Source organism: Andrena cerasifolii, chromosome 3 (assembly GCF_050908995.1).
Source record: "Andrena cerasifolii isolate SP2316 chromosome 3, iyAndCera1_principal, whole genome shotgun sequence".
Taxonomy (NCBI): domain Eukaryota; kingdom Metazoa; phylum Arthropoda; class Insecta; order Hymenoptera; family Andrenidae; genus Andrena; species Andrena cerasifolii.
Window position 1 is genome coordinate 20,891,317 of NC_135120.1, and position 266,991 is coordinate 21,158,307.

Here is a 266,991-nt window from a genome sequence, read left to right on the forward strand (position 1 = left end):
TTATCAATCGCTTAATTGCTCTCAAGCTGACACGCGTATATCAAATTGCCAATCGCTTCGAGAGCAGAAAATAGATAGTGAGCTTGCCGCGGAAAATCAGACGTTTCGTTCTTAACGAGTCAGTAATACTCTCCAAGTCGTTGGTAAACGACTGGTAATGGAAGGCGAGCGAGAAACTCGATAAAAGCGGCACGCTTTCATTGTCTACCGCTAATTGTGTTATTTACTTATCCTTCCGATATAATCTTGAGTTTCGTTGGTCGTTGAAAGTATCTGTGCACGCTTAGGAGCGAGTTACAGTTGAACGTCACGTAGGAAATATCGACTTACCGTTCAATAAATCACGCGATGGTTAGATACAAGTTGAAGTTAGCTACCTTCTCTACGAACATCCACTTTGGTCCGCTAGAGCCCAGTCACTGTTTTATCGACCTTGTCTCTATTAACCAGATGCATTAGGAAGAAAATCAATTGTACATTCGTGGGAAAAGATCTTTCACAAGTAAACAATCGCTTATAGTGAATGGAGTTTCCCGATTTGGAACATATTTTTTTAAAGTACTCGTAGTAACTAAGAAATCGTGAAAATGATATCTGCAATGGACCTATTTTACTCGTGTTATTGAGGCGCACACGAAAAACGGCAAAATCCTCTTATTTAAGAATAATTATTTTTTGTGTAAAAAATTTCCTAAGGTAGTTCTCTTAATAAAAAATCGGTTTTTGGAGACAACTCAAAAAGGAAAGGCCGGAATTTTTTTTAAATAGATGAATTCAATGTTGACATGCGGAAGCATGACGAAAACACACTTACAATTTTATTCGAACACGGTAGAACAGTTAATGTGAAGATGGTTGAACTGGTATCTTGCCCTAGGGGCCCAGATGTGGCCCCTGGAAGTTAAAAAACAGGTTAAAATTGATTTTGAAGTAAATTGGTGCGAGGAATCCGAAAACAATATTAAACAAATTCTTCGACCTTTCCTTTTTCTGGTATTTAAAAAAATCCGATTTTTTATTAAGAGAACTACCTTAGGAAATTTTTTTACAGAGAAAACAACGTCACATTCGGATTCAGCACCACAAAAAAAAAACAGATGCCAGGTTTTAGCCAATTATTCTGAAATAAGAGGATTTTGCCATTTTTCGTGTACGTCTCAATAACATGAGTAAAGTAGGTCCATTGCAGATATAATTTTCAGGATTTTTTAGTTGCTATGAGTACTTTAAAAAAATATATTCCAAATCGGAAAACTCCAATCACTAAAAGTGAATGTTTGCTTGTCAGTATATAAATGTAAAGCACTCGAATTGAAGTTATTTTCAATTAGCTTTCAAGTCCACACTGTCAATTGACTTGATACAAAATTAAACTCCAGCCACCTAATCGGGTGGATATATTAACGCGACAGCGATAGTATCTGCGTTTTTATGTTAAAGATACTGATAGCGGAATGACTTCAAAGGTTTTGGCAAGATTAACTTGCCTCGGTGGATTTTACGGTTTTATTAACGGCGTAACTTTTTCTATTGTCATCTGGCATTAAAATGTTCCGAGCGGGCTGATTTTACGCGGTGTAATTAAACTGAAAAATTAAAAAACTTTCTTACGACGTCACAAAAATCGCACGGAAATTAAAATCCAATAAGTAAAGTAAAAAATGTGTAAATCAGACCGCTCTCAGAATATTGTAGGAGTTACGCGCGAGATTTGCCTTCGAAGCTGAATTGCTGGAACACCCCCCTAAGTCTGCAGCTGTTCTTCGAGAAATTTCTATAGGTATCTAAGGGAATTATATTGCTCTGCATTATTATTCACTTCCCCGGTAATAGCAAGTTCTTTACACCATCTGTTCCGCAGTCTTCGTTCCTCACACGCGTCCATCGCGACAAATATCACGCGCTACGTCTTATCCCTCTCGATGCTAAGGCTTCGTCAAATAGTAGGGTGCTCGCGGTTAGTTCCGATACGATTCGAAGGAGAAATTCAGGTAGCTGTCTGCCAGGCGTGAACGCAATTATTAACAGCCGATCAATTCCAGGCACCCTGGGAAAACTAATTACAGAATAGACTTTTCGATTGCAGGAACCGTTGCGGAAGCCACTCGCACCAGGTGGACTATTCTCCGCCCGCGCGGACTATCAGGCACGTCTCCGTGTCCGAAGTTAATCCGAAATCGCCATATCAGTCAAATTACAGCGAAAATGGCACCGGCAGCAACTGGAAAAGCACGACTTACGGCGCACTGCAGTACGCCCCCAGTGCACCTACACCCTTTTGCAACGAGGACGCGACGTTCTTGTGCCACGGAAGTCACTCGGAACCGAGCGCTGATTCCAGCACCTCTCTCGTGGGCCTTTTGTTGGCGCTTACGGTGCACTCTGTCCTCGAGGGGCTAGCGATCGGTTTGCAGAAAGCAACATCCGAGGTGGGTGACAGTAAATATTTAGCAACGCTCTAGCTCTGGTAACGTGAACAGGGTGTTCGATGTGCCATTTCAAATGACCACGAATGTGCGATGAATTGGACATCTCACTTTCATGAGATCGATCATGGTGCCTATATTGGTAGGGTTTGCGAATTTTCTCAATGTTTCAATTTTAAAAATGACTAGTGGAAAAACGGTACAATTTCAGGTTTAAAATTAACTACTACCTTTGAATGTTGTGTAATGCATTATTTATCTAATTGGAATTTCATTTGAAATTATAGAAAAATACGAAAATTACTAAAATTATTAAAAAAATAATAATAATAATTGAGCTTATGAATCGCAACAGAAGCAAACAAGATAAGGATTCTTAAATAAAAAAATAAGATATCGCTTCTTTGGTGGACTTTGTTAAATAGCATTAAATTTACTACATAGATGACATATAGCTAGATCTGTTGCTAAAGTTACATATATTTTCATTTTGTAATAAATACACATTTCCATATATTTCCATGTGAATGTTATAAATACTAATTTCCACATATTTTTATTTTCATTTTCTTGCTTTTATGTAAGCAAGACTCGCTTTAAGCAGTATATGAATATGTAGTTTGTAGTTAAATCTTACTTAATTTTCACTTTTTTCAACTGTGATTTGAAGTAGCTAATCCTCACACAAATTAATTTCTGAAGATAATTTCAGATTCAGGATTAAAAACAGCATTACTTTGTCACCACTCATTTTGAAATTTTCAAAAATTTTAAATTTACCCATCAAATTGACACACCCTACTTTATTGGTGTTGTGTGGCATGATTTATTGGCAGGCTTTATCCACAAAGTTAATTGGGTAGTAGAGCTCGTAAGGAGAATAATGTACATTAAGCCCCTGTTACATGAGCTAAATCGAGTTTTTATTCTCATACAATTTGGGTTGCCACTTCAGGTAGGATATCTCTTTTTCAGGTATTTCTTCTGGCCGGAGCAGTAGCCTCTCATAAGTTCGTCGTCAGTTTTTGTTTGGGATTGGAGTTAGCTGGGGTAAGCAATTCCCTTTTCAGGCTCATATCAGCGATCTTCACGTTTTCTGCCGGGTCGGCGGTTGGTATAGGGGTTGGGATGTTAACGTTACGTGTAAGTACTCTGCATAATGGAAATATACCCTGCATACACGGTCTCTTATCATTTAGTAACTATTTCATGCGACACTAATCAAAATACTACGATCTGCGCAGGTGAATAAAAGTTGGATGCAGATAATTCTGCCGGTTCTGCAAGGCTTAGCTGGTGGTACGCTGCTTTACGCGACGGTCAGCGAAATACTGCCCAGAGAAAGGGCGAGGTGGCACAGGAGCTCGCGACGTTTCGCGGGCGTTCTGCAATTCTTCTCCGTGATCGTCGGTTTCGTCCTTATTTTTCTACTGAATAGCTATGTGGGCACGTGAGCCTGTAAACCTGTGTGCATCCTTTCGACACAATAAATCGCGCGAAAAAAACGAAAATTCCAATGGACGATTATGAAAGGCTTAAAGAAAACGAGGAAAAAATACAGGTGGCTTTCGGAATAAATTCTCTCTAGAACCTATCTTTGCTCCATGCAGAAGTATGAATCGCTAATGCGTGTAACGGCGGTTGGAAAGCATCGTATTGGGGAGGAAGGTAGAAATCGGGATACTGGGAAAGGGATTGAGAAGGGAAATACGTAGTTTAAATATTCGATAAAAATAGAACGCTGCAATGAAGTCGGTACAATGTTTTAATCGATGATGCGTTTATCCGCCCTCTTTACATACGCATACATTCACAGTTGGCTCTCTGAAAAATTGCTACTGTGCCAATAACAATATCCACAATTTTAATGTATACGATAAATTTAATCAAGGATATGTTATATCGATATTCAGGTGTGGCCTTTTTTTCATTGTGATTGGAATTGGAACTTTCACGTGCCACAGTGTATCACAGCGTACTGTTGATATTTACTATTATTATACGAATTTCACATCGTATCGAGTTAATTGCCACGTAAATGAATTATTACAGCTGGCAACTTGATCGTATCGACATTGAGAATTAATTAATATTGCAGTAATAGGTTTACCGTGTTACTCGTTCATTGATACTCTTTCTCCGAGCTGCGGCAAGAATCGATGTGGTTGAAATTAATGGAACTCGAAATTTATTCGTCGTTGGGGACCCTCTTGTCTGTATTGCGTAAACTGTTGCCTCCTTGACAACGATCCCCCTGGAATAAAATTACTTGGTACACAACAGCGCGAGCGGTTTCGTACAGGAAGTTGTATCATTCTTTTTACTCCAGCAACTTCTAACGAGATGAAGTCCTCGGGGTCTGCGTGCCTTCGAGATCTATCTTGACACGATTACTTGCCTCAACGTCGGATCCTCGCTTTAACTCTGAGCAATCCCCCATGAAATGGGACCAAAATTTTCAGACGAGTCTAACAAGTATCTTCGATTTACGCTTTCGACTTTTATAACATAAATCAATACGGTTCTATCGCGGAGCAAAGTTCTCTTTCTTAGTATCTTCCCTAGTTTGCGCGCAGGATGTTTGAATTAGAAATCATGATCGATGATTGTGTGTTTTCATGGGAAGTTTAATGGAATAGAAGTGACCTTTATGGATCACCGTATCGACCTATATACTGGGTAAGTTCTTCGGAGCTACATAAATCTTCATGTTTTTAAACGCCAGACTCTTATTTTTCAGAAATTACCTTTTCTGATTAGATCCAATCGTCGATCATTTGAACAGCATTCTTAGACTTTTGTCACGTGGAGCGAGCTTCTGAATTTGTCAAGTTTCTATTATTATGTTACAAGATGTACTGCAGAATACACGTAATTAGTTCTGAAACGATGGATTCCCCATTTTTAGGTGAAAGTACGGTAAACGTCATTCTCGGGACATCAATTAGACTTTCTTAATTAAGGTCGCTTTCAGATTTCTACGAGTGTAACAGCATGAGGTCTGTGCGAGACTGCGAGAGGGATGATTAATTTTTCTGGTGTCTACTGATGCATTATTCGAGTAACGTTTCATGAAAAATGAATCGCGATAGTCGAGGATCTATCATCGCTTTGACGGCCGTTCTTATAGGTCGGTGGCAATGAAGCTTGTAGCGAAATTTTTCAATTTCCTTTCGTTATCTTTGCCTCTGCTATCGCGCTCCGAAACCTGTAAAGTCTCCATCGTAGCGTAAAGCATTAAGGCGGTCAGTACGTCTAATTGAATTGTTGTGTGTGAATGGAACTGAATGGTGAGTATACCTATTCTATAAAAGTAACCCTCGTTGCATATGTATATCGATATTGAATAAATTATTTCTTTTTTCACATCCTTGTTTAGTTTAACGTTCTGCTCCATAATTGCAATTACCAAGAAAAAGGGAGCGCTCTTTTAAGACGAAAGGAAAAGGGCCATTGTTTGGTTTCGTTACGCGCCTCTCGAATAAGATTCCAGACTCCCCGTAAGTGCTTCCACTCAATTTCGCCGAACAATATTTTATTTACGGTTCCCGAGTCGCGGAAATACATTTCCTTAGCCTAAGACTTTAATACCACCACGATATTTATGGCTTTTTAGGGCGAGGAAACTTCAGTCGAACTTTTCACTAGGGTGCTACGCTTCCTTTTATTGATAAACGATATTTCATAAGTTCAGATACATCATTCTCCTCGCGCCATATAAGTGGATATTCAGAGGCAGAAAGAGAGGAAAAAAGGCATTGAACAAACTGCTACAACGTGAACCAATAATTCACTCTACCTACACGATACGCGTAATACATTGGCGCTAGGTGAAATATCGAGCTCTCTTTTTGTGTAACGTTTCGTGTAAGGATATTATTTATCGAGGATTAAAAATGGTATTACCTTTCGAAGTAATCGCCAGGAATTTCGTCCCTGCAGGTTGTAGGAGAAAGAAGCCCAATTCCTCTTCCGGCGTTCGCAGAGCTTGCAAGCTTAACTGTTCAGTAATTTACCTTTGGATTTTCAAGAATTTGACGAGGCACTAACTTCCTTCATCCCACTATATTTTACGGTGGCAATAATTACGCGAAGAGCTTCTTTACATCCCACCACGGGGACTTCGAATTTCCTACTGTCCTTCGCGCCCACTTCCGGCTGGAAGCTCGCAATCGTCAGACAATCATCCACGGCGCGATGTGTGAAATCTGAATGTATCTGGCGATGTTTCCTTTTGTCCCTTCCCGTCCGCTGAAACAGCTCCGAAGCAAGGCTTAACCCATTCGCTGGCATTTAAGGGGTCATGCTCAGTCAGGAGGCCGAAAAAAAGGGTGGTCTTTGGAAATTTTTTACTCAAAAGCTATAACACCTTTCTCAAAAAATCTTTTTTCCTTTTAAGGATTGCATCTAGTACCGTGCATCGTAATTTTTTTATTTAAAAATATTTATTAATAACTAAGTTATTGTCCATCACTCGAAGGTTCTCTAAAAAAAGGGCTTCTGCGGTGACCACTGCTGCTCGAAAGTCGATCATCTAAAATAAAAAATTCAAAAGAATTTACTTATTATATTATATTGTCTAGTATTTGAATGAAGGATTTTTTTATCCCGTGCTTAGTTTTCTTTTAATTGACGAAAATCAGGCACGATTTATGATAAAAATTGAAACTTTAATTTTAAACATCAGCCATTTTTTCCCAAATCAATATTTCGAAAAATCCTTCGTTCAAATACTAGATAATATAATACAATAAGTAAATTCTTTTGAATTTTTTATTTTAGATGCTCGACTTTCGAGCAGCAGTGGTCACCGCAGAAGCCTTTATTTTTATAGAACCTTCGAGTGATGGACAATAACTTAGTTATTGATAAATATTTTTAAATAAAAAAATTACGATGCACGGTACTAGATGCAATCCTTAAAAGGAAAAAAGATTTTTTGAGAAATGTGTTATAGCTTTTGAGTAAAAAATTTCCAAAGTCCACCCTTTCTTTCGGCCTCCTGACTGAGCGTGATCCCTTAAAGCGCACAGGTCTCGCAGCGTGCAATTTGCCAAATGGAGGTGAGCCGTATTTTCACGGGGCCCTCTCTTTCGAGGGAAAGCTTCTTATCCCACGATCAGCCAATGATAATTCCAACAGTACGATTATAAAGTCTATTCGAACGTTTTCTTTCCGCCGTCCAGGAATCTTTCTCCCTGGCGGAATGGTTAAACGTAATTAGATAGCGAGCATTCAATCCATTAACGGAGTAACTTAAACCTGGCGTCTTGGAGTACACTCGAGGCCCTTTGTTCCGTTGCATTCTCCACTTGCAATCGCATTCGTATGCTGCAGCAGGCACGAATTTATCTTGTTCCGTTTAAAAGGCGGTCAGTAATTTAAATCGCCAACGATCGTTCTTCGTCGAGGAGCCGGAGTTTCTTGGCTCAGCCGTCGTTGCTGGGACCTTTCTACGTGCGTTCACAAATGAAGTACCTGCTGGTCGTAAGTTCGAGGCCCAACCTTTGGCGAACGGAAAGTAGGTCGTCTTACGGAAATATTTAGTAAATCGTGCGTAAGGTTTCTTGCGAAGCTCGAGGCTTCTATTTATTTTATTTGTAGGGACGATAGAGAAAGGTATATAGAATCGGCTCGTTAGTTTCCGAGAAATCATGCTGACCAGTTTGAAAAATGTAGTTTCGAGAGAAACGCGTTTAAAATTAATCGTCAAATCAATCCGTTACCCGCATGTTTTACTTCAAATCTAACCATCGTTAATATTTCGAATTTCTCAACAATTTCAACAGAATTCCCAAGAACCTCCATACCAATAGAAAATATATTAAACAAGAAAAATTAAAAAAATTAAAAAACCCGACTGCTTAAAAAACATTAAAAAAATTAATTTTTAATTTAATTTTTCTATTAATATAATTTTTTTAATATTTTTTTTATTAATTTAATTTTTTAATGTTGTTTTAAGCAGTCGGGTTTTTTAATATTTTACATTTTTATTTAATTTTTTTTAATGTTTTTTTATTTTTTTTATATCCTATTACATTCGGAACGTCAAGACAATTCTAAAGACACCTCATTTGTCCAATCGGTGCATCCGTACAGACTCTAGAGCGTAACATGGACATACATACATAGCCTGATAAACACAATACCCTCCTTTGCATGCCGCAGTCGGGTAAAAAACAATGTTTCGAACGGATATCCCCTTGAGGAGAAAAGCATTGGATTCTGTTTGAAATTTTGGTCATTGGTAGATTCGAACTCCGAGGCAGGTTTAAGTACCTACGTCTGATAAATCTATTCGCTCTATCCTGACTGGTCATCACTTTTAAAAAACATCCTATTCTTCAGGCATGGCTATCTCTCCTCCCTGAAAAGTGAATTCACTCCACGATCTATCAAACTCAGGAATATTTCACCATCGATTTATCCTCACCCACGCCTGAATCCATATTTCCGCCACTTTTTGGAAATCAATGTCAGTCTTCTCTAGGCTTAGCTATCTATCATTTTGAACTTAATAAGTTTCAGAACCTATCAAGATCTCGTACTGCATACGTAACCAGCCACTTTAATCTAGTTTTATGCGCTGGGAATTTTACTTGTAAGAGTATCTATATTCTAAAAATTATTAATCCAGCATTCGTTAGATTTGGTAGGACGCTTATAAATAATCGCTCGGGATTGCGTTCCAATTGCGATCAGGTAATCCGATGTGAAATTTGCGCGTCGAATAGTGTATTTCGATGGCTCGTAAAGGACAATATTTATACAGGCACGAATTAATCTCGTCCATATTAACATCCATAAATATCACTTTCTTTGCTCAGCATGAGTCGCGATGAAAGCTAATAAATATCCAGGCACATTCCAAAATCCACATATTCCAACGTGAAAATAAAAGGGCAGAAAATATCGTTAAATATTAATACCATTTCCAATTTCAATTTCACTTACCGAGTACCGCTCTTCATTTTCAGAGTACGTCCGCAGAATTCAAGCACACCCCATCAAATATTGCCCGGAATACGTACGCCGGGCCTGGCGCCACTATTGACGATATTATAATTCCACGGCACAAAGAATATTAAATCATTGGGGAACTTGGAATGGACGATACTGCAAAGAGGTGAATCGATTAAGGGTGCGGAACAGGAGCTCCAAACTGAATCCCAGTAATTCACTAGCAATAATAGCATCGAAATTTCATTTCCGTCTAATTGCTGGTCGTTCGACGGTCGAGTCGAGCGATTCCCGAGATTCTCGGTGCGCACCGTTCCCGTCCGTGTTCTCCAGGCGCCCACGATTATCGATTTTTACCTTACACACTGCAGAACCGAAAACTTTTTGCGGGTTACCGCCGCGATAGATAAGCACGGGCTCTTCGATACTCGATGGTGTATCAGATTACATCAAGTTCACTGCCGCCGTTGTGTTTGCACGGTATTGAAGGTGTATCGTGAGGCGGGCAGCCGTATTTCGATCCCTTATTTGGAAAATCGGGCTCGATAGAGTAGTCGCGAGCTTCGGCGTGACCTACAAAGAGGATCTTATGAAATCTCCTCAAAATTTTCTATGCTAAAGGTGAACCAAACTCGGTCACTCTAACTGTGTCTAGTGTCTGTTTACAAATGTACGTCAACTATTCGTGCACGGTCGGTTGGTCCTATTAAGCGGTATGTGGCGTTTGCTACCGTCGATGCGAGATAATGTAGTTTTAATCGTTTTAAAACACCTACTTAGTTTAATAGTACACAGGGGGCTGTTCTGGTGGAGAAATGATCCGGTTAACAGGTTAATTGACAACAGGGCAATGTTGTCTTTGATTGATTGGCGATAACGTCAGCAGCGCTCCCACTTACGAGGTACATCAATATCCCGAGGGATGGGGACCGTAAATAATATAAAACGGGACGATAAAATTGACGCGAACAGCGTGTCGGTCGATGGGTTACACGGCAATCCGAAATTCAAAACGTTTCGGACACGCCTCATCAATTTTACCTTAATTGCTTTATTAGATCCCCTCCCTCGCCTCCCCCTCGCAATAGCCGGGGTTGAATAAATCCCGAAATTAATAGTCTAAATAGGTCCCCGCAAGTTACGACGATAATGAAGTGCAAACTACGCTCCATTAATAATTATACGACGCGCAGCTTGCGGAGATGAAGCCGCTAGTTGTATACACTCCGTCAGCGCGGCGTTGTAAGTCGAAACCGCGTTGAATTTTCCCAGAGAGAGAGCGATACAGGCAACGTTGTTAGTCTCAACAACACTCCAGGTATAATTGCGCAACGCTCGAAACGGAATTTTCGCGACAGTGCGCGCGCGGGATATGCGCTATCTTCAATCGGGGTTTCCTGCTTTCGATCTATCAGCACCAGGGCTTGAATAGGTTTCGAAAATTACTGTTTCAAACTGTTATATAAAGGTTCTGCCTGAAAGAGTTATGAAGAACCTTTATTGGGAATAATCGTTATAAAGAACCGAAATATCAGACTATATAAGTTACGGTTCCTATATAGCTCTATAACTTTTATTTTTTAGGTTCTATATAAGTTACAAAGATATATAGAACCGATTCTCGTAACGATTGTACAGAATTTTACAGTAAATGAAATCACAACATATTACAGCTATAGATTACTCTGTGTAACCAAATTGTTTAAATATTATTATAAATAAGTAAGCAAATATATATTATGTACACATTTGTACATATGTATATGTATACACTCGGCGGTATGCAAGGGTCACTTGTATAGAACTTAAAAAATAAAAGCTATAGAACCTAAAAAATAAAAGTTATAGAACCTAAAAAATAAAAGTTATAGAACCTAAAAAATAAAAGTTATAGAACCTAAAAAATAAAAGTTATAGAACCTAAAAAATAAAAATTATAGAACCTAAAAAATAAAAGTTACAGAACCTAAAAAATAAAAGTTACAGAACCTAAAAAATAAAAGTTATAGAACCTAAAAAATAAAGGTTATAGAACCAAAAAAATAAAAGTTATAGAACCTAAAAAATAAAAGTTATAGAACCTAAAAAATAAAAGTTATAGAACCTAAAAAATAAAAGTTATAGAACCTAAAAAATAAAAGTTATAGAACCTAAAAAATAAAAGTTATAGAACCTAAAAAATAAAAGTTATAGAGCTTCATAGGAACCGTAACTTATACTTATATAGTCTGATATTTAGGTTCTTTATAACAATTATTCCGAATAAAGGTTCTTCATAACTCTTTCAAGAACCGAAATCTTTATAATAACGGTTTCAAGCCCTGATCAGCACTGTCACCCATATAATGCGATTTGTAGTGGAATATTGTTTACGTTCGAGCATTCTTAGACACTGAAAGAAGCGAAGAGAAGATACTAAATAGTGATTTATCTTGCCGCAGATTTCAGTTCCTATTTACATGTATCGTCCAGAATCTCGAGTAATTTGTCATGAAACAGAGAAGTAGCTTCTGAGTAGCTTTTAAGAGCTCGTGCAACTCCACTTTTTCATTCGACTTTCGGGAGATTCCGCGTCGAGTTTCCTCGCTTCTTGCTTCGATCTTCCTCGATCGATCATTGCAAACGAGTGACCGCGATGGGAAGCAGGAAATCCATTTTCCTCGTTGCTTTTCCCGCAGCTGCGGGAAAAGGAGAAAGATCATTCATTAGTCCCATTCGGGTCGCGTAACCACCGCGAAACGGTCTTTCATTATTCGTGATATCGGGAAATATTTATAGTCGTTCACCCCGCGGAGAAAAGTGATAAAAGGCTCCCTCGAATTTTCTCACGTCTCGAGAGATGTACGCGCACCCCCGTCCCACCTCACCGCCGTTTCTATCAATCTACCTCACCTCGCCTCCATCAGTTTTCATCCCCCCACCCCCCACTTCCCGCGCAGATCTATTCTGAACTTCCTCGCCTCTATTCCATTTTATTTTACTCGATTTATCCGTAATTGAGAAAGATCCCTTTAAGGGGCGCGCGAACAGTGACTTTCGCACTGAATCGAGCATCTAAATCGTAATTTCCCGAGCAAAATATTTCGCTGAAGGGGGAGCTGTACTGCAGCGGGCATTTCAATAAGCAGGATCTGCTTCTTTGTTAAAATGTTAAAACGAGCAGAGACTGTCATAGTCGTAATAAAAATTATAACGAGCGAAGTATTCACTTTTCCCTGCTTTATTGCTTCTTTCTGTTCCGGCGACCAGTCTCGTTGTTTATCCAACATCTTCTTCGTCATCTTCGTTTCTGGCGCCTCATTTTTCCTTCCGCCGGACACTTCTTCCCTTCGTTTGCCGTTATCGATCCAGGGTTATTTAATAGGACCCAGTTTCTCGAGCTATTTAGTCCACGGACGTGACACGTTCGGCGAGCAGGAAATTGGTCAGCTCGGACCGAAATAATGTTCCCTTCGGGTGGCGCAGTTGCGTCGCGGAATTCTATCAAGCGAAGTAGAACGACGCGATTAGGGAATGCCGTGGTCGCGCGAGTCCCCGCGCCAGTATCCTGGAATTGCGGTAGAAGTATTCGAGTGTTCGACGGTTGACGGACAAGCTTCATAGCTTTTCGCGTAATATCGGAACCTGTAGCCGTCCGTGAAAAGAAAGAAAAAAAAAAAACAATAAAAAGTTTAAATGCGCGAACGTACCAATAACGTTTCTATACCTTCGTTTCATTTCACCCGCAATTCTACGCGAAAGCTATTACAGAAAATTTTGACCTAAAAGCTCACGATTACAATGCTTTGCATCCTGCAAGTTCAGGATACGAGAACTCTGGTAAAGCTCGAGATCAAAGATTTCCAATCTTAGAGTGTCAAGGAGGTATGAAAAAGAGCCCCGACCATCGCAAGCGCGAGGAAGAAAAGCTTCGATCTCCTGGCAGGCTAAAGATAAGAAAACCGTTTACTTTGGAAGTTTAAGGTCAAGAAGTCCTGATTCCTTTTCAAATGAATTCACCTATGTACACGTACATATGAATTCGTTCAATATCATCTTGTGAAGTATTGCACGAGCGAGATTATATCTGGAGGTATTTCGCTATGTCGAGGAACTCTCTCTCTCTGTTACTCTCGATACTAATTGGACAGTTCGTTACTAGGGGAACGAGCTTGGATTGCACGGCATCGAAAATGAAGAGCCGATGAGATTTACTGGGAATGACTGGTATTTTAATGGGGCGAGTCTATACCTTGAAATGACATTACCCCGGCTGTCCTTCCTTCACCCTTTCGGAATACCAACGGTGCCGTTCGATCGACGCCCGCCTAGGCTAGCTGACGTGCAATATCGCGACACAGAAGTAGCACGGAACGGGCAAGGGAGCCGAAGACGAAGCAGCTGGTTGGGGAGGATGCCATGGACCAACGCCGCTCGTTAAAGGCTATCGCGTACCATTCTTCTCACGTTTAATCGCTTGTCTCGCTGTGTTGAGACCCCCGGCTCACCTTGGTCAACCCGGGAATAGCTATTCATTTTCGACTCTGGGCAGAGGAGAAGAAGGCAGGGATGAAACCTTCCACGCTTTAATTCAATACGTAAATATTTCGCGAATATCTCTCGTCCCGCCACTTGAATCAATTCACGACCCACTTTCTGTTTTGCAAATATTGGCTGTCGTTTTACTGCTGATTCTCGGCTGAAGAGAAGAACTGAATGAATAATCAACGGCGCGGCTCGTTTGCAATGCATATACGGGAAGCTAAGAAATACTTCGCAGCGGCTGAACTGCACCGTCTTCAACACCGGGGCCCATCTCGCCGAGGGATCCTTGTTAGCCCTATTGCAATCCAATCGCAAGGTTTTAATTACTTTTGCCCTGGCTAATACTCAGTTGGCACCAGTCAATTTGGGGATGCAAATTATTCTGCATTATACATTTAGGAAGGCAGGTATTAAAATAGCAGTCCCTGGAGTAGGATTAACTGATGCTGGGAACGTCTTCGTAGTAATTGGCACCGTGAAGTCTGTCTTCGTAGAAATAGCTGCCGGATGACTTCGGTATCCTTAGTTCCCATGTCGTTATCCTCGATAGAGGGAACGGCCTGAAATTGTGCAAGGTAATGTAGATTCTAAGCCGCGCTCATGCTTGACAAACGACGTGCACAAGTGAGCCATTTTCTTTCTTCATTTGCGGATCCCACTTGTCCAGCTCGTTTGAAGTCGTGCAATTAATCATACCGGGTCAAGCGGCGCGCATTTAATGAGATCTACAGCGCGTGCGCTCATGCTAGGCTTGACCGAACGATTGCAATTTTTTCAGCATACAATCGCCTGTCATTTTCATTGTTTAGTTTCGGTGAGTCCTTTAGACAATTTTCTTTGGATCGAGCTGTTCGTAGTGTAAATTTTTAGAGGATTCTGTTCCTGAAATTACTAAGCGGGAACCGCAGAGATGAATAACAGGGTCTCATCGCAATCAGCTGCCTCAATAAAGGGGTAGACTTTTCGATCGAACAAACAAGGAATGAATTGGAAGGAGCCTTCATATTTCCATGGCGGAATCCGGAACGCGGCAATTAACTCGTGGAACGTCGACTCGCGGCGTAATGGAATTTTTTAATTAATGCGTATGCTGGGGATAATTACTACAGAGAATTAAGTTTCCCAGTAATCTGTATAGCCTCTAAAAAGGACGTGTAGGTACCTGTGCGTCAGGAAAGATCAATTGTTTATCGTGGAAGTTCCACTCGCGAATGAACATTAAACATTACTAAAATAATAACATTCAAATTCCATGCTTTAGAAATATAATATGATTGCATTTTCAGCAAAACTATTGACCAAATACATGCCGAAAAATAAAGATTTCTACTTGGAAAGAAAGGTAAATTTACGAGGGAACTGAGATAATATATTCTCTATTAATCCGCGCTTGCTCATTGTTTTCCAGACAAAGGAAAGCATCTACGGGGAATGCATTGTGGTATAAAGCCTGCTAACAATTGGGTCAGGGAATGTCCCAGGAACTAATAGCCACAATTTTCTTCTCCCTCTGAATTCTAGGTGTAGTACTAACAAGATCAGGAACATCGTGATTTTGGAAGCGCTTATGCGCCAACTGATTTGCCTAATGGTATTCCCAGGACCTTGCTCGCTTGGTAGAATACGACTTCAATTCATTACTTCCGCAAGGAATGCTCTTCTGCCGTGGTTTTTTTTCAGGGTCCCGACGCTTTCTGGGCACGTCTCTTCTTCGCTCCTGTTATTATCCATTTTGTAAACTGGTCTAACTTATCTAATCTTGGCAATCGTGTTGACAAATCGCGGTACTCCTGGTTCCATCGAGATCATTCCACCCTGATAAGGAACTTTATACATCGCAGGAGAAAAGGAATTCACGATAGATAACGGGCGAGAGATCGATTGGCCCGGAGCACCGCAAATTAATTCCCCGGGTCTTCTTGATCTCCGAAAACGTAGCCAGAGCTCGGCTCTCAATAGCGCGATAAATTTACGAAGAGATCATCGAGCTTTGATAATATATATTGGACATGAAGCATCGCTTCCATATATCGCCGCAAATGAATTATTGAACGTTCAATGTAGCTATCGCATTGACACGTTCGCCCAAAGATGGATCGTCGAGCACGTGCTGGTCCAAGCCACGTTTACACGAATTTCCACATCTGTGGCCCGAAACTCCGAATCGAATTTTACGATTGCATTAAAGAAATGCGGCATCCAGCACCTACCCCGAAACGTTTAATCATCCTTTGTTATCCGTTGGTTATCCTCGAAGCTTAACTGTTAAAGCTTAGTTACAATTTCTCGCGATAAACGGGATGTGTTCGGTCCGAAGCGTTACGAACCCTTCATATTTCATCCCTTCGAACAAAAAAAAGACAGTCGGTCGGCCGACTAAATCGCAAAACACCGAGCGCACGCATCCGCACACCTAGACGTGTACCGCAGGAGGACGGGATACGCGGCAAGGAATCCAATTCACAAAAAGCGTCATCTGTCAGCTCCGGTCAGGCGGGCTAGAGCGAAGAAGGAGTGTCGCATGGAGAATGAATTAAGGATCGCGCAGGGGCTTTTTCATTATCCCTCTAACCGATGGCTTTTCTCATCGATTTTGTTTCACGAGCTGCTCAGAAGCCAGAGTGGCAGAGCTTGTTTCGAGGGGCAGACAAATTCAAGGTGATTTCCTTTATTAACGAGCGAATAAACGTGGGCGAAAGTGGACCCTCAACGTTCCAGCAGGTTTAATCCTTCTTACCGTATCCTCTTGCCAGCAAATGAATCCCCATTTCCGAGCCTCCTTGCATTTCGTTTGTATCCTCCGAGGCGTGCAGGATATTCGATAGTACGTTGAATAATTCCTGCCTGGAATAGGAGTAATTAAAAATGACGCTGTGTAAGGCACGTTCTGGGGGAGAGTAACAGGGGAAGTATGAGGAGGAATTTTTCAGTTTGCTATCGCAGGGCATCGCCCTGGAGCGTCTTTTGTGAGAGTAGAGAATGACTTACCGCTAAAGCGCGGGGGAAGAAATTGCAATCCTCGTGACCATTTTCGGTGGCCTATTTCGCCCTGGGAAGAGCGATCGAGGAATGGCGGGCCACCGGATTGGCTCTCGTCACTTCAACGAGCAGAGGAAGGCTGCTTTTAATTGAGCGCTGACTTCGCCCGACACTTTTGTCTCCCACGTTTCGATTCCGTTTTCAGCGCACCCGAAGCGTAAAGGAATAATAATAAAGAGCCGAATAGGGAAATGTCGACATGTTCCTCTGTTGCGCCACACTTGCCTGTATGCACATGTATGTACAGGGTGTAAAATTGACAGCGTTACTTATTAATATCTTTGAAATCACGTAGAATATTATTGTCTTATTTCAATGAATTTAATGAACGAAGAATATACCTTAACACCTTTATTCCATCTAACGCCACTATGTGGGTTTAAATACCTAATGTTGTAACCCACTTCTCGAGGATATCAACGGCACATGCACGGTCAAGGTGGTTCTAAAGTTATAATGAAAGAAATCGCGAGTAACGGACGGGAAGAAAGATTTTCTGCTTGGTGTTCTTCGGCAAGCATTTCCTTGCTCGCTGAGCCGGCCAAGTGGTAAAGTCGAGTACGTAGTCAGACATGCACACGCGGTTCACGCTGCGAACTCGTCTAATGCTATATTTTTATTCCTGTTACTGGTGTATAATTAAATAATACACTATTTTAATATTGAAAATTAGTACTGAAAATTTTGTTATTTAACATGGAAAATTAAACTCTTCTGATTCTCTTTTGCGTAGACTAATTCCTAGTGAAGGCATAAGATGCAAGTGTAAGCAACTGAAAAACGATGGTGTCCCACTGAAGAGATTCACTCAATCATGCGATACAGATACCGAGCAATCTTTCAAGACAAATATTTCATACCCCGCTCAGCTTTAGGGATATTAGCCCGCAGCATTCTTAATTTTACACCCTGTATGTGTACGTGCGGATCGATCGGAAGAGTTATATATATCTACTTGAATCTCTTGGTGGGAAGGTCGAGGATGAAAGTGTTGCCGAAGGAACTGGAGAGTATAGGAACCAATTGAATCTGTTATTCCAGGAAGTCCCTCGAATGTGGCCACTTCAATTACAGACACTTGCTTCCAGGCTGTGGTTTGCTTCGCGATTCTCTCCTCCTCCGAAACTTCTGCTCAACACTCTTGCTTATTTCGCTATGCAAAATGTGTTATCGTAGATTTCGTTCCCCCAAATTAAATCACCGCGCGACTATTCACGCAGGAATTTAGAAATTCACGGAACAGTAGTGTCGCCACCTCCAACCCCCTTCGGAATATTCATATTAATCGGATAAAGTTAATTAGAAAACAGTCGCTACGAAAGGCAAAGACTCTATAAGTGGCCTTTCTCCAATCCAGGAAACTCACAATCAGTCTATTTAAATTCTTGCGTAAATGGTGCCTCCAGAAATCACACTACTTTAGATTCGTTCCCCCTACATGGTTGTGTCGTCGTCGTTTCAGTAGCGACGAATTAATTCCCTCTCAGCTTCTGGGAACGCGGCCCGTCCTCGTCAGAGAGCCTAGCCTGCTCCCAAATGCGTCTTCGCGGATCAAAGTGATTCGTAGCTCGATCTTCGCTGTAGCTCGCAAGCAAAACGACCCTCTTGAGCGCGGGGTCGAAGGGAAACGCGATATGACTTTAAAGCCGTCGTGCTCGCGGGTCCATTTTTAGCGTTAATAGCGCCGCTGGAGGTCAGCCGGCATGCATGAAAGAGAGCACTTTTATGCCAGACTCCTGAATGCAGGTTCGAACGTTTTGCGAGCCCTCCTTCTATTTCGCGCCTCGTTATTCCCCTTTTTTCTCCCTTTATTCCCTTATTCTCTTGTCCTCTTTTATTTCAAGCTGTCGCGATGAAATCGAGATTGCGATCAATTCCGAGTCTCGCGCGCGTGGAACAACTCTTGAACAAACGAAGCGTCGTTGTTGTCGATTCCGCGATACCGGTATCGCGTGGCACTCTCGCCCCAAAATTCTCGCGGGGGAACGCTGAATTTTGTTGATCCAATAGGCGATAACTTGCTGGATTGTTACTGCAGACTTGGCCGCTTATTCGTTCCACGTTTCAACTTTCAGCAGCGATGAAGTTTCTCGGGGTTTAAAGGAGCCTGAACGTTAATGTTTCTACCCGTGAATCTTAGAGCCTCGAATAAAACTTCAGAGGGTGATTATCAGGCGAAATCGCGAATGAAACTCGGGAAGTGCATGTTGACTCAGCGCCATCGACGCTGGAGTGAACAAAGCATCATATTCTTGGGAGTAGATAATACTATTTGAAACTAGTCTCGCGTCTGAAACTTCGAGTATAGTCAGTAGAAACGATATGGTGGCCTCCTCGGGGGCATGTTTGAGCGATAGCAAGTTTGATAGCCTTGTTATACGTAAGTCGTTACGACTATAGTATTATAGCTAGCTCCGTTGTAAATGGCCCGAAGACATACCCCAGTTGAAAGCCAAAAGCATGCAGCAGATTTGTGCGTAGAGCTGCTGCTGACAGCGAGAGTAACGAACAGCGCTCTTTTCGACCAACGCGAACTCACTCACCCCTCCTCCACTTCAGCCCCCCTGTTTCTGCATCTAATTATACAACGGTGTAAGTGTACATCGCGGCAAAGCTCACAAAGGACCTCGCGTCCTGGGATGCTCTTTGTTCCGTCAGTTTCTACGATCCGGCCCACGTTAGCCGGCAGCTTTTTTTTCGAATGGATCTGGGAAAGCGCGGCGTGAAGGCGAGGGCTAATCGCGTCGCCCCTTTTGGAAACTCATTGAGCCGGATTTTATGCAGCCGGCCGCCAGTGATCGTTTCACGGTGAGCTGCGTGGAGCGAGCCGGTTTCCCGGCTCGCATCGTCCACGGGAGGAAGACGAGGGCGGCGATTATCGGGCGTTCCTTCAAATTCCATCCTGGTCCTGGTTCTCTTCTCTCTAGCCTGACGCGAGATGCCGGATGGGCTTTCACCGTTGGCCAACTGCCGTTGCGTCTGGGAATAGCCACTGGTACCGCGGGCATATTATTATCTCTGCCATTAAAACATCCCCTTTAGTTAGCATTTCACCTTGCAACAGGTACAAAGCGAGGTGTGTGTGTGTGTGTGTGTGCGAGTGTGCTGGAGGGTGTACCGACGGTTGAGAGCCGATCTTACACGCCATTGCTCGACAAAGTGAACTGGCGTCGTGCACGTATTAATATCTAGGGCCCACGGCTGGCACCCTCTCTCTGTTCCTTTGCCACCGGGTCGCTTCTGACGTTCAGGAATCTTCGTCGCTAGGGAATACGTTTCTCGGGGTACCTATCTGTCGGGGGCGGCGGGCGGCCGTGGCCTCGGAATACTATGTCGATTAGAAAATTCACCGTTGCACAGGATCAATCTCTTTGCTGGGGCAGTCGTACGCCCTTTCAAATGCTCGGGCACTCGTTCTGTTTGGGGTGGCTAAATTTAACACTGTTTCATCAATTCTTTGGGGCCATTCTAGTAAACCATTTATGTGTTACAAGGCGCTTGAACTAGTTATTCTTATGCGCCCCTGGAGTGACAAGGGAACATTCTGAGGTCGAATTGCTTTTCGTTCCAAGCATTCGTTTAACTTTTACAATTGTTTGGCTCTTCAGAGGAAATTCTTTTATGCTGGTTTTATTATTCCTGAAAAGTGTGGGATATTTATTCAAGGACAAGCTGGAAATCATCTTGCGTACTGGAGGATTTGTTTTATGCTTTCCATGCAGAATAACAAGTCAGCGAAGGCATATATAGATCGTTGGCGATAAATCATTCATAGATATTGATTTTTAGTTTGTCTTGTAGTGCTCGTTTGCTCGAAAAGTAATTCCGTTGATTGGTCGCACATTTTTCAGAGTACAGATGTGTGCTACCGTACCGCAACATCTTGCGAACCTTTTTTTCAGCGTCTTTTATTATCCACGTCGAAATGTCCTTGGTACATTTTTAAAAAAAGGTGCGAGGCACCGGGTATGGGAGAGGTTCGAAACGGGTTCAAGCTCGGTCTTCGGGATAGTTGTGTCGGTGTTATAAAAGTTGATACGACCGAGTACTGTATCGAAATACAAGCTCAGCCTGTCGCGTGAGTGTGACATATTTTTAGCATGTTTCGCGCAACACCGAGTAATTGCGAATCATGGAAAATGTAACGTGCAAAAAGCTCCTTGCGAGCGACGCGCGCTTAAAGAATCGACTCGTTCGAAAAAATTAGCATGGTCATTTCATTCGCTGTTGCATGAATCAATATTCTTATCAGAAGCTGCTCTCATCGGATACCCAGTGAGAATATGGCTCCTTCTTATTCTACTAGCGAGATTCATGTTTAGTAAAATTCAGCTAAATGCACTATTGACATTTATGTATGCAGTAATTTAATCAGACTCGGCATTAATTTTTCAACAATTTTTAAACACATTTCATTCTCTTATTAATTTCGTACAAATTGTTTTCAAAGTTGCGCCTCGTGCTTGCAGTTTAAAACGCTTGGTACTCGTATCGCATCGTCGGAAAATATTATTCAAATAATGACGTTTACGTTCAACCTTTTCGCCGAGGGTCTGAACACGGACTGCAACTTTCTAACGAGCACGTAATAAGCTTTCCCTTCGAGCAGTATCGGTGCATTTTATTTTTACTGGGTCCCGGACAGCGCTGACAACGGCCACTGAACGAAAAAATGAACGGAGTTAAACTTTATTCCGACGATTAGCTATACAGCGACGTGGAAATCGCAGAGCCCGATACGCGCGTGAGTGTGATTATTCAATAATAATTGAGGAAAGGGGATTGGATAAAGGGGAAACTTGCCCCTGAAATATTGCTGGCACGTGATAACGCGGAGCCCTGCGCATCGATCGGTATCGATTATAGAAAAGACCCTTTATGAAGTTCAAGGGGACAGTGGAGCGAAGCAGGCAGAGAAATGCAAGTTCATCTAATTGCCTCTGATGCAAAGCCGAGTGATATTCGTTAAGCGGTTCATGAGTGGAAGTGTTCACTGTGGGAGCGTATATCGCATCTACGCAATAAAAGTCACCGTAACTGATAAACTAAAGCCAGAAATCCGTTCACGAAGCAATCCGATTCCGACAACGATCCAGTCAATCCATTTAGTATCTCGAATTGGTTGGTATAAGCGTCGGAACACACCCACCGATTGCGTAACGGCGTTTATCTCGATCCAATTTCTGCTGCAAGCTATTTACACAAAGCTCAGCAATCGTGTACACGGGGGGTATTAGAAATTTCCATCGAATCTGTGGTAACGCAGCTTAAAACGAACAACGACTCTTCCCCTCCCTCTGTGCGTCGCCACTGTTACCCGGTACCTCGCAATTCGGATTCGAAGCCAGATTACAGCGATTGTTTCAAGTTTTGCTCATCCAGGTCGACTCGAATGGAGACGGGGAGCACAGCAGGTGGTCGGTTTTCCCAGAAGAGCCGGAAAACTGCTTTACAATGTGTTGCGCGGTCGCCAGATAATGTTTCAGCTTACTTCACTGTCACTTCATTTTACTCGACCTGCCCTGGAGCAGTATCGGCAATTAACGCGCACTGATAATTCGTATGTTGCTCGAAATAATTAACAGAGACGTTTGGAGATCAGATGAAACTTTATGCTAGGGAATAGCTTGCTTGCTTTCCATTGCCAGCGATTATCCAAGGCAGCGCCAGACGAATGGACTTTAAATAATTACCATCCCCCAAATCGAATATCAATCCCTTAAATTTCCCATCCGCGACACTGTAAGATCGCGTGTACTTGGAAGGCTGTGTGAACGAAACTTTAGTGGCGGTCGCCTCTGCTCGGGAGTTGCGCGCGCACATCCGATTTTCGCGGGGTTCAGCGCGTCTCGCGTTCCCTTCTGTGCGTCGGCCCCTCAGTAGGCCACTGTCATTCCGTCAAGCTGCATCTTGCCCGCGGAGTACACTTTCTCCCGCACACGCGAGACCACATCGCGCGGATCCAACGCGGGCCAATCGAATTTTCCCGCGAGCTTGCCCCGGTCTGGAGGTTTACCCCCGCTCTCTGCCTCTCTCTCACTCTCTCTGACCACTCTTTCACGCTCTCCGTTCTCACGAGACCGTCGGATCGTTTGTGCACGTGCAACGGCCACCGAAAACCGGCGCCCTTGAATCGCTGCCACCGACGCTGTACCCCCGAGCTGTTGCGACCTACCCTTCACCGTCAACCCCCGCCTCGCAAACTCGTACGCTTCCACTGCCCCGTCGTGGCTGGCGTTTTCCGAAATTCACGTCGAGGATTGAATTCTCCTGTGCACGCGTCCTGTGTTTTGATTCCCGTCGTCTGGTCGGTGCACGTTCACTGAATTATAAAGGGGGGGAGAGACAGTTTTGGAAGCGAAACAGTGCGGGCTTTTTATGGTAGCTTCTTTGTTTTTCCGTTATCAAACCGAGTCTTCTTAACGGGCTGTTGCGCCCGGGAACGCTTTACGACTGCTCTGAAAGGTGACTGTGATTATCTTTTATACGGCCCTGCTTTTTCTCCCCCTCGCTTGGATTTCACTGGGATGCTGACTCTTATCTTCCTCTGCCGAAACGCCGTGGCTGATCTTCGTCATCCACCATCGACGAATTTTATCTTTGGTTCAGTTACCACCGAGGCGACAGGTAGAACCTTAAAATCTCTACGTAATTTTCTTGTGAAAGTGCTTCGAGCATCGTGACTCTCTGCTCTCGTTGTTACCATTTCACGCATGAATTCTGGCAAGCCTCTTAATTCGTTTATCCTTCGATGTGTCAAGTTCTTCCCTTTTTTGAGGTGTTCCGCTGCTGGGGAGTTTTCCGCGAAATGGGGGCAAACAAAAGACACTGGAAATCCGGCGATGTCTCTTCGTCCATTAACGTGGTGGGGGGACGTTTCTTTCTCTAGTTACCGAAGGTTCGCATGTTTTAACACTGGCAATAGGATTGCGGTCGTCGAACGCGACCGCTCTCTTCCCAAAAGTTCCTTTCGCGGCGATTTCGTGAAAAGGATCCGGAGTAACTTCGTAGAAGCAGATCTGCCCTTTTCCCGCCAACTTCCTTTCTTCTTCCGGATCATTATTATCGCGTATTTGGGTAAAAGCATTCGAATATCTTCCTCTGTAGTTTTAGGAGGCAGAGTTCCCGCCTGTTTCAATTTTTTTCTGATCCTTCGAGAACTGTGATTATTACACTCAATGTCCCCCTCTTTCTAGCCTTTCACATGTTTGAATCGCTAAAGAAGGCACTAGAATCTTTTGCGCGGAGGAATCAGTATAAAGTTAGGTAATGATTCCCAAATTTCCAAGTAAAATGAATTCGCAGTTCGACAACAAATCCGCCGTACTAACGTCAGGAACACGCGCAGCATTCATCTTTGTGAGCAACGTGAATGGTCCTCCCATTCCCACTTCTGCCTTAATTAGAGCCTCTTTGATTTAATAATTCAGCTATGCTCTCAATTACTTCAAGAATTCCATTTTTCCTATCATCCGTCCTAAAAGACCATCTGCAACGGATAGCGTGCACAGGCGAGTCCAACAACATGGCAAATTGCATTCTTAAGGAGCAAATTAAAAAAGGTGGAAGACGATTCAAGGGTATCAGTTATCAACGGCGCCAAATAATTCGTCGAAAAGCACGGAAGATCGCGTTAGAAAAGTGTGGTTTCCAAGGTTCCGTCAAACGGGACGTCTCTCGTCTCGAAACCGTATATCGGTCCATCGGCTCAGTTCTCAAAGGCTTCCCCGTTTGATTGGGAACGAGGAGCATCAATCTTTCGATTTAATTCTCACTTTCAGGCTGGCGACACGATGGAGGCCCAGGGAAAAGATCGCAAAAAAAACAAACGCCCACCGTTTTCTGTTACTAATCTTTTTATTCTTCCTCGATTTACCAGATGCGACCCATCGATACTATTGGCGAAGTTCTTGGCGCAACTAAGCCTGCGAATCTTTTGCAGATACCAGCTGGTTCCCGTCGACGGTTCACCGACTAATCGAAACTATTTTCTGTTAATCAGACGAGGCGAAACCCGTAGATCCTGCTCAGGGCCCGATCAGCGGATTTCGATACTTAAGAATCGCGACTGTGGCTGCCGCACCGAGCAGCCGGGTCGATTGATTTGATTAGATATAAATATACAGGATGTGCGCCGGCTGATCTGCATCATTTTCTGCGCCGCTTGTCAAAGGTGTCGGCTGCCCCCGTTTTTTTCAAGCACAGGTGTCCCACCCTCTCTGTCTCTTTCCCCCTCGTAAACACGTAAAATTCCCTCGCCCACCCCGCGGAGGCCGTGCTCGCGTACGACAGATGCGCACAGCATTTGGAAATAATTCGTGCGAGCCCGAACGTGCGAGATCAGGGATCGATCGAAGTTGGAAAGTTTCGTGATGCAGTGATCCGAGGTGATACGTGACAAGCCGCACTCTCAGCCACACCGGAGAGAAATGGACAAGGACAAGCATGCACAAGGTAGGAAATCAATCATTTTTCCTTCCCCCCCCCCCCCTCGATTTATCTTAATCGACGTTGCATATATCATTCTCTCGCACACGCGTGAGGTCTTCATGATTTTCCGCGAACGTGAGTTCGACAGCGATTTGATACAAATTGCAAGACACTTGACACAGTGCCCTCTCCGGAGATTAATACTTAGTATTCCAGGTATATTCAGTAAACGCAGCATTGATTTATGAGAGTCAGATACAAAGTGGAATATATTTGAATATGTATGAAATATCGCGTGTCACAAACGTGCTTTCTGTGAAAAGGGTCTAAGACTTTGGAAATCGATATTTCGATGGTAATACTTCACGCTTTGTCTATGATCTAGTGGAGGAATTAAATCTGATTTCGTTTTATCATCGTGTATAGTTGAAGATACACCTGCACGTTATTATACGGAAACGATGGAAGTGTTGCTAAACAAATTACACGTTTATCGACCACGCAAAGTTTAGCGCATAATTGCGGCTTAAAACGAGACGTACAAAGCCTTAGCGCCTAGTGCCTCGTTAACGAGAGTTCCCAACGTTAAAAGAGTTGCATTTTTCGACGTGCAAAATTAAGGCTGTCACGTAGAACAGCGCTAAAAAGCGAATTGTATGGGAGACCGTTTTAATTGCTTCACAGAAATTATGAAATTTCACAGGTGAAATCCTCAAACAGTTCCGCGGGAAACTGTGTAGCTTCGCGAGATCTCGTTTGCGGCTTTAGAAGTTCTGTGCAGCGAGTTTGTCTCAGAACTCTTCTCGGCCTAGCAGAGATTTATCTGAGCTAATGACATTCAAAACAATGTCATAAGAGAAATCTGGTTTCAGATCTTACAAGGGAACATCCCGAACCCCGGAAATTCAAAAAAAATTCTGAAACTTCGTGAATATGTAGAGAATTTCCCCCTGATTATAACGCAGTTTTTGCTTGCTGCCCAAATTCACTCTAAGGGGATGTAATTGACCCCTGAAAATCCAGTTATATTCCGATTTTCTGTTATAACTCGTGAACTGTAAAACATTTTTTTTTACCAAATGTTAGATCTAATTAAAAGAAGTAACTTTTCTTTTGAAACTTTTTTTTCTATCTCTTACAGTGCGCACTTGCGATAACTTTATAACAGAAAATCGGGAAATAGCCGAATTTTTAGGGGTTAATTTCACCCGCTTCGAGTGAATTTTGGCAGCAAAGAAAAATTGCGTTGTAATCAGGAGGAAATCCCCTACGTATTCGCAAAGTTTCAGAATCTTTTGAATTTTCGGCTTCGGGATCTTCCCTTGTTAGTTGCAACTCTATTCCGTACATCCTGCAAGAACTATACAGTTTTTATTCTGACCAACATTGTTCTACGGAATTCAGTGTAGTTTTCGTAGAATAGAGCCATTGAAAACTGTCGCGTTCTTACACAAGACACATTTCCTTGCAGACAAGATATGGCGCATCTTCGCGGCAAGTTCTGCTCCGTTTGTCACATTGATAAATGTTCGCTATTCTCGAGTTCCAAACAGAAAACTGAATCCAACCGGACTGCACTCCGATACCGTCAACTAGTTTTCCCATTCCTTGCGAGGTACCAGTATCGTGCGAACTGGTCCCCAGCCTTCGCTGCAAATCTGCCAGTGGTAGGTTTACATAGCATTGAAATACGCGCGAACGTAAGCGGTTTTAATGCAACTGCGTCGGAACGTGTAACGTCCCAACCGCGCGAGAAAAGACACCGTTCATGAGCAATTACTTTCTCTCAAAAGGGACTCGGGGATGTTTCGTTTCTTTCTATGTAATAACTTGGTGCTTCCAACCGCTTTCACGTTAAATTCCCATTCTCTTCCCCGTTTTCGGCGAAAAGATCCTTCCCACGAGAAGGTTTATCCTGCCTGCTTCATTCAATTCCCTAGACACGAGGGAATCTCTGTTACTTACTTGGGAACTGCAATTCAGTTAAACGAGACTGGAGGTTAACCGTTGACCCCGAGGCGCGTTCTAAAAGATATTCCATTAATAATCGATGTTCTTCTCCAATGGGATGATACCTAGCATCAGCGGGAGTAATCCGAGGAAACCACTTGTGTTGCACGAAACTCCCACTAATTGCAATGTTATATTGAATTTTCAAGAAGTGTTTAGCCACATTGTTTCTTCCTTCCACTCGTGAGAAAGGGGCCAACTGTACAGTAGCTTTAAGCAGATTCATGGGAGTTTACGTTTCCCCCGGCTTTTTGGGCCGCAAGCCAAAGTACAAGCGCAAACAGAGGACGGGACTAGAGCCAGTTAACAAGAAGATGTATTACGTAGTAAGAACGACAAGTGTAGCATTTCTGGACCCATTTGCAGCCAAACTTCCCGGCTCGAAATTCATTCCGCCCGCAATAACAAGGTTGCCTCATCAACATAAGATTTAATGGCCTAAGTCCAATTCATTAGTCCAAGAGTTTCACTCATTGCGCCTACGCTGAATGTCACGCGACGTTGGAAAATCAATTACCGACCCAGCTCGATTCAGGACGCTCACACTCGATTCTTCGCAACTTCCATTTACGATCACGAACGTGCGAATAAATGTTTTTCCTAATATCGAGCCCAAAGGTTCGGGTAGATTTTACTTTCGCGATCGATACAAGTCAGCTGTAGACATTATTATTTCCCAAGATTTCTGTCAATCAGGAGTCTTTAAAAGCTATGAAAAGCCTAAGCAAGGCCCTCGGGAAACGAAATTACATCCCCAAGTTAGAAATTAACCATATATATTCAACAGTACAAGGTGTTCCATAATTAGTGAGCATTGAGGGGTGACTTGAAGATGTAGGGGTGAAAGAAGAAAATTCGTACCTACCTTCGTTTTAAGGGTAGGTACAATGAAACAATTCGTATTTCGCGTGTACAGTTAGTGTCCATTTGTAAACACCGTCACGAAACTCCGTGAATCGTTTCAGCTCATTTTCTTCGCGAGACCAGTACGTGTCGAAAATTTCTAGCAACATATTGTCCGAGGATTGAACAACGGGTTGTATCGCCGGGAACGGCTGTAACCCAAAATCTAGGTCAGATAGAACGAATGTTTATACGATTCCTTTTTATATCTGTACACTCCAATCATTCCTGAAGTTACGTTGGTACCTTATGAAACCCAATTTATGAAACACGTTCCCTGACGCGAAAATGTCCAGCCCCTACATCAGCCAACAGCGCACATTTCGTATAACTCAAAATGAATCACAGATACAATGACAACCGACCGTCGCATTGATCATGGCGTTGTCAGTAACATGAAATATAAAAAAAAAACGGAGGGAAGTAGGAAACCAATCCCCAATCGGTATAAACATTCCCGACAATCTGTCGCGCAGTAGGTTTATACGATTTGTTTCGAGCCAGTGGTTGCGCGAGGAATCGTAAAATCGACAGCGACAGGCGCTTTGTAAATTCTGCGCTATCCCACTTCACTTTGCGGCGAATTTAAGGCGCGTTTATCCCTGACCGGCTCCACTGGCGCGACCCTTATCTGTGGAAGATCCGCCAGTTGACGTAAGAAGTCGATCAAAATTCATAAACTTTGGCCATGTCTTTCGTAGCTACCTAAAAACTTTCGGACATGTTTTTTTTTCCTGGAAACTAATTTGCTGGCGCCCTTATGAAAGGGGATACACGCTCCCTTATGATCCGATGGGGTTGTTATTTCAAGAGGAGGAGAATAAGCTTGCGTTCCGCGTGGTTTCTAAAAACGCTTGGGATATTCGTTTCTCGATATTGTTAACTAATGTCAACTACTGTTTCTGGAGAGCCCTCGCGAAAAGTGTGTTTAACACGTCGTAGTGCAAATTTCGCCGAAATGCTGTGACGTGACGGAGAAATTCCTGGCGAATATCAGCGAGCGCAGGCTAAGATTTCGGCGATATATCCTCCCGTGACGTCTAATTAATCCGTCCACTTGATTTCAGCTGTCTCCTATTGCCTGTGTCATAATAGGTGTCCTTTGTCCACTTGTACACTGGTTGATACCAAGCAATTTGTGCTTCTCGTTAAAAACAAGTCGATCGAGTACTTATTCCGCGATTGAATAGTTGAATTGAATAGAAAAATAATAATGAAATTGTGATTTCCACTTTACAGCTTCCTATGTTACTTATAATTCGGAAGAAATGACATTCGTAGTTTGTATGTAACAAATATTCATTTCTATGGCTTAGCTGGTGTGAGAGCATTTATTCTGGTGTTCGCTGTATGAAAGAAAAAATAGAAAGCTATGGGAGAGCATAATGGGACTTTACGAGCTGGTGAACCACTTGCACCGAATTTTTTCCAGGGATATTATAGCACACGAGGCTGGACGCTCTTCCATACACCCCAGTTGTTTTTCCTCCCTGCCAATCGAAGAAGTTTTCATCATTACCGCAGCTTTCTGTGCTTAAATTCATCCATTTGTTGAAAGGGCACAAATTTCTCTCTTCAGTTGCTATAATGACCCCTTCTTAGGGGATAGGTCCCTGCGAGTAGAATCCCAGGCTTCCATCGTTATCAATTTAATACTCACTACGTGGTTATTACTATTAGTTTCCCTTGATAAATGGGTACGTTAAATAACATATGGTCCCTTGAGTTCAAAAATATTTCATCTTGAAGAGGCCATATTTTCTCAGTGCTAACCGGCGAGTAGGCAGAATTGTAATATCTTACCAACCACGCATCTTTCACACAGGTTCGAAGATCTCCCTGTTAACAGAGACCACGCCCACCACACTGAAAGACCATCGCCCTCAGGGCTTGAGGCTTGTGTCCATGGTGTTTTAAACCCTAGGATCATGTCCTCAGGACGGGACCTGGCGAGCCCGGTCTCTGAAGCTGGCTCACCAGTGCTGAGACCTGGCATCAGACTCAAGTGACAGCATTCTGTTAGTATAGTGTATAAGGGTGTAAGGTAAGTGTAAGGTGCTCAAGTGTATAAAGGTCGAGAATCCCCTTCGCCTGATAGTATCCACCAGCTGCAAGTGAATCACTCGATAATTGAATTTAGAAATAGACAGTAGCCTTCAAAATTCGCGAATTGTCTATTAGAAAACTTTATAATAGCTGCTTACATGCTGCGCAATCCTCTACAAATAACTTGAGACTCCCCTGTCAACTCCACACTCTAGCAGCTCTCACTTATGCCACGGCGGAGCCTTGAAAACACACAGTATGACTCTCACTTGAGCCTTTTACACAGCCTCAGCCCTGGTGAGCTAGCTGAGGTACCCGAGGGTGGTCAGTGGCAGTGTTGAAGTCATGTGCCTCAGAGGCAAGCTTTGGTTCTTGGGTCTGAGAGATTCAGTTGCCAAGGCGGCTGATCGCCCTTCTTCTCTCGTTCTCTTTTTTTTTGCCAGACAACAGCTTCGTTCGCCTCTGCGTCGTAACCGCTGTGGAATGGTCGATACCCACGGTCGAGTACAATTTAAATCGCGTCTATTAGATTTGCGAAGAGTTTCAGACTTGCAAATGCGAGCGGTGGAAAGAATTGCCGCGAGACGAGGCGACGGATTTATTGGGTAGTCAGCGCTTTTAACGCGGCTCGATAAGCCAGAATCAATGGCCGACCGAACATCGCGGCCATCCCTGGCTACTGGCGAACGAAATTCGTTTCCGGAATCGGGATCGATTCGCGTCCGCGGGTCAACCGACAAGGGAAACCGGGCGTCCCCTCTGTTTTCGTCCATTGTGAAGTTCTCTAAACAGAGAACCGGTGCGCGACACAGTTTTCGTATCTGTGCCCCTGTCTGACGAGTTCTTCGGCTCTCCGGGCGGTCCTAGAAATCTTGACTTCCACGGAAGGCAATTTTATCGACGAGTCTGTCCATATCGAGGTGCTCGATCCTCTCGGTGAGAAACGAAACGGTCGAGAACGTCGGGCAACTGAGAGGCGAAGTAACACTGTGCTCGTTAGAGCCTGACTTTTGTCGCTGGCTCGCGAAACCCTAGGAACCGATGGTGACACTTGCGAATCTGCTCGAAATGTAGATCTTCGAATACGATGAATACCATTTGAAGGGATGAAAGACTTACCTCAACTATATTAGAAATCTGATCGGCCACTCGGGGTTCTACACACGGTTTTCTTCGGAGCAAATTCTTAGGAACGTCGGCGTACTGGCTGCTGAAATTTGAGCACTCGGTTCCCTTGAATGTGACGTCGAAGGTGTCTATTTTCACCTGGTCGTAAAATTGCATTCCGTCTAAGCTGGCCAGTTCGTCGACGGGGCGCGACGAACACGGTGGATCGACCCGAATAACGCCGCGAGGGTTCAGCGGAAGAGATTGCGAAGTACGCTAGACAATAAAAATAGAGCGCCGCTGCGGAGAATCGGGGCTAGCGGAATGCTGTGCAGAAAGTAAGGCCGGCAAATATGACACTGAATCGCGGCGATAAGTCATGGTGCCCGGGGTCAAGATTCCGCGAGCGGGAGGTGGAACTTTGATGCAGTTAAACAAGATGGGGGATGAATGAAATAAAGCGACTTTAGGGCGAATATGACGACAAGGAACGGAGGAGTTGAATATTCCTGGAGGTCTGAGGAAACACAGACTTAAGGGGTTATGCCTAATCAGGCGGTCGAAAAGAGGCGAATATTTGTGAATTTTTTTTGAAGAAGTGAAAGCGTGTATTTTTACAGATCTTTTTGCGCTTAAAAGAGCAACATTTAAAGAACGTTTGGTAATTTTTTCGTAGAAAAATATTTACGTTTATAATAAAATAACATGCGACATCCAAGAAGCATTTTTAAAAATTTGGTTTTGCGGTGAGCATTGCCATTCGGAACCAGATTATTTAAAATGAAAAAACAAAAAATATTTCGTTAGTATATTAATGTATCCTCAGGTTGACGGAGAGAATTTTCCGAAATATTAATTTAAAACAAAATGGCGGCTATTTAAAGTTGAAATCCTGATTTTTTTGCGTAATTTTTGCAGGAAAAAATCAGGATTTCAACTTTAAACAGCTGCCATGTTGTTTTAACTTAATATTTCGGAAAATTCTCCCTGTCAACCTGAGGATACATTAATATACTAACGAAATCTTTTTTCTTTTTTGATTTTATATCATCTGGTTACGAATGGCAGTGCTCACCGCGAAAGCAAATTTTTAAAAATGCTTCTTGGATGTCGCTTGTTACTTTATTATAAACTTAAATATTTTTTTACGAAAAAATTACCAAATGTTCTTTAAATGTTGCTCTTTTAAGCGCAGAAAATTCTGTAAAAATATACGCTTTCGCTTCTTCAAAAAAAATTCACAAATATTCGCCTCTTTTCGACCGCCTGACAAGGCATAACCCCTTAACGCCAAGATTTGTTATTAATGTCTTTCGTGTTACGTTTAGGACAAACGACCTGTTTTTTAATTATTTTCATGTTATAATAAAAATACATTAATTAAATTCTTCGATTATACTTTTCTCGTTACGATTTCTGTCGAGGCTATGAAATGTGTATTTTCAATTAAACATCGGAAAGTGAATATTCATCGAGTGTTTCCCTAAAAAGAGACTCACCAGCACGTGGCCAGTTATTCGAACGTCACTTGGACAGTATATAGCTCATATGAAATTTTCACGTTTCAGTAATAAATTCCAGCTTCCACGCTGAGAAATATTTCACGGACACGCGACGACGGAAGTGTGCTCCAAATAATCTCTGATAACGAATTACCGGGGGATTAATAACTCCGCGCGAACTTATAACGATTGCGTGAGAGTACATACCATTATTGGAGTTATTATCCTGTAATATTCAGTGGAAAAAGCGTGTTATTCTTTTTGGGATCTTTAAATATCAAATTCAATGAGATCGATAACATATCGGTAATGTTTCGTTGCAACCCCCTTAATCGATCTAAAATTACGCAAGGATAGTACCTAATTGCATCGATAGTAAGGCAGTGCGTTAAATACGAAGGGAATAATTAGTTTGCAGTCCAGCAAGATGGTGCTTGGCTCGCATTTCCCTATAACGTAAATTACCTTATCACAGGTTATCTAGCGCGCGTCGTTTAATCGGAAGGGCACGTGCTAGACAAAGCTGCGAGATTAAATTCCGCTTTGGGAGTTAGAATGCTCGGTCGGCTCGTGACACGGTAGCTTGTTAATCAAGACAGATGTGCTGAAATAGTTATACGTGTCTGCAAACAATTCGTTCTAACCTTTCCCAAGATAATCTCTAAGAAAACGAGCGAAGTTTACATCATTTTAATTACAATAAAAAATTTAGAACTCAACCCCTTAACTATATACAAAATAGCTATCCAACGCGATCTTTGAAACTCGTAGCGCAAAATTATTAATTCAGTATTACCGCGTTACATTAATTTTCTCACATTTTCAGAAAATAATATTTACGTTCGCAGTATACCGTACACGGTGGCTCGGTAATATTACAAGCGTTGAATACCTCATGTTGCCAGCAGTAAAAGTAGAAATCAGAAATTTGTGCCATTTTCCCTTTCTCTTCCCGGACTTCTTTTTCTTTCAAGAAATATTCGATTCCAATCTTGAAGCTCCAAGTACTTCATTTCCCACGAGCAGAAAAATATGACGGACATGCGCGCGATGCGAGAGAGGAGGACGCGAAACATCACCATCGTGTGCATGCGGGAAAATCGATTTTAATAAGTCAGCCGTAAAAGAGGCAAGTGCTCGTATTTTCAGGGAAGATTGAACAGCCGACCGCGAGACTGCAGAACCATAATCTACCTGACAAACGCGAGGAACACTCCAGCGAGTCACTCACAGATTTAGGAAATTACTTCGATAAGGACTCCGACTATTCGCCTTAAAGAAACCCGCGGTGTTTCGGCAAATAATCATTTAGGAAACTTTGACAACCGCCTGACAGATATATACGGTTATGCAAAATGCTCCTCGACTCCTACTTTATTCCAAGAATTCAATGTTCGCGGAATTACAGTGCAGCGTGTACATTCTGTAAAAGTTGGATAGCTTTTATCCGAACGGTTTTATTAATGGAGGACAATTACTCTCGCGCTCGAAATTAACAGCGGGGTTCAAGGTCGATCCATTAAGAGTTCGAAATGGGTCAAATGACACTCGAGCCGAAAAGAATCGCCGAGCGAAGCATTCAGAATTCAGCGCGGACTCGCGCAATTATTTTCTAATCGGGCACGCCGGCTGCTGATTGAATCACAGAGGCGTGCTTCGGCAAAAGCGTACTCGCTGATTAATGCTGAACAATACTCGAATACCTAGGCCCTTTTGGACGACGCTTGAACGAGTGAACCATTCGTAAATTAAATTGCCGATGTCACGGCGCACTGTTTGCATTGTGTAGCGCGGTCGTTCGTGACGTTCAGTGATTTCGCTAAACGATTTAATCAGGGAAACGAAGGGCACAAAGGTTTCGACTATAATTTCGTTCTCACTCGCAGCAGTCACCGATGCCTCGCTGTGGAAGTATATTTTTCGCATTCCCTGATTAAACAGTCTTGGATCAGGACGGCGGAAGAGTCGGTTCTATAAAAGAGAGTAGAATATACAGAGCAAGATCTCGTTCCGATCAGAGTCTTGCTTTCCTTTGAAATTGTGGCTGCAACGGCGCGCAGAATGTCGTATAACAATTCAGTGAACTTCGAATCCTCGTCCCATTATCTTTTTTGTATTTGTAACGCGCGCGATACGTCGCCGTGTTTTTCCCGGGATGATTGCGAATTCAAAAACAACGTTTGCTCCGTCAACAACGCTATTTTCGTAACGAAATTCCGGCGGGCAAGTCGCAGCGCAGCTTTTAGTCGCAATTTGAATGCATGACAGCCCGAGCAAGAAACAAGTACATTGTCGCGCCCCGGCAAGTTATTCCGCTTGCAGAATGCAGCGAGAAGCTGCGTCCTAGCGCGTTTTTATCCCATTCACGCGAGAAGAGGATCACGTAGCGCTATAACGGCGCACGATTTATAAAGAACCGTTGTTTCGCGTAAAAGTTTCGACAAATTCACGTGTCCCGGGGGTTAACAGGGCTGCCAATTCAGCTGCCCCAATTCCCGTGATTGATGCCACGCCTTCAAAAGTTTTGATTAAATTTAAATAAAATTCTCACCTTCGGGCTTTTTATATTTTCAATTTAACGCTCCAATCATTTTTCAGCTTCTCACAGGGACGATCAAAGCATGCCGGAATGTAAGACTGAACTATTCGAGTAGTGGAACATTCCTCACAGCTGCAGCTTTGTTTGTACTCCAGCTTAATTACGCAGTTAAAAATCGTGCTTGTCTTTATTAGAGGTCCAACTGATTTTCATAAACACACATCGGATTTCAGCATTGCCCACGACTTTGTAGTAATTCTTTCTCGTTCTAAAGAGGTTCCCCTGATGCACCTGGCGAGAACCGTACCCTCGATTCTTTTTCCAGACCCGTATATTTGCTAGACGGGATTCTGGAAAGAATTCATGGCGATACGATGCCTGCAACGACGGTCTTTAATAAACATGTGTGCAGAAAATCAATTAAGCGGGCACGGGTTATCGAGATGGAAGCACCCTTGGGCAAAAAACTAAGCTTCTTAGAGGGCTGCTCGGCTTCGTCCGACGATTATTGGATTACCCGTTCCACGCACCTACTTTGTAGCGGTGTACCACTCGTATTCATACGCGGCTGATTATACGTCGAGCTATTCTCCTCGTTGTCACTTTCCATTCCCTTCTTCCCTCGCGACAGGGAATTATACAGGTCGACCTGTTATTGGCGCGCTGTTGTAAAGGGGTTGATTCGTCGCCAACAAGTGAATGAAAATTTCAGAACGCGGTTGTTCAAAACGAGTCCCCGATTTTTCAGCAAGATCAATTCAATCGGACTTCGGACTTCGATACTTTGGCTCGTTATCGAACGAGTCAGCTTTTAAATAACATTATTGAGGATCACAAGCTTCGCGCGATCACGACAGAGATAGATATAAAATATTCATAACAACTGTCAGATTTCTGTGCAGCGGAAGATTCGATCGACTGACTGTGCCTAACTTGATTAATCGCATTGACACCGACTGTGGGAGTAGTTCATCAATTACTCCATTATTTGTGGAATATTTGTAGCGAGCATTGACTCTTGGGAAATCACACACTTGGGCGAACGTTCTGTAGATTATTAATACTAACACTCTAAGCCTGTTAGTTGATATTCAGCAGCATAAAATACAATTGCGATGTTCTCCGAAATCAATGCTGCACAGCAGTATATTTCTAGATTTACATGTAGGAATCGAGATATAGCAAGCTCATGAATTTTTTGCTTTATATTACATTCTGCTTGCACAGGGGTTTGCTTCGTTAAATACAGTCGTAATGCGCGGAAAATGTGAACTGTAATGCAACAGTGATCCAACTATGTATGGTTTCCCGCGTGTGCTTTGCTTCGGAAAAAAACAGGAAATATTGCAGGGATAAACCGTAGGTATAACTTTTTTATTTGCTTAAATTTAAATGTCGCGGTGTTTCCTCTACTGTGGGGCAGTTATTTTTAAAACCTAATCTTTATTAAGTTTATCCTGGAAAAGTGAATATTTTAAAATTTTAATTAAATTAACGCTACAAATGCAATAAGAAAGAGTTCAATTTTGTTTTTCATTACTATATTTCTTCTTTACTGTCACTGTTTCTCAAAATTGTCCTCCTCCCCCTTGGATAAAAATCTGCGGGCACCCTTGTATGGAATATAAGAATAGCATAAAGAGATGTTCCCCATCGCCATAGGACAGTGGCGCACCCAGAGGGGAGGCCAAGGGGCCCTGGCACCCCCAAATAAGTGGCTTTGTACCAAGAAAAGAAAACTGTATTTTATTGAATTCGCATTAAAAATATTTGTATCCGTTCCACTCGGCTTCCCCCAAGATTAAATCCTGAGTGCGCCACTGCCGTGGGGTGTCTCCCAAATCCTTCGGTTTCGCTAAACAAATTTCCTTTTAATCACCACAGCCTCGGACATATCTGATTAACTATTGAACAGTCCCCTGTAATTACCATCGGCCTTCGAGTTCTCTATTATCGGAAATGTACATCTTCGGAGTCGAGCGTTTGCATCTCTCAATTTCCGCAGATAGCTGCGGCATATTCAACCGCACGCGCATGCCGGAAGTGGTAACATTTCATTAATATAAATTATACGTGGCAAATGGGTGTCCTTGATCGGCTCCCGATATTGCATCATAATGGAGGCCCGACGCGCAGCCAAGTTCGGTTCATCGCGGCTCCCACGTGCTACAATAACTCTATCTGGTTGCTGCTACGGCGACCACAGAACACTACGTCGCGCTATTAAATTCGGCAAGTTGTATAATTAGATTGGTAATGCAGAGTCTGTCGCCGTGGACTGGTTAACGAAGCAATTATACGCGGAAGAAACGGGGGCCCGCGCCGAACGACATGTAATTAACAATGCTACACGGACAGCCGACAACTAGGTTCTGGATAACTGTGCGAAAAGTGGTGCACCAATTCGAAAGTTGATGGCATCTGCAAAATGATCCGCATCTTGCTTTGTGGAGATTCGCTGTGTTCGACGGAAAAGGAGGGACGAGCGACGCGGACGTTAAGAAGCCACTGATAATATCGAGCAGTCTTGGCTGGTATGAATTTCAAATGCGCTTTGCTTAAACGCGTCTATCGACGCGCGATCTGCATTCTTTGAAGGAAGAGCTTACCTCGAAGCCAGGCAATCCTATCAGTCGACCATCCAGCGATCTGGGTTAGTGCTCCATTCTGGAGGTACCTGCTCCACCTTCATCGAGACGAGGATTCGGTTTATGCCTCGGTTCAATTACATCTTGAAATGTTACACCAACGAGCAGCCGACGAAGACGTCGTCGTGATCGTTAACAACTTCCGAAGAACTCCAGGAACAACCTGCTTTTATCTCCACCCCTTGAGTGCGCAAGGATCGATCCTATTTTATTGTTACGCGAACTTTAATGGCAGACCCACGGCGGTGGAACTCGACAAATTTTTATGCCGTCGTTCCGATAGCCGTCGACGAGCATAAGAAACTTTGCCAGATCGTCCTGGGGGAAGGAAGAAGCGTTGCCGGACAGTGCCTACAGTGGGGTTTATTTCGGGATGCGCGCTCCAAAGGAATAGGTCAGTGCTTTTAACGGAACACGCTGTATTAAAAAATGATAAAGCTTCCGCGTCGCCTTTTAAGAATGCACGAAAGCGCGTTTCCTACGATACGACAGATTTTCGATACATCTGCTTGTGCCGCGAAAGGGCTGCCTTTCTTCCTCGTGGCTTTTGTGCGAGAGGACGTTTCGTTGCCGTTTGAAAGTGCAGCCACAAAAGGGACCCAGATGCAACCGAATTTTGCCCCTCCCCGAACGTTTCGTTTGAGCGCAAAACGACGCTGTCAGAAGACCGTGTCAGGAAGTAGTATTGTCACATTGTTTCGCGCTGGACTGTATAATTTTCATCCACGCATACCGGTCAATTACTTTCATTCACGCACACCGGGCAATAACTTTCCGACCGTCAGTGTTGCGCCCGGGGTTTCTGTTTCTGGCTGATTACAAAACGTGGCGGGCATCGCGCAGGGAAACGTTAAAGGCTGCCTTTAATGTAATAAACGGGCGTATAATACACGACGTGAATTTTATATCAATTGATTGGACTTCTGCGAAGCACGTTTTTATCAAAGGCCAGTGGGAAACGCGGAGGAAACGAGATCAATTATCGATCGCGATGCACAGTCGGCGTGTCCTTTATGTTTCTTAATGGATATTGATGGCCAATGAAAACAAAGTTTCCAATCGAACCCCGCGCGGCGTCTATATTCACAAAGTAATTACTCCAACTTCCTGTGGCACAACGAAATAACATCGGGCAACCTAATTACTGGCAACATTCGCCACGTTATCGAAAGGGCTCGATTACATGGCCCGTGTAGCGCACATCCGTTCCGCTTTTGTGCTCCGATGTTTTCCGTGTATAGGCAACCTCCCGACCGAGGCGTACCTATGAAACATCTTCGCTCGCGACGGCGAACGTGCCCCTAAAATTTCGAGTCGAATTTCAGAAGACTCGACAGTGAAACAGCTGCGGTTATCAAGGGAACTGGCGGCGAATACCATCTCTGGAAATGGTTAACGTACTGTTACGTTCAGTTTTTAACTGGAACGCCGTGAATAGCGCGGACACGTTCTTACTGTGATGCAAATGCTGCTGGCGGCCAGCGATTATAGCTATTAGCTCCTTTCATATGCAAAAATTGCGACCAGCTGAGGTAGCAGGAGCTCCTTTTATGCAAGCATTCTGAAGGTTCGGGTTCAACAAAAGTGCCGTCCGCATCGATTATTATAAATCTGCCGTGTCACACGTTCGTCTTTCGACATTTTATTCATTACGCAGGTTTCAAATTAACTTCAATAGCCCTAATTAGTAGAAGAAATAATGCGCGCTATGAACTATCGTTACGTACGATCTCCCGAGAGAAATGTGCAGTGTTTATCATGATCTGATAAGATCTACTATCCTCGGTTAGAAAAGCAGCTCTTCGCGAGGAAAAATCGATAGTATTCTTTAGGTTTCCCTCCTTGACTACCTAGCTGGCGCCAGTATTCCTTCGCAACTTTCTGCAGTTGAGAATTCTCTACAGTAGAACAGGTCGGTAAATTATCAGCCGCTGGATGTCTGGCCATATTTTACCGTTACTACTAACGGGCTTGATCGAGACGCCCAGTCACACATATTTCATAAAATGGACGCAATTAGTGCTTACATAAAATATCATTTTTCACCATTAATTGCCGCTGTTGAGGTTTTAATATAGAAACTTTAATTCGTGTACACGTCAAGTTACACAAAGCTCAGAAGGGAAGATCTCCAAGCCGGGAATTCAAAAAATTATGAAACTTTGGTGATACGTAGAGGATTTCCGATAAGAACTGTAAGCTACCAAATGATAGTCGTGATTAAAAGAAGTAACTTTTGTCGGAAAACTTTCTTTGTATCTCTTACATTTCCCGAGTTATTATTATTATTATTATTATTATTATTATTATTATTATTATTATTATTATTATTATTATTATTATTATTATTATTATTATTATTATTATTATTATTATTATTATTATTATTATTATTATTATTATTATTATTATTATTATTATTATTATTATTATTATTATTATTATTATTATTATTATTATTATTATTATTATTATTATTATTATTATTATTATTATTATTATTATTATTATTATTATTATTATTATTATTATTATTATTATTAAACGCAATTTATTGCACAACGAAAGGAAAGTAAACAAAGACAAAAGCAAAGGGGAAATTCAGTCAGGGACTGTTTTTCAACTTAAATACCACAACATCGGAAAACAGTCGGATTTTCAGTTGTCAATTTCACTCCCTTAGAGTGAATTTGGGCGGAGAAAAAAAAAAGGGTAATAAATTCCTATATGTCCTCTGCATATCCCCAAAGTTTTATAATTTTTGGAATTTCCCGGTTGGAGATCTGCCCTCGTGAGTAAAACAGACCGCTGTACTGTGAAATTATAATTAGACACATTTATCATTTTTAATGCCGACTAAACGTGAAACTGAAAAGCGTATAGACCCCAATTAACATCAGGCTCATCAATCTCGGAACAACATTGAAATATAATTTCTGACGTTCGGAGAACGGGGCAGCGGCAGTGGAGCGCGACACGTGAAATAGATCACCGTGAAAATTGTGCAGAGGACTGGCATGGAAAGGGCCAACATTCGTGCAGAAATTTTAATAAAAGCCACAGGGACGATCAACGACGGATCTCATTTACGGGCTGAACTTCTGAAGTATTCGCCTCGGGTTTTCCGTTTGAACCTCGGCGAACACCCAAGGCTGCAATAATCAGATTCTTGAGAGGGTGCCTGTCACCACTCGAGGGATAACCACCTACGCACACAGAGGCACAGAACGAGTCAGCCTGCACCGTGAAAGGCGTCCAACACTTTCCCCTGAAATACGTATAATCGTGCAAAGAACCAAGCTAACAGCCGGGTATCTCGAATGCAATTACTTTATAGACCTGCATTCGCTAAAACCGTTTCACTTGTATTTTGCGAACTTCGTTATCAATCTACCCCTTGATTCACGGCTCTGGCACATCTTGTATAGGGATTGCGGGCTCATTACAAGCCAACTATCGCGCTGGAAATGGGCTGCTTCGACTGTGCACGCGTCTACAGGCTCCGCGATACTAATTACATAGAGGCAGATGCGTGGCATCAAGCTCTCGTCCATTTGCAGCGAGTACGTGTAGATGGGCCGTGCGCGTTTGCCGGGAGCCAGAGGAGGAGAGTTGTATGCGCTTGTTTGCGAGCTGTTGGATGAAATGCTCGAGTACCTGCTCCCAGGTCTCGTCTTGAAGCGTATCGCGTTGCGATGTTACGAATCACAAGACCGCCGCGTGTTTGCCCGAGCGTCGAGGGGCTCGGACGCTTTCAAGTATTTGAATAGCCCCGTCTTTGGCAAAATCGAGATCATCACGCGATTCTCGGCACGCGTGGCCATATTACGATCTGTCGCCTCTCAGCAGAGCTTCGAGGTTTCGTTGCCATCGAGTTGGTTGCTCCGACTCAATGGCAAATAACGTAAGTAAGCACAAGTGTGTGGTAGAATTACACGGGTAATGAAGGAGATGTGTAACATCTAATTGAAGGAGCCGGGTATGACGTTCGAGTTCCTGGCACTCGAGGACCGAATTCTAATATCTAACTGGGTCGAAGTGATTAGCTCGGAATTACAGCGACATCTCGAGCCAGCGCGATAATTACTTCCTGTCCGAGTAAGTGGGGATTGTCTCCAAGGGATACCGATTTAAAAAGCAGACCGCATTACGGAGCGAAACGCACGAAATCACGGAAAGGAAACTGGCGAACCACTTTACGAGCAACAAGACACTCCACTGCTCGTCCTCGAGTTATGAGACGTTTATTACCATTCATTTCCATGCTTTTTCGCTGTGCTCGTTATTAGCGACGTTGTTCCTTAACGAAACGGGAGCGTAAAGAAGGAAAAATTGCTGTGCAAACAACCCCGGCTTAATGGATTTCATCCTCAGCAATGAGAGAACTTCGAGTGCAATTAACGTGTTGCCCTGAGAGGTCCTTTAAGTTTTCGAGAGTGCGGTTCACTGCGTACATTTCCTCGATAAGCCTCTTTGCTCGGCTACCCATAACTCGAAAAAGGAAGTATTTCCTTCTTTTATCTTCCCATGTACATTCTTCTTTTCAACGTCCCCATTGTGAAGACATTTTGCAACTGGATCCATCGGTCTACTTAGACTCTGAGGCATATGCTTGAATAGATTTATGGATAAAGGGTAATACTTACCTTTTCTCAATTGATAACGCCACTTTAAATCGATTTTACTCATTTCACTTTAGTCTTCCATTAATCATCCTAATCTTAGTTGTTATTCATTTATTTTTTTTACATCTTAAAGGCTCAAATAATCCACTAGGCACAAGAAGAAATAAATACAAAATTACTTTCCACTTATACTTCACAATTAAGGATATTCTAGGATTTATTTTAATTTTTTTATTCATTTTTTAATCATTATACAATATTTTAGGTGACCCAGATAATTTCATCTACGCTAATTCAATATCTGCCCCTGTTCAGATTGAACCTGAATGATACTTTCTATTTGCCTACTCAATCTTACGAGCTATCCCAAATAAATTAGGAGGTGTAATTGGATTAATTATATCAATTTTAATCTTAATAATTCTACCATTTACCAAAATGTATAATGTAATATCAAGCAAATTTTATCCTACAAATCAATTTTTGTTGTGAAGATTTGTCTCACTATTTATTTTATTAACACGATCGGGAGGGAAACATATTGAATATCCATACAAAGAGCTAAGTCAATTTTTACAACATTATATTTCTTTTACTTTGTTATCAACCCCAATTTAAATAATTATTGAGATTCACTAATCTACAAAATTTAAGTTAATGAGTCTGATAGACATATATTTTGAAAATATAGAATAGAACTATTATTTTCTATTAACTTTAAATAAATATTTGCATAAACAACGTAACACCAAATACAAAAAATGAATAAATCAAAACACAAGAAAGAAACTTCTTTATATATATATATATAAATATATGAAACATTTCCTTGTTTTATCGTCCCATGTACATTCTTCTTTTCAACGTCCCCATTGTGAAGACATTTTGTAACTGGATCCATCGGTCTACTTAGACTCTGAGGCATATTCTTGAATAGATTTATGGATAAAAGGTAATACTTACCTTTTAAAGTACCTTGGTTAATGGAAGTGACATTAATATGCTTAGTTATGGTAAGCTTAAGCCCGTGGTTATAACACCGCGTAAATTCTAATTTATCGTCCAGCGTTGAATTACCATTAAATTCATTGATTGGTCGGTGTGGATATTTATTTTTATACAGCCGACATAATTTATACAGATCTTTTTCAACGCGCTTTTTCTCCTCAGTGCCATTGAAGTGAATTGTTTACAAAGATTCCAAAATGTTGTTCCTCAATTAAATATTGCGCAGCATACAACGCGCAGTGAAATAATACATACTGCACTTTCAGCCTCGATGACAAAGGCATATAGATTTTAATTAGCGATGGCAGCCTCGGTTCTATTAAGAAGTGAATATTAATTAGCCTGATATCCAAGCTACGTGCGTGTAGCGCCCCGTTGAATTATTAATAATAAATTTCGAGCCACTTATACATCGGCTGGTTCTAGTGGACAGCCAACTGTTTCGTTTTCTTCGAATATATGCCAATTTTCCATGATATATTAATTTAACGATACTGAATCACTATTGAACTGAAATCACTGTCACCAAACCGAATTCTCTGATCGCTCGTTTGGCAGATGGATTTTGAAATATGGGCTCTTCACGAGACATTCAATTTAATCGCAATTCAGGGTCGTTGAAACGTCCCCTGATGCCACGACCCGCTCTTGGAAGCGTTTGAAAATCAGGGCTCGGCGGTTCACTTTTTCCCCGGGCGGAATTCCGAATTAATTAAAGTGACTTCGAAATGCAAGGAGGCTGTCAGCTTCCACTGACATTTCTACGAAATGTCAGGGCGGTGTCTGCGTAGGTCGCAGAAAATAACCGGTAATGACCGTCGTTAATGTATCGATACTATCGAGGCGCATTAAAGTTTCCAATCGGGCGATGGCGATTACCAACAACACCCACCGCCGCCTCCAAACGGAATCGAAATTAGCCTGGCGTGAAATTTTTGTGGAATTAGGATCGAAGGATCTTCCCCCTCGATTAAACCGATTGAATGGGAGCGATTCCCCTCGCCGTCCCTGCTCCTTTTAAACCTTTCTGCCGCTCGAAATGGAACCTATAGAAATAACTGGACGCAATTAAAACTTACAACGCGGCGGATGATCGATATTCGTCAAACTTATTTTTGAAAGGCGTCTCGATTACAGTTTGCGATGAATAGTGAGGTGTCTTATTCACCCGTTTGAAAGTGCAACGATGGTTGCAAGCAAAAATACTCCGAAGCTTCTACCTCATGAAAATTCTCCTTTGTGTCATCATTTCCTTTGTCAAGTAACGAAGTTACAAATTTTCGACCGTATTCGCGTTCGATTCGTTTTTACAACTCTGTCCCACGTCACAAAGCCCTCGTTTCCTTTCGGACACTCGCAACCTGATCCTGCACTGGCAATCGTGGCCTCGCGCGCAATTCGCAGCTGTAACGTTGTCCTCTAAAAAATACCAGCTGAAAAGGGAGATATGCTGAAAGCAGATGTGACTGGTTGGTCGTCAAAGGAACGGTGTATCCGAGTGGCGGGATTTTGCTGGATTCACGAGGGATCCTGCTGCCTTGGGAGGTCTTTCCGCGGACGTTGGAACGAACTCGTAAAAGGGGAAAACATCCGGCTACGACGAGGAACCCGATACCGCTTAGCGGAGCCTTGCGTCAGACGTGGTACGATTTTAGCATGTAATCGATGGCGATATCGCGATATCACGGAACTGGTGCACCTCCGCGATGGAGCCGTTCAAAGATTGGGGCAATTCTCTTTTCTATGCCGTGGAATAGTTTTCTGTTATCGTTGGCACTTTAAATTTTCTGTGATTTAAATTTATATTAGTTAGTCGGATGAAACTAACGTTGAGTATTATAGAAATTTGACTAGCTGATTTCCTTTTGCATCGTGATATTCGTTTTCTGAAATTTGTCTTAATTTTCTCTATTCAGTTTCGAGGTAACTTGCGAATCGGAGTAACTTTCTAGGTGGTTGAAGTTCTGTGGAACGGTGTCGGGGAAAATGACAAGTGGACTGATTAAAAGAAAACGAAACGGTACATAGAAGTTGAAAGTTAATTTGCTCGGAAGAAAGGATGCACAGCAGAATGCAGACAGAGGGAAAGTAATTGTTTTGTTCGCGCCAAGCGGTCTTTTCCACTTACAGGCCGATGGAAGATGGCGATGGAATTAAGGCCACGCGGAAAATGCAGACAAATCCGGCGTCTGACGATAACCTACGGAGACGGCTAAAAATCAGTCGAGCACAGTAAAGTGCCACATTCTTTTTGCCACCTCCCCTTTTGGCACGTGGCCTAAGCGAGCGTAAAGCATACGTACGCGAACAACGTGTGCGGACTTTCTGGCGTTTCATGCACGAATTGCCAACAGTGCCCTTATTGCTCGATTAATTTATATGCAACGCTGCCAGCAGGAGTTTACCTTTGAAACAGTTGCGCAGTATCAATCGACCATAGATTCCCTAAAAACAATCGCGCCAAAATTCATCCGTATCAAGTTTCCATTCGCGAACTGAAGCGCGCAGAGAAATTGTTCAGAGTTTTCGTTCCACTTGGCGTCCGGTCCAAAGGACAGATCAGTAGTGATTGAAAATGAAAATTCACCCATTCTCGGAGCTCGAGTCCCGCAATATTCGCAGCGAACTTGATTTATCGCACCTCCTCTCACCCTCGAGCCCTCAATCATTCGAAGTGCCCGGGAACCAAGTCCCTTAATCGTTCTCGGTCGCACCGAAATAGAATCGAAGGGACAAATCGTGTAGGTGTCCAGCGCCGAGTGGCCGTCGCCGGTCGTACAGTGTCCCCAGGTGGAGGGCGAAATAAAATGAAAATAGAGAAGAAGAAAAAAGAGAAGAATGAGAAAGGGAAGCGCGAAACGAAACGGTGTCCCCGTTGCGGTGTCCCCCTAGCCTGGTTGCGGCTTCTAGTCTCCCAACCGCCGCGCGCCGGGGTGTAATTTAATTCAAGGGTCGGATGAGCAAAGATAGATATAGGTGCACGAAAATGAGTATACCGAGAGTGGAACGGAGAAGGGGATGCTGGAGATTGAGATGCAGTTGGGTCTCGAAAGTGGATGACGAAAGAGGGGCGTGCGGTGGCATGCTTGGTGCAGAATCAATTTTTCGACGAATAATATTTATGGCCCTCCCTCCCCCGCCCCGTTCACTGACAGTGAGCGACGTTGCTACTTGCTACATTCTGCGTGCACATAAAGAAAACGCATTTAAATTTAATACTTCGGCGAAGCTTACAGCGCGCGATCACTGGTTTCACTTAAGGAAAGAAATGCATACAGGATGGCGGGAGGTACGGAAGAGAAATTGTTTGTACATGTAATTTCGCAAAGTTTGAATGGAAAGTGTGTTAAAAGGACGGTACATACGGTGCACGCACCGCGGAGTGAACTGTTACCGAAACTACCGGCCTCAGACTTTCGCGCTAAGGCGTATCACTTTAAGTTTGGCGGAACTCTCCCGGAGAGTTTCGGCTGTGTTTTTTTCTCTGTATCGAGCGATGTTTTATTCATATCCAGCTCTCAATCACAGCGGTGGCGCAAAATCGTGGGAAGTTTTAGGAGACGGACTTCTTTTAAAGAAGGCAAAGAATAGATCTTAGATGCGTTATACGTGTTTCATACATAACAATTCGAGTATGAAGTAAAAGAGAATTCATTTTCTTCTGTTTAATAAAATTTAAAATCTAAAATTCCGCGTATATTTATAAAATATGAATAGATTTTCTAGTAAATTAAGTAAATAAGAGGCACTATTTCTTCTATATAATTTCATACCATCTGCTCCGCGTTAAATAGAACGTAAGCCATATCGATTGTTAATACTGTAAACCAGCTTTCTCTTGCAATTCCATCTACCTCGAGTACAGGGTACTTCTGTCTCAATATTTACCTCTTAATATAGAAACAGGGATGAGTTTTAGAGTGGCTTCCTTCCCTCTTCCTTTACTTCATTTGCTAAATTGCTAACGAGGTAATTCCGGATAATAGCTCGTTCCTCCGTTTGCCACCAACGAAGTAGACTAAACACGTTGCGTGGCTAATTTTTAATACACGCATTGAATTTAGGCAGACGACGATACACTCAATTCCTTTAAAATTCTATTCCAGCGCCCATTATATTTAGATATTGGCGATCGTTTTCACATTTTACCGTTAACGTAACGGAGTCTGCCCATTGATTTATCAGGCCGAGTGTAATCTAACAGAATTTACTAAATCGAGCAGCTGTCTCGCGTTACGTGAACCACTAACCGCTGTCTAACTGTGCCGTCCAACAATTTCCAAGGAAACTGATGTTCCCTGAGCTGTGAGAAGTACGCTCCGCCGGTCTTAGGAGCTTTTCCACCCTATCGGTTCACCCCTCTTTTCATTGTCGTTCCCCGGTTTGCTCACCGTCTGCAAGGTAACACTCGTTACCTTGTAGCAGCGCCAGTGTAAAAACAGACGCTCGGCCCCCATCCCCCCCGTATTATTACACCGGCAATCGTTGCGGCGTTAACTGAAATTCCACGATGAAATTGCGCAAACACCCCTCGCGGCCTGGCCTTATTCGCCCCGGTTCAGCTCAGCGAGAGAGTCCGCGTTATTCGCTTCTCATTTACTTTTCGGCACCCCTCGCATTTACCTGCAGATATATAATCCGACACCTCTGCGTCGCGTTACGATTTTCACAGATCCATAGGCACTACTTCCAATTTTCCAGAACAGTAAGGGGCAAACTTATTCCACGGAACACGGGCAAATGTGCGCCCTCGTTCTGCGTATGAAACGGGAGCTTGGTAACTTTTTTTAACCGGTCTGTTGAATTTCAAAATTTCACGTGAAATCCATCCGGGAGGTTGAATTGGGAGTGCGTACTTATTATGCTACTGCTGTTTTGCGATTCATAGAGTTTTCATATAGCCTGCCTGCGAAAAGAGCGCTTTCAAGCCAGTGCGCGAAAAAAAATTTCGTCGCGGAGACGACTACTCTTTCCGCATCTGATCCGCGCTCGCGGCAGCGAAGAGGGTTGTTCTTCCGCGTCTCTTATTGCGGCGCATCAAAGCGCTTCGACACACGATCTCCGTAACCCTTTCGCGAGGGCTTGGTGTTCGCAGTGGTAGCGATACTGAAATTTAGTATCTCGGTTGCCTAAGTGGCGCGTTTCGTGCAGTGACGGATCAATAGCGGCGAAGATGGAAGATATGCAAAGGGCCGTTCAGACTGAAACCCCCCGGGCTGGAAAAACACAATGCCCCAGGCGCATTCGCGTATTCGCTTGGCGAAAGCTCGCGGATTAAACGACACCGGATGAGCCAGGGAGGCGAATGCGACTTGGATCGCTGGCAAAGTTTGGGTCACGATCGAATCCTTTGCTCCCTCCTGGCATTTCGACTAACAATTTACTTTCCCGATTGCACTCTGCTTCCGCGATTCAATTTTCCCATTTTTGGCTGACAGTCGAGGAATTTCTTCCACCGTCTTAGAGCTTTCGCTCGTTAAGCTGGCAAATTATACAAATGGCACGGGGGCGGGGGCGGGACGCTTAAACGCGCGGTTCGGATTCAATTTTGCAGCTTGCAGTGACACTGATATTCGGCGAAACTTTCGAGTGCAGTTTAAGCGAATTATTATTTCATTTTTTATGGATTCTTTCTATATTAGATCTGCGCGCGCGTGTCTAATTTTGAAGATTTTCTGACTCTTGTAGAATATGTTCGCAATGAACAATCGAGGCGTCGAATAGACTACTTTTAGTGAGTTAGAGGTAGAAATCAGTCACACATCTTTCGAAACTGTTTAGAGTTCGCAGCCAGCAGCTCGGTTATCATTGATTACCAGGTCTCGCCACGAGGAGGTTGCTGTGAATGGAGGCTCACAGAGACACAGATGGGATAATAGTCCCATCGATCTGACGTTACAAAACCCTTTAGACCACTAAACCAATGAGATAGGTGGAATAATAGTTGCATTGATCTCTACAGTTTAGATTCAAAAGCTTGGGAGTTGATAAGAATTCAATCTGTAATACTTATTAAATTCAGTAAGAAGGGAGAACGCGAGCGTGGCTTGCGATCGGTACCCGACGGTGGTGTAAAGGCTGCCGACTGATCCCACTAGTGCAAGGGAGAAACAGATACATTCTTCTCCCTTACGCTAGTGTCGCAGTCGCCAGCCGCCGATTGGAACGGCAGCCTTAAGGGTACTAGGCAGTCGTTCCTGTCTAAAATTAAGCATTTCTGTTTCAATTAATTACAAAGAAACCAATTGAGACTGAGACTTGTTCTTTGGCATGAAGTTTATTAACACCATAAGCTTTAATAAGCATGTTTGTTTAGTAAAAAATATGCATTATATATGACGCTACAGATGTATCATTAATTAGGCTTTTTGAGAAAAAGTATCTTTTGTTTTGCAGTGATAACTCAGAAACGGAGGTTCCAATCGATTCAAAACAAATTCGAGCATCTTCACAAAATATGTAGTTTCGGACCAGACCAAAATTAAAGTTACTTAAAACTTTTATTCTTTATGAAAATAAACTAAGACCTCACCTTTTGGGGCTTGGGGGAAGGTAAAACCTCATCAATGGGGTCTCAATGGGGTTTTAGTTTATTTTCATAAAGAATAAGAGTTTTCGTTAACTTTAATTTAGGTCTGGTCGGAAACTACACATTTTGTGAAGATCCCCGAATTTGTTTTGAATCGATTGGAACCTCCGTTTCTGAGTTATCCCTGCAAAACAAAAGAAACTTTTTTTAAAAAGCCTTTTTAATGATCCATCTGTAGCGTAATATATAATGCATATTTTAGACTACATAAACAATTTTTTTAAAGCTTATGATGTTAATAAACTTCATACCAAACAACAAGTCTCGGTTTGAATTGGTTTCTTTGCAATTAATTGAAACAGAAATGCTTCATTTTAGACAGGAACGACTGCCTAGTACCCTTAACTCCTTCTACCCAGGGGTCCCAGGTGAAGAAGAAAAGCGCCCGGCGCAACCGGGGCGATTCTCGTGGCTCTGAGCGAGCCGTCACAAGCACACTTGGTTGTGATCTGACCGAGGCCGGCTAACGCAGTGCCTGGGGATTGGGGAAACAATCCAGGCTCCTCATATTTTCCAATCTCGACTCTATATTCGAGGGTAAAGAGGGTAGGAAATCAGCAACGCGTCAATGACTCCTATTAAAATGAATTTCTTTAAACACTTCACACTACAATATTCCTGAGGCAATGTTTAAAGTTTAAATACTGTGCGTGGGCATGCACTCTTGCAAAATTGCTCCAAGCTCCATTAGCGTCCAGTGTGTGTATATTCTGGTAAAAGTCGCGCGGAGTTTTATCCCATTTTATATTTGTATCCGTTGCGTACTGTAGCTAAGACCAATCGTTGTGTGTTTACTATGAACGTCGATTTATCATTCCGGGATCTCGCGGAAAACACTGACTTGCCCTCGATTGCAAGAAACCGCGCGTAGTTTTGCACAGTCGTTTCTCTTGGCTCGGAAATAATAGACGGGGGAGCACCAAGGTGAATAAATTCTTGGCGCTTGTTCGACAGCGTTATTTCGTTCGTCGTCTCGTCAAAGTGTACTCGGCCGCGCATTTCTGCATACGCTCAACAACGTCTATCCGCGTGCTCGCTCGTCAAGTCGGCGCTAAAAAGAGTTCGTCGTGTACACAGACGCCTGAGTGACAAAACAAACGCCACCGAGAGTCGTTCCAAGCTTTGTCGTTCTCGCTCGCTTCCTGGCAGCGGCCAGTCTCGCTGAATATTAACGTTAATGCTCCCGTTCGTTGGCTTGATTTTGAAAAATCGTGCGTGAGATTTGCTAATGCGAATAAAATCTCGCTGGTCCTCGTGCGGAATTAACGTAGAAATTATTCTGCTATTAAAATAGGAATTTAAATGAACTAATTACTGTCGGTGCTTTTTTCTTTAAGTGACACTGGTAATCAGTGGGTTCATACGATTGGCATTTTCGCGTAGAAATTATGATCTGTACGAAGATTTGCTGTTTCATCGCGTGATTATTAATTTGAAATTATCTCGGTCATCTGGATGCTGGAACAATCAATTACGTGGGAAAGGAACGTTCGAATAATGCGACATAAAAGTTCGCGTTAACTTGAAAATAAGAACGAACTGGTGGCAAAGAAAATGTAATTACATGTGAAAGGAAATAGTGGGTCGAAAATGTCTACAGCGCTGTTACGTAGTCGACGATTCTATTTTTATTAAATCGGCAAACGATGTTAAATTTAGCATTAGCGATAATCGTAAAGATTTTATGTTTCGCTCCATTTCTAAATCAAGGTATTACGAAGCGAGCTTCCAAAATTCGCTTATATGTTCCACTTGCGAGCTAACCGCATAAAACTATACGAGCATCCCCGGAATAATGAAGCGAGCCGAATCCTAACGACGAAACAGTGAAGTTTTCATAATGAAACAGTTGAGCCCTCGTTTTCGTAGCATTGAAATCTGATTATCAGTCACAAATCACGGAGAATGTGAAGTGGAAGCTGCGCGCATAACTGTAGCACTAGATCAACGGTATTTCTGCTCTTGAAGCACTCTTTCCACCATTCCCACGGTTCGAGATACGGAGGGAACATTTCCGAGAAAATATTGAACTCGAAACGCACCTGAAATCGCGAATACGACATCGGGGCACTCTTATTCGTTGCGCGTGTGGAAAGTAACGCTCGATGTATCGCGATATTTGTTGTGGCATCAATCCTTAACTTCGCTGATCGATGATTCCACGGAACGATCGACGCCGTTCCACGTTTCGCGTTCGACTCCAGGTATAAAACTTTACAACGACTCTGAACACGCCTGCAATTTACGACCCTTATCATTATTATTTCAGTCGAAAGCTGAAAACGCAATTTCGGGGATCACTTTCAATCCCATCGTCGAAAATTCCAGCACCAGAGTGTCGGTGTGTACGTAAATTTGCATTCCGCTTGTTAATCGGCCTCGTAACGAGAATTTTATACGGAACAATGATCCCTTCTCGGTTTACTTTCGATTATCATTATGAAAGTATATTGAGAGGTCGTCAATCGACTTCGTTAGGAAGTATGTACGTACCTACTCAATTTTAGGGAACTTAACGGCCACTCTGGTGATCCCGCGAATTTGGCTGGATCACCTACGGTCCCACGCATATACCCCGGACAAATTGTTGTCGTTTAAACACGGTGAACCAACGGGATTAGTCCCGTATCGACGATAATGCCCGGAGCCACGGAATCACTTACTCGGCCGCGCGGTCTCCCGAATCGAATTTTATGTTCTAGCGAGCAAACCTATGGCGAGGTTTTACGCATCGTGTGAAATCGCGGCAGTTCCAAACATCGGGACCAAAATAATAGCGTTCGCGTATAATTTTCCCCGATCGAGCTTACCAGGCGGTTCCGAATTTATTTGATATTTATAGTGGCGGCATTGGAGAGCAGCCTACTATTGGATTCGAGTATAGCGCGTTTTGGGTTATTCACGTGGTCTTGATTCCCATCGGTAAATGCCCCTGTCTCCTTTAAATCAGAATTCTCGGCTTGGAAAGCCACCTTACGCGGAACAGTCTCAAAGAACCGCTCAGGGGCGAGTCATACACACGCTCGCGGCAGAAACGAGAGCTCGCGTGACCGTCTCGCGGCAACGTCCCTTGTGGCCCCGATAAGCATGCAATCATCCTGCGCGATAATTATTCGCAACACGGTCCACCGTTCCGAAAGCGTTTCCCTCTCGATGCCCAGCTAGAACATCGTCGGATAGAAGGCTTTCACGGATTGGCTTTCGCCGACTCGTTCCGCGGCACGCTTGCGCGGCTTTCAAGGCGAGCTTTTGAGCTTTCGAGTTGCACCGCGAGCCGAGACACGTGGAGTCGTCTATTCCTTCGCCGAGGAACGCTTCACGGGCTCGAGATCAGCTGTCGGGCGAAAGCTTGCCGCGCGAAAGATTAAAAATCGGTGTGCCCCTACGCCGTGGTCGGCTATCGAATCTCCTCTGTGTGCTAATCGGGTAATTCCTGCGTAATTCCAGCGTGATTAACGAGAGGACCGGTATCTACGATCTCGGTGACAGATCGACGAAGGGGGTTTCGATCCAGCCCAGCTAAAGTCCCTGTGAGTGTTCACCCGGTGAAGACGCGGGAATATGTTGGAACCTGTGCCAAATTGTGCGGTCTTCTGTTTCACGGCATCGTAGATTCAAGCTTCTTTTCGCGGCTGGTTGGCTGTACTCTGTTTCGTACGGGTCGCGAGGGATCGTACGAATTGTGGCGATCGAGGATTCAGGCATTCGCTCGGCCGTCAGAGAAAAGACGGGCATGTAAATAGCATCTCTGTGCCACCCTGAGGAAAGGTAACCAGTTTACCGCCTCCATCTTCGGTAGACAGGTTTCATTTTAAACTGTATCTTGGACTGTATTAGATCCTCAGAGAGGAAATGTAGGTCGGAGAGGCTGAATTTTTTTATTCGAGAAAGGCCGTGCACCGTTGAAATTTTATAAGCCTTTTTTTTATGTACACTCGAATATACAGCGCAGCGTCGTGCAAAACACGAGTGTACTGCCACGCTGATGTGCGACTCGTTTGTGTTGAGAAGCGAAGAAAGCAATCGCGAGCGTATGCTTCGCTTCAAACAACCTGGTAATTTGTTTTTTCGTAAAGATTGTAATAGCTGGAAATTTGGCGCGCTTTTTTAGCTTCAGTGGTCACAGTGAGTGTTCCTTCTTCAAGTTTATTTCGGTACATTCTTCAAGTTTATCATTCCTCGTCTTTCTTTTCCACGTTACCTTTTTCAATGTGATTTTCCAATTCCCCGGTGTTTAGAGTCTGGATTCTTGATGCTGCAGAGTTTGTGGGAGCAAGAACGGAGAAACCACGCGAGAAAAAAATTTAAATTGCAATTACTGCTTTAATCCCCGACCGAGGAGAAGATTGGCGGTAATCATCAAACGTTTAAACTCTGTTCGAATTCCACGCCCTACGAACGACAATTCACCCCGTCTAATCAGGGATTTCGAGTAGATCCGCTAAATTGATCACGGGAGCACAGAGATTGTCCGACGATTTTCCGTCGAAGTCGCGATCAACCGATTTGAAGCTCGGCGTTTCGACTCGATTCTGCTTAGTCGTGCTCCATCGAGCTTCCTAATTCGCCTTGGAAGCGTATCGTTAGGTACAATCGTGACTGTTGGTTGCGCAAAATTCTTCACGGAACCGAGTCACTCGTGATCGCGCGATAATTCGATAGCGGTGAACGACAGGGAAATCGAAAGGATACGCAGGTGCTCTTTTCGATTCCGATCACACATTTCGGGATAGGAACGAGACTTGCGTTTGGATCAGCCGTCTCGAAGGCACGTACAGGGAGCAAGAATGTTGGCCGCAGCTGAAAAAGTTCTTCGTCTCATTCCCCCTAATTGAACGAGCCTGGTGAAAACGGTCGATTGATAATTGAACGATGATTGATGATCCAAAACGTACCAGCTTTTACCGTATATATACACGTCCACTGTATCGCTCGTTTTTCTACGTAATCCAAGTTACCTGCCAACTTGAACGCATCAAATTATCCGCAATCGACGTGATTAACTTAAACAAATTACATTTCACTAATACCCTTTATTGTCCACGGAGGATATAACATTTCCAATACGAGACACGATAATATTAGAACAGAATATAGTCGTAGTTACGTAAAGTCCTTTTTACACTGCAGTACCCTGCCATGAAAGCGTCCTGCGTAAGGTTTGCAGTTTCCACGCGAACGGAGCTTGGTGCTTTTGCAAGTGGCAGCATTACGACGTGAGATTTCGCAGTTTCGTCTACGTATGAGTACTTTCATCAGGGAGCTGCCCTTTCCCCGTTCTTTTTTCTGGCGGGTAAAAGGATGCTGCTGGTTTTCTGCTCAGTATATGTCTTCCCGAGAGATAGATGGATGTTCGAGCGGCGTGCTCGATTTATTAGATCACTCTTGCCAAAAAGGATTTCAGTCGTTAATTCCAGTGGCGATATAGCGCCGTCCCGACTCTTCTCCAATATGCAAGTGGTTACTTGACACGAAATCTCTTTTAACAAGAATCCAATTAAGAAAGAAGTGCCTCCTTCTTCCGGGAAATAAATATATACGATATTCTTTTTTATTCAGAATCGCATTCTAAACCTTACATCTCAGTTTTCAGATTTATTAGTTGTCACGTTGAACACAGAGGGACTAGATAACTTGTCTTTTTTTTAGGTCTCTTGGCAAGGAAAAGTGTAGTCCATGTTAAAGAATAATGCGATGCCTGATGTTTCCTGCGATAATTAATAGCCACGGATTCGCGCGAAATGCAATCAAAACCATTGTAATGGGCACCGCCAAAACGGATTTGCATGATTTATGTTGAAATTCACCGCGACTGATTCAATAACTGCCGCCATGTAAACCACTCCCGTCGAACGTTCTGGTCAAGGTGTATCGATATCGAAACACCCAGCATTCCTGTTCATTAACGTCTATGTACCGGGTCGGCGTCCGACTGATCTCGAATGCATCAGTATCTACCTCTGTTGCATTGCACGTTCATACGTGGAATCCCTTCTTTAATTTCGGAGCAATTCCATAGATCGAATCTGCAGATCTGTGAGCAGATCGTTGCCTAAGTTGTCAAAGCATACTCCAGAATAACTTGCGATACCTGCCACGGCAAGGATGATAGCAGTTGTTAGTTCGCTCCACTGTTCAGCAGCTCACGCATCGAGGCTTGCTAATAATCATACAATCCCTTGCACTTCTATCACACAGAAGAACTGTGGAGCATACAGTAGAGCTGATTGCTAGATCCAGTGCTTGAGAAAACGGCTGGAATATACGCGGCGAAGCAATCGCCGAAAGGGAGCGATCGGGCCAAGCTAATCTGCAACTCAAGCAGCCCCGGAAGTCTATCCCATTCTGTTAACCGTTCGGGACGTGGAAGGGATTTTAAAGTCGAACCCAAACAGTGGTGGCAGCCGAAGAGAGCGCTGTGCGCCGTGGAGATTCGACGTCCCGGAATGGTCGGCGACTGGGTGAACCGGCCTGGAGACTCATCGAAGATTCAAGTACGCGGGCAAAAGGTGAGAAAGCACGGCGGCCCTGGTTCGATGCACCGCTGCCCTTCGACGATGGGGGATACGTCACGACCGAGGAAGTGCACTCGACGCGACCACTCGGTCCCACAGTCACGTATACCACGCGAACTATTAATTCACCGAGGCCTCTTAAAACGGCCAGAAAGGAGGAGAGGGGGCAAAGGGTGCCGGGGGCAAAGAACGGACCGAGAACGGGGACAGGCGGGCGGGGTGTGAGTGTGTAGGTGGCGCAGATGCAAAGCCGAGAAACGGAGGAAAGCAGAAGCGAGTGGCGGGTTCAGGGGGAAAAATTGTGGAAAATAGAGAGAACATTCCGGGGTCACCGTCGCAGCCCACGCCTGGCGAATTCCGGTACTGATGGCGCAAAATCGTGACACAGGGGGGTGCTGTCTTAGCAATTTCTGCGTGAACGGTTTTGGAGCAGCTAACGTACATACAATGCCGAAGCTGAAGTTCTAAAAAGTCGTCTAGTTCGATAAGAACTGTTTGAAAACTTGCTAGACTCCATCACACTTTTTATGTGTACTTTCTAAACACTCTCCGAGGACTGACTAAAAGATATAACCGTCCCTATGGGCGCGTTACACCACGTACAATAATGTACACTCGCACCTAACATAATCGCCATAGTTAGAGCTTCTTATAGTAAAACTGATGTGGAGACCTGAAATTTTGTACAGTAAATCTTTGGTGTAGTATATGAGCGTGCACGTCGATGGGAGAACGAGCCGGATTTATTTAAAAAAAACGATCTTTCTGCACGTGGATTGTAGAAAGGAAAGTGTTCGACTTAAAGTGGAGATGACGAGTATCCGACTGAAACGATGAGCGTGCAGAAAATCGGGGGATGGAGGAAGGCAAAGGGAGGCAACTGATTCTCTTAATAAAAGAGCATGGGTAAGCGTGAATTAAGTAAGAAATGCTCGCCATATCCGGGGACGGAATGAGGGAAGAGCACAGCCGAGGAAACGGAGTTTGTTTTACGATAGAAGAAACTACGGGATACAAATTGCACGCGGGAGAAATCCAGTTACGTTCGACCTTATAAGAGGGAAAGAAGATTTAGAATAAGGAGGGAATGAGAAGAAGAAAAGACAGGGAATCGAGGCTTGGCGAACGGCGGAGCTTCCGCGCGATACGGTTAAGAGTTGAAGGTGCAAACCGATGGGCGAGGAAAAAGAGAACCAGGCTGAACGACAGGATAGAAGGTGTCCGAAAAAAATAAAACGCTCGGGAAAAAAAGGGAACAAGCGAGGATAGATCGAGATACCCAAGCGGTACAAAATACAGGAAGAGGGGAAAATAGGAGGGAGGGGTGATAATCGAAGATTGCTTCAAGTTTATCGCCGACATGTGCGTCAGGCGGGGACAGGGTTGGGGCGGTCGATTGTTCGCGTGAAATCGATCGACGCGCAATTTACAAGAACCACGGTATTACGTTTGTTTCGTGACGCTCGACTACGTATCCACGAACCGCAATGATTTCCATTATGCGCGGGTTACGCGCGAAATCCCCAGCGGGTGACACGCACGTTCGCTAACGACCACGATTTCGCCGGACTCAGAGTTCTCTGCGACTGTGTGCAGGCTGCAACTGGCCAGCATGTCACACTGCGCTAATTCCCCGTCCGCGCTGTTTGATGGACTTTCATCGGGGCTCGCGGTCCACCAAGTGGAATTGAACTTTACCCTTTGCCGCGTTTGGCGAACCTTCCCCTGGTCGACCGTCGACAAGAAACTAACTCGCCCAGCCGACAAGAAACAAACTTGCCCCCCCCCCTTCTCCCTCGAGAGGGGACTCGTGATACGAATAAAGTGTTGCGCCGTCTGTGCTTCGCGAGATTTTTACTGCGGCTGCACCGTGGCCCAATTCCCCGGGAAATGGGCCGGGAACACAGAACGATCGTCTGGGAATTTAGTGCCCCGAAAGTTTTACTGGAGCGCCGGCAACTGCTCCTCCGTTTTGCACCCCGCGTAAATGAGGGGTCGGCGATGGGCTCAAAACACACGAATCATTTTGGAGGGACAGGAATACCTATCGATTCGGGAATGTTCTTCCTCGTGGAGTAAGGGGCTCGCAGATGATTCTTTACGTAGGACATTGTACATAGAAAAGAGTTAGGGGAAAGGAAGTTGGCAGTTGTTGCTTTGCAGCTGTTGGTTTTGTTAAGTACTTACTTGGAAGAATTACTAGCGACTGTGGTTATGATCCTGAAGCGCTTTGTCGCCAAAGGCGGATCTAAATCGTTTTGGGTTTAGTCGCTGAGATAAGATTGAAAATATAATGCCGAGCTGGTTGCAGTTTCACAAAATACCTTCCCGGATATAGTGGAGAATTTATTCTCCAGAATAGTGTCACTATGTTTCATGCATTTTATGAAATTTCCAGTACAATTTCAGAGTCTCCGGAATATCCTAAAGGCAAAAAGAAAATTTATCGATACACTTCCTTCCAATGCCTTATATTTGAGTAGGAGGTCGACGTTGTAACGCGAAATCTATTATTAAACTTCATAGGGTGCAGCAATTTTCTCGCTCGCGTCCAAAGGACCCTTTTGCTGCCATCCTGTGTAAAAACAGTGTTGCGACGAGATTTTCGAGTAAATTTCCATGAAGGCTTTCATGTCGTCGCTCCTTTGTCGGGAACAAATTTCAATCCCATTAACATGTCAGAACTGTGATGCGTGAAATTTTTAATCCCGGACTCGGTTTTCCCTATTTCTCAACGCGCCGTAGACGTCCGTGTTTGAAAAATCTCCATCTCTCGTGGAAACGCGAGATGCTCTCCGCTCGGATCACTTTGATCGCTAGATTACCAGGGAGATTCGTCGGGAAGTTATAATCGCTGTATTCAATGGTCTCTTTATGCTGGGAGATTCGCTGTTATCGTTTCAGCGTTGTACCCTTCGCGTGATTAATTATGCGCCCGAAGGTTGGTGCGACATGATCGGCGTTTAAGCATTCGAACGCGAGTGGTGAGCTTGGGAACAGTGATTAAGACTAATTCATGATCAAGAAGTGAGGGAGAGTGCGAGGAACACCATGAGTAAACAGGAGTCAAGCGGGCCACCACCTCCACCGCTTCCTCCACCCTATCCGCATCAAAAGCTCTTCAAGAAGTGCAAGAGTGCAACATTTCAGCTGGACGGTGCTACGTATACCATAGGTAATTATTGCAGCCGAGATATACACTTTTTTTCCATTGACAAATTGATATTTAATGACTTTTATTCAGAACTTCTAAGTCATCGCGAAAATTAGGAGATCTGCACCCCTTGAAGTGTGGGCATACAGTTACCAGTCATCTCGCACACTTATTTTCTTCTCCAGAGTTCTATACGATTCTTTATACGTTATGATTCTCTGACTCTGCTTTATTTCATATTTCTGTATCCAACGATACCAGAGTTAGCGTAAATCAGAGCGAGCCCAGCTAATTTCAACTAATCACGCTGAAGCTCTCGCCCCGCGGAAGTATATATTGCAAACAAGATTCTCTGGCGGAGTTTGCGCGAGCATCGCCCTGAATTGACAAGTATATTTGCCGAAATAAAACGACGTTAAGAGCCTGGCAAATATAGAGCACCGGAACGCTAATGGATTGTTATTAGTCGATTGCGCGGTATCCTGGCTCGATAGAGACGCATCAGATTGTTGATGCAGGAAACGCAGGTCTTTAAGGGTTTACTTGTTTGTTTCATATCACCCTACACCAATAACACGTTACTTCTAATCTTTCATCTAATTTTTATAATAAAAGAAACACTGTTCAGCGTCCTCTTCTGCAGGCAGAAGACGTGCCTCCAAATCTACTCACAGAAAGCATTGTAGCAGCGCAAAACAGCGCTTGCATCTTGCTAATGCGTACACTCACGCGCGGTATCAAGTAATTAACATTACCAGTTTACTCAGTTTCAATGAACACCGTGCTTCATCTATCGAGTAAATCGTTCGAGGAAATCGTTTCGATTCAACGCGCGTGCACGTCAGAGCGAGGCAAGTGAGATTTACCGCGTCCATTGGTCTGAACACAGCAAATCTTCTGGACTTGTCCTTACGTCGGACGCAACAGCTTTCAGGCGATAACGCGGCAATGAGGGAAACGAAAAGGAAATTCGAAGCGTCGGTATTTTCGCGTACATATAGTGGTGGCAAGATTTTCGATTCGAGCCACGTGCTCTCGAAAATGAGCAGATTGTTAAAGACCTCGATTCGTTCGGCGGCGAAGGGAATTGCTTCTTTCGGCTGCAGCGCCAGTGACGTTAAGGGGGTATTTTCGCCTAGAGGGACAAGTTCCACTATTCTGTTTAGGGGTGACCCACAAAAAAGTACGCAATTTTTACCGATAAGATTTATAATAACATTTCAGTAAGTTGTGAAAAAGAATTCAGTCATGTATAATAATAATTAATGGAGATATGGGGTTTTCTCAAAACGGTGTTCTTCATGACGGTACGCACGATATCTCAACTTCTAGTTGGCCAATCTGGTCCATCTTTTTCGTATCCCTTCAGAAAACTTATAATTCTAGCCGGTGGCAGAATCAAGGCGATATAGTTTTTTTTTCACAAGTTTAAGTCCGTTTAAAGACGAACAAAAACATGGAAAGGATGAGTTTAAATTCAAAGTCCCGCCATTTTGTGAATTTTTAATTTATTTTCATAAATCTGCTACCGGCTATAGCCACACCCTTACTGATTAAAAATCCTTTTGGTTTTTTCGTTTTGGATCAGCGAAACTGTCGGAATCGTATGTACCACGAGGCTTCTACTTTGAATTGCACACGGCGCATTTATTAAAGCTTGGATAATATCCCGAGTGATTCACGTGGTCTTGATTCCCATCGGTAAATGTCCCTGTCTCCTTTAAAACTTATAATTCTAGCCGGTAGCAGAATCAAAGCGAAATAGTTTTTTTCTCACAAGTTTAAGGCCGTTTAAAGACGGAAAAAACACGAAAAAGATAAGTTTAAATTCAAAGTCCCGCCATCTTGTGAATTTTTAATTTATTTTCATAAATCTGCTACCGGCTATAGCCACACCCTTACTGATTAAAAATCCTTTTGGTTTTTTCGTTTTGGATCAGCGGAACTGTCGGAATCGTATGTACCATGAGGCGACTTTTTTTTGCACACGCTTTACGAGATGACCCATATCTCTATTAATTATTATTATATGTGGCTGAAATTTTTTTTACAACTAAGTGAAATATAAATAAATACGTGTGGACAATGATAATGGGTGAAAACTGTGTAGTTCTTTTGTGCATCGTCCCTAAAGAAAGGCAAAAAATTGGCCTTCTAGGCGAGAATAACCCCTTAAGATGACTGCTCGTTGCTTCGCTGCACGCTGCAGGTGTTTTAGCGTTTGTCGACCGCGAAAATCGTACAATGATGGATTAAGCTCCAGGATTTCAAGTCAGACGTGCTTCTTAATGCTCTTCGAAATAGTATTCTATCTTTGTCGCGTTTCATTCACCGGCTTTTACGTCTTCAAATCTTCTTTTTGTGCGAATCCAATCCAGGTCCGCCCTTCTTTTGACGTAAACCGCTCTACTGATACTGCGGGGTGAAATGTCGCAATGCCACGAATGAGAAGCCACCCTTTTCCCGAGGGAGAGTCCTTAGATTTAGATGAACTCTACGAGCCAAACTTGCTCTCGCGATATTCCTGATTCATTTATTATTATATGCTGTTACATGTGCATAATCCTGGAACTTAATTATCAAATCACGTACATTCCCTTCGGCATGGACCCAGCATGGACATCAGTAAGATCGAGACACACGGTTGTTGCGTAAAAGGTGCTGGTGGAAATGGTAAATACGAGAATCTGGCACCGGGTCGTGAATAGAGGATGTCGCGTGCAGGCTGCTCTTTTTAAGTAAAAAGGAAACAAGCGACGAATGTCGGGCATGCAAAGGCAGCCGACGCGGCGGCAGCCTGTTTGCTTTTCTTGGAGAGAGGTTACGAGTCCAAATAACGTAAATTATTTAACGCCGAGTGAAGCTGTAGGTACAGGGCGAAGAGCGGAGCGAAGTGATCTGTTATTTGCAGTCAAATTTTTGTGACGCCCGAATACATCAACCGATTTCCTGAACGGGTCACGTGGAAAAGTCTGTTGCAAAGCAAACCCAGGGACGTGGGTGTAAGTGTCGATTTCGCGGTGCGATCGATTCTATTTTCATTCTCTCTGGAATAGTCAATTTCTTCTTCTTCGCGTTAGTTGGTCAAGGAAAGCGTAACGCTCCAAGGATACGGGTTCACGACGAATGCTCATATCGTGGCTGCGGCAGCGTTTCCTAAGCAGAAGTTTGCTCCTGCTGCAGATTGCCACCCGCGAACGTGCTTAATGTAATTCCTTTCGTTTATAACGCGATCGTTATGCCAACTCTGAAATAAACGTCCCCTCGCTTTGTTCCTTTTCGCGACCGATACCACGGAACCGGAACAGTCGCAATTACGCGGAGTAATAAGCGTGAGACAAACGGCTTCGAATGGTCTTTCCCAGCCAGAGGAGCCACTCGACAAGTATTCGAGGGGCAACGTTACCGCGAGGTGGACGTCGCCGGGGATCTTCACGAAGGGAAAGCTAACGGTGTGTCTTTAAAATCCGCGTCCCGCAAGATTTTTCGTCGCTGTGGTGAAAAAGCGACGTCGAAGGGTTGAAGCGAAGCTGAGGTTTTTCTCTTTGAATGTCGCTATGAAAGGACATTGTCCTCTTCCCCCGCTAATGAGTTCGCGTTTGTAAATGACAAACGTTGAAAGAAGTGAAGGTTATTAAGGGGATAAATGTCACTGAGGACGTAGGTATTTGAAAAAAGAGATATGTAAGGAAGAATCATAGATTTGATAACTTTAAAAGCGCCGAGTGTACAGAGCGTAGAGTTACCTTTAATTTGTTTAGATAGGTACAGTGATTTGCATTAATATTCGGACACTTTTTAAAATCGCATAACTTTTTTAGAATTGGTCCAAACGGCTTGAGTTTTTTTTTTGAGAAGCTAGAAGGATTAGTTTCCTAAATGACGTATTTGGTCGTTTTGAAAAAAAAAATGTATTTGGTCGGAATAGCGAAAAGAATAGTAAAGGTCGATTTTTAAACTTTTTTTGTGAGCTTGTGGGTTTTTTTTTTTAATTTTCATTACAAGCTCACAAAAAAAGTTTAAAAATCGACCTTTACTATTCTTTTCGCTATTCCAACCGAATACATTTTTTTTCAAAACGACGAAACGCGTCAGTTAGCAAACTAATCCTTCTAGCTTCTGAAAAAAACTCAAGTTGTTTGGACCAATTCTAAAAAAGTTATGCGATTTTAAAAAGTGTCCGAATATTAATGCGAGTCACTGTACATGTGCAGGGAAATGATAGAATTTGGGTGTTTCGCGACAGTGCGCTAGTAAAGTTGGCAATCGACGAGAAAATCACGAGACTCGGAGTAATAATCGTGAACCTTAATTCATTATGCATACGAGGGTGGTCGTTAAGTCGGTTACGTCTGCTAGACCCGAAGAAATATCACCAATTAATTATACAAGCCGGAGCAGGTTCGTGACGATAAAGAAGGAGTGAGTAGCAGAAAAATGCACAACGTTTTGAGCCTTTATTGTTACCAGTATTATGAAAACTACGAACGTTCGCGGTCACCCTGGTCGTTATTCCAAGAACGTGCGGCTCGTAAATTGACGAATGCTGGTGGCAAGAGGGTGCTAAATGAAAGCGTAAATATATCTGCGCAGAATTTCGTTTTAAGCAAGGATGAGACGTGTTTCAAGACGAAGTCTCGAATAAGGAGCGCCTTTGCGAAAACTCCCGAGGGATACCAAAAAGAGAGAGAGAGAGGAAATGAAGATACAAGTTTCCACTGCAATTCTAGACTCGCCCTTAGATTAATAATTAACCATCGATTCGACCGGCCCGTCTTCTCTTAAAATGAGAGATCCCGAAATTTCAAGGAGTTGTCATGCTCCGAGGAGAAAAGTTAGCCGTCAACGTGGGCAGACGTAATTACAAGTTCTCCGGTGTAATCTAGGTGGCATCTTTTTAAAGAAAGTTAACGGGGCCAGAATTCACGATGCATGTAACGAGATCCGACTTTCGGTACATCGTCGTAATTAACACTAACGTAATTCCGCGCGGGTTTTCAGTTACGCGTAGTTCGATGCTGTTTCGTGGTTCTGTTTCGGAACAGTATCTCACCACTTTCCGGGAGTTCCGACCTCTCGAATTCCCCTGTTTTCGTGTGTCGCTTTAATGGCTCGCGCGTGGCTATAAAAAATTCACCATCATGAGTGAAAGCTCGCTTTGTCACCGCCTGGAGTTCATTTGTACCCGTCTAGGTTATCGCGGTGGAAACAATTAATCAGCATCCAGTCAAATTTAATTAGTCAACCTTCCGCCCAACTGAATTATATTTCACTTATTCCATTTGAGGCTCATTGAATTAGTATTGGATCGATGCCGGTGAAATAGCTGAGCATAAGTAATCAGAAAGCTGAAGGTGACATTAATTGAATTTATTAAATATAAATTCGTGGATGATTGATGAAACATTTCCACCCTGATGTATTTAACATAAAACATAACTCAAGCGGAGAAAGAAATGTATGATTAAAAAATGTGACCGAGCAAGTAGATAGGGGTGAAGAGACAGACAGAGAAGATGCGATAACAACCGGCGACCCTGAAGTAGTCATTGATAGAGTTGGTCAGACAGTAGTATTAGTCTGCGTAGCAGCCGCACCGAGATAGTGATTACGATCAACGAATGTAGGAGATGAACTTCCGCTGCCTGGTCACGAAACTGATAAGACTTGTCTGCGACACAAGTACATGTACATTATCAGTTAAATGCCACTAAATAAATCAAATAAACCACGACGATTAATTTCAGTCAAATAAGGTGGTTTAAATACACATTAGTGTACTGTACGATTATGCACGTCCCTTGTACGCTTTATTTGATCCAGGAAGTAATTACATTTACATCCACACGCAGTGCATATTGCCTGTACATCTGCTTGTGTAATTAGGTCCTATTTTTAGATTCACATCCTCTAAGTATTACTAATAGAGTTTCTGCAATGGTCATAGAATATCGAACTGCAGAATATTAAATGCCCTTCTCGAGTAAAGTTCATACACAGAGCGGTTCCTAAATACGTCCGACGTACACAAAGCATTATTGTAGAATACAACTCTCGTTATCTATCCCTTTCTGCACGCAAATCCAGCCTGGTCACGTCACCCTCAGAATGGGCTTAAATATTGATTTCCAATTCCTCTTGCGAGTACCACGCTATTCTTAACGTTTATAAATATATCGCGCCACGATTTCCCGCTCAACGTACGACATAAATTTTAAGCCGCACCGAAAATATCCCGCCGGTGGATTTCTTCTTGCTTAAATTTATGCAAACAATATTTCCGTTTATGCCCTGCAAAATAGCTTGCTGCTGTGCTTCTCGCACGATTCGAAAAATAAAAAACATTCCTTTTCCGTGACATTGTTCGCGCGAAGATTTATATAAAATAAATCCTTATCCCGATATCGCTTGAGATTTATTGCCCAGTGATTTCGTTCGAGGCAATATACGCAAGGTTTATTGAATAATTTGAATTAATGAGGTGTCATGGCATGATATATACACTGCAAAATTCACACCTTCGTAACGCAGAATCCACTTTCATGGGGCTTAAATCGCTGAAGGTTAATGAAGGACCGAGACTGTGGGGAGGTTTAAATATTAGTCCGGTAAGCTACCTACTAGGCTTACGGGTTGATATGCATTTAATAATAAGACAGCTTAGGGGATGTTACACTCGATAGCATGTCTTGCGTCGATAATTAATCTTGCATGTAAGACTGTCCCAATAGGTACACATCAACGCAATAACGTCTTGACCTACATCTTTTTAAAGCCACGGTATAAAGGTTTCAAAGATGTCTATTTAAATCAACCATTGACAGTGGAGAAGCGATAGAGAATTTTTAAAAATATTTTTAATGATCGAAAGGGGTACATTAATATTCGCCAAGCAGAACGTCTACTTTGCATCAGATATAATTAAAATAATAATCGTTATTAAGGGTACAGTTTTAAAATCTCCTCCGAATTCTGTGAATATCCACAAAGCTCGTGTTATCAGAAACAAGAAATTCATACGCTCCCACTGGCCACATGCGCGTGTAGAGCAATTGCTCAGCAGGAGGCATCAAGCGTTAAAATTGCTGGTCTCGTATTGCAAAGACAAATGGGGACTGCCTGCGTTATCGCGCTATAAATCATCCCTCGGAATCAACACCGCTACAAACGGACAGGCCGCTTTATAGCAGGCCCCGGCTTTATTCTCCAAGTCGTGTAACATTAACGTACACTAACTTTATCCCTCTTCAGCCGACCTGCGCGAAAGCTCTGTGTTTAAAATGCTTATGCCTTCACTCGAGCTTGCTGCCTACTGGAAGAAAGTCGTGCTAACCGAAATGGTATTTATGAAATTTGGCACGGAGAAGACGGCTGCGGAATGCGGGTGTACACACACTGCCTTGACATTACACGCTTACCCGAGTATCCCGCAGTCGTATCCGCAACTTCCAATGGCAGCGACGGTTTCCTTCCTCGAAATTTAGAGCCCACGCTTGGTTCCTTCAGATGCGTTCCAATAAAAATTAATACTCTGGAAAGACGCACTGTATACAACAGCGATACTTGGCATGGGGCTCCGCTACGTAATGGATGGATTAAGAGCTCTTGTGTTCTCTTATACGGAAAGCCCATTTACAAGAAATACTCTTATCGCTACTGTTGCAAAACTTATCTACACTTGCTCCAGTTGCTCAGGTTGCTCGAAGATATTTAGGTTGGGTTGAAAAACAGTCCTTGACTGAACCCCGCCTTTGCATTCGTCGTGTTTCTCTCGGTTTTGCTATTTGCTGTGTTTTATTTGTTTGTTTCTTTCTTTGTTTGCAATAAAGACGTTTAATAATAATAATAATGATAATATTGCGAAATTTCATTTATCGAATCAAGCGACTACTTGAGGGGTCATGCTCAGTCAGGAGGCCGAAAAAGGGTGGTCTTTGGAAATTTTTTACTCAAAAGCTATAAGACATTTCTCAGAAAATCTTTTTTCCTTTTAAGCATTGCATCTAGTACCGTGCATGGTAATTTTTTTATTTAAAAATATTTATCAATAACTAAGTTATTGTCCATCACTCGAAGGTTCTCTAAAAATAAAGGCTCCTGCGGTGACCACTGCTGCTCGAAAGTCGAGCATCTAAAATAAAAAATTCAAAAGAATTTACTTATTGTATTATATTATCTAGTATTTGAACGAAGGATTTTTTTATCCGATGCTTAGTTTTCTTGTAATTGACGAAAATCTGGCACGATTTATGATAAAAATTGAAACTTTTACTTTAAACATCAGCCATTTTTTCCCAAATCAATATTTCGAAAAATCCTTCGTTCAAATACTAGATAATATAATATAATAAGTAAATTCTTTTGAATTTTTTATTTCAGATGATCGACTTTCGAGCAGCAGTGGTCACCGCAAAAGCCTTTATTTTTAGAGAACCTTCGAGTGATGGACAATAACTTAGTTATTGCTAAATATTTTTAAATAAAAAAATTACGATGCATGGTACTAGATGCAATCCTTAAAAGGAAAAAAGATTTTCTGAGAAATGTGTTCCAGCTTTTGAGTAAAAAATTTCCAAAGACCACCCTTTTTTCGGCCTCCTGACTGAGTATGACCCCTTAACTTGCTAGTAATGGAGTATTCAAATCATCATCATATATTCAAGTATCCCCAATGTATATATACGTGTATTTAGAGAGGAAGCTTACTCGCGATACGTGTTTTATGCGAGATCGTTAGCGCGGGCTACGCGGCGAGATAAATGTGGGAAACGAAAAACGTAGGCGGAGTGGCTATTGAAACAGATGGTACTGTCGTGCCGCGGCGGTCGTTCAACAGGGAAAAAATAGGATAAAAATGACGAGCCGGGAGGAAAGTGCGCACTCCTACTATTTTTGCGGCGCGACCGACATTACCGGATTTCTCGGAGCTGCAATTTATTGTCATCTTCAGGGTAATTTGTCTTCGCGAGGGACGCGTGTCTACCAGAGAATCGATAGCGGTAATAAAGACACACGGCGGTGAAACTTTGAAATGTATCGTTTCCCAGCGACGCGCGCTCCTCAAGCTTGACGAAAACCTTTCCAAAATTCTGCTACAGTCACGTGCATCGCAACAGTTACAAATACAACGCTGGGAAGTCAGCTCGAACGTTGCACCGCTCGAAAGTTGAATTTACCGCGATACCTTCGATTTTATATAAACTTTCGAACTCCCTTTTTAACGGCAACTCCCTGCACCCCACTAAAATTGGATATTCGATTGAATTTCATATGTAGAGTAGTTAGGAAGTGAAATTGACTTGGGAATAGTTTTGCGAAATTCCTTCGTGCCGAATGCACTTTGTCCGACTGCGTTTGTGAAAGCGAAAGTTTTTTTTCTCAATCTCACAGTCGCACGGAGCAAGTACCTACATACATAGTTTATTCGGAGCTGTCGATCGTTGAACGGATTGCGCATCTAATGTATGGCACCGTTATCACCGTGCAATTCAGGGCTGGGGATCAATTCGCGAATGCGAGCAAAGTTATTTGGAACTTGAGGCAGTTCGCGAAGTTTGCTCCCTCAGAGAGTAGAACAGGGGAGACAAGATATCGCTCAAGTTGTTAACGTCGCCGCACGGACATGATTTTATTATACATACCTGCAATCGCAAGAGTTGGCTGTTGAACGGTGAACAGTGGAAACAAACTTGGGTTGCATTACGCGTTCACAGATTGCCGTCGACTATTTTTCTTCGAGCAATAAATTTCTTTGTATTATTTCGTTCGATTCCACATTGCGAGTTCGCCAGTAAAAAAACACTGCTTCGTGTTACGCGATCTGTTGAGATTTTCTCGCTAAATACGTGTGCTGTAATTCGAAACAAGTTTCATTTACCGACGAAATTAATTTCCATTTCGATGCTTAACTCTGTTGCCAGAAATATTTCGAAATGCAAACCGATGCAACACCCGTAGCTTATGAAATTACGCGGTCATCCGAATTCGCCCCTCCATGGCCGAGAGCGAAGTGTAATTTCAGGAGCGTGAACGGGATTTATTTTTAGAGCAAATATCATTCTTTACGCGTCTCTTGCGCCGGCGAGCTTCTATTGATATTCATCCGACATGTTCGTTCAGAAAGTTTGCTCTTTGTTAGCGAGGCCTGGCATAAATTGCAGCGAAATACCGTGCAAGTGGTCTGGCCGCGAATCGAGAGGAAATAGCGGCTTGTTGACAAGACGAATGGCACTACGTGCGACAACAGACGTCATACTCTATCTGGATGACTTCGCCGATGATAGCTTCTACTGCACAAACGATTTCCAATTAATCCCAATGTTTTCGCGCCAACGAAACTGCGAGTTCCACGTTTCATCCCTCGCCAGCTTCGATTTCCCTTTCGCCTGCGTTCTAAATAATTGTTCTGAATTTATTCGAAACCGGGGTTGGTTAGGGTAAAATCTTGAAATTGAGTTTTAGGCATTTCTGTGGGCAACCGTTGCAAGTGAAAACCAAGGTGATATCTAACCAGGCCTAAGAGATATTAAGCTGTCCGAGAAAATACATTCTACCCCTTTTCACCCCCTTGGGGATGAAATTTCCGAGAATCCTTACTTAGTGGGTGCCTACGTCATAAAAACAATGTACCTACCTTCCAAATTGCAATGATCGTTATTGAATATTACTGAAATCTATTATGTTAACAAATTGCTTAGTAACAATCAATTGTTTATAGTAATGTTACAACAAAATATGATCAATTTGATTGTATGAAACGGATTTCACTGTCACTTTGTTAAAAAATTGTTTAAACGAATTGTTAATAAACAATTCTACTAACTTTTTTTTACGTCAATTATCTTTATTTTCGTCTCCGATAGATATTCTGTGGTTAGATTAATCATGTATTTGCAGTACTTGCCGCGGAAATGATAAAATTAGTAAATAATGTTGGTTTTCTATTGTTATCTACCATTTTTTAACAACTACTCTTTAGTATAACATTCTACACAGTACAATGCAACTTTCTAGGCTCATACAATATAAAGTTATTAGCTTTAGGACTTAAAGGAACAAAGTTTTCCGTTCGTATGATCCCTATTTTACTAGTTTTGGCCGACTTTGGGCGGTCATATTGGATCCGCTATATTCTTTTTCAAAAATCGTGCAGCGGATTCGTAGTCAGCGATACCTAATACCTCGGTGTACCAAGTTTCGTTGATTTTCATTCCGATTTGGCATGGGAATCGATTTTTGACGCCGACTGAGTCATTTTCTCCCACCGTGCGTCGGTGCGTTTAAGGAGCATTGTCATACGTGCATCGTTAAATGCAAATGCAAGAGGGAGCACAGATTTATAGACGCGGATGCAGTCTGGTCTTGAATAATAATTGCGATTATAGCGCACGTGGATTCAGTATTATTCTGACGACAGGATTCTATTAAAGATACGAGAGTCTTCCACGAAAATGACGTAATCTCGATCTTTGAAAACAGTTCCATCGCGGGGGAGAAACAACATACTAGTTCCTTTATCATTTTTGTTAAGGTGGATACTTAAACAGAAAGATGTCTTTAGAGTCGAGTTAATACGATTTAATGCACCGAAAGTAACACTGGATTCAAACTAGGACATCTCGATTGAATCTATGAATGGAAATACAGTTTAATTCCGCAATCCCCCGTATTTATTCGTCGGATAAACCGTTAAGCGACCGTTGGAGTATCGAGGTGCCTCTTATTAAAACGTCATTTCTCACTGGCTTTTTCCGATGACGTTTTTTATACGAGTTTTTCTTCCCCCAGTAAACTTTCTATCTGTTAATGAGCACGAACGTCAATCTACTTGCGAATAATATTTAACAGGACGTTGAAATACTAATTGCATAATTTATGAGACGATTCGCAGCACGTTCTGTTACAAATTATTAATTGGATTGAACTTTTATTATAGGCAATCATAAATAAGAGACACGTGGAATTTTCACAGCTAAGAAATGTAAATTGTTAATGAAAAATTTCGTTATTAAAGTCGCGTTACATTTCGATTGCACAAACTATCGATATTTCAGCGACTGTATCGCAGTTCTTCTGATACGTGAGCGAGTAAAAGACCGAGAGATTTTCGCAATACACGACAGTTTAACGGGACAGTTTGCTCTGGGAACGTCTAAGTATTCGCAGGATCTTAACTAGCCCCTTGATTGACTTACGGCCGTCTGCCGGCTGGGGAGCAGAAACAATTTCGAGGGCTATAACTTCCTTGTTACGACAATTTGGGAATCGCAAGAAACTCGAGTCGGACGTGTAGATAGGTAGGTATACGTTAAGAAGGATGCGATGCACAAACACGTCGCCTCCCTTAATGGCGTTAAACTTTGATGGGCTAATTAGGTTCGTACAAAGACGTTGGCTAAACTGTTAGAGTCACCCGAAAGAATTCGGAAAACACCGTCGATAGAGAGTGCGACAGAGGAAGAACGATATTATCATTTTAGAACAACGCTGTTCCTCTTAACAAACAATTGTAACAATTTCTACTTTGAATTGAAAATATCTACTTTCAAGATGTAATATTCTCTTCATCGGAGAAGATCGATACGCCAGGATACAACAGATTTATTACAGTGATGGGGGCAACGATACTTTCGATATTTTCAAATAAAAAAATCAAGGGAGGATTACAGTAGAAATTTCTCCTTTCGATTGTGCCAAGAACAGCGCCCTGAGCGGGACACGTGACGATAGCTTGGAGCATCCGGAGGGCTGAAGGACCTTAAATAAAAGCGCTGAAGGTGAAGCGTCTTGCGGGGAAATCAAAATGTCGGTAATTGTGCCTCGGAGGGTTGGTTCTGCTTTCTTCTTTTCCTATCGGCTGTTTTCTTTCCGACTCTACGTGCGGCAACCTCAGCGCTGGTAATCTTATTTTTGCTGGTACGCTCGCCTCTTCGAGTACTTCCCTGTCCTTGCTTCTTCTAGTTATTATGTTGGCACAGTGTCCCTGCAGGACTTTCATTCACATCGACATATTGTACGCCGCACTTTTTTTCTTCATCTCACGTTTCTATAATCCTGTTATTGCCTTTTTATGGCACCGCCGGGTGTCCCGCAATTCTCTTGCACGCCACTCCTTTCTCTCTGGAGGAATTTTCTTAATTAATTCGAAATAAACGTAACCGTTACCCTGTGCACATCGACAGGACCCGCTTGCACTTGTCATCTACTATTTACGATACAGAGACGTGGTCGTTCAGCCATCATTTCTATAATTCTACTAACTACCTGTCTACGAGTAACAAGGTTCGCGGGTTCAACGCTTGGAGTGTATGAATGAAAGTCATGCTACCTTCCGTTTCTCGTGATGTAAAAAAGGCAAACACCGCTGCAAGATTATCGCGAGTCCCGTTTCCTTCGAAGAACGTTAGTCTTGCCCTCTGTATATACATCTTTGTAGGTCATCGCTATTGTCTGAACTTATTGCTTTGTTCCTCGCAGAGTGCACCGTCTTATCGTTTCCCTGCAGAGCATTTTTATTTCAGCCTCTATACTCCCGAATTTTTTTTTCTATTCCCTGAAGGGATCGAGACAGTCGACACTGATGACGGCACTTGTCAGTGATTCAACTATATCGTTCCACTGTTTTGCTTCGTTCTACCACACCGCTGTACCAGAAGTTACTTCTACTCCGTACGTAAATTCACTCTGATCTGTTGTCTGATTAAACGTTGGACGGGTGTCGATGAAGATCCATTATGGGGTGATAAGGATCCGCTATAGGTATCCGACACGTACGTTCCCGGAGATCATGACGTGTACTTAGTAGACATTTCACGGTGGCTTTGTCCGTTAAACTGCGACGCAGCCCTGAGTACCGTAAATTGACGCTGTTACGTGTAGGCAACAACTATTGACCGAAACAGCACAGTCGCATCTAATTATCAGAGTATTCGATGCAACCTATACGTTCACCTAAGGCTCTTAGACTAATTAGTATAATGCACAGGGCGAACTTAAAGCCGCTATTCGGAGCTACATTTTCCAGAGTGGTTTCGAACTGGCTCCGTGTGCACATTACTTAACTACTTAACATGTAGCTACACGCGATACGGTCCTCCTTTGACCAAGCCTTTCCACGATTCGGTTCTCCAAATCAATCATCAGAACTGAACAGCCAGGGGCTTGATTTCCATCGTCATTCCCCGGGATACTGACAATTCCAGAACTGTGTCAGCCAGCGTAAATGCTCCTTTATTCTTGAATTCACAATTTCTCTATTGTACATAACGCTGGCCTCCTTCTGTGCATTGTGTTGGCCGCCTTATCCCAATTTTATCTTCCCACGAGAATGAACAAGGCACGCAGGAAATACGTAGAAAAATAGAAACCTCGTTGATATTTCCAGCAGCGAGCGAGCAGGGCCAAAAATATCGGATGCGCGAATCGGGGCGGAATTTTCGAATACAGACCGAAGGACGCGCGTCGCCGCGCCGGGGAAAAGACGGCAGTGGTGGCGTTTAAGCTTATGTTGTCAAAGTTCAGGCATGACAGACGGGGAGGGTTAGCCTTTCGCTAACCAAAGCTGGGTTTCTCCTAACCCCATCGCGATCCAATCGATACCACAGCCTGCATACCGTCGGTTCCTCCTATTGCGGGATAATGGCCCTGCACAGTGTTGCGTCGGTGCGCGCCCCAACTACTAATAACGGGCTCCTCCGTTTCGAAAGCTTGGGAACTTATTTTAACGGGGACAGCGCGGGGAAATTTCAGGGATCGGCGTTCCCTCTAAAGACAAAAGGGGATGGTATCGAATGCTCGAGGAAACGAAAGTTTCGAGCCTCTAATTGGGGATGGATTACCTTATTTCGCTTTAAACAGTTCCAATGAAAAGCTTTTACCGTACGATACTCGCGGCAAAACTGTTCCCCGAGATCGGGAGCTTGCGATTCGTGACACGCAGAAACACTTTGCATACGTTTCGCCTCGTATTTTTATCGTCTGCATGCGAACCACAACGCTCCAAGTGACGTTAATCACGAATGTAGTGATTATTCAAAGCGAGGAACAGCGGACTGCCACGTCCCGAACTTACTTCGTCGAGTTTCAGCATGCTTCACGCTCATTCTTAATGCCGAGTCATGGTTGAAGCGAAAACTTCAACTATAATTCCTAAAGAAATAGTGGCGAACTTGCGTAACACTAGTTTGCAGCCGTTTCGCGCAGCAGATGCCACAATTTTTCTTTTTTCGTATGTAAAATGGCCCCCTGATTCAGAAAATAAGGTCTAAAAACATTTCTATGGATACGTTTTCGAGGTATCGACAGCTAAGCTTTTTACCTGTCTGTCAAAAAGGTCGTCCCACTTAATTGCGAATATCTCGTGTTGCGAATGACCGATGTGGTCGAAAATTATATCAAATTAAAGATAATTGAATCACCAAGAAATGTACCTCGCAAAATTTTCGACTCGGTTCTGCAATTCGGGTGAAATCGCTGGAAATATGTGGAAAACTCATTTTTTTCGACCGAAAGTGAAAGCGACAATTTATTTAATCATCTGGGAAAAATCAAAATCGCAACAATGGACCCAGTTTCTCACTTCTTACGTTGAGTCTGCGCTTTTACGAAGAACACAAGGTGCTATTTAAGAAAAGCTATGGATAAATACCGAAGCTAGAGATAATTCTGTGAAAACTAAAATTTCATTTTTTCTCGGTTTTTGTGTTATTTTTTTCATTTTATTGTGTTATTTCAATTTTAATTCAGTCTGCACATTTTTTCAAGTATTTTGTTAATTTGTGCAGGATAAACTAACCAGTGAATGACCGAATTGTTGAATTGAATTGAAATTGCATTTAAATTTAATTTTCTTGAAATTTCTATAAAAATAATTAAGTATTCTTATCGTAATTAAAAAAAAAATTATAAAATGCAAAACGTGTAGAAGCCCAGTAAATGACCGCATACTTTTAATAAGAATTGTACTTATTAATACGCGCAACTAAAAATATAGGATATTAAAAGTGCAACTACACTCCATTTATAAACATATAATAATGTTTAAATTTATAATTTACTATTCTTTGCCTAATGGTGATTCACTGGTATGCGGTCAATTACTGGTTGGTTTACCCTATGTTTTAGAAATAGTTCTGGCTATTTTTTTGTCTTTTGTTCGTTTTGGGATTCGTTTCCCAAATATAATCGAAGAAATATCCTGCTCCACGATTTTATTAAAAATGAATTATAGTTCGGTTAGAACTATCTACTTAAAGTGGCTCGCTTTTAAGTTACTTTGAACTGTCCCCTTCGGTGGAGGATCTTTAACGAAAGCGTCCTCGTAATGGCGAACGAGGAAACCAATGCTCTCCACTCGGAGCGCATATTCATTACAAACGATGGGGCTTGTTACATCTCTATTCTTCTATGCGCGCGTTTATCATTCGAGCTCGTGCCAACAGCATAAATTCCCACGAAGGAGAGTCCTGGTTCCGATAGGGAATCCCAGCGTGCATACAAATCGTATCCGCATAAAGCACTGCTGAAATATTGCGCGCTACCGATAAGCGCGTTATGCTATTCGACACTCTCCAGACTTACGCTACCGCTCGGCCTCGGGCCGGGTGTACAGAGCGCCGCGGCATCTATTATTTAAATAAAGTCTGACGTGCATCGTTCGCCAAGGAGCCATTATGTTGCGAAACTTAACGAGTTCGTTATGTCCAGCATAACGGATTGATTTACGGTGAACGCAAGCTAATTGGGGTCGTCAAATTGACAGCGTGACGTAATATACAGAGGTAGTAGAAAGAAAGCTTAATGGTGGATGTATTTACCCTTCGTGCACAAACTAAGGTCAAGGGGAAAAACTAGGAACGTCCATTTCTCGTGATTTCGAGATTTATAGCATATTTTGTTGGGTGGCAACTGGGACTACGCAATTGTTAAATCACAGTGGGTTATGAAGTTCAAATCCCCCGTAAGATAACGTTAAAGATTTAGCATACTGGTTAAAAACAGGAAACGTCCACTCTGCACTGGAACAAAATACGGAATGTCCCCGCGCTTTGCTTAAGCATAAGTTTCCATTGCCAAGGCAAAACAAGAAATTATTTAAGACGAAAATTATGTAAGGAAATTTAGTTTATTTAACCTTGTTTCTTTACTGGTGGATTAAAGTATTTGAACCTAATTTTCTCGATAAAGCTTTTTTGTAACGTTCCCTCTTTCCCTTTTTCCCCTTATCCTTCAAATACCTCCAGTGCTAGTTTACAGTTTAAACTCCCCTTTCAGTCTCAATTGTTTTATCGCTACAGAGCAATATTTGATGTATTTGCAAGTCGTTCAAGATTCAACGATTGGAAAATTGTTCAATCGTCTTCCACGTTTGGTTTTATTTTCCGGATCGTTTCTAGCCAGTCTCGTTCTGCTTGTAGACAGCAGATGGTTTACCATTATCGAATCAGAAAATAAGGAGCGCGCGGTAAATATTTTGTTCGCTTAGAATAAAACTACGTCGATTCGAGAACACCTCGCTCATAGCTCGATATTCGTTGTTTTTGTTTACACTCGGGTCGGAAGCTTCATTAATCGCTACCCTCTCTTTGACAAAGTTTGCGCCAACGAGTTATCGCAGAACGAAAGCGGTGAAATGGATCTCTCCGCGATGAAACATGTTCAGCTGGTATAATATTACAATAACCCGGGTAATTTAATAATTGTACAGACTTTTCTATATAGGGTATCCCTGCTAGCAGATCTTCAATAAAATTTGAACAACCGAGATATCAGTAGATTCGCATTTCTGTGCGATATATTCCTACAAAAAGAATAATATCCGCTAGTGCATTAAAGTGCCAGATTTAAGAATGCATCGAGCGTTTTCGCGTGGTCGAGTAAAATCAATCGTCGTCGGTAGGAGCCTGGAAATATTTAAAACAATATACGCAGCGCAGATAAAAAGCGCTAATTTGAGGAAATATCGTCTTTTAATTCTGCCGAGCTTTAATATCCTCTCGGTTAATGGCGCGAGATTAACCGGAAATGTTGGAGTCTACTGCAATTTCCGGTGGAGGTCGGTAAAGCAGAGATTACACAGAAGCCGAAGGTGCTTTCTGGTTCGATCGTGGTTTCAGCTGGAACCCCGTAGAAACATACACAACGATATTACAGGAAACTGCACGGAGTCGTTGATAATTGTACAACGGGTGAAAAGAATAAGTTTGATCAATCGCAAAAAAAAAAAATACATTTCTCCATCGCACGCGATTAATCCCTTATTAATTCCTACTTTATGAATAGAGGCAGCCGTGCAATTTAATCCGGACGAACAAGGAACCTTCTCTTGGCAGATAATCGCCTAATAGACCTGCACTTTGAATCCAACAATTCCATTGTAATTCACATGCTTCCGCGTGCCTGCACCGTTCAATAGAACGACGGAACTGTGTAGCAAGTTCTACTTAACGTTAACTACATAAGTAACGCTGGCTCCTGCTCTGTTTGGATGATACCAAATACACGCCCCTATTTCGGGGTGCAAATATCGTTCTCGGAAGCTGGTCGAAAATGCTCGAGCCTCAAGGCGGATATACATATTTAACATGCACACGACAGGTTGACATAAACACGTATGCTTATGTTGTTTCGGACGGTGCGCTCGCAATTTCTCAGATTTGCATGTTGACTCACTGGTACGTCATAATCTTTACAGTAGGAAGGATGGACCGAGCTGTAACTTTGCTCTCTCCCTACTCGAAATGAACGAGCTTGGCAATAATGAAATATCCTTTATTTATTTATTTATTTAGTTTCTCATTTTGTGACAGAAGGGGGTGAAAAGACACAGAGTAGAGAAAGAAGCGTTATCATTGAATAAAAACAGATAGTACCTAACAGAAAAATATAAAGGATAATAGTAATAATGACTTGAGTCCTCTTTACAGTTGATATCGCTCTATACACACTGGCTTTAAAAGAGGAAAGAGATCCATGGAGGAGATCAATATCACCCCGACGCAAATTTGCCAGGTTGCAGATCCTATGAAAGGGGTTCGTGAGACCGAACCTGGAAGTGTAGAATAAAGGACGTTAATTTATGGAATATACATACTGATAATGCATCGCGTTAATGTCTATATGCTCTAATTTCAATATACGTTTCTTTAAATGTAATGCGAAGTACGTACCTACACCGTGTTAAAAGTGCGCATGTGGTGGGCTCGCGCACACATTCAAATTTAAGCTTGTTTTCATCGAGCACAATATGCTGTCGATTGCAGCACGAGTGCACTCCGACCTGCACAGTCGGATGCGTCTCTCTTCTGTTTTTCATAGCTTTCATTTTATTTTGTTTATTGTCTTCAACGCAAGCCACACCGTTCATCCCGCTTATACAATACCACTCGGAACTGTTTAAACGGTTCGACGTTTGCATTACCTTCAATAACAACGATACAATTCAGCGCCCCGCGCTTCCGAGGTGCGGAAAGGTACCAACCCTCAAAATGACAACATATTAGTTAAAAGCAGTATCGATCCCATAATTTTGTGATTCTTTATTTTGCAAAAAATTACCGGTCCATAGATTAATTTATTCATTCCGGTTAGACGGGTTGAAAAAGTCGATTTTTTTTAAAAACACTTTTTGCGAAAGTACATATCCTCGAGAATGTACTGTTAAATTTTAATGGAAAAATTCCGATTCGTTTAGCTTCTACAGAGGCATTTTGTAGGGAGCGCAGAGCCTCGGCCTCTATAGATGAAAATATTGAACGCGTTTTTCTCGAAATGTCATTTGTCCACATTTTGAAGATAAAATGTGAAAATCTATCGAACCGATTGCTTTATAAATTTTACTGCTTATTCTGCATACCTGTGACTCTCGCAGGGACTACCACCAAGTATTTTCATTGAGTCTAACTTACTTTTAAAATCGAAAATGGCAAAAGGAAAAAGTCGAAAAAACAATTTTCTTGTATATTTGCTCGCCATTTTGCTAATTTTTAAGATAAACCACTAATTATAGTCCGAGCGATAGCGACAGACGTACTGATCACGAATCTGTTTGGATTTTGGGTTCAGATAAGTCCAACAGCTGAAATCGCCTGCACGAGCGAGGCATGAATTTTTAATCATGTCATCAAGACCACTTTCAAAAGCATTTGAAAAGCAATAATTTTATTACTTTTATATTTTTCATTCACGGTAGAAATGTAGTTTACTAAACAGAAAAAAGTTTTATTCCATTATTATAATTCTTTTGCGTCCCAATAAAATCCTGAAAATCGCTGAATTTTTCGGCGCACTAACCGAAATCACCCCTTAAGCTGAAAAAACAAAAGCCACAGGAAATTTAAAATAATATTAATTATACTACTTGCTATTAAATAACACATTAAAAAGCATCGTAACACAATAACACGAAATAAAATATACCCAATAGAAATAAAGCTACTTTCCTTTAACAATTAAAATCTTCGAACTAAAACTCAATTTCAGATCATTGAGGGTTGGTAGCTTTCTGCATAACTAGACCCAATTACAAATTAATAATTACCTTCACCATGAAAATGTCTGAACACTCAGACATCGTAATCTCGAGAAAAATTATCTTTTCTACTATCGTATTCCTTTTTTTACCGACGCGAGATTTATCGTCACTTCTTCGTAAGTGCAAAAGCAAGAAAAATAATCGAATGTATGCTCTTAGGTGTCTCGCCCCAACAGCGAATCCTTTTCATTCTCCAAAATGACGATACATCATAGCTTGAAAATCCGCAGGAAATCCTGATCCATGCTTCGGAATTGCTCCAGTGTTTCCCGCTGCACCCTTTCGATGCTCGCGGCTTATCTACCGGCGGGGCATTAATATTCTTTAAAAGCTGGGCAGACTTCTGTTTGCTTTAGAAGCACTCTCGTCTTTGATGCATAGGCCGTGAACGAAGTAATGCTTGCTTTTAACCTATCGACCCTGAAAGAGCAAACCTGGCACGACAAGCAGGGAGAGCATCGGGATAGACAATGCCGCGTAATATCGAGTAATGACGAAGGGTGAAGAAAAAACATGAAACGCGAATAACATCTCGGGAATTTAATATCAACTCCGGGACAACGCTTCGAAGCGGGAGATATGTGCCGACGGAACAGCAAAAATGTGGATGAATATATTTTTCTCGCGTTTATTGCGCGTGAAGCATTTCATAGCGCTTTCCTTAACACGCTAACGCATATTACGTTATTTTTCATGTTTCCGATGAATATAGAATCCCTCGCATAGGTTCGCTTGAGAGGTCACTGGCTCGAAATGAACACGTTCGGATGTAATTAATTTTTCTGGGAGAGTTCCCGAGGTAGAAGATACAAGAGAGGGTCCCATATTAATATTAAACTTTTACGCGAGAGTGCTTTACCTCGTGCCGAGTACATATATTAAAAGGAGTCGTTTTTAGGACCACCGGTGGAAACTAAATATTTTCACGAATTCCCTTCTGCCGGCGGAAAAGCTCGCGCTAAGAGACCATGAAATACCACGGTTTTTGTACCACCACCGACGTGATTTAATAGATCCCGCTAATCCCGGAATCCTGCCCCAATTTCAACTGACCTATGCAATTGAAACGTAGACCTATAATCTTCCACGTTGTTATTCCGCCTTCCATTGTACACTAAAGCGACAAATCGATGAGTATTGCAGCAGTATCGTTATGGTGTTAAAACTATCTGCAATGTATATCTGCTGCCCTTAAGGGGTTAGGCCACCTTGGTCGGAGCAAAATTGCAGTCATTTTCAGCATTTTTTTTTAGAAAGACAATGAAATAAACAGAAAATTCAAGATGAAGCCTGTTATTGTACAACTCTCGCCGGGAAAAAACGTATTTTTTTTCCTACAAAATGGCGGCGGTAGGGCCGTGTTACGCAAGATCTTGAAGAGCGACGTTTTTTACGGTGTTCAATCTCACGGCTATACCGTTTGACCTAGAACAAAAAACCAAAAAGTTTTATTTTCTGCTTGACTAAATCTAGAGAAGTACGTAGCGGTTTTGCGATATTTTGAATATATTCTTTGTAATTGACACTTTTATAAAAAAAAAATGCACTTTTTCTTCCCATGGTCACCATTTCAAGACAGATTAATGTTTCTAGATTTCCCTATGTAGTTCTCTAGTTTTAGGCATGCAGAAAATAAAACTTTTTGGTTTTTTGTTCTAGGTCAAACGGTATAGCCGTGAGATCGAACACCGTAAAAAACGTCGCTCTTCAAGATCTTGCGTATCACAGCTCTACCGCCGCCATTTTGTAGGAAACAAAAATACGTTTTTTCCCGGCGAGAGTTGTACAATAACAGGCTTCATATTAAATTTTCTGCTTATTTCATTATCTTCCTAAAAAAAAATGCCGAAAGTGACTGCAATTTTGCTCCGTCCAAGGTGGCCCAACCCCTTAAGCGGTATCAGTCTAACGTTGGATTACCTGTCGTCAAACTTCTATCCACCTCTGCAAGCCTTGCATTACCGATAGCATCGCCGACGATTTACAATCCCGACTGCCCGTGATTAATAGCTCCCTTTCGAACGAAAAGCCTATCCCTGTTTTATCATTAAAGCCAGTCGACCGTAAACCGACATTTAATCGTGCTCGAAGAAAGAATAAATCTATATGCGCGGACGGGTAATGGCGGCGGTGGAACATGCGTTTAATCCGGGTCGCTACGTTCGTCTTCCGCCTGTTTAACGAGTATACACGAGTATTAATTGATGGGTACATAGTGGCTGCGATACTTTCCATTAAGTGCGCACCCCGTGATGAATGGCGAAATGATGCATCACCCCGACCAGTCCCCGTACCTTTTTATCGAGGGCACGGAACATCCATGTCTTTATTATATACAAAACGTCACCGCGGCACAGGTCGTCGCTGGTCGTTCGTCATTTGTCTCATTTGAACGGCTGTTGATTTTAACAGGACAATAATTCTGGGTATTTTGTACGAGCTGTATTGGAGTTAAGGGTACTCTGCGACTGCTATTCTAGGCGAAAAACAGAACCTCGGGCGATGGGACTCGAACCCAGGATCTGCGGATCCTCTGATTACTGGCCAGCGGCGTTAGCGAGTCCTCCAACGCCGACTCTCCGATGAGTACAAATACACAAACTGACAGGGCACCACCTGGGTGCCAATCTCATCTCCGAAACGTCGAATGCCTACACTACATATCTCTGAGAAACTTAGCTCCATAATCCTTTAGGTGTTTGGTGAAGGTCCAACGTGTTTCCGTAAAAAAAATCAGTAGTTAGGAAATATTACCGAGAATGTTCAAAGACATTAATCAAGGCCTTGAAGGCGCTTGAAAACCAGCTAATGTAGGTAAATCAGGAGTACCACAACGTAACCAACACATTCGGTGGTTTTGGAAGATTAAACCGGCGCGAGGCTTCCAGTGGTTTCTAAACTGGCTTTGCCAGCTTACGCGAGGTTTGCTTTGCGATCTCCTTCGGGAGAGTGGAATTGTCATGCGAATATTCGCCGGTGCTTTTAAATTATTCCCCGTTACGGAAAGCCGGACTCCCGCCTGCGTTCAAGCGAGCACCGATGATAATCCCATCCAATCTTTCCGCGCTGACGTTCGGATATCCTTTTAAGTGTTCGCGCGTTCGTTCAGCTATCGCTGAGGATCGCGGGTGTTCGTCATCGGGGGTCTTCGAGGCGGCCGTTAAGTAATTAGCGTAACGAGAGCCCGTTTCATTATCCTGAGTTGCCGTGGACACAGGGATATACTTGTGCCGCTTTGCTTGCTGATAGTGCGGCTCTATCACCTGTAACTCCGTTACCATTTCTTTTGCTTGAACTCGCCCCGTTTATTTCCCTCTTGGCTTGCTTTCTGTGTGCAGCAAGAAATCCGCTAGCTACCGATGAAATTTCTAAGCTATTCAGCTAATTGAAGTAGTAGGGGAAAGTGGGGTAAAACGGAACACCAATGTTTCTGTTAGATAAGAGCTGCGAATGAGTTGGTATCGCGTGACATGGAACCAAAGGGTCCTCGTAGCATTTTGTGATAGACCATAGACCCCTGCGCGCGTTATTTTTCCATTAAGAGAGTTGGAAAAATTTCCGGTATCGACGTTTCAATATTGCGTTGGACTTTCGACCACTTTTCGGTACTTGGATTTGGAAAATTAATAACGGCAAGTACATCGTTGGATTCTATAGTCCTTACGCTACATTTTGACGTATATAAAAAGTTCTTTACCTCGCGCTGAACTGTAAATATTAAATGTTTACTAAATGACTGCATGTAAAGGGTGGGTCCATGAGGCCTGCACCAGTGCTGAAAAGGAAGATGATACATTTGTGTGTGATTTTTGTTCATAAAATAATAAACAAACCGTATTAATCTATCCTTCTTTTACGATATTATATTTATATTTGATTATTTTCCGTAATTTTCGTGTTATCTAATGAAATATTTCCTCTTATATGTATAATATATATTTTTGTTATATTTTATTCGCAATAGTTATACCTAAAACGTATATTTCTAGATTTTAACATAAATGAATACATTTTAAATCAGAAAAATAAAGATTTTGTACGTCTACACGGTCTTCGAGTGGGTGTTCCGTCTTACCCCACCATTTCAGCGAGGCGAAGATTTCAATACCTCCGGTAAATTTCATTTTCCGTCGTTCCCAAAGATTTTTCTCAACAATGACTTTGATTTTCTTATAGTCTAAGGTCCACTGAAGACTCCTGTTGAAGTCTCGTGTCTTTTTCTCCTCCCGATTTTAAGTTACCACCCTCCAAAGTTAAGCGTTCCGTTTTACCCCACCATCCCCTACCAGCTCGATTCCAATCGAAAGGATAAACGCGGCACACAGGGACGAGAATCGTTTCATTATTAACCTTATCCTTCTCCATCGCCACTAAAAGTTTCTAAGTAACGCGTCAATACAGCTCGTTCCGCGAAACTTTCGCAATAACGAAGAATAAATTACCTCGCGTGCGTCGTAGACGGATATATCTAAGTTAATACGAGAAATGGGTCTTGCGTAATGCAAAATTCAAAAGAAGCGTTTAACTTGAAGAAGCGAAGGGGACGTTGACGTTATTCCCGCCGAGGGAAAGCTCCCAGTGGCTTACAGTTTCCACGGGCCGTCGGGAAGCTCATTTTTCTAGGCTGGCGCGGCGTCCCCGCTGCCGCGAATTTTCGAGCCGGGATAACTTCTTATTCATCACTCAAGAATTCGTTATCGACACTGCGATAAATCGTCCCGCGATGCTACCCGATCCCACCCCCTTCTGGATTCTTTCCGGTGGTTCTCCTTGCAAGGATTTCTATGGCCCTCGGGAAGAAGAAAAAGTGGTTCAACTCACCAGATAGAAATGACAGGGAACGGAGCTACTCGAGCAGAAATATTAGCCGCTGAAGTACGTAGTACAAGAAACCGGAGGGGCAAAACGTCTGTTGAATGTAAATCGCGAATCCATGAAACGCCACCAGCCGCTGCCCGATGAAGGGAGAGCAATTGGGTTAAAAGTTGCGCGAAGAATTCGTCGTTTAAGGGCAAGCAAGAATAACCGCGAACCCAATCTCCTCATTACGAAATGCAGCGTCCGAGGAACTTTGCATAGATTTTATCCCAGAGGTAATTGAAATGAATTAGGCATGCATAATGCAGAAAGTACTTGGGGGGGAAATGTTGCGGATGAAACTACTCGGGATGAAACGAGCGTTTCTTTATCCAAATGTTTATGTATGCGCATTTAACGTGTGCCGGCAGGAGTGGTTTAAATGCGCGGCGCAAATTCGTGAAGATCGACCTTAAATCTGTAATAAAACCCAAGGAGGAGTTAGAGAAGATGTTTCCAAAGTAAATACTAGATTCCAGATACTTCTCGAGCTATACGTGCAAACCGAAGTTCGCTCGAAACGATTTAAAGTTTCGAAATACAGATGAAGAAATTCCAGGGAACTTCGTGAAGAAGTTTAGAGACGGGCGACCTTTTATAATCGTACAGTTATGGATTTAGGATAGTAGAGAAAAGTTTGGTGAAAAAGAATTCGGAGTGGGCGAGGCACGTAAAGAGTGTCAGATGATAAGGTTATCAGTCATTCTACAGAAAATTCTTGGGAAATGTTCCTTTTTGCGCACATTCATCCCTCCTTTGTTCTTATCGTCCAGTGGCTAGCGAAGAAACTGGTACGTGAAAAGGTGTAGAACGTAGTTATAAATTAGAACCGCGGGTATGCGGTTTGACGTTTGTGAAAAGCGCTATAAGTGGAGGCTAGCGGAATGTCAGAGAAACACGAGCGGAATATAATCCTCGCGTACCACAGACATGTACGAATAAGGAATTTTATCTGAAGCCTGGTTGCTTTGCAAGGAATAATATTTCATCTGACTTCACAGAAGCCTATACGTCGAGTAAAATCTTACTAATGATCCTAGATATTATAATATTATCAATTTTGATGTCTAACAGCATCGCCGTGGGGCATGCCAAATCGCTCAATCTCTATCCATCGCCCCTGTGCTCGATGTAATAAGAAAGCAATCAGAATTGATGATATTCGCGTGCACGGTTCAGCAACGCGTTGAAAATGAAGAGAATGAAAAAGCGGCTTGGGTCTCGCGCGTCACTCGAATTCCCAGAGCCGAGGACGATAGAACGATACATCAACGTCACCGTGTACATCGTGGAATTTCTCGCGCGGAAAACTGGCTTCCTTTTCGCGCGCTCCCCTTTTGCCAGCACGGTGCCGTCTCTTTCCGGGTGCTTCTAAATACGCCGGCAGTCGGATCGACCCCCATTAGACGGGGTGGCCGCGCGAACCACAGCTTCGTCTCACAGAGAGCGAGCCTTTGGTGACTAATTTACTACCCTTTCGAGCGGGCTTTATGGATATTTGAGACCGGGTTTCACGGAGGTGTGCCCAAGACGCAGATATGAAGAGGAAGATAGACGGCGAGGGGAGGGTATAAAGGATGGCATGGCGGAGGGATGGCGGAGGTATATCCACGATAACGTCGGCGGCGAGGCGTGACGGAGCTAGGGTCCTACGGCTGTCGTAGTAGCTCGTGTCGAAGGGGGTTAGAACAGTTCGGTGGATGCGGTGAGACTTTATATACTACCCCTCGAACCTGAGGTTTCTGCACGCGTAACACCGCCGTGTAAAACAGATGTACCCACGTACCACGTTTGAATCTGAAATGCTCTCTACTCCCTCTACGGCGTAGGAGGTCCGTGGAGGGGTGAGAGGCATTCGGATCGACGTAAGGTCTAGGAAACGCTACTGGTAATTATGATCTGCATGTATTTGACCCAGATTCACCCCCTTCGACTTAACAGTAACCGCGTTTATCGACTGTACCGGGAAATATGCAACGCGTCGGTTGTAAAATAAATTTCGCGCTCAAAGGGCTGCTTGTGACAGGGTATCGCGTCACATCATCGGCGAGAGATAAAGGATTAAGTTCTTACGTCGTGCATTAGAGTACATTAACGCGCTGATCTACATCCGCGACACAGGAATTGAATTAGGGGCATTATCTCCCCAAAAGGTAACCGTCGCTTCAGCCGAACCTCTTATCGACCCCAACGCACCACTCTCCCGCTTTAACTCTGATAAAGTTATCAGCGCTCAACATGCGTGCCATTTGATCCGCGGCGAAAAGTGTTCCCCTATTACGATTAAAAGTTTGTTGGCGCAGCTTTGTTTCTCGCCGCGCCGCTTTCCTTGTGTAAATCAGAGCACGGCCAGAGTATACGTTTATTTCTATCGGGCGCGCAATTGACGTTTCGTCGATTCCACTGGAACTGAGATGTTGTAAAACGGACATTTCTCGGGAGAGCTCCGCGCCGTGGCGGAGCATTCGACAATCCGATTCACGCTGATTCGGTCCACTCCTTTGGGATTCCTTCGGATACTTTGATTATCCGGTTGACCCGTTTGTACTCGTCTAAGGGGGAGAGGAGATAGTGGAACAGAGTTAATCGCGTGAGATTTACATAAACCGAGAGAATCGAGGGAAAAAGATGTCAGGGTATCGTAGAAGACTGGAAATGGAAGGGAAGCGAAATTGTAAACGATTCAAATTAAATATTCAACATTTTCGAGGAAAGGGAAAAAGCCACAACTAGGGATGGAGTGCTAAATCACTAACAGTGATTTATCACAATGATCGCAGAATCACGATCACGGTCGTGAATGAAGTGACCTTGATCGTGATTTTTTTAACTTGAGTGAATTGTTTACTGGCATCGTAATTCTTGATCTTGATTGAATTATTTTTTATAAAATACTTCAATATAGCTTGTGTTGCAGTCAAAGCGTGCTAATTCAGCGAATATATACTTAGTATACACATTCATAAATAGTCAATGTGTGCACGCACTGATGTGATTGGCTGAAGTATACACATATACATTATACTTTTTAACTAAAGTGAAGAAATATTCGTTAATTTAAATAGCTCAAGAACGATTACATTGGTTCAAAATATACAACTGAGATTCTATAAGCACAATGAGGCCTTGAGAATGTTTCAAGAGAAATTAGAAATTTGGGTTATGTGGCGCGTGCAAAGAGCAGGAATGCTTTCCGCCAATCAGATCACGAAAATCGCGAATCACTTCTGCCTGCACCGATCAGAAGCGATCACGAAAATCACGAATCACTGTGAAGAATCACCGTGATTGGGAATGAACGTGATCGGATCACTCGTGATTCACAAATCACGGTTCTAGCCAACACTAGTCACAACAGATTCCACTATCGATATTTCATTCTCCCTAGGAGAGTTCATTCGGTACATCGTTATTTACGGTCGATTATCAGGGCAATGAAAAGGTTGCTGTATTCAATTAAAATCGTTGCGTTTAAAAGGAACACCTAGGGTGGGAAACGTGGAAAAGGGCGGATGGATTGACGGGACGAAGGGAAACAAAAGGAAGTGCGAGCATTTTTCGCGTCACGATGCCTGTGATAGCTTTGAAAGCGAAGTGAACCCTTGAAGGGAAACAAAATAAGTCACGACATAAGAGGGCACGAGGCGAGGGTGTCGCGAAGCTCAGCGGACGCCCCAGGCGTCAGAGAGCAAAGGGGAAATACGACAGCGGAAGCGGCGTGTTGAAGGGCGCGAAGAGCAGGTACGATAATGAGGGGGAGAAAGGGAGACGCGTACACCAGCCGTGGCGGGGAAAAAATCTTATAGAATGGCGAGGCACAAACGGATAACGGGGCGAGCCGCAACGGGGTGAAAACTTCTCTAATTATTCATGCGGCGGGGATGTTCCTCGTTTGTATTGTTCCACAAATTACCTTCTTTTCATTTCGATGCTACGCGCGATCAACTCCCTCTCCATTCCGCCTTTGTTCGTTGCTCACCACCCCGTTGCAGAATTTCAAAGTGTATTTCACGGAAGCCTCGGATGGAAGGAAGGCCAGAGAGGCCGAGCCAGGAATGATAGTTGGCTTTACCATATATCCGATGACGGGGGCTCGAAATGACAAAGGTAAAAGGGTCAAGCAAAGAGTGGAGAATATCAGGACATAAAGGGCCGCACACTGGAGGACTGGAAAGCGTATAAATAAAACTGAGAAATAAGCGGAGCTGCTTCATTTTCCTGAGCACTTTCGTGCAATATAGCCCCTTGTACGCTTTTAATACCTGCTATCTCAATAATCGGGACGATACACAGAGCTTCGCCATGAATAAATACTTCATAATGGAATACTAAAAGCATTATATTCCAGTGACCTCCGTCAAAATACGAAAGTCTGTTATATCCCCATAAAAAAACTTCAAAAAAGTAAAACAATTACGACAAGTACATGAAATCAAATAAATCACAAAAAATAGAAGATAACGATTGCAATATAAAAAAAGATGTGAAATCAAAATAAGCTGCAAGTACATAAAGGTGCTTTCCAACTGCGCTTAAGACGACACAACTAACATATCGCGGACATTTTAATGAACCCATCAAAAAGAATCTCATTTAAAGACATTGTCGTAAATTAATAGCTTTACAAAATTAATGATATACAAAAATTTCGCCAATTATAACAATAGCTATTTATACAAGGAAAAATTGTATTACATAATATTAAGCAGATATATTTTTATACAAATAAATATTTTATTCAAAATACTTGCAGCTCATTTTGATTTCACATCTTTTTTTATATTGTAATTATTATTATCTTCTACTTTTTGTGATTTATTTGATTTCATGTACTTGGCGTAATTTTTTTACATTTTTAAAGTTTTTTTATGGGGATCTCACTTCTTTTTACAAAGATAATTTGCATAGGGAATGACTCCAGATAATTTTTAATATTATAACTTACAAATTATCACGGGACAGAATTAAGGATAAATCCAGTCACAGCATCATTTTACGCTTCGATTCATATTTGTAAAAACACGTTTATAACTTGGTTATAACTTGACAGTAAGCTGTCAAAATTTGGAATAGATTGCATAGTCAAGATGGCAATTGACGAACGAAACATGTGTTAGTTTCTGTTGGCTGAAAGTGTGCGTGTAACGCGTATACGTATTATACCGACGAAAAATTTCTTAAACAAGAAGAATCAGAAGAAAAATCTTACCGTTTCTGACAGATCCATGGGACGATATTACGATATCTCTGTCATGCGTGGACCGATTTTATTGAATTTGGTCTTGATCGAAAGCTTATGTGCGGTTTACATAAGAAAAATGCCTTTAAATTTAGAAAATATTGCAGGCGTGAACAGATATTAATGAAATAAGTTTCATGTTAGGCTGGAATAGCCGTGCAACGAGTAAATGATAGCGGTAGCGACAGTCGACATATACAGGGTGTCTTCCACGTACTTGGCGTCGAAACGCAACCGCGTCTGTAGATTCTTCAATTACGAAAAAGTACTTCTTTAAACGAGAAAGCACGACCGTCATTTTTTACTTCGTGTCTGTATACCACCGACGCTCGAAACGGGTGCTTTGTTCTCCCCCCGATACGCGTCGACTTTGCATTTGCATGAAGTCTCGGGGTTGGGGGAGGGATATTAACAAGTTCGCTGTAATAATTGGTTATTTATGCGACCGCTCGCAATAGTTGGTTTCGGAGAACCGCCGCGTAGCAATAAACCGTGGACATTTCTATTGAAGCGGTGTTTCCAAGCCTCCCCTAAATCTCCCCCAATGAATCCGATAATGAACCGCATCAACATCCATGAATTCACTTGTGGCCGCCTCTCTATCTTAATCTCCGAGCCCCGAAACAATATCCTCAGCTGCGGCCAAACATCCCCACGAAGCTATTCCAGTCGGAGGGCAGATCATCCCCTGTCCAAGCACGAAGAAAGTGTCCCCGGTGTTTACCTGAGGGCGAACGGTAATACCAGCGAACGGAGAGAGAGAAGAGGAACGGAAGGAAGGGTGGGAATGGGAGGCCGATGACACAGAACGGCGAATCGAGAAGGAGATAGTTAGGGTGTCGAGGGTGAACGAAAGGGTGACGAGGGAAAGAGAGGACTGACGGAACGGCGAAAGGGAGGGAGAAAGAATGATCGGCTGTCGGAAAGGTTGGTAGGAGAGCGAACGAGAGAGCGAGGGCGACGCGCTGGTCGGCTGGAGGGTTCCGTGTGGTGAGGCGAGCGAAATGGGGGGGAGGGAGCACGGAGAGAGGTGGAGGTTTCGAATGGTTCAGTTGTAGCGGTACCGCGGCTCCGGTCGCACGTGTGCCTCCGTGTTTTCGCGTGGTCGCGTGTTTTCATTCGCGCGTGTGTACCCCTCGGTCCGTCTCGCTCTCACCCTTGCTCGCTGCGCCTCGATCGCCCACGAACAAGCCCCCTTGGCTTCGACCCCGCTCTTTCTCTATCTCTCTCCCTCTCCTCCTCCTCTCTCTCTCTCTCTGTCTCGCACACAGCGGACGGCCGCGTGACGTCTGACCAAGCACGAGGTTCTTCTACTAGCGCGGCGCGCCTCTTCTCGCGGAAGTTTGCCTGGCCTCCGTTTCCTTGGCTCCACCGTTCGCAATGCAGAATTCCCGCGAGAGGTCAAAGTTCCGTACGGTCACGTCGACCACCCTGCGGCGGCGATAAACGCGAGGAACGCCGGTCCCCGTGATCTCGACTACGACGGAGAATCAGGGTGGCCGTACCACGGGCATCGATCGCCGGATAGATTGCTGGAGGAGTTAGCAGGGCGTTTTAGAAGACGCGGAGAGATCGGTGACATCAGCCGGCCGCGGGATCGCCGGGGGATATTCGGCTTACCGAGCGATTAGTGGGGGAGAAAGGTGACGTCGCTGCGAGGACAGAGCGAAAGGTAAACAAGTTTTGCAAACGGATCGATTGATCTGGAACGAGATGTCGAACGTTGCGGAAACACCGGCGAAGCCTGCGTAATCCTGGAGGAAATTCCGCGAGCCGTCTTGTGAGTAAACCTTGCCTCCTTGGCCAGCTTGCCGACGGCACACGGTTATAAATGTGACGGGCGTGGGTTGAAATCGACGACGCGTGGAAGGATCGACGAATGTGCGACGAGGGATCCCGTTGATCGGTGGACACCGCAGGATCGATCGCCAGATGATATCGCGCGCACCGTGCGCGTGCCGGCGCGCCGGTGCGCCGGTGCACGAGCGGGCAAACTGAATTTAATGTTATGGTAACGTGAATCGATCGCAGTATATACCCGGAGCCTCTCCATCACGGTATCCCGTGTCCGTGCGTGCACGGTAACGGCCATCGTAAAAGCTCCGCGAAGAAGGTGAAAAAGTAATTGAACTATCGGATCGGAGGTTCCCCGCTGAATCTCCGGGCAGAAATTACCTCTGCGAGGCTCTCGCCGGCCTTTCGTTCGCGATAAACAGCGCGTCGGTTAGTTGGCGCGAAATTTCCCGTGTGTGTGCTTTCCGATGGCCCGGATAGGGCGCGATCCATCGAATCGATCGTCGAAAACTTCAAAGGCCGCGGTGTAAACGGCGCCGCAAGGAAAAAAGGGTGAAAACCGTGGCCCGTGGCCACAGCGTTCGCGTTGACCCGAACCGATCCTTCCTCGGGACACGTGCTAATACATCGACGGCAGTTTCGAGGCGATCAATCAGCGGAAGGAGTCCCCTGAGCGTTCAGTATATCCGGCCAGGAGAGGAAGGCGGGAGACGAACGTCTTTCGTTATTAAACTTCACCGGCTGAACTTTGATGCATCGTTGTAATATTAATCTTACAATGCCGAGAACCTCGGAGCCACTGGTCGATCCGATTCGATACAATTGATCGCGCGGAGGATCGCCCATGAACGGCACACCTGTTTCGAAAGCGGCGCATCCACGGGGCCCCGGTGGAACTTTATTAGAATCTAAGCTCATCGAATCGATCCGCCACGATATATTTAACGTAGCAGCGTTTCAGGCGCATCCCTTTAATCGTGCTATTTTGGAAGAGAGGGTCGAGATCGCGAACCGCATAGAGTATTCCCAGAACCTGCGCGGCACGTATTTGCCGGTAATTTCGAGGCTGTACGTGACGGGATAGATTTTCGGATTCGTGTGGCGAGCTTGCCAGGCCGTCTCCTATTTGCCTGGATCGTTACACCGCGATCGACGCGGCGAGGTCAGTGTTCGCGACGTGAATTTTTGCCGTAACGGAGGAAACCCTACTGAGCCGCGAGGAGGAATGCCTGCGAAGGTGTGAAGGGGCAGAGGAAGAGAATAACGAGAAGTCTGTTCGCCTCGTCGCTCGACCCGCCGTTGTATTTATACACACCTATGACGCCGCGACGATTCCCTCGAAGGATGATTAAACGAGAAATCTGTGCCATTCGCGAGCGGGAGGACTGACGCCCGTACGTTCCTCGGACGGATCTGGAATCTACAGGTCAAGAAATTCGGGATCAACGACTTCGGAAAGCAGTAGGAAGTTCGCCGGTGCCTGTCGATGAGACGCAGGCAAACAGCGCGGCTGTGAAGCCGATGAAACTGGCAACTGTTGTCTGAACAGTTACGAAAATAGCTCGCGATAAAAGAAGGTCCCTTTGCAATCATTGCCATTCTCGTAAGGGCGATTGGGTTACAAATCGACGCCCTGGACGAGCAACGGAGGCGCAAGCGTGAACTGTTGTCCGGGAAGTAATCCGACTACTCGATTCCGCGTAATTCAAAGAATCCTGGGAGTAAACAGAGGTGCCGAGAGGTGACGCGTGTGGACGAAGTTTCCGCGGGGGAGGTACGCGATGCTTGTAATCGAAGACTCTTCGCTCGAAATCAGCCCGGTCGGAAGCAATTCCAGAAAATAAACAAGTTCGCTTGCAAGCACTCGATGCACCGACTGCCACTGAAGTTGATCAGAGCAGTGTAACAGACACGGAGATGTCCGTTTAACGGATCGAGCTATTGGGAAGTAATCGCTCGGTTGGAAGAAATTTCGCTGCAAATATTACCTTCAAACGGCGCTTCTTTGCTGGAAGATTTCAATGGTGTGCGGACATAATAATCTAAATGAAGAGCGCGAGATAAAAGTGTACCTAAAGGACTCTCCTGTCTCTTCCGAGGCGCTGAACAAATCACTCGAACGTGCACAGCGAAAGAATCTACAGAGAAGACGTCATCAAACAGTGTGACGGCAAGGAGCGCGCACGACGGCGTATTTGTCGCGATCGTGTTGCCATCGAGATCCACAGGATCTTCCGTCGTCCACGAGCGGGGCTAATCCTTAGCCGCGTGAACTTTCGATCGTTCATAATTCCCGTGGCGGGAGGAAAAGGAACGGGCTCGGTTGCGCCAAGATTAGAATTCGTACGTGGATTTCGTGGCTGATTAATCGCGTTTACAGCGCGGGTCGCGTGCTAACGATCCTCGACTGGCGGGCCGAGTGCTCAGGATAGCGGAGGATGGATTAGAGGCTGTTCCAACACGAGCGGCTCGATTTGTGCGCCGTGCTCCGCGGCCTGGAAGTAATCCGCGGGACCGTTCTCGAATCGAGCGTCGCGTATCGGTTCCGTTGGTGAGCGGGAAGAGGTTAGCGATAAAGGGGAAACAGAGAAAGGGGTGGAGAGAAAGGCGGTGGAACGGCGCTAGCTCGGCGAGCGAGGGAGAAGCCTGTGCCGCGATCGAAGTTAGTACCTAAGCCTCGAACGGTGGTGCGAGTAAAACCCGGACGGGGGTGTGATTAGACGGGAATAATGAGTGCGGAATGCTTGACGCCGCGACGTCCCGATGAGAAGCCGATCCCGACAGAGTTTCGGGGATCGTCGCGTGGCTAAGTAGACTGGTGGCGCGGGAATGGTGCGGAAGTAGGTTTTCTTTCTTCCGGCTTTGGTGCTGGAGAGGCGGCGCACGAGTGGCCCAGAAGAGGACGATGATGTCTAGACAAAGCAAAGACCCCGTGCAGAAGTGCCACTCGGACCCGGGCGCTGCAAGTACCGCCGGTACTCCTTGCAGCCCGGGTAAGCGAATTTCCCGCAGACTTGTGCCCGGGATCCCGAGTTCTTCCAACACGCGCAAGTGTGTCCTCACCTTGGACGGCTATAGCTACGTGATCGGTGAGTACAGAGGAACGATAAGGGCCGAACTCCTATCATTCAGGGGTGGGGGGTGAACGCGGAGGCGCTCCTTATCTCTCCTTCTCGACCGCGTGGCGCGTGCAAAGTATTATCGTCGCTACGTCACACGACCCCGCGGAGTTTTAATCCCTCCTGCTGAGAATCTTTCTCGTCCGCATATCTATCGGCCGGCTGATCACCGCGGTAGATTTCGCGGCTCGATCGGCCGCGATTTTCGTTCGATAATGCGCGATTGCCCGGGTTGCGGGTGAGGCCCGAATGAAGTTGAACGACGATCACGGGGCCAACGAGGTAGCTTCCTCTTTTTATTGCGGCGTTCCGTGCCGTAAAGACGTTCGTTCGTTATCGCGACTCGCCGATTCGTAACGATCAAAAGTTTCCTGCTCGGATTCCGCGCCGGAACGTCTTACTACGGCGCGTCCCGTTCCCCTCGCCCGTGAATCAGTCCCTTTTTCGCGCGAGCACGCACGGAGACGGTAACGACGAGCCCGTAATTACTGCGCGCCCGTAAATTGCACCCGCGCCTACTTACCCTCGTGTAACCGCCGCGTTGCCGCGCTGCTCTGCCTTTCACCCTAATTAGACGGGGCACGCGTAACCGCTCGTCCGCCGGCGACGAGGAGCTGTCGCGGAAAACCTGCGCGAGCTTAATTAATCGGGAAGAACGTGCGAATGACTCGGCAGACGAGGCGCGTGCAAAACACTCTTGAATTCAGCGGAGCACGCCTCGCGCGTGGATTCCCATTGAATCGCCTAACGAACACTGCCCATTCGTTATCACTCGCCTCTGAAATGCACTGTTAGGCGAGCCTCGACGTCATTACACGTATTTCGATGCTGTATCAACGGAATTCTCCGGGAAAATGCGTCTCTGTTCGTTCGTTATTATTCAGCGCCAGATAATTATTTGCTCTGCCTGGAATTATTCCCTATTGTACCCGAGACTCATTGTAATAGGCGAGATCCCGGAGTGCCTTTAAGGGTGGGATTTTCGTGGAAGCGCGCAGTCACGTGGACACCGGATTTGTAGCTTTAGTAGTCAAACTCTTAATGACTTCATTCGATCTCTTTGATACGTCGATTCCGGCAAGAAGCCCCGGTGCATTGTTCTTCCCGAAAATGTAGCTTTAAGAGCTGCTCGACGCGCGAAATAAACTCGCGGAGGGGCGAACATTTAATGCCACCCCGCTGATACATTCCTGTCGCTTTCGGGAGTGTTTCGAAGATATTAGAATTCCTCTGTTACCGTCCTGATTCGCTTAGAGTTCATGTACATTGAACTTTGTTCGAAACGAATCTATTTGCGGCGCGCGTAACTACGTCGCCCAACGACGGCGAGAACTGCACGTGTTCGTTAAAAACGGAAGAAAAAGAGAAAAGGGGAGAAGAAAGGGACATTTGCATCGCGTGCAACGTAGCCGCGAGAACTTACGAGGAAATATTTTTAACGTAAGAACATGCACCGCGGCGCACGAAATTGCGAAACCCCTGAGACGAAGTGATTTTATCATTCTCGTAGTTGCAGGTGGTAGTCTAGCATTCCTCTTTATGCGTGCTCAGTGGTAACGACCGCGTTTTATTGTATTTTCTTTCCCGCCCGTTGCAAATTAACTCGCGGACGTTGCAGCCATTCTGCTGGAAGAAGAATCTCGCGTCACAACTCGTTGAGTTTTCTTTATTCGCCGACGGGACGAGTTTTCTGCGGATGAACAACGTCCCTTTAGAAGACTCTCAATTTCGCCAATGTTCCGTGCCTTCATTGACAATTACGCAGCATTGCTCCGTGAGGTATTGGGTTAATATCCTTTGCAGCATCGGTGATTCGATCAAATGAAGATACTATTATATCAGCCATCCGCTGAATAAGTTTCCATGGCATCTTCGTGGTCTCCGTCAGTTCTTCCTCAATTAATTGCTCCTTGTCGATTCTCTCCAGAGCTTAACGAAGTTCCTGCGAGTTCGGGACAAAGATGTTATCGTCGTTTTAACAAGCCGAATTAATGCGACTTGGCGAGTTCTCTCGTTGCAAGGCGCTCTGCTACGATCAGACAAAGGATCAGTCTCTTGATTAGTCAAATCACAGATATCACACTGGCCGTGTCCGCGGTCCACACAGATTCTGTTTTTACAGGTCCGTGGACGCGTTCGGGGGTTGCTAAACCGATACGATGCTACCTGCCCGTCGCCCGAAGCAGCGAAACCCGCTGCGCCCGCTCCGGGCAGTATTATCTCTTCTTTTTAAACGAATGAGACTCGACGATATTGCGCGTAAGAAATCCGGTTAGAAATCCGGTCCGTTCGATTTGGACCAGGTAAAAGGGGGAGTTACGCCACGTCGATCGCAATAGTTCGGAAAAAGTTTCGTAACTTTCAAATACGGTGGATTCTCAGTGATGGATGGAAACATCATCGGTGCGAAATTCAGGAGACACAATGTTCTGACTTTCTACATTAATATTAGTAACGCATATTCCATGCTTGTAATTAAGCTGGATTTTACCCGACGTGTTAATTAAGCGATGCATTCTGCACGATGCATTACGATGTTTGCTTCCGATAGAGCACGACACTCGCGATGCTCGGGCGCGAAAGAAGGAGATGGAAGGGAAACGAGTGTACAAATACTCGTGGAATTCGCGGAGCTGTTTAATGAGGATTATGTAAGCATGAATGATTATCACGCGATACTCCGTGTACTTATCTCATTCGTGGCATCATCGCGGTAAAAAGTACGTGCTTTTTCTTATGCCCCTGAGATATGCATGCGGGTGATCGTCGATCGGTGACGCAACTCGAAAGTAACTGTCATTAAAACGTGTTGGGCAAGCACCGACGAAAGCATCGTCGGATTCGATGGGACCCCTGGTACTTAGTTTTAAATTTAAGGAATTCAATCCGTGAGAAAGTTCGCCAACTGTACACCTCAACTTGGCGGTTAAAGATTCCGCGAAGCCCGCTTGAACGTATGATGTCCTTTTAAGGGGATTGGAGTTCGAAAGCTCGAAAAGTTCGTTCTCCTTCATTATAAAGTTAAATACACGCTTGACCAGCCGACGCCAGTCGAATATATTCCTGAGGAACTTGCGAGCCTTATTACAAGACGCCGTCGTTAACCGTGACACTAGTGCCGGAGGAAGGTGAAAACTTTATTAATCGCCGCTGCTTCGCTGTACACTTGTATCTCAAGGGCAGAGGATAGGAGTATCGCTTGAAGCGAGTCCCGAAAGAGGCGTAGGTACAGACGTAGTTACAGTAACTGCTTCGCAATTGGAGGTTCCGCTTCGTTAAATAACGATTATCATACATCGTCTCGGGGTCCTCTTAATTACATTCCCTCACTGTTAATCAGACCCCCCGGCGATTTTAAATACGTCGCTTCGATAGACTTTCTCATCGAATTCTTTATTACTGGAACATGTATAGTCTATGGTGGTTTACTCGAGGGCTGCTGTTTACTGTGTACGAAGTTAAATTGCCGCGCTAAGGATGCCAATTAATTAGAACACTTGAATAGTCAGCAGGCTCAATGAAAGTTTGCAATTTAGTAGTTTGAAGTTCGTTATGAAATCAGATCACTCGTGCTGAACTTAAGTAGACTTGGCTCATTACAAGCTACAATCTCGTGCGATCATTATGACGCTATTTCAGTGTTAGCTTGAAATTTTCTTGCACGACGCAGCCTGCCACCGGGTTCAGAACTGAATCGCAGCTCCTTCCCACCGATTCGTAAAACGGTTCGCAAAAACTCGCACGCCATCGACCGTAATCAACTGCTCCAAGGGCGGAGAAGAATACGCTTCGTTAAATAGTTCCATGGGCATGCTAGAAGGGGGGAAATGTGCTTTATACGGTGCGGGGAAGTTTTCCTGGGTGGACTTAATATTTTTCAATGAAGGTCCGCCTGGAAATTGATGGGTCATGATTGCGCCATCAAAACCCCCACACCCGTGACAACCGTACGACGCCATAATTTCATATAAGTCGTCAAGTTACTTTATTGCGTCTACGAAAATTTACCGCCTCGAATCTACGCGTTGCATCCTCCCAACCTCCTCCGTCGTTGGCTTTTTGTCTCTCGTCGTTCTGATGTCGCAGAAGGCTGACTAGCCACGAAACTTGCGGTGGCTACCCACCGTACCCTTCTTCTTTTTTTTGGCCTGTTCTGGGAAGAAATTCTGTAGCTAGCACAGAGCTAATAGGCTCCTTTAAGGGATGATTTTCTCGAAGCTTTGTCGGTGTCATTCTTTTGCGCCGAGAAGCGGAGCGAGTTCGCTGGAGAGCTCTCGATTACATTGGGTAATCTGGATATTGTCTTCGATACAGACACTATCGCGTGTCACGGCGTTCAGCATTTTCACGCTGTCGCTTCAAGGGCGCTGATCAATTGACCAACGAAACGACCGTGAACGATGGATTAAATTGGAGGCGACTGCCGTTCGTGGACCGCCGTCTTGGCCCCGGACGTTATCGTCGGATTCAATTTAGAGAGTTGATGCAGTCAACTAAAACTATTTCGGCCCGGAAGTTAAGACTATTAGTTCTCCTTGTGCGCAACGTTCCGTTTGATCTTGATCGTGAGTCCAGCAGAACTTGGTTCAATGTTTCCTGTCCGTTATTGTCCAAGGGTTGCGCGCTGTTAATTGCCATCAGACGTTTACCGTGTTGTAGGAAGGGAATGGAAATCAGTGTAAACTGACCGCGATTAAACTCGATAGGGTTTAACGTGCTTGGGAATATTTTTTCTAAACTGTCCTTCCAATCTCGCCAACCTCGATCCATGGTAACCAAAATGAACCGAACTCGAGGCAAAACTAGGATGCCGAAGGTTTCGGATTAGTTAAGTTTCGATCTTATGGTAGGGTAAAATAGTACAATAAGTACAGAATGAAGTAGCTCTTGTTTGAACTAACCAGGACCTCGAAGTAAAAGAAAAGCCCAGGGGAAAGTCGAGTCGGAGTTAAATAAAATTTCGTTGCGCGGTTCATAGAATGTGAAAAATCTAGCTACTATTCGGGCTACTTTGGAAGCGAACGAAAATTCAGATTAACCGTCTAACTTTTGATTGAAGGACTTTTATACACAGGCGAAGTGACATTTTCGGCGGTACACTTTTAAACACGAATTACTTGCTCCCACAGCCCTCGCCTGTATAATGCTAGGGTTTGGATGAATATATTACTTCGATATTCCCTCGGAGTGTCCGAGGACCCCTTTATTATACGAACTTTATTATTCCACCACCTTCGGAGTCGTAAACCCACGAGGACGTGGCCCGGTGCCGAGGAATATTGCTACCTTCGATTCTCACGTTTCCATGTTTGATGCTCAAAGGCAACGGTTCAAGGGCGGCAATCAATTAACTGCGCGTAGATATTAGATTGCAGTTGAAATTGGAAATTCCCATTTATCGGTAATGGAACAAGCCTCTCGAATTCAACAATACCAGTGCGCTGTCGTTTCATTTCCTGACAATCCGACGAACGCAGTGACGGTACAGAAGCCTGCCCTCTCCCCAAAAAGCGTTGCCTGTCGCGGTGATTCTGGTAATCTAGCATCTACTCGCGTGTGCTTTGCGCAACTTCCCTCTTCCTAATATTCTCCTGGCTCGAGATTTACCATGCTCTCTACTACCACAGCATCTGTAATCCAGATCCGCGATTAGAATTTACCCCTGTGTGCTTAGATGAAGAGAAACCGGTACTCTTTATGGTCCAGAGGAAGAAACGACTTCCTGCCACTACAAATTATTTTTTCAAATTCTTCTTCTTTCACAGACAGCTCTCCGATAAATTTTCGCTTACTCAGAGACTTACAAGACTCATTTAGTCATTTCGAATCGTTTAACGAAATGAATTTATATATATATATATATATATAATATATAATAATATATATAATATATAATAATATATATAATATATAATAATATATATATAATATAATAATATATATATAATATATAATATATATATATTCCACGCTTATTTTTTTAAAAGCCTTTAAATACCTCTATGCATTCGAAGCCAGTGTTCTAGTCGTTCACAAGGATTCACGTTTAATTATCAACACGACTGATTGAACAGAAAATTGTGCCAGAAAATTCAAACGAATTTTTCTCCTAACTTGAAGACACGTAATTTGCGAAGTAGACACAGGTTTGTAATAGCGACAAGGGGACTGATGCACGCGCGGAACTTTTGCTTCCTTGGAGCAAGTGGGGAGTTCGCAGCGACTGGAACAGACACCATTTCAGCCAGCACGAAAATGTCAAAGAAGAAAATTGCGATTCCCTGTTGTATCTCGGAATCGTTGGTACGGTCGTGAATGTAAATTACAGTTACACTTTCTCCTCGCGAGACTGGGTAAAATAAAAACGGTCGGTGGTAAAATACGCTGCGGTAAAATGCGCCGCGAGAAGCGCGCGCGCGTTTCTGTTCCCCGAAGATATTGCAACGTTAAGAAAAAAATTTGCACCGCGCAATACCTGAAGTCGCCCGAGCATCGTAACTTGCCGCCGACGAAGGGGTTCAATTATTCCTTCGCGCAGATTAAACCGTAAAGCCCGTGTCGCGTACACACACGCTTGTTATTCAGACAAACGTCATTGAAAATATCGAATTTCAGCCGGCGCAGTTTTAATATCCATCCTGTTTGCTTTTATTTTTACCGAAGGATAGAAATAATGTTTACAGTGTTTCTATTAGATTTTTCTGCCGTAGGTATCACGTTCACGTTGCCTCGCGATAAATCATTTCACTCATATCGCATGATCTCTGCAAAGAAAAGTTCATCTGCGAGCTGGCGCATGTCACTTTCTTTCAGTCAAGAAGCTATTAAAAATCGTGCGAATCGAGTAGTAATGGGCGAGGCTGAAAATTTGAAAAATTTTCTAATTTTAGTTGAGAAAGATCTATTAGGAAAATAAACTCGTCAGGTGGTAATATACTTGGGAATGTTCTTCCACTTTAATTGCGAGGTTTATTTAGTCGAGAAAGCAATATCTGCAGATTTTGTTGTACCTAATGTAATATTTAACAAAAATCTACTGTGCAAAGATCCTGTAAAGCGTGAATAGGAAGTCCTGCAGCAGCGCAGCTTGCGAGAACGATCTGCCGAAAGGGCACATTTGTCGACGGTACGACGAAATTTCATATTGACCATTTCACGATATTAATTATACCTAGAACTCCATTAAGAATTATATTAATTCTCCCGGCACAAATTAAACGCGTATTCCGATCTTAATATTCTTACTTGATGGAATATTCTCCATCTGAGAACAAACTCGCGCTGTTACTAAAAATAACGAAATAATGAAACGGTGCAGTCTTCATTTCCCAGTATTTCATAACGAAGGCAAAGTAATTTGAATCACGTTGCATTATTTGTAAAGCACGGCACAGGGCTTTATATTCTCTTCGTTAGGTATAACTGAACGTAACGCTGTGAAATTTATTACATCGCTCTTTAGTTGAAAAAGTAATGTAGTTTTGTGTTATTTCTGTTTATTCGAAGCTGCGCTCTATCCACGCTCATCTCGACGATACTTTGAATGAAATGATGATTAGCTAAATTGAACTCAGCCTTTCAAGTGTAAACATACATTTTTGTTACAGGTCTATTTTGTACAGAATCTAAGTAGTGGTACGAGACTACTATAGATTCTACAGACCCGCAAATATCGTTAAAAAAAGACCTCGCATTACAGCAATTGCGCTCGCTGGTTCGTTAAATCGTCCGGTATGCTCTAAACGTACTAATAACTTCATCCTGCAATTTTCATTCATCGGATCGTTTACGCTCTTATGTCTCAATACCCACACATGCTAATTTCGTACTTGGATCTTCTAAAGTTAGCACAGTGATAACATTGTCTAACATTGATCCTTCTTATTTGTAGAAGCGTTTAATTCCTCTCAAGTCTAAAATTACTTCCTTGACCTTTGAACGTCAGGCAATCGTGGACCCTGTCTTATCGAACATATTTACTGATACATTATAAAGGAAACCCAACTTTAACGGTGCACACTCAAATATCATCTTCAAATATCGTCACATTTCGATCTTGCATAACAATTCGTGTCCTGCATATCCGAATAATCTCAGTTTCCACGGATCCTTTGACAGGCTAAATCTCGTTAATCGAATCGCGGGTAGGAGGGAGGGGAACCGCTGGAAGCTCGGATTCCTATAAGTACCTCTATCACGGCCGATTCCAAAGAAGCTCCGAAGCACCGGATGCTTCAATCCTCGCGGGTCCTTCTATTCGCAGCATCGTCTAGTCATCCATACTTTAGTATCCACTCGAAACGTCACGGCGCGTAGGCTTCCCGTATTCCTCCGTGACCCATCGTTTCCCACTCGCGGTTACGTGTGAATTAATCGAAGGGTCGCACCAAGGGATGGGCCGGCGAGCTCCGTTCGCTCGATGACGGGGCCGGCCGTACAGAGCGACGTTCTATATTTCCGTGACTGGAGGTGTGGATCGAGGTGTCGTGGGAAGCCGGCGAAAAAGCCTGGCGAGAGAGAGAGGAGGACGGAAGTAGCCGAAGGGAAACCTATAGAATGGAGGAAGTTAGAGAAAAAGGCAGTCGTGTAATCTTCTTCGGCGCAACGTTGCTTCTGTGGGCGTACGTGCAGGTACACCTGTACTCGGGCACGCTCACGTCCACCGCACGACCTGTAAAGAAAAGAGGGACCCGCTTTACAATGTACTTTCGCGTATAGGACGCCATCCTCGCGGAAGCTGGCTGAATTCTTCCTTTTCCGTCGCGTTAGTCGAATATGCTTTGACGCCTCGCCTTAGAACGCTCGAGTTCAATTACCAGATGGGAGGGGGACAATTCAGTGAGTACCGATTAAAATTTCGCTCCTATAGAAGTGGGATCTGGAGCGTTCGAAATTGGAACGTGTTCTTTGACGTCTCAGAAGGAACGATTGGACGGAGGCTTTGGGATCTTTTGCGCCATGGAACTGCTATTGGAAAGTGCCATTATTCTCGATGGGGAATGGCGTCTTACTAGATGGAAGTCGCTGCTACAACATTTATCCAACGAATCGTGGCAATCTTTCATGATTTGTTTCGCCCAGGCTGAGAATAGGTTATTAGCAGTCCACTTCGACCAGACGCGGCGGATCCGATCGCTTGACCCCGATACCAATCGAACCTGGATTCATTGGCTGGGCTCCCCTACACCTGTTCTCGGTCCGGTGGATTTTTATTATTACAGAAATCACGCGACTGCCAATTTAGCGACGCCCATTGTCACCAGATAGCAATCGACGCTTCCGTCCACTCCCGTGGCTCGATCGTTAATTGGATAATATCGAGCGACGCGTTTCAACCGGGGTCGGGAATCTCGCGCTATTTCGCCCCTCTTCGGCAACAAACAATGCGAGACAATGCGAAGTTCGTTCGTTCGTTCGTTCCTTCTGTCATTGCAACGTGCGCGATGCACTAAGACACGACCGACGACAGCGGGGGCGTTAATTCGAAACAAATCCCGACACCGATTCTGCAGCAGACTGCGTGTACGGACTTCGATCGGAATCTCGTCGTCGCTCGTCACGAACAAGCTGTTAAAAGACGCAAGACTTTCGCGAACGTTTTCCCTCGCGTCATCAATTTCCCCGGGGGAATCGCGGACAGAATATTCTCGAGCGGCGGCGCACGCCAATCGCGTATTTCCTCTGACGTACGATAAAATCGGGGAATCTAGCGCGGGACTGCGAGATCCGAGCCGAGGGCTGTAGTCGTAAAGCAGCCGTAGAAGGAAGGGAAAAGTCAAAGGGTAATGGCCGTGTTGATACAGTCGCGCCAATCCAGTTATCCCTGTGACATTTCCATTCACCCTTCTAATGTTTTCCTAAGGTTCGCACTGTTCAATTCCCGGCGCCAATTGTTTCTTAAGGGATCAAACAGCTGCTGCGAGTTTCGTGAGAGCGCAACGCGCAAGTAGCCAGCTTCCGTTTTACATAATTCTGCGCGTTATGCGAAACTAGACAGAGATTCCTATCGAAGGTATCCGCAACAGACATTCCTCTACAACCCCGAACGCAAAACTACGAAATTAACGAGTAACACCAATATTTTTTATGTATAATATGCAACGGTATATATATGAAACGCGTGGTAAGACACATTTTGTTTCTTCCGTATTTTGTATTATATAATAAACAAAATTCTTAATTATTTTTGGTGCTTTTACTTTAAAATAGACCAATTTAACATTACCACGCTTTTGATATATATATATACCGTTGGATATTATACATAAAAAATATTGGTGTTTCTCGTTAATTTCGTATTTCTGCGTTTGGTTCCAAACTTATTGCCAGGGGTTGTATTTAATTTTAACAGCGGCGGAGGGTCTGCTGCTTTCGACTAACTCTCCTAAATATGGTCCATTGAGTTTTTTCCTTTAACGCGGTTACCGCCGCGAATTTGGCCGGGCAGATGCGCTCGAATCCCCCGCAGAGAGTTCGACAACAACGTCTCGATCGATCGGGGAGAAGCGACGCTTTCACGTGCAGTTACGTCCACTTTCTTCTTCGTGATTTGCCCTGGTGGAAGACGAACGACAGCAATGCGCCGTGTCCTCGAACAGTGGGAAGATAGGTTCGCGTTATTCGGCGGCGTTCATCTCGCGGGTGCCATCGAGGAATGCCCCGGTCACCTCGAAAGAGCTTTCGTTGCTTGGTTAAACCGGCCACAGGAGCTCGGAACTCCGATTGGCCAGCAAAACGAGCGCATCGACAACGGACGACTAAACTTGGAAGAGAATTCTACGTGCACCGCATTGTTCGCATCACGACCGGCTGTGCAACTGGGATTTGTCCTATTACGATTCTCTCGAAGCGTTTGCCTTTAACTCGGTCCTTTTTTCAAGCGGTTCACTTTGCTCTGAGCGTTGCAATTCGTTAATCCTCGCCCTGAATCTCTCTGGATTTAGGCATGATTTTCACTGTTCATTCGGTCTAATCAATTCGGAAAGATAGCGGTTGCGTATACATACGTTTCAGATCTAATCGTCTATATTTTCAAGTCCACCTATATTTTCAATCGAATTATTATATATTTTAAAGCTAGTTCTTGGACGTGTCAAGAAATGTTTGTATAGTTGACGAAGAGAGTGTCAGGAATTTAAGGTAAAGGTACCAGTAGTTGACCAATTTTCAGAAAAACGTGCAAGATTAGGTTTCTAGGAGTGACGATCTGTTGAAAAAATGTGCAGTTGACGTGCCAAGTCTTCTATCGACTAATCTTTAAAACACTCGACTTTGAAGGGAATTATGAATAGTATTGGCGATTGGTTTGTTTTCATCAAGGTGAATAGTGTGTCTCTATATCGTTATTTTCTTAACAATTTTGTTAAGAACAGGTGTATGGTTCAGGCAAAAAAAATCGTAGGTTATTAACTCTTTGTGACTGAACTCTTCACTTGTTAAACTCTCATAGTGTTTTATATCTGATAAATGCAACGTCATTTTCAAGGATGAAGCAGTTACTGAATTTTGAGAAATGGTTCTGAAATCTGCGTAACATAACTTTTTTAAAAAATCCTTCTCATATCATAATTTAGAAAGCTTAACGAGTATCTTTAGGCATCGACTCTCACTATTGAATGACAGAGCAAGTAGTTACTATTGTTTCCGCGAAGGATTTCTTTTAACTGCTCAACTACTGGTACCATTACCTTATCGTGTACTTTTCTGTTCTGTTCTAAATAGAGCATACAGAGTGATAAGGAAGGTGAAGAATTGCTTCTTAACTAAATGTCTTGCTCCAGTCAATTTACAATCTGCCTTTCTGTAACCCACCTGAAATGCTGTTCTTGGGGACCTACGTTTGGACTCTTACAGCTGGATCAGCCTATACATACTCTTCAGCAAAAAAAGTAACTGTAAATCAGCCGCGAATATACTATACTTGTCTTTCACGAGGCAGATAATCATCGAAGAAAGTACCCTTCCCGCTGTATGATTGATTATGTATTAACTGTGATCAGATTCTAGCCTGACCGAGATTTTTATTCGGGATCGGGCCGTTTCACCTGATCGTCTAAGCGACCTACATTCACGTCACCTAACCCGAAAGAGGACCGGTCGTATCGAATTTGGAAGACTCGTGTTTCCGTGCGACGACAAGTAAGAGGCATTTTACTGATTCGTTCGACAGTACCGAAGCGTCGCGTTCTGCCTCACAAACCCCAAACTTTTCCTGGATTCGCCTCGATATTAAAATCTTTCCTCGAGTTCATTCGGCTAATGCCACTCTAACGGAAGTATAATAGAAGTTGCAAACGTACAACGCAACGCATTGTTTATCCCCTCGGCACACAATTCGAAAATATCCGTTTCAGTAAATTGAAATGTCAACTATTTCGGTGATTGACACTCTGCCACTTGAAACCGAAGATACGCGGGAAAGGTAATCAAAACTGTTACAATGGGATTGGTTGAGTTTCCAGCATGCCGGGACGATGTAAGAATGCTTCCGCGAGTATAAGATAGATACGGGCTCGCTAACAAGGTGAAATTTTATTGTGCTCGCCAGCGAAATTCATTCTTTCGGTCGGGTTTTGCGAGGCTGCCTGTGTGTGTGGTACCTATTACTCGGAGGGGCGATATTAATGGCCGTCGAGGAAATTTTCCAAGATAGTTATGCGAATGGGCATAACGTCCGGAATAAGTTCGCCGTCCTCCAAATTTGTTCTTGCACGAAGCTCGCGATCCCCGCTTCGATTTCGCGGAACTTGCAGCGATATATCGTGGCTCGGTACAACAATTACGTGGCAGTGGCGTGGGCTCTCGTGATTGCTGATTTATTAAGCCAGGTGAATGCAAAATTCAGCGGCTCCTGCAAGAAAAACTTCCCGACGATTTTAAATTTCCAACCGTTTAAACCGCAGTTCGTTCGCGATTCCTGCAACCGCCTGCAAATTAATTGCTTTTCGCGTCATTGTAGATTAGAACTTGTGGGGAAGGTAAACGCGTTGAAGGGCTGGAAATAAATCGTAGCTACAATGTTCTTACTCACGAGCATGAAAGAATTTTTTAATTTGGATTCGAAGCACGTCCTGCTGAAAATGTTTGATTAACAAGCAGGGTAAACGATACAGTAGTTGACCACCTAAGTGCTTCAGTTTAGGTAAACGCTATGGCATAAGTAACTTGAATGTTCTAAATGAAATCTTGTTATACCAGGCCGAAAGAAAAGTATCGAAGATGATTATAACACCAAAGGAACTTTGAAGAAATCAGTAGTTTCGATGTCATGTTATTATAAAGAAACACAAGTCAAAAGTATAGTTATTGACCGGTCGTGGTGTAGTTGTTGACCAGTTGCTGAATATAAAAAAGAAATGGCATCTATTTATGCTGTTCGACGTCGTCGCGAATACAGAGTCCATCGTTAGTACTTGTTATTTGATACGGTGGAAGATTTGTTAAACGGAAGAGGTGAAAGTCAGGCGCAGTGGTTTCCGATTCTTTGGATACCTATGAAGGCCCGCAAAAATACAGTTGGTGAGCATGTATAAATTTAGTGGAACTGGTGGAGACACTGTCGTAACTAACTTCCTTTTATCACTCCCGAAGAGAATTACTTTTTTTTCCACCGTTTGCTGCACTCGTTTTACGCGAATCCTGCAAGGAATGCACCTCGAAACACGTACGTAATTATTCGACCGTAAAACAGCCTCGTGGACTGTTGCGTTCTGTCCTCTGATCATTTCTCCTTGTCACATCGCTTAATTTCATTAATACATCGCCTGTTTAACATTTTCTTAATTCCTGTTGACTATATTCATTGACAATGCATGCTGCTTTCATCTGTTCCACGGGGTAACTCGTGAAACGCTTTCTATATCTTACGAAGTAGTCGCCCTTAGAATTTTCGTACTGCGGAGTCCATCATCGCAGCTTGATCTCAATTTAAGCCGAAACGGGAAATTATGCTCCCAGGATCGTCGGTGATAAATCATTGATTTATCGGAATAATATGTCCCAAACGCCCCTATTCAGCGAGCGTCGATACTTTAAAGCACATGCATAATTCATGGCTCCGAGAAGAGCCTGGTGAACTGCAGCAAAAATCGACACGCGTCGAGTTATCTTTATCACTTTTTATGCCTCCTACCTTGTTTATAATAGCCACTCACTGAAATGCCATTGAATCAACGAGGAAATCCTTGGACAGAGAAACTTTTAAATCTGTCTCTGCAGTTTCTACTCGTAGTAGAATTTATCTCATAGAAGATTACACAACTAGCTTGCATTCGCGAGGAGCAATTTTCATATGGAAAAGGAATCTGAACTTGAAATTATTTTTATAGCGATCCAAAATTTATCCTCAATTAGTACCAATCTGTCGTACCTAGGCCCTTTATTTGTATTTCGCATTTAGAGTTAATCTGCTGAAGTGACCGAGCTGTGAAGTTCGTCGGGTGTTTTTGGGGCGAAGCGTTTGTCATGATCCCGTGTGTGTGATGAACAAACGCACATTGTTCCCCTGTTCGAGCGGTGCTAGCCTCGACTCCGCTGCTTTCATCCGCAAACACGGGAGGCCGAAGAATTTCGCGGCGTATTAATTACACGTCGGCGTAATTAGGTTATTGATTAATTTCACCGCGAGTTGCTGCTCGGAGAGTAAATCACGCCACGAATAAATTCGCGCAGCCCCCGAAGCTAGGCGGAGTTATTAACCGCGTAATCTCGGGCGAATTACAGGGCGCCACTTGCTACGAACGAGTACACCAACTTTAGGGCCCCTCCGCTTCATTCGTAACAACCGATCCTTCGCGTTCTTATTCCATTTCATCAATTCTACTGTTGGATGCAAGAAGGGCCTCAGTGCCAAAAGACAGTTTCGAGAAAATTATTTGTAAACATTACGACGTTAAATATTTTTTATACATAGTGGAGTTGTTATAAAACTGTCTGTAATATTTCAAACTTTGACGTATCTCATTTGTAGTTGCATTACTACCATCGGAATCATGTAATAAATTAATCAGTGAAATTAATTAGCATTATTGCATGAAAAAAGTTTTTTTTTTTTTAGTATTTTTTTACTGTTTATTTCATACTTGCATAATATTTGAAAAAGATGTGGAAAATTGAAAAGATATTGTCATAAAAATAATCATAGGTCGTGTCATGTTCAGGTCCATGTAAGTTTGAGTTATTAGATACAAGTTAGGGTCAGTTGGTCAAAATCGATTCACAAAATTTACCACAGCTCTGTCAATTCTAAAAATACAGCAATGAAATTTAGAGAGCATAGGGTAGGTGCACCGTTTGTGGCCATTGCACTGCTTTTGGCCATGTGCATAATTATCTCATTTTTAAATGGCTTGCAGATGATTATTATGTGGAGAATTTCACACCATAAATATTTAGTTTAGTATACCGCCAGAAATATAAGGTTACATTTATTGCTTACACGGGAAAATATATTTTTTAAGAAGTGCCCAAAACTGGTACAAATCCTTAAAATGGTCACAAATGGTGCATCTACCCTATGCAGAAAAGAATGAAGAGTCTAATTATGCGTTTTATGCAAAAAGGGCCTGAGTGTCCCGAGGCCGTTCCTGCATCCAACGGCACAGCATTTAAATCACATCGAGCTTGTCTTCTATTCATCGTCACGGTATCCCATTTTCGAAGCATTCGAGAAACTCGAATACAAGAGAAGCATTTATTGCGAGTGTCACGAGTGCATATGTTTCTCCTGGAAACGCTAATAACCGTATGCTTACATCGACACGTAAGAAGTTCGTATGAAATTTCTCGGCCGATTGTGCAGTACGAATGATCACGCCGCGGAGAGGTGCGAGAATTTTAAAGCGAGCTTCACCGGGCATAAAATTTTTACAACGCCCATGCTGTAATGGTGTTCTCGCGTCGTGCTAATTCGACTGCTTGGCTGCGGGCATCCGGACGACCATAACAGCGATTCTCGAGAATGCGAACACAAAAAATTTAGCAGCCTTTCGTAAGGCGTGGGCGTTAAACGGTTTCAATTGTTCTTCGATAGCGACAAAGACTTCCCATCTCGGTTGCTGTCAGCTGTGGAAAAGTTTTCGCAAATTTCAGAACCATTAGGAGTTGGACCAAGTTCTGTGTGCTCCAAATTGTTCGTATAGTTCAAAAGAGTTGAATATTGGGCGTTTGAATAATCCAGCTTCGTACGCTGCTACGCTCGTTTCTGTTCGTATCGAAGATTGCCTGCCGGAAGAAGAATCTTTCCGGAAGATATCCCGGGCGAAATGGAATCACGGAGGCAGCTCGTAGTTACGGGGCAGATTGAAGCAGCAAACGTAAGGATTTGCGCTCGATGACAGGTGCTCAGCGTATAGAGCTCTGGATCAGATTACGGCAAGATATTGTAAACGGAATCTCTAGCTCTCAACAATCTCACGTATGCCGGAGATTATCGGGTCTTCCATCGTCTGTTCAGAGACGGCTAGCGAGACAACAGAGACGTAACGCGCCTTAAAAGTGAAATTCGTTAAAACGGGAATGCAGCGTGGGCTCACTGCCACGTCCAGATAGAACTGTTCTTCGCAATTTTGGTCCAGCTTGTGCTCGGAATTCCCACGGACCTTTAATTGTCGAGAACAAACCTGGAGGGTTTGGAAATTCTTCCTTCTGCCCTAGCTCTTTCAATTTTGCTCGGGAGAACTACACAGGCGTTTAAGGGGGGAGACCACTGTAATGGTCTAAAAAGTAAGGGTGTTTTCGGGAATTTTTTTCAACCAAACAAGGCAAGTAAATCAATATATTGCTTAGTACAGTTAATACGCACATATCGAAGGGTAAGAAAATTTTTTTTCCATCAAATTCATAAATCCGTTTTCTGTATACTCTTCGTCAAAATTTGCGCTGCGGCAAAATCGTGCTTCTCGCGTTGACAGTGCCCAGGCCATATGGTTAATCCGAATTTAAAAAGACAAAAATATTTAGAAACTAGAAGCCTACCTCTATTACATGACGATCAGAAAAAGTCAAAATCGCAAAAAATTACAAAATGACGGACCACTGAAAATAAATCATGTTTTCGGGATACAAAGTTGGGAAAATGTTGATTAAAAAAAAATAGAAGCCGGTCGTTAATAAAATTGAATAAAAAACTGATCGTCACGTAATAGCGACGGGTTTCCGTACAATAAATGCCCCTGCTCGTGTGAATTGGCGCATAGTTTTCTCTGTAGACTGTCAATGCGGTTGAAAAATGTCATTCTGAGGAAAACGCGTTCAATGTTCAGCGCGGCTCAGTCGCTTGACACCGCTTCACGGAAAATACTATTAATTTCTTCATAAAATATGGAAGGAGCGTTCTTGAAACGTACGTCTTTCAGAAAATGTAAAAAAGGAAAAATCGATTTTTCCGAATTTTTACAGTGGTGTCCCACTTAAGCTGCACGCGAGAATGTAAATTTTTTAAACCGCAGGCAACGTTATTAGGAGATTGGAGTGGATGTACAGAGGCGTCTGTTTTAGCGAATGCCTTGTGGTATCAATTCAAAATCAGGTTCCCTCTGGGAGCCTGGAAATGTTCGAACAATTACCAAGCAAATAGACTGTATTGTGTGACAACAAGCTGTCAGACGCAGTATCTCGCTTGATGCGTTCATATTGCAGATAATTATATCGCGCTCGTATCTGTACGGGCCACTTCTCTTTGAACGAAATTCAAGAATACCAATTGGATTGGTTAAACCAACCTTCGTCTATCTAACAGCGTAGATTGATCTGTGAAGGCAGCGTGTATTACTTTATTATTTCTTGCACGAGTTCAGACGGCATCGAGTGTCGTCACCTTCTCCCGGCGGTTGCGGTGGAGTTCGGTATTCTTTCTGAGTGATCAGCACCCACGGGTCGTTGTAAAATTCCGAGCAACAGGTGTTTAATAAAGTTACAGCTGAAGTATTACGAATTGCCAGGATTGTGCGTGGATCACTCATCGCTGATACGCGAAATCTGGCGCAGAAATAATCGTTGAAGTCCGATTATGTCTTACTGGCTTGTATATTTCTAGGATAAGGATGAAGATGGTGCAAGCTCGTTACTCAGGCACTTGTATCTCGTGGCGTAATAATTTATTATCTCTTTATCCGCGTATCGCTTTACAACAAATAACTGTTATCACAGTGGATTTATTTCGAAACTTATCATTAAAAAATGTAAACGACGTGATTGCTGGTAGATCTCACCCTTTTACGCGCTGATCTATGATAATTACGCGAATAGAAGGGGACCATGACAATTCCACTTGACAACCTAAACGGTGTAATCAGTATCGCCTACGTGTTTCGATGGTTGCCGGCGCCTTTAAGGAAGAAACTTATATGCTAAAAGGTTCACTCTTACGATCGCAAGAGCGAAAGAATCGCTGCGAATAAAACAGTCAGGATGGAGACACAGGCCGGAGTTGCCCCATTCGCGGAGAACAGAACTACAGACACCTTCGCAGGGACGGTGACAGATTTTAGATTCACTGGTGTACTGCAATGTAAACACCGGTTACGATTAGAAAGTCACACGAATGATTGTCGTACATTAATATTTAATTGCACAAAAGAATCTCTAGTCTTTTATAGCGAATTGTAATTGCAAGCGAAATCTGCGTTAAGGCTACGTTAATTAGAATTTAGCTGATTATGTTCACTTACTCTGGCGACAGGTTGGATCCGACATTGCTCATTTTGGTGACTGCCTTGGTAGCTTTCATTAAACCGGACACGTCGACCGTGATATTTGTATTGTCAGAGAAGTTGATTAACAGTGTCACTATTTCATTCGAGCTGCGTCGCACGACCGCAAGTACATTCGTGTTCAATACAGCTGTCTCTAAGTCGCCATTCTTTAGCGCGTCGGTTTTTCGCAAGCTCGTCAGTGCCGTGTAAAGTTTATAGTGAGACTCGGCGTCGGTCTTCTCTTGCGCCAGATTCACCGTTGTGTACTTCGAGTGAACGGGCAGCCATGTAGTACTATTCGTACTGAATCCTGTTCAACGCAAGTAACGTTAACGAACGATAGAACGCTCCCCTTCTGCGCAGGGTGTTTCAGAAGGGGTTAGTTAAGACCGTTACTCTTCCAAAATACCATTTAACTTGGTATATTCATGCCGTTTATTTTCACCCTTTTGGAACACCCTGTACAAGGATATTCGAATCATACACAGTAATACACTGTGTCGAGTTCGTACGGAGTATTGATACGCTTTGCTCGAGGTCAGCAGAATGGCAGATAAAGGAGTTCTTTCGATTCTATTTTCTAGACGTGAACACTACAGATCAAAGTAACCGTGAAGTCAGAAACTAAATTCTAGGGTGTCAGATGAATGGGGATGATGTCCACTTGCGTTGCGGAAATACGTGTACAAGCAACCATTCCGTGGAAAAGTGTAAAGCATCGTCACGCCGTTTCCTTATTCCCGAGGAATCGCGTGAATCGCGGAAAGTGTCGCATGTATCGAAGCCAAGGGTATGTTAAAATTTTTCGTCTGCCCACCTGCGCTTGTTGTGTTATTCCATTGGAACGGTGTTCGGCAACCATCGCGAAAATCGTATATTCTGAGCGTAGTGTTGTCCTCCATACCGATTTCCTCCCCGTAATACGTCACCGCCACACCGGGCAAAATCATCGCCAACATCGTCATCTGATCTGCCCTGCCGGGATAGCGGGTGGCGAGACGTACCCGATCGTGATTCCCCATCTATCGAAACCCATTATTAGTGTTCCAAATGCACATTTACGCGTGGCGCATGTGTAAACATTGAATTTTGCTTCGCTCGAGATTTCTGCACTTGGGGACTTTGCAGCAAGATGGGTGCAGCTCTATCTTTACCAACTTCGAATTTAGAAAGAACTGTTCATAAAATCAGTGCTTTGACTTAGCATTAAAATGAGTACACTAATTGAAAAATATATATTTTCACACAATAAGTAATAGTTATTGAATTGTTAAATTTTTATTTCTACTTTTGGCGAAAAAATATTCTATAATAAAAATATTAATATAGTAATATTAATATAGAAATATTAATATAGAAATATTAATATTAATATAGTAATATTAATATAGAAATATTAATATTAATATAGTAATATTAATATAGAAATATTAATATAGAAATAGTAATATTAATATAGAAATATTAGTATTAATATAGTAATATTAATATTAATATCTAGAAATCTCGGAAAGCTAGAAAGCTCGAAATCTAGAAAAGCTATCTATAATATAGAAATACTAAAATTTCTATGTTTATTTATTTGCAACAAATCACTCATTTGTTATCAGATTTGCGGCGTAGAATTCTGTGTACGTATATTACGCATCATAACTCCAAAACTGTCGCAAATGCAGCTGCACCCCTTTTCCTGCAAGGTCTTCAATATTGTATTATACATATTTCGATCGCTCGAGCATCAGATGTGAATCCTAGAAATTTCATTAGTGGTGGTGATCTTATTGTCAGCCATCTGCTGTGCCACCACTTCAATCCCCCCTTTTTCGAAGCTCTCTTTTCTTCGCTTCAATTATCCAATTTTAGAGACTACCTCGAGATAAGCATTTTCCAATCAGAACCATCAGTCCAATTCCAGTGGCAAAGTTTTTAAGTTCACCTTCTGGTCGAAGGTTCTCTCTAGTTGAAGGTTCCCTACCCCATTTTGAAGCAACGCTTTAAAGGTCAGCCAATTTCGAGCGCCCCAAAGCTTATTGCTAGACTAAAAAAGTTACTTTATCTTTCGTGTCCGTTTTGTTCGAAATTCGACAGTTTCTTAAGTTCCCAGTACTGTCCCCCATAGAAGTTTGGAAAATGAGAAATAACAAATATGAATACGTCTCCAGAGTTCGACTGTAACACGATCGAAAATGCCTGACCTTTGATTTCGTTAAAAATATGAGCTTTTAAGCAGACTCTACGTACCACCCAATTCGGCACTTTGTCCTTTGGCATCATTGTTATCCACTTTTGGATGAGGTCGTGAAAGTTAGTGGCCGTTGAATCGGCATTCGCGTCCGTTATGAACTTGAAGTTGAACGGCACGTTCGAGCCATGGTGGTAGTATTTTATCGTGTTTTCCCAACTGGTGTATGCCTCCGTCATTATCACCTGTATTTGCGAAACGAGTACCATTAATATTAATATCGGTTATTATGGAAATGGCGTTTATCGAAACTGCAACTAAGTAGTAATCGATGTTCAGAACTCCCGCGATAATTTGTTTCCGCATCACGGCTTCCACCTATCAGACGTATTTTTTTGCTGGAAGCCGATTGTGTTAACAGATAACACTATTATCGATCATCCTGCCGTGGAAAGCTAAGGAAAAGAATGATACAAACAAAAAATCACCGTTTTCATTGCTTGTCGCTTCAAGAGTACTCAATCGATAAACAACCGTTCCCGTTAATGTCGTAACATCAACGATATCGTTAATATCGAAATGTCGTGTGCCATTAAAACAAGATCTTGAATTAATCTGATCATTCCAGTCAGCGTTGCACAATATACCCGCCGTCTTCTCACCAGGGGTTCAATGAAACTGTTCACTTTTATGAATAAAAGTTATTCACGGGACTTTTAACTTTCAAATCGTTTCTTTTCTGTCTTAAGTTAACTTTGTACATTAACACTTTAACTCTGGTGTAAGAGTTCGGTTTTAACAGTTATTTTATGTTCGGTTAATAAAAGTTCTGGAGGATCATATACTTTTGAACAGATATTTAAGGGTAAAATGTTAAAGATAAGAATATTTTTATAATTACTGTTATTTAAGGAATTGGAAGCAGGATAAATATAGAAGTGAAAGCAAATTTGATTTTTATACAGTTATTTTCACGGAACGGTTTAAGGTTGAACTTCAGATCTATCCACCCCACAAAATTTCCAGGAAATCTGCATGTCACAACTTTAACTTTTTCAGAGCAGAATAAAAGCCACTGTATAACAAGAACTTTGTTCTACTTTCAAAAAAATAAAACTTTCTCATTTACACAGAAATGTGTGCAACAAAAGTTAATGCACTGCATTTTATAACTGCTTTCTCTGAACAGAGAAGATAATTGTCATAAAATAGTTATTTCATAATTAATTGAAAATTTCAACAGTTTCATTCGACCCCTGCTTCTCACCTTTTCGTCCTGTCCAGTTTGGTTCGCGTATTCGTCCACGAATACTCGCCAGCTGTTCACCAAGTCGTAAGTTTTAGGCTGGTCTTTCGTGAGGGTGTGATTCAGGTTAGCGTGCAGGCTTACATCAACGTTCGGTATATCAAATACAGGCTCGTCTTGCGTGACGTTGCTTTCGAACAAATGTGGCACGGCGTCTATACGGAATCCGTCTACTCCTTTATCCAACCAGAACTTCATCGTGTCCTAGGAAACGAAGGGAGAATAAGGAACACCGCGACAGTGGAAAAAGGACCGATGCGAAAGGTTTCGATGCACCCTCGAGTTAACAGCACTGGCGACGATAAAACGACAACGTTACCTTCATCTCGTCCTGTACATCCGGATTGTCGTAGTTCAAGTCGGGTTGCTGCTTATAGAATTGATGGAAATAGTATTGCTGTCGGACCTCGTGCCACGTCCAAGCTGAACCATTGAACACACTGACCCAGTTGTTTGGTGGTTGGCGTTTGTTATCCACCATTTTTCCATCAGACCAGATGTAATAATCTGCGTACTTCCCTGTCTTATTTATGCTCATTTGGAACCAATTATGTTGGTCGGAAGTATGGTTAGGGACCAGATCTAGGATAACCTGAGAACCGATGATCGCACACGTTTGGCTAATTACACCTGCTACCGTATATTCCCATTTACCGCGGCTTCACGCGTGCAATAAATATGAACTTTCTGTAACGCGCGATTGCATACCTTTAATCCGAGTGCTTTGGCTGCGATCACAAGGTTCTTGAAATCGTTCAAAGTGCCGAAAGTTTTGTCAATGTCCTTGAAATCCGATATGTCGTATCCGAAGTCGAACATGGGGCTTCGATTGATTGGCGATAACCAGATCGCTCCTACTCCAGAGTCCTTAAAGTGCTGCAGGCTCTTCGTTATACCTGTTGCAACCATATGGATAACCCGAGATACATAAATGTACATACACGAATTACTGTATGGTAATGTCAGTTACAGTGATCGATCGAATGTTTCTGCAGAGACGTTTCATTTTCCCCCGATTGTGTCAGTGATACTGATAGTTGCTATGTATAGTCGCTCGAAGCATTAGCGGTGTACGCTGATAAACTTCAATACCTTGATACATCTGACACATAAAAGCATTGGGCTGAGGGTGGGTTCGATAACGGAGGAACAGAAAGGTCTTATCGTTATTCGAATGCATTTCCCACGTTTCCGACGAAGGGGTAACCTAATGCGACGTATTTAATAAGAAATAACAGACCTTCGTGCCTTGTATTCATTACTTTACGACTTCATGTCGATTAATTAATGTTAAGGTTTGAATACACTTTCCAACGTGTCACGTTTTCGCGAACAAAGAGCACGGGAATCAACAGGTTGATATTAATTAAATAGTTTGTCAGCGCGACACTTTATTTGCGAACTATTCGTTCAGCACGAAGATTGTGGACATATACTGATGCGCACGTAATTCTTTTTGTTTCAGGTAAGCCACAAACGCGAAGTATTCTTCTACTGTCACTGTTCATGTTTGGTAACGTAAGTGATAATTGGGGAGAATTGGAAGTCATTGGACGTAATTATGGGCCACTGGCAGGTACCTACACTGTTCTACATTCTTCACAAAGTAAAGCTAACGGATTGACGACTGACAAAGTTCAGTGAATGACAAGAATGGTTCATCAAAGTCCTCAAAGTTCCTGGCCAGGTTTCCTTTGCTAACACTTTCTGTGTAGTCAAGACGATTCTTCTAATTACGGTGATGCATGCAAAGGCTACCGGCACGTTACATCACGTACGTCAAAGTAGGGAAGCAGGATGCCGGAAGCGCAATTACATTTTGTTACACTCCTCTCGTCCCCCTTTCCCATACGTAACGTCATCCTCACACCTCGCTGAACGTGTATAAAGTAGAAGGATAAAAGAAAAAAAAAAATGTTTTAAATTAACAATTTCTCTTCCCCAGGCATCGCAAAGCTCGGACAAACTTTTTAATAATCTCACGGATAGACCAACCACGTGTTTATTAGTTTACACATGCACGCGTGGTATTCGCGGATCCTGCTTCCCGCAATTCGACTCATCACCTTTTGATATTCTTAAAAAGTCCCCAGTACTCATTCTAAACCAAACGAATATTTGAAACTCAAATGACACCAGACAACCTGACATATCCCAGCATTGCAAAGTGCAGGTACTGACACTACCTCGGATACTCGCTCAAACTCAACTCCCCTTCGTACCAAATTGATGAAGATATGACCCAATAACAGCGCAATTCCTAACAACCAAATCCTACCCTAAAAATACACCTGACGAAACGCAGGACAGCGTTAATTTTCAGGTGACGGGCCAACGTTTTAAGAAAACGTTCTCCTTCGACCCGTGGACTGGCGTATCATCAGCCAGACTCTCGGAAGAAAAATCGTGTCTGAGCACTGAGCGTGTCCACATCCTTCGAACCCTTTAACCGTGATCCTAATCGTGAGGATCGACGAGATCCCAGAAACTGATACTGCAATATTTCAGCCAGCATCGGGCTTTCCTACCTTTCAGGTCCCCGACGCCGTCGCCATCGTCGTCCTTGAAGCTTCGCGGGTAGATTTGGTAGAAAACAGTATCCTTCCACCAGCCCTTGTTTTTCATCTGGGCGGAAGCCAGGGCGACCGCCACCAGCAAAAGGACGGCGATGTAGCCGATGCACCTCATGATTAGGATTACGCGCTGCGGGCACACGCCATCCGTTTATATGCGATGTTCCGCGATAAAAAAAACAACAGCGCCTGGCGTGTCGTTATCATTGGAACGCGTCATCGTGTTTCTGCATTTCCTGGATCGATCCACGAGCTTCTCTATGCACATCGGGCGCAGCCGGGTAAAAATTTAGTGCGGGGATGTGTTTTCACTGTAATCGTTGGCTGCTTTCGAGGGCTCTGAACCTCTGCACAGCCGCTGTTCGCTGAGTTCGAATAACCCCAGGGCGAACCTTCGTAGGAAAGATTAAAACTTCCTTTTCGAATCCAAAATCATTGCGCTAAAATGACGTTTGTAGTATCGCGTTCGGGTGGCGGTCTTCCTAAACGTGTTAATTAGAAGCGACAGGATTTCCTATAATTTATGGATATGGAAGGAGCGTTCGGTTTGAATATCAGAGTTATCGGTGTAGATTGTGAGATTTTCGCTGACAGGTAGGTAAACTTCACTTTTCCAGTGACGATTATTAATCTTTGTTTAGTGTATGACATACCTATCTGTCAAGGTGGAAGATTGTTAAATGATCTAATGGCACTCAGCTTTGTAACCTTGTTGACCGGCTGGCAGATTGTCGACGATTATTTTTGATAAGAAAAATAATGATCCATTCTTCAAGGAGAAAAAGTAATGAATTTATCATGGGAACGATATCATCTGGACGTGCTAATCAGTAAAGCTGCAGTCGTAACTTTCAATTTTGTAGAATGTGGAAATTCAAGCCGCTTGAAGATAACACTTGTAAATCTGCTTCAGATTCTTCCATCGTCTATTCGTGTCTCTTATTAGAAAAATGATTCAGTTTCGGCGACTTTGATACCCCTGCAACCTGGCAGAGAATGAAACATTTAAATGGACCATTACGAGGCCCTCTGGAATTTGCATCCCTTGCACGTTTGCAGTGGTAATCGATAAAATTAATATCCATGAGTTTTCATGCACAGACTGTAATTACGCTGTATATCCGTCCACTCTGGTAAATTTACGATTTCTATTTCTCGCGTATATAGAAATACTCCACTGGAATTTATTTCATCAAGCAGCGTTCTATTTTATTACACGCAGGTTTCAATTGAAATTCCTCGTGCGTGTTTTACGCTTAGAATTTTCAAAGAAAGAAGCTTTCAGGTAGCGTTGTGCTGTATTAACATTTTAAAAAGTTTCCATTTTCAGCGGAAGATCCTACGACATTTATTGTTCGAGGCACAAAAGTTCTTTAGTTTCTTTGCGCGAAAGTTGCAGCGAAGTTTTCGTCTCTGTGCATCTGTGGCACGCGGAAATACGTTTTTACCGCGCTCACTAAATTACAGAAGTTGGTTGGATTTTCACCGCGCAATCGACATCATGCGCAGCATCTTACTATCGAGTTCCGTGAAATTGTGCTTTACCCGCGTATAACGCTTTGACAGGAAAAACTTCAAGCAATAGTAATCTTTTTAAAAACTTGGGAATGTGCCACTGTCATCTATCTGAAAAACTGGAAAGCTACGAGCTACAGATTCCGCGCGCATCCGAGGCGAGTGGTTCTTTTTTTACGTTTTCATCGCGAACCAGAGAGGTGACTTGTGATCTTGTTATTCCGAGTGAATTTCAAGCAAAAATATTAGCTCCACACGTGTTTCGTTTTTGGCCAGCAGCATTCAGCTCCTCTTTTTTTAGCGCAAAGGTAACAGGCACACGTCTCGATTAAATTGTTACATTTATCCGGGAGAAAAGAGTCAAGACCCTTTTGGCTTACAATTAGGTTTGCTAACTTTTGGCTTACGCTTTATTGTTGGGCTTAAGAGCCCTCGAGAATAATAAATATGCCATTCTCGTGCAATGAACGATTCACTCCACTCCGGTTGCTCACGAAAAATGGGACGGAAGTCGCGTCCCAGAATCCACCTCCTCTTTCTATGTACGTACTCAGATCTCCAGATTGAATCAGCTGACGCAGCCAGCTGCTCCTAAAATTCGGAGGACTTCGAGAATCGCACGTATCGAAAGATTTTGAATGAACAGTAGGCGAAGTGCAGTATTTGGAATAACAGTTTGTTTAGGACGAATAAAAAATTACGGCAGACAATGGGAACGAATAAAACTGCATAATATCACAGGGGAACTAATAAACTCTCCACTTAAACTTATACTTCAAACTCTCCGTAATAATAAAAAACAAAAAGTAACTGAAACTTTGTTCGAAATGACAGGAAGTATCGATTTCGTTAAGGTGCAAGGAATTTGGAATACCTTATTCCAATTTACCGTTGCTTTGTAAACTTCAAAATTTTTTTGTTAAAATTGGACTTTGAAATGCATACTTTTACACATAATGGAGATAAACGATTATTAACAATGACGCGTTAAAATTGCATAAACTTAAATGCAATTAGTATAATTGCTTCATATCTCGTGCACTGTCAGCGTGAAAAAGTTTGCAGTCGAAAAGTACTAGACATATTAAATAAACATTCAGCGTTTGCATCGCAGAAAGGTTTCAGAATCAGTGAACCCTCGATGGTTTGTTCACTTGTATGATTTTCACGATCCAGTTTTAATTAAATGAATTCCCATCAGGAACTGCACAATATAATAATATTTCATACTGCCAGAGGAGAACGAAAACATAGAAGTGGAGGGAAATAATATTGGGGAAACGGTAGCGCGAAATTGAAGTATGAATGATAGTAATTAAAATATCGTTTGTAAGAATAATGAGTTGAGAAACTTTCTTCAGTTTAAATTCGGCTGAAACTATTGGTCCAATCAAATTGTAGATCCGCTTCCATCTGGCGGCTCGATGAGCTTCATACCCTTCGGGAATAAAACTTCGTTCAGCGCAAAGTATCGTAGTAGACCAGATTGTCTTGGGCCGCGATCATTTTATTCCGCTAATCTACCGAACTATTTATACAAGCTATCGTGGAACGAGGAATAAGGCAAGAGTAGAATGAAATTTCGACACTCGCTTCTCACACCTAATCAGCATTTATTTTCAATAAACATGTACAGCGTGCTGGCTCGTTCTATTCGCAACTAATGAACATTTAAAAGAGCGTATCTCGGATACTTGTCACCAGCAGCGAACGCTTTTCCGCTTTGAGAACGTCTGCTTTAAGAAGCTCAGCGCGGAGCCTAGCTTTCCTCGAAATGCTCTCGCATCTCCGTGTATCCAATTCCGTCGCTTGTCACCCCGCATTTGGAACGAAGCTCAAACGGGAAGGTTAAACAGCGAGTCGGTCCACGGAGGAAGGAAATGCCGGGGAGCAGCAGCCAGCTGCCTTTCGGCGGGCGCGAAAGAACTTTGGAAAGTTGACGAGCGAACGAGTGAAATTCCATAGCTGCGCGGAGTCGGGCTGTCGGTTCGTGAACGCGAGCACGCGAAATCTGGCGTGGACATCCGAGATTCTGCGACGATTGTAATTGGCAAGCGGATTGACAGTGGCTGTTGCGTCCTCGGTACAGTCGGTAGAAGCAGCTTCCATCAATCGTCGCTCTTAGGCCACGTCTGCCTTCGGGACAAAAGTGAAAGGTCCGCGCGATTGGATCGGGTACCGAATTCGACCGAATTTCGAGCGTCCAGACTCGCTCGGCCTCCGGTTGTATTCTAGACGAACGTTACGTGGAACCAAGGTGAACGGTGATCCCGGATCGACCAGCCGTGTAAGCTGGATTCACGTGAAGTCTGTGTGGTTTCGGCCATTCAATGTGTCGGCGATATTCTGTGCAGTGTCTTCGTAGTGGTAGGAACTATTAGTAGGCGTTTGGAGTTGAAGGTAATCCACGTTGATGCTGCATTAGGAACGTTGATGGTGAGGAGCTATAGCGGGTCCTTGGGTTACACTTAGTCCTATACTAGGAATTTTGATCGCTATCTATAGGAGAACTTTATTCTGAAGAGAAATGTACAGCGCAGCGTACAAAAACAGTTTCCCGCAGAATTATGTACGAGCTGGAAGCAATTTATTATTTAACAAACGTTTGCTGCAAACCGAGACAGCAATTGTACTGGGAAACTTAGCGAGATACTTTCGATGAAATGGGAATTCCAGTAGTAACGTCGGTGTTAATTCGACCGTTCTCATTCCATGTTTTTAAGATCGATGTAAATCACCGCACCTGCCGCGGGGATTTTGACATGCTTGATATCGGCCAAGACTGATCTATATTTGCAAACGAACAAGGATTATCATTATAGAAATTAATTCCAGGAAAGTGTACGTGTATAGTCGCGCCGATTTATGACGACCGGCGAGGTTTAGATAAATCGTGCGGTATTGCATTGTGCAAAGTGCACTTACCCCTGTTCAAAATCAGTGCTGGGAGTTGCGTAATACAGCTTCAATCGGCTAGATACGTTATCGAACGCTGATAAATCAATCGTTTCTTCTTCGCTACCGAGGTTTATAACTGCGTAAATAGATCCGTCCTCCACGGTTTCCCTGAAGAAATTACGAATAGTCTTTGTGCACGGTAGGAATCGGTGACGCAAATCGATAACAACGCAATCGGTCGTATCGTAATTTCTGACGATCACCGGAACAATAGTATTGCAGCGCGCTTACGACACGATCGCGGCATCGTCTCGATTCGCCACATGCCGCTCTATGAACTAGTTAACAATGAAATTAATGTCGCAGCGACCTGTTTAATATCGAACACTTACCTGGAGAACGCTAAAACGTTCTCGTTCAACAGCTTCGTAATTAAGTTCCCTTTCTCAGCGATCGGCGTGTTCTTCAGCGTCGAAACTGCTCTGTAGAAGTCATAGTAGGAGTTGTTGTTCATCTTCTGCGTGACTAGATTCACGGTTTTGTAATTTTCGTTGATCGGAAGCCAGGTAGTCGAGTTCGTGGAGAATCCTGCCGCACCAAGATTAGGTATTAAGTTTATATCGGGAATGTTGAGGAATGCTAGCGCAGACAATGAGCCTAATGAATAAAGTGTATATAAGCAATTGCTTTTTCTTAATATTTTACTAGGAATTGCTTAAATTCATGCGAATAAAAACACGAGCATTTGCTTTATCTTGTAGGAATACCTAAACTGCCTAGGAATTGCTTAAAGGAATCGCTTTTCCTTAATTTTTTAAGGAATTGCTTAGAATCGAATGAATAAAAGAAGCAATTGCTTTTGCTAAATAAGCAATTCCTTAAGAATTTTTAAGACTGCTGCACCCCATGCTAGCATTTGCTTAAAGGACCAATTTACTTCATCAGTATGTATTAGAGAGAAAGCGTATGAATAAATGGTACATGAAGCTCTTTAAACGATAATTAATTGCAGCCGTTTTAAATTCATATATGTATTATACAGGGTGCAACAAAATTTTTTCCGTTCCTTAAAGGGGGTGATTTGTGGAGTGATTGCAAACGATTTTTGGGTAACTTCTCGATGGTCGGCGATTCTCCATGAAAAGTTTCCTTTTCTGCATGCCACAGTCGTAATTTCGTTTACGCTGCAATAGCCTATGGAAATGGCGCACTTCTTAAACATTGGGAAAGAAAAATTTTATAATGCGCGAAAAAAAATGCCAAAATGAAGATTTTCGAAAATTATATCTGCAAAGGCGGGCGCGAGTCAGGAGCACTGAACGCGAGCGAGCAGGGGTAGCCCGGGAGAGAGTGCGCACGTTACCGGCAGTCACAGCTACCTTTAACTTATACGGTCTAGCAAAGCCACCAATTTACGATTTTTATTCATATGAAAATAAGAAATTCCTTTTTTGTTTAAGTAATTGCTTTTTAAGCAATTGATTCGGCTAATAAGGAATTGCTTGTAAGAATTGCTTAGTTTTTATTCGTCAGGCCCAATGGGTCGGATAGCTGGATGCAAATTCCATTTGAAAGAAATAAAAGTTGAAAGAATATCCAGCAAAGCCCAATTTCACCCTTCCATCGTGGATACGTATTCTGACCCCGCCACCTCAACTCGATCGTATGATCCCTTGAAAAATGAAGGACTCACCCGCCGAGGTATACATGTTCCACTGGAACGGCGTTCTGGCCGGATCTCTGGAGCTAGTCTCGAAACCTTCCCTGCCAGCGTTGCACCCTTGCGGGTCCACCGTGTCCTCCCACGATATCCACGTGTCCTCCATGCCGATCTCGTCGCCGTTGTACGTCACACTGATGCCCGGCAGTAAAAGCGTCATCAAAGTGACCGCGCGGGCTCGTTCCTGACCGAATCGTGTCGCCAGCCTCGACTTGTCGTGGTTACCAGCCTGCACAGACAATGTTCACGTTTTGTTCGTCCTCTCGCAAACGATTGCTCCCTCGAACTATGTACTTTCCTCGAGCCACTTGTATTTCTTTTTATTCGCCGGACATGGAATTTCACGACCGCACTGACGTAGCGATGCAGAGAGAGAGAGAGAGAGAGAGAGGAGCCTGGCGGGCGATTCCGCGCTTTCTGGCAATTCAAAGAATGCGAATCGCTCTGGCCAGGGCGTTGTGTTGTTTTCTAAGCGTTTTGTGGACACTTTGGGGCTCGTTCGCGCGTTGCCGCGCTCGCGTTCTGGCCTGTTTGAAAGCGAGCGCGGTCTTCGAATTCGAAATAGGTCGGCGAACGGGGTGGCGTGTTTCCGATCGAACGGGTTCAACCGGCTCTGCTCGAGCGACGCCTCTGGGAATTCGATTTTCCCTCCCCCGCGGCGAAACTGCCAAACGAGGGAATTTGTTTTCTGCTATTTGCTCGAGCGTCGAGAGACGCGTGTCGCCGATTGATTCGCCCGTCCCGTGGCTTTGGCGCGGCGAATGTCGATGGATGAGCGTGGAACTCGACGAGCCACTTTGAAGGGCCAAGACCGAAGTATTTCGAGGTACGCGAGGCGACCGTTAGCCCACAGAGAGCCGGCAAATAGAGTTAAAGGTGTAATCGATTGGGACTTACCACCCAATTAGCGGTACCCGTAGGTGGCATATTCGACATCCAGTCATCGATCATCCTCTTGAAATCGGAAGCCGTCGAGTCATTGTTCATATCTGCGACCAATCCAAAGTTGAAGGGGAAGTGAGCCCCAGCCTCGTAATACTTCATCGTCATCGAGATGTTCGCGTAAGCCTCGATCATCATCACTCTGCTGGGATCCGTGTACTCGTCCAGGACACTCCTCCAGCCACGTACAATCTCGTAGGTTTTCGGCTGATCCTTCGTGTACGTCTTCAGGGTGTATCCGTAATTGTTGGGGTCGTCGGTGTCCCCTGACAGCGGCTCGTCCAAGAATCGGTCGTCTTCGCAAAGGTGAGGCACGGCGTCTATCCTGAAGCCGTCTACGCCTTTATTCAACCAGAACCTCATGATGTCCTGTAAAACGTACGAAGCATCGGGTTACCGAAGGACTGGAATTTGAAGGGTGTTCGAGAATATCGATAGGGTAGCTTGTTAGCTATTAAACGACCGTACGTCGACATTCAGTGTGACAGACAATGGTATGGAATAGTATAAAATATGGTATATTAATAATTATATTCTGTTAGAAAATTTCCCCCAGTCACGAAGACGAAATTTGACACGGTGAATTCTCTGTTTCATTCAATCAATGATTACGTTCACGGCATGGGTTCTCTCGAAGTATTCCAGTGAAACGATTTCGTTCGTACACAGACAGCAGTGGTAGCCTCAAAGGATTAAACTGAATGTAGGTAAATCGCACAAGTGTAACAGAACGAACAAGAGAAATGTTTTTTGCGAGGTTGATGTGATTAACCGAATGAGTCCTACCCCCTATGAATAGCGCGACCACGTTTCAGTGAAATCCACCCTATTTATGCAAATTCAGTGAAATTCTGCCAGCTGTAATCGAAATTCTGAATATTTCAAAGTCCTGCTTACTAGGATCTAGCCCAATGTTTGTGTTCAGTGCATTCGGAGAAGTCTTAGTCTCATTATTTTAATACTAATATTCCCATCTGCCGCTTCCTACTACCATTAAATTCGAGATATTAAAATTCAAATGAGATGCGTAACTTTGGAAAAAGTTGCGGAATTCTATCGACATCTGGAATGGATTCAGGTCACGCGAGGATTTTCGATCATATTATACTTATTCTATAGAAGGATTTAGAAAATTTGAATTTTTCTTGCATGAGAACGTAAATGTAAGAGCGAATTCGGAGGGATTATTAACGCGAATTATCTTCCCGAATGTTCCGATAAAATTCGCGCACTTCAGTTTGCAATTGTTTGTTTCGTAATCGGGATACGGGATCCCGATTACAGAATTAAATGAAGGCGGAGCTAGTTTTCGCGTTCCCTTGGCGCAGAATTCTTTAGCTGTGCTCACAAGTAACGATTCAACGTGACAACTCGCATTCCGAGATATAAAATTGCTTGATAAGAGCACGGGGAACGAATCAAAGTCACGTTGAACTAACAAGTGGCTCGTCGAAACTATGACCGCCACTAATTCCCGTCCTTTGTTCCACTTTTCCAGTCTACTCGCGACGACGTTTGAACAGAAATTCTGGCGGAAGTAATCACGGCAATTTCAACGTGGCGTCGCGGGAAAACGCGAGATCGTGATTAATATCGCCATTTTTCCGTCACTCTCCTGTCCGCTGGTTTCTTACGATGATAATTACAGCGTCTCTGCACATTATCGATAGCGTCTTTGGGAGAACGATCAACGGACCTCGCCAAGGATTTATGAGCTATTCGTTGACAAGTAGCGTTCTGCGAAAAAAATGGCAGGTTTGCTTTTTACGCGAGAAAAACTAGGGACAGGCTGATCGTAATAATTTTCTACGGCTGGCGCGACAGTCGCTTCAGCGGTTGAGAGATTGAAAAGGGCTGCGACGAGACGTAGTGTATACAAGTAGAATTGATTTGCAGTCCAGTGACGATCCTATTAATGCGACTGAATATTCTCAAGGTGGGATTTCCAATGCGCGGCGGCCGGCGGCGAGCGGCGCATTGGAAATCCCAGCTTCACAGGTATCGTCTAACGGCAACGCGATAAACAAAGTGGTAGATATCTCTGCCAATACAGTTTGATACTTCAGCGCTTTTTGTTTTAGTACCTTTGTGTTTTCTGCTTTGACATTTCTGAGTATCTTAGTGCAAATTCCCCATTTCTGTGAATATTTAACGAGGTACGTCTTCACGCCTAAAGACTTAAGAGTTAAACGCAAAGGGTACAGTAATTGCATTAGATGTTTGTGTCAAGTGTATTTGTAGAATCGTTAATATCTGCCGATCGAAGAAGCTGAACTCTTTATTGGATCAAGTTGCACAAGCAGCTCGAAAGTCGAACACTGATTCGAAACGGCTAAAATCCCGATACTCGATGAAACCGATTCGAGCGCGTGATCGCTTGATCAACGCCTTACGTAAGATCCAGGCGTGGTTTTTACAAAGCGCGATTTCCCCGATAGCGATGAAAATAGTTATCTCGGTAAACAGTTTCGCTATCGATATAGCTACACGCGTTTCAATGAAATCTGTTAAGAGGCTATTCAAATAGATGAGATCATTCGATACTGTGCCTGAACCCAGTATAAGGAATTTAATTCTACATTTATTACAGATTAGGAATTGCCTTTACCGAAAGGATGAAGTGGCGGATAAAATGAAGCAACTTTTCCTTAAAAAAGATTAGTGCGATTATCGAGTTAGGAGTCGTTGTCGTGGCAGCACGATTTTCTTCAAAGCTAGTATGTATGCCAATCCGAAAGAGCTCCTTACTAATTTTTTAACATTTAAAATAAAGAAGAAATTTCTAACGTTTCGAAGGCAGCGTCAATTTTTCTCGTGCTGATTTTTCCGATGAGTTTACAGACACCCACGATTCGTGATACCTACATGCATCTCTCGTACAACGTTTTCGTTATTGTAGTTCAGATCTGGTTGTCCTGGTGCGAACTGGTGCAAGTAATATGCCTGTCGCTCCTCCCGCCATGTCCAAGCTGGGCCTCCACCGAATACGCTCACCTGTGCGCAGATATCAGTTTACAAGTTTTTTCCGAAATACACAGGAAAACACCGGTTCTTGTTAGATCACCGAAATTAAGCATCACGGGGCGGTGTACTGGGGAAAGATGGTAGGGAGACCACCTTTCTCCCGGTGCGCTGCTGCTGCTGGGACCCGAAGGAGAGAGGAGGGGAAAAAATGGGACTATAGTTCGTTGGGCAATATAAGCAAAAATAAGCTTGAAACGCCATCCTGCTTAAAAACACAGGAAAACAATAAAACATAAAACATAACATACTCAGGAAATTAAACAAATATACTCGCAGATACGTTCACCTAATCATAATTGAAGGAACGTGGGGTTTCTCGAAACATTAAGTGGCATTAATAGGTGACGATGTACGTACAGGAATTATTATTTGATGATCTGCAAACTTTCAGCTGCTTTACTAGTGAAATATCAAGTAGGTAGTAAATGGATTATACATGCATGCTTCTGATTCAAGGAAGAATACAGAGTCGAACGAAACTACATTGCTCGGCTGTATATTTGCAAAATACAGCGTCAATAAATATACAAAGCGTGTAATCATCGTTTTTTTTAAAGCACACGAAAGCAACGAACAAAGCGGATATTGGTTTTACAAAAATTTCGAGCAGAATATGCAGCTTTTTGCGAATAAATGTGTGGAAACGTCCATTCGCGTCTATTTCGTGTATAAAAATTTGGTTGGGCGGATGGAAGTCGATAGGAGATTTAATCAAAGGAATGGGAAATGGACGGTGTTAGTTGTGCTTTTCGATGGGAAGCATGTTAGATCGCTTTATCAAGTATTACGTGTGCGCGTTGTGTTGCGAGCAAACGGGATTCGACGAAATGTGGGCAGTTACTGTCAGATTAAATTTTTCAGGAAATTAAAACGATTTGAATGGAGGTGAATGGGCGCGGATAACGAAGTCTCTTATTCACTACTTAGTCCCTTAGCTGCTCTCTCGTGCCAATGGCAATTGAAAAACTCTTTAAAAGTAATCAACTGAAATTAGAATGCAATTTAAATTTCAGTCGATCGTCTACAATTATTTTCGTAGAAGAAGACAACCTTGCAGAAGTAAACGTGTCTTCTAATCAGTAGATACTTAACAAATAGGAAACAGAAGAAAACCTTGGAGGATACGTATAGAAACCGTTTTAAAATATTATTTTCTTCGATAATTGAAGTTCGAATCTGTACTCAATATTCGCTTGATCAATTTTTAATGTCACCCGACGAGAGATTTAATTAGAATATACTGATGTAAAATAATTTCAATACAACTTCCTCGATACCTACTGAAAACTTCTGTGGCAAAAGTCGATGCAACCCTAATACCAACGGGGGCCCGTCTGTCAGACGTGTAATGAAATTTCATTCACTTGCCCGGCGTGTAGTCAAACGAGACTCACCCAATTATTCGGCGGAACGCTGGTGCCGTTTTCAAGCACCCGCCCTTCGCGCCAAACGTAATAATCGCTGTATGGCTGTATGTTCATCAAGCTCTTCTGGAACCACTCGTGCTGGTCCGAGGAGTGGTTGGGGACCAAATCCACGATCACCTTCAAGAATACCTCGTGAGCGAGCTTCAGCAAATCCTCGAAATCCTCCATCGTGCCAAAGACGGGATCGATGGCGCGGAAGTCGGAAATATCGTAGCCGAAATCGACCATCGGGCTTGGGTAGAAAGGAGACAGCCAGAAACCGTCGATGTTCGATTCGACCAGATGGTCCAGCTTGCTCAGGATGCCTGCGGCCAAAAAAAAAAAAAGAAGAGATCGATTCTCAATAGAAATTTGCCTTTGCGGTCAGCCACTGTTGCTGAATACTCTCCCTTTTTTGCAGCTGTCCTCGGTTAGATAATAACAGCTTCATTCATAACAGTTTTTACTCGCAAGCAAGCTGTTTAAAGTTGCTTCGCTCCGTTATCGAGCGCAGATGGTGCGAGATGAAATATTCTAGGTAGGATCTGCAGGTAAACACTTTCTACGATTCTTCGTTTCGATTCGAAAGGGACAGTCTTATGATTAGTAAGCTTAATAAGAACGTCTGTCATTGGTCGTTATGTATATAAGCTCTTTGCGTAGCTACGGAAACGTGGCATTTCTAGTTGACATTTCCACATTTCTTTCGTTATTTTCTGGTTCAACGATATTTTCACTTTCATGTCGTACAGGGAAATATTCTTGCCGCTTGCGCGATCGCTCGTTTGCTCGTTATTAGCGCACCTTATTTCCCGCGCAGAGACCTTTATGCGGAGGATATTCGTACGAAATCTTGGGGAATAATATTTCTTCCATTCCTCTGCATTCAGTCGCGAGTTACGAGAATATCCGCTAAATATACAGCTCTCGCAATAGGGAATTCTTGACAGTATTAAGGACGATATTATTTCTCGAGGGGGCGGGTAGGAAAAATCGCGAGTGGCGTCAGAGGGACGTGTATTTTCTCTCAGGATTGCTCGAGCGTCGTGGCGACTGAGACCCTTTAGCAGGACACGTTACCCCGTCTTACTTTCGCCCGCGCAACGAGGCACCACCGTGCGTTCCGTGAAAATTTATTTTCCCTCCTTAAGCTGCATTAACTTGGCGCTAGCCGCGATTTCTCCGCGCTTCACTCCTCTTTTCTCAGTTAATACCTGCGCGCTTAGGTGCCCCTGTTAATTACATTCGCGACATGCTTCTCTCGTCACCGTTACGCGATCGCGAGGCTAAATGGATCGAAAGACAGCGTGCAGTCTTCGTCCGACCCGTATTAAGCAATCTACATGGGAAGATAACAGTCTCGCGAATAAAACGAGCACCCGCCGGAACAATTTTGCGAAACGCTGACAACCGGAGACGAAATGCGATGGTAGATAAACAAGCCTGCTTACCTTTAAGATCCCCTACGCCATCCCCGTCGCTGTCCTTAAAGCTCCTGGGATAAATCTGATAAAGCGACATGGTTCGCCACCAGTCATCGTTTCCCTGATCCAGCCCACAGACCAGGGACAACGACATTACGCAAAATACTATTACCGCTCTCATGCTTCCTAAACACGTAGAGAACAGACGCCGTTGAATATGAAATTAGCCGGTTAATTAATCGCGAGAGGTTCTGGGCTCAGGTCAGCCGTAATATAAATTCAACGCTCGGTCAGGTTCACTCGATAAACCAGCGAGCTACCGATTTCGTGGCGACGCGATTCGTGCACGTTGCCGGCAAGCAGACAAATTGTTTTTAACTGAAGCAAAGATGATTTAATGCGCGCGCGCGCGCGCCCGACACTACCAAGTGATCTCGTGGCGTACCGTTGTTATCCTAGCAGCATGCACAGATTTGTTTTGGACATTTGTTCGTTCTAACGCTGTCACAACGATTGCGGTGAAATCCGATGACACCGTCCCCCTTTTATAGCCGCGTTGTGTAACTCGAACGTAGGAGGGTTTAGCATTTCTGTGCGGCCGCGAATGGCGGATGCTTCCTACCTGCGATTAGCGGATCGACCGTGTGAACATTTATCGGGCCACGCCGATCCGCTGTTTTGTCGAGAGGAAGAGGCTTCGTTATCATCCACACATTTCGACCGAGATCTGGTCCAACCGATATCGATGATAGTAGATACGCTTCTTCACCTGTTTCGGCGATAAGGATCACTGATCATATCCGTTCCCTCCTCCTTCCATTTCCTATCGTAGCGACAATCGTAGTTTTCGGTGGAGTGACTTTCATCATTGATTAAACGGGATTCCCAATAGCATGATTGTAGACGTTCTTCGATTCACATTACTTTTAAAGTAGCTGCATTACCGCCTCAGGAGGCAGACATCGTTGGCTGTGAAATTATCTTTCAGGAGGACTGAAGGGCTCGTGTTTGCAGGACTCTTTTATTTGCTCTTGGCAGGATTATTTCGGAGCACTGTCTGGTCGGTGGACGAAGAGGGAGAATATAAATTTGAGAAGTAGCAGTTGTCGCTTTAAATTTTAAAATTAGAAATACGTCTCTGCCCGGTGCCGGGTCATTAAGTCTAATGATATTAAGGTATTCGTAAAGATATTGGGATACTGCAACGTATACTATGTAGGTAATTTGATAGTCATGAATATGATTGATTTGAACATTCTAATACTATAGTGTCTTTTCTACAGTGTTTAAAATAGATTTGGACACTTATCAGAATTGATATTTTTACCCAGTCGCTGGTACACGTGCAGTCTATTATGCGTGTGCAAATGTGCATTGCAAAAATATAGCAAACGGCGTGCAATCGTGGTTATAGTCTGTTTTTGCATCCAGTTACCTAACTATGAAATCGATAGTTCGAAGCATCTAAATGTGAACCTTCTCTTACGCCACAGATTGTGCCGCAGCATCAACACGCCCGTGCTCGTCGGCTGATAATTCAGCTTCCAAGGGAGGGCGATATTTTATTTGCAATTTTAAATTCCACGTCACGACCGCCCCTGTCCTTTGACTATTTTTAACGAAGCCATCGGTGCAAAAGGGTCCCGCGCGATCTTATCGAACAGAAGTTGAATATCTTCGAGCTCGAAAGCTTTTAGATAAATTTAGACTAGGCTTAAGGTCTTACAGTGCTCTCTGCGAAATTCATAGAATGTAATGACGCTCGAGTGGCTAAACGGCACCGACAGTTCGATAAATCAAACATTCGGTGCATCGATGATTAAAATCCACAACAAACACGCGGCATAACATTAAACATCATCTTCTTCGGGGTATTTGAATATCGTATGGAAAGATAAGAAATTGATGCCGATGAGTTAATTCATTTGAATATTCGAACACAGCACCCCGCTTCCCTAGAAACTCAGTGTCGCTGAATGAAAGAGTCGATTTCACGATGCCCATACTCGGCGTAAAATAAATTTTGCGCAGCCATCCAGCGCTCGGCCGCGTCAATTATTTTCTCCAATTTCGAACGAGCCGCGAATTCGTACTCCATCGAACGGAACAGCAGGGATCGGTTTTTAAAAAGAGATTACATCGTAGCACAAAACGAACGCGCGACCCCGTTATTATTTCTTCTCCGCGCAGCACTTTGTTGCCGCGGAAATATTACACCGACTGTCCGATAGACCGACAAAAAAAAAAAAAGAAAAACACCGGTCCCTCTCTCTCTCTCCATATTTTCACGATGGGGATCCTGTTTGAATTTTGCGCTCGCGGAATCGAGCGCGCTTCGAACTTTCGGCTTAAAGCCCCAGGCTTAGCTCCGCGGCTTACGGGACTGGGTTAAAATTGAACAGGATTAATCTGTGGCTTAACCCCGCATCCTCCAAGATGCAAATCCTCATTCGTGACTCGACGAGACGCGTGGATTATGCGCGCGATTCGCAAACTACATAAAATCGTGAGCGAACCTCGAAACTCCTAGATTACGATTCGTTTGCAATGGTTCCTATGTGCCAGCTCGATGTGTACAATAAAAAATCGCGGAAAAATGATCGGTGCAGCTTCTACGTTTAAAACTCACGAGGGAAGATCCCGAAGCCGACAATTCAAAAAATTCTGAAACTTTGCGAATATGTAGGGGATTTCCTCCTGATTACAACGCAATTTTTCTTTGCTGCCCAAATTCACTCGAAGGGGGTGGAATTAAGCCCTGAATATTTCGCTATTTTCCGATTTTGTGTTATAACTCGCGAACTGAAAGTGACAGAAAAAAGTTTCTAGACAAAAGTTACTTCTTTTAATTAGATCTATCACTTGGTAAACAAATTATTTTACAGTTCACGAGTTATAACACCTAATCGGAAAATAACCGGATCTTCGGGGGTCAATTACACCCTCTTAGAGTGAAAATATTCACAGTTTCAGAATATTTTGAATTCCCGAGTTCGGGATGTCCCCTTGTCAGTAACATTTGTCTGATATACATTTAAATATCACAGAATCATAGCACGTGAACGATGTAATAATTTAATGCAACGCAGCGTCGACATGTACCCAAGTTTCGCGTAAATGAATTAATGTTGCGTTAAATCCTTGATTAACTATCGCTCCAAGGAATACAGCAGACAGTGGGATCGTTGATTTCTGCCATACATGAACGAATAGCGGATTCACATCCTATATTCCCTCTGACATGATTCGACTTCCTGGAGGATCATGGTCGTGTACGTTACCAGAACCGCGAGTCATGTCGCGGTTTCAGTAGATTGCAGGGAATACTGGTGTGCCTCCGTTAAACGACAAGTACGAAATCTAAAACTTTTCCTATGCTTGTAGTTAAACAATCTATGCTGATAATCGATAGTCCAATTGAGTCTAGATTAAATAAGTTGGGTGTAAGGATAATAGTATCAAGAAAGGCGGGCGGGACGCGATGTTTTGTACCGTAAAGCCAGTGTATGATTACAGTAAGTAGCCTGTGTAGTTGACTTATGTTTTGGATAATATCGCGAAGAGAATGAAGCGCCAAGGTTAAGCAGCCGAGATTTGAAAGAAATCTGATAACGCGCAGAGAGCAGGGCAAATATTTATTCTATGTACAGTGATCCACGAAAGTATTCGAACGCTCGATATTAAAACTGTAAGTAATAACACTATACATGTTAGACTTAACTTCTAAAAGTAATGTAACTACTATAAGATACAAGTATCGAGATTATATATATATCAAATTTGAAATGAATCGGATAATATTTGTAGAAGTTATGAAACATTTATTGCAAAGATGTAATGAAACTGGGTCACAAAAGTATTCGAACGGCATTAATTATACGAACCATATTATATATTATTATCTTATATTTTTATTATTATTTTATATATTATCTTTGGCCTGAATTGCGTTTTTGAGACGTTGTCGCATGCTGTGCACTAGTTCCTCAGATTTTTCAGATTCGATAGAATTCCATATTTCTAAAATCTTTTGTTTTAGTACGTGTTTCAAAGTTGTGATGTAATTCTTTATTCTCCTGTCGATTTCCGCCTACAAATATTCGATGTGGTTAATATCCAGATTTTATGGGCGTGTATGTAACCCATTGTCTTGCTGGAAATACAAATTTTCCAATAATCCCAATTTGATATCACTTTCTTTTAAATTGTTTTTTAAAATATTTAAAAATGCATGTTTATCTAAAGTGCCATCTATAAAAACAAGATTTCCAGTGCTGTTTGCAACCCCACAACATCACGGATCCACCGCATTATTTTACAGTAGGACGTAAATTTTTAGTATTCATTTCTGAGTTCGGTTTTCTCCAAACATATCGACCTCCATTCGAACCAAATATATTAAAAATGTATTAAAAGTATATACAACTACTTATATATACAAAAGTATATATAAGTAGTTACAACATTGCTTTTAGAACTTAAGTCTAAAATGTATAGTTTTATTACTTACAGTTTTAATCGCGAGCGTTCGAATACTTTCGTGGCTCACTGTATGTGTACCTACGAAGGTCAGAGAAACACGAAGTTAACAGTACAAATATTTATCCATTACGTTACATGTGAAGAAGACTCAGTTTCATGGTAGGTATCGTTTGGATAAGGACAATCAATGTAAGTATACGATTATCGAAATGTATTAATGACCGGTTCTAGAAATATCGCGACACAGAATCATTATAATTGAAATTGCAGAACTTCTGTGCATCTTTTTTGGTTTAACATTACACTCGCTCTATGAAGATAGCATCTTTTACGCAATATGTCGTTTTGTTAATATTTCTGTGCCCTCGTGTCTCTCGTTGTACCGTGTGTAATTTCTTCTCATTAAATCTGAACTTAACCTGATTTTGTAATCGCGCTCTTTCATAGGATAATGAAGTCCTTCAAAAGAAACCTTTTGGTCGTCTTGCAAAACGTATTTCAATTACGAAACACCAAGGTCCAGGAAAGGCAGGAATCTGGTTTCAAACAGCTGTATCCCTCGTAACATTTCCCTCTGTTATTGCGAATAACATTCTCTGAAGTAAACTTCGTCAAAATAAAACTACAGTCTATTCTGGAATTGTGTGTTCGTAAAAATTTATCTCTCTGAGATGTTTTTACAGTTCAATTTACCATTAAAAGAAAATACTCTCGCGTTAATATCTGATAGAATAAAAATGTCATTCATGAACTCATTCGAAGTTCTTAAATTGTTGAAAGTAGTGAAGGAAATTACAGCCACTATGGTGAAATTATTCCTAGAGCCAATTTTCTTACTTTAGGAAATTCATGTAAGCACTACGGGTTACTTTTCTTCTCGACCTCTCGATACAGCATCCCGGAAGCTCGTAATTCGAAGTAGAACATTCGAACCGTGGCTCACCTCCATTCGACGTGATAAGAGGAGCAAAGATTTAACGGATCGTTACTGACCTATGTGCCCATCGATCCTTTTGTACCTTCGACAAAAGGAGCAGCCATTGTCGTAGTGTAGTTTAGTTACCACGGTGGAGCCGGTGTGTTTGCTTAATCGAACTGTGCAAACGCGGAGCTAACTTAATTACCCGGTGGCCTAGGTGACGCCGTGCTATCTAATCGAACGAGCACAGAAAAACTTGATGGCTCTGTTAAAGAATTGTACAAACAGACTAAAAGTGTAGCACGTCCAGGGTTGCGAGGACCCGAAATCGCAGCACAGGCTACCTACGTAGGTCCTGAATCGGTTCTCCGATCTTCACTCCTACATGAATCTCGTTTCCAATGCAAATGCTATAAAACACCCGTGTCAATGCTAATAAAAGCTTTCGTAGAGTTTTTAAATTTTGTAATAAAATTGATAAGAATTACGGCAACGGAAAGTGAAAGCACCAAAGTACTTTTCTCTTCGTCTTGCAAGATGCCATGGCGAATCCTTCGGCATCCACGTGATATCAACGACACTCCCTGGACTCGAGGAACGTTCTGCCAGTGTATCGACATCGGCGCCAGGGAAACACTTTCAATCTGGCGCGCCACGCTGCACCACCTCGTGTTTTAACTTTATACCCGCCGATACGATCTTCGCCGAAGAATCTGCAGCGATACTCCGCCCCGGAAGATCGTTGGCGAGTCGCGAGCTCGAACGATACGAGATGGGAATTCGAGAGGGTGGATTACAAGTGGTTATCTCGGCCGAGGCGCACCTGATCTTCTCGTTCGGAAGCATTTTCCTTCCGAAAATCCTAGGGTAGCATTCCAGTTTAGTAATCCCTATTATTCGGATGCGATTGAGACGAACAGAACGGGAATAATCAGGATATCCGTGTCATTCTCGTGGTGGCACATCTTTGCACATTTTCTTTTCAATTCCGTGGCTTCTCTCTAATTTTTCATAACATGGATCTAAATTAGGTAATGTCGCGGGTAAATCTGAGACCGAAATATCCACAATTTTAGCCTTAGGTATTTATTTGGTTTAAAATATTCGACTTTTGTTGAATTTTCTTAGACTAAAAGCCTGAATCATGTAATATAGTTTAATCTTTGATTTCCTTGTATATTTAATTTACATAAATCTCGTTATTAACCGAGACCTCATTATTCGAATTAATGGCTGATGGAAACATTATATCAAATTATTCCACAAAGCGAATGGCGCTTAAGTTAATGGTACCGGGACACGATTACGATTATTATTGCAGAAGATTAGTCGTAATCCTTCCCGCCATAATAGCAATAAAGCTTCCACCGCCTCGCAATGGCACACAGTTGTGGCGCCGACCCGATGGGTACCTACCAACCGTACCATCGCAACATTGATTAATAAGCAAATTTACATTCTGTTCGGAGCTCCACTAATCTACTTCAGTCGTTATTGAAAGCTTGTTATTTCATAAATGAACTTGATGCAAGCAGATCAATCTTCCCCCCTGCTCTATCAAAAGAACACACACTTCTGCACGGAGTAGTTTTTATTTATAATTTATTCTTACTAAACTTGCTCAGAGATAAATGAAGATTTAGATAGCTTAGTTAACACGTGAAACTCAAACGAAGTTATTAGGTATCGAAACTCCTTTTCTTCCTCACCCTTCTAACTCTTTTCCAAATGCGAGGACATTTACTATTATGTCTTTTACATGCGACTTGTTTATGTGTGTGTATCGGCGACACCGAGGCGGAACGTTTATTGGGGCTATTTCAAAGCCATACGGCACAGACGCACATAGTTGGTCAAGCTTATTCGTTGTGTCTATAGAATATAGTCTCTCCTCAGTAATATGGCTGACAGGTAATAAAGACCAACGCATTACCTGTAAATTATCTTCCACTGTGTAAGTTCCTATATTCGCGGTGAAGTGCAATTGACGCTTGTGTTATTAACGTCCATGGTTGAAGTGCTGTGCTACTCCAAACCGCAGTCTTGTTACTATCATTTAGTATTATTCGCGCGCTTTCAGTTTCGCCGGCCAGGTATTGAAAAACTAAGCCTCGTATACTTATTGTAAGTTATTGGAGAATTAGAACACTCAGCGTGCACGATTCTAAAGTGCAACTTAATTTAGCCTGACACTCATCGTGCACGTGAAACGCTTCACCTTTGTACCGCGATGCCGACTGTCCTCGAAGCTAGAAAAGCGGGCTAAATTCGATAGTGTGGTGCGCAGAATAAAAGTTGACAGTCATGCTCCCGCGAGCACCGAGTCGATAAAAAGCCAATCATCTTGAGGATGTTCCCGAGCCCGTTTGAAATTTCGGTGGCTGCTGACATTCGCCTCGATATATCGTGCTGGCAGTGAGATCTGGCATTTGGTGCTTGCGATTGAATATTGCCCCGGGGGATAAGCACAGTCCCGAGAGGAAAATTGATTCGATAACCATAGAGGGGGGAGCGCTGTTTGTTTCTTTGCTTGGAACTTCTTAACATAAATGCCTCCCCCCTCGCGTCGTATCCCTTCGATTAGCCTTTTTTTTTATTATAGCCATTTGGAAAATAGACTCCATAAAGTGGGAGGCGGAATTAAGGGGTCATTCCGATTAGACGGGTTGAAAAAATCGATTTTTTTTTAAAACACTTTTTGCGAAAGTACATGTCCTCAAGATTGTGCTTTTAAATTTTCATGGAAAAATTACGATTGTTTTAGCTTCTACAGAGGCATTTTGTAGGGAGCGCAGAGGCTCGACCTCTATAGATGAAAATATTGAACGCGTTTTTCTTGAAATGTCATTTGTCCACATTTTGAAGATAAAATCTGAAAATCTATCGAACCGATTGCTTTATAAATTTTACTGCTTATTCTGCACACCTGTGACTCTCGCCAGGACTACAACCAAGTATTTTCTTTGCGACTAACCTACTTTTAAAATCGAAAATAGCAAAAGAAAAGGCCGAAAAAACATTTTTCTTGCATTTTGCCCACTATTTTGCTAAGTTCGAAGATAAATTTTTATAATCTGTAAGACAGTATCCATCTTGTGCAGGAAGTAAAATTTTGTTAAACAATTTAATACAATTTTTATGTTGATGTTTCTGATTTTTTCCTTTTTTGTACGAAAAACATTTTTTATCTTTTTTTTAAGAATTTATATTGTAAATGTGCTGCCAATACATGGAGGGGAATAGTTTCCTGCAACTGCCTTTAAATTTTCATTCAAATCGTTCGAGCGGTTTTCGAGATTTTATGTTCACCGTTTTGGAAAGCGTAGTTTCTGGGAAATCGCGTTTAAAGTTGGACGTCGTTATCCGATCTCACGTGCGGGCTCGTACATTTTTTACTGTAATTCCTTCATTTTTTAGAATTTCGGGGCCCGGTTGCGCTTAAAATACGTAGAAAAGCTGTAGCTAGCAAACATCCTAATAACGAATTTTCGAAATTTTTTAGGGTAACTTACCCCCTGCAGCAAATTTTGTAAATTAGATTTCGTGGAGGTCGATGAAATAATTTTAATTAATTCCGCGATTGACCAGCTCCTAAAATAATTCAACGATGGACCGATACTCTATGCAAATGGTTTCACACGTCGCAGTGGATTTTCTACCAAATTTATTCTACCGGGAATGCATGTTCCACTTTCAGTACGCAACCGTCTGTGTACACACAAATTGGAAACAACGTGAAATATTCAGACGACACAAAACGCTACAACTTTCGTGCGCTAAATTCTCAAGGGACCGATTAACCCTTTGCCCGCGTTGCTCGTGTATTCCCAGCGGCTCAATTTTACTAACAATTTAAATTTCAACTTATGGCCACGGGAGATAGAAGTAGAACAGTCTTTGCGTGCGTTCTATTATTCCACTAGAACAAAACTTTTTCCTGACGTTTGTCTTCTGTCAGTGGTTAGAAAACAATCTCTTTTAGGGTAGATGTACCCTTTGTGGCCATGTGCTTAATTATCTCATTTTTAAATGGCTCGCAGATCATTATTATGTGGAGAATTTCACATTATAAAATTTCGTTTAGTATACCGTCAGAAATATAAGGTTACATTTGTTGCTTACACGGAAAAATATTATATTTTTTAAGAAGTGGCCAAAACTGGTACAATACCTTAAAGTGGCCACAAATGGTGCATCCACCCTACTCCTACCAAAATTTCTAAATGTTAAAATCTTCGGAGTAGAAGAATAGAAAGAACGAAAGGAAATGCGTCTATTCTTTCTGCTTCGCATGGAGCGATCTAAGTGAATTTGCGAAAAATGTATTTGAGTTGCCCAAAGGAAGTTCGAAGCCCTTCGAGAAATTCCAAAGCGCTCCGGGAAATTCCAAAGTACATTCAGTATGAAGTCGAGCAAGCTGAAACCCGGCGTCGACGTTTGACATAGTCTACACATAGTCAAAGCGAATTTTTGACTTCTAAATTTCTGCTTTCTCAGGCTATGTTTCCCTTTAGAATATTTATTCGTCGATTTTCTGCGCAGACCGCAATTGGGGAACGTATAGCCGCGATCGAGGATTCAGTGGAACGGAACCTAGCAAGGTCGTAATGGAAGTCTGGCCATTGTCGCACGGCAGGCATTCGTGGCTTGCATTTAACAAGAGATGATGTACGGCCCCTCGTTTGACTGGTAAAATCGTAAACTCGATAGTAATTGCACGACCGAGGGTACCTAGTTTCTGCGAGTATTGCCAATAAACAAGGGGATGCGGACCACTGACCACGGAGATTTATTATTCAATTGAGCCTCATTAATGGGGGACCCATTAACCTGGAGTTCCATTTAAGTCGATCAGTCTTTCGTTGAAAATGATTTGAAAAATCCATGATTGATATTATATGCTTCTTCCATTAAGGAAAGTGTCATGAACCGCGTAATTTAATTCGTTACACCTGCTTTGCGTTGTACTGATTCCTTTTTATGTATACAGTGAATGTCTTACTTGACAAAATAACAAAGGCATGCTTCGTTTCTTGTATTTAACAATAAAATTTCATTGTAATAATAAAATATCAGCGCGCATCTCGCGAGTCTTAAAAATTCCCGTTTTTACGAGACATTCGCCGTATCGAGGGGCATAAATCCGGCTGATGGCGAACCATTAAACTGGCGAGCAAAAGGGCAGCAATACAGTTTCTCGCATCCGCCCTTTTAAAACTTGATTGCGACGTTCGATGAATATTGCATTCCTGAGGACACATTACAGGTCCATGGGGGCCATTTTCATTTACGGAAGTCTCGTCAAAGGAATAGTGGGCAAAGTTTGTTCATAATACCAACCAGCAGCTGAGAAACGCAATTGATGATCGCTGAACCATTGAGAAAATGGGAAATTGGTTATTGTTTTGCAGGGCCGATCAAAATGTTGTCGATACGTGTCTCCTTCCGGATCAAGCCAGTTCCACGATCCTTGCTCGTCGCTGATCGATATTTGAACACCGAACGATATTTGAGCATCGAACGATATTTGAACATCAAATAATATTCGTCGCGGATCGTAGCACTTTTAAATCCGTGCTTTTAACGAGATTCCCCGCCCCTCGATCTTCAGAAATTCAATTTCCGCGGCTGCAAAGAAATTTAATAATGAATGCATTTTCATATAACGGGTGGCTGTGTACCCGCGCCCTGCAAAGGCACGTCTTTCATGCGCACTTTTCCATCGGCAACGACATTTACGAACACGTGACAGGAGTTTAATAAAGCATTACGCGTAGGGTAAAGATGACAATGGTTGGCCACTTAAGCAAAAGTGTCACATAAATAGTGAATTATAAATGTGAATTTAGCAAATTTGAAATGAAAATCAATATAAATAAGTACGAAAAACCCCGAATAATAAAAAAATAAATAGAGTTTATAAAAAAATATCAAGAGTTTATAAAAATATACAAACAATGTGTAGTAGACTGTCATGACAGTAGTTGTCCAATCGGTTTGACAGTGATTGACCGCCATTTGACGCATAATATAACCAAAAAGAAAATGTTATCTGATGTGATGATAGAAATAGGATTAAAATTATTCAATAAAATGTATGTGTTTCTTAATACAGGAGGTGGACCTGGCGATGATTTAGGAAAAACGAGACTCATTCTAAATTGCATGGTAGATCGTGGCACTCCATATTTTTTAGAAGCTGTACGCTGTGACATTCCTTTTTGCACAGCATCTACAGCTTGTATGATTTCTTTATCTGTATATTTTTCCCCATATTTATTACTTTTTTTTACTTTGGGTATTTTTTACTCTAGGGTAATTCAGTTCTACTAAAAAATTCAAAATTTCTACAAATTATCGACTACTTAGGTAATCACAAATTAATTTTTAACTTCAATTTAATTAAATCGATTTACCGGTAAATATCTAGAAATACATAATTTATCGAATTCCCGGTAAAAATTTTGCGAATTACCGGTAAAAATTGTATGTATAGCAATATAGCGCATATATATATATATAGCGCATAATTTCCGCCGATTTATCGGTTTGCAATCCCTAGTTCAAAACTTCGCGCACTTTTACATTTTCAGTACACTTCGTTTCTTGCAACAACCTTGACATTTATCCAAATAATTCATCTATTGCGCGAGTAAAGGATTTTAAAGCAAGTGTACAATTGAAACTGCCGCCAGATTTTAAGAATTACGGGAACGTTTCTCCTGTTGTCCTGTTTACCGCGAACTCTGTGGGTGTGACAAACAATCGAAACATCGGAATTGGAAGCATAGGATGCTCCAGTTCCTCGGTAACCGAGAACACACAATCAACATCGCGTAACGCGGTTTAATTGTATTTTCATTACACGCGCTGTGTCTGGCGGAAATTCGCGCAGAACCACAATCCGTCGCAGCAACTTAATTGAACCATTCCAGGTCCCTATCGGTAGCCATGAATCACGTAATCCCGAATATACAGGAGCTTCCACCTCTACTTTGTTGGTTCCGTGATGGCACGATTTATTGGACGCCCGATTCGGGGGGGAGGGGAGGGGCGAATTATTGCACCCTTCCAACAATACATTTCAGCCCTAATCGAAAAACGCTTTGTCTTCATTGCTGCAGGGGAAAACGGGTAAATGATACCTGTTATCGCATGCTAAGCGCCCCCGTTGACTCGCAGGTGGTTAAAGCAGGAATGAATCGAAGACTTACAACAGTAGCTGCTTGTAGTTATCTATCATTTCTTAAAATTATAATTTATTTAACAAATAAATTGTTGATTCCCCGTGCAGTAGGAAGTTTCAATCCGAGGCGAATAAAAGTGTATAAAATTCGCGTGCGCCGTGCGGGGTGATTTATAAGCTTGCATGAGATGCAAATTAAAATGAGAGCCCGGCCGCGTGCGCTACATAAAAGTTAAATCGATAAAGATTACGTTGAATATGGAATATTGGACTTCGTTCGCTAGCTAAACCAAGCGGTCACAGTTATGAGTATTTATTACATGTACCCTCTCGGTTATATGTTGATCTATTTCCCTTTTTATTCTACAATTCCATTAGAACCAGGAACGGCGATTAATTTAAGGTAAAGTGAATTCGCGTGTATAATTACGGGTTACTTTGCAGTAAAGTGGACACGCTATAAGGTAGTATAATCTAATATTTATTCGCTCGAAAATAGTAACACTTAGGCTGATTAGTTGTCCACCGTTATAAACATAAGTGTATGGAGATTCGAGTGAATAAAAGTTCTAATGCACTCTAAGTCGACTATAAATGGTGGAAGCGTCTCATTTCCTTGATGGCGTGAAGCAGCGGCTTAAAGCGTAAAGTGATCTCACTTCGCGGTATAAGCGCTCTTTTATTACCGGAGTACGCATTAAATACTTGCGATATCATGTCACAGTGATGTTGTTAATCTTCAATACCCAATACGTTCCTTCTACTACGTGTTGGCATAGTTTCTACACATACATGTATTACCTACTAAATTATTCACAATTTGCGATTGAAATCGTGCCTGTTATATTTTTAGATGCGATATCTAATTCCTCAATTAGTGGTGTTTTAATCCAATTCGATAGGAGCGTATTTCTAGCATCACGGTTAACCGAACTGGGTCTAATTTGTAATCCACCGACGTATGGTGCAAATCGATAGCTCTTTCATCGCCCTTCCTCAGCACCGACCTGTTGTTTCCACGTCTGTCGTTTGACCAATCAATTAGAGTGATTATCGTGACGCTTTGTCCCTTGAAGGGGCGCTGCGAACTATGCTTATGTATAATTATTAACCATCGCTCATTGCCTCCAGAACACTCCCATCGATAATAATCCAACCTGGCTTCCAAACAACCTTCCTGGTTTCCTTAATATGCACACAGGTCGATGTCGTAGGTTGAAATAATAATATATATTGATATTCAAAAGGTTGCCCGCTTAATTTTAGTCACCTGCTTCTGGAGCATACTGTTGCAAATTAATGACTCTTCTACGTGCATTGATTCAGTAAATTTTCAAATATACGCCCTAATATACTTATTTTTCTAATCGCAGTTGCATCTCCGCCGGATCGAAGAGTCACGAGAGACGATAGTGCAGTGTCCTCACCCGATGCATCACCGAACACTAATGCACCTACGAGCTGCACTGGTACTGCATCGTCTAGATCGCACAATCCTTCCTCGCCTGGTCGAAATGGCCAGCTATCGAGTAAGTAATATGGCTATTACGCAGTGTCGGGTTCCCAATTACAGAGGGGAAATTAATACCCGCTAGTAGAGCATGCATCTTTCGCCACCTCTCTCGCAGTTCTCCAACAGTCCTCGGTTCTCTACTTCGTGCTTAATAATTAATTAAATAAATTTTGTGGAATACCGCGCGTCCTATTGTCGTTCTTGTAACAGCCATTAATCATTGAATTGAGTTCACACGAGGAAGCTCGCGTAGAAAGGATTTTTATGGCCCACGCTTCGAGTGATCCCATTTTGTAGCGCAGGAGCCTGGAAAGTTCATTTTCAACGTTAACGAGGAGCCCGAGTTTCGAATTTTTCTAGTTTCCCCGTTAAGTGGAGTGCTGATAATGCTTCCACCGTTGTTTGTGTTCTAGAACAAGGCACCCTAACGATAGTACGTCGAAGTTCCGGCAAGAATAAAAGTATCGGCGGAAGTTTCGAAAGTTCGCCGCCACCGCACAGCCCTGACACTCTTTCGTCAAGCCAGTCCGTGGATCTTGAAGAGATCCTTGATAACGTCGATTTAACGACAGACTCGCTTCCCTCCGTTGACACCCCCGACGCTTGCGACAAAGCTGCCCTCAGGTACGACCTCTCTTCGGATATCTGCGCATATTTATCGCTATTACTTTATATACAGTACTGTTCAGTAGCAAACTATCTTATTCACCATAAATCATGGGATCACAATCTTAAAATCATTAATCCATTCTCCACCTCTCCACTCCTACCATTCTTCAGGTATGCCACTTATTCGTTCCCACTTTTATCGCCGACTCGAAAATTTAACGGCCCAATGAAATTTTCACCGCACCCAACCGTGCCTCTGCCCTTCATCTACTTTTCACCACCCCTCAGCTGTCATTAAACCGCCACGCCACACAGTGGGCCGGATTTAAAATTTCCCACCTTTCGGGTCTTCCTTTTAAGATATCGGAATGAAATTTACGCCTAAAGATAGGAAAAAATTATTCCTTTATAATGATGTATAATTTAATATCTTCTACATTTCTTTATTTATTTATTTTTTAATATTTTTAACTTAGTTGTGTTTAAAAAAATTTAATTCTGTTTATTTGGTTCCTTACTTAAAGCCCTTTACAGTGGTTTAAGCAAAATGTTTGGGAAACTTTTCGTTTCCAAATTATAAGGAAAATTCGAATAATAATGAAAAGTAGCAACAAATCGGTTTGTTTAAATTAAAGACTCATTCGCAGAAAATAACGCAAAGAAAGTAACAAAGACAAGTCATTATTTAGAGGAGAGTGTGCTGAAAATATTGCAATTGGTCCGAAAGTGGAACTTTTTGGCGTTCGGAAGATATTCCTAATCAAAATTGAAAACTGTCGCTATTTTCGTTAATGCATATAAAAATATTTTTTAATGGGTTGTTGTTATTAGTTACCAATTAAAAAAAAGTATTTATCGCAAAAGTCGGGTCTTTAATTTAAACAAACCGATTTGTTGCTACTTTTCTTTAATATTCGAATTTTCCTTATAACTTGGAAACGAAAAGTTTCCCAAACATTTTGCTTAAACCACTGTAAAGGGCTTTAAATAAGGTACCAAATAAACAGAATTAATTTTTTTTGTAACACAAATAAGTTAAAAATATTAAAAAATAAATAAATAAATAAATGTAAAAGATATTAAATTATACATCATTAGAAAGGAATAATTTTTTCCTATTTTCAGGCGTAAATTTCATTCCGATATCTTAAAAAAAAACCGAAAGGTGGGAAATTTTAAATCCGGCCCACTGTGCGCCACCAAGTTCTCGTAAATCGCGTCACGCCAGTTCTTTATATTCTTAATCACAAATACATTATCGAGTTGGCTTCATTAAACTTCGCGTGGTACCAGCATTTAAACCATTCCTCATCAGTCATCATCATCAATAAAGGTACCATTTGTAATACACGTAATGCCATCGGTAGTGCAACGATATCACCTGCACGAAGGCTGGCAAGGATTGATTTGTGACACTGTGCCGTATCAATTACTGTGGCCAACGAGATGTGACATTTTGAAAATGTAGGATGTAAATGTACGTCGCTCGAACTCACCCTGTTAAATTGAGGGTTGACGTTTTATGAATGTTCCGGTGAAATATGCTGGATAGAGTAGTGTCGCGGGAAGCTTGCAATAGGAAAAAATGTTGCCGGTGAGAAACTGAGTCAAAGCGTTAATTTATCTTGCAGGCTGAGGTGTTTACTGAGGCAGCTACAGCATGGCGAAATATCTGCGGAGTTGCTCCAACGAAACCTGCACTACGCAGCGCGCGTGCTTGAAGCGGTCTTCCTCGATGAAACCAAGTAAGTTTCACTCGGAGTGCAACTTCATATTGACTTCTGGAAACAGGATTCCAAATAATGTTCTGTCAGTTGTTTTTATTATAGCCCATGCACAGAGAGCTGATCTGTTAACACTATATTAATACTTACGCATAATCTTCTCCGAGAAAATTTATAAATATTAATACATCTATTGCTCATTGTATTTTAGACATTTTTACCATGTGTCATAGTTACCATAATTGCATTATGTTTGTAAGGTACACGTTGATTGCTTCTTAGACGAAATCGAAGCATAAACAGCCATATAATTTAGCCGCCATTATTGTTAATTAACCAATGAATTATATTTGATTAATGAGATTGCTTCGCAGTGGATCCGCGACCCCTGGAAACGCGAAAGAATATTAAGAGACGTAGGTTACATTTTTTTTTTACTTCCAGTGCGAATTAGTTGGCGTTTATAATTCGCGGATTTTGGGAAAAAGCAGAAATAAGTATTTATTTTAAATATTGCAAAGGAAATTTCGTGCTTCATCATGACCTCGGATTCGAACAGTGAACACATCAAGTGCGCCTCTTTAGCTCAGTGGTAGAGCACTGGTCTCGTAAACCAGGGGTCGTGAGTTCAATCCTCACAGGAGGCAAATGGATTTTTTTTCATTTTCCTCTTTTTGAATATCGTTAAACGTATTTAGCGTTATTCGACATCAAAAGCTTTATTATTTTCAGCAATAATTGTGCTTTACAAATTTTCTCATACTCTGTGAAACTGCCGTGACTATTATATTCTCCCATCGTTAACAATCGATACGTTTGCATTCGTCATTAGCTCGCCGATTGTTGCATTTTGCATAGAAATATCGATTACGAGATTAATATCCTATTATATACTACGATGGAAGAGCTAGGGTACTAAGGTACTTCGCATATCTCGCGCCTCTCTTTCACGCTTCTTTTTCGAAACGTGAAACTTGATACGGCGAGCATAGCCAGGTTAATGGTGCTCGTGAAAAGTCTACCACGCTTGAATAACGAAACCATCGCGAGCCAGAAACGTCCGAATGTTTTCAAATGTTACAAAACTTTCGACGTTTCTGGTAGAACCTAGAACCAATAATGCCGCGAACGACGTGCACGTGCAACGTGCATTGGAACGTCCCTCCATGCGTTCTAGAATCACCATAACAGCCCTGATATCAAATATACTAATGATGCTTGGCAATCAAATAACTTCTCACAGAATGAAACACGAACCTCGATTAACACAGGAGTACCTTCTTTCATCTTCTAAAGACACAGCCGTCGATCATCCACAGTTCTCGTACCACTGCAACTAATACCATTTGCCCCGATACGTATTCCGTATTTTTTTTTTTTTTACCAAATTTGCTGTCAGTTCCTTCCAGCATTTACCGCCAGAAGCCACGGTGAGAAGGGCTTCCGTTCGAATCCAATTGACATAAACAGCGCGTTTCCTATTGCCTGATCTATCTAGCTCGTAAGCGACGTTTCCAGGGCCGACCGACCCGCGGTCGGATGTACCTGCGTTGCTTTGCCAGAGACTCCGCCAGCCAGAATCCAGCCGTATCCGAACGAGCCGACACCCACCTTCGAGATCCCCCTTGTAATGTCGGCGGAATAATGCTAATGATTATAATAAGGAAAACTGTAATGTTCTACTGTTCTGTTCTCTGCTTGACACGTGTGCACTAACAAGCAGTACCGCAGGGTGAATTCAGGCGGAGCTGAGTGCTCTCGGTCGTCGCGTAGGGGTGCGGGACTGTCATCTGCATCCCTGGGGAGCGCCTTGGACTCGGACGGACAACAGGGCCACGCGGTGGTAACCCAGAAACGGAAGCTTCGCACCCCCGTATGGGCAAGGTTGCGAAATATTCACATTTCCGACCACACGCGACTGTTCACCAACCCCCCGAACCTACGAACCCCCTTCACCCGTCTGTCCAACACACCAACGCCCCCCGACACTCCGATCTCCGCCACGCTCGTCGCCGTTCGACATCTCTTTATCGATCATACCGGTGTCGGGTAGGCATCACGATCATGCATCGTTTGCTGTCGATCATTGGCAGGGAATCGAGTACCTTCTCCCACACGAACCTCGGCCAGACCGAACTGGGGGTTTCGGAGCGGTTCGACGGGTTTGATAGCGAAAAGTGAACGCGCTGACTGCGGGAGAGCGAAGATAGGGGCTGGAACGTAGCTTCGATAAAGCTGGGAATGTTCTTTTTAGTGCTTCAGCGGGACACGTTCTCCTGTTCTTTCTTCTAGTATGGCAGAATAGGCGGATGCGATAAGGATACTAGAATAACGGAACAGTCGCTTTGAAAGTGCATGTCCAATGTCTTTCGATTAGCGAAAGCGTTATCCGAATGGATCGTAACTTCGCTCTCTCTACGTTAACGTCAATTCAGGTCGAAGTATGCCGCAAAGCTACATTCACGTTTTCTTCTTGTCAATACCGTAGTGTTGGCCTCACACCAAACAGGTAGCGTAGATCATGTGCACAGGAAGCAGTATGTCTCGTAGTACACTGTGCATCGATTGTTAGCGAACTCCATAGAACCTTCGAGGCTGTTACCTTTTTCTTTCTCTCCAATTTCCACATGTCTATAGTGCACGATTATTCCCAATGAGTCTAGGATCAGGTACGAAACCACGGCTAGCGACAGTGAGTGGAACTCGCTTGTGGTAACAGACGCTACAAGATGCAATAAACGGAACGAAATGCATCCGTTTCAAATGCGTATACTTCGACAAGTCGAAGGTTTCGTTACATAAATTGTCACGCAGCCGTCGCTGCTCGATGTTCTATAGATCAACGAACCCATTCAATGAATGTATACAAACTCTTACAACGAAACTCCACGATTGGCGTTCTTTTCAATGTAATTGAAAGAGAAACAAGTTCCACGAACAGACAGATATAACAGTCTCTAGAATCCCACCCCCTTTGCGTTGCTCGATAGCTATCAATTTCAATTAATCACGTCACGAGCAAAATCCGCCCCCGATCGATTATACAACGCGCTTAACACCCCCCCTCGTGGATAAAGAACGACGCCTCAGGAGTCGGATGGCGAAGGTAGAGAGGGAAAACGAAAGGAAGGAGGGATCACGAGCCGAGGGGGAAGAGCACGGTTCATAGTGCGTCGGATACATTCAGACACAGCATGACGACTATATATTTACCTGCCTGGCCTGTCTATCTCCCCATTCTAGCCTCTTTTTAGATCTTTCTAGGTGTAACCTGCTCACTTCTTGGATGACTGCCTGTTTACCAGCTGTATGCATCGCCCTCTTATAAGTCGACCTCCTCTCTGTCTGTGCATTCCCCGTGTCCGTCTATGAAAGAAATGCATGCGGCATAGGGTGTGCGCTGAAACAAAAAAAAAAAAAAAATACCTCACTCGTATCGTGTGGGAGGTGTATCATTATGGAATGCTCGAACGTCCCCTGCACCGTCGACTCACGGTGCGCAGCGAGAAACTGTTACACGGTGACTCGAAAGGAAATGGAATTCAGATTGAAATGGGATTGCCCCCGTGCGATTCCGCTTCCTGTTTCGAGCCGCCGCTAGATATTTCCGCACAGCGGGCGGACGTTTCTTGCTTTCGATACGGCTCTATGGATGTGACCTGTCGTTTAATGTGACACAAGTTTTTCTTGATGTTTGGGATTATAGAGACGCCGAGCGTACGGAGTCAACCGCCACTTGCCGTCAGGGCGTGCGACGTAGGTTCGTTCCAATGTTTGAATACCAAAACCGTAAATCTCGTTCACGTCGCCTACCACCCTGACACTATCCTGTTTCCTGTTGTTGTTTTTTTTTTGTTTTTTCTCTCCGTTGTCGTTGCGTTGCTGTTGCGTTCACATCGCCGATAAAGCCAGGCCACCACGCGGCGATCGCGTTTGAAATTGGCGGCTCGGATGTCGCGTCGACGGGCAACGCGAGACTGTTTCCCCAGCACGGGAGGGGAAATTTGATTTTACCATCCCGCTGTGTTACTGTGTAGTGAGCTGTGAACAATGTGAAATTGTTTATACGAAACCTTTCTGTCTGCATCGATATTGGTGCTTGTAGTTCTTTATTTAGCTATTGCCTCATTTCAATTCTAATTGCAGCTGGAGTTGATGTTTGATTGAATCTTTGGGTGGAGTCGTTTACTTTTTCTCGTAAACATTTGCGATTCAATGCGACGTTAATGAAAGGTGGATAAATTGTTACGTTGTTAGAAGAGTCTCGCGTTGCCTATCCGAAATGACCGTAGACACAGCAATCATTCGTATTCCGCATGCAACACTGCTCACCGCTGAACAAAGAACCCTACATGGTGACATTAATCCTTTTGTAAATACACATACGGCACTTCCACCATCACGGAAGCTCAGATAATGTTTGTATCAAAGCTGCAACTTCGGTTTCAAATTATTCATGCGTGCATGTGCGTCCCGATTGGTTTCATTTGCCATTTGATAATAATCCTAAAGTATATTTGTTGAACTGTTACAGCTTTCGATAAAATTCCCTCAATGTTTAATTCCGTTGATAATACGTTTCATTATATTCACCGTATCGTGTGCCAAAGTGGACAGCATTAATAGTAGAGTATTGGTAATATTAATGTCCTTTGTGCCCCTAAGATTGTTATTAGCACTGAAATGTTTGTTTAATTGTTCTGATGGAGAAGGTAGCAAGCAATAATTTATTGTCGTCACATTGTTTCCATTCGCAAACAAGAGCACCTGTATTTAGCCAGCGTGTGAACCTTTCTATCGATCGGATGCAAAAGTAATTGAGATCGGCACTCTAAAAAATGAAACGTTGAACTCGAAGAGACGAGAGATTACGCGTTTCTCGGGTCAGTAGCGTATTATCTGTCATTCAATGCGATCGCGTTTTCTTTTTAAAAGCGTCGCGGCGCGGGAGATATTTCCTCGCCGATCCTTCGCGAGAAGCTCGAAGCCCCGGAAAGAGAGCAGAAAAGTATTTCACTTATCCTGGACGGATCGGCCCCGATGAAATCGATCGCTCCAATCTGCGGAGCGTAAAGTGTGAGAGGATGTGCTTCCTCCGCTCCCGTAATTTCTTCTAAACGTTAATTGCGTTACGCCGTTAAAACGTTACGTGGGATACATTATGAAATGCCAAAGAAGTTTACGTTGAAACGATTAAAGCTGGGAACTTTGGTGTTAAGTGGTTTTAAGAACCTTTCAGTTTCACGAAGCGGCATCGATTAATTTTCAAACCCAACTCTTTGGAGTTCAGCGTTTTATCCTCTTTAGAAGAGTGCCGCCGCTGGCCCCCGTTAACTCTACCGAGCTTGCACAAGTGGAAATATTAAAAGAACAATCCAGTATAGTAGGGGAGAGCGGAGACAAAAGTAACACTTTTTACATTTGGCCTAGCCTACAATTATCTTTTATAGATATAAAAATAACAATTATGCCTTAAGCTAGTATGTTTCTTGGTCTATCATTTGAGCCCAGATTCAGCCTTACGTGATAAGTTGTTAAAAAGTTATGACAGTTTTCCGCAGTGACTGTCATTGTTACTTTTGTCCTGCAGGGGTAGGGCGAAAGTAACATACGGTGGGGCGAAAGTAACACTAATTATTCTCAGGAGAATTAAGTGAAACTCTTCTTCCAACGCAAGATAGGATTTTTTATTAAAAAAAAATGATAGAAAAAACATTTAAATACACATATTTTAAGTAACAATAAAAACAAATAAATGCCATGTTTTCCAGAATAGAACTGTTATAACATACAAATTATACAAGCCTTGTTGAAATCAAGTACAGAAACTTATGAAGACATTATCTAAGAACGCTCTAGCAAATAATTGGTTTAATATCTATAGTTTAACTATGAATATTAACAAAAAAAAAACAAAATAGAAAATACTTACTTGAATGATCTAAGTAACAATTTTAGTTTGCCCACAGTATACGATTTGTGTTACTGCTCAGCGTCACTCAGTAAAATAAAAGAGACATTACACATATGTAACTGTGTAAAGCAAACGTTTTGGAAATGTTTGTGGAAGAGGAGAGAGGGTGTGTTACTTTCATGACGCCGTTACGTTTGTCCCCGCTCTCCCCTACTTGTAAAAATCCCCCGACCCCTGTATTTCAATCGTCATTCTTGACAGTGAAGAAAACTACTCGAAGGATATTTCAAGGTTTGATTCTAAACGCAATCGACGCGCGACCACATGATCGTGAATTTATGAAACCCATTATTCACGTTACATAACCACATACAAGCAGCAATGTTTCACCACAAATGCAATCATAATGCCTCTGCTTGCATTGCTTCCACGTAATATCTTTCCTCCTTTCACTCGTACCATTACACATTTCCCCACCCTTAACGCTCCTTCGCTTGTCGACTTTAAACGAAGTTTTAATCTTGCCGCTAAACGCGCGCTAAAGCCTACTTTGGCCGAGCTGATTATTTATTATAGGCGGGATATTATCGGAAAGTAGAAGTATCCGTCTAAATTTCCGTGTCCGTTCAATCCCGCGGTTCAGCTTTCCCCCCTTTTATTGATAAATCTTTATCCGAAAACTGTTCGTATTCTGGCACGCGAAGCACAACTGAAACCATCACGGAACACTAACACGCCACTGGACAAACAGATTACACGCGCGCTACGCGGACGAATAAACGAAGAGAAACAGCATAGAAGCCCATCGATCAGACTTTGCAAAAGGGAAACGAAATGTTTCATCACCGACAGCTTTACACGTCCTCCGAATACCAAGCTACCCTCACGATCCGGTACATCTAGGATCATGATAACGTAGTGCCGCGGAATCGATAAGCGGGATCACCGACGAGCATTAGCTTTTTTTTTTCTCTCTCACTCACGGCTGGTTTGTTTTCACAATCGAATAGAGAAGAGAACCGCCTAGACCTATAGCGATCCATGATGCGTGTGTGGGTGAATGCGTGCGTGTGTTTTCTCTCGTCGAGCTCGTTACCGAGGTATGACACGAGAAATGGGGGAGAATCGATTAGCGTGTAACTCGAGTAAAACCCTGCTGTGTTCGCGTGAAGCGTAGCGAAGGTAGGAGTTTCCATCGTGATCGGAACTGTTCGCGCACGTTCCCCGTGGATTCCGCGAGCGAGTAACGAGCCGGCGAAATTTCCTTTAGGCGGCTGGCAGACGAGGACGACGAACTGTCGGAGGTGCAGCCGGACGCCGTGCCGCCGGAAGTCCGCGAATGGCTGGCGTCGACCTTCACCAGGCAGCTCGCGACCACCAGGCGGAAGGCGGACGAGAAGCCGAAGTTCCGCTCGGTCGCGCACGCCATCAGGGCGGGGATCTTCGTCGATCGGATCTACAGGCGGGTCACCAACACCGCGTTGATGCAGTTCCCCCAGGAAGTGGTTAAAGTACTCAAGGTAGTTGATCTCGCGTGCGCATCCGATAGGCTGACTTGGAGTTTTCTGTCCCCCGCGGGGGCTGAGGGGGTGGACGGTGTTCGCGTGGCAGGTGCATGATTGATGAGGGTGGAAGGAAATATGCGCGGGGTTTACCACCCAATTTTATCGCCTGAAATATTTCCTTTATCTTCGCTATTTCCACCCCCAGAACAATGCTTTTCGCGGGGGTTGCGTATACGGGGTGGGGATCGCTGGGCATTGTACGGCGAGGAGATATTGTAAACATTGTTTCTTTCCAGAATTCAATGTGCGACAGATATGTTGACGTCGTAGGGTTAATGGAATGGTTATATATTATCTTATTTATAAGCCGGGTCATTCGAAACAGTCGCTTTACCTTGTAACTCTGGCGATGCTACGAGAAACTTCAACGTTGGAAGACAGTCTTGTGATATAGTAACTCATGATACCCACCCCGGGTATTATTCTTTCCACAGTCGGCGGATTCGCGAAAGTGACTTACCCCTCATGATTAAATTCCGCAGAACTGTTTGACCGCACTCCAGTTTCAAGGGGCTCTGAATTTACATTTTTATTTAAGACCCTGGACGACTGGTCCTTCGACGTGTTCTCCTTGAGCGAGGCCGCGATGGGAACTCCGGTGAAGTATCTCGGATACGATCTACTCAACCGATACGGTATGATCCACAAATTCAAAGTTCCTCCGGCGGTGCTGGAGTGCTTTTTGGGAAGGGTCGAGGAGGGTTATTGCAGGCATCGGAACCCGTATCACAACAATCTCCATGCGGCGGACGTCGCACAGACCATGCACTACATCCTCTGTCAAACAGGACTGATGGTAAGTTCATAAGCCACGCTAATAAGGACAAAGTGAAAATTAGTACGGTATCAGATAATGCAGACCAGATCTAAAAGTGGAACGTCAGAATTTTACAAATTAATTCTTCGTTAACTTCAGTCTCCCACCCTTTCTCCTCCATTCAGGGAAAATAAAACGTAACTCCGAAACTTTTGACACATCCAAGTACAAATACTTCTCCTTCATCAAACACACGTCTGCCTCTCTGGAAACAATCAAGTATACCCACCATCCCCTAAGCTGAAGCTCATTCATGCGGAAAGCCATTATCTCAGCTTTCCACAACTTCCCGTTATTCCAATATCCGCAAAGACCGCTCAAACTCCGACGACCCCCGTTCAAGGGGAGAAACATTTCACCGGAGCGCCTCTCGCATCGATGGTGGCAGTTTAAAAAATCGTAGGAAAAAGGAGGAGACATCAGGATCCATAAATTTCTCGATCGAAAGTTTACCCGCAGCAGCTACGCCTCGCCTCGCGAAAGCGACACGCGAACGAATCCCATCGGGGCCAGAAATTGCAAAGAAATTTCGGTTACCCCCGCCTCCGTCCTACTTCCCAGCTTTCCATCGGGCAAGTCCCCGATTGGCCGGCGAATCGACACGCGTGATTGTTCGATTTGCTCGGCTTGTTTGCAGAATTGGCTGACCGATCTGGAGATTTTCGCCACCCTGGTGGCGGCGATTATTCACGACTACGAGCACACTGGGACCACAAACAATTTCCACGTAATGTCCGGCAGCGATACAGCGCTCCTCTACAACGACCGAGCTGTCCTGGAAAATCACCACATCTCCGCCAGCTTCCGGTACGTACGGATCGAAAGGTCGCGCGGCAGGTAGCTACGTGTAGTACGCGTCGGCCTGCGATGAAACGAGCCTACAATTACCGGGAATTTTCGTTTCAATTTGCGACTGGCTAATTGAAAATCACGTTTTCGCTGTTTCTGTCGGCTGGCGAATCTCATTGGTCGCGAGGCGAATGGTAATCGATGGAAAAGGTTCCATTGGTAGTGTTTAACAGGCTTTTTGTCTGCCGGCGCATCGAGCGTCGAAAGGAAGTTCTAGGGTGTACACGCGCAATTCTGCTCCCGAGAAGATCGATCCGCGTTTCTGCAGCTGGGTAGCCAATTGATGGTAACCCGCGGATGACATTTTCAGAATACTGAAGGAGGACGAGAGTAACATACTGCAGAATCTATCGAGAGAGGAGTTTCGAGAATTCCGTTCGCTGGTGATCGACATGGTTCTGGCAACCGACATGAGCTTTCATTTCCAACAACTCAAGAACATGAAGAACATCCTGAGCCTGGCGGAGCCCAGCGTCGACAAGAGCAAGGCTGTCAGCCTTGTTCTCCATTGCTGCGACATCTCGCATCCGGCCAAAAGATGGGATCTTCATCATCGGTATGCTGTTTGTCCGAATTGTCTGTGTTAACGTCAGATAATTATTGCACTCTCACAATTTCGTTACTGGGATGCAAGTAAATTCCGTGAGCGTTAGAATTAATTGCTTCGCTGCGAAATGCTACGGTAATGAGAGAAGTCTCGAAATATAATTAACCGTTCGAATACTGGGAAATGGTAAGCACTGCGAAGAGCGGTCCGCTAAACGTTGAAGTAGAAACTTTTAAAAGACACTTTTCGCGAAAGAAAAGGTTTCTAATTAAGCTCGGTCTTTCAATAGCAGATGGCTTGGTATCCTTTCAATGGCATCTGGAGTTTTCAATACTATACAGAGATCCCCTTCTTAAAGCCAGCATTCTTATTCCCCTTTGCAATCGACATCCCATTGATGTCACTATCAGCAGAAAGAAAGTCCTTTCCATCAAAGTTGCTCCATATTTAAGGTTCATCAATGATTTAATTCCAAATTCACGTTAGACCGTGACACTCGTATTCGACGCGCGGGTGTTTGGTACAGAACACAGCCGCGGCTACTAAACGCCCACGCTTCCAAAGTTACGCTCTTAATGAAATTAACCTTGGAAGCGTGTCGATGGGAAACGTGACTTCTTTATCCGATGAGCAGATGGACTATGCAGCTCCTGGAAGAGTTCTTCCGGCAGGGTGACAAAGAGAGGGCCCTTGGATTGCCATTCTCCCCCTTGTGCGATCGGAACAATACCCTGGTGGCCGAGTCGCAAATAGGGTTCATAGAGTTTATCGTGGAGCCCAGCATGCAGGTTTGCAGCGACATGCTGGAAACGGTTCTCACCCCGTTGAATTCCAAGGAAAGCGTGGATGAGTCGAACAACGGTGAGCGAGTCCTATCTAGCTCACGCTTTAATGCATTTGCTACGTCGGGGCTGTATTTAAACGACGAGCACCTTGCAGGTTCGAATCCAGAGGCCAGGAGGTTTAAGATTGGACAGCCCTGGATCCCCTGTCTCGCAGAGAACAAGAAGATTTGGAAGGAGCAAGCCGTTCGAGGTGTGTATTTATAAAATCGACTATTTTTAATATTGCGTCTATTTATCGAGGGAGATCTCGCCACTTCTGTCGCGAATGAACTCGATACCGCTGGCTCCTTTTGCTGGTTTTAATTCCAACGAGTTCACTTCGATTTAAAATAAAAGCGTCGTTCTCGTCCGTTTGCAGACGCAGAGGCGAGGGCGCAAAAGGAACAGGAACAGAAGGCGAGCGAGAGCCGCGAGGACGGTGATACACCGGAACAAGCGGCGCCCGAGGAATGAAAAATCCGGCGAGCCGTCGTGTTTTTCAAGAACATATGTAATTTTAGGCTACGAAGAAGCTCGTGATCGCGATAGGAGGCGCACAGTGGTACGAGTAAACGGTTGACGCGGCAGCAGTGAATTCGCTCGATGCTCCATGGCCGAACGTGAAAGGTCAGCCGCACGATTAGGAATACTCCCAGCGACCGTTCATACCGTTTGTTTACCGCAGTTCCATTTTATCGTTATCCTCGTTATCAGTCGACAGAATCGATATCCCTTCGCCTGCCCACGGATCGATGTTCCCTCTCGGTGAAAGGTTTCTCGCTTAGAGCAGAAGCATCGAAATTCTTAATCAGTCTCGAATTGGACCGTAGAATTTCCGCGAATTCTACGCAGAGGCCACCCAGGATTTTCTTTCGCTTCGCTGCCGAGGGTATCCCGTTAATTCGTTGCCCGCTTGGAAATCGACGCCTCAACCGCGATCTAAAATAACGTGATCTTTGCTTTTGTCCAACAAGCAGAGTATTTTAGGTGTCCGCCTCCGATCATTTTGATTTTTCGATATGTTATAGAGGACCGAAAAATAAGAAATACGTGTTTTTTTATTTCTCCCCGTTTTCATATTTGGAGGGTGAAAACTGTGTTCAAAGTTAGAGTTGAAAAATCATTTTTGTGGAATATCTCGAGAACTATTAGAGACAGGGGAATAGTGTCAATGGACGAATTTTGTGTCTTTGAATGCGAAATATGACTGACTCGCCAGATTTTCAAAAATCCACAAAAACGATTTTTCAACCCTAACTTTGAACACAGTTTTCACCCCCCAAATACGAAAACGGAGAAAAATAAAAAACACGTATTTCTTATTTTTCGGTCCTCTATAACATATCCAAAAATCAAAATGATCGGAGGCGGACACCTAAAATACTCTCCTTGTAAGTGGATTTAATTTTCTATTTCCAACGGGAGGAAAACACCGAGATTATACGAGCACTTAACTGGGCAGTAGAGTTCGCTCGTACCTTTAATTTATTTATTAAAACGCTGTACCTACCAAATTAATGCTTCGAAAGACGCATATCGTGTTTGGTAACCTCGGCTCTGTACTTAAAGTAGAAACAGGCGAGTAAATGAAGTGTACAACGTTGGGGCGTTAATTTCTCAGCTAGTCTCGCTTCGTCGAATATCAAGCTATCGATTTGCGTAAACATTATTATCGATACGTAGATGTATGTAGTTGGTCGGGCTCCCAGCGTAACCGTAGCCTAAAGTTACTCGACTGCGATAGGCAGAGAGAGAATCGAGCACACCTACAGAGGAGAAATGAGATCGTAAGCGTACTTAGAGCACGATTGTCCGTTCGCGATAACGTGCTGGCGAGTGAGAGGACACTATGCTAATTGTCGACGGGATTTCCATAGTGCTCCGCGATCGGGACGCTGTCTTTGTCCGTACCTGTTCTTTCTTACAAGTAGCGTACAACTACGAGCATACGTTTCTTCACAGGACCGAAGACTTTCATCTTGAAAAGGATACGTATCGAATTCGACGATTATTTAACGACTGACCTATAACAACAGAACGTTCCACTCTCTTGATTATTCACAGAGTCACAGGGGTCTGTTTCTATTTCTAAACTTTTGCCAATAAGCGACTGTATGTTTGTACGACTCAAACCGTTTGCGTGGTAGACTTTTTTTTTAATGTTTCACCTCTAGGATCAATCGAATCGTTACCCGAAGCTTCAAGGATTAATCAAATACGCTTGAGTATCGCACAAGTGTCGGGAATACGGAGTCTTAAACGATGAACGTACACTTTCCTTCCCGGAGCAGCGTTGCAGAGTCGAAGTTGAAAGTCTTCGCGCAACGCCCAGCCCCATTCTCAACACACTCGCGCTATAGAAGCGGATTCCCGCGAAGAGAGAAGCTTGCGCTCGCTTCCAAAAACACTTCGACTGGTTACCAAGCAGAAACCGATCGAAAGCCGCTTCGTTTCTAAGGCCCGATTTCTCCGACTTGATTCGTCTGCAGAGTTCCACTTTCACGAGTGTCCGGGAACGTTGTAAGTCGATTCGTCGCTGTATCGGTTCAATTTGCGGAAGAACAGTAGCTTCCGAAAGTTCGCTTGATAAAATTTCTACTAGAATTGAAAATGGTGCTGATTAAAGCAGACAACACTGGCATCTCTGAATATTCAGCAATCGCGAATTGTTCAAACAATGCGGAGGCTCGAATTCGTCGAAATGCAGCTAGGAGAAATCAGGCCTGAGTAGTTGCGTGGATTAGACCCCTTGGGGTTGCAACGTCACTGTACATACTTACGTTAGATGTGTATTCGTATACACGTAAAGGTGCAGCTTTAATGTATGTAAATGTAATGTAAAAGAGATATCACTAACGTTTACTGGACGTGCGCTACGTTTCGTGTATATGTACATACATGCATACGCAATTGGGGGTTAAAGATGGATTCGCCGAATCGACGGACACTGAGAAGACGCGGACGTCGTCGACGATGCAACAACGTAAGCTTGAATGGAAATTACGCGTCGCGTACCTAAGTAGCTTGAACGTTTCATCGAACATATCCGAGAGTCGCATCGTCTTGCGTTGTTCAATCGTCGTTAGAAACGGGAACTCGAATCTGTGCGACGTCTTTCCGTGCTTGACTCCGATCGGCGACGCGTAAAGTCCTTTAAAGATAAAGCTCGCGCAGCTTCTGCTGCGAGGGACGAGCTCGTGCAAGACGGCAACGGTTGGATATTAAAGTCTTTGGCGCGCATTATCAGGGAAGAGTTATATCGCCATAGAGGGTGTGTAGGATAATGTCTCTAGCTCTGAAATTAAACATATCCGTCCTATATTTATTTCGTTTCTCTTCTTCGGCTTTAATTTGCACGCGTCGCTTCGTTGGCGCCGACAGGTGCCTCCGAATATCGGTGCAGTTTTTAGAACAAGCTTTACAGGCGGGTCTGTACAATCTTGGCACGTGACTCTGTTATAGTGGAAATTTTAGAATAACTGATAAATCAAAACGGTTCAACGAGTCCTCTTCGAATGCTTTTGCAATCTGTTGTTGTAAGTAACAGTCTAATTCAGAGAATATCCCAACTCAATTCTTAGCTAGCAATTAGTTGCAGAATTTTTTAAACTACTCGCAGGAAAGCACGTTCTCGCGTAAAGGGGTGGGTTCTCAAGTAGAATGTGCGCTAGTTGCAGGCCATCGAGTGGAATAAAATTGGATATTATATATTGATCAGAGTAGATGATCGATGAAAGCACCCCGATACTCGGGACACCTGCCCAGCGTTCGAATACCGACGATAGGGGAACGTTCGCGGCTACTTTCAGTAGGGTGATTCTCGAATAAGACTGTGCACGAGGTTCGAATTCGTTGCGACGGATTTTATTTAAGAAGCAAGGCAAAAGCTAGCACTTACGTGATTTGACTTTATTGTCGCTGCGACCGTGTTTGTCGCGTGAACGCGAGCTTCGTCGGCGCGGCGACAAGCCACACTTGTCTAACTTTTACGTTGCGTGCCGGGCACGATTATCGTTTTCCTTCCTGCAGCGAACGAGGGGCCAAAACGCGTGATAGAATTAACAGTACACTGGAACCATGGTCGTACTAAGAGAACATTTCTATAATAAACGCGCGAACGAAGACGGAGGTCAGGTAAACGTCGCCTAATCGTCGACGTTAAACACTGATTCCTTGATCAGGAAAATATTACGCTGTCATTATAGGTCACTATTGTGAAGCTCGAAATTCAAAATTTCTGATTCTTCGATGCAGGGCTTGGTGCAGGAAACTACTTGGTTTGTTCCGCTAGATTCGACTAGTTATACATTCCTTTAAATTTAAATTAATGTTCATTCGATCTTGAACTTATGCTTTCGATTAATTTTAATTCTACTTGTTTCTCTCATTTTTATTTTTTAAATACCCATTTTGCTTCCCTTTAGTTGACTTGACTGCATTTCGATTCAATTTGGTAGACAGTTAAAGTTCGTGAACAATCCAGAAGGGTAGCCACTCAATTTCAATTTTGAGATAGTAGTTTTGTTAAGCGCACCAGTTTCTGCATAGAAATATCAGAATTTCTGTTTTATGATTTTACTTAAAGGCGCTTCGGCCGTCTTCGTTCGCGTCTTTCATTCTCACCTTAATCATCTAGAACACTTTTTGAACAAACACTGGCCTTTCCTTGTAGAACAGAAGTGTACGAATCGAGTTCGTGATACCGAACTCTAATTGAAGGACCGCGTAGTGCGTTCTCGATTGCGTGCCATCTTAATAACGCTTCGCTCTCAAGTGTATAGTGAAGGGAAATGGTGTCACGAAAGCGACACGATGACTCGATAATATACTTACAGGATATCGTGAAATGGGGATTGATATTACACCACAAAGAGGCTTCGTACAACAATACTCGACCAATAATTGTAATTCTTAAGATAAGCGACTACAAAAGACATGCATTACACGTACGGATACGTACATACACGTACAGCGCCACGTGCGCAACAAAACCACCCCGTAACCTCCCCTGAAAGTACAGCTTCACTTTTTATTCGTCTTGCGTGGAAATATTGATAATGAGAACCATTTGGGAAACGAGTCAGCGAGGCTTGTTTGATAAGTGTGTAAAACGAGACTAAGTAGTAGTCGAATGATTGTATGTTCCCTTCGTTTCGTTTCCCCATTCGTTTCCTTGGTCCAGGACCTCGTTTATCGGCACAATTTATCGCGAAAGATGTGTACATAATCAGTAACTTTCAGCACCGTGTCCATTTGATGTGATGTAATTAAGTAAAGACATAAAAAAATGGGAGAATATATTAATATAAATATAAATATAAAATATAAATACATCTCGTGTATAACTAGTACTGTATTCTGCATAAATTTACTGAATAATAAAAAATACTCAATTAGTTATTGTAGTCATTTATTCACACCTGCCACCTCTTGCGAATTGAAACGAGAGGGCTATATCTCTCTTATTGTTAGTCGAAGATGTTCATAAACTATTACAGCGTACACTTCTACCTAATTTCGTGAATAAATAAAAATTTATCATAATATATGTGGTCGTTTTAAAAACTATGTCTGGAGTTGAAATCCTCCAAATTTTAAACTGAAAACTAATCCTCCAGGTGGATCTAGTATCGATGCTAAAGTTAAAGTTAAAGTTAAAGTTAAAGTTAAAGTTAAAGTTAAAGTTAAAGTTAAAGTTAAAGTTAAAGTTAAAGTTAAAGTTAAAGTTAAAGTTAAAGTTAAAGTTAAAGTTAAAGTTAAAGTTAAAGTTAAAGTTAAAGTTAAAGTTAAAGTTAAAGTTAAAGTTAAAGTTAAAGTTAAAGTTAAAGTTAAAGTTAAAGTTAAAGTTAAAGTTAAAGTTAAAGTTAAAGTTAAAGTTAAAGTTAAAGTTAAAGTTAAAGTTAAAGCTAAAGTTGATTCTGAACTAAAGTTAAAGTTAAAGTTGAAGTTGATTCTGAAATAAAGTTAAACTTTATTTGACGCTGAAGTTGAAACGCTCGATAAATAAAAAAATTAACTTTATTCGTCGAATAAAGAGCTTACGTGATTAAAAAAAAAATTATGAGACACTGTAAACCTGAAATGCGTGCCAAAAATTTACGTTCTATGTTTGCTTTATCCCACACCCAGCCTGTGACAGTACTATCCACAAAACTGGGAAACCTACCGTTAGTTAGTCGATTAGTAACCGTTGGTCGATTAGTTACTGGCTGCTACTAAAAGGAATGTTTATGTTTCGCTTGTACCGACTGTTCTACGAAGGCTTGGAAACCCGTATTGATCGGAACGGACGCATGCGCTCGCAATAATTGGATCACACGTTGGAAGGATAATGCAAGTTGGGCAGACCAGCAGTGGAAGCAACTGCGCTACGTACACTGTACAGTGTAGAGCTTAAGTGGTTGCAGTCCCAAGAACAGTTCGTGGTCAGACACGTGTTCCAAAGTGATCGCGGTAACGGCCAGGCTTGTTCGCTTGCTTCACCATTGAACGGTACATCATTTACTTGTCGATCATTAAAACACAATTTTATTAAACCAGTGAAAACCTTTCGAATACGCTGAAACAGAGAAGGGGGATGCTTTCAAAGATTCATTTACTTTCTGTGCATCCAACGGGAAAGCCTCAGCTCTCCTTTATTTCAATTCCAATCAACTTCTTCGTTCTCTGTTTCTCTGTCATTTCAGTCGATCGGAATTAGAGTCCTGCCATCACCCATTGTGGCTGATAGGAACCGATTGACACTTTAAAACTAACAAAACACTCAGACAAATTACTCGGGCTAATAAAGCGCGCAGTTTGCGACGATACGCGTCAGTGAATGTGATAATATACCCCTTAAAATAGTAATTGAGCAATGCCCATATGGTGCGGAACACCGCGGTATAGTTAAATCTGCAATGCGGTGATGTCCTGCCAGAGTGTATTCCTCGTCACCTTTTCACATTTTTGCAATTGTTTAAGAGACCTGTATAGTTGAAAATGGTGCAGTGGTATTCCTCAATTTCGTAACGGCATTGCTGCAATATTGTATAAATTTCATTGCCGTCTAACTGATGCTTAAAGGATCGTTAAATATTGAAGGATAGTAGAGAAGCATCGACGGACGGGAACATTGGTCGCGCCGCATGGTTAGAGATTCAATAACCTTGGCGTGCTTGTTGCTCGATATTGCATCCTCTATCTCCCCCGCAATACCGGCCGGGCAGGTTAATTTGGAATTCTTCCGGCACCGAACATTCGATGAAGATGTTGGCGCGATCGATGATCTACTTTTAGATATTCTGAGGTTGCTCTGTCTGTTTGCTTTATAGCATTCCAATTCGAAGGCCGACTTTAACCGACCGATTCGATACGAAAATGAGCAAAGACGGGCGAAGGTTCGTTGCATAGCTTGCGTGAAATCTAGTTGGTCCGTGCAAAGCTTGAGAAACGCGATTTCTATAAAGCCTGCGTGTCGAAATGGACGAGGGGAAAATTAGCATCGCTCAAGAACGATGAGCACGGTCTTCTTGCGCGTGGACAGCATTTTCCAGTCAACGTCTAAAAAACGATCAACTCGTCCGTGTCGACGTAGTAACGAAATTCGAGGATGACGTTTGTAAAGTAAGAATCAATGACGGTGCAATCAGTTTCAGTGTGTGATTTTCATAGAGGAAGTTATCTTAAAGGACATCCGCGTTTGTCTCCTATCGCGAACCGCAAATGCAAAGATCTCGTTCGCTTTGTACACATCTAATGAACGCACGATAACGATAATGAAGCGGTAGATTGTTGCGACCGTTAATCGTCACCAGAAATATTAAAAGTTAGACTATGCTATGAAATGGAAGGAGGAGAGGTAAAAGTTCACTTTGAAAGAAAGTTGCCGCTGGTAATAGTTGCGCGCAACTTTTAATACATTAATATTACTAAAACATACTCATTATTTGCTTTACATATGAAAATCATTCTTTTAAATTTATGTTTAATGTTTAGCTTATAATTTATATTCATCTCAGCGATGTTTAATAGTCGTTTGTTACACTTATACAAATATTATTAAATATTATTAAATATATTATTAAATATTATTAAATATATTACTAAATATGATTAAAAATATTACTAAATATTATTAAAAATATTACTAAATTTTATTAAAAATATTACTAAATATTATTAAAAATATTACTAAATATTATTAAAAATAATATTAAATATTATTCAAAATATTATTTTAAATATTATTCAAAATATTATTCAAAATATTATTAAAAATATTATTAAAAATATTATTAAATATTATTCAAAATATTATTAAATATTATTCAAAATATTATTTTAAATATTATTCAAAATATTATTCAAAATATTATTCAAAATAATATTAAATATTATTCAAAATATTATTCAAAATATTATTCAAAATATTATTAAATATTATTCAAAATATTATTAAATATTATTCAAAATATTATTAAATATTATTCAAAATATTATATATTTTGAATTATGAAACTATAAAATTTAAGATATATGTAATATTTAATAATACATGGTTTAATTGTACATTATATATTTTGCTGCATACATTTTTTATAAGATACATGTATAAATGTTCATTTCATTTAAAACTACTTGTCGTGAGAATATTCTATATTCTAAATTACGAAATATTTTATATTACCCTAACGAAAACAGAAAGACACATTTGTTATCTTTCCACTGATACGCGAGCAAAATGATGTTTGCCGTGCAAATATCGTAATGCCTCTATAACATCACGCGTGCGAATAGATAGCACTGTAAATGTTACTGAAGCACAAAAATCAATAACATAAATTCCCAGTACCTACAAACCGAGGCATAATTTTGTCTCTTTCTAACAACGATCGCCAAGGTGAACAATGGAAAGTTTGTACCTAATTTTGATTAAATATGGCACTTAGTCAGCCGATAACGGTGCACCTTACAGCGTAATTAGAATAATGCAAGTGTCGATTTATTACGCTGAAAGTGTTACGTGGTTTTCAGTTGCTGACATTGAAACGATAAGAGCACGCGCCGCGACGCTAGAAAGCTTCGAAGTATTATATAATCCATTAAAAAGGTCATTACCTCGAGTGGTATCCACTTAATTATATAAGGAAAAACTATTGTCTCTTTTAAACCCAAAAATTCAGGTTCCAACAAAGTTTCTACATCAGTCTAGTAATTTTTGCAAATTACTTGTAATTAAAGAGCGATAAAACTATTCCGTAATACCTACACAATGTTAATCACTAAATCCTATACTTTTTAACAGTGTTATATCCTGTACAGTGACATAAAAATTTGCCTTCAAACTTCCTCCATTCCGGTGGCTTTTTCTGCCGCTCACTTTTATCGCATTGCGTCCATTGCTCCGATATTACGTCGCCACGTGCGCACCTACATGTATTTAAGTTCCCAGTGACCTACTTAGATTCCCAATGCAGTTTTTGTGGCTTATCTGAAATTATTCCCCCCAGAAACTTTTTGCCCAGCGAGAGAAGACGTGCGCGTGAATTGATATCAGTGACACTTGTTTCTTGTCACAAATAAAATTGAATTCACGCCAGAGCATCTACTTATCGACGTATGACGAAAAGTGCATAACATTATAATTCCAATTAAATTCATAATGTTTATTAATAGTGAACATTTGAATGCTTCTTGAAAATTGTAAAATGCAGTGCCTAAATGTAGGCCAAGCCTTTATAATCTGTCGCGAGGTATTTTAACAATATTGCAGCTGGTCTTATTCGGGGTAAGGAATGAAGGGTGTAAGCAATTTGAGTTTGGAAACATAATTATTGAAGGTAGCATACGTGACCGTTGCAGAAGATGGTGGACGTAACGACAGCTCTACCACCCACTGGTGGAGCGTCCCTAATTGGGCGCACCAGAGGTGCACTCAGGTCTGTCAGGTCCGCGTTGGGAGGCAGTGGAGAGTATCTTCAGGGGCTGGGAAACAGGATAGGGTCCGCTCTAAGTAGCAGTTTAGAAGAAAGCGAATTGACCGCGACCCCGTCGACGTCGCCCACTTCGCCACAAGCACCACCTGCGACTGTCAAGCCAGAAGAAGAACAGTTGGCCAGAAGGAAGTTAAGGCTCCCCAGGTACGCCTCTGTCTCGAGAATGTCTTCCTAAATGCTTCGAGAAGTAACAAACGCAGTGAACCCACAGTGTAAACAATGATGTGATTAGCAGATTATTTCATTCAACCCTCCGCATTGCTTCAGTTTCGTGAATTGAAATTAGGAACACAATTACAGATAATTGACCCAAAGTGAACGCCATAAATATTTATACTTGGGCAACAATATTTTGTGCGGTATGTTTAGCAATCTCAAAGCTGCTCGGTTTCAAATAAATTAAATTTATTCACCCTGTAATAATATTTCACTAATATTCTCTCGAAATAATCACTAAAAACCGTCTGTATATTTCAAAGCTTCGCTATATCTGCTATTCACCCTCAAACTCGGGTCGCAATAACTATCCCTGAGAGTGCCCACCCTCACTGTGTAAACACACTCGCAGCTGCCACTCAGCCACTCGAAACTACACGCGCATTTCTCCAACCCTCATTTCTATCTCAGCCCAATTTCGATCTGAAAAACTCTTGCATCGTTTGTATCAATCAAACTCCTGCGGTAATATTGGCAGTTCGGTGCTTGAAGTTTTCCAACCATGTGTCCCTACTGAACGTTCAAAATTCAGTGGAATGAAAACGGAAATCTTCCACACGCAGCATAGTTAATAGAAGCAACCTTCCTGATCATTACGAAATAAAAAATACAGTCGAATGAAGCAGAGGGAAACGGTTATATTCAGTGGATAAATTATTACACGATCCGTGAAAACGACTCCATGTAGAACTTTCATTCTTCTCCGTCGTCCATGGACAGATTTGGGGCTGGATTGTCGTACGAAGATTACGAAGCGATGGCCAGGCACAAACTGGAGCGCCAGGGTAGCGCCGATATGTCACGGTGCATGAGGAAATATCCCCCAGGCATGACCTACGAGGAAATAGCGTCCTCGAGATCAGCGGCGACCAAAAAGCAGGAGAACAAATACGAGGAAGATAACAGCCCTGACAGGGACAGCCAGGAGAGCATAGAACCGCTCCAGGAGAAGGACATCAAAGCCACAGGGCCCGATCCATTCGAAAAATTGAATTACAAAGCAGGTGAGCGATAAAACGACAATACCACTTTACCCGACATGCGAGAAAAATCGTACATTGATACGCGCAGTCTGTTACTATAAAAGTTCTACATATTCGTTTTTGTAACTCTCGATAGAACGTCATAGTAGATTTTCAAATTTTGCCCCATTCTCGGACGTTCCGTTTCTAACGTTGCACAAATACGATGTACTTTTTTCGAACGAATTTCCTTCGACTACGTAGCAACTGTAGCATGACAAGTTTGTATTTTTTTCGAGGAATCTTTTTCATCTAATGCATTTCGTTTGTTTTTGTCGCAAAGCGAGGGCCCCGACCCGCTATCAGGCGGTCGTTTTTCGTTTAGGTAAATGAACGTTGATGGAATATATTGTGAACCACCACAGGTCTCGTTCGTCACTCACGAAAACTCTTGCTCCCTCCTTCGCGCGTTCCACCGACAGAAAAGTATCGCTGGAAACGCTGCGGGTGATAAATTCCGTAACCCGTATGACTCTATCGATAGTTTGATAGAGGGAACCTAGATACGTGGATATTCCGAAGGGGGCTAAAATTGTTGTCGAGACTTTTCTGTCGGCGTGACCGCGATAGTGCATATTTAGATTCCAACAGTGTTTGTGCCCCCTTGGTGGAACGCATCCCTCTGTACGCTTTCACTTCAATTCACCTGTGCATAAAATTGATGTTCCTGTAACTGGATATTCGTTAAGGAGTAATATTGAAAGCTATACAGTATCTATTAAAGCTACTTGCCTCTTAGTTAGAAAAAGTAATGATGTTCAATTCATCACCGACCAATCACGTTCAGCTTTGAAATGGAAAAACTCGCGGAATAAACGTGCCATAAATTCCTGTGTGACATAAAAACTTGGAAAGCTTCTAAGCACGTGTCGTGACATATTCACTAAAGAATAATCAATTCTAAACGAGCGTAAAGTATCCCATTCCCTATCCCAACCCAAGTTACAGTGCCCTCTTTTGGGGATAAGTTACGCTTCTTACTCATACGTAGGGTAGCATCGTTGTTGTTCCCCGTTTGTGTGTCGTGGAGTATTAGATTAGACGTGTCTCCGAAGGTGTTGAAACAGCGGACGTTAACGTGGCACACGCACAGAAATCTCGAGTATGAATTAGAAGTGCAGTAGATACGTTTCCGCTGAGTTGGAAAAGTGTTCCCTGTAGAATGTTATTTCAGATCTGCCTTATAGCAGCGACTCGACGAGCGACCAGGATGGTTACGGGCCTAGCACTAGTCTAGATTCGAACATGGATGGTCGTAGAATGTGGCACAGATCAGGTACAGACTATCTCGGCTGACTTTAGGTCTAAAGTGTTCACAGACGTCGCTTTCTCTGTTACTATGATCCTTGTATTCGTTACCCAGGTTCATCGGGATCCGTTCAATCGTGGGCATCCAGCTTATCCGCGGATAGTCAATCAGAAGAAGCTGCCGCAGACTTCATGAAGGTGTTCGTGCCCCTTTTATTCGACGCCCCGACCAGCATCGATCAGGAGCAGAAAGCGAGCTTCGGCCAAATGGTCCTTGTACGTATTCGTTAATTAAATTGAGTAAATAAATTTTACTGGCTTATCTGTTGAAACCTACTTGCTTCGTAGCGGTTTTTATTCCGGTGTTTACTGTAAGTACGAGCTGCCAGTTCCTATTAAAAGAGTAGCTCCTGAATGGACAAATCTATGCGAATACATGTACATGGCTATCGTTAATTTTACGCTTGGTTTTAGTGTGTATCAAATTTAATATGTCGCATGTATAATTTGTCGAAAGCGTCCTAGTTAACAAGGGTCTGCAGGTTTTTCCTTTCTGAACCGCAGCTCGAGCGATCCCATTGTTTCAAGGCGGCTTTTCACAAGCACCCGCATTGTTAGCCATACATGTGTGGGCATACTGTATCAATAACAGTTTGAACAACCGCGTCTAGTTGCAAATTGCTCCGCATGCCTTATGTATGAGTCTCTTCGCATTTTATGCAACAGAAGTTGCGTAACGTGCTAAACGTGCCTCGCTTGAAGACCCGACAACTCAGAAAGGAAAGCTTGCAGGCGCACATTTATTAAAACTGGCCCCCAACCCCATAGGACACGCGTGCGTGAATTTTGTTATACACCCACGAGATCAGCCCGCAGTCGAACAGTGAAGAACAGAGAGCATGTGAAATATTTTGCAGACAGAATCCGGTAGAATATGGTTCTCGCGGGTAGTGAACGCGAGGAGAGCCCGTCCCTGCGTGACAGAGACCACGTTTTACTCACTGGCGCAACATTTTGCGGTGGCCCTTTTCGAGTGCCACGAGGCCGACGATTTCGCGCCCGCGAAGAGCCTCATGAACATGTGCTTCACCTTCTACCACGAAGGTATCGAAACGATTTTCTGATTTAAGTAAAAAGGGTCGCAGGGACCTTATAATCTCAGCTTGCACGGCGTTTCGCTCACTTTTCGACTGACATTAGTTGAAGTGCCAGGACTCGAACCGTATCGCGAGTATCTGTACACACACTTACGAGTTCAACCGATATGGACGTCGATGCGATTCTGGACGGCCGCTTTCTTCGACGCGGTTCAATGCGAAAGAGCCTCGAGGCCCGTCCCGCCAAGGCCCAAGTCCCTCGACCAGGAGGCGAACAGCGCGGAGGATCGCAGGTTCCAAGCTAACATCGTCTTCGGGCAATTGGGGTAACTCGTAATCAGATTAAACCGTCTCTGTTGCATCGAGTAGAATTAGCATCGAATGCTCTCGAATTGTAGGACATTCACGTGCAACATGCACGCCTTCGGCCTCTCGCGAGCACTGTGCCTGGAGTTTCTTAGGAAGCAGTGCGTGATCGCCAATTTAACGAAAGGTAAGCTTTAGCGAGTCTAGCGAGCGAATGAGCGGAGTTGACAGTAGATCGGCAGTTGATATTACTCTCAGCTATTTGTGCCAGCTGCTTTGTCGCTTGATTAATTGCAGCTTCGTGATTTTACAGAGCAAGAGAAAATGTTACGCGACAACATAGAAAAGATGTTCGACGAGACCGAGCCCTGGCGGTAGTTCCGCTGGATCCGGATTCTGCAGTTTGTGGAGGAATTCTTTTGAAATATGATTCGCGGGAAAGCACGACGCGACATTGTCAATTAAATGAAAGATTCAATGGAAGGCAGAACGTGCGGCTCTTGAGCAGGGAGGGATTAACAATCGAAAGCACTGTACGAAACGGTGCAAAGCATAAAGTAACCACAGACTGTTCCTAAGATTAATTAGGCACGGTTGTGGAAACTGGATTATATTGAAACCTGAATCTCCTGCAAGCTATGAAAGCGATTCCGTAATTACAATGCATCTGTTATATTTCACTTAATTTATTGTACTAAAATGCTTTAATTGTGGAATCGCGGCTGTAATTCTCTTTACAAGGATGTTTCTAACTGACTGGGACTCTGCGTGTCTCTTTTCTCATTATGATTGTCTGACGAAGCCTCGTGAATGCGAGCCAGGCGACGAATAAGAGAAATTCGAAATCTACGATCGACGAGCAGAATTGTTGAATTTGCTTAGTTTAAAGGCGAGGCTTCCACGTCCCGGCTGTACTTAAATTTTAAGCGTAAACGGACAATAAACTGCGTGAAACGAGGCCGTGATATTGGTAATCACAACTCAAGTGATAAAATCGACGACGATATATTTCTGTACGAGGAAATGAACATGTTTCCTGATCTTTTGAACACTAAGAGATAAGCGAGCAGGAACAAGAATTTACCACTTTCGAAAAGGACACCCGTTTTCTAACTTCAAGTAGCGACAGTATTTCATGAGTTACGAGAGGTTATCGTTTGGAAAAATGATAGTTTGCACGGTACTTGTAGGCTACACATTCTTAGAGAATTCCGTTCCAATGAAAGAATCTAGAGTATTTCTAAATCGAAGTTGCTTCGCTCTAATTGTATTACAGACATTGTTGCGAGAAGCTAGCTACCCAGAAATCAGTTGTAATATGCTTTGGATCTTAATTGTTAAAACGAGCTATGCAAACTTCCCTTATCGACGGTCATGTAAATATGTAATTCACGAGTTTCTATTTAAAGACATATCATTAAATTCAAGCAATGCTACACTTTATTTTGTACATCTGCCTGCACCTTCAGCGAAAATTGTTAGCGTGTAAAGAGAATCATTGAATAAACTTCTTCGCCAGTGATAAATCTTTGCTAAGAGTAAATCATTCTACCAATACATCCAACACATTCGAATTGCAGAAAAGTTACAGTTACCTTCTTCGTGATTCATAAATTAGGAATCCTCTCCATGCTCCACAATTTCAGTTCTGTTCCCTTTAAGTCGAACGTCTCCAAACTCTTCTTCTTTAGGCTGCGAATATATTGAGTTGTACTACTGGTTACAGCAGAATTTCGCGATTAAAGGCTCGCTGCTTCCTCTAACGCTGATCTTTATTTCATTTATCATGGCATTTATTTTTTACCTCCATTGCCTTGGTATTCTCGGGATCCCGTCTGCGATACTCACGGACCTGATAGGGTAGATGTCCCATATACTGTCAGTGTCCCTATTACTGCCACTTTATTTATTTCACTTAAAAAAAACGTAATGAATAACGAATAGAAATATAAAGAATGTACTATAATAATAAGAAGAACAGTCCCAATTTTATGATAAATTATTTTTTAAACTATTCATTACACATTGCGTGTTTATTAAATAAAATAAATGAAGTGGCAGTAATAGGGACACTGGCAGTAATTGGGACATTTACCCTAGGTCCATGGCGATACTTAATTGTTAAATCTGGTTATGGTTAGGCAGCAACGCAGCAGGTGTGCAACCGTCCAAGAATCTTAACTTACGATGATTTCGAGTCATCATTATCAAGTTTCGAGACATCCATACTATTACTAGCAAGCTTTTTAAACATGTCATCTGTGAAAATCGTCATTTCATTTTATTCTGTACGTGGCGCAATAAAATCGCCCCGAACAGTCGCTGGCCAAAAGGAGCATGAAGAAATATAAGTTACAACTTTCTGGAGAGAACTCGGCTGCAAAATATCCCAATATCATCACATATATACATGCATTTCCTTCACAAACGTAGTACATATCGTATAAGACTTTATTCTTTCTGCGAGAATTTTCAAAATGATGCTCCGAAACAATAGACCAATTCTGCTTCTTCAATTCTTGCGAAGACCCCCCACTGCTTTCCTCAGATTGTATCGATTCGCGTCACCAGCTCTCCTGCCGAAAGAGTTGTTCGCATCCAGAGAGCGCAGCACTTCCATCTTGTCCACCGCTTTCCGCGGGCTCGCGCGCTTCTGCTCAACACCGTCGTTCACCCTGGGCGTGGGATATTTATTGTAAATCCCGTACCGCTCCAAAGTGTCTATCTTATCCTCGGGCATCGGGATTTTGTATCGATTTCTAATCACCTCCGCGGACAACTTCGCCTTGGTCTTCAGCGTCTTCGCGTACCTCGGCGTGGCAGGCCCGCAGGAAGCATCGCTTTTGTTAACAGAATCTACCGACTTAGCAGTGAGCGGCTCAGACTTCTCCGACAATCGATCCAGAGTCGCCCTGGCGCGGCCGCTTTTCAGCCCTCTCGACGGCTCCCCGAGTCTTCGATACTCCTCCTCCGCCTTAGAATCCCCGGCGCAAGCTTTCGGCTTCTCGATGCAGCTGAAGCTGTAGTCGAATATGCTCCTTGGGCTGCGAATGTTCTTCAGGCTGGCCTCGATCAGCTCAGCCAGATCGAAGCTGTCGTCCCTGGCCGCGGAGTGCTCAGCGACCAGGGCGGGATTCGTCCTCAGGATCGTCGATTTGCTCTGCCCGATCTTCTTGGTTTTGCCTCTGCTTTTCAGTTTAGCTTGGTCCGTCTGCACGGACGACGGCGCTGGCTTCTCGCACCTAGCCTTCGGCACCGCCGAGTTTCTCGTTTTAACGGGAATCGATTTGTCTTCCACTCTAACGCTGGTGCTGCTGACTCTCGCGTCGGTCCGGCGAACTTTGCCCTGGCCTTTGGTCTGCTTCATCTCCGCAGGTTTACTGGCGACGGAATCTTTGCCCTCGACCTCCCGTTTCGACTCGGTCTTCAGCGGCTTCGACTGATCCCTCATCGCCTTCAGGTTCTTCTGCCCGATCGTCTGGAACGACTTGATGGCGGGTACCTTCCTCTCCGAACCGGTTGCTTCGTTGTCGATCGTGCATCTATCGAGGCGAACGTCCGACTTCTTCGAGGTAGGATTCTGAGTAGGTTTTTTGCGAGTAGTATCTGAGGGTTTCCTCGAGGCCTGACCAGCAGAGGGAACGACTCTTGACGATCCTCTGGAAACCGCGCTGAGGGGTTTCGTTGTGTCTTCGAGTTTCGAGTTCGTTTTCGTCGGCTTCGACGCCTGGCGAGCCCGTGGTGCCTGGAGAAGGAACACCCTTTGGTCAGTGACGAAGATAACAGGGGAAGATGTACCTTGTAATGTTAATCAGAATGACAGGAGCACCTTTAAGTCGCTCATTACTCCTTGCAATTGCGCCAGCTGCAACAGTTGCTTCCAGTCGCGAGTGGTGGCATATAATTTCTCGTACTTGTTTCTCGCCAGTGGTTTGTACTTTCTGTACAAGGTCTCCCATACAGACTTGTCACTGAAGACCTGCACGTTCGACGTGGGACATGAGTAGGAAGACACGCGAGAACGGCGGATTTATCCGTCATTTGATACCTCTTTGGCAGCGTGCGACAACGACGACAACTTGGCGATATCGTTCACCGACAGATATGCCACCAATGTTTCAGTCAAACACTTTGGCAACGTTAGAAGCGTGTTTCTGCAGCCGCCAGCGATATGTCTTATGTGCTTCAGTAAATATTCACCTATCGAGTTCGCAAAAATTCGCAAATATGTGAGGGACGTAGGTAAATATGGGTGAGAGTTTTTTTTTTTAAATATCTAGCTGATACGTTGGGCGACAAATATGAGAGTAATATCTAATACGGGACACGTGAAATATTCATTAGAGAGGCTTCTCGGTACCGAAGATACGTTGGATTTCGTCTTGCAGGGGCTTGTCGTATTGGAAATCGTCGAAGCTGGAGGTTCGTACGATGGGTGTTTTGTGTGGGCCGTGGGAGATTTTCCAAAGATACAGTATCACCTGAAAAAAGGGGGAAAGTTACGAGGCAGGGTACTGGGAACGCGACCTATTCGTCAGCACCTGGTCACGGAGTACTCTCAGTCCGTAGTAATCTCTGCTGGGTGAAGGTGCTACCGAATACTTTTCCAGATACTCGATCTTACCGGTCATACTCGACGTATCGTCAACCTGGAGGTTCCCTCGTGTAACGCCTGAAGCTGCTCCGCGATTGACAGCTTGATATGAAGTCCCACAAGCATGAATAACAAGAAAAGAGAAAGTAACTATAGCGGAAATTTTCCGTTCAAAATATGCAGTTTCGCGAAAGTCCGCAAGCGATGGTAAAGGAATATACATATTCTTTAATATTTCTCTGGCGTATGGTAGTGGTGATTTTGCAGAATCTTTCTTACATGATATATACATTGCATTCCATTGCTTTTATAATGGAATCGAAAAGAATTCAGAAACGAATAACCGTGATATAATATTTGTCAAAATAAACGTTCCCATCTAATTGAAAGATGAATAGTGGAATGTATTGTTGGGTCAAAGAGGATTGAATACACTGCCGCAGGTGGCATTCGGTTTCATGATATTTTTATTACAATAATTCCATATGAAGAGATGAAGATAAATATAGAAATGTCGAAGTAAAAATGGAAAGTTGCGTGACATTACACACTATCTTGTAATGTATCGTTTATAACAATATACAATAAGGTAGGCTATACAGTAATATCACAATGCATGATTCACAACTTCGTAAAAGTCTAGAGAAGAGAATATAAATCTAAAGACAGAGAACACCGCTTGCCCTGCCGTTTCCATTGAAGACCGAAACGGTGGTACTCGTTATACCGATTATTAGAAAACGCGATGAAAAAGTTCTTCCAATCCATCCTCCATTTTTATTCTACACACTTTCGAGAGTCGGAAATACGTGTACGTGTACGTAGTCGAGTAATGCCAATCCGCGTGATCATTGTCGTTATACGCTCGATAATATAGAATATCGACGGCACTAACAGCTAGTAGTGGTGTAGACAGTACTCAATTTTATAGTAATAGTACTTTCCTTAATAGTAATAGTAATAAGAGCAATAATAACAGTAATAATGATTAATAATCGTGACAACAGATGCATATGCTTCTCTTCCTCTCGTTTCATTCGTGTATGTTTGATTGCATGATTGATATGACGTTCCTAGCTCTTCGGACGATCGCTGTGATGCCTCGACAGGACATTTAAAAAACCGCATGAAAATAAATTACTATACGCTACCGTAGTCGAAAAAAGTCTTATGAGCGACGGAATAAACGTAAGGGCTCGTATTCATAACACTGTATTATCACCGAACGATACGCCTTTGTTTCGCGGACACTTTCATGGTATCGGGAAGAAATTCATTTTGGGATAATAGGGCAATACTATTTTCAGATCGCGCATTAAATTCGCGTCGCTCCATTTGCACGAAGCAAACGAACTCTTTCGGAATCTCAGAATAATTAACGAGCCGTATGATTATCGTGTTGAGCGTGAATGATTCCTACGACAAATTGTGGGTAGGGAAAGTCGAATTAATTGCATGATAATACAGCAGACTGTTGAGGAAAATAAAGGAGTATAGTTTGTTCTACTAGAGCGTTTTGAATACAGGCCAGACAGTATAAAAAAAAGTTGTGTTTCATGCCACTTCAAGAGCGCTTTGCCACACATACTGGTCGTTGTTGTAAATTCCCTTCCAACAAATATGGCTGATTATAAGAAGCTGAGTGAAAACAGAACGTTCTTCCCAACGATTCCCCTCACTGAGAATCAACATCACCCCCATAGGTACTCATTAACCCTACATATATATCGATTAAAATCAGCGGTTCCCGATATAAGACATTGCTAATAAGTCTCAATAATCGAGATTCTCAGAAAATTTATGACACATACGAACAAGATATTCCTACTTTCTTGATTTTCAATACATGCAAAAGATTGTCTCAAAGTTTTCTCCTGCTACTAACATTAAATGCCTTCAAAACAGGAACCACAAGGATATTTCCACAAATTAAGAAGTGGAAGGTTTGGTGTCTCCGAAACGAGGCTGATAGAATCGTAAAAAAAAAAAGAAAAAGAAAGAAGAATTAGAAACAAAGGTTCTTGATACGATTTGCAGATCCAACGAAGAGATCGGATTGACCTCTTTACAAATCGATTGAAAAGAACTTGATTTTCTTGAGAACGCTTCTCATAGGAAGGGTCGTCTCGAGCTTTTTTCCTGTCAACAACGTCGGACGCCCCCGGAAACAGGGGCAAAAGAAAGCGTTCCAGAAATTAAGACGTGGAAGGCTTACTGGGTGTCTCCGAACCGAGGATTGTGAAAACGTTCGGACCAGAAACGTTTAACGCGACAAACAATTTGCATTTCCGAAGGAGAGAGAGCGAAACGACCCTTCTATGAACTAAAGAACAGTAGAAAACATCCCTTCTCGCGTCTCAGATAACTTGCCGATCGATGAAAACGAGCTAAAACATGCCTTGCCCGCGACAAAGCCAACGTTCTTCTACCTTTCCTAACGATGACCGTTTTGTACTCAGCACACCCACGATAAATACATAATCCCTCGCCGTTGTACCAGCGTTATGAGTATATCCGCGTGATTCGTTACAAGGTAAAAAGTTATCTCGCCGGGTACGATCCAACATAAGCGTAAGACGACGCGCGTACCTTCGATTGCAACGTGTTGTGTATATGCTCACGTACGTGTATACATAAACTTATATGTGTATACATATAGATGTATGTATATAGAATATTCTGGAAGAACAGATTTGCGTATTGCAACAGCGCAAAGAAGACCGTGACGCCTTACCGAGGTAAACGATACCCCCTTTCACCTCTCGGATATGTGACTCCCTGGATCGCCTGATTTGGTCGAATGATCACTGGTTACCTAAGATTTTGAGGCTCTTGTGCTAGTATCGCTGACAATGCTCGAGATTTCCAGGTGCGACGCCAGCATCCGACGGACGATTAATGCGTTAGAATCGCCGCGTAGACACCGCTCACACCCGAAACACTCGACCACTGAGACGGAGCAAGTCACCGGGCGACAGCCAGTGCCCCCGCATCATCCTCGTTTCCTAACCGCGTCATCGTTCCGTCGATAAGGCGCACGGATGGGTAAGTTTAACGAGCACCGAGTGAGATGGTGCTCGAGTTAAAACGTAACTAACAGGATTAAGTAGAAGAAGAAAAGTGGCCACGCGCGGGTAGCCCAGCTGATCAACCGAGACCATGCGGGCTCTCCCCGTTGCGCTTTAGGGTATTAAATATCGAGTAAAAAGTGGTAATTGTCGATAAGCTACTCTGCAAGTACTTTGTACATCGAGTGAATGCCGATATCCCGGTTCGTCGCCGCGGCGTAAACGGCCTAAACGATTCATCCTCCAAGAACCTTCTGCCTCGCTCAGTTCCTCCCTCCGTTCTTAAGACTGCTGGACCACTGAGACCGCCGTCTCCGTGATTCCACCCCGGTCCCGACATATGCTCGAGGAGGTGGTCGTCTCCTCCGACGGTGCTGGAGCCACCGTCAGCTGCCTCTGCTCCATGTGATCGAGAGTCTTCTCTATGGCCCTTAATCTCTTCTCCAGGCTGGTCGTGCCAAGAATTCCCACCTGCAGCTGAGGGCCCAGGGGCAGAATGGCCAGCAACCACCATGTCCACGACGGGCCGTCGGGCAAACGCGGCCAATCCTCCTCGGTGTCTGGCATTCGACCGAATACTCGCTGTATTTCGGACTGCTGGGACGATGGCACCGTGTCCCACCATCTTCTACCTTTCGCTCGCACCTGCAAGGACGATTACGTTTTTTTTTCTTCTATGTTTGCGTTCCTCTCATAGCTGTTGCTAATGTTCCGATCTACAGGGAGATGTAGATTCTCGGACAGTATTAGTTGCTGATTTAATTAGACTCGCGGGGAGCTTACCTTGTCGTGCAACTCCAAGAGGTTCAACAGTTGGTCATCCTGTACAATCGTGTCCCTCAGGAATTCCACTTGAGCTGTGTCGTAGCCATCCCTTTCACCCCCCGAGAGGACCCTGAATCTCCTTCCACCGACTGTGCTGAGAATACTGCATCCGTCTTTCAACAGTACCCGGTCCCGAATCTCGAGCATGGTGCCGTATTCCGCGTACCTGCAACATTCGTATTATTTAAAGGTGTTTGACAAGCGCAAGTTGGAAATATGTCACTAGATCAATCGACAAAATCGATAGATGATAATATGATTTCGATCTTTAAAGTTCACTTGTGAGGCGCAATTTCTTATTAGAGGATATTGATTTCTTTAACATAATATAGATGCAGTAATTAAATTGATGATCCAATTCTGAGCTTCGCATAAATCACTAGCTTTACACAAAATGTTCACGCGTTAAGGAGATTCGCAGCAAGAGACTGAATTTTACGATATTAATATTATCAACGCCTCTTTTCTTCCAATGAAATTTCACATTTGAAAAAGAAACTTCGATTCATTTTAACAAGAAGAGTCACCTTCCTTCTAGCTCCGGTACAATAATCGTCTCACTCAGTGCGGTAGAAAACTCTTACCGCAGTACAGTTATACGTTGATGATTCATCGTTAGAGAGGTCTATGTACAGTCCAGATGGCGAATGAAATAAATCCGCGTCTGTCTTTTTTACCAGTCCTTCCGTTGGTTTATCAAAGCTCCTTTGTATCGTACAAACCTTCCTCGATAATATATTCCGCGAAACATCGTGCATACCACTTTTTATTTTATAATGGTTACTGAATCGGTTATCCAACATGTGTTCTCCAAATCAAACATCGATAACTAAGTGTCTCTTGAAATGTTTCTTTCGCAATTTCACTTGATCGAAACAATTCAAGATTCTACACACTCCAAGCTGAATATTCCCCAATGAAAATACGCTTGAATTTAGGACCTACAGTGAGAAACTAATGACTGAATAACAGAAGTGCGTATTATCAAGAGATCTTCACGCGATCCTAACACGCTGCATAATTACCATTATTGTAAAACAAGTATGGTCTCGAGTGCAAATACTTGCCTAACAGCAAATACCTAATATCGCAAAGTAAGGGGTTTCTCAATGTAAAAAGTTACCCAACAGCAAATATTTAACACTGGAAGACGAAGAGATCCTCGGTCCAAATGGTTACCCAACCGCAAATACTTATTCGCTGCTTAATAAAACAATGTAATATGGCAAAAGAAAACGATCCCTTTGATCGTCATGAAAGTTTTGCACATTGTACATTCAGTTTTCAATAAGATTAACATCTACTCCCCTTTTTGAATGAAAGCAGACATAAAGTAAAAAAATCTATATGCATCGCGTTCCTCCTTAATTCCATTCTATCCATCGTTTTGTACTTTGAAATCCAATCAAGATGAAATGCATTGTAAGTCACGTATGTAATTCAAAACGCTCCTAACTCGCACGGTTTAGGGGACGACTGCGGACGCGTTATGACAAAATGAATCTCTGGATGCAAATAGTTACCTCTTTGCCCCCGTGGCTTCCCTGTTGAGGCAGGCCGCGATGCCAAACTGCCGGACACCGCTCTCCACGCACCTACGGACCATCAGCCTGTACCTGGGCTCGTAGACGAAGAGCGGGCACGCGACACAGGGAAAGGCTGTGGTGCAAACGAAAACCGCGATCTGCTCGCTGCCCAGGAGGCCTAGTCCCTGGACGAGTTCTAATCGGTGGCTGGCCGCCCTCGAGGCGTACTCCGCCGGCGCAACCGTCTTCAAAGCCCTCTCCACGAAGTCTGTCACCGTCTTCTGGCTGCTGGCCAAGTACTGGAAGCAAAGGACAGTTTGCTAAGTCGACCAGAAGCCACGTCCTTCTCATCGAGCGGTGCCTTCAACGGGGAAGATGTCGCCGGCGAATTTCCTGACTTTTTCATGAACCCGAATTCCCCAGGTTCCCCGTCTTTGACGAGAGATTTCGAGGCCCGACCTCTGGAGACCGGCGTTAATAATGCATCGAGCGTTTTAGCTGGTTGCAACGGAGCGCTCGGGTAAGCTTCGGATTAGGGATTTAGATTACTGGGGTGTTGATGTACTTGTTTCGTGGTATGTTCGGTCTGTGGAAATGCGGAGTAAGGCACCGTAGAATGCGGTAGCGCAACCGGAGGAGGGGCCTGGCACCCCCCAAAAAAGGGAAAAGGAGATTAATGTAACCACGACTGATGGAACTCAAGAGCTTTGTGAAGAGAAAAGAAATTTCGATTTTATTCTTTAAATAAATTTTTATAATCACCTAATGAATTTTATTGAATTTGAGTTAAAAATATTTTCATTCCTTCAACTCGACTCCTCCGCAAGATTAAATCCTGAGTCCGTCACTATTTAAATATTGGGGTCGTAGTAGATTCGGGGGAATTTGAGGGATGAGATGAAGAAGAAAACAGGAAAGCGAATCTACTTCCCCGAATATCGGAGTAACTGAACTGTCAACCTTCGATCGTTGAAGTCATGGAAATTCTATTGAATCTTCTGTATGAAATTCTGTGTAATAATAATACATAATCCCTTTGGATTGTCTCTGTCGACGGGGGGGAAAGGAAAGATAGAAGATTGTTCGCCGCAAGATTTATTTAACGTCATTAACGACTGTGCCTGCGTAGACAATTGACAATGACGCCACGAACACGGAAGCTGCTGCCGGCTTCAGTGACCGCAAACAATAATCATTTCAATCCGCAGCATCGTTAACCGCTAGGAAGTATTGTGTCTCTTTTATGAGCAGGTGTCGCCGATACTCGGCGTCCCATGAGAATTATCTTGTTGCAGAGGACGTTGTTCGGGATCAACGACTCGTGTCTAACGACTTGTGCCTAAGGACTCGCGTTTATTAGATTCCAGAGGACGCGAATCTGTCGGGATAATGTCAAAGAGTAGAAACGTAGAATAGTCGTCGCCAGGCTGTGTGTATCCTACTTTAATATTGGAGAAAGACTTTTGTCCGCAGAAGAAAGCGATACTTACATCGGCCAGAGACGTGACGCACAAAGGACAAGCCGAGGAGTAGTCCAAGCAACGATCTAGGCACATCCAGCAATACGTGTGCCCACATGGTGTCGTTACGGGTTTCCATAAGAGCCGGCAGCACAAGATGCAGTCCAACTCGCCCGCTGTACCACCAGAAAGAGGTGGTAGAAGAACCTCGGCGGGCCTCGCATCGAGTCCTGGAAGGATGACCATTTTCATCGGTTACAGCGTGTCTAGATTTGGATCGACTTGTGACGACACGATAATTTCTTTAACATCCATGCAATTTACTACAGAACTCTCGACTCGAGGCTACTTTTTCTAAAATTTCATCTTACACGAGCACAGAAGTCTTATACCTAGGGTAGATGTCGCATTTACTGTCAGTGCCCCTATTACTGCCACTTTATTTATTTCACTTAAAAAAAAAAGGAAGGTATAAAAAAAAACGTGTAAAGAATGTACTATAAAAAGAAGAAGAACAGTCCCAATTTTATGATAAATTCTTTTTAACACCATTCTTTATACGTTGCGTGTTTATTAAATAAAATAAATTAAGTGGCAGTAAGAGGGACGTTGGCAGTAATTGGGAGATTTACTCTACACGAATATATAATAATGTTGATGGTCTAAAGATTTCTAGATACAAATTTGTATATTTCTTTATCATTTATAGCGATGTTAATGATCCACTGAGGATATTCAACAACGGACTGTGTGGTATTGAATATTTTTAGATGCAAAATTTCTGTACTGTCGAATTTATTTTTCCTTTCAAGCGACAAATGTATCTCCATTTTTTAAATACCTCGCTATCGAGGACCCGTTTATCAATGGTACGTATTCAGCCGCATGTACCATGGTAAATGTGCAACGGCGGTTATTAATACGAAATGTCAGATAAAACGTAATCGGCTAACCTTTCCAAGCTGGTATTCATTTTTCACGAGGAAACGAAGTTTCATTTCGTGATTGGCAATCTACTGAACTCGGAAAACGCAAAGTATTAGGTCGGTGTGTTTCGCTAAAGGAATCGCGAATGAAAATATTTTTTTGGATTTTAACTATTTTATTTTTGCCGAGTTTCCGTGACATTTCTTGAGTCCCAAACCAGCGTTAGTAATTATTATTCTATCTCCGCCATAAACAAAGAAACTCGTATGCACCGAACTAATACTTTACACGGATCTCTGTCTACCGTCGATGCATGGTATTAATTTCCCACCGTATTTTATACATTCGCAACTTACTTCTCAATTTCTCTATGTCTTGATAGACCCGATCCAGGCCAGCCTGCAGCTTGCTGCTGTTTTGTGGTGCTACGGTTGACAGAAGTCTCCTACTAACAGTCTGCAATGAATCAACAAGCATAATTGGATCAAGCGCGAACTTTAATCTCGAATTATTAGGATTGACACGATTAGAGCTCCTTTTCTTTGAAATACAATTCATCTTTGTTTGCCGCGGGACGCCGCGCCGCGAGGTTGCGTAACGCTTAAGGGGGGAACCTTATGTAAATGGTCTGTTTTTCAAGAATTTTTTTTTGGAAAATGTAATGCGCAGATTGATTTAAAATTTGAAATACCATTTATTAACGTTATAATGTAAAAAAATATATTTTTTATAAATTTTAATTGTTAATAATAATGGTGCAATGGCGGCTTGAAAATGGCATCCTGTAAATTCGCCGTGCAGTGTACAATGCACAAAAATGATCTGAAACAAAAAAATCAAAATGGAATAGTTACTTTATGCAAAAACGCTCAGCATGACATTTTTCTTTTATTAAAATTTTCAAAATTGCAAAAATGGCGAAGTTTTGAAGAAAGAAACGGATTTTCGGTTATGAACAATTGTTAATAACAATATTTTACATAAAAAATAAAGAAATCGGAGCTCGTCATGCTGAGGCCAATTATTTATAGAATATATATGCCAAGTTTCATAAAAATCGAGTAATTAGTTTTTGAGCTACGTTGCACGGCATGCGAAATTTTGCGTTTCGAGAAAAATGCGTTTAAAATTTGAGTAACAGAAAAATCGTAATTCATTTTGACTTACCGCAGTTTTTTGTTAATCTGCGATTCCAGGGCCATAAAATAGATCTTCCTCTTCTTCAAAAACTTGTAACTCAGCCGTTTTTTCTTCTTTTCGAGAAGCACAAGCCTCTTTGGCCCAAGGAAGGCTGCGGCGCTCCTGCTGTTGAATACGGCGTTTGTCCTCATTTTCGGCAAACCTTTTGCTCTGCTGTCCAATTACTATGCTAAGTTGTTGCATTGTTTGAAGGACAAACGAAAATCCTTCGTTAAACAGGCCGGCAGCCAAAAAAGCAGCTATTTCAACAATTTTAATACCGCAGTTGAGATGTTTAGGTGCTAAACGCCAAACGATAGCGTTAAAGCTCTCGTTAGCATTTTGCGTATGTCCACCTAAACATCTCTCTAACAAATCATCCCGTGACAAGTCTTCATAAATTGGGCGAATATGTTTTTGTACATCTTCGTGTAATGGAGGTGGATGATCAAATTCTTGCCCCGAGGCTTGTGCGACGCGCCACTTACACCACGAATCGGCGCCGGGGGGACAATCGTCGTGCTGCGGTTTTTTATTTGTCGAAGATAGGTGATGAAATGTTGCCATTATCGCCTTTCTCATCTCAATCACAGAATCACTGTTACGCCTAATAGCGAGACCGTAGTATTTTGTTAATTTTTTTATTAACACGTCTGTCAGTTTTCCTTTTCCTCCTAATTTTGCACTCTTTTTTACATTGCGCAACCGACTGCCCATCCTCTTTTCCACATGTCCAATGCACTCGTTCTTTTTAATTTTGAAATTATGACCATACGGTTCAATATCGAGTATAGCCTTGAACGTCTTAGCGTCACCGTCTCCTATATAATTACTGTAGCGTACTCCGTGTAATTCTTCAGAGCGAAGAAACATTTCAACTACAGCATCTACTTCCATCTTACCCGAAGACCCACTGTGATTTACTGCACAATGCCCATCTTCTTTGTGCTCTAAATATTCGGGATTCTTTTTATCGTTTTTATAAAACGTACATATTTGGCAGTAGCTACTTTTCACCAATAAATCGATGACTTTCCCCGTGTTATAACCGATGAGCGTCGTTACACCGTAGTGTGAAGAAAATCCTCGCTTTTTCCAAGAGCCGTCTCCAGATACTTTGAGTCTTGTCAAGGGTTGTTCCTTTTTTTCATTCAATTGTTTTTCTTGTTCAACAGCTTTGTGACACGTGTCATTATACATTTTTTGCGCTGCGGTATGTATATGCTGTATAATGCCGTCATAAGCACTTACACTCAATTCACAGCCTAAATCCATCATGCCGCAAAATATATTTATTCCTTTACGTGCCACGCCTAGTAAACGCATCACAAACACAATTCTGCGGTTAATTTCGAAACTATTATTTAGAAATGGTCCCGAATTGATTAAAACAGTTCCACACGCACATGTAACGGCGATTTTAAAACCTAATCCACGGCTGCCTGTTTCTCCATATGTTTGTTTTTGTTTACACGTTTTGCACACAGAAATATCTGATATTGCACTAAAAACACTTATGAATTCTATAATTCGGTAACAATGTGTAAAATTAATAATTACATCTGCCGACGTAGCTTTTATTTTCTTAGCAGAAGAGCTCGTTCCTTCGCCTCCGCTCGTCTTTTCACTTTCTATCTCAGCACTCTTAAATTCGAATTTTTTAGGAGCTTTTCGCCGTCTGGGACGATTCGGACGATAATTTGGATTATTATCTTGCAGCTTTCGACTCATTTTCAATTTATTCGTATATATTCGTATAAGGCTCTGTAAACGACCGATTTCACTCAAGAGACGCTGCTGAACTGACAATGAGCGAGGACCCCTCGCCGAAGGGGCATCTTTTTCAAAACCGTTATACACACAAATGTACACGTATAGACGCCGAAAAAGGCAGTGCTATGGTGGGTCTAACAACTGGTGTACATTAGTATAGGTTTTAACACAGTTAGAAGGGACAGAAAGGCCGAGCGCCCGACGAAGGCCGACTACCTGAGCCGCTCCGCCCAATACAACCGTTCACTTTATTTTGAAAATAACGTACAAGAACATCTCTGATCACTTTCTAACTTTTCTACCGTATTCCTGAGGAAATTTCCTATCGATTTAAACAAAAAAAAAAAAATGTTCAAAAATTTCATTTTACACAAGGTTCCCCCCTTAATGGCTTATTATGCAACCGGGTAATCTGTCCGGAACCTATTTTCTCGATATTTCGTTTCGTCTTTTCTTGCAGTCGCGGTAGTCGATTACGTTTCACCGGGCTGCGCCCCCTCTGCCCCCGCCCGTGAATCACGGCGAAACAAACGCTTCTAATTGCAAGATTATTTCAAGCGATTTAAACCGTCGTCGCGTCTCGTTTACTCGATCTCTTTATTTTGACGTGTCCTCTGTCTCGTCTGTCGGCCGAGGTGCAGCTTTATCGTAACAGAACGCGACATGGTCGACAACAAAAAGCAAGGGAATTCGAAACCCTATTAACCAGGGGATTTGTAATTAAACGTGACCAGCGATTACTGGTTATCGAACACCGGCAGATTATCCTGGCCATCGGTGATCGAGCGTAATTGAAATGTCGGGTTTATATAAGTTCCAGTCGGCCCGATCGCTTATTACCGCCACCGATATCCGTATTTCCCGTTCATCTATAATAATTGCTAATTGATTGGCAATTACGTGCTCTCCTCGGAGTAGTCGCGCCGTTACAATATAATCGGTGATCTCGAACAGGTGCACTGATCGCCGCGGAGGAAATAAAACAATTAATCAAGGTAGACGAAGCGGAGTGGGCAACGTAATTAGGGTATTAATTATCATCGTTGCGCTAGCCGATGTTTAATCAACGGAAACAAATGAAATGACAAAGGCGCGCGCAATTAAGGAAATAGAATTGTGTATCGGTCTCAACGTTCGTAGATCGATATGGCGCGGTCGATTGTACTGTTTCCGCCGTTCTTTTAACCACGGTAGCTCGGTAACGTTTACGTTCCTGTTCGGACCAACAAAAATGTATTATCTTTAAAAGAAAACCAAAACGATATAATAACCATAAACATTATCTTTGGTATAAAAACTTTAATCTACTAATCAGTCTTACATTCAACTGTATGTAGGTACCTACTTATTGAATTCGTACTTGTAGCCTACTGTGGCCTCTTGTCCACATTGTAGTATTTTAATAAGTCTCGATAGAATCAAGTGGCAGAAATTGAATTCCCTACCGACAGTTTTTATTTATCTTTACGCATAACTTCGATTGAAGTCTTGTCCCTGTAACAACGTGCCCCAACCGACACGTGTAGCAATTTGAAAGACTATTCCGTTTATACATATATTGAAACTATAAACACTATCACACCATGTTCTTAAATGTCATTCGATCCATAAGAACGAATCAATCAATAATATCGAAGTTAAATAATTGAAATAGACCAAAAAATAATGATGAGAAAATTTTTTACTTATCTGGTACGCGACTAATAGGTCCTTTCTTACAACCACGCAATTCGCTGTCGCGGACGCTATTAAAGTGGGCGACAGAGCGGCGTGATCAGCTCACGCGGAGAAAATAATTAAAAGTACAACGCTCTTTTTACTTTGAAGATAGAGCCGTCGGAACAACTTACCCCCGGAACTTTTAGCCCCAGTCTCCCCTACCGTACGCTTGCAAATACGAGATCCTCACCTGTGTGAACTCCTCCTCGCCGCTGCTGCTATTGTCCTCGCAGTCGGAGCCGTTCAGGATCGCCCGACGATTCCTCTTGTTGCTCATCAGCTGATGACGATGACGACTCCTCGCGCGAGACGCGCCCTCCGTCAGATTGTAGGGCGCGCGGGACGGCACGTTGTAACGACGCTGGCCAGCCGACAGCACTTTGTACAGCACCTGAAGACAATGCGGAACGATGCCTTTTGTAATTCTAATGTGGCCACACAGCGAAAGCCGCGCCTCTGTCGTCATGCCCGCGCCTCACACTGCTAACGCGATAGAGTCGTCTCTTTGTCTCTGTCCTATGCAAATCAGGCCTGTAAATCCTTGTAAGTAGGATTTACGATCGTTTCGACACGCGGGGTGGGGCAGAAAAATCGCGAGCGCTACGCGTCGCGTAATTGCAACATCGCGGCACGTTCGAAATGCGGCTCGATCCCGCGCGGCAAATTACGTGGGCAAAGTGGACGTCATTTGTAAACGTCTGCCGCGCTGTACTTGAGAGGCTGTAAATGTCCCGTGGGTGATGCGCAAGCACTTTGAGGAGGAATAAGCAGCGGCGGGACGAAGGGAGTTCTTTTCTCTCATTAAACAGAAAATCGTTGGGGAGCGTTCTCTCTCGAAGGAGCGTGGAAGCTTGTTAATAGCAATATGCGGATGAACTCTTCTGCACCGGCAGGGGATGCTTGTCCTCAAACGATAGTAGTCTCGCGTGCCTGCTAATGGAGTCATTTACCGTGTCCAAAGGCGAGCGGTGATGATACGTAAAAATTTCACGCCGGCTTGTGCAACTTCCTCGCAACCCGCATCCGGAACAACGTTTTCGCGAGGAAGGAAAGTACCAGTCGCCAGGGACTCCGCGCTGTTCGCCCTGCGCCTCGGACGCTACCGCGAAAAGAAATGATTCCTCGATCTTACATAAGTACCGGTGCAGCTTGCGTCAATGATTCCGCCAGGCTCTCCGTTACATAATGACCGTTCGGAATTCAATTTGCCACCGGTACCTCTGGACTTGTTAGTCGTCGAATTCCGACCCGCTGAGCCTCTGTCGCCTCTTCGCCATTAATCCTACGGCTTCTAGGGTCTCGACTGAACCCGCACATATCTAGATCGTTTATAACTTATCCAGCTTCCTCCCAATTATTGCCTGCCTCATCAGCTTGTAAATTATCAGTTTAATTAAAGTATTAAAAACGTCAGGAACGTAAATGTCGTTCAAATGCTAGTTAACATACCTATTACCATTTACTGGTGACGCATTAAGTTCGCTTAATTCGCGGTATATATGATTTATGCTCAACAGGGGCGTTGAACCACCGCAGGAGTTGTTTCACGTTGCGCATGAAGCGTCTACGCGACGGTTTGCTTTTCACCGCCGCGAAGGAAGCGCCTCGGAAAAGCCCGCCACTCTGCAACCGTGACGACTAGCTCGCGACGAACGGAAAAACGATACCCGCGATTTAAAGACTCGAACGGGTATCGAGTTGCGAGTAATTACCGCTGGCCTTGCCTTGAGTGTAGACTAGCCTTGGGTCACTCACCTGGAGTCTTATTAGAACGCGCAATCGTTGCATCGATTGATACGCCGCCGCGCAGAGGCCAGCCGGGAAATAAATTCGCCTTTTTTCTTCCTCATACTTCATTCTTCTCCTTTCCATTCGTCCGCCGCGTAGGCGATCGTCGCGGGGTTTATTATATAATAAAGGAATCGTATCGTCGTCCCGGGGTCGCTCTAAGCGGTCGGTGTTACTCATGAAAGTCAATTCGCCGAGTATTTATTCCGTGACTTGGCTCGTTCATCTTCCGCCCACGCTGGGAAACGCGCTAGCCCTCGCGCGTCTAACAGGGAAAAAAAGCGACTTTAACGGAACCTATGGAGCGCCAAAATTTCGTCTCGACGGATGATGTGAAATTGCTCGATAGAGATGCGTCGTTTCCTTCCATTTTGTTTTTTTTCTGTTCAATTTGGTGACCGATTAGGTAAATTTGCGCAGATGGAGTAGTGCGTTAAAAACAACTGGACGATCCGTCAGTTCTACGAAGTCCTGAGTCAACACCGTAGAGTGTACCCATTACGGTCGTCTCGAGTCTTTCCCGCCGGAGTCAGATTTAATCGGATTTAATTAACCCCTTTGATTCCTGGTACGACGTACAACTTTTATCAATTAAAAGTTGACTCTACCGTTAGCAACGCATGTGGACTCACGTCTGATTCTCCTGTGGACCTTTACAATTTCCATCAAAGAGGAAACTAGAATTTCTGCCTTCTTTGGATGCTTAACTTTGAGATTTATTTATCTAACTCGAACTAATGACTGTTGTTAATTTTTATACAAAACTTCGGGGAAAGTTGCACTTCGAACGAATTTTTATATTTGCCATTCTTCTTCGATTTCGAAGAGGGTACCGATGTAGAACGTAGCGCAGGGAGAGGACACGTCACAGAGCAAGCAGTAGACTCTTCTCAAATATGTAGTATGCCTACTCGTGAGTGGCTATCATTGCCCCCGGCACGGGTCACTCACCTGACGACTATCATACCGAGTCATTAAGCTATACCACTAGCAGCCGTGCCGGAAATGCCGTCGCGCACAGAGACGTCCACTTCTTTTGTGTACGTTCGTGACTCTAGTACAATATCTTGATTCTCCTCTCGCCCTCGCTCGTTTGTACCCGTTCGTTTACGTGCTATCTGTGTTCATGCGGCGCTCCTAACGGTATGGAAATTAGAACGAACGTAAGCTATAGCTAAAATTGGGAAATTCGTGGCCCCTTCCTGTGTTGAATCTGTGCCCGACGGATACCTTAATCCTGTTACTGTCAATCTCGGCAATTTAGCCCCGAAGAATACGTAATTAGTTCAGCCAGCCTGTGAAATATAATTTAAGAATGTCCATCCACTTTTAACCCTGTAATTTCGTCGCTGCTACAAGACAATGTCCCGTTGCTAGAATCCGCGCGTTTCTCGCAGAGTTGGGCATTAACTAAATAATAAATTATTTAAACAAGGATCAAATAAAAGTTACTTCAACTTTAGATTATTCGACGGTTTATTCGGCGTCGAATAATTTTCTGCCGCGCGTTCGCCAAAAGCCGAGGCGTTGAGTTCACTCGGGTTAACTTTATTCGACACGTGAGGAATAATTTTATAACTTTTGTTCGTTACTCGAAATTTTATTTAAATAAAACTTTTGCCCGTCTCTGGCTTCTCGCGTGGAGATAAAGCGCGAAAGGTGAGCGTTATCCGCTGGGCGACGTAGCATTTAGAAGTCAGTGTGAAGAACCACGTACCTTGATTAGTTCGTGCCGCACAGCTTGAGGATTCTTGTCAATAGCCACGCTGATGCAAAGGGCAAAGAGCGCTTCTTCGTGCCTGCCCAGAGCCGACAACGCCACCCCTCGCCTGTAATGACCCTGTCGATGAACAGGCGACAATTAGAACGTGAACGGTGATCAATTTCAATTAACGTCGATCGCTGCTCGACATACCGTCGCGTGGGAAATTATGCGAGGTTCAGGTGGTTGCCACGGCGGATTTAGACCGTGCACAGTCAATGGGAACGGAATGAGGGATATCTAGAATCCATCGCGGTTGAAAGTTCCTCAGGTAAAGTATTCGGTACAAAACAGTTACATCTGGTCTTCAGTTTTTACTTATTGGCACAAGCGCAAACGTGTAATCCGTGCAACGGTACCGCGATGCAAACGAACGACTGTACCACGCTCGCCTATGCATAGGCGTACAGCCACGAGGAAATTCAATTAATGAAGTAAGTCGCTTGTAACAAATTGATTATCTTGCGAAAATTCGCGTTACAGAATGAAACGAGGAGACTGCATATTGTCACTCGTGCCTTGCTATTTGAGGGTAATAAATTATTGAATTCAGGGCACTCGAATCGTGACTTCTTTCATTCGTCAGGTCTCGCAATAAGGTTCTTGGTCCAGATCGGAGATCGAGTCTATCCCTCAGATGTGGGTTAGGGTAATACTCCGCCGTAGTTAGGGAGGGTTTGGATCGAGATTGGGTTAAGGGTAGAGGGACAGAGCGTCGCCAAAACATCTGAGCGAAGAGCGTGCCAAGTGGGGAAAGCCTACCCCTTATGCCACAGTTTTCATGCGAATAATACTGCCCTCCTTAGTTAAACTGTCCTATCTAGCATTTTTTCAATTTTTTAGATATGTTGAAATATTTGAAGTTCCACGCGTCTTTTACCTTTTAAGTAAAGTTAGAAGACTCTACGTGCTTCGTAAAGATTTATAAACAGTATAATGTATTTAACCTAACTCATTTCCAAATGGTTATAATATCCTATATAAAACAATTAATTAATTGGTACGTTAATAATACATCACCTACCGGTACACCTATTACATAAAATTATATTGGGCTGTTACGAAATAATGGCAACATGTTTGAATTTGAATGAAGGAAAATAAGGACGGTGCAAAGGAAATGATAAAACTTCAGTTTTCTCGATTGTTTCAATACGTTAGATAGGACATTTTAACTAAAGAGGGCAGAATACGTTCCAGCCAACTACGCGGCTGTGCCTATGCGTTCTATAAAACATCACGGAGATGCTAGATGTGCTCTGAATAACGGGAATCATTTACGATTCATGAATAATGATCCGCTCGAGCTGCTTACTTCTTGCAGCCTGCAGCTTTTAGAGAAGTTTCAGTACGATACCAATCGAGGAAGGATTCAAAGCATCGTTTAAAGCTCCGATAAATAGAATTAACCACAAAGCAGGTGTTTTAAGAATTCATGTTTCAGAGTCTGCCGCAGTTCATTCATGGTTTTGTTTCCATTATTAGTGGTGTTTCTTGTCACTTCGAAGAAAACTTGTACGGCTGGTTCCCACCATTTCTGTCCATAAAAGTGTACCATAGTAAAAGGACTTTCTCACCTTGCCCCAGTCCGGTCGCAGCCTAACCGCATGATCAGCGTCCGTGAGGGAGGCTTGAGGCCTGTTCAGCAGCAGCAAGACGTGGGCCCTGTTGCTAAGATGCAGCGGGCTGTTTGGCGCTGAAACAGGAGGAAAACAGGATGGTAAAGCATCGGTAGAACGCCTCTGCCTCCAGCGAGCACGAGAGGGAGTTTTCTTGGCAAGAAATCCGCCCCTAGCGATCGACCGAAACCCTTTCTCTCTGATTAAATTGAGGGTAAGATTTCACGTTGCGGAGCGGGAAGCCTCGGGATCCTACTCGTACATTCCGTACCGCCAGGAATTTTCAAACTTCTCGCAACACAGTAGCATTAAGAAACGAGGGATGAAACTCCCCGAGATTTTATTGGGTGTCATCTTCGAGTTCTCAAATCGTCGCGGTCTTCGCGGCTGGGAATTGTTATTCGATTAGCGTGCGCGCGACGGCGAATCGGCGACGAAAATTTTGATTGCCCGAGGCACCGTATCAGAAAACCTGAATAATTCATCGCGGCACCGGGGAATTAAGAGATTAGCAATTCGCCGCGAAGTAATTGGCTGGGGCTGCATGAAATACGGGGCTAAAAGGACGGGATCCCAAATTGTCCTACGTCGTACGTTCTTTACCGAGCTCGGTAAATCGGGGCTTCGATGAACGCACGCCAAAAATCGCCTAACAAGGCGGTGCAATTGGCTTATGAGTTACGCCGATTGCGAAAGTTGTGCAACGCGAGCGTGGGCGTCGCGAGCACGTACGCGAGCCTCGGCCTCGTCGAATTTATTCCGAAAGCGCAGTGCGCGCTAAATAATTTTCTCTTTCATCGGCTCGACCTTCGGCGAGGCTCGTCGTACGTAGAATACGCGATACGTCCACTTGGGTGGATCATTTTAAACGCCGAGCCTGGCGGAATGCACCAGCCATCGCCGCGAGCGAAAGCCTGCAATTAGTACCGTCGAATTAAGCCGCGCAAATTAATTGGCTTACATAAAGCATCGGTTAGCGGAATTGAATGCTCATCGTGCTCTGCCTCCGGTCGCCTCAAGAATGCACGAGTTTTCGGTGTGTAATGAGTTCAGAAATTAGATGGATACTATCAGCTGGAGCTGGCTATACAGTTTGAACAATAACAGACCCTCCGCGTGCATATTAGCGAGAGAATCTGTCATCGCGTTTCAGTCGAATCAAATATAATAAGAGACTTCTGTCGAACGGGAATGATTGAAGTTTTCCTCCCCCCCAGAAGCGATTAACGCCGCGCTAAGGTGGCGAACGCTGGCATTATTGCGATCCAGTATGCAGATCCAGTAAACAAAGTAATTTCACCGGCATTATTCCTCCGACAAGTGTCGATCAAACGAGCTCCAACCTCTACTTTCCTCAAGGTAAAGTTTACTATAAGTAGACAGGCTCGCCTTTGCTGAATGCCTGTAATCGCGCTGGATCATCTTGTAACTTTCTCGAAATAGGCTGTACGTGGTCGCGATTTCGATGGCATGCGTGTTCCCCTCCGCGGCGATGCACGCAGAACTGCGCCGAGCAAAATATTCTCGGCCCATTAGGCGTTCCTCGGTTCTCTCCTCTGCGGAGAATTAATATCGCGCTCGGACTTCGACAAATTCCTCGAATCACTACAGAAACAATGTACCTTAGTTATCCGATTTCGGTGGAAGGCAACTACCTCACGAATTCAAGGGCGGGTCCAGAGGGGGGCGATAGGGGCGATCGCCCCCCCTGCCCAAGAGTAATAAAAGAAAAATATTACGACACTGTGTGCTATTCTGTATAAATAATTAATGTGAATGTAATTGTTTAGGTTATAGTATCAGATAGAAATATTGTTGAGAAGAGAAAGTTAAAAGTCTCACTATCGAGGCCAGGAAGGGCCGTCAGCCTATTGTTTATGGAGAGGACACGGGGCTGTTTTTTTTCAGTCCAAGCGTAGGGCTGTTGCTCCGTCATATATTTTCGACTGCTTGAGCCATCCCTTAAGCCGGAACTAAGGTTTTCAAGGATCAAGGGTTCCACTCGGGTGGTCTGCAACGACTTGTTTAGACTGTCGCCAAAGCATCGTAAAGCTATAAATTAAGTACCGATGTTTCGAGATTTGGAAAGTTACCGTTCTCACGCCTCGCAACCACCCTCGAGATTGACACGCCTTCGCCAATAGACAGTTTTCTTTTACCACCACTCTGTTACAACTCCACCAATAGTTTAGGTTTGTTAGCCCTGTAATCTTAAGACTCCACCCCTGCGAGGAATCTTGGAGTCATCGTTCGCGAGCTAAAGCGCCGTCGAGGCAGAAGCACATTAGAAACACAAGAAGAACCATCGAGCTCTGCTTGCGAGCAGAAGACTTGTACGTCGTTAAGATATGTAAACATCTCTGATAATAGTTCGTTGCTGAGTTTCTTATTTCAAATATAGACTAAGCATTGTGTTTTAAATTATGTGCGGTGTGTTTCTCAATCACCCTCATTACGTGCTTCTCATTTGGAACATCAGTTTTCAAATTCGTGGGCTCTTGCGCGATATCATAGTGCAGGAGAAGCGGCCAGAGAATCGTGAAGATTTACAACCTTCAATCAAAGCGACGCTCTGTCATAACAGATATTAAAATATAAATTACAAGGAAATTTGAAATCTTGTAAAGGAAGATTAAAAATTCTACTTATGTACTTTTACATATTTCGCCCCTCCAAGAAAGGCTCCTGAATCCGCCACTGTACGAATTGGAATAATTCTGCGATACTTTTAAATACAATTATTTACTCCATGATCTATAGAATAATCGAGACGTCAAATTATCCTCGCACTTCTAAAGGATTCATATCGGGAGCTCAACTGTCTTACCTAGAAAACGTCGTATTTTCTAAATAGCACAGTGCCGGTGAATTCTCTTTCAGACTGCCCAGGTTCAAGCACCGAACCGCGTATGGAATCGCCATCCCCGGAGCTCAATCATCGCATTCGTGCCCGTGACCACTTGTCGCTGCGATAGCCAGTCACGACACGCTGCAGCGACAAAGGAAAATGCAATTCCGCGCTGCAGCTAGCGTGATTTGGGCAGTGCAACCGGAGGCGACGGCACCGGCCGGCGCAGGCGGGGACTGCATCCTGGCATTGTGAGCAATGTCATTGCCTCCGACGCGGCCAGAGGCCCTTGGGTTTGTCGAGGACGAATTTCCGGCACGCGCGATCACCGCTCCAATGCCAAGTCGAACCGATTCATCGAGCTCCATTTGTCAACGGCGGCCGCGACACAGGGAACCGGCGCGTCTCATAAATCTTCGGCGAGATACGCGTTTCGCGGATTGCCGCCACGCACAGGAGAGGGCAGTTCTGCGACAATATATGAACGCTTGATTGGACGGGCCGCATCGCCGCGGCGTGGAATTGCCGCTAGCACGACGGGCAAAACAACCGAGTGCAACATTCGCATGTATACGTCGGACGATAAGCGACAGCATTTGGAAACACTTTAACAGTATAAGCAGCGTGCAAAAGAGTTTCTACATATTCAGCGAACCAGTCTTGCAGTTTTGATAAATGCCGCATACTCTTGAAATTTGATAACGCTTGAAGTCGTTTGCACTGTCTACATTGTTATGCACACAGTGTTCACTCGGAGGTACTGTGTGCCTACTGAGAAGGCCTATTTGCTGATGGAAGTTTAGAAGGAATTATAGACGAAGTGTAAAGAAGCACAGGACTAATCTAGAGACGTATTATTTCAAACACTACCCGCCCGACTTTGTGGCAAATTTACACACATGCGTGCGCGTGCGAACTTGAAAGAGACGCTGGATAAAATTGTCACGAACCCTCGACGAGGTTTCTTTTACGAACGCAAGCGTTTCGCCAGTCAGGGCAGGGGGTTCGATATAGCGTTTCCCACACGGTCGTCCGAGGTACAGGAATATAGGAGTCACGGGAAACGGCGACTGGAAGTGCAGCGCAGCGTGCGATGCATTTGCACGCCGCTGCAGTTGCGAGCGACCGAACGCAGCGTCTTTGTCTGTCGCGTATAGCTGTGTAAAACTCTATGCATTTTTAACGACAGGAAACTCTCCAGCCACTATTCACAGCCGTTACTCGTCAAACTTTACCTGGCTCGTATAAAAACCGACGGCTTACAATTAGCAACGACTGAATTTATACAGAAAGAAAGAGGAAAAAGTAGGGGAGACCGGGGCAAAGTGAACCCCGGGGTAAAGCTTCCTTAATTTATTCTTTAACAATAGAATATATTTACGAATTTTGGTGACGTGATAAATGTATGTAATACGACAATGATAATTATGCACATTCAGGTATCGAAAAATGGAAATTCTTAAAACATCGTTACTTTTATGTGAAACCTGTCTGCCAAAAATTATTGAAGCCCATTTGAAGAAAAAAATTTAGATAGAAAAATATATGTTTTTGTTGAAAAATTTATTTAGATATTGTAAGTACGTATTTTATTGAAAATTATGTATGTATTTGTTTTATTTATAATATGTCTGACTGTTCATGTAAACAAAGTTCCTTTAAAATTTAAACATTTAACAATATCTTTAAACATTTTCAGAAGAAAATGAGTTTAGCTTAGTAACACAAAGTACAAAGTTACAAAGTACAAATTATTAACATTAAGCTTGTATTAATGAAATATATTAAAAAAAAATAGTTTAAATAGTTTAAAAGTTCTAATAAAGTTGATTTTAGAATTATATCCTTCATTAAAACACGTATTTTATTTCTGCTCACTTTACCCCAGAGAGTAGTTCACTTCACCCCATATATGGGGTAAAGTGGTCGATTTTGCATTTTCTTTGCAAGTTGAATTTTAATATACTTTAAGTTTATTTTAAGTATTGACATTCGTCATTTATCAATAGTAATGTTCAAATTATATTATAAATCTATTTTCACACATCTCTATTGAAAGGGAAACATTTTATTCGACATCAAACATTTTTCGTCCCACTTTGCCCCGGTCTCCCCTACTCGGGAAGCACAATGCTCAATTGCGTCGTAAATAATCCAGAAAAACCTAGGCTGCTTTTAAAAGAAATTCCATTAATTTTTCTGCACCATTGTCTCGGTTAAGAAGACTTATTTGTTTAATTAATAATTAATACCTTAATCGCTCGAAGCTGTACTTCTTTTGCGGCAGAGGCAGCGGCTCGACTTAAAAGAACGCTTAAATCCTTAACAGCGCGTTCTATATAGGGGTCAACGTCGCTAAGAACCCGAGTTAAAAGAGCGCTTACATCCTTAACAGCGCGTTCTGAATGCGGTTCCACGAGCAGAAGAGCGCTTACATCCTTACCAAGCGACTATGGCTCGTAAATTCCACCTTCGAAATTCCGTACTCCCCGTGAAAGAATGAACTCGCACAGCAACGGCGCTTAATATCTTCAGCAGGAAAAACTCAAAACTTCTTGCCACCTACAGGAAACGACGCGTTGCAACAGAAATGGTACATGCAGCGATCTTCGCACATTTCGCGACTCTAAAAACGCGGGTACATTCTCGATAAAAATATGCCGCAATATGATTAAAAAAAAATATACGGCAACTTCATTAAAATGCGAGGAATATGCGATACAGTGCCGATTTCAGACGCATCGGGTCGAAACAAAGAAGCAGGGAACGGTCTTATCGGGCCGCCGCACGAGAGCAGGCTGTCGAGTTCAATCGATAGAAGTTCGTTCCAAGAACGAATTACAAGCTGCAACGCTCCCGCAGCACTTTCACACAGAGACACGCGAGTATAATAAGCCGCCCACGCGCGTCTATAGGTGCCTTTAGCCGCGTCTGCGTTTTGAGGACAAGAAAAAAAGCGGAACTGCCTAATCGTTCAACGGGCTCTGCGCGGCGCACACTCCGCGCCGTCTTCCCGACAAACAGGCCCCTCTGTATGTGTCGCTCGAGTGGTCTGTTGCCTCTCCGACAGCATGTGTCGCATGTAGAACAGATTAAAAACCCACGGTGCCCTGATCTTTTTCTCCGGGCTCCAGAGCACGTGATCGGAGGGCCGACGAAACGCAGATGTTCGCCAGATCGGCCAGATGAATTGGCGCGTAGAGCGTAAAAATACCATCGGAATTTTGGAGCATTGATTCGAGGGGTTTTTGTTACCTCGCGGAGGTGAATGCTTCAAAGCATTGTCGCTTACGAGCGTTGACGAAATGAATCATAGCGCGTTTGCTCCGGAGTAGCTTGAAGTCACGTTGCCACGCGCCCGATACGCGGCGCGGAAATCTGCGGGAACATTCTGCGCGCTGCAATATGCGAAAGCACAATTTAAAAAAGTGCACCGCGCTACGTGGGAAAATGTGGCGTAGTACATAAGATAATAGAGATATCTTGCTAATAGCGCCTGTCTGCTTTTCCAACAGGCACACCGCATTCGTTTTCAATCAAACGGAGACATTCCCCCCTGACGAAAGATATTGGCTGTCGCCGGCTATAACACTGCGTACACGTGAATGACGAAGCAATACGTAATGCGTAATTACGGTATACATATCAGGAACTGCACAGAGGCTCGCGATACGATTTAAACGAATCCTACAAGTCGTTATCGATTTGCAACCAGTAATTTCATTTTACTAGAGCGGTCGATCATACCCCGTACAGCGTTAGACGACTGCTCCCTGTCCACGGAACCCAATGTCAAGGTTTACGGCCAGTAATCGATTACACATTTACTCCACTTGATCAACTTAATTACAGTCCGAAGAGAGTCTGTTAGGCTTTAATGGCCGCACTTCCAGTCGTGCATGTGTTAACATTAAACGCGTTTCGACGTACTGAGAGGGTTATCGAAGCAGATGCATAGCATTAATTTCTGTTCAAATTCCTTCAGTAGAGTAAATGATTAGTTTGAATTGCTATTGACATTTACTACTGCGATCATCGTAAGCGGGATGGAGTCAACGCTTGAAACTTTGTAACCAACGGCACAGCCAGTTGATGGTATCCTGGACCGCATCCTCTGAACGTGATTGACAAAGCAGCAAGTTAAAAAAATTTATTGATTCGTCGCGAGTGAATCGTGCGAGGAGAGACGTCACAGATGGAACCAGACCCGAGGCGCGGAACGAATGTCGCGCTGAAAGAAACCGCCGCCAGAAGAAGCGGGGAATAGAGGAAATAAGAGGAGCGATGAGAACGTTGATAATTAATTCGACGTAAGCGTGTAATTGCAACGTGGGCCTCGAAAGAAACCGGGGGATTGGAACCGGATGGTTTCATCCGAACGAGCCGTTCCGTTTCTATAACGACTTCTGGATCAACGCCTTCTTCAAAGCTGACCTTCGATGGATGGACAAAAAGCATGGATGAGGAAAGAAACATATCGATTTGAAGCGCTGGGAGCGAATAACTGTGTTCAGCTGTGACGATGATAGATCATGCAGAAGCAATAACGGCACAAACGCTGTAAGAAAAATATGAAGTCGATACGCCTGTAAGAAAACCCGAGAATGAAATAGAACGAAAATGTATGATGAAGGAAAGGAGGCTTTTATCTTTTAGTCTCTAGCTTACTATCAGAATCTACGATCAAATACTACACCAAGTAGGGGAAACCGGGGCAAAGTGGGACGAAAAATGTTTGAAGTCGAATAAAATGTTTCCCTTTCAATAGAAATGTGTGAAAATAGATTTATAATATAATTTGAACATTACTATTGATAAATGACGAATATCAATGCTTAAAATAAACTTAAAGTATATTAAAATTTAACTTGAAAAGAAAATGCAAAATCGACCACTTTACCCCACAAATGAGCTACTCTCTGGGGTAAAGTGAGCAGAAATAAAATACGTGTTTTAACGAAGGATATAATTATAAAATCAACTTTATTAGAATTTTTAAACTATTTAAACTATTTTTTTTAAAATATATTTCATTAATTCAAGCTTAATGTTAATAATTTGTACTTTGTAACTTTGTACTTTGTGTTACTAACCCAAACTCATTTTCTTCTGAAAATGTGTTTTTAAAGGAACTTTGTTTACATGAACAGTCTGGCATATTATAAATAAAACAAATACATACATAATTTTTAATAAAATACGTACTTATAATATCTAAATAAGTTTAGATACCACTCGCGCATCTTTTCTTTGCAGCTCAGTTTACCCCGGTCACTTTGCCCCGAATGTGTACTCAGTGGAAAATTAATTATTTAATAATGTTAGGATTAATGTTTTCTCAAACGCGTGTACACGTATGTTTATAAGCTTGTTATAAACACGCAGAAAAAAAATGGTGTCAAAATAACACATTTAAGACTCGTTTATCCAAAAAGCTAAATTGAAAAAAAAAACCAATTGGAAGTCTCTAAAACTTCATTTTTAATTTTTTAAATGAATTTCCATTTGTCGATACCTGAATGTGCATAATTATCATTGTCGTATTACATACATTTATCACGTCACCAAAATTTGTAAATATATTCTATTGTTAAAGAATAAATTAAGGAAGCTCATTTTACCCCGGGGTTCACTTTGCCCCGGTCTCCCCTACTCCGATACCTACTATGTACATTCGTACTCTTAGTTGTTTTGCGAAGGAAATCAGTCAAAAAGTGGATTTAACCTTTGCGCTTGGCTAGGCTGCTCGTTATAGCAGCAAAGCTATCTTTCGCGGAGTCTTATCTTAACTTCAACAGTGTTGTTCAAAGTGCACGCTGAGGAACCCACCGTTTGGCGTTCCGCGATCCGACGAGGGCAGAAAGAAATGGCCGCGAAGTGGCCAAATGTGAGAGGCGTGAGAAAGAGATAAAGGTCGATCTCGAGGAACGAGCTAACGGGCCGCTGTACCTCGGCTAGCGAGCAACAGCAGTACCAGCAACGACAGCGCGGCGATGAAGTACGCGGCCGGGTGACCGACCTTTACGTAACGCTTGGCTGTTTGCGCCGGAACGGCTGACGTCCATTCGATCCAACGGCGATGCGTCGCCCGATGCAGCTGCACCAACGTGTCGAGAGACGACGCGAAGACGGTCCTCGCCGTGCGTCGTCTTCCCGACGTCCCTCTGCTGTTCACCGTCTGCGCGTGCATTGCTCCTCGACTACCTGCGACTTCCATGCTACCTCCACTCACCGCGCGCTCCAAAGCTAACGGAAGGATGCCTTTTCTTCCATACTATCGACTTGCTCGCAATGTTTACACATGCAGGATGTTCCATAAACGTGGCCCGAAAATGGAAGCTTCTCATAGAACAGGAGGAATAACAATGGTGAAGCTCTGCTGAGTTCCTTGGAACACCCCGTCGCGGGGATCACACGACTGCACATGGGACATGGTCCAAGTAGCAAACGTTGGATACATTCGTAGGAAGCTGGCAGCGATACAGAAGCCGTGCTTCCGGGACGCGTTAGCCTTGTTCTACGCGGTAGCAGTGGAATCCTTGTTCCTTCCGAGAAACTGGAAAATGTAATTACAACTCCGGTGAACCGTGACCAAAGTGCCACGTCGCTGAGTCGCCCGGCTACACCGCGGAAGCTGCAATTCCTCGGCCACGCTGGTTCCACCGAAGCGCCGTGCTAGGTATCAACAGCGTGTAGCGCAGATACCTGTGTTCCGTCGTTCGATTCTGGCAACGATCAATAATGCTCCACGTGTCGGCCAGCGGAACTTGCGCCGGGACCAGCAGCGTCCCTTGACACGCCACTTGCCAAACTATTCTCGCGTATTTCTTCCCGTGCTCGTCGGTTTGCATCATCCTTGGAAATCGAGCGTCGTAAGCGGTCTTCTGCGTGCACGAACCACCCCGCCCGCGATCGGGCCAGCCTCTTGGCCAATTTGCCGACCGCCCGACGCTTCCTGCTCCACAGCACGCTTTCGCGGGAAACCGACCACGGGCCAAAATAATTGGCGACGCTCAAGGCGTCGCCTCGCGTCGCCTCGTGCCCTTACGCAATGGGGCAGACGTTGCACTTGTTTGAAACGGAGAACGAGAGATCGCGCTTTTGTAATCTCGGGGCTCGATTTCTAGTTGAATTTCCTTTGGGGATTTTCCAGTATCCCTACGTGGAGGATCATTTCGTTAGTGAATGCGAAGGAATGTTGCGCTGGTGGGAGTGAATAATTTTTGCAATTTTCTTCATTGAAGAATTTTGAGAATACACGTGGATAATTATGTGGGGACTCTTGAAGTTTGGGCGGATGTGCGGTGGTTTCAACGTGCGCGTACTTGGCTTACAAATTTAATCGAAACGTACAGGCAACCAAAGAAGATGCGTAGAAAGTCGGGACGACTGCGGCAAGGAGTATAGCCGTGCGATTCCTCGAACCAGAGCGCGGAAATCATTGTTTATCGCCAGCTGACACGTTTCGCCAACGTGTCGTGCTCATTGTAAACGGTAAGATTATGTAACGACACTTTACAGGTATAATAAGCGATACGTTGGCTGGCCACGATTGGACGCCTTCTCATCGTTTTGCAAATTGAATCCCATTTCGTGGCATTACGTTTGCTGCTGAAAGCGCCCGGGAACTTGTGTAATCATAAAAACATATATAAAAAAAATTATGTTAAACAATTTTATTAAAAATGCAGTGAGAATTAAATTAAAATGCACTGAAAACTAAATTAAAATGCACTAAAAAATAATTCTTTTCTTGTACTTCAATTTTGATGGTGTTAATATCACTTTAAATAAAATCGTGGGGCACGATATTTCATAACAGGATATGAATCACCTTAATACAGAAGCAAACATCGAAATGAATTTGTTAGAAAGTTTTCATTCGCATTAATGAAACAAAATTTTTTAATTGCGGGATACAGATTGTAATGTGACTTAAAATTGACAAACTGTAGTTGATGATGTTCCACTTGCCAAGCGATACTTCAACTTCTGGTTGCACATGGTGCCCCACGATTTTATTTAAAGTGATATTAACACCATCAAAATTGAAGTACAAGAAAAGAATTATTTTTTAGTTTTTAGTGCATTTTAATTTAGTTTTTACTACATTTTTAATAAAATCGTTTAACATAAAATTGTTTTTATATATTTTTTATTTTCTAGTTTTTAGTGTTTGTGGATTTGCATTTCACAGCTCAGGCTTCTTTACAAATATCTTTTATTGCTGTATACAATTTAACAGTTTGCTTAAACGTTGTAGCGCTACAGTCACTAAAAAATAATTCTTTTCTTGTATTACAATTTCGATGGTGATATACTACGAACACCTGCAAAGTTTTAGTTTTACTATTCATACATACGTGACGGATCATTTCTCGATAAATTGTGTATTTTCGGTAATCGCGATGCGACTGGTGTCCCCAACTTTTTGTCGTTTTCGTAAAGAACGCGAGTGGCTCATTTCAAGTCGTTTAGATTTGTGGTTATGGGTTATATTTATTGATGATTGGGTAATTTTTTCACCCGCTCGGGGTTAATTTTTTTTTTAAATATTGTATTGTCATCCAAACTACGCACGCCTGCAAAGTTTCAAGACAATTGGATAGTTGGAAGCGGGTTAAATTTGAGTTGCCAGATTTGAACCATAATATGCGTAATATATAATATCATCGAAAATTAACAACAGCCGTGTTCCTACTTCTCTAGCAACGTTCGTACATAACTTTTGTTACCTGTACTCTGCTTTCCATTTCTACTTTCTATGCATGCAAGTAGATCTCTCAGCTGCAACAAATAATATCCTTTCTACCTCATATTTCTTACACCTCTAATAATAATATAACGCCAATTCTAAGGTACAAAAACAACTAAGTAGGAACGGAACAATTCCTCCTTCCATCTACTCCAACATGTTTAAAAAAATCGCCACGCTACAAATAACTTCTTCGACGAAGCCTGTGCACAAGAAATTGACAGTCGACTGAAATATTCCTGCTGATTTAATTTCAACTTATCCCCAGTGACTTGCCAAAAAAGAGTCTTCCCCATTTCCCAAGGAATTCTAAGCGACCGCTCTGAAACTTTCACAGGCTTTCCCGACTGTCCCCGAATCACCATTGAAGTCGTTGTTTTCACGCGCGTTAGAAGGAAAAGGAACAGAGGCAGCTTTCACCGAGGCAGGAAAGCAAGGATCGCCGTTGGCCGCGGCCTCTCCGCTTCGCTATGCACAGACACACTGCCATTTTTCACGGTCAAGTGCCGCCCCGCTGATGCTTTCGTTCGATCGAGTTTCCTGGCTGTCTCTGACCTACTCTCTCGGCCTCCTTGACGGCAGCCACTTCAGCTGCAGTGTTCTCCACTTCTCGGAAGCAATCGACGTGCGCGATACCCGGCTGAAGGGGAAAATGTAAATGCAATAACCCCTCGGCCCCGGCCCTTTTCCAACCGGGCGAACTTTCGGCGAAACGGACCTCGGGCTGGCGGAGCACACGTGGATGTCGCGCAATCGAAACGTAACTGTAGCTTACGAGACGGAATCGACAGTTGGATGCGACTTGCGGAATAATCGCGATGTCGCTTTGAAGTCACGTAATTCCTTCGAAGCACGGATTATGTAGGTACTTCCTATAGGTAATGACTTCCTGAAGCATGGACATTTAACGGTGGTTGAAGCTTCGTGCTTCGACGAATTAAGTAGATGAAAGCTTAGATTTATCGACCGAAAGTTTGTCCAACTAAAGGTGTGACTAATAGGAAGTTAAACATTTTCATATATTCCCTTCTGATTGTAAAAAGTATTTGACAGTTGTCTGTGGATGGATGATTTTAATTTACTACTTTTTTTCAGCATGAGTTTCCATCACATCGATTCCGCAACCATTCATAATTCCCCCACTTTCCGAAGCACCTAATCCCCGATTCTCCTCCAAAAATGCACAGTGAGTTCTCGTCGAATGGCTGTTGCAACCCATCGTTCGCTAATCACCCTCCAATTGGCAATTTGCTAACTGCACTCCGAAAGTGGCTCGCCGAGGAAAGCTATCAACGACGGCTGTCAGAAACTCGTGGGACCAGCTAGACACCAAACGGTTACCAGCAGACCATCGACCAAGCCCGCATCAAGAATACCTCTCTTCCGGCAGAGTAACTAATCGCAAACGAACACGGCCAATAACAAACCAGTTATAGTAGGCCTTCAATGAAATCATCCGACTCCTAGTGAATCAGAAGTAGACTTCCTAACTCCTATCCACGTTTCCCCAAGTAGGTACATACGTCGCTCGGCATCAACGGATGAAACGCAGCCTGATTTCAGACCAACGTAACAGAAGCAGGATTCTACTGTACCAGAAGCAACAGTAAGTCGACGCTAAAGTTGCTCAGAAAGCCGAACTATTTCTGACGCTTTCAAGCTAATACTCAAATCATAGTCAAGCCCCTGAATACCCTGAAAAGCAACACCGTCCCAGAAGCAACAGTAAGTCGACGCTAAAGTTGCTCAGAAAGCCGAACTATTTCTGATGCCGTCAAGTTAATACTCAAATCATAGTCAAGCCCCTGAATACCCTGAAAAGCAACACCGTCCCAGAAGCAACAGTAAGTCGACGCTAAAGTTGCTCAGAATGCCGAATTATTTCTGACGCTTTCAAGCTAATACTCAAATCATATTCAAGCCGCTGAATACCCTGAAAAGCAACAGCATCGAATAGAAAGAAGGTGCACAAACGTTTCCACGATCGATCGATCCGATCCGTTCACCGCCGATCGACAAACAATATCCTCCTCCACTCTTCTTGCCCCACGACCACCCAGCCTCGCGGGACGCGCGTACTCCGCCACGTATTCGTCTCTCTAAGATCAAACCGATTAATTTCGTTCGGCCGTCGTCGAGCACTGGCCACGTTTATGCGTAGCGCTCGTCCTTACATAACGCTTTTTATTATGTAATTGACCGAAACGTCGACCCTGCGCGCCTGCGTACCGCTGGGCGAAAGTGTCGCGCACGCAGACACAACCTGACGAAATCCCCGCGTTTTCCAGCCGATCGATCCGCGACGCCTCGGCTGTTTTCCGCCGCGGCGGAGGGGGAGGAAGCCAGGTGAAAACTCGAGCTGCCATCGAGGTGGCCCGTACAGAAAACTGCCTCGCGCGGGCACGGCTCGCGTCGCGGCAGTTTTCATCGACGCACGCGAGGAACGCGCGGCGTGTACCGGGCGTACCTACGAGCGGTGCTCCTCGTTAGATAATATAACGATGGCCGAGGCAGCTACGGCCGGGGCTCTAGTGTCAACGTAACCATTTATATAAATCTATCGTTACGTAATCGGCCGGCCGATCTCTACAACCGAATAGATTCGGCCCGTGCTCCGCCGTTACGCGACGCGGATGCGCGCTGCCACGCCACGTGGTGGCTTCTGCTTTCTTTGTTGATCTCACGAGCCTCCGCGCGGGCCAAAATCTGGTATCTCCTATACCAGGTGTGCGCGATGCTTTTCGAGCAACTTTGCCGTTGCATTCGTTCGTGTGCGTTTGTTTAGAAAAACAGTTTCGTCGTGCTCCAGCTGTCACACGCAGGCGGCTGAGGTAGCTCCTGTAGCTTCCAATCAGACTTCAGTTTATAATTCGTGCAGGCGATTAATAGCAAGTAGCTACATGTTGATAATATTACGCGAGTTCCGAAGGAATTCATTACGCTCTATGGTCATCGTAGCTAGTTACAGCAACACCAATTGTTCCGCTCTGTATTCTTGCAAAGATACGCTAACAGTTAGCGAGCCATCATTGTTATTGGACGGTGATTAATGATCGAACATCGGCCGTTCGCGAAATCGACCTCCAATTATGCGCGCCGTCTGCAAAGACCGAGGCGTTACGAAACAGGGCGGTGGTCGATAACCGCGCTATCACTTGCTCCGAATATCGCGCTCGGTCCAGAAAGCGCGCGATTTTTCTCTGGCGACCGGTTACAGGTGTTCACTACAGCCCGCCGGGAACTTGGCAACAAGTTGAGAAGCTTGCTGCGTGCGTGGAACGGTTTAATCTTGTCAACTCCGGATTTAACATGGAAACGGATAGGCCGCGATCGCGTATCGCGCGTAAACGAGGGAGCCCGGGTCTGCTGGAGATCCTCAGACGCCGGCCCCTCGCACACGTTGCTGGCCGGAACACCAGCGAGCGGCTGAGCAATGAGAATCTTAAGGGCTGGCGACGAGGCGTCGAGGGCAATCGCGGGAAACGAGGCTCTGCTCGAAACGGGAACGTCGGTGTTGAGTCTTTCGCCATTTCGGAGCAGAGATTCGCGCGTAAATTTTTCGCTCTGGCCGGCTGCCAGAGCCCCCTCCGCGGAATTTATGTAGATTTTTCTCTTGGACCGTGACGTAACCACCTCGAGTTTATCATTCGAGTATCTGCTCCACGATCGCAATCGCGAGGCTTCGGGGAACGTCCGTAGCTTCGTCCACCAGAAGACTCGTCCGAACGCATAAATAGTTGCCGCACCAACGATAAATAACGTTCGCGAATATATCCGACCAATTACAAATTAATCCCGACGACCTCATAACGTGGAAATAGATACCGCGCGAGCGGGAATTTACGAGAATAAGTATCAACGAACAAATCCGGGGGAGTCCGCTTGGCACGCTTGTTGATACCATAATGCACATGGTATTCGTATGCTGAAATCTTGAGGTCTCGAATAAAAATTTCTGCGTTCATCCTCGAGCGGAGATCCTATCCGCGGAAAGCATTTGACGGCATGGAGAAGTCATATATACGTTGCATCCACTGCAATTACTACTACACCACCTCTTTGGAGTGTCCGAAACTAGCCGCCTCTTTTGACGAACAAAGATATTCCCGCGCCGCCTGCGCTTCGCATACTAGTCGATTCTATAGTCGTGGTAAAATCAGCTAACCACTTAGGAGCACTGGAGCACTATCCCCGCGGTGCTGTTTAGCTACACGCATCACCCCGCCCATTGAATCGCATTTGAATGGAGTAAAGCTGCAAGGATTCTCAGGGGAGAAAGCAATCTTGAACAGCCACTCGATTGTATCTCGACCATGCCTCATCGCGAGTACTATCGACCTACTTCATACTCGCGACTCCGTTCTGTAAAAAGAAACACTCGTGTGCAGTAAGCGTCGCTGCTAAATATCGAGGGGGGAACGGTCCGATGGAACAATTTTTCTTGTCGCCGATACGCTCGCGTTGCGTAACACGCGTATCAAGAAACGCAAGGTGTTATAACGGAGAGAGGGAGAGGGAGAGAGAGTGGGGAGGGGGAAAGGACGCTTTATCAGACTCAGCGAACGAACGATCGGAAACGTGGTTCCGGTTTCAGCACGCAGATACGTAAACGCGACCGCGATATTCCTTTCCGCTCGATACGACGATAAAGGGGGAGCTGTTATCCGGGATCGGATGCTGGTGGGCGACGGAGCACACGCCCCCGAAGTGCCCAGCGCTGCCAGAAACTCTCCTCCTCGTTCTGCTCTTGTTGCACCGCGAAACTTTCATCGTACTGTCGATGCGCGCTCCGATCCCGCGCGGCGTTATCGCGCCGTTATGAAACGACGTGTGCAAACGCGCTCGATTATCGGCCGGTTGTTTGCGAGACAGCCGCGGATCGGATCCGGGCAATTCTGTACGCTCCGAAGGCGGAGACACGCATAAATCGTGGGGCAGGCTCGATGTTGTATAAGAAGAGCCGTTTCTTGGTCACGGTTCAAAAATAGGTCAGAGAGCTACATCCAGATATTGGATTTTATAAAAATGTCGCTACTCCGCGTTCCAGGGCTTATATAAAGTATTTCATTTCGGTGTATGGAAATTAATTGAGCGTTGCGTAACCACGGGCTGTGAAAGAAAGGCTCGCAGCAGATGGCCAGGCACTTTTAACTGTCTTAATCATATTTGTAAGCCGGCGTTTTTATAGGTACATGAGAGCCGACGAATAGCTCGGAAATTTGAGACCGATGACAGGTGTAGGTTTGCTTCGAAGCGTGCAGAATTCGTGGGGAATACAAGGAAGGATGAGCGAGCTCTTCTTTCCTTTAGAGCGCGCTACGGGAAATGCTCGCGTAAATTATTACGACCCGCGACAAGCGTTAAATTTCCATTTGTTCACTCGTAAGCTTCATTACGGTTACGGTATTCATTAGCGCAAACACTCAACCTGCAGGCTATTCATGTCACTTTGTGTCAGTAGAGGATGTGTGACTGAACTTCGCCAAGAATTACAAGCCTCATTATCGAACTTATACGCTACTCCGGCAGATTACCACAAAATTAAATACTCCAAGATCTTCACTGAACGCTTAATTCCAATAGTACGGGGACGTTCTCAAAATATTGCACACTCTGATTGAACGGTTCACCTTCGAATTATCCCCGGGGACTGCAAATAATGCTATCAAACGAGGTCCAGGGTTGGAAAACAAGGAAGGCTTAACGATTCATTAGGGATTCATTACTGATATTGCTGTCACCCCTAGATCGCTGACACGCGTGATCACCAATCTAGGGGAGACAAATGAAGCAGCAATGAACCTGCGACGAATCATTAAACCTCCTTTGTTTTCAAATCATTAATCCACTTTCACCGTAATATTCAATCTGAAACAAAGACTGCCAAGGATTTAAATTCTGTTTAAACTTGTGCTTCGAACAGTTGATTTTTTTTTAATTCATTTCTGATGCACGTTGACGAATAAATAGACCATGACGGCGAGCAACACCGATTAGGGAGTCGAGGACAGAGGCGAGGCGGTACTCGAGGAAAAGCTGAGCCTGTGCGGACTCCAGGAAGATTCGCGGTGGAGTCCCACTGCCGGGAAATGAATTCCTTGGTCCTGGATGCAACGATAAGAGAGCAGGAACAGGGTATCGGCGACGCGTGCGAGCGCCGACGAAAATAAATCGGAGTCCCCGATGCCGTGGAACCACGGCCGCCGATAAATGGCAAATCGCCAGGAAAGCGCGAAGTTTACATAACAGAGGAGTTTGACAGCACGACGAGCACGTGACCGAGGCGGCCGGCCTCTATCTTATCTCGACAAATATGCCTTTACAGAGTGTACGACTCTCTTATTATTCCATTTTACGTAACTGGCCCGCGCGTATCGACCGGTCACCGTGCATCCCAGATGGTTCGCCACTTTGGGCGTTTCCCGCCAACTATGTGCCGTACCTCTCCACCCTTCGTCCGCAAATCCGCTTGTCTATTCCTGGAAATCTCCCTCGACCTTATCAGCGGAATAATGCGCACGGCTGTTGCGAGCAAGTGCAACAGCAGGGCGCGAGCTTTTGACAAATCTTTCGCGCGATTAGAGCGCCCGAATAATATTTCAGGCGTTTCCCCCTACGAATTAGTGACATCACGGTGTGACAGGTGCTCGTGGGTGGAGGCGCCGAATAGAAACAACAAACTGAACGCCGAGCAGCTTTGTGATCCTCTTTGGAAGCGACGATCCACGCTCTCGGTCCGATGATTTTTCCGACGCAACAATTGAAAATTGAATGCACTGTTACGTTCAAGGTAATCTGTTTGCGCGCAGCCTTATATAACCCGGAGTCTATAAAAGAACGTTGTTAATAATTTGAAAGGCGCGAGATATAGAGCTGCCAGGTTTCATGGAACGCTGACGTTTCATTTGGAACGGGATTACACGGAAAAATCACGTGTCACGTAATAGCGCCTACCCTCGTATGCAGCTGGTCGTCGAAAATCCTTAATGGTTCTCGATTCGGCTTGGCTCGGCGATGGGTGTCAGTTCGAGATATCGATTGCGGTCGTATTTATTGCCGATTACGTAAAGCCAACGCGGCTTTTCTGTGCTCCAGGTCGCGCGAATGAATATCGCGTGTAACGTCGATTGAAACCCCTTTATCCCCCGCGTTTGTCGACAAAACGACAACCAAGTGAAAACAGTGGATGCTTTTGCGTTCAATAAATTTCGAGTTATGAAGGTGACCCTACTGTATTTAAGAGCAGCTTTCAGAGCATCGCGCTATTACGAGCGTGGACGTTAAAATCATTTCAATGACACGTTATGTCAGAATGGTCGTCGAGATCACTGGAAATCGAAAGTAAAAATCACAAGGCGGATATCCGATGCTCGTAGAGAATAGTTATTCAACGGAGCCTGTCGAAACACTTTGCAAGGAGGGACGAAATTTCTTCCTTGCCCAATCCTCGAAGCCATTCATTAAGAAGAAAAATGGTAGCTACGAATAATACGAAGACGCAGGAGCCCACATGCTCCGGTTACGTAACGAAAAACGCGCGTTCCAGTTCCAAGTTCCGAAGATTCCTCGCTCGAGGGGGGTGATTTCGAAAGCTTCCCGACGCTCCCTCCGTTCCATCGCCCAAACGTACGGACCGCCCGCGTCCGTTTCGCGTAATTGCTCCCTCCGGTTTCTCCGGTTGCGATCCCCTGTATTGCGACATGTTGCACCATCGCATCGCCAAAAAGCGCGGAAAGTGGGTTAGTCTGTTCGACGACGCGACACGTGCATGCAGCGGCGTCAGGCCGCTGTCCATAGATGGGGGGGAAAAAAAGTGTCTAATGGGTCTTTAGCGACACATTTAATCTTAGTTTTCGCAACTGCCGTATGCAGCAATCGCGAACGCGTCGGGGAAAAAGGAGAGCTCGAAGCGTTCGCTTTGATTAGTTACGGGCGATCGTATCTCCTGCTTAGGAATCTCTTAAAAAATCCACAATCAGGATCACTTCTCCTTCTTCTCAATTATCGGTCATTAAGGTTATATTGCTCCAGATCAAGTGGGTCAAAGCGCGACCAGGAGAGGCGAGATCTCGGTCTAGTAGAAGTGGCCGTTCTGTGTCAGACGCGCTTACTCTTTCGTTGCCAGTGATCAGCGTCGGATTGTTCCAATGATTGGACGGACCCGTAGCGATATTCGTGTGGGAATAACGCGGTAACCGTTAGACGCTGTAAGAAAGAAGCCAGCCGCCGAATTAAACGATGAATCACGTATCAACGAGCGCGTTTTGCGACCCGGCGAATGAGTAAGAACTTGGACGGATCTTTTACGTAATCCGACTCGGTGGCAACGAGTGGGCGACGCGCGCCTCGGCCGTGGCGAACACGTTTGAATCCGAATCGATTTGTCGGCAGCCGTGCGAGAAGACTTTAGATACCTACAATGAGTCACTCTGAAATTTCTCGACTTCTGGAACGCGTACGTCTGCTGATCCTCCTAAGGTGCGCTTTTGCGCCGCTAATTCTTCGCTATCGCGACTCGTGTCCTGCAATGCGTCAGCCACGTTCTTTGATACAATCGACAGGAGTGTTTAAACAGTTGAGGAGCCAGATCTTCTTCCATCTCGCGAAAAATCTTACATTGGCCGAGATTCAACGAGCCTCTTGCTCGAGGTTCAACTTTCCTAATAATTGATGATTCAGTTTGACCCGCTTCGAACATGGAATCCTGCGAGGAAGACAGCGGATGACAGACAGCACGAAATTACCGCATGATATTTTAAGCTGCCATTCGAACCGGGTCGTTCCTTTCGTCACTATTTTTCTCATAAAAGCTGGAAAGTTAAGTTCGCGGAGAAAGGGAGCACGCTTGATGGTCACTCTGCTCGGAGTCGCGTCATTTCCAAAAACCTCTTGGTCTCCTCACGAAATTCTGTAGTATTGGCAAGAAGTTGCTCCCGCTAAATTGAAATTTTTGCTCCATAAATTTTGTGGGCCATCGTGCGACCAGTAGAGAACCTTACGCAGGGTGCAACCGCACCAACGAAATTAAGATGTCGCAAAAAGAGGTGGAAGTCTCTAGGGAGATCAGTCGCGTTCCCAGGACATTTATTGCTAAAACAATTCGCGTACAGCTCACGAATTCCCTGGCACGAAACTCCATTTGTTCTCGCATGTCACACACAACAATAGTATTTACAGCAGACTGTAACCTGGATTGCATCGCGCGTGCATGCACATTCCCCGTTGCACGTTACAATCAGAGCAGAATTCGAACGGACATAGGCTAACAAACGGTCCCCTCTTGGACACTGGTGTACAAACAACCCCACGGCGCATAACAATGAATTTCTCCTGACTAACCGAGACCTTCGACCGTAGGGCGCTACCGAGTATATCGATCCGCGGAAACAGTTTCGCGACGAACCTTGGGGAGAAATTCACCCTTGCTTCGTGTATTCTTTTTATCTAATATCTTCGCGTGCGTCAGACGCCCCTTATGGATTTCAATTCTGTTCTTTTAGAAGTTCTGTTCTTTAGAAGTATTGTTCATCACTTTAGAGTTCTGTTCTTTAGAAGTATTGTTCATCACTTTAGAGTTCTGTTCTTTAGAAGTATTGTTCATCACTTTAGAGTTCTGTTTTTTAGAAGTATTGTTCATCACTTTAGAGTGATGAACAATACTTCTAAAGAACAGAACTTCTAAAAGAACAGAATTGAAATCCATAAGGGAAGTTTAACGCACGCGACTTTAGAGTGATGAACAATAAAGCATCGATCAGCTGTTACAATGTAAAGCACAATAAAGTAGGTAATTTTGTGAAAGGCCAAAGGATCTCGGTCAAAAAGATACACCTGTATACCTTATGTTACGCAATAATCGGCTTTAGAGTTTTCTGAAGTTTGGTCACAGGTATTCGGCATCGACGGACGTAACGCTTCTAATGTCCAAGGAAGGTTGACAGACACAGTGGTGTGCGCGGATCTCTCCCACGGGGTTTGCCCGCGTGGACGTGCCGAGAGACAGCCCCCGCGGCTTCGATAAGCGCGTCACGCTCGGTCGGGATCGCGGTATCGCGGATCCGCGAGCGAGCGCCTTTCGATTATATAATTATGCCGAACGAAATTAATCCGTCGGTGGCACACGCGATTCGTGTCAAGGCGAGAGTAGCCGCGATGCTTTCCCGCTGCTATCGAGGTGCCGCGTTCGCGCGAAAGCGTCCGCGGAGAATCGACCGCCCCCTGTTCCGGCAATTAACCGTGAAAACGCCGATCTCCAGGAAGCTGAACGCGCGAAACGCGGCTGCAGCTGGCTCCGACGAAGAATGAAATTCCCCGGCGGTTGTCTTAATATATATCTATTAAATATATCGACGTTACCGTGGCACTTGTTTAAATAAAATTTTAACTGCGCGGCAAACAATATTTATTTGTTTTTCTTCTTTTTATTTTTTCTCGTTCTTGTACGCATGCCACTGTTTTTCTTTATTGTACAAATTGAGCTTGTCCCGTAATAAAAAAAAAAGAAAAAAAATATATCTGCAGCACGATGTGTGGTAGGCATGGAAGATTAAAACGGCAAAATAGTAGAACCGTGAAAACTGTAGGTACAACGAAGAAAGTGGCGCGAGAAATAATAGCGAAAGTGCGCGAAGAAAACTCCTGAAATGATGGAGCAGAGTGAAACACCAACACGCCATAGTTTCGAGACACGGTATCGATTAAATGTACGATAATGGGAGATAATGGAAGCAAGTAGGTGGTGGGTCGTATTTGCATACGTATTTTATGAACGATGTCGCAAGGTGCGATAGAACGTTGACTTGATCAATCGTACATGAAACGCGTTCTCCCGATAGCGACGGTTCTAGAGGTATACAGATAGTTACAGCAATACTGTGCCCACCGATCGCGATGCTTCCAGATAGATGTAGCCTTTTCTGGATTCTCGCAGCTGGTTTAGCGAATAAACCCGCGTACATTCTAGCCGATGTCGATCGTTATCCGTCTCCCGAGGATATTTCTGAGCCAGTGAATAGCGAGCGCGCAGACTGCGCGGCTGCCGACGCGTTTGCCGTGCTCCGACAGGGATAAACACCATCGACGAGTGGTGAATAAAATTTTCCACAGCCTCCTCCGCGTTCACTGCGAGAACACCTACCACTTTCATCCCCCCATTTCGATTGCTCCCGTCGGCAATGATCACCGGTATCGTTAGACACGACGGTAATACCAGAAAGTTTCACTGCTACGTGCAACACCGCGCATCGGCGCGGCTCGAGCTCGCTCGAGCTCGCGGATCGCAACGAAAACAATATGTAGGTAAAGGAAGCACAAGGGGCAGGGGGGGAAAGAATCAGCGATATTCCAATTGCAACCGCGTGAAAAGAGGGAGACAAGCAGAGCTTCGATTGATGGATGGATACCGTCGTCGCAGCGGAATCGAGGCCGCGGCCTACTTTCGACCACGGAATCTCAACGGAGAGCATCGCGGCGTCCCGGATCTCTTTCCTCCGATCGCTGCTTCTCCATCGAAGTCCATTAATACAGAAATAAACCACGATTCGGCTGCGTGCCGACGATGGAGACCGCTGGATCGAATCGCTGGCAGTAAGCGTTTAGCAGCGACGCGGCAGAAAAACTACGACGAAGTTACGCGCAGCAGACGCGCTCCATGGGGAACGCGCTTCTCCTTAAGCGGCCGGGGAGAGCTTTCGACGATGATCGAGCGCGCGTGATTCGAAAATCGCGCGGGTCGGCACTTGGCGCGCCGGAATAATGCATAGGACGCGACGCGCGTCAAAGCGTGATCCACGCGCTAAAATATCGTATGCGACGCGTTAAGGGTTTACATAACGCTATTCGTAGCGACGTGACAAATTTATTGAGAAAACAAAATGAGTCAGGGAACACGCGTCGCCAGCTGAGCAACGGTAAGGAAGCGAAATCACGTTGCGATGGCCCTCAATCGCCACGATTCGGCGCTTTGTTGGTCGTGCATCGTTCGTTGCACGAGTGAAATTTCGATATGCAAGCACCACGCGTGGAAGGAAGATGAGTCTGGAAAGGGACTCTTTTCTGATCCTTCCTTTGTTGTGGTTTTAAATTCCATGGCTTCGGCAGAAGCTTCCTTTGCGAGCTGTTATTGGAGGGAGTGCGGAGTATTGTTTTAGAATTATGATGTGTTGTGTTGCAGATATACCGACAGGGGTGAGGTGAGAAATTCCATCGTGTGAGAAATGGGAGGAGAGCTGATTGCAATAGCTGTACGAATTGAATAGAGATGGGGGTTTTAATTCCGTTATATGATTGAGAAAGAACCCTTGGGCACGATGATTGATTGTAGAAGCTTAAAGGAGAGGACAGAGATCAATGATAGGGAGACGCACAAGAGGTTCATCAGATTAGGGTAGAATAGAAGTTAATTTTTAAATTGGAGCATGAAGCGCAATGTAATTTAAAATATTCTGTTGCGTGAACGCGGTAGTTAATTGCTTTCCCTCGTGTCAGGAATTGTATCTGGTTAAATATGGGAAGATTTCGAAGAAAGGTGATCGATGACGCATAATAATTTCAACAAATAGGACGCCGATTTGCAATCGTACGAAAATACCGCACGCTATAAGAAAAGAGCGTGCCGTTTCATCGGGTGAGATCGTATTTTCGTGTGCACTCGTACCGCCTTATATTTGAGCATGAAAATACGGTCTGACTCATTTGGTTTTCCTAATGAGATTGTCGTGATATCACGACAGATGTTATATAAGCTCCCCAGTGTGTCACTTCGATGGTAATTTCTTTTGTGGCGAAAACGACGCTCGCGCGAAGCTACGAGCGATTCAGGTTATCAATATTTATCAGCTTGGAGCACTCGTATGAAAAATACGAAATATGTTTAAAATGAAGCCACGGACTATCGAAAGACAGATGTTAGGCAGGGTGTTATAGAGTCGACTGAATTTGATCGAGATAATCAAGTGCTGGATATAAAACAGTGCTTGTAACTTGTAAGAAGATTCAATGTATATCGATCACAATTATGTACACTTCATTTCCCTCTTTAGCCACTTCAAACATACACCCTCTTACACCGATCTTGCTTTATACACTGAAAAACGATATCCCTAAATATATCTAGAAAAAGGTCCTCTCTCAATCTAAGTAGATTCAATTCAACATACAGTGACTCGCATTAATATTCGATCACTTTTTAAAATCGCATAACTTTTTTAGAATTGGTGCAAACAACTTGAGTTTTTTTGAGAAACTAGAAGGATTAGTTTGCTAAATGACGTATTTGGTCGTTTTGAAAAAAATGTATTTGACTCGGAATAGCGAAAAGAATAGTAAAGGTCGATTTTCAAACTATTTTTGTGAGCTTGTAATGAAAATTAAAAAAAAACCCGTTTGTAAAATCGCTGATGTCGGGAATTTTCGCGATTCTCGACCTTATTCTGCGATCTTTAAACGTTTGTAGCTCGGAGCAACGTTAACCGATTTTTATGAAATTTTAGGCGCGTATACAACTTACTGCAATCTACAAACGTTTTTTTTTAATTTTCATTACAAGCTTACAAAAAAAAGTTTAAAAATCGACCTCTACTATTCTTTTCGCTATTCCAACCAAATACATTTTTTTTTAAAACGACGAAACGCGTCAGTTAGCAAACTAATCCTTCCAGCTTCTGAAAAAAACTCAAGTTGTTTGGACCAATTCTAAAACAGTTATGCGATTTTAAAAAGTGTCCGAATATTAATGCGAGTCACTGTAATTCTACTTCACTTTTCAATCCACTCCACTCCTAAATGCAGCTCTGTAATACTAAAGTACGCCAACGACACAGTACCACCTGTGATTACTCAAGTAAACCTGCTGCCTGACGAACGGATAACTCATTCGTGCCTTGCGTCCGTTACACGACCACAGAATACATCCGTCCCTAGTAGCTCGCAGTTTCCGCGCGAAAAATTTTCGAGAAGAAGCGGACAACAGGGAAATGTTGCCGCGTTAGGCGATCCAGAAAAGCCTCGAAACTCTCGGCCATGGTTCGTCGCACCAGCACAAAGGATTAATATTTATAGACGAGACGAAGAGACACTCACGAAATTCGCTGTGCTCCCGTTTCCACTGGTGGAGGCTGGTCGGCCTCTGGGCTGATCGTGGCCCTGACACGATGTCGTTCCCGTTGCTCTCTTTGCGAATCACTTGAACACCACGGATGCGTCCTTGGGTCCGTGGCGGTCTTTAGAATTCGCGGCCACGTCCTCCCAGCTGCCTTTCCAACCGAGATAAAGGTAAGAAGGAGCAAAGCGTGCCGAATTTGGCAGGGGTCCATACGTGCGACGAACTCTCCAAGGCGTCTCGCGGCGCGGGAAAATTCGCTGGTGTACACACGCGCCGGCACAGGAAGGAGCGGCGCTTTCCAGGGGACCGAATTAACGTTGTGGAATTAGCACCGTGACAAAGTCACTTAATCCGCGACAACGTGGCTGTCTCTTGACTCGCCCTGACCTAGCTTTCCACCGACTGGAGTTTATCCGGCTAAGCTACGCACGTTTTCAGAGGAATACGAGTCCGCTTGGTAATCTTCGCCTGCTTTGTTCCCTGTGCAATGCCCCGGCGAGCTTATCCTAGTCCCTGAGTCATCGAACTTGATTCATCCACGAGATTATTTCCCTTCCCTTTGGCTTATCACCGATTGACTCCTTCGACATTCCTGAAAACGCCGCGCGTCTCCTCGATGCCAGTGATATTTTATAACAGCGCAATGCTCCAGTTCAGAGCGCTGCCACAAAGTTTGGCCGACAGTGGGACGGATCCTCAGGTATCCGTAAAATCTTCAGCTCCACCATCGCACGTATTCGTAGGTAGGTATGGTTATACCACCCAGGCTTCTCGGCAATTCTATCAACGGCGGAGAAGCAGACCGTAATAAAAATAGGTATCGTCTGGAAGCGTTGCTCGCGACACGGATCCAGGCGAAGAATGCGATTTTAGTCTCGAAGTCGAGAGACAAAGCGCGCTCCCGACGCGTATGGACAGTTTACCGAACAATGGCCAACGGAGAACGTACTCGTGTTTACTTTGCGCGTAACAAAGTCCGTGGAAACGGCGCAGTAATCCTGTAACGCTTATCACACACGATAAGAGAGGGAGCACATAGGGACCGAGAAGGAGAATGAACACACGATACACGGGGCCAGAAGAGTTCGATATTATTATTACATAACGCGGCTCGACGATCGACATACCTCCGAGGCAACGTGAAATTCCTTGGGTAGCCTAAGGAAAAGAACATTACAGCGTCCTTCGGTCCAATGCCAACAGATTTACTTTGCTTTTAAGAGCACGCGTGCTTTGGAGCACTTTAGGTGTGCACAACGGATCCTGCTAAGAGGAAAACGGAGAAAAGCTGTATTTACGTGGAAAATCGTACGATTCTCGAGATAAAGAGTTCGTAGAGACTTGACCCTTGAAAAACGATTACAACTGTCTACTCCCAAGGCAAATCAAGTGAAATTTTTTTCAGAATAATGGGGGCATTAAAAGGTTTCCAAAGGGAACTGTTCTTCTCCATCTATAATTACGATAATCTCCAATGTATGTGCATATTTCTTTTCCCTCGAAATTAATTGATTACATCATATCCCCAAATCGGAACTCTTTAGTAGTTTCTAATAAAGAATCCTCGATTCTGTGCAGCGAGAGATATAAACGCTGACGGCCTTGATTGCTACGAGAAAAATAATCTTTGCGCTCGGTTTTGACCTATAAAATGGTCCGACCACTGCCTCGAATATTAGACACCCCTTATCTCTCACGATAAAGCAGATAATTGGCCGCTTTTGTTTCTGGCGGGCCGGCCTGTATATCTGTTGGCATACCTAAATGCCAAAGTACTATCGGCATTGTTCCTCCGTGTGCCCTATATATCGCACGCTATTCCCGGGGCGCGTCGAAATTACGCGGCACTCCCTCGTGTTGGAAAAGTCCGCGCTTTTACCCCGGCGCTGGTTTCTGTCATCGAACGTGCCGCGACGCGTGCACACGCTATATAAAGTGCAGCTTGCACTCGAACGTTAATTATAGATCACTTTGCAGAAACGGGATACCGCGATTCGAAAATACGTGCGAGACAATGGTCAGGCCCGCGCGCGGGAAACGCTCCATCCAACGAAGCCGCCTCAGAATTCGCAATTAAGCTTCTTCCCTTTCCGATCGCGCCCGGCAGCTATCGATCGACCGAATCGCGGGCAGTGCAAGACAATGGTCAGCCGGGGGCTTTTGGAGCACGGGCTGCGAGGATGATTCTCAGGATTCGCAGCGCGGATGGTTTCTTTTAATTAGAATGCAATTCTTGCGGAACGTTAGTCCGTCGCGCGGTGCTTGCGCAAATGTAATTGCATTTTGCGAATGAAACTGGAGCGTAACGTGTTTACAGTGACTTCGAATGGCACTTTGGAAATTCAGAAGAATGATTGAGAATGGAGACACTTAATGAGTTACCGAACTTGATCCAATACAAATTGCATAATTAGACGGAGAGTAAAACGACCCTGGCCAATGACTCTCGAAGCAGACTTACACATTGTTTCCCTCCTGATCTCAGTTGGAGCGAGCCCGGCAAGGAATGGTTTTGAAGGGGAACGCGAGGAAATTAGAATTTGAAATGGGCGACTGCGTAACATTCTGGCAGAGTTGGTTTCGTTGCCGACGAAAGAGGAGAAGTTAAAGTTACCGGTAACCGGCTTAAAGACCAGGTGGACGGTGCAGGTGCAAACCCAGCAAAGAAACGATCGCGCTACGTGTTCGCAGATGGCTCATTCTCCAACTACGCCGGATTCGTTTTTGCTTCTTTAAATTTAGTTTCTGCGTCGCCGGGGCCTTACGTAATTTTGATACTCCCGACTGCACCGCTCCGTTACGGACAGAGTCCAGTATGGCCGTATCGATGCTCAGCGTCGCCATTAGCCCCTTACTCTATCTGGAGAATAAATTAAGAGCCCGTTATATCGCGCGGCTTGATTCGCTGCACGCCAAATATACCTGCGTGGAAAACTCCTTTCACATACGATGACATATTTCAAGCTTGACCCACGGCTGAAAATAATATCTGCATATTACTGCAGTGGTTCGTGCCGCGGCGATTGTTGGTCTGGCGATTTCTACTTGAGAAACAGTGATAACGCATTCGACGAAAAATTCTTTCGTTAAGTGAATCGTGGCGCGAATTCATCCCCGTTGCGCGGAACGATCGTATGCTAGTTTTCCCGGCGCGACACTTTTCGTTGAAATCCTGCTTCATCGAACGCCCGCGGATGATCTCCGCGACTTTTCTCACGGTGGTATTTCGCGATCACGGAGCGTCTCTTTCTGATACCAGTGGCAAACGATTACGGAGAACAATGACGCGTAGCCACGATAACACGTAAGCTTCGTGACTAATCGTCCTTGCCGGGATTGTCCTCGTTATCTTCGTCATCGTAGATTACGTTTTACGGAGAAGGTCCCGCGTTGTATTTCCACGTATGAAAATAAGATGCGCGCGATTAAAGCCTCGCGTTTCGTTATGGTCGTACCAAGGGAAACCGCGGCGATTTACGCTGAATTGAAACGGCACTGGAAGGAATGCCTTTCCACTTCGTGATCGCCAGGTGTAGCGCAGTCTCGTGTGTTTGAATTTTCTCGCCGTTCGCATTTGTTTGTCATCGGTATACTCGCGTTTATCGCTGTAAATAAACGTACGATCATCCACGCTCCTGCTGCTATGTATCATTCGACGCGCTCCACTCCAAGGAAGCAGTTTTTCACCGTTAATAATTAAACTTGAAACTGCGGCGAGCGTAGCATCGAATTTTCGAGCGGAGTAGAAGGCGACCAGGTGAGGTCATACAGTTCAACTGAAGGTTTCGTGACGGTTGGATTTGCCTGGCGACGAAACCTCCCTTGTTCTCAGGGCCGGGGGTTTTCCCAAACTTGTGCACGCGGTACGCGGTTCCTGCGATTCTGGAAGGAACGCGACCGTGGTGGGATTCGGTTAGAAGAACTCGTGTAGAGCGGTTGTTTGTTCGCCGCTCGATATTTTCTTCAAAGTTGTTTTTGGTGTTAAAATAAATCATATTTCTTTGTAGAGTTCATTAAGAAGTGTAATTTATTACCACCCTCGCGTCTCCCACCTCAAAAAATAATTAATATTAACACCCAAAGCCAAAAATCATCTTTCGTAATTCAATTCCATTGATATATCATATCAAACGCCGCAACGTCGTGGGTGAACAGCTACACCTAACACAAGCCCCTCGAAAAGCGGCGTCTAGTTAGTATCCCGCGGCGAATTCGTCAGGATTACCCTCTGATAGTGTCTGTAGGAACGTCCAACGAAAACGCGTTGGGAAAGTGGCGAGCGCTGACGTGTCCGAAGCCGACCAGTGGCACGTGCCACTGTGCGTTCGCTTGAATTTAACGCGCAAGCGATGCGCTAGATTTTCCGCGGCAAGGAGAGCGGAGGCTACGCGCGGAGTCGGAAAGTCTTCGTGGTCCTCTGTAGATGCACCGTGTCCCGCCGAATGGACCAGCGCGCGGAATAATCTCCGGCCTCCTGGTGCCTCGCCGTCTCTCTCTTCCTCGCCGCGGATCTCTCTCTTCTCCCTCTTTCTCGCGCGTCCCTCTCCTAACCGCTGTCTCCCGAAGCGTTATATAAGAACAGCCTCAGACTGGCCGTGAACTTACCGACGTTCGTCGTCTCCGAACGCAGCCGCCTCCCTTTCCACGCGAGCCCGTTCGGTGCACTCGGCATGCACCAAAGAGGGAGAGAAGGAATGCGATCGATTCAGTTGTTCTTTCCAGCGGGATCAGGGGAATCGCTTTACCTGCCGGCTGCAGCCTCGCTTTTATCTCCGCCGAGCACCGGGGGTCCTTGGAGCGTTCCTACGGTGCATCGCTGCTCGCCATCCTGCTGCTGTAGAAGCTTCGCTGGCTCTCAGAGGGGAAACGATGCACCGGAGGAGCGTCCGAGAGATTTATCTATCTCGTTGATCGGGGGATGGCGAGCTGGCATTATCCAGAATTTCCATTGAACGCTAAGTTATACCAGACGTAGCTTCGGAGCAGCTAATCAACTTGAAAACGACTTGAAGCGAAGTCGAGGCAGGCGTTACGTTTCAGAGCTCCAGGAGCCCCGCCGGTTCCTCAGAATCCGACTGTTCAAAGGAGTAGCGGGGTCGTAAATTCGCCAATAAATTATGAGAGACTTCAATGAAACCGTGGATTTGAAAAGGGGAAAGATTCTGCTCGCGAGACGATTCTGTCGCGAGGTCGAGGCGCCCGATGAACGCTGGGCAGCGTCATGGATTAAAAAATAGAAACGAGTTTTAAAGACGTTTCGACGTCTGGGAATCCGGACAAAGGAGCCTGTGCTGGGACTGCAACGAGGTCGTCAACCAGAGCTCGTTCGAGTTGGAGTGATTAAAAGCCATCCTTGATGGGCAGAGAAAGAGCAGACGCATTCGTGCTCGCGATACAAATGGCTGCGTGCGTAACAAAGCGCGGCGATTCGTGCGTCAAAACACCTTTCGATCCTCCTGAAACCTGCCGTAGTCGCGGGCAATCGCGAAAGGCTTGTTTCTATTTTAGAGCACCTTGACTGAAACTGTTCTTAAGACAGTTTGTGCGAAAACTTGGGAGGATCGAACTTAGGGCGGTATTCTCAGTCGCTGCTTATTCTTAAGCAAATGCTTAAGCATGCGGCATCCTCTACTAACCTAGTAGCTAGTAAAGGATGCCGAATGCTTGAGCATTTGCTTGAGAATAAGTAGCGACTGTGAATACCGCCCTTAGTCAACGCATTGTGCTTGAATTTTTGGTGTTTGTACTAATCTCACTTAAAGATACGTCGTCGCTTACTCGAATGGCCCTACCTTGCAATAAGCTTTCTAATACTCCGAAAGAAAGGAAGAGGTTTCAGTAATATTCGTTTGTCATTCTTCACGATGGGTTCCATCTCACGGGCTTCAACTTCGAAATTATATTTTCAGCGGTAACTGGATAATAGCCTGAATAAGTAAGGTGCTCCGAAATAATTGGAGGGTATATTCTTGCGAATGAACACGCTAAATTAGTCTACCCTTTATGGTCTTGAAATAAATGTTAAACACGCTCAATGGGAACAACAATATTGGCAATTACGTTGATAACCTCCAATCTCGCGATATACCTACGTTTCAGCCGTCTCGAGACTAAAATACTCAATGTTTCTCCTTTGTTCTCTTTCATTGAAAACATGCTTTTCGAAGCAAGAAGAGATCCAAGGAATGTTGAGAAAAAAAGAGTAAAAATAATCAACACTTGGAACTCACGAAATTCGAGGAATGAAGAGGCAGGAGGCACGATGCACATGTGTCTTTTTTTCGCGCGCCAAACGAAGAAAATCGACCGAGTGCATATTATTTGCAGTGATGTTTGTAAAAACATGAAACGCTGCAAAAAGTGTCGGCAACTGGCAGATAAAGCGGATAACATTATCGTGCCGTAGTAAACACTAACGTTTGAATGGAATATCATTCATGAAGTAGAACCTATTTTTTGCCAATTTAGAGTATCCGGATTATCGGGCTCGTAGTTCATCGGCGGCTAATTCGTTTGAAGCGATTGCGGTTTTTGTTTCTGCTGCCGCGGAACAATAAAGATTAATCGCTCGCGCGACGGGCTTGGATTTTTCGATCTTCGGAATCGGTACACCTATGCAAATTAATTCGATCTTCTGCGGTTCGTAACGTTTTCCGGATTCGTTGTTTCGTAATGTTCTTTATGTAACTACTACTTTGTAATCCCTGCCGAGAATTCAGAAGCTCGCGCACAAGTCTCCCATTTACGAATACGACATTTGGATACTTCGTTCAGCGAGGAGGCAAAGATAAGAACAATAAGTCGATTCACGGTAAGTACTACTAAGTACTAAATGGTGCATACGTCTCGGATATTCCCCCTTTCGCGGTGGCAAGAAAATCTCAACAAATGCAGTTTCTCGGGATGTTCCAAAAAATTCAATAATAAATTCTAGATCCTCCCGCCTAACTCGACCAGCCGACCGCTGTCGACTGAACGATAGTAAACTTGAATAAAATATTCTCAAAAGCTCCAGAAAGCTATCGCATAATCGCTTTTCATCTCAACGTGAAATCAGTAAAGGAACGAATGCATTTTGGGCGAGATAAGAGTGTCGCGAGAGGAATCGAGTGGCACTGCGAGTGAAAGAAGCAATCACGACGCAGTCTATGGTCCAGAAAGGGTAGAAACGAGCCGATTGACTTAATATCGTCCTTTCAGAGACGCGATAAGAGAAGAATTCTGATATCTCACTCACCGAGGTGAACAGCGATGTTGTACCTCTCGAGTGCTTGACCTAGGTGGCCCTCCTTCTTCAGGATGTCACCCTCGTGTCTCGCCCTGCTGGCCTCTGCCTCCCGCGGCCACCACTTTTCCACCAGCCTCTGCACCAGCACATTGGTTTCACCCACAGCGACGATCTTTTGCCCGCACACGCGACAATTTTTACTTGGCTCCACGCAATTCTTGCAATAGGTATGACCGCAGCTCGCGGTCACCGGCTGGCAGAGGGTCCCCTCGCACAAAGGACACGCGAAGGACGTTTCCATTTTCCTCCTGGAGCTGGTGGCGGTGGTCGCGGCCCCAGCTAGCTCCTCCAGGAGGGCATTGGCCAGGTGTTTAAGTCTCTCCGGTGGCACGGAGGCCACCGCCAGACACCTCGAGTAAACACCGATGGACTCCCTGACCCTGCCACACTTCGCCAACGAATCCGCGTAGCCCACGAGCACCTCGAAGCTCGGTGCTTGCTGCTTCAAGCTCCGTTCGTACATCTCCACGGCCAGGCGATAATTCCGCGAGGCGAACGCCTCCTTCGCCAGTTCGGTCATCTTTGTTGACAAACAGTCGAGCCCTCGAGGAACTTGCTGCTGGAGGTTCGCCCTGCTGTTCGTTCAGCAAGCGATGCGCTTCGCGGGGTAGCAATGATTCACGTGCGCACGCCGATCGCGGGGTAAACCGCGCGGCAGAGTCCGCTCGTCGACTTCTCCGAAACTTCGGAAGCTCCGTGCATCTTATCTCGCAGGCTAACACCGAAGAACAATCGCGGGATGCTTCACGTAAGAGCACAGGCGACTCGCAGGCGCATCGATCCCTTTTCCGTTTCGCAAACCGCGTCCGGATGAAAGGGAACACTTCACTTGCGACGGCCGGGGATGTGGATTAGTTTCGATGGCTGTTGACGCGGACAGTCGGTGCTCCGTCCGAAAAGTCGACTGGCCGTGCACGTTTGACAGTTGGCCGGCCACGCGGTACGATAGCTGACGGCGAGCACTACGGAAAGACGCTACGCGCGACACGACGGCTCACTGACGACTGCTGGCGCGCTTGTCACCGCTCGCTCGGGCCACTGTCAGAAACGTAAACCAACCGGGCAGCGAGAGGGGTGGCAGTAGCGGTGGTGGTGGTGGTGACGGCGACGGCGTCGGTGCAACGGTGGTGGCAAGCCGAACGGCGACGACAGCGCCTCGCCGCGGCGCACACACCTTCGGCTCCTCGCTGTTCCTACCTCGCCAGGCTGTTTCGCGATAGGAACAATCTACTGCCGCATCTACACGCTTCCACGTCCTACGTAGGCGTTCGCGTCGGTGTCGGACCACACCCCCTCCTGCGGAGTAACAGCCGAAGCGTCATCCTGCCACGACGAACATCCTCCCTTGGCCCGGGATCTTCACCCTTCGCTCCTTCGCACGCTATCAGGTCGCCGCTCTCTTTCAGATCACATATCGTTTTAACCTTCTTCGCCTCATACTCTCCGAGCAACCAGCTGCGGCTCGGACGAACTCAATGTCCCCTGGCGATATTGATAGCCTCCACTGCTACGCGTTGTCAGCCCTTCAGCTTCGATATCCCTCGATGTGTAATCATCACCGAGATACGCATCGCAGAATCTTCCGAGAGTACACCCTTGTTCTCCGCTGATTGGTCCAAGTCCCGTTCATCTCGCGGACGACATCATCGGGGAGTATCAACAGGCTCCGCTGAGCCGCGTCTCGGCGCTGGTCGATGGTATCGAGCGTCGTCGCCCGTCCGCGCGTCCTGACGCGAGCTACCCGCGCTTCTTCGACGTGGCCAGCAGCCGAGCCGCCCTTGAAATAGAAATCAAGCAACGTCGTCGGATAGCGGGCACGTAAACTTCCACGAAAATTACGGCAAACAGGTTGGACCGTGCCAAGCGACCGATCGGTCGTGAGAGGGGTGGAGGACCGTTTAACCGGGACACTTGTTGTTTGCTGGTCGGTTATCTTCGCCCGATCGTAGGCAGTGCGCGTACCCAGAGTCGCGGATAGGGACGCGGTTTGTTCGCAACGAAACGACGAAACGGGTGGCGTCTGGCGCGAGGAACTCGCGCACGAAACGGCGGGACGCGCGGCTACGGAAAAGCTTACATAAAGAGCGTCGCGTCAGTGCAGAAAACGTGGCGGGAGCGAGCCGAGTTTCGATTGGATCAATTATTCCACGGGCGAGCCTCGGCTCTCCGGGCTCTAGGAATCTTACTGGGCATGAGCAGTAACGTTGCTTGGTCTACGTCGCGGTATTCCGTTTTACCCGGCACCGACCTGCGTGCGCTGCCCCCTCGGTGTATGCCGTGCGTGAGCCGGAGCGTACACCAGACGCGCCCGCTCGTTTACGCAGACGCACTCCAAACGCACTTCGATACACCGGCCACGTTTGCGCGATGCAACCGACGCACTCCCGCGCTCGTCAGCGTTGCGAGCCCTACGGGCGAGATCGTTGAAAGCGCGCGCTCCCGTGTCCTCGGTGGAACAAGCGTGCAGCGAGCTACTTGGCAGTCGGGCACTGAGTTTGGAATTACTTCAAGCGCGCCAGGACCAGTGGCGGATTCAGGAGCCTTTCTTGGAGGGGGCGAAATATGTAAAAGTACATAAGTACATTTTTTAATCTTCTTTTACAGGATTTAAAAGTTCCTTGTAATTTATATTTTAATATCTCTATCTGATACTATAACCTAAATAATTACATTCGCATTAATTATTTATACAGAATAGTACACAGTGTCGTAATATTTTTATTTTAGTACTCTTGGGAGGGGGGGGGGGGCGATCGCCCCTATCGCCCTACTCTGGATCCGCCCTTGGTCAGGACAGATTCGAATACTTCTCAATATCTCGCGATCCTCGAAATTAAGGAACAATTAATTTCATTAAGAATGTCTCGTCCCTGCTTGGAGCACGCTTGACTGTGTAACCCTTTAACATTCTACGTCGCGACTACTTGCGAAATTTGTCACTCCCCCAGCAATTCCATCGTGATTCGTATCGTCATAAAGGAACGTAACGTGATAGAGCAATAGTAATGTTATTATTATTATTATTATTATTATTAACGGGAAACCTTTTAGTGTACAGAGATACAAAATTATTATCATTACTACATAGAAAGATAAAAATAAGAGAAAGTTATAAAATATATATATAAAATAATAACATAAAATAAAATAATATAATATAAAATAAAATAACAAAGATAAATTAAGTTGAGATAATAATAGATAATAAAAACATAACATAACATAAACTTTTTAAATACTACTAATAATACATATAGCAGTCCGCCTGTTTATGCCTAATCACGGAGCAAGAGAAAATGTTATTCGATTCTACGAAGAATCGTAAACCCCTGTTCAACCGCATTCTTTAATGCAATCGCGTGTCGTACATGAAACGATCAGCGTTTTTCTTGTAGCGATAAAACGGATGTCCCGTACGCCTACCTACTTACGCGATGATTAATTTCTTTATTAATTTCTACATCGCTTTATTACACGAGCCCCGCGTCTCTCGTAAATGAATTTTCATGTCGACGCGATTACCGCTCTCCGCGTGGGCGGCTTCTTTCATCCGTTTTCGCGATCACTCACGGCCTAAGGCGCGGCACGCTCCGCTCGTCGGGCCCGAGATATTTCATCGCCGGGATATCGCCTGATTACGAGGGATTCTATTATTTAGCATCGCGCGGTCAGCCAGGCACCTGGTCAGCGTGAAACAGTATCCGGAGGAGTTGTCAACATGGTTGCACGCGACAATTTACGGGTGCACCATCTGCCACGCTTGTGTGCTCGTTAACTTGCGTAACGCTGTTTGCGTATATTTCAAAGTTTTGTGGGAAATGACGTTGCGGCTCGGATATGTGGCAAATAAATATCAATAATCGTTTAACGTGAAAGACAAACGTTTACGTCACCGTTCGCGGAAATGCACGCGAAATCCCGCCCTGCTCGCGGGGAAATTTAGCAGACGTCTCACCGTTTCGGGGATTCAGGCTCGTTAATTCAGAATTTAGCGAATCCGTATCGCGATAAATATCGCACCGCCCGCGAACGTCTCGAATTCGAGGTGCAACTCCGCGATTTATCTGATCACTCGGCACTTTTTAATCTGTCTGCAAAAAAAGACGCGCAGAGCCAAGTATCGTTTACGTTCAATCACCTTGAGCTTCGTCTCGATAGGAAATTGATAAACTTGATCAATCACCGATTAAAAGAAATAACGATCCGCCGATGTTTTTTTGCGACGCTCCTCGAATAAACAGGTAGTCCTTCCTACTCGTCGAGAGTCTTGCCGCGATAAATTCATCCCCATCCAGCGCGAGACGTTTCCGTTTTATGGCACAGAGTATCCACGATCCGCCTCGATCAATTCCAGAGCGAACAGTTTATTGCATCGTTCCACTTCTGGGCTCATCAATGCTCTAACAAGGAAAGCTCTAACCGTGTACCTCTGCTCGTAACTTACAAGCGTAATTGCGCTTAATGAATCCTGGTCTCGTATAATACCCACTTTTCCTACGCTCGTAAACACCGTCGCAAGGTTCGAGCGACGCGAAATGCCAGAACAAAGAAACGCTCAATTTTCTCTCGTAAAAATTCGCAACCGTAGCCTCGCTAACCCTAATTGACTTCATTCCCTCGCGCTTTTCGCTGGCGCGATATCACGTCACCGGCCACTTTCGTCCCGTCGACGATCTGACGCGAGCGAGCGTGCTTCGGGAGCAGGTACGAAATCGGCACCTGGCATCGAGCAGCATCCTCGTATAGCAGCGTGGATCGACCGATCGATCGTCGTTGATTTTGCCGGTAGAACGTAAACCGCGATACCCGGCGTCTGGCTAGACAGCGAGAAGCCAGCGGTCAGCTGAAAGGTGGCGGGGAACTTCGAAAAACGGAATACTTAATCCCTATCTGCATGTACGCATTTATCAGGCGGCTTACGTAAGGTATTTGTGTCGTACAAAGAGTCACCTTTGCCGATCGCAAAACAAATTGTTAATCATCGAAATACGGCGTATCTTGGCGTTACGTAAATGGTTTACGCACGGCAGACACCCGCGCGCAGACGTAGCGAGCCGCTATGCCCGCTTCTTTTGCCGGCATTCTAGAAGGACGACGAATTTTATTATGCGACGCGCGCCACCGCCGGGCGGGCAGGGAATGTATCTCTGCTGCCAGAAATCGTAGCCCATGTTTGCAGACGTCGGCCACGCGAGAGCAAATCTACGGTTACATCACTCGATCTCCCTCGCCGGCTTTCGCGGGCGCGGCGCCTCTCGGCGTCACGAAACTCGTGGAAAATGCCTGCGATCGATACTTGGCGGAGTGATCTTTGAAGGATCGGCTCGGGGTGTCAAAATGATTTCGGTGCTTTCTTTCCGACAGGAGTGACGGCATCGTGTCGTGTCTGGGCTGGAAGCTGCGCAAAGGTGATTGCGTTCGGCTGATGGGACCGTAGACTTTCGCAAACAATGTTCTTGATCTTGTAGATTATTATACTTTCCCAAGCGCATTGATCGCGTTCCAAGAACCGTTATCGAAAATGTTTATTATCGTCTGCGAGGAACGTGTTTCCAGTTTATTTTGTTGACTTCGTTGCGTCAACTGTTAGAGAGGCTGCAGTAGCTCCAAAATGTTAGAAGGAAGGGAACTACGAATAAATTGAGTGCGAAGCGGACTGCCTCTTCTTTTGATATAAAAAATTCAACGACTCTTCGATTCGTCTACGCCCCGCCTGTACATACCTACTCCGATTTTCCTTCTCTTCTCGAAGCGGCGAGTTCAATCGCATCGGCGAGCCGTGTAAAAATAATGGCGTCGCACGATTGCGGTATCAGTATTTGTTTAATTAGGAGCGGCGACGGTCCCCCGAGCAAACGATTTTTCTCCCAGCTCGCCTTTTTCCCAGCCCAGCCGACCCTCTGACATAACTCGCGCGGGAGCCAGATCGTTTGCGCGACCCATCGGATTTCGCAATTGTGCCAACGGTGCGAACGGCACGCTCGATCGTTCCGCGATTTATGGAATACCGTGGCCGGGAACTAGATTCGTCGTCGGTAGTTCTCAGGGCACGCGGGATGAGTAGTGATGGCCACAAGACACGCCGAGGCATCTCGAACGCGTGACGCGAGTCACGAATCGCTTTGGGTATTCTTGGAAACTTGGGCACAGTGTCTTTCAAGTATTCGATGTTTTGAATATTTTGATAGGCTTCAACTGATCAGCTGTTATTGTATTGATTACACAAGAGGCATAGGGTAAGTGTCCCAATTACTGCCAGCGTCCCTATTACTGCCACTTCGTTTATTTTACTTAATAAACACGCAACGTATAAAGAATAGTGTAAAAAAGAATTTATCATAAATTTCGGACTGTTCTTATTATTATTATTATAGTACATTCTTTACACGTCTATTCTTCATACGTTATGTTTTTTTTAAAGTGAAATGAATAAAGTGGCAGTAATAGGGACACTGACAGTAAATGGGACATCTGCCTAGGTTCAGTAGCAGAAATTTAAATAAGATTCGGCTGTCGCACAAGCAGGAGCCGTATATAGTCTTCTGCCTATCCAAAACTTCACTTTGTTAATTTAAAATCGCCTTCGGTTTTTATATAAAGATATACAAATACCTGCAGTTAATAATCAATTTCATTTTCAAGGTTCTAGGGCGAGTATTTCAACGCTTCTGAAGAAAGAGTACAAGCTTTCAGGGTACGCAAGTGTTTCTCCGACTTTTAATAATTTTTTATTTGAAGTAGTATGAATTGTTCGAAAATGTTGGAGCGAGAGGTACGAACGGCTGTCACTAGATGAGAGTGTGCCTCCCCCCCTCCCCCCTGAAGCAGATACTTTCGGGACGAGGTTGCAACACTTGGCAAAAATGTGGCCAGAACCGCTCGTCGCTGGAGGACTATGTTTGGAGGCGTTACATAAAAGTCTCCTCCGCCAGCCGATCTATCACGAGGGGACCTTATTAGATCAACCATGGAAAGCCATCCGCTATAAAATCGCTGGCAACCAGATACGATGTTTCGCCGTTGGAATCAGACGCGTCGCTGATGTTGCGTTTTTGCATACCGATTTCACGTAATCGATATCATCCACGATTTCCTGTTATTTATTGCTCCATTGCCAGGCCTCGTGTGCTTCAATTCTCTTACCAATTATCAACCGCCACTGACAAGGGAAGATCCCGCACCCGAAAGTTAAAAAAAAAATTCTGAAACTTCGTCAATATGTAGGGGATTTCCTCCTGATTATAACGCAATTTCTGTTTGCTGCCCAAATTCACTCGAAACGGGTGAAATTAACCCCTAAAAATTCGGCTATTTTCCGATTTTGTGTTATAACTCGCGAAATGTAAGAGATAGGGAAAAATGTTTCAAGACAAAAGTTACTTCTTTTAATTAAATCTATCATTTGGCAAAAAAAGTTTATTTTACAGTTCACGAGTTGTCACACAAAATTGGAAAATAACCGGATTCTCAGGGGTCAATTACACCCCATTAGAGTGCATTTGGGCAGCAAAGAAAAATTGCGTCGTAATCAGGGTGAAATTCCCTACATAATCACAAAGGTCCAGAATTTTTTGAATTTCCGGGTTCGGGATGTTCCCTTGTGAGTTACCCTACACTGGGGATCCTTATCCCAGCAGTCATCCCCTGTTATTGGAAATTTGTAGGCGACAGGTATCGAACAACTGATAGAACATCCTCCTGTTATCTTTCCAAAGCTCAGAACTTGACGTCTCTCAGTAGCTCGGGAAAAAACGTGAGAATATTTTGCCGCTTTGGAAGTACATAAATGTAACAGTAGAGTACACTTACAATTAGAATAAACCAGCGCAACACTGTGTGGCTTCGAGAAACAAGTGTCAAGTGAAGTTACTTGCGTTAGCAATTCACGCTTCCGTACGTGTTTCTATCAAAACTCTGCTTCTATAAAGATCGGGGAGTATTTTCATTTTTCGGATGATCCCTAGGCCCGCATAGATCACGGCTAATTGCGCATGCCACCGCAGGCTGAATCGACAATAACGACGTTGCGTCGGGAAATTGTAATGACGCGGCAAGTTCAACGACTATATAACTCGTTTTATCGCCGCCTGACGTTCCGACGCTCGGTTCTCTTTTTTTTTTCCAGTCACGTTCGAGGAAAATCGCGCGAATCGTTCACGCCGCAGAGAGCGCAGCGTCGATCGAATAATCGAGGATAAAGCGGCGCGATTAAAAATAAAAACGGCCTCTCCCGGTAAACACCAGGCAAGTTTTATGTAATGAATGAACGAGTGAATTAACCGAGCAGCGACGAGCAGGGAGGATTGAGTTTATGGGCTGCGGTGATAGGACGGCTCGCGCCGAGTCGCCTCCCTGTCCGCGCCAGGAGCTTTCAGCCGTATTTGAGCCGCGAGTCGACGCCGTCAAGTTTTATTCCTGCCGCGGTAAACAATTTGTTTTGCTGGGATACCTCGGCGGATTCTGTGCTCATCGGTGCTTCTTACGTAACATTTTCGATAGGACTCGCGCCTTGCGAGAGTGCGTCACGCCCCATCGGTGCTCGCGATATTGGCCATGGACGGAATACGTGATTCCAAGGATCGCAGAGTGTAGAACAAGGTACGGCGAGGTAGAGCAAAGTAACGCGAAGTGGAGCGAAGTAGAACGGGATACAGTGAGTTGCACGAAGTGGAAGGTAGAGTCAGGTACAGCAAGTAGATCCGTGGAGTATGTAGATTATTATTTTTATTATTATTAACGGGAAAGCCTTTAGTGTACAGAGATACAAAATTATTACCATTATTACATAGAAAGATAAAAATAAGAGAAAGTTATAAAATATGTATATAAAATAATAGCATAAAATAAAATAAAATAATATAATATAAAATAAAATAACAAAGATAAAAATGCCTAATCCCGGACAATGGGAATGTGTAATTAAATGAAGAGATTACTAGGTCTGGGTTCAATCGCTTCAACTGGGAAAGAGGAGTAGCGCAACAATTTCCAGAATAATATCAAATTATCCTAGAGATTGGTAACCGATAAGGACACGCGACGACGCGCACACTTCTAATCGTTTAATTCCAGACGGAACGTGTTTTCCATGAAAATTAACGCAGTCGTGTGACGTAAGAGTGTATATAGATAGGTACATCGAATGCTTTAGTCGAGAACCTGATGATTCGCGAAGCTTTGATCGTTCAGGAGTTCTGAACATTCGCGAAACATTCCCAGGTTTCTGTGTCACGGTAAGAACAATAAGGCAGGGCGAATTTAAAAGATACTTGGCGACGAATGTTATCTCTTAAATATTGAAATGTTAAAACGTTACGCGGCAATAAATGCCAACGAATGTTAATCGTGGAACCGAATAAATTTCGACGAAGTCGGTGGCAAATAATACGGAATGTCGCGCATCTAAAGTACTGCTTAGCGCCATGTAGATTGCAGCCTGAATCACCATTGACGCCAGTTAAAAACAAAAATTAAAAAAAAAAACAGAAAAACCGCGGGGTTTGAGGCCAAATGCCTGTGTAACTTTCGCCGGCCAAGTAATTAATTATCAAGGATGCGAAGACTGTTTACGAAATAGCCGGCCTGTCTAATTATAAATTGCGCTCGGACGATATTTCTGTAGGAACTTATGCGTCTCTACAATTTCGCATAACGTTGCATCAAACCGCGAACGCCATTGTGCGTATAAATCGCGAGTTCAGTGCTAAGATTAAGTCTATTTTATTAAACAATATCAGCTACTCGCGAAGCAGACATTTCCATTTTCGGGTCCGGTCAAAAGATTATTCGCGACATTTCTAAAATTCTCGCGAGGTGTACCCTCGCAAAAAAAAAATGTAGAAGAAACGTAGGAGATTTAATTGCTTGGGATCACTCGAAGAGTTCATTCGTAATCTGTGGCGAATCGTGCACTGTGATTGACCGTTTTGCACGATTATCGCGCAGTGAAATAACCAGAAACACACATCGATGCCAATTTCGCGAATGATATCTTATATAAGAGAATCAGTTTTTGTCGGATGATTCTCGATTTCGCGTTATATCGTCAGCGTTACTTTTGTACACTTAAACTGCATGTTTATAGACGTTTAATGGCTTCGATAAACCTTTATGTAATGACTAGAGTGCTCGAGCGAGGAGCATGAGGTCCGTGCTTCAACTTCGCGAGCTGCTAGCTAAATATTCATTATTCGCCCCTTTGTACATCGAAAATAACCGTAACTGCGACTACTTTCGATAGTGGTTCTGGATCTAGTAGGCATGCGCATGAATAATGTGCATGCAAGCGCGTAGTGTAACAAGATGAATAGTCACATTGTAAATATTATATGGCGATGCTAGTAATCTGTGTTAATTGATTCATCATTATATAATCCCCGAGTTATTTTTCATACGGATTGGCTTATATCGCAGCGCAAAGACAAATAGGCATACTCCACGATAAGTATTCTCTTCTCTAACATGTTTTCATAATCGTGTTCTGGCGTTAGTCAATTTCAATGTTCCTGTACGTGCTACTAGGCGAACACCCCTTTTCAAATCTCCGGACTACTCCTCCTGGGCTGGGCACGCTGATACCCTGCGTAGAATAAGCGGTCTCGCTAACAGTTGTCCTGCGAATATTGATTTCTTTGCTGATCCCCTCTCTAGTTTTAAGTCTAATCTTCAAAGGGCCCTGGTTTTCCGATGGCATTATATAGATGTACATAGATCTGCACGGTGATTTCTTTGTATACTAGTACCCTAATCCTTTGTCACTTTTACGCAGCCTTTATTGCTTGAGTTACACACGAGGTTGGTTGCTCTGGCTGTGCTAATTAATGTAATTAATGTATTGATACACTTTGTCTTAATGGGCTTGTCCCGTAAATAAATATATTATTATTACTATTACTATTATAATTACGCATCGAAAAGGTTCTTATTTTACCATCGTTGTTAAACAACACCAGTATAATCAGAACACCTTTGAAGACCCTGCTAGAAATTCCTATCGCCTCCTCTTCCTAACTCCCAATCAACCCCCGACTTTGGTAAGGAGGAAACCGAAACTTTCGATTCAATCTTCATTGGATTCAATGTAAAGAATTCACTACTCGATTGATCATCGCTATCAATTCCGACGCGTCATCGAACCATCCCCGTGTCGCTAACGTAATCGACCTCCTCGTCGAGTGGCCGCGTCAGCGATTCGCGGGAACGAACGTCGCCGTTCGACGATGTCGAAGCTCGGGCGAGGGGAAGCACATTCTCCCCGCGAGAAGAACACACGACGCTGTGTATCCCGCGGGCGGACGAAACGCTTGGCAGCGATCTGCTTCCGCGGATGACTCGGACTCCCTGGTCCCAGCCGGCAAACGTTAGAAAATTCGCTGCTCCTTCGCGGCCTGGGTTAAACACGTGCTGAGGTCGCACGCCGATCGCCGTTTCCCTGGCGGACCACGTGCGCCTGCCTGTGCTCAAGACTGGCCTGAACTTTACATAACACGACTTATGTTAGCCGCACGCGTGCGCCACACGCACGTGAGTGAGCCACGTACTTACACGTAACTAGGGACGCCGATACGCCGCGCCGCGCGGCTGGCTACAAGTCGCCGGTTCGTGCCTCTACGACCAAGAATCAGAGCACGGTTTATGTAATCGGAGATTGTGTTAAACGGAATTCTCTTTCTTCTTCTTTTTCCCCTCTCCCCACCCCTGCTCCGCCGTTTCTGCATCGTTCCTCCTCCACCCGAGCCCCCGTCGGAAGATTCCAACTTTTCAAGGATGGCTGGATCCTGGAAGCGAAGGTGGAGCATCGCAGGGTTGCTAACTTTCTGCCTTCTTTCGTTTTAGGAAGGTTTGATTTAATGGTAATTTGTTTAAACGATGGTTTGATGAAATCGATCTTCTAGAGATGCGTCGGTATTTTGGTGTATAATTGCTGGTACTTGGCGGGGTGTTTTTGATACGATACAGAGGTCGGGTTAAGTACGTCGGTTTTTTTCTTTTTTTATTCGTGTTACGTGGGGTCTGATAGATTGCGGTGGGTATGAAAGAAGGACGTGGCATTAAAGGTGAGAAGAGAGTACTGATAGGCGTTAGAAAAGTCGAGAAATCTATAAATTTTGAGCACGTACGCGGCACCTAACGGGCTGTGCTTCTAAGAATAGATGAAAAGACGCCGCGTTGTCGATTAAGTATTTCGCAACAGCAAGGGTTACATTAATTATAATTGCACCGTAAATATTGATTTCAACGTTTAAACATTGATTACGCTTATCGGGTCGTATTTGTCAAGATCGTTAACGCGAACTATTGAATCGTGTCATCTCCTCAACATTATATCACTGTTGCATTTTGTTGCTCTTATTGCGCGTCTCAAGATTATTCTATCCTCCCCGTTGTTTCCTTTATTCGCGCGCCTTTCTCTGCCGTTTGCATCACCATTTCGCCTTTCCATTACGACGACAGAAAAGCCGTGGGAACGTCTGCCCTGAAAACAAAAGGGGATAAAACAAGGAACGCAACTTCCTTTATTTTCGACCTCCTTTCTAGAAGTAAAACGAAGGCTCCCGCAAGTTCCGAGGAATCTCGAAGCTCTCGATGGCGTTGTATGCCCGAACCGCCTTGAGCCTATCGCTCCCTACCGATATCGTCCTTGTCCATTTACGAATGGTATCACGAATCACTTCTCTGTATACGTACAAGCGATTATGTCACAGCTCCCGCGGAACAATGAGAATATTCGCGTTCAATAGTCTGCCGGCGACGCCGGGCGTCCGTCTTACGACTTTCGGTGCCAAGTCGCCGCGCGCGCGCCTCGCTTTACGATTTTCGATCAGGAATTCCCGAAATCTCTTCGCCCCATATATCCCAGCGTTCGCGAATTCCTCGTGCACGTTCCTTCGTACATTAGACACATTATTTATGTAATACCATGGACCGCATTGTAAGTGTTACGTAATGATCGTTATGTAACATGTTTTCCAAAAGTGAAGAAATAAACTTAGATCACCGTGATTTCAGCAAGACGACGTCCGAGCGCTTTGATCTTCACTTCTTTCGTTGCGTTCTTACTCTATGCTCGATTCGCAGAGGGATCGGCTTTGCCCGCAGTTACAACAAACCTGTCCCTTACAGCTTTTCGGGAGCACCTACATCGGTCTCTCGGCGCTAGTGAAACCTCCCGTTTGGATCGAATAGCTTCAGCCCAATGGAAACACCGGGGAATATAACGATTTGTTCAACTGAACTGTTACGTAACTTTTACACTAATTTTATATGAAAGCTTTAGCCATTACTCTTATATATCATACGTTACTTTAAGACACGTATCGCATTATGATATGTTTTCTACACTACCCTATCCATTGGCAGAAGTTTCTTGAGATTACTGACTTAAAATTGTAATATAAACACTGCCTTTGCAATTATGTGCTTTTTCGATTTTTTAGTCTGTAATTGGACCTTTTTGTAAAGTAGTATCGATCGTTACTTAGCACTTTTATGCGTCCAGTTAGTCAAAATTTATAATTGAAGTTCAAAAGCATGGTCGGGGGGCGATTGTAACATCGGCAATCGGGGTCGGTTGTACCGCAATAGAACCAAATGGCGGCAAATAAGGATAACAGTATTGTCTTGTTTGCATGGAATCCTATAGCGTAGCACAAGCAAACCAAAAGAAAAATAAATGCAATGTACTGAATGTAAGGATTGAGTAGATGAAGAATGCACCAGCCAAAACGTGTTTTATTTCTGCCACAATTGCGACACCACACAATTGATTATTGATTTTACTTTTCTTCATTTATTATTATAATTTAAATCAATGAATATTTTAATTTTGTAAAGTTAAATTTGCGCTACTATCGACTCCATGCAGTGTTACAACCGACCCGGGGTCAGGGACGGTTGTAAAGCTTTCTCCGCTTCTCATTTTTTATTAATAACTTGGATATTACTTGACATATAGCGAAACTGTTGCGACTCAATGATGTCAAATAAGTAAGTAACATTTCCGTATAAGAGTTTTTGTCGTAAATGTAACAGTTCCTGCGTAATCGTATTCCAAAGTCAAAGTGTCACTACCGCCCCCGGTCTACCCTACCTATTTCACGTAGAAGGGCGGCAAACGCTTGTTAGCTAAGGGGCGCCAAACATCTTGAACATTTTCTTCTGGAAACATTTCGTTGCCCTTTCGTGCACTAATTGCTCTCTACATACATCATCGATCCATGCATCTAATTTACGGTAGCACCTCGACAATTAAGAAGAGTCACGCTGGTAAGTAGGCCAGTCGTTTCGAGGAACGAGAGAAAGACCGTAACCACAAGCGCGTGTTGCTCGTTCGTCATCGAATTCCGTGTACGATTAGGGGGACATCGTGGCCGATTACATAAACGATAGCTCGGTATGCTCCTCGTCGTTATCATTTGTACGTGCATAGATGCGCGAGTGAAAAGCAGCACAGGGAACGATTATGTGCCCGGGGTTCGGCGACGTAACGAATAACCTCGCGGGCCGCTTGCACAACGAATAGGTGCCTATACCTATCTTCGTAATAATGCAGTTACGAAAATGGCGCGATTACGTCTCCTTAGGCAACGCTGATTTCTACGTTAACTCTCGGTGCCGTGAAATCGGAAGCTTACTTTTTTCGGCCGCTTCTATTTGTATCAGCTCCGTAGGCGGTTCCACGGCGAGACCGAATGATTCGATTACGGTTATTACGGTCACTCGATTACAGCTTCCTCTCCGCTGTATCTCGCGGACAGAAGGAATCAGTTGCCGCTGGTTACCTCGTTTTTTAATAACAGCCAGGAATTATTGCCGTTCGGATCATGAATCCGTAGGTATTTCATTAAGTGCCACTGCTCAAAATAATTGGGACAACGGGCCTTCGATAAAGCAGACTTGTTAAGTAACGCCGGGTGGAAGTGGTCAGTACGATTCGCGTCCCTTCTCACTTTGCTTTTTTTTAAAAAAGCGCTTTAATTAACGAATTTCGTATATCCGAAGTGCTTCGAACTTTGTGCGCAATTAAACGCATTACTTATTGTTAGTAATACCATTCTCCAAAATCGTATTAACCCTTAACTGGCCATCCTGGGGTCAGTCATGACCCCAAGCACGCAAGGTTCGCTGCAAAATATTTGGTTGTCTAAGTTTGTAAACTGAATTTCTAATTAATTTGATCATAATAGTTTAACTTTCTACGTATCTATTATTTTATAAATTACCTACGAACAAATTAGGTATTCATAGAGGTTGATCTAATGTCGACTTTACAAATTTCTGTGTCCTTTTTTATTTGGGGTTTGCCACGACCCCGAGATAACAGTTACGTTTGAAAAAACAGTATACCAGTTAAGGGTTAAATAAGCGTTCCCGCGATAACATTTGGCACACCCTGTATGCATTAAGACGGAGTCGCCGACAGGGCTTAAAGTTTCTCGCAGAAACGACACGGCTTACACGTGGTATCGGCTTTCTCGCGCGAGCGGTGGGTGGAAACGCGCGCTCCGTTTTCCGTGTGATTCCCGAGCCACTCCGCTGGTACGTGGGCATTTTCATCGCGCGGATCAATCGCGAATTCAAACACCGTCCGCCGAGGATCGATTCGAATTACACCACCGTACGGCGATTTCCGTCGCTGTTGTCTGTGCGCCGTCTGGCACTGCCGATGCTGGAGTTATCGCGACGCTGAGATCTCGGCGGCGATAACGGTATCGCCGTATCATCGACGCCCGCCGCATTGAGAAAAAGCAGAATGATCAGTCACGTTATCGGCTCGAGGTCCGAGCATCTGATTCACCCGTCCGATCGATCCGGTAAGGAAAAAAGAGACTCTCTTTCGCGATCGGCATAGTCCCGCTAGTCGGCGCTATTTTCGCGGAGGCTCCGCTGCTAATTCGCGGTATCACGAGCATCGTTACATAATCGGCAGTGATTGCGAGCGACTTCTTCGAATCCCCTTAGATACCTACCGATGCTCCGCGCGCGTTTTGGACTGGATCGATCTATCCTCGCCGGCGAACAGTGTTACGTGCGAGCTGCACGGTCGAGCGACCAAGAAAATACGCAATCTTGTGCAACACGGTTGCGATTCTTTGTAAAACTCCGGCCAGAAACCTTTAATCGAACTTCCCCTATTTTACAGCGCGCCGATCTCGGACTTATACAACGCTAGGCAACTACAGCGCGCGGCCGCGCTTATGTAACGGCCGTTTAATGTTTGAACAAATTGTACGATGTAGATTAAACGCGGCTCATTAGGTGGCATTCACGGGCAGCCGGTCGCTGAGAACTGGTGGCGTCCAGGCGCCAACTTGCAATTAGTACCTTTTTCCTATGACAGACTAAGGGTGACAGCCGGGATTGATTTATACGATACAATAACGTGGGTTTCCAAGCTCCGAAGCCGCTGCGATTGGTATCGAGCTTCGCTAAATTGCGCCGTGCAAACAGCTTTTAGCCGCGGATTGTTGTAGCATTTTAGTAAGATGTATGCTGAAAGAAGTGGGCTGGCGTGTGTGCGGCACGTGATTAATCGTTATGTCGATTTAATTTCACAGAGTGCGAGACAAGTGCGCGGGGGATTTGTAATTACGTCCCGGCGTCTAACGTGTACGCGCAAAGTGGCATTGTGCAATTAATTATTAACCGAGCCGGCCATCCAGTAACGGGTAGTTAACGTTCGCATCGGTTAATTAAGAAATGTCGTGGCCGTGGCGTAAGATCGAATTTAAACTCCCGGCCGGTGCGCACGCGTGTCTTTGCAATTTTCGCGCGTGGCTCCAGTAACGCCGCGTTTCGCAACCCCGCGTTCGAGCCACCCGGCAGGAAAGTTATAATATGATATAATGTAGTCGTCATTTCATAATTGTTAGGGGATACGTTCTGCCATTTACGTAACCGGGATGAACGGCGAGCGATCAAAAATCTTGCGCAAGCCCCCGCATCCGCTGGGACGTTTATCCGGGCGGCTGACTTATCTGGGTGTCCAATCAACGTGTAATTTTCAATTTATTATACGCTTATACCTGAGAAATCCCGATCCCAGCCCCGAGCCCTCCGCTTTTAGACGAGTGACACGGATGCCTCGTCCTTGAGACGAGGATGGTAACAAAAAAAGGATGAATAATACAGAAGAGACGGATTCTTGTCTGCACCGCGAGTTGCGTAAAAAGCAGGCGAAACGGGAGGTTTAAATGTGGAGATGTACTTTATATGCCACCGATCAGTGGAATGCATCTCGAACGCCCTCGAAAATCCTACATATCAGCCAACCCTCCAGAAGCAAAGTGTCTTCTCGTTTTCGTCTTGTAATTCTCAGCAGTGAAATGTGCGATGCTGCGGCAATTCAATAACGCCTCCCAGGCTGCCGCGTCGGTTTCGAAATAAAACCAGACTGCTCTGCCGTTACGAAATATACATATGTACGGTGAACAGGAAATTCATTCATCACGGGCACGCGGTCCAGGTGACAAACTCGGGGTATCTTACTATTCACATAGGGGCCTGGGTCGATCCGAAACGCCCGATCTAAAAGTAGATTTACGCAGAAAGGAAACGAGACCGGACGGGTAACAGCACCGCGGGCTCCCACTGCAACCGTGTAGAACACGCTCGCGATGGAACCCAAGGAGAGCGGTCGCCTTACAGGAAACGAGACATCACGGTCTGATAAAATACAATGTCCAGGCTACGCGAGCGCGTACGGGGCAACGAATGGACGCGTGCGAGGCGACGTTTTAATTAAGGGAAAAGTACCCCGGGCTCCGCGTTATTACTTAAGCCCGGGCTCGAGTAAACGATATTAAGCGGGCAAAGGCGCAAAGGATACGCCGACCGTGCAACCGTCTTGGTAGCTTTGCGCCATACCCTGCTCCATATCGCGCTCGTGTTGTAACTGTTGAATTACGTTTCACGGGTAGAATCTATTGTGGGAAAGACTTCAATTTATATAACGGATAGATATTGCTGGGAGATAAGCGGCCCCGTACGCCGACTAGTTGGAAAACACTGATTCGAACGATAGGTTAACGTTCGAGTGGTGTCTTAGACAATTGGAGTTACGTGTGTGCCTACATGGGCTGTAAGGACGTGTACGAGGGATGGAATGAAATACTTTGTTTCTCGCCGGGAAAAGTATCTTTTCTCAATGAAGTGATTGGTGAGTCATACTGAATCAGTTTTCAATATATCAGTTGAGGACCTCGCAGCAAAAGGGGTGTAACTCCATTTCCCACAGTTTTTGAATTACAGTGGCGGAGGAAAGAAGGTTTACAACTTTTAAAATCGCATAACTTTTTTAGACTTGGCCCAAACGACATGAGTTTTTTTAGGAGCTTGAGGGCTTAGTTTGATAAGTGTATTGTTTCGTCGTTTTGAAAAAAAATTCAATTGGTCGGAGTAGCAAAAAAAATAGTAAGGGTCGTTTTTTATACTTTTTTGTGAGCCTGTAATGAAAATTCAAAAAATCCGTTTCCTATAAACGCTTAAAGATCGCAGGCTAGGGTCGAAAATCGCGAAATTCACAAAATCATCGATTCCGACCAATTGCGTTTTTTTTTTCAAAACGACGAAACACGTCACTTACCAAACTAAACCTTCTAGCTTTTAAAAGAAAAACTCATGTCATTTGGAGCAATTCTAAAAAAGTTATGCGATTTTAAAAGTTGTAAACTTTCTTTCGTCCGCCACTGTACAACGTGTAATATACGTAAAAAATTCTACATCGTAACAAATGCGCAATTTATTATTTTTTCCAGTATAATCTTTCAAATCTAGAACTGAAAGATTCGCCCAAAATAGAAATAAAAACTTATCAACTCAGTAACTACTACTTATCGTGTAAAAATATATTTTTAATTGGTGTTCTCTATTTAATGTTAAGTCAAAGCAATAATTTTATAAACAGTTTTTTCTACTTTACTCGATGTTGGTAAATGTGAAGCTGCACCCCTGTTGCTGCAAGCTCCTGAATTGGTTTTCATTGAAACAGTTCAGGGTGATCTGGATGTAATGTCATGCAAATTGCCATTGAAAAAGGATTATTCTGAATGTATCTCTTGAATAAAACAACTAAAGAGGTTCCGTCGCGTCGCAATACGTCCCCCTTAAATACCTACCTACATCGACAAACCGTTTAGTATCCCGATCCCTGATGCAATACGGCTCGAATTGAATTAACATCGCGTTGCTTTCCTCCGTTTTTACGAGTCCGCTGATTTCTTGGCCAACTTGCTTCGTAATCGCAAGAATAGAGAATTGCTCGAACGTTTACCGTGCCGTGTATCGCTGGAGAGCGAACAAACGGAACGGACCAACTCGCGCTCTAAATTGGATCGTATTACGTAAGCTTACGCGATTAAAGAACCTCAGGACAAATCCGTGCGTCGACTTTGCGAGTTTCAATTACGTGGTCCAGTATAAACGTCGCTCACCAGTGTCAGAAAAAAAGAAGAAGGAAATTAACCGAGACTGACAGATCACCGCGTGACGTTTTAATCGTACTTATAAAATAATGTGGAGCACCACTATCCATGCTTGCTTCGACCCACACTCCACCTGTCTTCCAGCTTTCATCCTAATAGTATACAAAAGAAAAAAAATAATCCTCCTTAAACCAAGCACCCTGCGTTCAAATGCACTTCCAAATCTAACCCGCATATCCATGTACACTAAATTTAACATAGCACAATGCAGGAAACTATGGCGGTGCCAGGGTTCGTTACACTAGCCCAGTGAGCAGGCACATCATCGCTGAAAGTTTTCGCCTGAGACGTTCTTCTATCGAGCGTTCTGCAATGCGATCGATTCAAATGGCGTTGGTGGTGGCGGCGAAAGGCCGGTTTTTCGAGAGTCTGGCCGTGACCCGCTTCGAATTACATAAGCGAGCCAGGCCTGCCTCGGCCCCAAAGTCGAGTCGGCCAGCAGCATCGAGCGAGCGACCGAGAGAACGAACCAACAGCATGGGGTGAACACCCAGACAAGGTCAGAGTCGTACGATCGAACCACCAGGATGCACTTGCGGTGCAGCCTGCAAGATGCGCTTCCCCGTCCTTTCTCGTGGTCCTTTTTTCCCTCGTCGTACGCCAACACGCCCGTGCCTGAGGGCAACGCCGCTTCCAGAGCTTTGTTCGGAGGAGCAACGTTCGCGCAAACACGGTAACCGACTTATTCTGGCAAAATTACGATAAATATCCTCGATTCAGTGACATGGGAATTCTATTGGATGAAGAATTCGTGGGAAATGGATCATCTTTCCCGGAGAATTACTCGACAGGTGCATACGAAGGATCCTCGAGTTAGTACAGTAGAAAATCATTGGTGCTTGTAGTTAGGAACGGTGGAGGGTCTCGTGATAGCACTGCGACGCGTTATCGAGCAGTTTATCATTAAACGAAGTGATCGTGGATAATTATTACGAGTGAGCATATCTCCAAAGCCCGCGAAATCGGCTTCAGACGAAACTATCGTGAAAACCTGTTCGCAGCTTCCTTAACGAGGAAGTCTGATAACATGATCTCGTTAGCAGGCTGGCATATACAGTAACAGCGATACGTGTCGATTAATTAAAGGAAATACTTGAAACTGGTCGTGTTAACGGAGTTAATTAAGTCGATGGGGGCATCGATTACTCCGGGAGCTTTCTAGCAACAGCGGGCGGAAAACAGATCGGAAATGTTTTGGGCGTAATCCCACGATGGGTTATAAAACGAGCTTAGCAATGGCCGAGCGAGGGTGTACGACTGCGATATAACACGTGTCACGATATCCTTTCAATCACGCTACAGTTTCCGAGTCTATATTTGTACAGCGGGTTGAACGTTCAGATTGATATCGGTTCGCGGGCATTATAATCTGAAAATATCTGTCCCTTACGTAAGCGGCCGTCGGAGCGAGGTGGTGGTAATTCGTCTAACGCTCATCGCCTAACGACGATCAAGCCGTGCTTAATAATATAATGGAAAACTTACGACCTCTTAGGAAATTAATTCCCTGCCCCTCGCCGGTGAAAGAGACTTAGTTACGACACTTTACATTCGGGAGGCCGGCGTGGTATGCAGTGGCACGTAATGCGCGCAAGAAAATTGCGAGTTGCTATTGCTGGACAGAATGTGATGAGGTAATCCCGATAAAGGAAAAAAGAAGACCGACGCTCGTGTTGCGTTAATTCGCCCGCATTGCAGAATGTTTAACGGCCGACGCGGGTGCGGGACATTTGCCGGAGTGTTCTGGCGAAAAAATAATTAGCAGCACGCAGTCCGCAGTGGGAACTATCGATCGGAATATGTCGCGGGAGATTATCATTTGGGGCACGAGTAACAACTGGCGAGCCGATTCTTACATTCACGAGGGCATTATCTGCCAAGGGTGGTTACTGGCGGTAACCCGTGTCGAAGGAACGGGGTATCCTCGATAAAAGTCTATTTTCGGTTTAGCTAAGTCTCAGTGCCATTCGCAGGGCAATATCCTGTTGATTTTCAAATGCGGGATACATTAATATTCCCCCGCCCAGAAAAATATGTATAAATTCCTCCCTTGACCCGGTATCCGCTAACGGAGCACTTGATCATCGTCGTTGTCGCTCGTTTCTCGTTAGCGAGCGTAGCACAGGCGGAATTGATTTTCCACGTGCATCAAAGCGGGCCAACAGCTTCCCCCCGATGTTGTCCCGGGCAAACAAATCATTTCGGGATGAAGATAAAAGTACGGGACAAGGTGGAACGCGTCTGGGGAACAGCGGAGGACATAAAAAAGCTCGTTTTTCAGAACGGCGGATCATAAAAGCCAGAATTTACGAGGGCGAAATAATTTATGTAACCCGGGCCGGGGGTAGCGGTAAAATTAGAAACCCCCGTGTAGATGTGCTCTTGCGCTCCGCTTCGGTGTATTTACAAACGCATCCCGTCACCCTGCCAGTGGGAACAATAAGATGTATTATGGCGGGGACTCGACGTACCTACGGGGAAGCCAACGCGTCTGCTCCGGCCCGAAAATAAAGGTAAGAAGTGCGTTCAAATAGAATTATGCGCAGTGATTATATAACTCGATGACTCCAGTCGCAATGTTTTGCCGCGGTAATGTATAAAACATGAAACTGTTACTGGCAAGATGCATTTGCTTTATGAACACGTCCAGCGAATTCGGAATGATTCATATTCCTATCAAACGTGTCAAACCATGTGACGTAACGTCAGGTGTGTTTAATTTTAGATATCAATATGTAGATTCAGTGTGGATACCAATTTGGTAGTCCTGTTCAAAGCAGTCGATCTGGAAGAGAGTTTCTGCAGAATGGTAACTCTCCTCAGGACCACTTTACTGCGACTAATTAGCACTAATCGTAATTTCAAAGTTTTCTCCGAAAATTTGCTGCATTTTTTCAAACTTCGCGTCCACGAGACAATCTTATCAACACCGCGATCGCGTTCGTACCTACGGAACCGTCGAAACCGTAATTTTAATACAGTGACTCGCATTAATATTCGGACACTTTTTAAAATCGCGTAAGTTTTTTAGAATTGGTCCAAACAATTTGAGTTTTTTTGAGAAGCTAGAAGGATTAGTTTGCTAACTGACGCGTTTCGTCGTTTTGAAAAAAAAATGTATTTTGTTGGAATAGCGAAAAGAATAGTAAAGGTCGATTATTAAACTTTTTTGTGAGCTTGTAATAAAAATTCAAAAAAACCCGTTTGTAAAATCGCTGATTTCGGGAATTTTCGCGATTCTCGACCTTATTCTGCGGTCTTTAAACGTTGTAGCTCGGAGCAACGTTAACCGATTTTCCTGAAATTTTAGGCACGTATACAACTTACTGCAATCTACAAACGGTTTTTTTTAATTTTCATTACAAGCTCACAAAAAAAGTTTAAAAATCGACCTTTACTATTCTTTTCGCTATTCCAACCAAATACATTTTTTTTCAAAACGACGAAACCCGTCAGTTAGCAAACTAATCCTTCTAGCTTCTCAAAAAAACTCAAGTCGTTTGGACCAATTCTAAAATACTTATGCGATTTTAAAAAGTGTCCGAACATTAATGCGAGCCACTGTACATGCCATTAATATTCCGCGCAAGCTCGTTACGACGGGCGCGTCCTTATCCGCGCAAAGCGGATTTTCTCGCGGCGGGTTGTTTCGCAATTGGGGAAGACTCGGACGCGAGACAATGGGGCGATGATCGTCGCCGCCTGATATTTCCAGAAAAACGATCGTGGGTAGACCGATCGCGGGCGCATCTCGCCGCCGTCCCGCGGCGGCTGCGAGATACAACTTGCCCCGTGTTATTTCATAACGATCTGAATGGTTTCAGCAGCGGTGGCGAGCGCACCGTGCGCGCGTAACCTTTCATGCGGGTTTCTATTGTCGACCGTTCGAGGCTCGACGATTGTGACGAAATCGGCGTGCATTATGCCGTCTCGCCGGCGGTTAACCGCGCGAGTAGGTGCCGCGAACCGAGTCCGACCTCCTAGACGAACCGCGCGATCACCGTTACGAAATCCACCAGGATGCGCTCCCGTGAGAGCCGAGAGAGAGCCTCCCTGTTCCGTCGACTCTGCGCGGGTACGTGCGCTCGGGGAGGTGTCCATATCGTAACCGGCGACGCGATCATGACCTGGGAGATCCCTCAGGCAAAAATGCGGTCCAACTGCCCGGATGAGGAAACTGGAAATTAAACGCTTCCTCCTAAGTACGAGGAACGAATGAACGGCTTGCCTTTCAGGTGAAAGAACATTGCGCATCTCTAATGCATTTAATTGATTTATTCTTGTGCCATGAATTAACGTACCTACAGTTTATCCCTAATGTCACGAATGTTCACTGCACAGCGATCAGAATAAATCGAAAGCGATTTGAGACGAATATTTGAGACCGCTTCGGATATTTTGCCACCGAAAGCTTCGCGATATTCTCTAAAGCGTGTCGCTGGCGCGGATCGCGGGACGCATTAAAGTTTTGCAAACTTTCACTATTTCGAGCATTGGCTCTTGCGGTTCGACTTACGAAACTGAAGATAATCGTGCGAGATAAAGTTAATCTGCGCGCTAACTCGCGTGACATTTGTCGCTTTCGGTTGCGTATTGCGCGCTCGCGAGGGAAATGCAATCGAACCGTTTATCAGCGGCAACTAATTATACTCGTGACGTATCTTTTCTCCCGGGGAAAAGAAGTGCCACTATTGCCGATGAACTTTAATTGGTGAACGACTGATTAGATATAACGCGCCGTTACGTAACCGGGCGTCCACGAAAGCGCGATTAAAAGTCGCGACGCTTTAATGGGGTGTGATCTGTTGGGCATGGAATAAAGAAACGCCGCACGCCGACGCTTCGCCTTAGAACTTTCAAGCAATTACGCACAGCGTGCACAAATGATTTTGGGGCTACTTTGTATCGTCGTTTCTAACTATCTTGAGTTACATCATCCTCGACGTTAACTGTCAGTGAATCACTTTCCGTCCACTGATCAACGGATGACCTCATTTGACTAACAAGTTTATGAGTCAAACCGTTGTATTAAGGCAATCATGGGCTCGGAGACGGTCCTTTTTAATCTTCTCTACACGAGTGTCCTTAGATGGAAGCAATAAAAAAGAATCACCTTAAAACGACCTGTTACCGTCGCACACCTTATATTTTCCCTCGATAGTTATCTTCGAATCGTTGACACTTGTCCTTCAAAATTAAACATTCCAAGTTTTGCGAGAAAGAAATATAAGAAAAATGGGAAATAAAATTTACACGCTTCTTTTCCCTCAATAAACGGTTTCATCTTTTTAAGGCGAAGCTATCCCTGAATTTCTCAATCGCGCAGTGCAAATATTTTCCCATCTCAACTCAAAGTCCTACGATCTATTGATAATTCCTAACGAAGCAGTAACTTCTAAATGTGTTTGCCCATTAAGAAACCATAGTCGATCGTGCCGCGGTTTGCCTTTCGTTAATTTGGAATTATTCGCTTCCTCGTTCAACGCGTCCAATTCTTCCCCCCCTCTTTCATCTTCGCGAGGTGTCAACGGAACGATCAGAATCGCGAGGAATTGGCAGGAATCGTCGTAAATGCCGATCGGGTTCGCGGATCACGTCCGTGCACCTCCGTAATGATGTTCTCGATTCTTTGTTACTCGTGTGTCTGTTACATAATGCCTTCGAGGTTTCTGATAGCCAGCCAGTTTGTGTATCGCGATGTCTCTCGTACTCCCGTGTACCATTATGTAACGTCTATGCCCCGCCGAACGTGTGGCATTACCATATTACGAGACTTCGACTTCTCCCGTCCCTTTTCCACTTTCTTGTTACCCTCGGCCTCGCTCCTACCGCCGCCGCGCGCAATATTTGCTACACATTTCGCGTGTCCCGTTGAAACCACGCGCGACAAGCACCGCCGTGAATTTTAATCGGAATCAGTTCGATTTTTCTCTTTGTCAAACGTACCCGCTGTAACACATCGTGTTACGTCTAATTACTTATGCAACTCCTAGCGAGGCGAACTTTATTTCAGAGCAGAGCAAGCCTGCGGTACCTACGTATACAGTGATCGGTATCGCGTGCATACGTTTTTAATCGTTTTGCAATTGCGGCGCGAAGCACCAGTCTAAGCACACGGGAACAGTGCCCTAGAGGGGCGTTATTCCAGAAGGGATGAGGTCTGATGCAATGCCAGGGTAAACGTGATTTTCCACGTTCGGGACGTCACGGGTATCGGTCACGGAATTTAATTCACTCTCTCTATAATTTAACTCGCCACCTGATTTGCAATTGAAATTACCTCTTCGGCGATTGATTTACCGATCTTTTCGTACGGCACAGAAAGCTGGCGACGAATGTTCGTTTCATGCCTGTGTCAACTGGAGTTGCAACAGTCTAATGAGGCTCGTTTTAAAAACGTAATTACAGTAGATGAGTGTGAGTCGAGGTTCCTTGCGTAACGCGAAAGAGCAACTATTCCATGTTTACAATCGAAATGCTTAATTTCTTGTTAGCCCAGTTCCGTGGATTCGTCGCAGATTGGAATTATTATCGTCGTGTCCATTTACGTATCTGCTGGGTCTCTTGGCTTCCTCGATTTCTCGCGCGTTTTTTGCACACGGTTCTTCGATATCTGTACGAAGCGCAACAAAGTCGGGCAACGTCGTTATCAATCGATTCGTCATTGAGGTGAAGAACGGCCTCGAAGAAACAGATTAGAATGCAGGATCGAGCGAAGGCGTAGTGTCGTTTCGCGCTGAGTCCCCCTATATTTATAAAGCAATGAAAACTCCGCGCGCGGTCGACGATGGCGCGAATGGAAGCAAAGAGCAGGGATTTTCGAGCACTTCTCACAAGGAGTTACAGTCAATCGTGGGTAGGGGTGTTCGATTCACCTCAAAGAATCGATTCAAAATCGAATTATAAGAATCAATCCTTCTAAAAAATCTGAACCAAAGAATCGATTCTGGAAGAATCGAGATGACAAGAATCGACATAAAACTTTTTTTCCAAAATTAGTACATATACATAGAAGTCGGATTTGAATAATTTTTAAAGAATTGATATAAAAAATACTTTCAGAAGGAACGATTTCGGATAGTTTTTGAAAGGCATTGTATTGAATAGAAGAAATACTTTGATATTCATTTGAAATATTTTACTCGTCATGTAATTCCCATTCTTTCATTAATAAGGAATTTAAAAACAATAATTGCTGTAAATTTTCTGGTGATAAACTATGTCTGTGATAGTTACAATATTTCTGGCTTTGGAAAATACACAAGGAAGGAAGAAGGAAAAATGGTAAAGAAAAATCCAGAACTGTCCAGAATCATCCAGAACATAAGAATCGTTTATAAATTTGGCGCGAATCCTGTATAAATTTGGCGGGAATCGTGTATAAATGGTGGGAAACGTATGAGACCAGGAAAACCTACGCAAAAAGCAGATTAATTGGTCCTTTCACTACTGGCAATTAATTCCCCCAGACGGCAAAAAATCGATTGTCGATTCTTACATCAAAGAATCGATTCTGGGGAAAATCGGCTACCAAATAATCGATTCAAAAGATCGCTCTTTTAACCAAAAGAATCGATTTTCTGAATAATCAAATCAGAATCGAACACCCCTAATCGTGGGTTCACTGGCTGCGAAATATTGCGGCTAGAGTTCCAAAGACTTCAGGCAAAGTAGCACGGCGATTTTAATTAGCCCAACAGGATTCGAGATTAATGCCGCCACCGAGAACAAATGTTTAACGAAGATTAATATAAGGACGCTTGGAACGAGCAACCGCCACATTTTCGCCACCCGCATTGGCCGGTCGCACGTTTTCCGCGATGTCGTGAGCTAAAAGTTGCGACATGCATTCTGCAACGCAACCCGCGGCCACGTGTGTATGCCTGTGAACCGCGAGCTCCCTGTATTATTATTATAGCGTCTATATTTAGTGCCAATTAATCAGCTGTCGGGCGTATCCGCTCCAGCGTCGTTCATTTTTAACGAACCCTCGCGGGGAATGCTACGTTCTGCCTCCCTCCGTTTACAGTTTCTGGAAACTCGTGGTCCGATTTGTGGCTCGCCGTCGTACCTCCGAACAACAGATTCGCCCGTTCGAAAAGTGAAACCGGAGCAAACCCAAGCGCTTCGCGATCGACGCTATTTTTTTAAAATGATCTGAAATCTAACAGGTACCGATTACTGCGCACGCGAGAACGCGCAGCTTGCGCAATGCGAGATGTCCCTTCGTTAACCGCATACACGGTGCCGTTAATACTCCTCCATTCACTTCTGTTTCCCAGTTCGGCATTTATCCGTAAACATGGATCCATTTCAAAAGAAGACGGTCGCCCTTTCGAGCAGTGGTAGCAGCAGATTCGAGCCTAGGGGCGAGGGAACAATCGAATCGCGTTTCTACGGCTTTCAAGATATCTGCTGCGCCCGTCTTCGTCGAATTTCATTCCAGCCGTGCGAGAATAATGAACTCGATTTCTATTGTTCCCCTAAATGTCCGCCATCCATTGTTCCGGCTCGATGAAAGCACGTGAACGCCTACACATTTGGGAGCCAGGTATGAGTAATAACAGCCGGGTTATTACGTAAAACGACCTATTTCGATTTTAGACGGCACACCGTTAAATCTCACCACCCCTTCTCCACCCGACATTAAGCAGCTACGCCACCCCGAGATGCTCAAAAGTCTCAAGGCAGCACCAAGTCAGACGATTTTTTTTTTATGATACTAGGAGGTTGAAAATTATGCCTATAGTTCTTATGTTTAGGACACGTATTAATGAATACATTGCATAAATATTGTACAGAAACCGATCTCCTCGGAATCACTTTTTTCAAATTGGCTAGCAGCATAACTTGAACAATTTTTATTCGATTCGTTTGAAATTTTAATAGTATCTTGTATAATAGATATCTACAGAACTACATACGGATTTTACGGTTCAGTAAAAACTTTTTTGCTACAGACAATTTTAGGCAGAATTTAGGCTGAAAATTTTTAAGGCTAGAATTGGTGTTCTCTTTAAATGTCCAGCATTTTCACAGAACTCAATACTTTGACAAATCGCTATGTACTTCTGTAGTAAATGTCATGTAAACAATGAAAATTTTCGGCTTTTTATCCTACGTTAAAGTATACGGGACTTCTACTGCTAGCCGTGGAGAGTGTCTTTTCAGAAACTGCGAGAATGGAAGAGCACCAACAACGCTATTTTGTTAAAAAAAAATAGTTATATTTTTTTTCTATATACCACAAAGCATGTAGAATATAGCCTTTAAGAAAGTTTTCTCATTTACTTTCTAATTTCGCCCTAAAAAATTCTGAAACTTACATACGATTTTCGGGCCACCAAGGTGCCCTAACCCCTTAAGCGTACGGTCGTTTTTCATGCATTTCCTAATTACGAATTGTGATGGAATGAAGAAATCGTTGCGGTTCAGAACACTGCTTTTCGAAGCAGCTATTTCAGGTGACGCAACAGTCCCACTGGAACGATCATTATTCATCATCCTGCTCGATATTAATTAGGTTTTTTAGGTGAAAAACGAGAATAAGAACCTTATCAGCTTTTAGAGCATAATTTGCATTGCCGAAAGGAAGAATTCGCGAGGCAAGAAGCTGAAAAATATCAGCGCGGCAGGATCCAGCGATCCTGTGAACTGAGCAGATTGTAAATTGTCGTTCCGCTTGTCAGCTACGAAAAGCCTCGGCTGTTATAAATAATCAACGACACCAATTTCACGGGCAAAGGGGCGAAGTGGATGGGTAGTCGAAGATTAGCGGAGTGAACGATAACCATGAGGTCGATAAATTCACGGCCGTGGCGTTGGTGGCGTGGTTACATTAGCAACGCAGGACGTTGCCTCGGTTATCCTTGGACGTCGATTCGATTGATCGCGCATTGTTTATCGGGCAAACATTCATCGTATTCCCCCAAGCAGCGACGAGTTTCCCGTAGCAATACCACCCATGTCTAGCGTTTATTCGCGTCCTCTTCCTTCCACAAATCGATTTCCGTTCAGCCCTGCAACGGATGCAGATTTCGAGCTCCAGCTTCGTATCTAATGGTTACCGACTGACTGACTCCGTTAGACTCCACTTCCGAGCATGTAGCTCCAGGAGAGTTTAGCAGTAGGTACACCCATTTTGTCTCAGTGGTTTCACCAAAAACCGATGAGTTCCCAAAATGTTTTATGTGTCACTAACTGAAGGAAACCTGGTGCAATTAATTAAACAGGGTCTCTCGCGCGGTACGATGCGTTTAAACCTTCACGCGGAAAATCTATGTCGACAATCTAGATTACAGTGCTCCGTCTGCGGGAATTATTGATGGAAGAAGGGCAGACTCGACGCGGCATATTGTCCATTAGCCGCGTTTATTGCGAATTATTCACGGCACTCGTGGCGCAAACTCCGAGCCATAGCCGCGGGCTGGAAATTTGCTACAGTTTCGCAAGGATTTCCACGGGTTCGTAAACTTTTCAGCCACGCCGAAGAATGGGAAAGGTTACGAAGCCGAAGTTACGTAAACTAATCTTTCAGGACATTGCTCCCCGCGCCGGTTCTTCCATCCTCAGCGACGGTATTAAACAGCGCGGAGATTAATTGATCTTATTCATCGCGGTTCGAGCCGCGATTCCCCTTTATCTATTCCCGTCGCCGTAACGACCTTTATCACGCGTCGGAGCGCGGTGTAAAACGATTTTTCCCACGTAGCGTGCCTATCGTCCGCGGCTATTCGTGATTTACGCTGTTCGTTATTTATAGTCGGGACAACTATTCTCTCGCGCCTCCTTCTTCCTTTCGTTGTACGGCACTTCCATTGTGCGGCGGGCAATTTAATAAGCCGCGGCATTAATAGAGTGCATAAAGCTGGCGGTGCGCGAAACCGTCGATGCCTCGAACCGCTGCCATTCATACGTGTTTCGCATGCCTGTAAATTTACGGACAATGCGGCTCAGGTCCTCCAGGTTCTTCTGCTCGTTAGCGGAGAACGTCTGAATAATGGTCCTTCTGACCCTCGGTACAGATTCGTTGCAAAGTCAAGCAGCTCCCTAACAATGATCACGATATTAATGAGAATTCCACTTCGTTGCAACATCGTATTCCTCGGGCAGGCTTTCTCGCGAGACCTTCGTCCGTCTTTGAAGAAACATTTGTTTCGCTGCGATTATGCTGTCGATACGAAATATTTATTCCAGGTACTCGACAATGACGAGCCTGACGTGCCCGTTCTGGAGACGATCACCACGCGGCTTATTAATAAAGAGCACGGTATTAAAGTTTAGTAAACAGCGCGAGGAAATAACAACCGCGAGGCTGGTATAATATTATCAACGCGGTTCGTTATCACCGCGCATCCGCGGTCCACGATATTTATGCTGGTGCGCGTCTGAAAACAATGCGCACCGTTGACGAATTATGCACCGGGTACCGCTCGTATCTTGCCCCGGCCAAGATGGGGCAACGATCTGACCGCGGTCGATAATTAGCAGAAGTAATTTATTGGCTATCGACAGCGGAGCCGATAACGACTCCTGAAACGAAGCTCGAGCAAGGAATTGCGCGATGCACACTGTGCGCCGGGTTGCAGCAAGTGCGCTTCTAAATATTCCTGGGATGCGATTGCGCACGTGCCTTCACTTCGCGTTGCTTGGAATTTTTCATGATTCCATTCAAGATATTTGCGAGCCTCTCAATTACGTGATCGAAGGGGGTAATCGAAGTGACAGCTGCGATTATTGGGTTGCGGTATTTACGTCGTTTGTATGCTGAGCACTGATTTAAATATTTTGCACGGTCTTGATTTCGTTTTGCCTGATGCTCTGCTGTCGTTCACTGTTGGGACGTTTTAGAAGCGATTAGAACAGTACAAGTGTGATGGGAGAAACGTGGATGATAATTCAGTGCGCTAGAGAGAAATCATTGTACCATTTATCAAAGATCTTTGCGGGCGTGCGACATTTCAAGATGACATTTCAAGACGACATTCTACACCTATTAATTGTAATAAACCATGAATAACGTGGCCGCTCGTGGCACGGCGTTGTTCTCTCTTCGGCATCGACATAACGTCTCAAAGTGGTGCTTATAGTACATGACGACACGTATTGCTGTCTATGACCTCACTAATACAGTATTCCAGCTATTTTGTTTCTAAACAGACCGCTCTTGCTGCATTATATAATTCTTTTTGCTCGCGCTTTTGTTTGTGCACTTAAATTGAAACTCAAAGTGTTTCGTAACGATTGATCAGATGGGCATCGAGTGAGAAGCAAACAAGGAAGTAAGCTTATATCTGATAAACATCGATAACCAGTGTAGTATTGAGAATCTGCCCGTCAACATTTCAAATATGAAGTATTCGAGATAAAAAAAGAGCGATTCCAGTCTGTTGACAATTTTGCATGTCACATAAGTAGGTGCTTCGTTAACTGTTGCGTGCTTCGGAATTTTCTTAACACGATATTAAATTCGTTCGTAAATAATGGTTGGTGTCAATGCGTGCCATTGTACTGGCAGCAAGCTCAACACTAAAAATACTAAAAATACGAATCCACGATGAGATTTTATATGAGACTTTTCTATCTTGAAACAAAAATCTCAGCAACAACTAATGTATATAATGGATAGAGCCGTGGGAGACGAGATTTTTAAAAATACATCATGAAACACGTTTCATAGAAGACTACTTAGTTTCATGAAACCAATGGCAAAATAATTAATATTACAGTTTCATGTGGGACGCGATATTTTAGTCTCATCGTGGATTTGCACCTTCACAGTTTTGCTGAGTTTTCACTTGCCACCTTCGCCAAAAACCAACAGCAAGTAGCCGGGAAAGAGAACGTGGCTGCTATCGGAGATACTTACCTTCATGTTAAATCAATTATCTAACATCGACGAGAAAAACTCACTGTCTCTTGGCGGGGAACTTTGTGCAAACACTTTTTGCCAGAATCAAAATGAAGTCCTTCAATAGCGTGGCTAAATGGAAAAGTAAACGCGCTGGTGGAATGGAAGTCTGAACATTCAGAGCGTTTACGCGGTAGGTGTACGCGGAGGTTCTGCTCCTAGTGCCGAAGAGTTCTTGGCGAGGGCGTGGCGTATATTAATTATGGAATAATGCATGGTATGCCGCGAGCCGGTCCAGACCTTACAGGCTTACTGGACGCATGCTTCTTCAGTTTTTAAGTTGTCGCTTGGGCTTGTTACCATCAGTCGCGGAGCCGTGCCCATTTCCATCACGAGAATTTATACGTTGACCGCCGATAATAATTCTGCGCTAGGAACCAGTTTCCAGGGAACCCGGGGACGCGATAAAATTAGACGATAAGTGAAATCAGATGAAGGATGATGTGTTAGATACACTGCGCAGCGTATGACCGCCTGCCATCGGGCTGTCTGAGATCCAAGTCTCGTGTCTGAAACGAGGCACGAGCATTGCTCCCTGAACAGTGGAAATTATGATCTTGGGCTAGTTTGCTATCCACGCGATGCAACCGACTAACCAACTCTCTTTTGTACAGACATTTGTTAGCCTCTATGTTGTGGCTACACCGATTCGAATTTAGATCAAGCGCGGTGGCGGAAAAGGTCAAAGAGAATACAAATTTTCAGAAATTTACAGTTACAGGAAGAAGCTACTGGTAGAAATAGTAGGTACCTGAATAGTTTCGCTCATAGTGGGAATCGTCTGCAAATTGAACATAGGTATAAATTCCTCTCCGACTATACGAATCTCCGAAGAAATTTGAAGGAGTAATATTTTTTTTAGCTCCTCTTGGGGGTACTGGAGGCGGGGCCACGTTAGATCATAGAAGATCGTTGATGCTGGCGAATATCGAAGAAATTAAATGAAGAATTTCAAGTTCCCTGGCCACCGAACGTAACCCGCCGATATTCGAGTCACGTCATTTCGTTTCACGCTTGATCCAGCGAATTCGTAACGAGGGATGCTATAACGCCTTGTTACAGAACTACCGCTCACGTAACAATCAGCACGTTGAGTAACTCGTTCCTTCGAGTTAGATGTTACGAGGTGAGCTTTACATTGGTGCCCACCGGCGTAAGAGCGACACGTAACTTGCTTTACGACCGTTATCGTCTTAAAACAAGAAAAACGGGAAGACAGTAGGCGGAATTTCGACGGCGTTACAGGGGATACGTTAGAGCCATATGGAACCGTATTTTGAAAAAGGATTTTTACAAATTCGATAATAAGCACACCGTGTCATGATTACTCGATGATTCTTCGATACCATGCAAATAGAAAGATAGCTAGAGATAATATCATAAACTACTCGATCCCTAGGCGAGGGGAATTATGGTTAATAAATTCTACTTTACGATGCCACGCCAGAGTTATAAGTTTACAACCGCGCAATAGGTACAACATTGATCTAGACCCAATGATGAAGTCGCAAGATTATCTCGATGCATGTACCCAGAGCTGGGCTCACGAAGGTGCTATATCGACCTTCACTGCCAGAGGAAAACACTTTAGCATTCCCCTATCATCAACTGGTTTCGTTTACCTTTAAAAAGAATGAAGTTTCCTAGTGGTAAAGAGGAATGTTAACACACCGAAGCATGAGTTTGCTCGTTTTCACTGTGGGAGGCGGTAAAGAGTAACCTGGTGTTACTTTCGAGGAAAAAATCCTATGATGTAACTAGGGTGTACTCGGATTACATTTCTGTAGCCAGCTGCCGAATTTGCATTTCGCGACTGGCGCGTCACTGCGAAATTATTCGCCAGGGCATTGCGTAAGTTTACGTAGATATAGGTTATTGCGCAACGGTCATTAATGCGTTTAAAGACTCTTGCGTTGCAGCATATTAGGCGGTTTTGAGCTTGCACGTCGCAGCGGGCTGCGCCGATCGTGCTGGAAAACCTGATCGTAAATTCGACGTTTACTTTTTCCGCCTCGCTAACGATATACGTCGGCTTGAGTAACGAAAGCGATCCAATTCCTTCGGCTGGGAAATCAATACATCGCGGGCCACTGAATTTATTAGTCCGTGGATCTGGGAATGGCAAGAAAGTCTACTGAATTCGCCATCACGCGAAAACGGCGGAGTCGTTATTCGATGATCGCTCAGGTCGCGGGAAATGTTCTGCAGTTTCGACACGGCAAGATTTGTGAGTCAACTCTGGTATCGTGTACAGCCAGTAAACTGTCTGTGCCGGAATTATCGATGAAACAATCACCTTCTATTTACCAGAATGAATCGACGGCTCGTCCGAACCCTTCGTTAGAGAGTCTGCTACATTATCAGATTTTCCGGGCTATTTGTATCTATTATAAGATCGATATCTACTTCTGAGAGCCATGAAATCCTGCTTCAACGTATTCCTCGCCTCGGAGCGATTTTTCAAATCACGCTGATGCCGCGCCGCGAGAGAAAGAATCGGATAATCAAGGTTCTCAAACCGCTCTTATGAGAAATTACAGACCCTCGATCATTGTAATCGCCTCTGCTCAACCGTGCGGCTCTTCGTTGCTCGTTTCAATGGACGGATAGATTGAGATTCATTCGCGATCATTTTCTCATTTTTCCATTCGTTCTGTGGGAGAAATTTCAATGGAGGGATGATTATACGGGACACGCACTTCTTACACTGTCCTTTCGGAGCGATGGAAGAGCAATCAAATTTTTGAAGGTTGCAGATGTTCTTCGAGGTAATAATTACGCGGTTTGCACAAAGGGAGTAAAATGAAGACACAAAGTGGGTTAATAACTGTTACCTTGTTATCCGCGAGACATTGCCAGTCAGAGGAAAAATTGTCAAGTAGGAGATGCACAGTATCGATAACGATTCTTCACAGGTTTGATTCGAAGCACCTACCACTACTCGTGATAGCAAAAATGAAGACATCCCAAAAGTACAGTGGTGGATCTAAGGGGTCGTGCCTACCTGCGAGGTCTGCGAACACGTAAGGGATAACAGCGTAATATCTTTGGAGAGATCATATTAATAAAGATGGTTGCGACCTCGATGTTGAATTAAGATATGATTCGAATGCAGGAGTTTAAATTTTAAGTCTGTTCGACTTTTAAAATCTTATATGATTGGAGTTCAAATCGGCGTGAGCCAGATTGGTTTCTATCTATATTAATTTAATAAATTTTTGTACGAAAGGACTTAATTTATGAATTATTTTTTAAAGTTATATTAAGATTTTAAATAAATTAACTTCCTTGGCAGAATAGTGCGTTAAATTTAAAATTTAAAATATGTAGATAAATTATAGGTAGTAATTTATTCATTAGTTATTTATTTATATATTGCTGAATTTTTTTATCCAATTGTTTTAATTTTAATATTAATACAAGTTCTTGTAGTACTTATTGCAATGCAATATACAAATAAATAAAGGAATTATGGGCGATCTCCCGGGAGTTAAATTTATTTAGTCGGACCTCGATAACTCGAAAACCCGTATAAGTCGAAAATTTTCTTCATTCCCCTCCGCTCCGCTATAAACACCTCTGCAACTAGAAATAAAACTTCCTTAACTCGAACTATATTTTGCACGTTAAATTATGTATTTCGAATTTAGAAGAACTCCGACCTCTGCAAGTCGAAGTTTACTTCGACAGTGTTTTAGATTATTTAGATTATTAGATGGTTTATTATCCCGAGAAAATACTTTGCTACAAAATATCGGCTGTTCATACCTAGAGTACCAATCTTCGCCACAGAATCGCTCTCATTTCCATAATTTTTCATCTGTAATGTAATGTACTGACCCTTTACTTGTCTAACTATCTCTGCTAACACGAATCAGAGTAACTACTTTTGAGCTATGTAAACTACTGCTGCGTAAATGTAAACACTGCGTTATCCCTGCGACCCATCGTCATGTTAGCTAATGCGTCACCTACCCAAAATCCTACAGTTCTGCCCTATCCCGTCATCCCCTCTCTTACATTCCTAAACCTTTAAAACCCCATTGCATTCCCATATTCACGAGCATTACTATTTCAAAAGCCACCAGTCTCAGTCACGGAGTCCAGTTCGAAACAGTTGAATCTCCAATATCTTTAATTTACTTGAATAAATATTATTCATAAAAGGTAGTTCAATTATCCTTGTGTCCATCACAGCAAAATAAAAACTGCGCAACGAAATTGGAAAAGCCACGATCGGGCACTAAAAAATATATCTACAAAATAAATCAATCCCAGAAATAATACTCTAGTCGCAAGAGGATTTCCAAATTCGACAGAATCGAAAGGAAACTCCATTGAAACGTATATCCACGATGAAACCGCGATCACTTCATCATCCTCGTATTCTTTCCGCCCCGGCTGTCAGTTACCCAATCGCGGCAATTATTTTCTCGTTTCTCTCTGTTACCGTGGACGATGCGAGGCTGCGATAGGATCGGCGACCGATTTCGAGTGTTAAGAAACCAGCGTCGCTGCCCCGGGCGAGCGTGGCGACGCAACAACGACGCCCTACGCGCGCATCCGGCTGTGTGTCGAAACCAGTCGCGCGCCGCTCGTTACCGTCATTAAAAGGCCCCGTTAATGAGAATTCCATTGTGTTCGAGCGGGCACGCACAATGCCTCCTCTTTTTGTCGTCGATTTGTCAATCGGCGTCTCGTTTTCGATCGGGGCATCGCGCGAAAGCGAAACGTGAAATTTGCATCTTTCAGGGCCGCGGGGTGTCCCTTCCAGCGTGACCATCCTCGTTACATCGCGCAGGATAATTACAGCGTTTCGAGAGCGGGATCAACAGCTTCCAAAGCGTTGATTATTCCATTGAAATGCGCGTCCCCTTTTTTTTTCAGCAGTGTGGGATCCACTGGTGGATCGATAAGCGGTAGAAAATCGGCAAGGGTGTCGGCGGAATCGTTTTCATAAGGTTACCTCGTCTCCTCCGCTTCTTGCGCAATCGTTTCGTTTAACCGAGGGATACGAGCTTTGAACTTTGGAATCGAATTCTCCGCGAAGACAGATCGCGTGGGCGAACGATCTCGACGGAGCGCGGACGCGATCGAGTTTCTATTTCCAGATGGATTTTAGATTCTTTTTTCCCCTGAATTCCAACGGGGGGTTACGTAACTACGCGTGTCACCTCGTTGATCGAGCAACGTTTGTCGCACAATGGAATCGAGAAACGTTGCGCGCACACCATTTATATATTTCCGATCGTAAAAACCGTTGGCGGGCTTTTATGAGGCGCTGTTGTTTGCCGACGATGGACG

The 266,991-nt window shown here is 43.8% G+C and overlaps 7 protein-coding genes, 1 non-coding gene and 1 pseudogene across 24 annotated transcripts in view; 5 read left to right on the top strand and 4 right to left on the bottom strand.

Moving 5' to 3' along the window:
- Positions 1-5,792, top strand: part of Zip88e (Zinc/iron regulated transporter-related protein 88E) — a 6,874-nt gene extending 1,082 nt beyond the window's left edge. Inside the window, exons 2-4 of the mRNA XM_076808083.1 lie at positions 2,087-2,429; positions 3,402-3,569; positions 3,671-5,792. Coding sequence (XP_076664198.1) covers positions 2,087-2,429; positions 3,402-3,569; positions 3,671-3,880 — 721 coding nt within the window. The 3' untranslated portion in view covers positions 3,881-5,792. The remainder of the gene's footprint in view (positions 1-2,086; positions 2,430-3,401; positions 3,570-3,670) is intronic.
- A 16,723-nt stretch (positions 5,793-22,515) lies between these two features.
- LOC143366726 (dual specificity calcium/calmodulin-dependent 3',5'-cyclic nucleotide phosphodiesterase 1A) lies at positions 22,516-165,598 on the top strand. 11 transcript variants are annotated; one of them, XM_076808040.1, is made up of 13 exons: positions 22,516-22,962; positions 24,895-25,406; positions 147,210-147,365; positions 147,763-147,973; positions 149,590-149,703; positions 151,414-151,566; positions 153,389-153,442; positions 156,867-157,116; positions 157,700-157,957; positions 158,616-158,785; positions 159,138-159,383; positions 160,009-160,409; positions 160,578-165,598. In XM_076808040.1, the coding sequence occupies exons 2-13, from the start codon at positions 25,382-25,384 to the stop codon at positions 160,670-160,672; spliced, it is 2,133 nt and encodes a 710-aa protein (XP_076664155.1). In that variant the 5' UTR covers positions 22,516-22,962; positions 24,895-25,381; the 3' UTR covers positions 160,673-165,598. The 11 variants fall into 11 exon arrangements, with proteins under 11 accessions (XP_076664155.1, XP_076664157.1, XP_076664158.1 ...); XM_076808042.1 differs by having other exon boundaries at positions 24,955-25,406; XM_076808043.1 differs by having other exon boundaries at positions 22,516-22,954; positions 24,955-25,406.
- LOC143367234 (cytochrome b pseudogene) lies at positions 42,030-43,391 on the top strand (annotated as a pseudogene).
- Positions 113,641-120,456, bottom strand: Aglu2 (alpha glucosidase 2). The gene is made up of 8 exons (XM_076808059.1): positions 120,276-120,456; positions 118,456-118,643; positions 118,067-118,339; positions 117,709-117,951; positions 116,501-116,686; positions 115,077-115,281; positions 114,236-114,569; positions 113,641-114,068 (listed from the first exon to the last, which is right to left on the bottom strand). The coding sequence occupies exons 1-8, from the start codon at positions 120,433-120,435 to the stop codon at positions 113,930-113,932; spliced, it is 1,728 nt and encodes a 575-aa protein (XP_076664174.1). The 5' UTR covers positions 120,436-120,456; the 3' UTR covers positions 113,641-113,929.
- On the bottom strand, positions 124,322-133,971 carry Hbg3 (alpha-glucosidase). 2 transcript variants are annotated; one of them, XM_076808056.1, is made up of 9 exons: positions 133,872-133,971; positions 133,277-133,435; positions 131,814-132,151; positions 130,261-130,389; positions 127,351-127,764; positions 126,427-126,682; positions 125,126-125,321; positions 124,761-124,901; positions 124,322-124,622 (listed from the first exon to the last, which is right to left on the bottom strand). In XM_076808056.1, exons 1-9 carry the CDS (start codon positions 133,954-133,956, stop codon positions 124,541-124,543), a joined length of 1,800 nt encoding a protein of 599 aa, XP_076664171.1. In that variant the 5' UTR covers positions 133,957-133,971; the 3' UTR covers positions 124,322-124,540. The 2 variants fall into 2 exon arrangements, with proteins under 2 accessions (XP_076664171.1, XP_076664172.1); XM_076808057.1 differs by lacking the exon at positions 133,872-133,971 and adding an exon at positions 133,695-133,854.
- Trnat-cgu (transfer RNA threonine (anticodon CGU)) lies at positions 150,258-150,329 on the top strand. Its single transcript has one exon. It is a non-coding gene; the product is annotated as a tRNA-Thr (tRNA).
- Positions 165,599-166,528: 930 nt separating the features above from the next.
- Positions 166,529-175,590, top strand: LOC143366804 (uncharacterized protein KIAA0513-like). Of its 6 annotated transcripts, none has more exons than XM_076808152.1 (10): positions 166,529-166,690; positions 170,042-170,319; positions 171,112-171,395; positions 171,697-171,738; positions 172,588-172,689; positions 172,777-172,937; positions 173,579-173,765; positions 173,862-174,084; positions 174,157-174,251; positions 174,378-175,590. In XM_076808152.1, the coding sequence occupies exons 2-10, from the start codon at positions 170,045-170,047 to the stop codon at positions 174,440-174,442; spliced, it is 1,434 nt and encodes a 477-aa protein (XP_076664267.1). In that variant the 5' UTR covers positions 166,529-166,690; positions 170,042-170,044; the 3' UTR covers positions 174,443-175,590. The 6 variants fall into 6 exon arrangements, with proteins under 6 accessions (XP_076664267.1, XP_076664270.1, XP_076664271.1 ...); XM_076808155.1 differs by having other exon boundaries at positions 173,868-174,084; XM_076808153.1 differs by having other exon boundaries at positions 166,534-166,690; positions 170,045-170,319.
- Positions 175,591-176,431: 841 nt separating this feature from the next.
- On the bottom strand, positions 176,432-179,024 carry LOC143366772 (uncharacterized). The gene is made up of 5 exons (XM_076808133.1): positions 178,606-179,024; positions 178,425-178,545; positions 178,113-178,264; positions 177,894-178,043; positions 176,432-177,809 (listed from the first exon to the last, which is right to left on the bottom strand). Exons 1-5 carry the CDS (start codon positions 178,948-178,950, stop codon positions 176,577-176,579), a joined length of 2,001 nt encoding a protein of 666 aa, XP_076664248.1. The 5' UTR covers positions 178,951-179,024; the 3' UTR covers positions 176,432-176,576.
- An 83-nt stretch (positions 179,025-179,107) lies between these two features.
- LOC143366730 (LON peptidase N-terminal domain and RING finger protein 3) lies at positions 179,108-230,957 on the bottom strand. The gene is made up of 9 exons (XM_076808050.1): positions 229,246-230,957; positions 196,263-196,381; positions 194,641-194,763; positions 191,326-191,526; positions 186,821-186,920; positions 185,568-185,767; positions 184,075-184,376; positions 182,510-182,717; positions 179,108-182,371 (listed from the first exon to the last, which is right to left on the bottom strand). The coding sequence occupies exons 1-9, from the start codon at positions 229,814-229,816 to the stop codon at positions 182,009-182,011; spliced, it is 2,187 nt and encodes a 728-aa protein (XP_076664165.1). The 5' UTR covers positions 229,817-230,957; the 3' UTR covers positions 179,108-182,008.
- Between the last annotated feature and the right edge of the window lie 36,034 nt (positions 230,958-266,991).

Bases quoted from the DNA above. Each gene is read 5' to 3' on its own strand.
- LOC143366804 (XM_076808152.1), top strand. From the start codon at position 170,045: ATGGTGGACGTAACGACAGCTCTACCACCCACTGGTGGAGCGTCCCTA. The intron at 171,396-171,696 runs GTGAGCGATAAA...TTTGTCGCAAAG, and splicing joins AAAATTGAATTACAAAGCAG to CGAGGGCCCCGACCCGCTAT. The intron at 173,766-173,861 runs GTATCGAAACGA...GACTGACATTAG, and splicing joins CTTCACCTTCTACCACGAAG to TTGAAGTGCCAGGACTCGAA.
- Hbg3 (XM_076808056.1), bottom strand. From the start codon at position 133,956: ATGATAACGAAGCCTCTTCCTCTCGACAAAACAGCGGATCGGCGTGGC. The intron at 132,152-133,276 runs GTAAGCAGGCTT...TTTTGGCCGCAG, and splicing joins TGGCGTAGGGGATCTTAAAG to GCATCCTGAGCAAGCTGGAC. The intron at 124,623-124,760 runs GTAAGTGCACTT...TTGCAAATATAG, and splicing joins AGCACTGATTTTGAACAGGG to ATCAGTCTTGGCCGATATCA.
- LOC143366772 (XM_076808133.1), bottom strand. From the start codon at position 178,950: ATGTATATATCATGTAAGAAAGATTCTGCAAAATCACCACTACCATAC. The intron at 178,265-178,424 runs GTACCGAGAAGC...CGAACTCGATAG, and splicing joins CGAAATCCAACGTATCTTCG to GTGAATATTTACTGAAGCAC. The intron at 178,044-178,112 runs GTATCAAATGAC...TCGAACGTGCAG, and splicing joins TGTCGCACGCTGCCAAAGAG to GTCTTCAGTGACAAGTCTGT.
- LOC143366730 (XM_076808050.1), bottom strand. From the start codon at position 229,816: ATGACCGAACTGGCGAAGGAGGCGTTCGCCTCGCGGAATTATCGCCTG. The intron at 191,527-194,640 runs GTACGTGGTTCT...CATTGTCTTCAG, and splicing joins TGCGGCACGAACTAATCAAG to GTGCTGTACAAAGTGCTGTC. The intron at 186,921-191,325 runs GTGAGGATCTCG...GATTCATTGCAG, and splicing joins GCGAGGAGGAGTTCACACAG to ACTGTTAGTAGGAGACTTCT.
- Aglu2 (XM_076808059.1), bottom strand. From the start codon at position 120,435: ATGAGGTGCATCGGCTACATCGCCGTCCTTTTGCTGGTGGCGGTCGCC. The intron at 118,340-118,455 runs GTATGCAATCGC...ATCGGTTCTCAG, and splicing joins CCAAAGCACTCGGATTAAAG to GTTATCCTAGATCTGGTCCC. The intron at 117,952-118,066 runs GTAACGTTGTCG...TTCGTTTCCTAG, and splicing joins ATGTACAGGACGAGATGAAG to GACACGATGAAGTTCTGGTT.
- LOC143366726 (XM_076808033.1), top strand. From the start codon at position 95,354: ATGATGTCTAGACAAAGCAAAGACCCCGTGCAGAAGTGCCACTCGGAC. The intron at 147,366-147,762 runs GTAAGTAATATG...TTTGTGTTCTAG, and splicing joins TCGAAATGGCCAGCTATCGA to AACAAGGCACCCTAACGATA. The intron at 149,704-151,413 runs GTAAGTTTCACT...GCAGTACCGCAG, and splicing joins GTCTTCCTCGATGAAACCAA to GGTGAATTCAGGCGGAGCTG.